The 272,440-nt window shown below is 38.9% G+C and overlaps 3 protein-coding genes and 1 pseudogene across 9 annotated transcripts; 2 read left to right on the forward strand and 2 right to left on the reverse strand.

Annotated features, from left to right (window-relative positions):
• Positions 1 to 15,185: 15,185 nt before the first annotated feature.
• On the reverse strand, positions 15,186 to 30,239 carry PROKR1 (prokineticin receptor 1). Its single transcript, XM_055242650.2, has 3 exons — positions 29,436 to 30,239; positions 26,982 to 27,626; positions 15,186 to 18,528 (listed from the first exon to the last, which is right to left on the reverse strand). The coding sequence occupies exons 2-3, from the start codon at positions 27,464 to 27,466 to the stop codon at positions 17,832 to 17,834; spliced, it is 1,182 nt and encodes a 393-aa protein (XP_055098625.1). The 5' UTR covers positions 27,467 to 27,626; positions 29,436 to 30,239; the 3' UTR covers positions 15,186 to 17,831.
• A 74,198-nt stretch (positions 30,240 to 104,437) lies between these two features.
• On the reverse strand, positions 104,438 to 212,824 carry APLF (aprataxin and PNKP like factor). 6 transcript variants are annotated; one of them, XM_063616836.1, is made up of 11 exons: positions 212,546 to 212,807; positions 187,210 to 187,281; positions 174,582 to 174,754; positions 164,472 to 164,619; positions 164,019 to 164,151; positions 153,682 to 153,863; positions 146,104 to 146,459; positions 137,468 to 137,593; positions 117,392 to 117,438; positions 106,578 to 106,761; positions 104,438 to 106,449 (listed from the first exon to the last, which is right to left on the reverse strand). In XM_063616836.1, the coding sequence occupies exons 1-11, from the start codon at positions 212,639 to 212,641 to the stop codon at positions 106,446 to 106,448; spliced, it is 1,521 nt and encodes a 506-aa protein (XP_063472906.1). In that variant the 5' UTR covers positions 212,642 to 212,807; the 3' UTR covers positions 104,438 to 106,445. The 6 variants fall into 6 exon arrangements, with proteins under 6 accessions (XP_063472906.1, XP_055097817.1, XP_055097818.1 ...); XM_055241842.2 differs by having other exon boundaries at positions 104,438 to 106,761; positions 212,546 to 212,824; XM_055241843.2 differs by lacking the exon at positions 117,392 to 117,438 and having other exon boundaries at positions 104,438 to 106,761.
• Positions 212,825 to 213,052: 228 nt separating this feature from the next.
• On the forward strand, positions 213,053 to 220,558 carry FBXO48 (F-box protein 48). 2 transcript variants are annotated; one of them, XM_055242637.2, is made up of 3 exons: positions 213,053 to 213,163; positions 215,210 to 215,551; positions 216,025 to 220,558. In XM_055242637.2, the coding sequence occupies exons 2-3, from the start codon at positions 215,246 to 215,248 to the stop codon at positions 216,184 to 216,186; spliced, it is 468 nt and encodes a 155-aa protein (XP_055098612.1). In that variant the 5' UTR covers positions 213,053 to 213,163; positions 215,210 to 215,245; the 3' UTR covers positions 216,187 to 220,558. The 2 variants fall into 2 exon arrangements, with proteins under 2 accessions (XP_055098612.1, XP_055098611.1); XM_055242636.2 differs by having other exon boundaries at positions 213,078 to 214,243.
• Positions 220,559 to 228,345: 7,787 nt separating this feature from the next.
• LOC129462807 (tRNA (guanine-N(7)-)-methyltransferase non-catalytic subunit WDR4-like) lies at positions 228,346 to 229,591 on the forward strand (annotated as a pseudogene).
• The last annotated feature ends 42,849 nt before the right edge of the window (positions 229,592 to 272,440 follow it).

A 272,440-nucleotide genomic window follows, 5' to 3' on the forward strand; every position in this document is an offset into this window, starting at 1 on the left:
TCTAACTTAACACTTAAACTCACTCTTTTTAAATATCTTACTACTCTCCCAAAGCCTGGTTATCCCCAGCACTCCCAATACATGAAATGTTATCACTCTTTGCCCCGTTTTTCAGGAAAAACCTTGGAAGCACCCCAACTCTTCTGTCTTCCTATATTTAATACTGGTAAAGTCCTATTAGTTTCAAATTCAAAATATAGCCTGGATCCATCCACTTTTCCCATTGAAATAGTCCTCCCAAATAGATCCAATGTCCCATTTGGGCTGTCAAACACGTATGGGCACATACCTGTGCATGTGTGTTCTGCCCCTGGCCCACCACCACACATGCAGGAAAGAACATCTTAATGACTGTGGATTTGCTAGAAAAATGTGAACTTTCCATTAAAACCTAACTACATTTACGGCATCAATTTTTAAGTGAAGCTGAATATGACTACCTTACTGATATGGTTTGGCTGTGTCCCTATCCAAATCTCATCTTGAATTGTAGTTCCTATAATTCCCACATGTCATGGGAGGGACCCAGTGGGAGGTAATTGAATCATGGGGGTGGGGCGGGTCTTTCCAGTGCTGTTCTTATGAATAGTGAATAAGTCTCAGGAGATCTGATGGTTTCATAAAGAGGAGTCCCCCTGTACATGCTCTCCTTGCCTGCTGCCATGTAAGACATTCCTTTGCTCTTCCTTCAACTTCTGCCATGATTGTAAGGCCTCCCCAACCATGTGGGACTATGAGTCCGGTAAACCTCTTTCCTTTATAAATTACCCAGTCTTTATTAGCAGTGTGAGAACAGACTAATACACTTGCCTAGGACACATTTATATCTCACCTGGACTAGCACTTCCTAACTGGCCTCCTTGTCCCACCCCCGCAACCAGAGTCTATTCTATACATGATAGGGGGAATGCACATGTTAAGGGCACTTCGTATTGATTACTCCTCCACTCAAAATTCCCCTATGTCTTCTCAAACACTTAGAATAAAATACAAAGTCCTTCCATGGACTACATGGTCCTGTGTAATTTGGCTTCTGGCTCCCCAGTTTCCATCACTAATTTTCCTCCATTCTATTCACTCTGCACCACCTACCCCGGCCTTCTCACTATTCCTTAAACACTCCGGTCTCTTTCCCATTTCAGGGCATTTGCACTTTTTCTTCAACCTGGAATTTTCTGCCCGGATATGCCAACAGCATTTTGCTTTACCTTATTGAGCTGTCTGCTCACATGCCACCTCTTTCAAGAAAACTAAATCTAAAACAGCCATCAATTTGGCTGCATGCCCAGGACATTAGGCATTCCTAGTCACAAGATGAAATAGGAGGTCAACCAAAGATACAGGTCACAAAGACTCTGCTGGTAAAACAGGATGCAGTAAAGAAACCAGCCAAAACCCACCAAAACCAAGATGGTGATGAAAGTGACCTCTGGTCATCCTCACTGCTCAGTTCATTATACACTAATTATAATATATTAGCATGCTAAAAGACATCCCACCAGCACCATGACCGTTTACAAATGCCATGGCAATGTCTGGAAGTTCCCCTTTATGGTCTAAAAAGGAGAAGAATTCTCAGTTCCAGGAAATACCCCCCTTTTCCTGGAAACCTCATGAATAACCCACCCCTCATTTAGCATATAATCAAGAAATAACTATAAGTATACTCGGTCGAGAAGCCCATGCCACTTCTCTGCCTATGGAGTAGCCATTCCTTATTCCTTTACTTTCTTAATAAACTTGCTTTCACTTTACTGTAGGGACTCACCCTGAATTCTTTCTTGTGTGAAGTTCAAGAATCCTCTCTTGGGGTCTGGATCGGGACCCCTTTCTGGTAACAGTCTCAGTGTTCAAGAAGCCAAGCTATTCCTGACCTCTCAATCTAAACTACCTCCAATTCCTTTCTGCCTCATTCCTTCAATTGTCACCTCCTGGCCCTTTACCCTGCTCTTCTTTTTTTCACAATACTTATCACTATCAGAAATTATGTTTACGAAATACTCTCTTTTGGTTTTTTGTTTGTTTGATTGATTGATCTAGACTGTAAGTTCCATGAGGGCTGAAACTTTTGTCTTGTTCTTTGCTGAATTCCCAACACCTACATGGTACTGGTACGTAGTAGCGTGAATAATTTTGGGTGAAAACAATGATACCAACTTCACTGGCTGTTTTAAAAAAATTCCTGAATTTTCAATCTGAAAAATAATAAAGGTTGTATAAACTAAAGAAACTGGTTTCATTTTTGTTCCACCCATGAGCCCTGGAGGGGGTAACTGCAAGCATAGTATCTGGGCTAAGCAGTACGCTCTGACATTTCTTCTCTTAGTCCCAGAGATGACTCCTTTCTGGCCAAGCCTTAAGCACAGATGGGGAGGAAAACAGCATTTCTATTAAGTATGTAAACAAGCCAGCAGGATGCCTAGGCTTGTTATCTGCATGAATAAAATGCTTCCACTGGGGCACTGCAACGGGAAAAGAATTCTCAGTCCCCAAAGAGCTGAATTCTCCAAGAAAGTGATTCTCGGCTGATGGTTTAGAGAGAATTATTTGGAGGAAACTCAGCAATGCTGATCTACCTTTCACAGCTGTGCAGGTTTCTCTCAGCTCCATGCCAGAATGTGAGGTAGGATAGGTTTTCTTTAAACCACAGGGAGGGTTTTCTGAGAAGACCATTTACACTGTCAGCTCCTATGGAATTCCCCACTTGTAAGAGGGATGTAGAGAAACAAATGAGGAGAAATCCAGTGGTAATACAAGAAGTTCATCTTACCCTGAACAATAACCTCACTTCCCAAAAATGCCTTGTTTCCCAGGGAAGGACTTGGCAGGTCTCTTCAGCATAACAGTGTAGGGTTGGAAACTGGAGCCTCTGTGTGTGTGTGTGCGTGTGTGCATGCCCGTGTGTGTGTGTGTGTGTATGTGTGTGTATTTATATGTATATGTAATACTCACTCATTGTTCATTACCTGACTGCTGATTCTTCAGACCAAGACTAATGTGGTTTTCATAATGTAATTAGCTATATCTTTAGTGAGACTGTGTCCCTGCAATGAGAAAAGACTCCCCTCTCCGGCCACAGGCACACCCCAAATGTGGATTGTGAACAATCCTTGAAAAGAAGTGTTTATTTTTAGTAGATGTGTGTGTATATTTCTGCCCAAGTCTTTACTCAGTGAAGATCACATTATCGAGACCATGAATTAGGGCCAACTACTCCTCACCTCACACTGGATGAAAGAAGGAATTAGGCTTCATGGGCACAAGAGATGGACTACTGGTGTGCCACCCATTAAATACTGAACATATTCAGATTTTGAGAATAGTAAACTGCTATGAGTGAATAAGAGATTCACTCGTAGTAAACCATTATGAGTGAATAAAAGATGGAGAAATCTGATCAAAGGAAATGCACGCAGCCTGGTCCTTGACTGAAGATGGGAGGGTTTTCCCCTCTCTCCTATGTTGGGGAATTTTGGAAGAGGTAGACAAGCTCCTACACCATGCAGGTGGTGGGAGCCCCCTCATGGAGGGGCACAGCCCACAGACTTCAGCAACAGCTGGAGTGAGCTGACTGGCTGAACTGATGGGCAAAGATCAAAAAGGAATGTGTGAAACCTAGACCTTCAGGAGCCTCAGTAATAGTTGGAAAGAGGATCATGCCAGAACTTCCTGCTGTATGATAGACAGGTAGGACTTAAGCAATGCAATATCACTGTACACCACCCTACCGGATAAGGCTGAGGTGAGTGGTGTACTTACTTGGTTTGATGATATGTCTCCATGGATATGCTGATTGACTCCTGAGAACATTTCATCTGAAGACCCAACCTCTTCCTAGCAGTCAAAAAGTTTGTTTAGACCGGGTGTGGTGGCTCACGCCTGTAATCCCAGCACTTTGGGAAGCCGAGGCAGGTGGATCACCTGAGGTCAGGAGTTCAAGAGCAGCCTGGCCAACATGGTGAAACCCCGTCTCTACTAAAAGTACAAAAATTAGCTGGGCATGGTGGCAGGCACTTGTAATCTCAGCAACTTAGGAGGCTGAGGCAGGAGAATTGCTTGAACCTGGGAGGTAGAGGTTGCAGCGAGCCAAGATCGTGCCACTGCACTCCAGCCTGGGTGACAAGAGCAAGACTCCATCTAAAAAAAAAAAAAAAGTTATTTTAAATGTCTGAACGTACATCTAGAATGAGGTATGCTTTCCTTTGCAAACTGCCATTTTGAGACTCTAGATATTTTTTCTTTGTAGGTTCCAACAATAACGACACCAATGCCTGTGCTAATTCAAGGATTCTATATGTTTCTGTGTATGTCCAGATGAAGATGACCTTCTTTGTCCCATATTTTTACAATGCTGTTAAAAAGCAAAATGTGCTCATTAGTGTGTTTACTGTTTATTGATGTTCAAACTGTTCTTCCTTGAAATTCATGGAAGACTTTGGTTGGCCCACTTCTTAAATAAAAAGGTCAGAGAGCTATAGGACTACATTTTAATGCCTCATGAGAACTGTTTTAACCCCAAGTTTCTCCAAGCCTACTCCTAATCATCTATTCATTTTAGCTTTCTGGTATTGACATTTCAGAGAGCTCAGTTTTGAAACAGCATCATAGGTACCTGCTTCTCTACTACCCATAGCCTCAGAACTCCCATCTTGGTGGCCAGTTTGGGGGTCTTTTTTAATTATCAGTGCATGGAAGCTAATAACTCCATTGGATCTATCTGTCCCACCTGTTGCCTTTTTGCTTTAGGGTGAAGGGCAAAACCTCAGAAACATTGTGCACTTAGAGTTAATTCTCATTACAATGAGCCTTTGTCCTCAAACACTCCTCTGTACATTAGTAGACATAGAGGGGTCAAAGGAAAGACCATATAAGGTGTTCCATCTCAGTGTCATTTAGAGGTATTCTTTCCAATCCTTGGTTTCGTCTCTTTAAGTGCAAAAATAAAAGAGACCCTAGAAGCTAAAAAATAGTATAGCCTAGTGACCTCATGTTCTGAAACCAGAACAGTCTGCTTCTGAACTGTAGGCTAACCACTTACTGGACAAGTGACTCTCAGGAACACTAGTACCACCCAGTCACAAGGTTATAAAGATTAAATAAAATAAAGTACTTAATAGAGTGCACAGAGACACTGGATTAACTCGAATTAATAGTGTAATATATTGTTATATCCCATATCGCAATAGTCAAAATGAACATTTAGGTAGATCTTATCCTCAAAAAGAAAAACTTGCCTATGATAAAGAGAATGCACCTTAAGATCAGGTTAAAAAAAAAAAGTCCTCACAGGTGTGGTAAACTAAAAATGTTTAGATTCTATTTTTATTAAGGTCCTAATATGCTGGAGAATATTGATATCCCATCCATGTAGTTTGACAATGCAATCTTTGTTGAAAAGATGGTGATTATGTGGAAGACAAAACATAGTCAGAGCTAACTGATACTGAGTTATTCTGGGTGTCCAGTTAAGGGTACTTTTCCTAGGGTAGCAACTAGGAACAGAATTCCATAGACAGTGACTTAAACCAGATGGAAGCTTATTGGTATCTCAGTTAGGAGAAGGGGAGATAATCAGTTCAGTGTTGGCATGGACACCACAGGTTACCATGGGCCCATTATCTTTTCTGCTCTCTGGACCACCATGCCTACAATGCAAGACTGAGTTTTATTATCCAATATGGCTCCTGGAGCTTCAGCCATTACATCGCATTTTAAACAGCAGAATTTTGGAAGGGAAAGAGAAAGTACTTCTCATTTTAGAGAAGCAAGTTCCCTACTTTCTTAAGTTTCCTCTTAGGTTTTACTGATAGGCACTTAGTCACATGATCATTCTTAGCAGCAAGGGAGTCTGGGAAATACAATTTTATTCTGAAGTAAAATTTTGATTTCTTTTTTGGTATAAATTTAAGGGATACAAGTGCAGTTTTGCTACATGGATATATTGTGTAGTGGTGAAATCTGGCCTTTTGGTGTAACCATCACTCAAATAATGCACACGGGACCTATTAGGTCATTTATTATCCCTCATCTCCCTCCCAACCTCCCATCTTTCCAAGTCTCCAGTGTCTATTATTCCACACTGTATGTCCATGTGTACACATTATTTAGCTCCCACTTATAAGTAAGAACATGCAGTATTTGGCTTTCTGTTTCTGAATTATTTTACTTAAGTTAATGGCTCCCAGTTTCAACCATGTTGCTGCAAAAGACATGATTACATTCTTTTCTATGGCTGAACAATATTCTTGTGTGGTACATTCCTACGTACTACAAAGAAAATGTAGTTCTATGTACTACATTTTCTTTCTCCAACCATCTGTTGATGAATACTTAGGTTGATTCCATATCTTTACTATTGTGAATAGTGCTGTGAGAAACATGAGTGCAGGTATCTTTTTGATATAGTGATTTCTTTTCCTTTGGGTAGATACTCAGTAGTGGGATTGCTAGAGCAAATGATAGTTCTATTTGTAGTTCTTTGAGAAATCTCCATACTGTTTTCCATAGAGGTTGTACTAATTTACATTCCTAGTAACAGTATATAAGTGCTTCCTTTTCTCTGTATCCTCACCAATATCTGTTTTTTACATTTTAATAATAGCCATTCTGACTGGTATAAGATGATATCTCATTGTGGCTTTTATTTGCAATACTCCAATGATTAGAAATGTTGAGCATTTTTTTATATGCTTGTTGGCCATTTTTATGTCTTCTTTTGAAAAATATCTATCCGTATCTTTTGTCCACTTTTTAATAGGGTTATTTATTTTTTGTTGTTGTTGAGTTGTTTGAGTTCTTTGTAAATTCTGGATATTAGCCCTCTGTTGAATTTACAGTTTGCAAGTATTTTCTCTCATTCTGCAGGTTGTCTGTTCACTCTGCTGATTATTTCTTTGGCTGTGCAGAAGGCATTTAGTTTAATTAAGTCCCATTTGTCTATTTTTAGTTTTGTGGTCTGTGCTTTTGAGGTCTTAGCCATGATTTTTTTGCCTAGACCAATGTCCAGAAGAGTTTTCTCTAGATTTTCTTCTAGAATTTTTCTAGTATCAGATCTTACATTTAAGTCTTTAACCCATCTTGGGTTGATTTTTGTATATGGTGAGAGATAAGGGTCCAATTTCATTCTTCTGCATATCACAATCCAATTTTGCCAGTACCCTTTGTTGAAAAGGGTGTTATTTCCCCAGTGTATGTCTTTGTTGACTTTGTCAAAGATCAGTTGGCTGTAGATATGTGGGTTCTCTGGGTTTATTTCTGGATTCTGGATTCTGTTCCATTGATCTATGTGTCTTTTTTTATACCAGTATCATGCTTTTGGGGTTACGATAGTGTTACAGTATAATTTGAGGTTGGAGAATATGATGCCTTCAGCTTTGTTATTTTTGCTTAGGATTGCTTTGGCTATTTGGGCTCTTTTTTGGTTCCATGTAAACTTTAGGATTGTATTTTCTAATTTTTTGAAAAGTAACATGGGTATTTTGACATCTTGATTCTTTTACGAAGTAAAAAGAGAATACTGGAAAGTAAACTAAAGCTAAACTTCCCAGTCACACTAAATTCACTTTCTTAATTGGAATAATCTGAATTTTCTCTTTCCCTTCCCATTCCTGGTTCCTATTTCTCCTTTTATTTGTAAAATGGCTATTTTAATTTTCTCTATAGATTCTGTCCTTTCAGTTTCTTATCCATTCCAAATATTTCAATTACTGAGTTTATGCAAGGGAAGGATTATGTTAAGGCAGCTAGTCTGTGGTCAGTTTTTATTCATTACCAGAGGAATTATCTTAAGGTAAGAAGGTAGGTAGCCCAGCCAAATCTCCTTGGAAACCTGCAGGTCACTCCATCTCCTGAAATAGATTAATGGTTTGATATGACAAGAGTCTTTATACAGATAATCCACTTAGCCAAATATCCCTATTCAGGATTACTTATGCAAAAAACAAAAACTAGAATCTATGGATTCATGACTCATGACTGCTTTTTAAAAAGTCACAAAATCCCTGTAATGATCTGTGTTTAAAGGGGAGAAAAGGAAATGTTTCGTAACCTAAATATTCCCCACCTAGTGAGGTGACTGAAAATTGCATTTAGAGACCTCATCATTTGTTTTGGGTCAAGGACCATGTCAAATGTGGGAAAGGAGGAGCTATGGGGACAATGAATTATCCCCAGACCATTCCTGCTTTACCAAACTTCTTAATTTCTTTAGACTCGACATTATTAGTGAAGTTTGATACTGAGTAAGAGCTCTAATTTGTGAGTCTAATTTGACTATCTGCTCTTTGTGATAGCTCAAAGTGAATGGTAGCAAAATCTCTCTAATTTCCAATTTTCTCCTAAACTTGTAATTGATATTTCTAACCACTTGCTGGATATACCTAAATATTTTATCAGTACCTTAAAATCAACATATATAATAATAAACATCTTATCTGCCCCCTAAGCCGGTCCCTGCTCCTGAATTGCCAGTCATCCAGCCTCCAAATATCACCATCATCCCCTCCTACTCGTCCTTCCTTATCTCCAGTAACACTTTAAGACCTTCACTCCACTCATGTCGTCCTTTGTGTTTTTACTACCTCCTAATTGGTCTCTCTGATCCCATTCTTTCTGGCCACTAATCCTTCCAACATATTAATCTTCCCATAGTTATCTTCTATACACACACACACACACACACACATACACACACAATGGTTTTCTAGGGAATATAGAGAAAGAGATATATCATTAAACCTTATGAAGTAAGCAACAATAAGTTATATAGGTAGACAGCTAGATGTGATAGATAAAATCCAAGGCTGTTTTCAAATTAAGGAAGGAGCACAAACTCATACACATATGATGGAAAATGGTTCCAACTCCACCCTTTAAAAGTGGTACCATGAGGAAAGGGAGTGGATAAAATTCTGAAAAAGAAGCATGCAAATACCCCTCACTATGATGGAGGCATACTGGTTGTGGGAGGTAGACATCTTAGAGGAACAAACTAAAGGTTCCCTTATGGATTAAAAGTTTCTTCCCACCACCATGGATAATGACATACCAGAAATGGGAGAAATTGCCAGAAATTGCCATTTGGTTTTTCACTGACTGGAAAGAAGACAAGAAAAGGTTAGAAAAAATAACCACCCAAAGCTAATATTTCTAAAAAGAAAAAAAGATTTTGAGACAGGAATAATACAGAGTGGTTGCAGGAGAACAGAAATTTCCAGGCAGCAGTTTCACGTGACTAGCAAAAGGAAACTGTTAAAATAGCCACAGAATCTAGGGGCTGATAAATCCCTGAAAAACAGGGTGTGAACCAAGCTGGCTAAGACTGACTGGACCCAACATGGTGCTGGATTTGACCTAAGTTTCACTTAGGACCTCGTTATATGCTCGTTAACATACTCAATCACACACTCAACAGCACCATGACAGTTCCAGGAACACCCATATTTGGTGTAAAAATGGGTGGCACCACAGTTCATAGAAATCTTCACTTTTTTCCAGGAGTTTCCATGAATATTCCACCCCTTGGTTAGAGAAACCCATAAATGTAGCAGCCTCAAATCCCTCATGCACAACTCTTGAGTATGCCTGCTCTCCCCTTTCTCAAGTGTGTATTTTTCACTTTGCAATAAATCTCCATACTTTCACTATTTTCTGACTCATCCTTGAATTCCTTCTGGTGATGGTATAAAGAGCCTGGACACTGGCTGGGACACTGTGTTCGGGAAACCCCCGCTGGTATTAATTTAGCAAAATTGAAAGAGAAAACTAAGACAGGAACTTGATTTTGGCTTTTCTGGGGCGAGTGACTCATAAGAGATATGCGTGGGGAGCTCCAGATCACCCTCTTCTACTGCAATGTATAGTGCTATGACCAGCACTACACCAGTCAGGGAACTATCAGGAAACAGAGGGGAAACTTTAATAAAAGACAGGCTTGCGATGGTATGGCCAGAGCTAAGATGAACCAACAAGAGACAGAGAGTGCCCTGAGGTCATTAAAAAGGGAGCCCACCAGCCCTAGGCCCAAGGGCAAAGGGGAGGAACAGCTACCAGGACCCAAAGAGACCAACAGCTATAGCCGTTAGCTGCCCAGTAGTGGTGAGGGGCTGCCAGCCCTCATGATCTGGAAAGTTAGGACTCAACTGAACAAATCCTCACCTCACTCTGCTTTATCTTCTAATGTCCCATTGGCGCCTGCCATTGACCTAATCCAGAAAGAAACTAGAGGGAAACGTTGCTCAATGGTATAGTCCAAAAGTCAGTCTCTAGGTGATACAGCAAGGTAGAGAGGGGATCTAAATGGGCAAGAGTAAAATACTCTACCCAGAAGCCTTCAAATTTTCTCACCAAACGAGTGGCAGAGTAGAAACAGAGGTAGACAGGGAAAAAAAGCAGATAAAACTAAGAATAACTCATCTAGAGCAGATTATCCCTGATGGAAGTGAAGGCTCAGTAGTTCTGAGTTGAAAAAATAATCCAAAACCCTAGGCATCAGCCCCAAGGATGGGGTATGCAGCGCCAGCAAAACTGAATTCCAGAATAGAACTTTTAAAAAAATAACACAACAATGACACAGCCCACCAATCATGGCTACAAAGAGTTCTCTCACCCCCATCCCCAGCAATATGAAATGTGAGCACCAACTCTCTAACTGAAGCTGTAAACAGGGGAAGCAACCAGATAAAGAGGAAGTAGAATAAGGGAAATTCAGTCACCCTGATTTGGTCAACACACTGGGGAATAGAGCTGGGTCTGTCCAAGATGAATAAAATAAAAATAATCACAACAGGAAAGCTATGCACAATTATGACAAACCAAAAGAAATCAAACTATGAGAGAGAGAGAGACACAAAGGAACAGAGAGAAAAATGAACAGTCTACCCTGGAAGAAAAAAAGTCATGGAAAACAAAAGGAAATAATAAACAAAATAAACAAATGAAAATGTTTCAACTCTTAAAGAGAATATGGAAAGTATGAACTAAGCAATACATATATCAAATATAATGGAATAAAAAGGGCTATGTCAGAGCTAAAGAGACTCTACATGTCCAACCAAAGGTAAAACTCTGCTCAAAGGAAAACTCACTCCCTTAATTGCTTAAGCTACAAGAAAAGATAAAAATAAAATAAGTCTATCACTCTACTCAAGAATATGTGAAAAGGCCAACAAAATCGAAATGAGGCCAGCAGAAGCAAAATACTTCATGTAAGAACAAAAAGCAGTAAGTAAGAGGGTAAAGCAATAGTCTTGGTAAGTAAATCTGCAATGCTGCTTTTACAGGACATTTCTTTGTGCTTCCCAGCAACCAAAATACCCTCTCTTCTTAAGAGCAATCATTCAGGGACATAAGCTGGAATAGTGTCATTCGCCTTTGTAACATCCGAGCCTAGGACAAGAAATGTCTGTTAAATAATTGTGTGAAAGAGTCCTGGAACTCCAGCTCATCAGGAGAAAACCTCCCTGGCTTCTTGGATGAATCTTTGTCATGCAGATCAGAACTGGGGCCATTGAGAAGGCAGAGAGATAGAAAGTCAGTGAACCACAATGCCCACTGAGGCATCTTTACAAGAAAAGTGTCCGGTAAAGATCCATTGATTTAATTCCATTTAAATTTGTGGGCCTCCTCTTTCCTGCCATCTCCATTTCTCCCAATGCTCACTCCAATGTTTTGGCCTCCCCCCGGGCAGGTGTTCAAAACCAGTTCAGGGGACTGTGAACTTGGATGGGGAAAAAAATGTATTGTTATTCTCACTAACCTGTAACTGAACTTTACATTTCCTGCCATTATGAAGCAGGCAACAAACCACACTGGTATTAGCAGTCCCTGAGACTGTCGTCAAGAAATATTTTACATCTCATTGGAGTTTGGAGAGAGGTCCCAAAATATCGTTTACATTCATTGCTACTTCAAAATCATGGTAGTTTTTAGCCCTGATGCTAAATCTTATTATGTAAGACATTAAAGATTTAATATAAAGAAATGACATATAAATATTTATATAATTGTACCACAAACTAATTTGAGAATTGCATTTGAATAGAATTGATTTATTCCGTATTCCTATGTATTTTATTGAATAAATTTGAAAGCATTGTTTTGCGAAGAAGCTATAAACTTCACTGGATGCCAGAAGCTCCCAAGACACTCAAAAGTTAAGGACTTTTGCATTAGGGTCAGTTGTTACAGGTAAATGAAACTACTCAGAGAAGGAAAAATAAAGATGGGAGTGGTGTTATTCTCAGTTTTTGAGAAAATCTGATTCATTTAGATGATGATTTATCACTTAATGATTGGAATTAAGGAGAGAGGTGTTTATTTGGTTTAGTAGAAAGCCTAAAGGAGGGCTAAAAACATCATATAAAGGCTGCAGCACAGAGTGATTAAAAGCCTGAGCTCTGGAGTTGAACTACCGGGCTTCAAATTTCAGCGCATCATTCACTGCTTATGTGACCTTGAGCAACTTCTGTGAGTTAAGGCTATTTCCTCACCTGTAGAGTGGGAGTGATACTTGCCCCTGACTCAGAGGATGGTACGAGGACTGACTGAGACAATTCCTGTAACATGCTCAGCTCAGCTTAATACATGGCAGATTCTCCTTGCTGTTAGTATTAAACTCAGCCAAATTTGTTTCCAATAAGCTTTCCCTTCATATTCTTTTTTTTTTCCTAATTATGAAATGCCTCCCTCACCCCATCACACAGACCTGTTTCATACAGCCAGTTTCTGTCTGTCCTTGCCCCCCCCGCCTCACTCCCATCAAAACCCATTCTCAGATAAGGCTCTGGTATTCCCTTCTTATGTCTCTGCGTGTTTTCCAGTTTCTGAGCTACCTCTCCCAGGGATGGCAAACCCATTCTCAGATAAGTCTCTGGTATTCCCTTCTTATGTCTCTGTGTGTTTTCCAGTTTCTGAGCTACCTCTCCCAGGGATGGCAATCCCATCATTGTGTGAGAAGTCCTCCCCTCCAGGGAAGAGCAATTTCAGCCTTCAAAGGCAGATAAAAGAAGTATTTCAGGCTGGGCGCAGCGGCTCATGCCTGTAATCCCAACACTTTGGGAGGCCAAGGCAGGTGGACCACTAGCGGTCAGGAGTTCAGGACAAGCCTGGCCAACATGGTGGAACCCCGTTTCTACTAAAAATACAAAAATTAGTTGGATGTGGTGGCGGGTACCTGTAATCTCAGCTACTCAGGAGGCTGAGGCAGGAGGATCACCTGAACCTGGCAGGTGGAGGTTGCAGTGAGCAGAGATCGCACCACTGCACTCCAGTCTGGGCAACAGAGTGAGACTTTGTCTCAAAAAAAAAAAAAAAAGAAAGAAAGAAAGAAATGTTTCTCTTGCCAAGTGGAATGCTCATCCTTTTGCTTCTCTGCACCTTTTGCTTCTGTCTAGCTCAAGTCTCACCTCCTCCCAAAAGCCTCCCGGCCTCTCTTGTCCTCAACAGCAGGGGCAGGAGGTGGCCCATTATGTGACTAAACTCTGAGCACACAGGGTCTGCCCACCCCTCTGGACGTTCAGCCAAGTATGGCTTCTTCTTTTTTTTTTTTTTTTTTTTTGAGATGGAGTCTCTCTCTGTCACCAGGCTGGAGTGCAGTGGTGCGATCTCGGCTCACTGCAACTTCTGCCTCCCAGGTTCAAGAGATTCTCCTGTCTCAGCCTCCTGAGTAGCTGGGATTACAGGTATGTGCCACCATGCCCATCTATTTTTGTATTTTTAGTAGAAATGGGGTTTCACCATCTTGGCCAGGATGCTCTCAATCCCTTGACCTCGTGATCCGCCCGCCTCGGCCTCCCAAAGTGCTGGGATTACAGGCATGAACCACCGCGCCTGGCCAAGTGTGGCTTCTTTATTTCTCTCCTCTGATTTCCTGGGGAGGGCAGCTCTTCTCATGAACAGGGGCCTAGTGTCATTCCTTTTAGATTCCTAGGAACACCCAACTAGGCAAGCTAAAGAAAGGGTATCTGTAAACATTTTTTAGCAGTTCTTCCTTAAAATCTCCTGGCCTCCATGCCTGTGCTGTGAGTTCCCAGGGGTAGAATGAGTTAAACTTGGCATGCAAAAGAACTAGGAATGTCTCTGCTAAACTTCTTAAGTAAGGGGTCTCCAGAGAAGGCCAGACAGGGGTTGAACAGTCACCTTAAGGATTCTTGAAAAGGATCCTGCCCTTTCTAAGACTCTGATGCTCCCTGCATCCAGGAACACTGTGGTAGAAGAGCCCTGGACTGAGCTTCAGGAGCCTTGGGGTCTAACCCTGGCTCTCATAGTGACCAGCTGTGTGACCATGAACAAATATCTTCCCCATTCTGGACTTCAGTTTCATCAGCTGTGAAATGAGTGGTTTGAATTTGATATTCTCACTTCGACTGTAGGAAAGAGAATTGGACTCATTGTTTGTGGATATATTCCAAAATATATCATATATTTTTCAAGAATAGGACTCATATTTATAATTTTCTGATCATCTTGCAAAATCTTTGGCATTCTTTTTCATAAGGAACCTGGAACTTGTTTCATGCTTCAGGGACTGCTGGAGTGATCACCACATTGCCTTGTTTAGTGTCATTCCAATTATTTTTTAAATTTTACTCAGTAGACAAAATCTCCAAAAGCTTTACTGTAAATCTGCCCTTATACTTTAGTTATGGAAACAGTTTGATTTTACAAAATCACATCTTTATCCTTTCATATAAGACAATGTACTTATCTGTTTGCATACTGAAAGTGTTTAGACAATAGAATAGATACACATAGCATAAGTGTCATTTTGTGGGGCTTACCACCAGTTTTTGGAGAAGCCATCAGCTGGGCAGCTAGTTAGATGAATCTGAACATGGCATGGTATATCATAGGTTTGTCTCTTGCTCACTTTGCATGTGTGGATATTAAGCCTGTTCAGGTTTAGCCTTGGCTTATGTAATAGACATAAACAGGTCCTCAGATTTCAAGTCTTGGCACTCAGATACTAAAAAGTATTAATGGCTTTACCAGAGCAGACTTCTAGGAAGCAGATCTATAAATCAGTTAAATCTCTTTAGGATGAAGAGGGGAAGTTTGTAGCAGGAGTTAGCACTGATCTCACAGATCATACGATCATGGAACTACTTAGTGTTCACTCAAAGAACCGTGTCACTACAACTAGGAAAAGGATAGGAAAGGAGGTGGAATTCACAGGACATGACGCTCCATGATTTTCTATATATCCAAGTATTTTCATTTCACTTGATAACAACACAACACTCTCATTCACTACAAAATTACAAGCAGACACTAATATCTGGAAGTATTACAGACAGCTGAGTGAAAAATTGATACGTTTTTAATACAATCAACTCTTGTTTAGCATTCTTAATGAAAGGGGTGAACATTATGACAATAAATTGTATCATTTTTAACTTTTTAATCTAAAAGCTTCCAGATTTTAGAATGCAATATACGATCTTATATAAAAAAATTAAAATGGCCTTCCAATGCATATTTGATTTAGGCTAATATTTTAATTAATTTTACTCTCCAAGAGCATTCTGATTAAATTGTAGGGTAAGTCTACTGGGTGATAAATGGGAAGAAATAAATAGGTTTTTGTAATGTATCTTTCAGGGAAATAAAGTAACTATACAAAATAAACTTTGCTGCCCAAAATAAGGAGTTGACTGTATTTGAAGGGGAACATGTCACACAGGGGCCACTTAAATAACCTTGTAAGTGTGCTGCTCTAGAGTTAAATAAGAAAAAGACAAGTCCACGCTGTAGCTCTACACACTTGTGAGAATAAAAACAGATTGAAAAACAACTATTCCATTGCCCAGATTCATGCTGGCTGGGAACAGGCATGGGAAAATGATCAGCACTTCCAGTATCACAAAGATACTCCGGTTCTGGAGTTTCCAAACCCCTAAACTCATCTTCTAACCAGAGACTCAGCCACCCTTTCCTTTATGCATCTACCGGCAAATCTCATGACCTTGTTTGCACAACCATGTTATTAGGTACATAATGCATACAGCACTGTTATGAAGCACAAAGGAATAATTTACACAAAGAAAAATAAAAGTGGAGACAGCCAGGTTTCTGGATACACAAGCCAAGGTGAGAGGTTTTTCTTGTCCAGGCCCACTACACACAGTTCCTAGTCCATCCTTTTGATAACTTGTGTGGTTGAAGGCATCTCTCACATATTGTCTCATTGGCTTCTCACAGCCACTCCATCAGAAGGTATCACAGGTGTTACCTTTGTCCCCTCGGAGATGCTTTGCCCAGGGCTACACAGTTGACAGGGTCAAGTCTGGCTCTCAGATCTGCCAACTCCAAAATACCAAACTCCAAAACTCAAAACATCAAACAAAGGAGGCAGGTTAGAAAGTGGGATGAGTCTTCAACAACCTATGGGGTCACTGAAGCTCATTGTTTAGTCTGACGCTACCCATCTGTATGTCCCCTTCTTTCCTGGGTGGCCAGGGCACCACAGATTTCTGGAAGATGCATCTGACCTGCATCCCCTGCCACTGGATCACATGACTTCATTCACACTGAGGACTAGAAATGTGTGGCTTATCCCTCATAAGAGGACCTCTATTTTAGAAGAAAAGCAAGTCTTAATCCAAAGGAATAAAGACTAGGATGGGATTCAGGCACCAGTAATAAGGATATCTTGCCCTCAAATCATATCGATGAGGATACCGTATCATGCTGTCTGGTTAGGAGGGAACTCTTCATTACTCACATTTGAGAGCTGGTGAAAACAGAAAAATGAATGAAGGCCACATCCAGGAGATATTGTGTCCACTTTCAAAGATTCTATGCTTCACAAGCGTGGAGGCATGAGAGGGAAGGGAAGGACTTAAGGGGAAACCTAATTGATCCAAATGAAATAACAGGTGGGAATAGTATGATCCGTATACCTGGAGAGCCTGAGCCCATGCCGCACCTGAGCTGCACTGAGCCCCGCATGCTTCCAGTTTTGCCTTCGTGTTTTGACTCTCCTCCACTTGCACCTCCCTCCTCACTGAAGGCAAAAAGTCCATGGAGCCAGGGGACATGCCTACTCTGAATCCAGGCTTCCCCCTCTAGACTTACTCCAGGTACCCAGAACCCCATAATTCTCTGTCCAAATGGCATCCGGGGTCTATGTGTCTTCTTCCCCAAGCCAGTCCTTCTGATGAAGAGCCTTACCACCTGTGTGCAGAGCCCTGGGCCTGAGGGTGGCCATAGAGCAATGTGGGAGGAAGAGTTTGCACAGAACTTGGCCATGAATACTGGGATGTCCATGCACATGCACGCAAAGCCCCTCGCCATGAGAGATGAGAGGAGAAGGGCTGCAGAATGAGCCTAGAGTCTCTTTTGCATTCTTGCTCCAGCCTTGCAAATGTTAGGCATGAACTCCAGCAGAAGAATATTCCCAGAGATGGGCTAGATCAGTGTCTGATGAGTAGGTGGATGGCCCAGAGATACTCTCACACTACGAACACAGGTACTGCAATCCTAGATACCTACTCCAGTTCTTTTGTGGAAACTCCCTTATTTCTATCTACACCACCACATTTTCCTTGGTTTAATTCCAATTTCATTTTGCCAACTAAATGTCATCAACATATATAGGTTTTGCAAGTACCTACTGGTGTGCAAATTAGACATTCAACAAATGCCACTGTTGATAGTGTCTGGTCACATGCATTTTAGAAACTCTGAGCTCCTTGAAAACATTGTTCACAGAGTGGTCCATTTACTCTGCCCTCTGCGGCAAACAAAAAGTTCCAGGTTGACGTGCATCCAAGCACACTAGTCAGTGTCCGCAGGACCCTGCTTCGTGTTTAAACTTTGCAAAGTCCAGGGGGTTATTTTAGTCTGATGCAGTCCACCTCTTCCGTGGCAGGCATCCCGATTGTCTTGAGGTCCAGGTCTGCACTGGACTTACCGCCATTGTAAGAAGCCTTCCAGTGGAGCAACATGATCTTTTTGAAGTACTTGACGGTGTTGTTCTTGACGGTCACGAAGCACAGAGTGTTGATCATGCTGTTGCTCATGGCGATGCACTCGACGATGTAGAAGGCAGTGAGGTAGTGCTTCTCCTTCACGAACACGGTGGGGAAGAAGTCGCGCACGATGGTGAAGCCGTAGAAGGGCGCCCAGCACAGCACGTAGGCTGTGAGGATGCACATGAGCACCAGGACCGTCTTCCTGCGGCAGCGCAGCCTCTTGCGGATCTGCTCGGTCTGGAATCCAGGGACCGCCTTGAACCAGAGCTCCCGTGAGATCCTGGCATAGCACAGGGTCATGGTGACCACGGGGCCCACGAACTCAATGCCAAAGATAAAAAGGAAGTAGGACTTGTAGTAGAGCTGCTGGTCCACAGGCCAGATCTGGCCGCAGAAGATCTTTTCCTGGCTCTTGACAATGACGAGGACCGTCTCGGTGGTGAAGTAGGCGGAAGGGATGGCGATCAGGATGGACACCGTCCACACCAAGGCAATCAGGCCAGTGGCTGTTTGGCACTTCATCCGTGGTCTCAGCGGGTGGACAATAGCCAGATACCTAGGGCAAGAACACAAGTGGAGGCAGCCACTGTGAGAAAGAAGTGCTGGATAATTTTTTTTTTTTTTTTGAACAGGGTTTTGCTCTGTCACCCAGGCTGGAGTGCAGTGAGTGCAGTGGCATGATCATAGCTCACTGCAACCTCGAACTCCTAGGCCCAAGCAATCCTCCCACCTCAGCCTCCCAAGTAGCTGGGACCAGAGGTGCAATGCACCACACGTGCTAATTTTTTTTTTTTTTAATTTTTTGTAGAGGCAGAGTCTCCGTATGCTGCCCAGGCTAGTCTCAAACTCCTGGACTCAAGCAAACCTGCTATTTCATTTTGGAACATTCTAAGGAGCAACCAAATGCTGTGTGTGGAGGAAACTCCCAATGGTACGTGGGCTTCTGCAAAAGGCCAACTTGAAGCAAATCCCAGTGTCATCTCTAATTAGCTATGCAACCTCAGCCAAGTTTTGTTGATGGTCTCTGACCCTTAGTTTCCTTATCTGCACAAGTTTTGTTGGCTGTTAAATATTAAATGTGATGAAGTATGCACTATGCCTGGCACAGTTTTAAGCCTAATATGTACTCAAAATGATAACAATTAGTATTAAATATAATAATTCCTCCCATCGGTTTCTAGCCTGGCACTGTTCCCAGCTCCTTCCTGTTCTTGGGCTGTTCATTCTAATTACCTTTCAGTTTAAAGCTAAAAGGGCAAGATAATTCAAAGAGTTGGGAGAATCTGCCCTTTCCAATGGAAAGAGTGGGCAAAGGTTTTTCTTCATTCCACATTCTAAAAATTGTTGCTTTGCATGCAGAGGAGGAGGAAAAGCATGTGGCCATGTGTCTCATTTTCAGCTGGAAAAATGGAAGGCAGTGAGAGATGAGTGACTTTCTCAAGGTCACAGAACACAGGACCCTTCCTTGATAGAAAACATTTAACTCTACCTCACAGGGTTGATGTGAAAATCAATTGAGAATATACATGAATGTATTTTTTTTTCTAACCGCAAAGCACCAGACAGTAAAAAGATACCGCTTTTGTCCTTCCAAAAAAAAAAAAAAAAAACCCACATTGCTGTTACCACAGTGGTCCAGGAACACAAAGAGAGAGCACTTTCTAGGGGGGATGTGAGTCATTGTGCGGCATGAGAGCTGATAGCCTCTTTCCCAGAGAGAATGCACACAGCTTATGCAGAGAGCTCCGGTTTCCTGGAAGACATCCTGTGGCTGGCAGGGGGTGGAAGTTGGGGAAGGAGAGAGATGGGGAGTGAAGTGGGAGGGGATTGACCGGTCAACACTGGAAACAGACACAGTCTCACGTGTCCAGAGCTTATCCCAGGTAGAGCCCAGAGCAAATGTGAAGGGGGCCTGAAGGAAAGCCAAACCTGCTCTGTTTCCTTTGAAACCAATCCCTATGAAGTCACCTTCCTTGGAATTCTGACTTGAAGAAAGGTTCATTCTTACTTATTTTTTTTTTTCCTGACTGTATTTCTGCTCTTTCTGTCCCTCCCCCATAGCCTGGGCAGTCAAGCCTATTGAGCATCCTTTAGAGAGTTCACAGGAGTGCGCCTCCAGTTCTCTTCTAGCCCCTAGATGTTAAATGAAGTAGGATGGGTTGCACCCACTCTGGACGCCTGGCCGACTGCCATCCCTGGCACTCTAGCCAATATCCTGAGTGCCAGAGGGTAAAAAGGGAAATGTCTGCAGGGTGTTAGCAATGCCATTGTCAATGCACGAGTGTGGGCCCTTCAATAAGACCACGGTGCTCCTGATATAACCAGAGCCTCAAACTCACCCTGACTCACAAGAAAATGGAGAGTTTAGACCCTCTGCTCTCATTGGCTCCATTGCTGTCTGTCTACTCCACCACATCCTGCTGATTACTCTGAGAAAGAAATTTCCTATTTCATATTTATTCACTATAAGAATTTTCACCACATAATTCTATTCCTTTTCTGGATAGTAGCTACCTAAGCCTTTATGATACTTCAAACACAAAGTGTGTTTTCAATAAACACATGGGAAAGAACAATGACCTAAGACTCAGAAGACCACAAATCTAATCCCAGCTTTGCCAGAAAGTTGCTCTATGAATATGAGTCATTTTTCTTATCCCTGTAGGTTCACTTCCCTCATCTGTAAAATGGGAATATCACCTAGATGCTATGAGGCTCCAATGAGACACTGCACATAGCAACAGTAATCTATTAATATACAAGGAATTACTAGCATTTTAAAATGTATTTTTTCCCACAGCTATTCTGTATACACAGCAATTTTCCTTTACCTGTTATTGGAAAATACTCGATTTGTAAGTCCTCTCCTTCTTTCTATTTTATAGGATAAACTCTACACATCAAAACTAATCTTCAGGATAATCTGTGACTACCTATCAGACAGTTATTTCATTCTGGGTCTCTCTGACATCACCCCAATGCCATCGGCAGAATTAGTGCCATGAGCTGTGCAAGAGGCCTTCCTGACGTATTTACAAATAGGCAAATTGCAGAAAACTACTTCAAGAATTTCCATCAGCTTTGTCAATGCTAGGACCAGAACTCCAGAACTCTAGCATTAGTAATGCTATGTTTGCTTATGTTTGTAAAGAAGTTTACAATTTACAGGGCGTTTTCAAATGCACTTTTTCATTAGATAATTCCAACCCTATTAAATAGGTAAGACAGTGACAATGTCCACTCTATAGATGAGAAAACTGAGGCTTGGGGAAGTTAAATAACCTGCCAAAAAGCCACACAACTAGATATCAACAGAACAATGACTCGGACCCACATCTTGCTGCAAATCCAGTGGCTTCTCTGAATGCTATGTACCCCCTCTTTGTTCAGCCAAGAGCAAATGATGCCCCCTCCTCTTGCCTTCCTGGCATCCCAGCAGCCCTTCTCCTCTTTCCTCTCCATCACAGTTGGTTTCTCACTATTGGTGTTCTAAGAAGGGATCTGACATCTGGCGGCTGCTTTTCTCTGCTTATGTGTATGCCCTTGGCTTGCCCTGTGTGTCTGCCACTACAGTGGCTTAGGTCCAGATTCATGTAGAGCTAACAGTTCCCAGAGAACAAGGAATAAAGGCTGCTAGACAAAGAGATGGTCCAGGCAATAATTGTGATAATAATGGGCTGGAAAAGAAGTATTCAGGCTCTGTCTCCATTCCAGGACCAAGCCCCAGATCAAATCGTGGTGACGGTGGTCCCAGCAGCTACTAGGCTAGTCATGGGATAGGCAGAGATAACACAACCTGATCCTCAGGCCAGTGGCCCTGACTAATGAGCTCACCAGGAGGCTTCTGTGCTTCCTAAGGTTGGGCAAGATTACTCGGCCTTAACTTCATCAAGACAGAAGAAGAGAGCTTCTTCACAGGTACTTTTCTGGCCAGTTTCCTCAGGACTCTGGGTAAAAGAGAAGTTCTGTGGAGCCCCCACATGCTGTGGGATCTTAGTGTCTCCACATCAAAACGAAACCCAGAGCTGTAGCTGGGGCAGAGGTCTTTCATGATCCTTTTTTTTTTTTTCTTTTAAAGACAGGGTCTTGCTCTGTCACCCAGGCTGGCTAGAGTGCAGTGGCATAACAGCTCACTGCAGTTTCTATCTCCTGGGCCCAAGGGTTCCTCCCACCCAAGCCTCCTGAGTAGCTGGGACTACAGGCACATGCCACCATGCCTGGTAATTTTTTTTTTTTTTTTGTAGAGACAGGATCTACCTATGTTGCCCAGGCTGGTCCTGAACTCCTGAGCTCAAGGGATCTTCCCGCCTAGGGCTCCCAAAGTGCAAGGATTACAGGTGTGAGCCACCACACCTGGCCTCATGATCTTTTTTAGTTTCCTCCTGCCCTCAGGTCTGACTCCCTCTGCCTGGCTGTTGAGACCTTCTGGAATAGAGCCTATTCTTTCTGATCTCTACTGTCCTTGTGTTTCTTACCCATACTTGACATCCCTCTCTAAGGTACCTCAAATTCACCTCAGGCATTCCCACCTCTAGGCTTTTCCACACACTGTTCTACTCACTGTCTTGGGAAAACTTTCCTCTCCTTTGTTGGTCTTCATTTGTTGAAGGACAGTTAGAAATCCACCTCCTCCATGAAGCCTCCTCTGACTACTCTGGTACAAAATGATCTCACCCTTCTCTAAATTTTACTTAAAATTTATCCTTTACTTATTCTTTAACTGTTTTGTAAGTGTCAGTTCTCCCTGGTCCCACCCTACCCCCAACTCTAGAGGGTCAGCCCCCCAAGAGCTATGATTTTGTCTTACTTCTTTTATAACCTTTTACTGTCTGTGAATTCTGGGCACCTAACAGGATTTTGGTGCAACTTCACCCTCATCGAGTGCCTAGCACTGGGTGAATAGACATGTAAAACGCTGGCTGGACACAGTGGCTCACACCTGTAATCCCAACACTTTGGGAGGTCGGGGCACAAGAATTACTTGAGACTAGTGCAAGACTAGCCTGGGCAGCATAGCGAGATCCCATCTCTAAAAAAAAATTTTTTTTTTTTTTTTTTTTTTTTTTTTTTTTTTTTTTTTTTTTTTGAGACGGAGTCTTGCTCTATCACCCAGGCTGGAGTGCAGTGGCCCGATCTCGGCTCACTGCAAGCTCCGCCTCCCGGGTTCACGCCATTCTCCTGCCTCAGCCTCTCCGAGTAGCTGGGACTACAGGCACCCGCCACCACGCAAAAAAAATTTTTTTATATATATATAAAAAGCCATGGGGACAGTTCTCACAAAGATTGCAACGTTTTTTGGGAAAACAGGACATAAATGTGTTTAACCATGAGACCGGGAAGCAGTCTGGGGCTAGATAATAAGTTTGGAAAAACAGGTGAAAGGTTTTGAGCCATACTTTGTAGACAATGGAGTTATTAGAGGTCTTTTAAGCAAGAGAATGGAGACATATACAAGACAGAAGATTAATTTGGCTGCAGCCTTGCTTACTTCCCTCGAGCCACATGGAGCCTTCTCTCTATTCCTCTGTTTGTAGAACCCATCTGGTTTGTTCCTGCCTCTGGGCCTTTGCACTTACAATCCCCCTTGTCTGGGATGTTTGCTCCCTGTCTTCCCAAGGCAGGCTCTTCCCCCCTGTATCATTCAGAAGCCAGTTCAAAGGCCTCTCCTCCTCGGAGACCCTTCTCTTGACTACTCACCTAGAATAGGTCCCACCCTCAGTACCCTCAACATTTTACGTGTGTACTTGTTTTTTGTTCAGAGTATTTCTTGCTTCTGAAATTACCTTCCTTTTTTGTTTGCCTGACTGGATCTCTCTCCATCCTTTGGGTATAAGCTCCAGGAAAGCAAGGAGTTTTTTGTCTTATTCACTGTCGTATCTCCAGTGCTTGCAATAGCATCTGTCACATCACAGTTACTCTATAAAAATGCATCGTTTAAATGAATGAACAAGTGAAAGTTTAGGATGGATTGTCAGGGGAGTAGCGTTGACAGATGGGCAGATCCAAGAAACGCTGAAGGCAGGAAGACCAAGAGGAGACTGGGATACCAGCCCTGAATGAACAAATTGGTATTGCCAAGACCTGGAGTTTGAATGAATGCTGGTAAAGAAGGGAGAACAGCCGGGACAAAGGAGACTTTCTTCTAGGTTAGATGCCTGGGAGAATGATGGAACCAATAATATAGACAAATACAAGCAGGTAGATGATAAATAGTTCTGTTCTGGCATTTTGTAAAAATCTTGTATTTTTTTTAAATCACATTGTAAAAACAATAATTTCAATGAAAGCAAAAAGGTTGGTGTATCAGAAATGTTCATTAGTTTATCTGCTTTTTTGTTGTAGACATTCCTATAAGGGTTAATTTAAGAATTATCATATCCACCGTTTATTTATTGCCTACTGTTTTGAATATTGTTCTAAGAAATTAAATATATTATTTCATTCAATCCTCAAAGCAACCCAATACAATAGGCTTTCTTTTTACCCTCATTTTATAGGTGAGAAAACTGTGGCAGAGAGAGGTCAAATAACTAACATAAGACCCAACACACAATACAGCTGGAACTTAAACCTAGGCAGAATAATTGCCAACATGGCTACAGAAATTTCATTAAACAAAAATAAAGGCATTTTTACAAATAAGTAGATTTGTTATAAACCAAGACAAAAATTAGTTGCTCCCAACTGATCAAATCCTGAACAACACGTGAGACCAGAGAAAAATTGACGATTCCTAGACCACAATTAGATGGTAACAATACATACAAACAAAAATAATTGCAGCAAAGATCACAAACATCAATAAAATAATGGACACTGGAGCAGCCATTCATCCACCAAGACCATTGGGCAGCCCCGGGAAGGCACATGGTGCTTTCCTCGAGGTCTGGGTATAAGCTTCCAATCATAACCCCACTCAACAATAGCAGCTCTCATGGTGCAAAGCATTTTTTCTAATTCATCTTTCTTATTGTATCTGATTTCCTTTGTGTAAACTCACACTGCAAGAGAAATGCTTGCAGTATTTCAGACAAGCTCTGTTTGGTATGAAAGGAGGTTATGAGCTTGAAGAAGTTCAGTAGATGGAGACTGACTGATTGACATAGATATCACTCTTACAATGTTCCAAATAACCCAATGCCCCTTAGTATATCCTGGCTTTCTTTCCCCTTGAAGCTACTTCCTCCTACCATTGTTACTCCATTCAAGTGGTGAAATGGATCTCATCCGGGGAGTAGGGTCCCACTCCACAGGAGTCACCCTACCCCGCTTTTAGTAGCTGAGCGCACGTAGTTTCTTGCTAGTATGGAACTTCAGGAAATGACTCTGTATGCTTTGTCCTGTTCATGGGCTAAGAGAGAGAAGGTGGCAGCTTCTATTTTCAAAAAAGTTCAGAGACAAAGTCCCTGGAGCTCTTCCTTGGCAGCTCTGAAGGGAACCTATGAGGCAGATACTCTACCTGACTGCTTCCCTCCTGCTTCTTCTGTGGGTTCACCAGGGGTCCTTGTCCAGGTAAATGAAAAGCTGCAGGGCTCTGTGATTCAGTGGAGGGAATTTGGCCGAGGACAAGTAGCGCTCTGCCAGGATCTACAGGGACAGACCAAGGGCTATGCAGCTGCTAACTCCCTGATGTCCTTCCCTGTCCTTCAGCAGTTTTACAGACAGAGGCTCCTTGGTAACCCCCTTTTCTCAGGTTATCCTTTTTGGTCATCCCACCCCTGGTCGCCCTGCCTATGGTCTCAGAAAACAAGCTCTCTTAGCTGTGCTCCTCCCTAGAACACTGTCCTGACTGTGAGGGCCAGGTCAAACCCCTCAGATCCTTGAGGCCAGAGAACACGGAGAACATATATGCCTCAGGCTCTCTGGGTTAAAGGAGAGAGACAGGCTGTTCAGATCCAAGCACACAGAGGCCTGATTTGATCCTCAGGATAATTGTCTCTAGACTGTAACCAGGTGCTTTGTAATGACAGTCCAACTGTGGGCAGAGGAGCTAGCAAAGATTGTCCCCTGAGGAACAAAGACCAGCCTGGCCCATTAGCACAAGTTTATACTAAAGGAAGAGACTAAGTTGAAGAAAGACATGCAGAGGCTGCTCTTCCTGATTTTATTTGCAATCACCAGAAACAGGTCTTCTGCACTATCTGTGAAAATGGACTAAAAGGTGCAAAGTGATTAATGCAACAACAAAAGTACATAAACATATGTTCCCTTTTTTTTCAAAACAAATCCTTCAATCTTTTTATTTTTATTTTTATTTTTATTTTTTAGAGACAAGGTCTCCCTCTGTCACCCAGGCTGGAGTACAGTGGCATGAACATAGCTCACTGCAGCCTGGAATTCCTGGGCTCAAGTAATCCTCATGCCTCAGCCTCTCAACTAGCTAGGACTACAGGCACACACCACCACGCCCAGCTGATTTTTTAATTTTTTCAAAAGATGAGGTCTGGATATGTTGCCCATGTTGGTCTCGAACTCCTGGCCTCAAATGCTCCTCCTATCTCGGCCTCCCAAAGTGCTGGGATTATAGGCTTGAACTATTTACCACAGCCAACCATAAATCCTTGAATCTTATTGAAAAACAGATGATGCTAGAAGGTCATATTTTAGTAGAGGAAGTCTTGATGAGATAGAAACCTCTTTCAAGATTTCCAAGTTGACTCAAGAGGTAACTGCCTGGAGCTTAAAGTGTCCCTCAATATCTCCTCTTACCTGTCTACTGTAGACCTTGAAAGGTGTAACATCTAGGAAAACATCCATAGCAGGGGAGATCAAAAGCTTCCCATCACCCAACTCTAGGGGGCTCTGCTGTCTTCTGTCTCAACAACGCTGGAAAAGGAGAACTCTTCTCACTGTCAGTCAATGGGCAAGCTTTTGAGTCCCCCATGCATCCACATCTAGGGGGAATAGAGACACCTCTCATCAATCTACAACTGCAGTACAGGAGGGGGCAATTCCAATGCCCCTTCCTCCCTGAACCGCCTTTGTTGTCCCCACTGCTGCTGCACTCACCTGTCAACGGCGATGGCCAGCAGGGCATTGGTGGAGACATAGAGAGAGACAGTGCGCAGGTAGTTGACAGAGGTGCACAGGATGTGGCCGTGCTCCCAGGAGAGCTGGCGCACCACATAGTAGTCCATCTCAAAGGGGCAGCAGACAATGGCCACCAGGAAGTCAGAGATGGCCAGGTTGGCAATGAGCAGGTTGGTGAGGTTGCGCAGTTTCTTGTAGCGGACCAGGGCAGCGATAAAGATGAAGTTGCCAATGCCGCAGACAAGCATGATCCCCACCAGGGCCATCCCAATGACAATCTTGGCAGCAAAGAACGTCCGGGAATTGGTCACATCCTCATCTTCATCGAAAGGCATATCATAGTCGCCGTAGCTAAAGTTGAATGGGAAGGAAGCGGCATGGGCTCCATGAGGGTTGAGCGCAGAAAAGAAGCTGGTGGAGGTGTTGGTGGCATTGTCATCCATGAACCCCATGGTGGTCTCCATCTGGCCAGCTGGTGCTGTGAGCAACACTGCTCGGAATTCCCCTGGGCAATGTCTGCAAGGCTGATGTCACCCCTCTCTGCTATCAGCCAGCTCTCCCTTAATGAGTCAGGATGTCTCTGCCAGCATCTTTGGGGTATGGTATCTGAGCTCCATTCTAAACCTTTGAAAGACATACAAACAGTTGGCTACATGTTGCAGTAAAGCTGGCCAAATTTAAAACCACCCTGTAACCTAAGCAGACCTATTAGCTCCCTGCCCAGAGTGAACATAGTGTGATGGAGTGGAAATAAAGGAACCAATGACAGAAAATGAATGAAAACCACATACTCAATTAGGGAAGGGTGGATTGCTATAGAGACAATCAAGCACTGGCTCAGTTTATTTCTGTTCCACTGAAGACTCAGAAATGTTGCACCTTTTCTCAAGGATAAAAGTTGGGAGTGTGGGGAGGCTGAAGAGAAAGAAATTACTTTAAATGCTATTTAAGAGGGAGGGCTTTCAGACAAGCCTGTCTGCTCTCCTTGCTCTTCTGGCAAAACATGGCTCTAAAATCACAGAGCCATAGAGCAGCCACCTTCCTCACTATTTGCTGGACTTCCTGTTCCCACATTAGAACCTGCTGTGACCCTAGAAGCTGGGAACAGCATTTATGAAGGCCTGTCCCCAGACAGAGGCTGTAGGGTAAAGTCACAGCCTGTGACTAACCAAGTGATGAGAACGGGGACCCTAGAGCAAAATTTTTCCTTGGCTGGTTGAGTGTCCAGAGGTAAATAGCTTAAACACTCAGAGGTTCAACTTCTGCCAGGCAGGAGATCAATAATGTCTGCACAGCCTGGAGCTCCCTGGAGGAGAGTGTTACACCCTAGAACTGCAAGGAGTTACTACTGAGCTCTCAGGCCTCCTCTGTCAGCTGCAAGGAAGGGGAGTGAAATCCTGATACAGGGACTCCGCCACACCACATAATGGGGCTGGGGTGAGGGGTCTAGGGGGGTGTCAGCTGCCCTGGTGGGGACAGGCAGGCAGCCAGAGTCCCCCTGTCCCCTGCTGTCTCCCTGCAGTCCCTCCCAAACCCTGAAGACATCAGACCAGGGAGTGGGACATAGAAGGAGGGCTAAGGTCTGGAGAGCACCGTAAAACAAATGTCAGGAGAACAGAGGGAAGAATGCAAGCCTGTTTCCTGGGAAAAAAAGATGAGGAAGATGCCCAGGACCCCACCTCCCCACCCCCAGGAAAGCCTGCTCTCCATATTCCTCCAAGGCAAAACATCTGGAGCCTGTCTTCTTGGGGCCAGCGTTAAAGTCCCTCTGCGCCCCAGTGAGGCTCAGCCCCATTGCTGCCTCTCTTTCCTAACTCCTTATCCTGATTTTTTCCTTCCTCCGAGCTCTCAAGTCTGTCTGGCTCAGCCCTTGCCCTCTGCCCCTGTCAGGGAGGAGAACCAGAACTCAGCCGAAAAGAAGAAGGGGGGCAGGCTTGAAAACCAGACAGGACAGGCCCCACTCCTTGCAGGTCCCGTGGGTCGCAGAGGCATGCCACTCCTGGAGGGGTACCCCTACAAGCATGCTACCTGAAAGCTCAAAGTAGTGTTTAAAAGCAAAGAATATAGAAACTTCGGGGGTGGACAGGAGGGCGTCACGAGATTAAGGATGATTGCCCAGCGGTCTTTTCTCCTGTATTCTCACCGCTCAGAGGGGAACTCCAATCCTACCCCCACCTGGTGAGCTCTCGATCGCTAGGAGCCTCTCTCACAAACCCCTGCTAACAAGTCCCCCGCCTGCTCCCAACTTTCTCCCTGGAGCCTGGGCAGCTTCCCCTAAGGACAGAGGAGGGGAAGCCTGGGTCTCCTGAAGAAACGCACAGGAGTGAATCTGGCAAATTCTCCTCTTCACTCAGAAGCCCCCGCACCCCACGGCCGCAGCCAGTGCAGCGCGGGGTCTCTGGAGCATCCTCCCCGGGAGGGCGCGCTCTTTACCTGCGGCATCGCGGAGCCCGGCAGGCAAGGTCCGGGTTTCTTATTCCGGGGCCGGAACAGGAGAAGCTTCTTCCAGAAGCCGGCAGGCGAAGGGCAGGTCCCCGCTCCCTTCCTCCTTTGCTCGGGGCTCTTTCCCGGCTCTGGCCGGGGAGTTACCCTCGCGCCGCCGCTGCAGATCCTCCGGCCCGACCCGCCCCGGACTCCCTCTCCCCGCCTCTGGTGGCCGTGAGGCGCCGAGGTGCGGGCTGCTGGCGAGGCGTGTCGGGGGTCGCCCGGGCCAGCGGGGCTGCGGAGGCCGGGATCACCCTGGGCGGGAGCGTCCGGATCGCCCTGGGCGGGAGCGACTGGAGCTCCCAGGCGGCCGCTCGCGACGAGGACGCGCGGAAGGGAGCTGGGCCAGGCGGTCTGCGCGTTGCCCGGCTCAGGCTTCCGAACGGCCGCCTGGGGCAGGAACCGGGCGGCTGGGGCTCCGGGCAGGGCTCTGCGTCAACCCTGCGCCAGGGGCACCCATGCGGGGCAGCTGTGCCCGCCTCGGGGCACGGGGCTCCTCGGCGGCTCACCTTGGCAGCCCAGCGCCGTCGGAGTGGGCGGACACGGCCCCGCTCAGCTGCGAGCTTGCAAAGGACCGAGGAGCCTCCCCTGCTGCTCACACACCTCCTCAGGGGACACGCAGGGGCCGGCCCCAACCTGGTCCCCTGGGCCAGCCTGAACGGACACCAGGGCCATCTTCGTTGCCAGCTGCCCTACCTCTCCGTAAAAGAGGCTCAGAGAAGTGCTTTCTGGAGAGCCAACAAGGGGGCGGGGTAGCACACTGGAGAGAGGAAGGACCCCCGCCCAGGGATGTCTGCTTAGAAGGCTGGAACGGATAGCGCTGGCTTATAGAGCACAGTCTACCTTTACAAGCCCATACATTCCTCAAAAAATGAGGCATGTAGTCCTGCAATCCCACTCCAAGGTATGTAACACCCCAAACTATTGAAAGCAGGGACACACATACACTGATGTTCATGGCAGCACTATTCACAGTAGCCAAAAGACAGAAACAACCCAAATGTCCATCAGCTAAGTGGATTAACAAAATACATATAGTATATACATGCAATAGAATATTATTCAGCTATAAAAAGAAATGATAACAAGTGTTGGTGAGAATGTGGAGAAACTGGAACTCTGTGCACTGTTGGTAGGAAAGTAAAATGGTGAAGCCACTGTAGAAAACAGTATAGTGTTTCCTCAAAAAGTTAAAAAATACAATTACCATATGATCGAGTGTTTCCACTTCTGGGTGTCTAACCCAAAAAATTAAAAGCAGGGTGATACAGTTTGGCTGTGTCCCCACTCAAATCTCAACTCGAATTGTATCTCCCAGAATTCCCACTGTTGTGGAGGGACCCAGGGGAAGGTAATTGAATCATGGGAGCCTGTTTTTCCCATGCTATTCTCGTGATAGTGAATAAGTCTGACGAGATCCGATGGGTTTATCAGGGGTTTCTGCTTTTGCTTTTCCTCTTGATGCCACCAGGTAAGAAACGCCTTTCGCCTCCCGCCATGATTCTGAGGCCTCCCCAGCCATGTGGAACTGTAAGTCCAATTAAACCTCTTTTTGTTCCCAGTTTCCGGTATGTCTTTATCAGCAGTGTGAAAATGAACTAATAATACACAGGGTCTCAAAGGCATGTTTGTACATCCATATTCATAGCAGCACTATTCACAATAGTGAAAACATGGAAACAATCCAAATGTCCATCAATGATGAAGGGACAAACAAAATGCTCCACATACATACATACACTCACATGGGAACTTCCAAAAGTTTGTGGGAAAATGGAATTAAAAGATAAAAATAAAAATACATAAGCTTTAGCTCTCAGCATAAGCTCCATCACGTTCAAGATGCTTTTGTAATGATGCCAGCCATTTAGTCCATCTCTAAAGGACTGAGGATCCTGGGAATTTTTCTATTTTATTTATTTATTTTTAATTTTTTGTTGAAACAGGGTCTGGCCAGGTTGCCCAGGCTGGTCTCAAACTCATGGCCTCAAGCAATCCTCTCACCTCAACCTCCCAAAGTGCTGGGATTACAAGCATGAGCCACCAAGCCTGGCATGGGTCCTGGGAACTTAACCATGTCAATGAAGCCTTTTTTTTACATTATTAATGTAAGAAAAATGGCTGCTCCTTAAAGACTTTTTAAGATTAGGAAATGAAGTCAGAAAGAGCCAAATCAGGACTGTAAGAAGAATGGCTAATAATTGCCCTTGTTCGATTAGAGGAATGAGCAGGAGTATTGTCACGGTGGAGAAGGACTGTTTGGTGAAGATTTTTCAGGCATTTTTTTCTGCTAAAGCTTTGGCTAATTTCTCAAAATACCCTCATAATAAGCAGATATTTCATTCTTTGGCCCTCTACAGAAAATCACATGCAAAATACTGTGGGCATCCCCCAAAAACTATTGCTATGACCTTTGCTCTTGATTAGTTTGCTTTTGCTTTGTCTGGACCACTCCCACCTCTTGGTAGCCATTGCTTTCATTGTGCTTTGTCTTCTGGATCACACTTGGAAAGCCCTGTTTCTTCTGTTATTACAGTTCTTCAAAGAAATCTTTCATGATCTTGATCCCGCTTGTTTCGTATTTCCATTGAAAGCTCTATTCTTGTCTACAGCTGATCTGGTCACAACAATTTTGGCACCCATCAAGTGGAAAGTGTGCTCAACTTTAATTTGCCAGTCAGAAATGAGTAAGTTCAACCAATTGACATGTCTGTGGTGTTGGTTATTGTTTATGCTGCTAATCATCAGTCCTCTTCAATTAGGGCATGAATAAGATTAATTTTTTCTCACAAATTATGTGGATGGTCTGCTGCTGCAGACTTCATCTTCAACATCCTCTCGTCCCTTCCTGAAATGAGTATCCATTTGTAAACAGCTGATATCTTTGGGTCATTGCCCACAAAAAGCTTTTCATAAAGTATCAGTGATTTCACCATTCTTCCACCCAAGCTTCACCATAAATTTCATGTTTGCCCTTGCTTCAATTTTTCAGAATTCATGTTCCTCTGACAGGAGCTCTTTTCAAACTGCTATCTTATCCTTCTTAGTGACTCAAACTAGATCCTGTTCAGACATGTTGTAACCAATGAGTACGAGTTTATTTGGGTGCAAAAAAAAATTGAAATCCATGCTTACTTTTTTCATAATATGCATTTTCTACGAATTTTTGAAGCCCCTTCATGTGTATGTGTGTGTGTATATACACAAAATGGAATATTATTCAGCCTTCAAATGGAATGAAATTCTGACCCATGCTACAACATGGATATACCTTGAAGACATTGTGCTAAGTGAAATAAGCCAGTCACGAAAGACAAATACTGTATGATTCCACTTACATGAGGTAGCTAGAGTAGTCAAATTCATAGAGACAGAAAGTAAGATGATGGTTGCTTAGGTCTTGGGGAAGGAGGAATGGGGAGCTATTGTTTAATTGGTACAAAGTTTCAGTTTTGCAAAATGAAAATAATTATGAAGATGGAGAGTGGTAATGGTTGCACAACAATCTGAATGTACTTAATACCACTGAACTGTATATGTAAAAACCATTAAGATGGTAAATATTTTTTTTCACTTTACCACAATGAGAAAACAGGGAAAAAAAGAATGGTGTACTGACATATGCTACAACATGGGTGAATCTTGAAAACATGATGCTAAGTTAAATAAGCCTATCACAAAAAACAAATATTGAATGATTCCGGATATATAAGATACCTAAAATTGGCAAATTCATTAAGTCAGAAGGTAGAATGGTTGTTACCAGGGGATAAGGGGGAGGGGGAATAGGAGATTATTATCTAAGGGGTTCAGAGTTTCCATTTGGGATGATGAAAAAGTTCTGGCAATGGATAGTGGTGATGGTTACACAACACTGTCAATGCATTAATGTCACTGAATTGTAACTTAAACGGTTAACATGGTGAATTTTATGTTATGTGTATTTTACATATGCAGCCATGCATCATTTAACAATGAGGATACGTTCTGAGAAATGCATCATTAGAAAATTTCATTGTGTGACTATCATAGAGTGTACTTAACACAAACCTAGATGGTATAGCCTACTACATACCTAGTCTGTATGTTATAGCCTAGTGCTCCTAGGCTACAAATTGGAGCAGTATGCTACTATACTGAATACTGTAGCAATGGTAAACATACCTAAACATAGAAAAAGTACAGTAAAAATATGGTAGTATAATCTTATGGCACCACCATCATATATGTGGTTCATCTTTGATCAAAACATCATTATGCAGCCCATGACTGTATGTATCTCCTATAGTATAGCTCAGACCTCCTTAGCAAGGCATCCACAAAGGCCTATACGATGTTGGCCTCCAATTTTCTGTAGTGAAAAGAGAGTGCTGCCTGGGATCCGGATCTTTAGTACATTTTTCCACTATCAAAATATACTAAATGTACAAAGTGTATATGACTTTAGGCAAGTCATATACTTTCTCTGGGGTTCTCTTTCCTCATTTACAAAATGAATGAGTTGAGCTTGCACTAGGAAATCACTGCCAAGTTCCAGTACTTCATGCAGTATCTTCCCCTGGCCCATATACTTCCCTGGACACTTTCTCCTGTCATTTGCAAAAATATCACAGCTGTTTCACATCTCTGAAGCTCATGTCACCTGGAAGGTGGAAGAGGACAGTGGTAAAGAGCATAAGATAAGGAGTCCACCGTCCCTTTCTACCTAGCTCTGCACATGTGAACGGTGTCACCTTGGGCAGTGTGGTAACCAAAACCTAGCTTTCCTCTTTTGCAATTAGGAATGACAATAGCTTCTACTTCATAAGGTTGTGGTGAGGATTAAATAAAATAAGGTGGGTTAAATGCTTAGCACAATGCCTGGCACCTACAAGGCACCTGAGAAATGCCAGCTATTACTATTCTTGGTGATTCTTTCTATATCTGGCCTCGTATGGGGTCATAACTTGAGGCTTTGCTCAGGTGTCATTTCTTCCAGGAAGCACTCCTTAATTCCTCCAATGGTTTTCATGTCTTCCTTACGTCTTTTTGGTTCTCTTTAAATGCACTTTTGTGCACCAATTTGCTTTCCATCTTGCACTCTTTCTGAGAAGGAGCTATGTCTCGTTCACTTTTGCATCCTATTCTGCAATGTTTTTCAGACTTGCCTGATTATACGAATTATCTGGAGTGGTAGTTGAACCTACTGATTCTTAAGTCCCACTTCAAACCAAGGGAAGGGGCGTAGAAATCTAAATGTTTAATCCACACCCCAAGTGATTATTTTTTCTTTAGAGTCAGGGTCTCACTCTGTCACCCAGGTTGGAGTGCAGTGGCACAATCGTAGCTCACTGCAGCCTCAGCCTTTCAGGGTAGCTATGACTGCAGGTGTGTGCCATTATACCCAGCTAAGTTTTTCAGGTTTTTTTGTAGAGATGTGGCCTCATTATGTTGCTCAGGCTGGTCTCAAACTCCTGGTTTTAAGCGACCCTCCCACCTTGGCCTCCCAAAGTGCTGGGATTACAGACAGGAGCCACTGCATCCAGATCCAGGTGATTCTTATTATCAAGTGAGTTTGAGAATCTAAGAACTTACAACAGAGCTAGGCACAAGATACATAAATGTTCATTTGTCATTCCATGTAGCATATGTCTTCCTGAATGCATTTGTCTCTACTCAAAAATAAAAAACAATACTGGTTTGATATGAATTATTGTGATAAAATTGATAGCCTCTAGAATTGATGAGGCATCACAGAATGCATTCATTATCTAATACTGCATAACAGATCACCCCAAAACTTAGCAACTTAAAACAAATATATTATCTCATAGATCCTGAGGGTTAAGAATCTGGGAGTGGCTGAGTTGAGTGATCCCAGCCTCTAGGTCTGTCATGATATTGGAGTCAAGCTATCAGCCAGGGCTGCAGTCTCATCTGAGTGTTCAAGTGAGGGAGGATGCACCTCAAAGCTCACTTATGTGGTTGTTGTCAGGCCTCAGTGTTTTACTGGCTATTGCTGGAGACTTTGGTTCCTTACCATGTGGGCATAGCTCTAGGTTTCCTGCATGACTTCACAATGTGGGAGTGAAACTCTCCTACATGTGCTATATGCTGTTCATCACAAAACAAACCCTGGTACAGTGTGGAAAGGGAGCCATACAGCTGTGTGAATGCCAAGAGGTGGAACCACTGGAGGCTAACATGGAGGTCATCTTGGAGGCTGACTACCACACAGAACTTAGAATTTTCCTTTTCCACTTCAAATATCTGGCAGGGAATGGTAGTTTAGGCTAACAATGAATTTAGCCAGAATGAAGATACGTTTGACCTTCAGAGTTGGGAGGTGGTAGTTAACTTCTCAGGACAGAGTCAGGAGAGCATAACCGGGGTGATTTATTGGCCTAGCCCCTCCTTAGGGGAAGTAGAATAATGGAAGTAGATGCAGTCTGTCAGGCTCCCTGTACTGCAAGCCCTGTTGGGGACTCATTAGAAGAGTCTGGGTGACTGCATGTTATTTTCTGTCCCTCCCCACCTTCTCCTCTATCTGAGAAACGAGCATCTGTCTGAGGCCCTCTGAGGAGTTAATCCTATCAGAATTTTAATGATTTGTCTCAGTGACAGAGTTAAACCAGGGCTAACTTGGCCTAAAGCAAAATCTGAAACTCATTTTTTTTTTTTTTTTAAGAAAGGAAAACAAAATCTGATCCTGGCACATGCCTCTAATCCAACCTTTGGGGAGGCCAAAGCAGGAGAATCGCTTGAGCCCAGAAGTTTGAGACCAGCCTGGGCAACATAGTAGGATCTGTCTTTAAAAAAAATACAAAAATTAGTATGGCGTGGTGGTGCACGCCTTTAGTCCCAGCTACTCTGGGGTAAGAGAATCATTTGAGCTTGGGAGGTAGAGGCTGCAGTGAGCTGTGATGGCATCACTGCACTCCTGCCTGGTTGACAGAGCAAAACCGTCTTTCTCTCTCGCTCGCTCTCTCTCTCTCTCTCTCTCACACACACACACACACACACATACACACACACAATCTGGAACTCCATTGATAAAATTTTTGAACTTGTTGCCTTAAGGATGCCAAAAGCCTGGAAATTTTGTCTGTGATTAGATTCCGTGGGCACAAGAGTCAGAAGTGCCTTGCCTCATCTTGCCCACAGAGAGATCCATAATATCTGAGAGAATTTGCTATCCCAGGGAGTCTTGGCCACACATGATCAAAATAACTGGTTTGGGAAGTACTTCCTTTGCAGAGGTTCATCCACTCTAAATGATGTCCATGGGCTACTTTGGATTTTTTTCTTTCCTATTCCATTGGCAAGTATCATCCCAAAGGCCTTTTGAGTTCTCGCTTTTTCATCATTTTATTCTATAATTATGCCCCTTGGATTCAGATGTGGGCATTTTTAACATCTTAGGGCTTTTCTTCAGCCATGCAACTCCTGTTGCATGTGTCAACTCTAATACCTCAGAGAAACTCGATTCAAGGAGGACCTTGGAGGTCATTCGGTGAACATGCATGTTGAGAAAGGAGCAAACAGATTTTCAAACGGGAAAACTACTGGCCCAATGTACCAGCAGATTTCAGAGCTCGCATAAGAATCCAGCCCCTGCCCTGCACTCCTCTGGCCCACCACGCTCACAACGTATATCTACCTGTCCTCACTTTGCCCTCCTTTCCATGATCCTTGTCTCCGGAGTCCAGCCACAATTTCTCCTGTCTGACAGATTTACTAAATCAGCTAATTTTCTGCTTTCATCAGATTTCTTCTCCAGCATACACTCATCTAATGCTATGAAAGAAATAAAGGATTCCTGGAAGATGCCAGAGCTGGCTTAGAACTCATCCTGCTTCCTTTTCCAATTACCTCTGCAGCGTGCGAGCCAGTAAGCTTGACTGGTCTCCCAAAGCCCACTCAGCTGATCAGGTGAGCTGCTGTCCGCTGGTCCTCTCCACCTCTCCACACCCCCAGGAGGACGTATGAAGGAAAACTCAGATAGGTACAGACACACGCCCCTCCTTCCTGATGGGGACCCAAACACCTAAACAATGTTAACTTTTTCATTAGTTTCACTTGCCTAATTCTGCCCTGAACACATTTTCCATGGGATTATTTTGGAAGTTGGCAAACTATTCATGTGTTTATCAACAAGAATAAACAAGTAATAGCTTACAAGAAAGTTTTGTAAAAGAAGAGCAGTAGGAGGAAATTTTCCCTATTAATATCAAAATATAAGAAATAATGAGTATAAATATAAGATGTATCTGCTGTCAAGATCTGGTTATGCCTGGGCATGAAGTCTGATAGCTCAGTGGAATCGCCATTCTGGAGTATTTTACATGGAGACAGTTGAGGAGACAGGTGAAGATCAGAGACAGAACCCACACATGGTGTCTGCCTCAGATTCTGGTCTTCCTAAGTCCCATGGTGGCAGGGCCATGGACAGTGGGACTCTGGGAGACAGGAGAACACAGGTAGTACTGCTTGAGGCTTCTGGTGCAGAGGGGGAAGGAAAGGCCTCTCCTTGAGAAATATGGCCTGATTTTAATGCAGTGAGGGCCACGTGAAATGCCACAGTGCGCTGGCACCTTGAGGTCACAGCTTCTGAAGGCATGAGATGGGTCTTTGCTACTGACTTGGTGCAATCTTAGGGAAAGTAGTACAAGCAGGCCCCCAAAAGTCTTTATAGGAGGATGCGTTGAGGGGTTGGGCAGGAGGGAAAGAATGTAACAGAATTATTTAAAAACATGAATATAAACTCCCCAGAGACTCCAAGTGATAAGGGGTTGGGATTTTCTGCATTATGTAGATGGAAGCAGGAGCCAGTTGTCTCTGTGTGTAGGCCCATGGTACCCTCAGTGCAGAGAATCCTGGTGAAACTGGAGTTGGAGGAGAATGCATTAGAGAAGAAGCAGCCTATACTACCTGTATCACAGAGTACAACACTTAAAGGTAGCAATTTGGTTATTCATATCCATTGTCTTATGAGTAATATTTCCTACTATCATTCTTTGATACAGATAGTCCATGCTTACAGTTTCTTCTAAGTAAAAAAAAAATTAAAGAGGTATTCATATATAAGACTGTAAATGTTAGAAAAACCCCAAATCATTCAGAATTGGGTTAAATAGTGTATGAGTTTCCCAGAGCTGCCATAACAATGGAGTGACTTAAAACAACAGAAATGTATTCTCGCATATTTGTGGAGGCTGAAGTTCAAAATCAAGGTATCAACAAAGGCATGCTTCCTCTGAGCTCTGGATAGAACCCTTCTTTGTCTCTTCCTAGCTGCTGGGGATGCCATCGACCTGTGGCCTTCCTCCGCGTACAGCTGCATCCCCCTAGTCCCTGCCTCTGCCATCGTGTGGTGTTCTCCCTGTGTCTCTGTCTTCAGATGGCCTCTTTCTCTTACAAGGACACAGGTCAGCCAGACACAGTGGCTCATGCCTGTAATCCCAGCACTTTGGGAGGCCGAGGCGGGTGGATCACGAGGTCAGGAGATCGAGACCACCCTGGCTAACACAGCGAAATCCTGTCTCTACTAAAAATACAAAAAATTAGCCGGGTGTGGTGGTGGGCACCTGTAGTCCCAGCTACTAGGGAGGCTGAGGCAGGAAAATGGCATGAACCCGGGAGGCGGAGCTTGCAGTGAGCCGAGATCAGCGCCACTGCACTCCAGCCTGGGTGACAGAGCGACACTCCATCTCAAAAAAAAGAAAACAAAAGAAAACAAAAACAAAACAAAACAACAACAACAAAACAAAACAAAAAAAACAAACAAGGACACGAGTTGTATTGAATTACGACCCACTCTAATGACCTCAACTTAACCCAATTACATCTGCAAATACCCTATTTCTAAATAAGGTTACATTCACAGGTACCAGGGGTTAGGATTTCAACATACTTTTTTGGGGAACACAATTTAACTTACACCAAGTGTGTTATGATACATGTATGTATGATGGAACACCACATAGCTATCAAAAATGGGGCTGTGAGGCTGGGCAGGTGATTCACGCCTGTAATCCCAGAACCTTGGGAGGCCAACATGGGAGGATCACTTAAGCAGGAGTTCAAGACCAGCCTGGGCAACAGAGTGAGAGCCCATCTCTACAAAATTGTTTTTAAAAGAATGGGATCTATGCTATTAAATGTCAGTATAGGAAGACAGTGGCTACCCTTGGGAGAGAAAGGTGACTAGAAGGAGCCATTCAGGGGGCTTTTTGGGTACCAAAAATATTCTGTTTTTTGATCTGGTAGCTCATGACAAGGATGTGTTCAGCTGGTAAAAATTCATCCTGCTGTACACTTATGAAATATGTACTTTTCTGAATGTACAGTAGATCTCAAGGAAACGTTCATTAGGACGTGGTGCTGCAAAAGTATATTGATTGGCATGGAAAGATAGTCATGATATATTACGGGATGGAAAAACATCGGGTTGCAAAACCATATTGCAATATGATTCCATTTGGAGGGGAAATGTATTCATAGAAGAAAACATCTAGAGGGACAAAGCAAACTACTAACATTCAACTCAGAGTGGAAAGAAAATGCAAGTGTTTTTCTCTTCCTTTCAACTATCTGCATTTTCTGATTTTTAAAATGAACTTATATTATTTGTGTAATGCTTTAACTCTCATAAATGAAAAAAGGATGAAGTAACTAATAACAATAAATATAGGACTCAACTCTTAGGGAAAATTATTTATTTAGATTTTCTCTTATCCTATAGTCCAAAATGCAATATGCAAAGATTAAAGGGTTAAATTCCAAAAGTCAAAAACTGGGGAGCTAAACATTGGGTACTGATGGCTATAAAGATGGCAACAATAGACACTGGGGACTACTCGGGGGAAGGGAGAGAGGGGGACAAGGATTGAAAAACTAACTGTTGGATACTATGCTCAGTACCTGGGTGATGAGATCATTCATACTCCAAACCTCAGCATCACACGAAATACCTAGGTAACAAACCTGCCCATGTACCCCCTGAATCTAAAATAAAAATTGAAAAAGAGAGAGAGAGAAAGTAGAGTATGTAACAGCTTTCCGCTATGTCAATATAGATAATAACTATTTAAAAACTGAGAGATAATGAAGAGGGCATATTCAAAATTATTTCAGACTGTTTTCAATAATCATATGGGGATTGATAGTATTAATATTTGTATTTCAGGAGTATTGTATATGCATTTTTGAGTAAAGCAAATAAATAATTATGATACTTCTATTATTACCTATAGTTGGAATCCAAGGGTCTTACTGTGGAGGAAAGGAAATAAGCAATTGGGAAAAAAAGTCAAAAACTGAAAGAAAATATTGATAAACAATTTATCTCATTTCAGAGTGGTGAAGGCTTTACTATGCACAAAAAAAGCGATAGATTATATCCAAAAGGAGAAGATTGATAGATATTTCTGCATTAAAATGCAAACATTTGGAAGTCAGCAAAATCATAAACAAAACTAAAAGATAAATGTCAAACCAAAAAAAAAAATTATGATGGATATAGCAAACAAAAGGTCAACATCCTTAATATATGAAGTACTGTTACATTCTAATAAGGAAAACACTCATATCTCAAAAGACAATGGGCAAAATACACAAATAGGCAATTAACACAAGATAAATACAAATAACAATACAATGTATTTTAAAATGCTTATCTTTACCAGTAATCAAATAAATGCCACCTAAAACAATGAGATACCATTTTGTCTATCAAGTTAGCCAAGAACGTAAACTGTAAACATGGAAACTGGATTTGTGAATTGAATTAAGAATTCAAATAAACACTGTAATTTTGGAAGTATCTTGAGCTTTTTCAGATTCTTCAGCCTTTACTGCATTCTGCCCAGAGTTGCTTTGTAATAAATCTAGGTTGATGCAGTTGATTCCACACAACCATTTTCCCCTCTTCTGATTTTAGATCTGCCTGACATTTGTTTGAGCTGCCGCCAGGAAAACAGTCAGAGGCACCGGGCCAAGAAGGTGACATCATTTGAAGTCGAGTCAAGTGTCTGAGTTCTGTGCTGACCACCTGTACTTGAAAAGAAACATGCTCAGGAGAAGGATGAACTCAAATTACACCTAGGAGATTTTAGTTTAAAATATGTAATTAGTCTTTCATGTGGTGTATTGAATAAATTTCAAAACTTGTCTTACATTCAGATCATTTTCAAGTTGCATGCGCGTGTGTATGTGTTTGTGTGCATGCATGTGTATATTGGGAAGGAGTGAAATACATGCCAAAGCCCCTTTTATTACTGGCCAAAAGCCAGGCTGTAGCAATACAGTTGGCCTAATGAAACCACCTTCAATGTTTATTAACCAGTAATTACAGAGCACTGTGAAAATGAGAGGACTGGGAATATTGAGACAAAAAGGACTAAGACTTTCTATAAAGTATGTAAAGTAGAATGGAAGCCACCACTTAGTAAGAAGGGTATGAATAAAGAGTTGAAATTGCTAAGACAAAAACGCCACTTTGTATGGAAGCAACTTGCCCTCAACTCCTTGGCCTTTTCATCAGCTTTTTCCTTGTTAATGCTGTCATCTTATCCAAGCTCAGCTGTGTCCAGAGCTCCTGCTCACCTGTGCCTGCTTTCTCTCTTTCTCTTTCTCTTTGGCACTGCATCAAATACTATCTTCATGAACAAGGATGTGTGTGTGTGTGTGTGTGTGTGTGTGTAATGTTTAACTTGGCATAGTGCATGATGTATATATTTTCAATGTGATATAATTTGGATAGGTGTCCCCTCTAAATCTCATGTCAAATTGTAATCCCCCATGTTGGAAGTGGGGCCTAGTGGGAGGAAATTGAATCATAGGGCTGAATTTCTCACAAATGGTTTAGCACCATCCTCTTGGTGCTGTTCTTGCGAGATCTGGTGCTTTAAAGGTGTGTGGCATCTCCCTGCTCCCTCTTACTCCTGCTTTTGCCATGTGATGTGCCGGAGTGCTCCCCCTTTGCCTTCTGCCATGATTGGAAGCTCCTGAGGCCCCCCTAGGAGCACATGCTGCTCTGTTCCCTATAGAGCCTGCAGAACTGTGAGCCAATTTAACATCTTTTCTTATTACCCAGTCTCAGGTATTTATTTAGAGTAATGCTAGAATGGCTTCATACACACACACACACACACACACACACACACACACACACACATAATGTCTTCAAGTTTTGTCTGTAGTCACAAAAGTCATATGTATTGTAAAAGCAATTTCAAACCATACGAAGCATAAAAAACAAAAATTCTCACACTTACCTTTATTCCTAATTCCACTATTAGCAGTTTTGGTATAGGTATTTTTCTAAATACAGAGTGTCTTAAAATAACCTTTTACAGAATTCATTAAGGTGATATTAGCATATGTTCATATATATTTTAACCAATACAGATAATAGACTGTAAATTCACAAATGCTCAAAATACCCACCTCAGTGCCAGAGCATTAGTTTAACATTCTAGTGGCTTACATGGTTAGCTAGAATACTCTCTATGGGCCAGACATGATTCTTTGTGACATCAGGTTAGAGAAGTCTTCTGTACTGCCAAATTTGCTAATTTACTACACAAGAACAAACAGAACAGGGCTTAGGATACAAAAGTGTCTTGGAGAATCTTGGCGTTTTCCTGGGAGGATACTGTAAAAACAAGAAGGCGGTTCTTATAATGGGTTGACTTACAGGCTCAGTGGCATTGACACCAAACAGTAAAACGAATGTGATCTCATTTTGTACATCAGTGAAATGAACAAATCGGGGGATTTCGTGTGTGTGTATGTGTGTGTGTGTGTATATATATATATATTACATATATATATTATATATATATTACATATATATTATATATATTATATATATTACATATATATTATATATATTATATATATTACATATATATTATATATATTACATATATATTATATATATTACATATATTACATATATATTATATATATTACATATATTACATATATATTATATATATTACATATATATTATATATATATTACATATATATTATATATATATTACATATATATTATATATATATTATATATATATATCAGGGAGATTGTATATACATATGTTATATACTTTTATTAAACAAAAAAGTAGGTTGGGCACAGTGGCTCACACCTGCAATACCAGCACTTTGGGCAGCCAAGGCTGGATGGTTGTTTGAGCCCAGGAGTTTGAGACCAGCCTGGGCAACATAGCAAGACCTTGTCTCTACTGAAAATAAAAACTAGCTACTTGGGAGGCTAAGGTGGGAGGATTGCTTGAGCCTGGGAAGTTGGGGCTGCAGTGAGCCTTGATCACGCCACTGCACTCCAGCCCGGGTGACAGAGCAAGACCATGTCTTAAATAAATATATATGTTATATTATTTTCTGAAGTTTGCTTTATTTACTTATCAATGTGTATCCTTTCTATACCATTGCATATATACTGGATTTACTTCTTTCTTTTTAGTTGCTCAATTTAGTGTTCCATTGTATGTATATACCTCAATTTCTTACCTACTGTTAAATATTGATTTGCTGCCAGTTTTTAAAGATTATCAACTGTGACTCCACATCTCGTCTTCTCTAATACTTGTTATTACCAGTTGCTTTACTGTTGTGGGAAGATAGGGACCCTGAATGGAGGGACTGGCTGGAGCCATGGCAGAGGAACATAAATTGTGAAGATTTCATTTTAATATGGACTTTTATCAGTTCCCAGAATTAATACTTTTATAATTTCTTATGCCTGTTTTTACTTTAATCTCTTAATCCTGTTATCTTCATAAGCTGAGGATGTACCTCACCTCAGGACCACTATTGTGTTAACTGTAGAAACTGATTGTAAAACATGTGTGTTTGGACAATATGAAATCAGTGCATCTTGAAAAAAAAGCAGAATAACAGCAATTTTCAGGGAATGAGGAAAGACAACCATAAAGTCTGACTGGGTGCGGGGTCAGGCAGAATAGAGCCATAGTTTTCTTCTTGCAGAGAGCCTATAAATGGATGTGCAAGTAGGGAAGATATCACTAAATTCTTTTCCTAGCAAGGAATATTAATAATTAAGACCCTGGGAAAGGAATGCATTCCTGGGGGGAGGTCTATAAACGGCCGCTCTGGGAGTGTCTGTCTTATGTGTTTGAGATAAGGACTGAAATATGCCCTGGTCTCCTGCAGTACCCTCAGGCTTATTAGGGTGGGGAAAAAACCCCACCCTAGTAAATTTGAGGTCAGACCAATTCTCTGCTCTCAAACCCTGTTTTCTGTTGTTTAAGATGTTTATCAAGACAATATGTGCACAGCTGAACATAGACCCTTATCAGTAGTTCTGAATTTGCCCTTGTCCTGTTTCCTCAGAAGCATGTGATCTTTGTTCTCCTTTTTGCCCTTTGAAGCATGGGATCTTGTGACCTACCCCCTGTTTTTGCACCCTCTCCTCTTTTGAGATCCTTAATAAAACTCGCTGGCTTTAAGGCTCAGGTGGGCGTCATGGTCCTACCAATATGTGATGTCACCCCTGGAGGCCCAGCTGTAAAATTCCTCTCTTTGTACTCTTTCTCTTTATTTCTCAGCCAGCCAACACTTATGGAAAATAGAAAGAACCTACGTTGAAATATTGGGGGCAGGTTCCCCAATATTTTACAAAAGATGTTTTTAATTTATTATGGTGATCAAGCTATAAACCTTAGGATTGACCTTCTATAGTAGAATTGTAGTAGCCTGATGGTGAGTGGGAGAGATATTTGGGGAACAGATGGATCTTTCCTGGAGCCACAGAAATTGGAAAATTAGTTAACTCCTTGCTAATGAACCACTCTGCACTCTCCTCCAGTCTGCTAAGGCTTCCCTGAAACTGCTCCCCATTCTGCCAGTCTGCTGGGTGAGGCAGTGCAGAGTGCTGCCCATACAAAATGCAGACAGGAAGATGAATGGGGACAGAAGCTCAGCCCATGTGCCTCATGCCATGCTGTTAGATAGCCTTTCTGTGGCCCGAGTTCATCTAGTAGAAGGGGCATCCTTTTCAAATTTGCACAGAGGCATATTAAGCACTAGCAGTGGCCCAGATTTTGTCCATTGGATAAATCCTTGGTCTTATTTTAAAGCCTGTGCTTTATCAATTCAGCTTGCCAGTTGATGATCATTTACATCTCATTTTACATTCCACCATTCTATATTCACTTAAATGAAGAGGACCCAGCATGGAAGGCTAGAGTACACAGTTCACATTTCTACTTTGTTGTTATCTGTATGATGGTGTGAAACTTGCTCACCTTCTCTCAGATTCAGCTTTGGCATAATCTCTAAGGTCCCTTCTAGCTCTAAAGCTGCATGATTCTTTGTGACATCAGGTTAGAGATGTCTTCTGCACTGCTAAATTTGTTCCAAATCAATGAAGTGAGTTCCCCGGGCTTTGAGACACAGCCCCTATCACTGAATGAGTGGCCTAGGAGAAGCCAGAAAGCCTACTTTGACACCATTAACCACACTCTCACTGAAGCTGATCAGCTTTGCTCCCATATGCTTTAGACCCTGGTGCATATTCCTGAAGATGTCCTTTGGTTGCCACAGAACCCATTCTGCTTCACCTTCTGAAACTTCCAATGGTAGTCCTCAAGCTTGTTTTTGTAGATGAAAGATGGTTTGGGAAGATTTCAGGTTCTTCTCAGAGACCTGTTTGATGTGGACCACCTGTTGCTTGCTTGCACTATTGGCAAGCTTTAGGTACTTGTCAATGTCATCCTTTGGGCTGTTGGTACAATGCCAGTCTATTCTGTCAGCTTCAGGATCTCCTCTTGCAGGGCAGCAATAGCAGCTTTTGTGCACTGAGCACCTAGTGTTCCATCGATGAGGCCTGTGTGGATGTTGCCATCAGTGTTGGTGGACACTGCACTAGAGATCTGAGCAAGAGTGCATACTTCCAAATGCTCCATCTATTCTGCAGTTGCCTCCTCTCCTGATTGACATGTATCAGCAGCACAAGCTATTTCCACCACAGCTGAGCTGGTAGGAGCATTAGTCACAGATGAAGAAAACCTAGGTTGGCTTGACTGCTTGATAGCTGCCATATCCTGGCCGTATAGCCTACTGATTTTGAGACTTTCCTTTGAGGCCTCTGGCTTGCCCTGCCTGCCATAAAAATTTGTCTTGTCTTCATCTTGAGTGGTACTGGGATTTGTTGCAGGAACTGATTCAGAGCTGTGGGGTGGGAGGTGGGGCTACTCTCAATCTCAGCACATGTGTTCTGGCTTTCCAGATCTATTTCAGGTTCTGGATCTGCCTGAATTTTCTGCACATCACATGGAGACATGGATGACTTCTTGAGCTGCTGCCAGAAGAGATGCTTCAAGCCTTGGCCAATCACATTAAAGTACTCCAGAGCACTGTGGGTCATTCTAGACAATTTGTTTTCTGACTCTGTCTGCTTCCTGGCCTTTGCATCTGCAAAGTAGAAAATGTGGCATTTTCTACTTTGAAAACTTATTGTTTTCTTGATGATATTTTCCCCTTATCTTTCCTCCTCTAATTAAGGAAGGATTGCAACCAAACTATCCCTCCCTGATACAGGACACTGTACCAATAGAGCAGTCCCTCCTCGATCCTACCTCAATCACACCCTGTGGTTCTTTACAACACAGTATATCTTTGATGCTGTCACCAGGAAACCTTTCTCCTTAACCCAATGAAACAATAATTGTCTTTCACTAATGTCTTGTGTGATTGTGTGAATAGATTATACTTGGAGTCAGTAACAGAAAACAAACCACATACACTAATTATAAAATTCTTTGGATCTGTTTTTAATTCCATGCAACTGATGTGGTAAAGTGACAGAAGATGAGCTAAACATAAATCTGGATTTCGTTCTGTCACTATCTGGGTGGCTTTAAAAATGATACTTGGCCTTTCTGGGTCTCAATTTTCTCACTCATTCAGAAAAATATCATTTGATTACCCTCTATGTGCCAGGTCCTGTGTTAATCACAGGTAAAGAAGACCTGATCTAGACTCTGTTGGTAAGGAAGATAAACAAAAAGAAAGAAAAGAACAGAAGGGAGGGAGGGAAGGAAGGAAGGAAGGAAGGAAGGAAGGAAGGAAGGAAGGAAAGGTGAGAGGGAGGGAGACAAGGAGAAAGGGAAGGAAGGAGCAAGTAAATATATAATAAATTTTAACATAAAATTTGTGTTTTTCAAACTTTTACTTTAGCCAAAATACTATTTGCTCAAGACAAATCTAACATAGCAGCACTGACCTGCAAAATACAGCATGGCCCCACCCTGTTGATCTCTACCACTCTCTCCTTTGGCACTCTGCCCTTGTTCATCCCACCTCTGCCACTGTGGTCTTGTCATTCCTGAATCATGCTAACCTCACTCCCAACTCAGAGTCTTGCCACCTGCTGCTCCCTCTGCTTGGAACATTTCCCCCATATCTTCAGATGACCTGACCTTCATTTCATTCATATCTTTGCTTAAATATCACCTCAGAGAGGACATCCCTGATAACCCTATCTAAAATCATTTTGTGTTCCCCAGTGCCTTCCTACCTTGTTCTGCTTTATTTTTTTTTTAGCATTTATTTCCACTTGAAATTATATGTTTTTTCATTTTTATTTTCTGTCTCATCAACGTAAATTCAATGACAAGGTCTCTGCTTTCCTAATTTCTCTTTGTAACTCCTTTTGTCAGGCCAGACTCATAGTAGGAGCTCCATTAATATTTGTTAAATGAACATTAGGAGAGAGATGACTAAAGGGGGAATGGTTCTGTTGAAACATTGAGATAGGAAGCTAAGTCCTGTGCAATCTATTTCCTCCCCATGTAGCCCCTGAGGACACTTCCAGGTCTAACACTGCAGGACACAAATTATTTCATCAGGAAAGAGGTCTTAAACATTAAACTTTATTTTTTATTCATTTTAAAATTCCAAAACATGTACTCTGTTCTAGAATAAAAGCTATGCTATGTGCTTGTATTCAAGGAGACAATAACATTATCTATTCTGTCTTGGAGTTTATTGTCTAGCTATAAAAATTAATCTAAATTAATGGGATGATATGATAGAGAAGCTGGGGCACAAAGAAGACAGAGTAACTGCCAGCAGGACACCTTACATTTCTCCTCCATAAAAGGGATGCTTACTTCTTAGCTACAAAGTTTATTGTAAGAATAAAATGAGAAGATGGATATGAGAGTGTTTGAAATACTGCAGAACATCCTCGAAAATCCAATGTGAGTATGATTATTCAAGATTAAATAGAACATCAGGAAAAATGGCAGAGTAAGAAACTCAGGAGTTTTGCCCCCTATGAAAGCAACAAAAAATAAACTCAAAATCTTTCAAAATTAACCTTTTTGGAACTCTGGAAATTAACCAGAGATTGAGTAATATAAGAACTTATTCAAAAAAACTATGTAAAGGCCAGGCACGGTGGCTCACGCCTGTAATCCCAGCACTTTGGGAGGCCAAGGCAGGTGGATCATGAGGTCAAGAGATCGAGACCATCCTGGCTAACACGGTGAAACCCTGTCTTTACTAAAAATACAAAAATTAGCCAGGCATGGTGGCATGTGGCTGTAGTCTCAGCTACTCAGAAGGCTGAGGCAGGAGAATCACTTGAACCCAGGAGGAGATTGCAGTGAGCCGAGATGGCGCCACTGCGCTCCAGCCTGGCGACAGAGTGAGACTCCGTCTCGGAAAAAAAAAAAAACAACTTTGTAAGAACAACAAGCATTGTGAGGTTTCAATTTACCCTAGTGCAAGCCCTTCTCCCAGGCTCAGCAGTAGTCTTGGAAATAATAGACTATATTCCCAGCACCATTGGAAGTGGATTAACTTCATTCACAAAAAAATTTGTCATTATGTAACCTATCTGGTGACTTTCTGGAAGACTGCTTGAAAGCCTTATCTTTGTCTTACTTGACTCACTACTTACCCACTGCTAAAGCTAAAGCTGCTAACCAGGGGAGCATTTGTCAAAAACCATTATAGGCAAAATTTTAATCACTATTGCCAAAGGCAATGAATAATAGTTGGGCAAACAATAGACTGACCTCAAAACTTGAAAAGAAAGAATGGGGTATGAAAAGCTTTAAAAAGCTTCCACATATTTCTGGGAATCTAGAAAGCCACATGCTTGCCCAGAGCTGTGCACATGCTCAAGAAAGATGTAAAAAGACTCTTACTTTTGGCTGACCCTGAGACTCTGTACAAAAAGAAAGTGAAGCCCAAGGCAAAGTTGTAAACTGTGCTAGGCTGAGTTTTGAAGGCATGCCTCAACACACACAGAGCCCTTAGAAAAAAATGGAAGAATTTTTAGTTCCAGGTGTCTAAGAAAATCTCTGTCCAATCATTAGGTGACCATTAAGCTCATAGAACAGAAACTTCAGTTACCACACATGACAAAGAATACAGACATTACAGAATTCGTTCAGAAAAGTCACTTAAAAAGGAAACGCCCAAAGTAGAACAAGCAGCAAAAGTGAGTTATCTAAGCAACCAAAGGAAAAATACACATAGGTTGGACTTTATCAAATTAAAAGCTTTTGGCACCAAAAGACACTATCTCAAGAAAGTGAAAAGACAACCCACAGAATGAGAACAAACATTTGCAAATCATATACCTAATAGGGGTCTAGTATCCAAAATATGTAGAACCAGGCACAGTGGCTCACACCTGTAATCCCAGCATTTTGGGAGACCAGGTCAGAAGGACCACTTTAGGCCAGGAGTTTCAGACTAGCCTGGACAACATAGCAAGGCCCTATGTCTACAAAAAAATTAAAAATTAGTTGGGTATGTGGTGGCATGTGCCTGTACTCCTGGCTACTCAGGAAGCTGAGGTGGGACAATCCTGAGTTCAGGATTTTGAGGCTGCAGGGAACTATGATCATGCCACTGTACTTGAGCCTTGGTGATAGAGTGAGGCCCTGTCTCAAAAAAAATTTTTTTAAGTGAAAGTAAAATAAAATATAGAGAGAATTCTTCAACAACAAGATGACAAATAACCCTATTTTTCAATGCACAAGTGATTGGAATAGACATTTCTCCAGAGGAGATATACAAATGGCCAGTAATCACATACAAACATACTTAACACCATTAGCCAACGGGAAATGCAGAATGGGCACAATGCCTCATGCCTGTAATCCCAGCACTTTGGGAGGCCATGGCAGGATGATTGCTTGAGGCTCGTAGTTCAAGACCAGCCTGGGCAACAGAGCAAGACCCTACTCAAAAAAAAAAAAGCAGGGGAAATGCAAATCAAAACCTCAATGAGATACCACTGTATATGCACTAGAATAGCTATATTTTTTTTTAAAAAAGGAGACTAACAACCATTGATGAGGATGTAGAGAAACTAGAATCTTCATAATACAGTGATGGCAAGAATGTAAAATGGTGCAGCCATTTTGGCATTGAGGAAAAAAAAATTGGCATTTCCTTGACTAGTTAAATATAGAATTATATGATCCAGAAATTTCATTTTTACATATATATCCAAGAGAATTAAAAATACATGTACACTTATTAATTTGTACATGAATATTCATAACTGCATAGTTTTCCAGTCCTGTGTTACTTCACTTAGAATAATAGTCTCCAATCTCATCCAGATTGCTGCAAATGCCATTAATTCATTCCTTTTTATGGCTGAGTAGTAGTACTCCATCATAAAAATCATTGGGTTGCTGGATCAAATGGTAATTCTACTTTTAAATTCTTTAAGGAATGTCCACACTGTTTTCCATAGTGGTTGTGCTAGTTTACATTCCCACCAGCAGTGTAGAAGTGTTCCCTGATCACTACATCCACACCAACATCTGTTTTTTGATTTTTTTGATTATGGCCATTCTTGCAGGAGTAAGGAGGTATCACCTTGTGGTTTCAATTAGCATTTCCCTGATCATTAGTGATGTTGAGCATTTTTCCATATATCTGTTGGCCATTTGTATATCTTCTTTAAAGAATTTATACATCAATTTTTAAATTGCAAAATACAAGATTAAATAGAAGCCTCCACATAATTTGAAAAATTGGATTGCTTAAAATTAAAACTGAGCTTACACATGAGGAAATAAAAGTCTAGGGATACATCTTACTAAACACTTCTGGTCTAGACTATTGATTATGTTGCTGCTGTTTTTAGAAACAAATTATTCCCTAATACTATATTCCCCATCTTCATAGATCTTTAGAGTCCTGCTTCTCCTGTGAGAAAGAAGGGTTTATATCTTGAGTTACACAGTTGTACCTCGGTATCCATAGAGGATTGGTTCCAGGATCCTCACAGGCACCAAAATTTATAGATGCTCAGGTCTCCAATATAAAATAGTATAGTATTTGCATATAACTTATACACATCCTCCCATATACTTTAAATCTCTAGATTGCTTATAATACCTAATACAAAGTAAATGCTATGTAAATAGCTGCTATATTGTATTATTTAGGGAATAATGACAACAAAAAGTTTGTACATTTTCAGGACAGATAAAATAATCCTTTTTTTTTTCCTCAGCTATTTTCAATCAAAAGTCGGTTGAATCCCTGGATGTAGATGTGGATGCAGAGCCCACAACTGTGGAGGCCCAATTGTATTTGAATTCTGATTGCCTCAAAAAAGATGGGAATAGCTATGCTAGGGCCCTTTGGCTACGGGCCAAATTCCATTCAATTCAGTTCAAGTGTTTTTAAATACTTCTTTTCCCCAGCTAAAGAAGAAATTAGGCCAGTTGAGGTGGTTCACACCCGTAATCCCAGCACTTCAGGAGGCAGAGGTGGGTGGATCACGAGGTCAGGAGTTCAAGACCAGTCTGACCAATATGGTGAAACCCCATCTCTACTAAAAATACAAAAAAAAAATTGCCAAGTATGGTGGCATGCACCTGTAATTCCAGCTACTCAGGGGGCTGAGGCAGGAGAATCACTTGAACCCAAGAGGCAGGGGTTGCAGTGAGCAGAGATCGGGCCACTGCACTTCACCCTGGGCGACAGAGCAAGACTCTGTCTCAAAAAAAAAAAAAAAAACAAAATTAGTATGTTGAAACATTTGTTATTTCCTTTCCTGTGGTCTTCTCTGAAAATGAACATTTAGGTTCTATCACACATGCCAAATCCTGTCCAGAGCCTGGGGTAGGGGTTTTGGTTACACAGCATGGCCAGGCTGCCTAATATCTTTATGGGACACAAAGGCCTGCCCTGTGGAACCTTTAAGGAAAGGAGTGAGATCCAGCTCAAAGGTCAGCAATTTGAGTAATTAGCAGAAAAAGCTCCAGCAAGAGTAGCTAGTGGATTAAAAACACAACTCTATGTAATTGTCAGAGGCATTTAAACCAGAGTGACTCCATCTTGTATAGAGGCTGGGTAAAAGAAAGCTGAGACCTACTGGGCTGCATTTCCAGGAGGTTAGACATTCTAAGTCACAGGATAAAATAGGAGGTCAGCACAAGATACAGATCATAAAGACCTCCCGATAAAACAGGTTGTAGTAAAGAAGCCAACAAAAACCCACTAGAACTAAGGTGACGATGAGAGTGACCTCTGGTCATCCTCATGGCTTATTATACACTAATTATAATGCATTAGCATGCTAAAAGACACTTCTACCAGCACAATCACAGTTTACAAACGCCATGGCAATATCAGCAAGTTGCCCTATATGGTCTAAAAAAGGGAGGAACCCTCAGTTCTGGAAATTTCCCACCCCTTTCCCGGAAAACTCATGAATCCACTGTTTTTTAGCATATAATGAAGAAGTATCTGCCTTCACTTAGAAGCCCTGGTAATGCCACTTAGATGACTGCATCTTAGACAGTCTAGCTCAAGCTCTCTCTCTCTTTGTTTTTGATGGGGGGGAGGGGAAATGAAGTCTCATTCTGTTGCCCAGCCTGGAGTGCAGTGGCACGATCTCAGCTCACTGCAGCCTCCACCTCCCGGGTTCAAGAGATTCTTGTGCCTCAGCCTCCCAAGTAGAGAGGATTACAGGCACCCACCAAAATGCCTGGCTAATTTTTTGTATTTTTACTGGAGACAGAGTTTCACCATGTTGGCCAGGCTGGTCTTGAACTCCTGGCCTCAGGAGATCTGCCCACCTTGGTCTCCCAAAGCCCTGGGATTTCAGGCATGAGCCACTGCGCCCAGCCGCCATTCTTTTATTCTTCTACCTTCTTAATAAACTTGCTTTCACTTTACTGTATGGGTTCCCCTCAAATTCTTTCTTGTGTGAGATCCAAGAACCCTCTCCTGGGGACTTCATCGGGATCTGTTTCTAGTAACATAATCTTAATCAGTCAATGTTACACCCTCTGCCCCATAGGCTTTTCAGATTTTAAAAACAGTTAACATTACATGTTTTTCACTGAGCCAGAGAATAGATAGTCAAAATTTACCTATGCACAGTGGCCCTGTCTAACGTGTTCAAGTTATTTCGAGATATGGAAGAGACAACTAACTACTAGTGGGGAGAATCCATGTTCTTCTAAAGATTTCTCTTCCTTCCTTGAAGATCAGTTATTCTCTGGGTCCAGACACCATTCCCCACCAAGGAAGGGAGCAAATGTTACTGAGCACCAGCCATGTGCTGGCACTGTATGTACCTCATTCATTTCATACTCACCACAACTTTAAGAGGTAGATCCTTGATACAGTTTGGATGCTTATCCCTTCCAAATCTCATGTTGAAATGTGATCCCCAATATTGGAGGGGGGGGCCTAGTGGGAGGTGTTTGGGTCATGAGGGCAGATCCCTCATGAATGGCTTGGCTCCCTCCCTGCACTAACGGTGAGTCCTCATTCTATTAGTTCAAGCAGGAATGGTATTTTAAGGGAGGCTGGCATTTCCCGCCCCCCTCTCTCTCACCATGTGACACCTTTGCTCCCCCTCCACCCTCTGCAATGAGTGAAAGCTTCCTGAGGCCTCACCAGAAGCTGAGCAAATGCTGGTGCCATGCTTGTACAGCCCACAGAACCATGAGCCAAATAAACTTTTCTTTATTAATTACCCAGCCTCAGGCATTCCTTTATAGCAATGCAAAATGGATTAACACAATTCTCTCATTAGCTCCAGTTTATACTAAAGAGAAAGAGTAATGTCCCATAGTCACAAAGGTAGTGAACAGCAGAGCCAGAATCTGAACTCATGGTTCTAGAATTTGAAACTTATACCCTTTCCATTTTGGTGAGGTAAATGAAGCAGGAATGTGAAGAACAGGATTAAAAACAGGACTGAATGTGGCATCCCAATTCTCAGCTTTGTTATGGGGAACTGCTGGGACTTAAGACACACCATCCCAAAATATGACTATAGGAGACCAGAATATGCCACCTGAAAATATACTTCTTTGACATATTTCAAACTGGTTATTCTGAGAAACTGCAGTCACAGGAGTCCTTGAAAAGCTGTTCCATTGCAAAATAAATTTACATCTATAAAGTAAATCTACATTAATAAAGTACCTGTGTCAGGAAGAGGGATGCTCAAAAACAACTTTTATTACCTGAGAGCAGGAAATGCCATCTCAAAATATGCCACTTTCATATGCTGATTACTTCAAACTGAGGGTACTTGGAGAAGAGCAAATGCAGGGAGGGGCTGTCTCTAAGCTCCTTCTATCTGCTTTCCTTATCGGTCTACAGACAGATCCTCCAGAAGGAACTCAGTTGTCACCAACCAGGGAAGACTGGCTCATATCACAGCAGAGGAGACTGGGGTTGGCAAACCATGCGTAGACAAACTTGGTCACAGACTGCAACTATGCTTCTGATGGCCCATTCACCTTCCTCAAAACTCATTTACTCCAGTCTGAATTGCCTACAGCCCCTCACCCCTCTGAAGAGGGTATATAAGCTTCCAGATCCCACTGAGTTTTGGGTATTCTTTTTTCTTTCATGTGATGCCTCCGCCCCACTGTGCCCTGCCTCTGTACACAGTGAATTTGTATACCTTTTCTCCTGTGAATCTGTGTTATATCGATTTAATTCACAGCTCAGCCAAAGAACCAAGAAGGGTGGATGGAAGCCATCTTTGACTTCCCTACAGGACCAAGAGTGTTCCTGAGGGTTTATTTTGTTACCTCTAGAAATGTGATTTTTAATGAGTTTTGCATTAGAATCACCTGAGGAATGTTTTCATTATACATATGCCTGGGATTCACCACCTGGAAGTTCTGGTTAGTGAGAAAATAAAATATGCTAAGCTTTTTATAATTCCTAGAAAAGATAACAAATAAAAACAGTGAGAGGATTAATTAAGCTCAAAAGAAATACATTGAATAAAAAAAGATAGATTTTAATTAATTTAGGACCAAGTTATTGGATCTTGAAGATGTTAGAACATCTGAATAGGATGGCATTTTGTTATCTTGTTCATAATTTCTTGAATCAGGAATGATTGTCTAGGTGTCCATCAACAGTTATATTTAAAGAGCTGTTTTTTTTCTCCCCGTCGTCAATTCAATTCAGTCATTCTTTTGAATGCCTGCCATTTGAAAAGCTGCGGTTTTTAAATGCCACATCAAGGAGAAAAGGTTAAATTCAACAAAAAATTTAACAAACAATTTATTGACTACTTGACATATGCAAAGCCCCATGCTAGGCAGTACAAGTCTTGAAGGAAGGAAAAGGGAGACAGAGGCAGGGAGGGCATTTCAGGAAAAAGGGATAGCTTATCTGACACTACAGAAAAACAAAGTGATTGTTCAAAAAGGATCTGCTAGATTTTTTTTTGAAGTTAGGTCATTTATTTATTCCAAATATAGTTATTGAGTACATTTTTTTTCTGTTCCCCCAGGATTTGTGAGATTTTGGTGCACCCATCACCTGAGCAGTATACACTGCACCATATTTGTAGTCTTCTATCCCTCACCCCGCTCCCACTCTTCCCCTCAGTTCCCCAAGGTCCATTGCATCATTCTTATGCTTTTGCATCCTCATAGCTTAGCTCCCATATATCAGTGAGAACATATGATGTTTGGCTTTCCATTCCTGAGTTACTGCACTTAAAATAATAGTCTCCAGTCTCACCCAGGTAACTACAAATGCCGTTAATTCATTCCTTTTCATGGCTACCTAGTATTCAATCTTATATATATACACCACAGTTTCTTTATCTACTTTTTGATGGGCATTTGGGTTGGTTCCACGTTTTTGCAATTGTGAATTGTCCTACTATAAACATATGTGTGCAAGTATCTTTTTCAAATAATGACTTCATTTTCTTTGAGTAGATATCCAGTAGTGGGATTACTGGATCAAATTGTAGTTTCAGTTTTAGTTCTTTAAGGAATTTCCACACTGTTTTCCATAACAGCTGTACTAGTTTACATTCCCACCAGCAGTGTAGAAGTGTTCCCTGTTCAGTACATCCACGCCAGCATCTACTGTTTTTGACTTTTTGAATATGGCCATTCTTGCAGGACTGAGGTGGTATCATATTGTGGTTTTGATTTGCATTTCCCTGATCATTAGTGATGCTGAGCATTTTTTCATGTTTGTTGGCCATTCGTATAACCTCTTTTGAGAATTGTCTATTCATGTCCCTAGCCCACTTTTTGATGGGATTGTTTGGTTTTTTCTTACTGATTTGTTTAACTTTGTTGTAGATCCTGGACATTAGTCTTTTGTCAGATGTATAGATTGTGAACGCTTTCTCTCATGCTGTGGGTTGTCTGTTTATTCTGCTGACTGTTTTTTTTGCCATGCAAAAACTCTTTAGTTTAATTAGGTCCCAGCTATTTATCTTTGTTTTTATTGCATTTGCTTTTGGGTTCTTGGTCATGAAATCCTTGCCTAAGCCAATGTCTAGAAGGGTTTTTTAACGTTATCTTCTAAAATTTTTATAGTTTCAGCTCTTAGTTTTAAGTCTTTAATCCATCTTGAGTTGATTTTTGTATAAGGCGAGAGATGAGGATCCAGTTTCATTCTCCTACATGTGACTAGCCAATTATCCCAGCACCATTTGTTGAAAAGGGTGTCCTTTCCCCACTTTATGTTTTCATTTGCTTTATTGAGGACCAGATGGCTGTAAGTATTTGGGTTTATTTCTGGGTTCTCTATTCTGTTCCATTGTGCCTATTTTTATACCAGTACCATGCTGTTTTGGTGACTATGATCTTATAGTATAGTTTGAAATCAGGTAGAGTGATGCCTCCAGATTTGTTCTTTTTGCTTAGTCTTGCTTTGGCTCTGCGGGCTCTTTTTTGGTTCGATATGAATTTTAGAATTATTTTTTCTAATTCTGTGAAAAATGATGGTAGTATTTTGATGGAGATTGCATTGAATTTGTAGATTGATTTTGGCAGTATGGTCATTTTCACAATATTGATTCTACCCATCCCACATGAGCATGGGATGTGTTTCCATTGATTCATGTCACCTATGATTTCTTTCAGCAGTGTTTTGTATTTTTCCTTGTAGAGGTCTTTCAACTCCTTGGTTAGATATATTCCTAAGTTTTTTTTTTTTTTTTTTTTTTTTTTTTTTTGCAGCTATTGTGAAAGGGGTTGAGTTCTCAATTTGATTCTCTACTTGGTCACTGTTGGTGTATAGAAGAGCTACTGATTTGTGTACATTAATCTTGTATCCAGAAACTTTGCTGAATTCTTTTAACAGTTTTAGAAGCTTTCTGGAGAACTCCTTAGGGTTTTCAAGGTAAACAATCATATCAACAGGAAACAGTGACAGTCTGACTTCCTCTTTACCACTTTGGAAGCCCTTGATTTCTTTCTTTTGTCTGACTGCTCTGGCTAGGACTTCCAGTACCAGGTTGAAGAGGAGTGGTAAGAGTGGGCATCCTGTCTTGTTCCAGTTCTCAGAGGGAATGCTTTCACCTTCTCACCATTCAGTATTATGTTGGCTGTGGGTTTGTCACAGATGGCTTTTATTACATTAACGCATGTCCCTTGTATGCCAATTTTGCTGAGAGTTTTAATCATAAAGGGATACTGGATTTTGTCTAATGCTTTTTCTGCATCTATTGAAATGATCATGTGATTTTTGTTTTTAATTCTGTTTATGTGGTGTATCACACTTATTGACTTGCATATATTAAACCATCCCTGCATCCCTAGTATGAAACCCACTTGATCATGGTGGATTACCTTTTCGTTATGTTGTTGGGTTCAGTTAGCAAATACTTTGTTAAGGATCTTAGCATCTATGTTCAGCAAGGATATCAGTTTGTAGTTTTCTTTTTTGGTTATGTCCTTTCCTGGTTTTGGTATTAGGGTGATGCTGGCTTCATAGAATGAATTAGGGAGGGTTTCTTCTTTCTCTATCTTGTGGAATAGTGTCAAAAGGATTGGTGGCAATTCTTTGAATGCCTGGTAGAATTCTGCTGTGAATCTGTCTGGTCCTGGCCTTTTTTTGTTGGTAATTTTAAAATTACCATTTCAATCTCACTGCTTGTCATTAGTCTGTTCACAGTATCTAATTCTTCCTGATTTAAGCTAAGAGGGTTGTATTTTTGCAGGAATGTATCCATCTCTTCTAGATTTTCTAGTTTCTGTGTGTAAAGGTGTTCACAGTAGCCTTGAGTGATCTTTTGTATTTCAGTGGTGTCATTTGTAATATCTTCCGTTTCTGTTTCATTTCTTAGTGACATTATTTGGATTTTCTCTCTTCTTTTCTTGGTTAATCTTGCCAATGGTCTATCACTTTTATGTATCTTTTCAGAGAACCAGCTTTTTGTTTCATTTATCTTTTGTATTTTTTGTTTCATATTCATTTAGTTCTGCACCAATCTTGGTTATTTCCTTTCTTCTGCTGGGTTTGGGTTTGGTTTGTTGTTGTTTCTCTAGTTCCTTGAGTTGTGACCTTAGAATGGCAGTTTGTGCTCTTTCAGTCTCCCTTCACTTCTTTTATCATTTTGATATAGGTGTTTAGGGCTGTGAACTTTCCTTTTAGCACCACCTTTGCTGTATCACAGAAATTTTGATAGATTGTGTCATTATTGTCATTCAGCTCGAAGAATTTTTAAATTTCCATCTTGATTTTGTTTTTGACCCAATGCTTATTCAGGAGCAGGTTATTTAATTTCCATGTATTTGCATAGTTTTGAACGGCCCTTTTGGAATTGATTTCCAGTTTTATTCCACTGTGGTCTGACAGAGTGCTTGATATAATTTCAATTTTCTTAAACGTACTGAGGCTCATTTTATGGCCTATCATATGGTCTGTCTTGGAGAAAGTTCCATGCACTGTTGAATAGAATGTGTATTCTGCAGTTGCTGGATGAAAGGTTCTGTATATATCTGTTAAGTTCATTTGTTCCAAGGTATAGTTTAAATCCATTGTTTCTTTGTTGACTTTCTGTCTTGATGACCTATCTAGTGCTGTCAGTGGAGTATTGAAGTCCCCCACTGTTATTGTGTTGCTGTCTATCTTATTTCTCTGTCTATTAGTAATCATTTTATAAACTTGGGAGCCCCAGTGTTAGGAGCATATATGTTTAGAATTGTGATATTTTCCCATTGGACAAGGCCTTTTACCATTATATAATGTCCCTCTTTGTCTCTTTTAACTGCTGTTGCTTTAAAGTTTGTTTCGTCTAAGAATAGCTACCCCTGCTCACTTTTGGTGTCCATTTGCATGAAATGCCTTTTTTTTTTCCCACCCCTTTACTTTAAGTTTATGTGAATCCTTATGTGGAAGGTGAGTCTCCTGAAGGCAGCAGATAGTTGGTTGGTGAGTTCTTATCCATTCTGCAGTTCTGTATCTTTTAAGTGGAGCATTTAGGCCATTTATATTCAATGTTAGTATTGAAATGTGAGTTACCATTCCATTCATCATGCTCTTTGTTGCCTGTATATTTCTGCTTTTTGTTTTTGCTTTTTAACTTGTATTTTTGTTTTACAGGTCCTGTGTGATTTATGCTTTAAAGAGGATCTGTTTTGATGTGTTTCCAGGATTTGTTTCAAGATTTAGAGCTCCTTTTAGCAGTTCTTATAGTGGTGGATTGGTAATGGCGAATTCTCTCAGCATTTGTTTGTCTGAAAAAGACTGTATCTTTCCTTCATATATGATGCTTAGTTTCACTGAATACAAAATTCTTGGCTGATAATTGTTTTGTTTGAGGAGGCTGAAGATAGGGCCCCAATCTCTTCTAGCTTGTAGGGCTTCTGCTAAGAAATCTGCTGTTAATCTGATAGGTTTTCCCTTATTGGTTACCTGGTACTTTTGTCTCACAGCTCTTAAGATTCTTTCCTTCATCTTAACTTTGGATAACCTGATGACAATGTGCCTAGGCAAAGATCTTTTTGTGATGAATTTCCCGGGTGTTCTTTGTGCATCTTGTATTTGGATGTCTAGGACTCTAGCAAAGCCAGGAAAGTTTTCCTGAATTATTCCCCCAAATATGTTTTCCAAGCTTTTAGAATTCTCTTCTTCCTCAGGAACACCAATTATTCTTAGGTTTGGCCATTTAATAAAATCTCAGACTTCTTGGAGGCTTTGTTCATATTTTCTTATTCCTTTTTCTTTGTCTTTGTTGGATTTGGTTAATTCAAGAATCTTGTCTTTGAGCTCTGAATTTCTTTCTTCTACTTGTTCAATTCTATTGCTGAGACTTTCCAGAGCATTTTGCATTGCTAAAAGTGTGTGCAAAGTTTCCTGAACTTTTTATTGTTTTTTCTTTAAGCTGTCTATTTTCTTGAATATTTCTCGCTTCACTTCTTTTATCATTGCACCCTCCCCTGCGTTCTGCCCAGGAGGCTTCTCACCCTGTTCAAATTGTTACAAAGGTCAGCTATAGATTCGCTTCTCCCTGTGTAGTTTTACCCACTGCTCCTCTCCCATTGGATCCCTGTGGTGTCAGGCAGGAGTGGCCTGCCAGGGGACCCAGCGAGCTCCCAGGGCCTTTCTGCTGCTTCCTCTACCCTTGTTTTCAACTTGGCTCTCCAAAATTGACTCAGCTCCAGGTAAAGTCAGAAATTTCTCCCGCAAACAGACCTTCGGCTTCTCCAGTGGGGGTGTATGTTAGGGAGAGAAGGGTCTCCCTTTCCCACTTCCACAGTTGGGGCACTCACAGTTTTTTGGTGGGGGGTCTCCTGGATCTTGCAAGAGCAGTCCATTTCCTTCAGAGGGTTTGTGGGTCCTCTCAAGATTGCTGGTTTGTTCTTGCAGTTGATCTGGAGCTAAAATTTACAATGTAAATCGCTGCCTGCTGCTCTTCCCCAGGGCTGCAATCTAGTCCTGCCTCCCATCTACCCTGATCTCCCTGGATTTTGATTTTAAAATATATGATCAATTATATATATGTGTCATTAAAAAAACCCACAATGCTTCTTTCAAGCATGGGGCTCTGAGTAGATTGTATTACTTGTTAATAATTCTTTGTTCATACTTGTCTATAGGTAGAGTATACTTTCCTAACCCCTCTAGCCTCACTCCTCAGCCAACTTTGGGATTAATTATATGATTCACTTTGGCCAGGCGAAGGAGTGAACATCCTCTACGTGACCACTTGCATGGCTTGGCTCGACCATCTGAACTCCTTCCTTCCACTTGAGAACAACATGTCTCAGAATGGCTCCTTCTTCACTCTTGGTCCATTCAACACTGTCCTGGGACTTCTGGACAATGTAATGCTACAAGAAAAGGAAATTAAGTTCAAGTATTGAAAAGGAATAAACAAAACTGGCATTGTTTGCAGATAATATTATTATCTAACTAGAAAGCATCTCAAAGGCAGAAAATGAATTTAAAAATCTAGATTTAAATTCAACACTTGACAAATTGGACTTAACGTACATCTACAGAATACTCCCCCCATCAACCACAGAATATGCATTCTTCTCATCAGCACACAGGACATAGTCTAAGATCAACCACATGCTCAGCCATATAGTAAGTCTCAATAAATTCAAAAAAATTGGAATCATACCAACCATATTCTCAGACTACCTTGAAATAAATATAGAAATCAATGATAAGATCTCTCAAAACCACACAAATACATGGAAATTAAACAACTTGCTCCTACATGACTTTTGGATAAACAATGAAATTAAAGAAAATGTCAACAAATTCTTGGAAATGAATGAAAATAGAAATATAAGATACCAAAATATCTAGAATGCAGCAACAACACTGTTAAGAGGAAATTTTACAGAGCTAAATGCTTACATCGAGAAGTTAGAAAGATCTCAAGTTAATGATTTAACATCACATCCAGAGGAACTAGAAAAATAAGAACAGACTAAAGTTAGCAGGAGAAAAGAAATAATAAAATTAAACCAGAACTGAATGAAATTGAGACCTAAAAATCCACACAAAGGATCAATGGAACCGAAAGTTGATTCTTTCAAAGGATAAACAAAATCAACGGCTAGCTAGATTTAAAAAGGAAAAAAGAGAGAAGATGCAAATAAGCACAATCGGAAATAAGGGTGGCATTGCAGCCAATCCCACAGAAATACAAAAGAGCTTTGGAATCTATTATGAGCACTTCTACACACATAAACTAGAAAATCTAGAGGGAATGGAAAAATTCTCCCAACCTCCCAAGATTGAATCAGGAAGAAATTGAAACCCTGAATAGACCAAAGTTGAGTACTGTGCTTGAGTAAATTTTTAAAAAGTACTAACCAAGGAAAGCCCTGGACCAGATAGATTCACAGCTGAATTCTACCAGAAATACAAAGAAGAGCTGGTACCACTTCTACTGAAACTATTCCAAAAAATTGAGTTGAAGTGATGCCTCCCTAGCTTATTTTATAAAGCCACTGTCACTCTGAAACCAAAATCTGAAAAAAAACACAATGAAAAAAGAAAACTACAGGCTAATAGCCCTGATGAACATAGATGCAAAAATCTTCAACAAAATACTAGCATATTGAATCCAGCAGCACATCAAAATCAAGCACATATGATCAAGCAGGCTTTACTCCTGGGATGCAAGTTTTAATATACGATAATTAATAAATGTGATTCACCACATAAAGAAAATTAAAAACTGACCACACCCAGTGGCTCATGCCTGTAATCCCAGCACTTTGGGAAGCCGAGGCGGGTGGATCACGAGGTCAGGAGATCGAGACCATCCTGGCTAACACGGTGAAACCCTGTCTCTACTAAAAATACAAAAACATTAGCTGGGCATGGTGGCGGGTGCCTGTAGTCCCAGCTACTCGGGAGGCTGAGGCAGGAGAATGGTGTGAACCCAGGAGGCGGAGCTTGCAGTGAGCTGAGATCGCGCCACTGCACTCCAGTCTGGGTAACAGAGCGAGACTCCGTCTCAAAAAAAAAAAAGAAAGAAAATTAAAAACAAAAACCATATGATTATCTCAATAGATGCAGGAAAATTTTTTGATAAAAACTAACATCCCTTCATAATAAGAATGCTCAACAGACTAGGCATCAAAGGAACTTATCTCAAAATAATTAGAGCCATCTGTGATAAACCCACTGCCAACCTCATACTGGATGGGCAAAAGCTGAATGTATTCCCCTTAAGAACAAGAAGAAGACAAGGATCATCTCTCTCACCACTCCTATTCAACAGTAATAGAAGTCCTAGCCAGAGCAATAAGACAAGAGAAGGAAATAAAAAGCATCCAAATAGAAAAAGAAGTCAAAGTGTCTCTTTGCTGATGATATGATTCTATACCTAGAAAACTCTGAAGATTCCACCAAAAGGCTCCTAGAACTGATAAATGACCTCAGTAAAGTTTCAGGCTACAAAATCAATTTCAACAATCATTAGCATTTCTAGACACCAATAATGTTCAAGCTGAGAGCCAAATAAAGGATACAATCTCATTTACAATAGCCACCAAAAAATAAAATACTTAGAAATGCATCTAACCAAGGAGATAAAATATATCTACAAGGAGAAATCCAAAACAGTGCTGAAAGAAATCACAGATGACAGTATCAAATGGAAAGACATTCCATGCTCATGGATTGAAAGAATATCATTAAAATGGTCCAACCACACAAAGCAATCTACAGAGTCAATGCTATTCCTATCAAACTGCCAACGTTATTTTTCACAGAATTAGAAAAAAACTATCTAAAATTCATATGGAACCAAAAAAGATCCTCAATAGCCAAGATAATCCTAAGCAAAAAGAACAAAGCTGAAAGCATCACATTACCCAACTTCAAAGTATATAAGGCTATAGAAACCAAAACAGCATGGTGCTGGTAAAAAACAGCCACATAAACTACCAAAATATCTGGAATGCAACGAAAACAAAAACAGTGTTAAGAGAGAAGTTTATAGTGCTAAATGCTTACATCAAGAAGTTAGAAATCTCAAATTTGGAATAGAGAACCCAGTCATATAGCTATATACCTACAGCCATCTAATCTTTGACAAAGCTGACAAAAATAAACAATAGGAAAATGACTTCCCATTCAACAAATAGTGCTGGGATACCTAGCTAACCATATGCAGAAGAATGAAACTGGGCACTTACCTTTCACCATATACAAAAATAAACTGAAGATGGATTAATGATTTAAGCGTAAGACCTCAAACTATAAAAATTCTAGAAGAAAACCTATGAAATACCATTCTGAACATGGGCCTTGGAAAGGAATTTATGACTAAGTCCTCAAAAGCAGTTGCAACAAAACCAAAAATTGACAGTTAAACTAAAGAGTTTCTGTAAAGCAAAAGAAACTATCAACAGAGCAAATAGATAACCTACATAATGGGAGAAAATATTTGCAAACTATCATCTGACAAAGGTGGAATATCCAGAATCTATAAGGAAATTTAACAATTCAACAAGCAAAAAGCAAATAAAACAACCCCATTTAAAAATGTGCAAAAGACATAAATAATTACTTCTCAATACAAGTGGCCAATAAATATATTTTTAAATGCTCATCATTACTAATCATCTGACAAATGCAAATTGAAACAACAAAAAGATACCATCTCACACCAGTCAGAAGGCCTATTATTAAAAAGTCAAAAAACAACAGATGCTGGTGAGGCTCTGGAGAAAAGGGAACATTTATATGCTGTTGGTGGGAATGTAAATTAGTTCAGTAGCTGTGGAAAGCGGTTTGAAGATTTCTTGAAGAACTTAAAACAGAACTACCATTCAACCCAGCAGTCCCATTACTGGGTATATACCCAAAGGAAAATAAATCATTATACCAAAAATACACATACAGCTTGTGTGTTCATTGCAGCACTATTCACAATAGCAAAGACATGGAATCAGCTTTGTTGCCCATAAACAGTGGATTTGGTAAAGAAAATGTGGCACATATTTATTTCTATACACCATGAAATATACACAGCAATAAAAAAGAATGACATAATGTCTTTTACAGGAACATGGATATAGCTGGAGGCCATATCCTAAGTGAATTAACACAGAAACAAAAAAACAAATACCACATGTTCTCATTTATAAGTGGGACCTAAACACTGGATCCACATGGACAAAACAACAGACACTGAGGACTACTAGTAGAGGGAGAGAGGGAAGGGAGCAAAGGTTGAAAAACTACATATTATACCCAGCTCACTACATGAGTGACAGGATCATTCACACCCCAGACCTCAGCATCACACAACATACCAATTGACAAATCCAACCACATACCCCCGAATCTAAAATAAAAGCTGAAATTATAAAAAAAGTCTCTAAGAATATATTGCAATGCATATTAAAACTATTAAGGCAGCTATTTAATGGCCCAATAAAAGATCAGCATAGGAAAATTAAGTTGTTTTCTTATTCATAGCAATAGCAATAACTAATCAGAAAATGTTTCATTCACAAAGGTAAAAATAATTATAAAGTACTTAAAAATAAGAGTAAAAAGAAATGTGCAAGACAAGAACACTATAATGAAAATGGACATGAAAAAAGAACTGAATAGATGGAAAGGCTCAGGACACCTGGTTGAGCTTAAATTTTGTAAATATATTAGCACTTCCCACATTAAATTGTACATTTAACTCATTCCCATTAAAAATTCGAATAGAATTCCTTGTTAAATTTGACAAATGTATTCTTAAGTTAATCTCTCAGAATAACCATGACAATTTTGAAAAAGATCAAGAAGGGTTAGAATAGCTAGCTTTAAAGTGGGTCTCCAATCATCTCTGCCTCTTACTAGTCATACCCTTGTGTAATCCCCTCCCTCTGAGATGGTTTGGCCCTACCACCTCACTTCTGATTAATACATATGACAAAAATGATGTTACTTCTGAGATTAGGTTACTAAAAGACTATAGCACCCAAAAATTTGGGCACCCTCTCTCACTTGATTTAGAGTCAGCAAGCTGTCCTGTTGTGAGCTGCCCCATGGAAAGGCATGCATGGCAAGGACTTGAGGCCTACCACCAGCCACATGAGTAAGCCTCACCCACTTGAGCCTTAGATGACCTCAAGATTGATTTCAATCTTGTGAGAGATCCAAAGCCAGAGTCCCTCTGCTAAACTGTGCTCAGATTCCTGACCCATAGGATAATAAATGTTTGTTGTTTTAAGCTGTTAAGTTTGGGTAATTTTTATGCAGCAATCAATAACTCACACCACCATAAGGATTCAGTTCCTTTAACAAACTATCCCTTCAACCTCATTCAGCTTCCATTGCAGCCCAATAAATTTGAACAGAGAGAATAAATGAGTCATGGGGCTCTGCATATTTAAGATTTCATGAGGGCTTCTACTGTTACTCCCAAATAGCCTTGTGAGTTTTGTGTGGAAAAATAGGTGAATTCACTAAAGGAGTCTCCAGAAGCTTGTCTTACTCTCATGGGCAATCATTAACTTCCTGTGCTCTACAACTTCTTGGCCTTCAGCCTTGCAGGCTCAGCAATGCGATTTTGTTGCCAAACAAGTACTGATCCATCGCTTAGAGTTGGACTCATATCAGTCAAGCACAAGACTTGGAAAATAAAACCAACACTTACATTTACAAATTTAAAGTAGAGCTAGAGAGAATTCTAATTCTCATGGGATCTTGAATACACAGATGACCATGAATCATCTGTTCTCCCTGTGTGAGTTACTTGGGCAGCAATGGAAGCTGAATAAGGTTAGTGGGTTGGTGGAAGGAATGACTGTTTATAATTACATATTAATTATTAATTACTGCAGAAAAATTATCCAAACTTAGTATCTTAAAACAACTTTCAAACTTTGAAGCACTTCAGAACCTAAAATGCTTGCTAGAGGACCTAGCAGCTCTCAATAAATAGCAACTCTTATTATTATCCATCATTTGTGTTCTCACCAGTGCTTAGGCATAAAAGGAAGATGTCTGGGGCCTTGAACAGGACATGAGCATTGTGTTGGGAGAAAAGCTGAGTGCTGGGAGAGAAGCTGAGGCAGGGCTTGCATGTCTGCTAGACTTGCTGGCTCCTTGCTTCTAGCACACCCATTATCTCAAGCAGCCATATGTTTCTCATTCACTTGATACACCCTTTCTTTCCAACCCCCATATCCTCACCACCTGTTCCTTTGAGCACCAATAAATAGTGTGGGCTCCCAGAGCTTGGGGCCTTCAGAGCCTCAACACTCGCAATGGCCTCCTTGTCCCACTTTCTCTCTCAAACTGTCTTTTTCTCATTCCTTTGATTCCACCGGACTTTGTCACACCAAAGACCCGGTGTTGGGTCTGATCACCCCAACATTCCTGGCTGTCCCACGTGAGGCAACAAAGACCCCAGGGAGGGAATGCTAGAGTGTGTGAAAGCAGAGGCTGCATCATCAAAGGACACCTGAGGAAGTCTAAAAGAAGCTCAGTGGGAAAGCTGAGCGCTCGGAAGAACCAGGGTAACAATGGGACAAAGTGAAAGCAGACATTCTGCTTATTTAAATTTCTTAAGGCATTTATTACAAAGAGGGGGAGTGAAGGTTAGTACTCAGAATTTGTTATCACTCTTTAGTACAGTAAAACAGTTTTGCCCATGGTTTCTGGAACAAGGGACTATGGAGTAGGATGAATGGGAGAGAATTGGAAGAGATTTTAAGAAGGCATATAAAGATGGAGCAGAAATTCCAGTTTCTGTTTGGTCAATGTGGGCACTAATAAAGGCAGCTCTTGAGCCATTTCAAATAGATGATGAGGCAGATTCAGATGAGGAAGAGGAGGACGAGTGTAAAAACTAACTTCAGATTCTCAGTGTGAGGAACAGATACCAGAGGAGATTAAAGAAAAGAAAGGAAAACTAAAAAAATGTATGTTTTGCTAGCCTATCGGCTCCACCTGCTGAATTAAGTGAATGGCCACCTCCTTTCTCTCCCCTTAATGGGTGAGAAAATAAATTAGCTGAAAAATTTACTGCTCCTGTGGTTGCAACATTAAAACCTGGAGCAGTTGGTGGTGCTATAAAAAATTCTATTCATAAAAGCTAAAGCTGAGGGAGACCTTGAAGCATGGCAATTTCCCATTACTATAATCCAGCAGGGAGGACAGAATATAACCACTTTTCCTTTGAAGTTACTGAAGGAATTTAAGTGAGCCATTAGTCAATATGGACCGAACTCTCCTTTTATGCAAACTTTATTTAAAAATATGGTTCTTGATAATACCACATGATTGGGATACATTGACAAAATCTGTTCTCACTCCATCTCAGTACTTGCAGTTTAAAACCTGGTGGGCTGATGAAGGGCAAACTCAGGCAAGGGAAAACACACAAGCGCAGCCACCTATGCCTGTTTCCTTTGAACAGTTAATGGGAGTTGGCCCTAACTGGGGTCGATTAGAGAATCAAGCAGTAATGGAGGATGTTGCCATTGTTCAGCTGTACTTTGTGCATTTACAGGCATGGGAAAGGATAAATGTTACAGGGGAAAAATACCCTTCTTTCAGTTCTGACCGACAAGGACCTAAAGAACCATATATTGATTTTATTGCTCAGTTCCAAGAGGCTGTGCGTAAAGCCATAACTGATAAAACAGCTCAGGATGTTGTAATACAGCTTCTTGCATATGATAATGCTAATGCAGAGTGTCAAACTGCTATTAGACCCCTGAGAGGGAAGTCTCATTTAGCTGAATATATTAAGGCTTGTGATGGCATTGGAGGTAACTTACATAAGGCTACTCTTTTAGCTCAGGCTATGGCTGGATTAAGAGTAGGAAAGAATATGCCCTGTTTTTCAGGTTTTTGCTTTGGTTGTGGGCAATTTGGACACACAAGAAAGGAATGTAGAAAAGGAAATCAAAAGACAAAAACTACTACCGTCAATCAACAGAAAAGTCCCGGTGTACGTCCCTGGTTTAAGAAAGGCAATCACTGGGCAAATCAGTGTCATTCTAAATTTAGCAAAGATGGACAACCTCTTCAGGAAATGGGAAGAGGGGCCCACCTAGAGCCCCTCAACAAACCGAGGCGTACCTGGCACAGCCAGTGCCCTTACAAATGTACAACAATTGTCCCCCACCTCAGCAGGCAGTGTTGCTGTAGACCTCTACAGCACAATTCCTGTCTCCTTACTTCCTGAGGAGCCACCAAAGAAGGTCCCCACAGGAGTTAGGGGACTGTTACCCTCAGGAACAGTCAGTCTATTACTCGGAAGGTCTAGTCTAAATTTAAAAAGTGTTACTGTACATACCGGAATAATTGACTCTGATTATACCAGAGAAATTCAATTAGTTATTGGTTCTTCAACTCCGTGGTCTGCCTCCCCAGGAGAAAGAATTGCTCAGTTGTTGCTGTTACCTTACATAAAACTAGCAAGCAGCACAGTGAAAAGAACAGGAGGCTTTGGTAGTACTAATCCAGCAGGGAAGGCTGTGTATTGGGTTAATCAAGTGTCTGACAAAAGACCTATTTCCACAGTAACTATTCAGGGAAAAGATTTTGAAGGACTAGTAGATACTGGAGCTGATGTCTCTATTATTGCTATAAATCAATGGCCCTGGCACTGGCCTAAGCAAAAGGCATCCATTGGTATTGTTGGAGTAGGAGCTACCTTGGAAGTTTTTCAAAGTTCCTTGATTTTACCACGTCAAGGGCCAGATGGTCAGGAAGGGACAATTCGGCCTATCGTTACACCTATTCCTGTCAATTTATGGGGTAGAGACTTATTGCAACAATGGGATGCTGAAATATCTATTCCTATGGATCAATACAGTAATAATAGTAGAAAAATGAAGAAAAATACGGGATATCGCCCAGGGAGAGAACTAGAAAAAGATTTAAATGGCCAATCAGAACCTTTAGAATTAAAAGGGCAAACAGATTGGACCGGATTGGGGTGTCATTTTTAGGAGTGGCCATTGTTGAGCCTCCGGCTCCCATTCCTCTTGTTTGGCTAACTGCCAAACTGATTTGGATGGAGCAATGGCTGCTGAAACAGGAAAAACTGGAGGCTTTAAAAGAACTGTTGCAGGAACAATTGCAAAAGGGACATGTAGAGCCTACTTTCTCCCCTTGGAATTCTCCTGTGTTTGTCATTAAGAAAAAATCAGGGAAATGGAGAATGTTAACAGATTTAAGGGCTGTTGATGCTGTGATTCAACCCATAGGCATGCTACAACCAGGGCTGCCCTCTCCAACAATGATCCCAAAATACTGGCCTCTCGTAGTGATAGATCTAAAAGATCGCTTTTATACCATTCCTTTAGCTGCCCAAGATTACGAAAAATTTGCTTTTACTGTTCCCGCCACAAATAAACCTTAAATGATTTCTGAAAATTATTAGGAGACATTAATTGGATTTGTCCAACTTTAGGCATTCCTACCTATGCTATGTCTCACCTCTTTTAATGGAAAAGCCTCATTTGCAGGACCTCGACAGCAAGTTTTTCAAGCTGACTTTGCTTCTGCTCAAAGGGCTGAACTTATGGCTATGATAATAGTGCTAAAAACTTTTAAACAGTCATTAAATATTGTTTCTGATTCAGCCTATGTAGTGCAAGCCACGCAAAATATTGACTGTGCTTTAATTCAAAATGTGACTGATGAACAACTTAACCTTTTATTTCATTCTTTACAGCAAGCAGTACAACAAAGGCATTCACCTTTCTATATCACTCATGTGAGAGCACATGCTAACCTCCCTCGCCTTTTAACTAAACTTAACCAAAGGGCGGATACATTGGTGTCTGTGGTGTTTGCTGATGCACAAACATTTCATTCTTTAACCCATCTTAATACCGCAGGCCTTAGAAAAATATATGGACTATCATGGAAACAAGCTAAAGAAAGTGTGCAACACTGTTCTGCCTGCCAAGTCGTGCATCTGCCACATCAAGGAACAGGATTCAACCCTAGAGGCTTATCTCCAAATTCCATCTGGAGGATGGATGTAACACACATTCCTGCTTTTGGAAAATTGTCCTTTGTTCATGTTTCAGTAGATACCTATTCACATTTTATCTGGGCCACATGTCGAACAGGTGAAGCTACAGCTCATGTTAAAAGACATCTTTTATTTGCTTTTCAGTTATGGGAATCCCAGAAAAAATCAAAACTGATAATAGCGCAGGATACTGTAGTAAAGCCATGGCAACATTTTTTCAACAGTGGAATATTACCCATACTATGGGTATTCCATATAACTCAAAAGGACAGACAGTAGTGGAAAAAGCTAATCATACTTTAAAAACTCAAATACAAAAGCAAAAGGGAGGGGACTAGTAATATAAGATACTGCATATGCAATTGCATTTAGCTTTATTAACATTAAATTTTTGAAATTTATAAAAAGATCACCCCATGACTGCAGCTGAACAACATCTGACAGGACAAAAGGAAAATAAAAAGGCTGGACCAAAATATATGGTGAGGGATGCACATACAAAGACCTGGGAAAAAGGAAAGATAATTTTATGGGGAAGAGGATTTGCTTATGTCTCTCTAGGTGACAATCAGGTGCCTGTGTAGGTGCCCACCAAATATTTGAAGATCTATCATAAACCACAGCATCTAGTGGACACATTTGTACAGTGTAAACTGAAGGTTTAAGGATTGCTTTTAAGCTTCAGTTTGCTTTCTCTGTGCCTTCTGTTAGAAGGGGCCTGCTTCTCATTATCAACGGTAAGTTTTACCCTGTGGTAGTTAACCAAAGAGGTAGAAGCTGAGTTACAAATGCTTCAGCAATGGCATGCCTCCCAACTACAGCCACAAAAGATTTTGCTTCTGTTTCAGTAGATTTACTAACATGGGAATGAGGGTATGCTTGTGTTTTTGCAAGAGATGAGCAAACCGTGTAGGTACCCTCAAGATGTGTACGACCATGGAACAGGAGACTGGAAGGACCCATGGATCCCAACCGTGGACCAAGTTCCCCCAGTAAGAGCCATGCTGAGAAACTGCTGGAGCACCAGGGTTTTACCTGTAGATACTTAATAGACCAATGCTTTCTGACTGAACTCCTCTCTACCCTGAATACAACAGACCCTAATAGGTAGGCAGGAGTATCATCGCCCCTATTCAGCATGAAGAAGTTACAGAAGACAGACCTTCATCTTTCTGCAACCCCTAGGATTAAGGGTCCTTTTGTAAAAGGGAAAGGGGAGATACGTGGGAAGCATTCAAACCAGAGTGACTCCATTTTGAATAAGGGCTAAGAAAAATGAAGCTGGATCACCAACCAGCAATTAAGGGCTACACAGCCTGCAGTTGCCTTGCTCAATTAATTAAAAAAAAAAAAATAGGCCACCTTATGCTAGTAATAATGATAGCTGCGGTGATTTTATAAAAAAGAGAAGGGGGCACGTTGGGAGAAAAGAGTGCTGGGAGAGAAGCTGAGGCAGGGCTTGCATGTCTGCTAGACTTGTTGGCTCCTTGCTTCTAGTACTCCCATCATCTCAAGCAGCCATATGTTTCTCATTCACTTGATACACCATTTCCTTTCAACCCCCACATCCTCACCACCTGTTTCTTTGTTTGAGCACCAATAAATAGCGTGAGGTCCCAGAGCTCAGGGCCTTCGCAGCCTCCACACTCGTGATGGCTCTCTGTTTCCCACTTTCTCTCTCAAGCTGTCTTTTTCTTCGCCCCCAGGACCTGGTGTTGGGTCTTATCACCCCTACCCAAAGGTAGGTCCAAATTCTATGCTGTCATTTAGTACTTTTAACTTCCACAGCAGGAAGGGGAGCATCACTTTGCTTTCATTTCAGGTACTTGAGAAAGTAAGTGGGTGCATATTAGAGGTATTTGAAATCACCTAGAGAAACCCAAAAGACTAGAAACAAATATTCACCTTAATAAGTCTGGATGCCATGAAACATTTTATAACCAGGAGTTTCAAACATACATGTCTGCCTAGAAGGCAATGTAAATAGGTTAAGCTGTAAGAGATAACTAGACTTGAGATTTATCAAATGCCTCAGGTCTTCCAGTGAGGGTTGAAGTATTGAGTGTTAGTGTTTATGGTGACTACTTAATAAACCAGCCAGTTGTGACATGGCCCATGCTGTGGCCTGCAAAATGTTCCAAGTAAGTTAGGGAAGTTGATGATAATTGATATGGGGGCCACACTGACATCACTGACCACATGAAAACAAGAAGATACAAATCTGCTGGAGAAGCATCAGAATTGACTGCAGGAGAGAGAAGTTATTTTAAGAAGACTGTGTCCAATTTGCCACTTCCAATGGTAGAAGATGCACTTATTTATTACTCCATGATGTATGACTTTTCATTTAGATCAAATAACCATTCTTTTAAGTTAATTAAACTCTGTTTTAATTGAAAGTTTTTTGGTGTGTGCAAAAAATAAAGCAGTAGCTATTAATGTATTGGCTCCATTTATAAAAGAAAAATTCTATATAAACATTTTATATTGGTGTCCTCAAATAAGTCCAAATGAAATTCAGTTGAGCTGATTCCAACAAAGGTTTAATCTTTTCTTTTTCAACATTCAGAATTATAGTAAAGTTTTTGGAATTTTATTCTAGCAAAGAAAAACATTTGAAATTATTGTAAATGCTATTATAAATCCAAGTAATAAGTTCAACACTGAAAATAGAAGTACTTATTGTGTGTGTCCATCTAAATTTTAACGAAGCATAGTATTACGGTAAAAGCAATGTTCTTATTAAGTTAAGAAACTTATGGGGCAGAAACATACAAAATTAGGTTTCTGCACACAAATTCATAAGTATAATCAAATTTGCAATATTCTAAAAAAACAAATAGAAGCCACAGTTGGCACCATTTATAAATATTATGTATATACACAGAATAACATAAATACATCTTTACACTGATAATATCATTCAGTTAAAAAAAAAAACTCTTTAGATTGGCATCAGGCATCAGTTAAAAAGAAACTCTTTAGGTTGGCATCCAGTACTTTTTCTCTTTGCTTTCTGTTATTAATCAGATTCTAGAAATGTTTGTGCCTTTGAAAAACTACTTCATAAATCAACTTGTCTCAGAAATGTATTAGAATTTTTAATACTTCCTCTAAATTTTGATTTCATTTTGAGCATAAACAATTTAAAGTCTAATTATTCAATGACTATAACACCAAAACAATGTAAATTTTGAAACTTTTTGCAACATGGTACAAGTCCCAAGGAGGGGAATTTGGCAATATATAATGAAATTGTATTTTCCCCTTGACCTAGCAATCTCACATCTAGAAATTTACCCTGAAGGTATGCTTCCATAATTATGAAATAATACATGTATGACGTTACATTTGTGGAATTATTTTTAATAAAGACTAGAAGCATCTGACATATCCACCAATAAAGGACTTATTGAATAAATTAAGTTATCATCAAAAAAATTTTTTGAAATGTTTAGAAAATTACAATTATTGAAAACAAAGCTCCTAAACAGAAATGTTGACATTTGTTTCTTTCAAATATGGAGAAATGGAAAAATTAAATGAGAGCTTTAACTCTGATAATGCCTTGGAATATCTCTACCTGTGAGAAGAATCTTTTTATTTTTTTAACTGTGGAAAAAAACACGTAAAATAACATTTACCATCTTAATAATGTTTAAGTGTACAGCCTCAGTAATGTTAAATATTTTCAAATTGTTTTGAATCTAATCTCCAGATTTTTCATCTTGCAAAATTGAAATTCCATACTCATTAAACAACTCCCCATTTTCCCACTAGCCTCAGCCTCTGAAACCACTATTCTTTTTTAATTTGACTACCCAAGCTACCTCATATAAGTAGAATCATGCAATCGTTTTGTGACTGGCTTATTTTACATAGCATGATGTCTTCAAGGGTCATTTATGCTGCAGCATGTGTCCGAATTCCTTTTGTTTTGAGGCTGAATAATATTCCATCAAATGTATATGACACGTTGTTTATCCAATCATCTGTCAATGAACATGAGTTGCTTCCACTTCTTGACTACAGTGAATAGTGACACTATAAACATGAGTTACAAATAGCTCTTTGAGATCCTGCTTTCAACACTTTTGGAAATATGCCCAGAAGTGGTATTGTTGAATCGTACAATAATTCCATTTTTAATTTTTTGAGAAAGTTTTTTTATAACATAGTGTTTTCCACAGCAGCTGCACCATTTTACTTTCCTATCAACAGTGCACAGGGGTTCCAATTTTTCCACATCCTCATCAATGCTTATTATTTTCTGTTTTATTTGGTTTTGATAGTAGCCATCCTAATAGATATGAGGTTTTGATTTGCATTTACCTAATGAGTAGTGATTCTGAGCATCTTTTCATATGCTTGTTGATCATTTGTATATCTTCTTTAGTAAAATGTTTATTCAAGTCGGTTGCCCACTTTTGAATGTTTATTTGTATTTTTGTTGTTGAGTTGTAGGCATTCTTTATATATTCTCAATATTAAACCCTTATCAGATATAATATTTGCAAATATTTTCTACCGTTCTATAGGTTGCTTTTGTGTTCTGTTGATTACATTGTTTCATGTACAGAAGATTTTTTTATTTTGATGCAGTCCAATTTGTCTATTTTCACTTGTGTGGCTTGTGCTTTAGTGTCATATTCAAGAAATTATTCCCAAATCTAATGGCATGAAGTTTTGTCAGTATGTTTTCTCCTAAGAGTTTTATAGTTGTAGGTTTTGTGTTTAGGTTCTTTAAATCATTTTAAGTGAACTTTTGAATATGGTATGAAGTAGGCATCCAATTTCATTATTTTGCATTTTTCCAGCACTATTTTTTGAAAAAACTATTCTTTCCCCATTGAACTGTCTTGACACTGTTGTTGAAAAATATATGACCATATATATGATAATTTATTTCTGAGCTCTCTAGTCAATTACATTGGTCTGTATGTCTGTGTTATGCCAGTACCACACTATTTGGATTACTGTAGCTTTGTAATAGGTTTGAAATCAGAAAGTGTGAAACCTTCAGCCTTGATCTTTTTTTTTTTTTTTTTTTTTTTTTTTTTTGGCTATCTGAGATGCTTTGAGAATTGAAATATATGACTTTTGGGATGGATTTTTCTATTTCTGCAAAAAATATCATTGATATTTTGACAAGGATTGCATTAAATTTGCAGATGCCTTTGGAAGTGTTGGCATCTTGGTGATATTAAGTCTTCTAATCTATGAACACAGAGTATCTTCCCATTTATTTTTGCCCTCTTTAATTTTTCTCAGCAATGTTTATAGTTTTCAGTGTGTAAGTCTTTTACTTCTTTAACTTTATTCTTAAATATTTTATTCTTTTTGATGCTATTGTAAATGGAATTGTTTTCTTAATTTTGTTTTCAGATTGTGTATTGTTAATGTATAGAAATACAACTGATTTTTGTATGTTGATTTTATATCCCACAGCTTGAACTTACTTATTAGTTCTAATAGTTTTTGTGGCATCTTTAGCATTTTCTACATGTAAGATCATGTTGACAGTAAACAGATATAATTTTACTTCTTCTTCCTTTCCAATTTTGATGCTTTTTAAAAAACTTGCCTGATTACTCCAGCTAGGGCTTCCAGTACTATGTTACAGAAGTACTAAAAACAAGTATTTTTATTTTGTTCCTGTTCTTAGAGGAAAAGCTTTTGGTCTTTCACCACTGAGTATGTTAGCTGTGTGGTTTTCATTTATGACCTTTATAGGTTGAGGTAGTTTTCTTCTGTTCCTGTTTTGTTGAGTGTTTTGTTCATTAAAGGGTGTTGAATTTTGTCAAATGCTTTTTCTGCATCAGTCTTCATCAGGGATCTTAGGCTGTAATTTTCTTTTCTTGTAGTGTCTTTGTCTGGCTTTGGTATCAAAATGAGTTTGGAAGTGGCCCCTCCTCTTCTACGTATTGGAAGAGATTGAGGAGGATTGGTGTCAATTCTTCTTTAAATGTTTGGTGGAATTCACCAGTAAAGCCATCTGGTCCTAGGATTTTCTTCGTTGGCAGGTTTTTTATTACTGACTCAATCTCCTTTACTAGTTATGAATCGGTTAACAATTTCTGTTTCTTCATGATTCAGTCTTTGTAGGCTGTGTGCTTCTAGGAAATTATTCATTTTTTCTAGGTTACCAAATTTGTTAATGTATAAGTGTTTATAGTGTTATCTTATAATCCTTATTGTTGTAAAATTGGCTGTAATGGCCCCTGTTTTATTTTTTATTTTAGTTGGGTCTTCTCTCGTTTTTTCTTAGTTAAGCTGAAGTTTTGTCCTTCACTATTAATTTCTAATTTTGTTCCATTGTAATTGGAAAAGATACTTTGTATGATTTAAATTTTCTTAAATTTGTTAAGACTGATTTTGTGGACTAACATGGTCTGTGGTGGAGAATGCGCACCTGAGAAAAATGTGTATCTTATTCTTGTGGGTTGATGGTCTGTATATGTCTGTCAGTACCAATAGGTCTATAGTGTTGTTCATGTCCTTTAGTTTGCTTATTGATCTTTTATAAGCTGTTCTCTCCATTACTGAAATTGAGGTATTGAAATTTCCTACTATTATTGTAGATCTGGCTATTTCTCCTTTCAATTCTTTCAGTGTTTATTTTATATATTTAGGAGCTCTGATGTTGGTGCATATATATTTATAATTGTTATATCCTCTTGATAAATTAATAATCATTAACAATGTTCTTTTTCTCTCTTGTAACAGTCTTTGACTTAAAGTCTATTCTGTGTGATATTAGTAGTATGCTATTCCATCACTCTTGGTTACAATTTTTTCCGTGTGTTTAATTTCAACCTATGCATGTCCTTAAATCTAAAGTGAGTCCTTTTTGTCTCTAAAGTGAGACAGCATATAGTAGAATCATGGTTTGTTATTCATTCAGCCAATGTATGTATTTTGGTTGGCCAGTTTAACCACTTACATTTAATATAATTATGGATAGGGAAGAATTTACTACTGCTATTTTGTTAATTGTTTTCTCTATGTCTTATAGCTTTTTGGTTCCTGAGAAAAGAATTTTCTGATGGAGCCCCTACTTATAATTAGATAATTGTATATCTGGTGCTGGAATGAAATGAAATTGAATGGGCCTATGATTTATATATATATATATATATATATATATATTTTTAATTATACTTTAAGTTCTAGGGTACATGTGCACAACATGCAAGTTTGTTACATATGTATACATGTGCCAAGTTGGTGTGCTGCACCCATTAACTTGTCATTTACATTAGGTATATCTCCTAATGCTATCATTCCCCGCTCCCCCCACCTCACAACAGGCCTCGTTGTGTGATGTTCCCCTTCCTGTGTCCATGTGTTCTCATTGTTCAATTCCCACCTATGAGTGAGAACATGTGGTGTTTGGTTTTTTGTCCTTGCGATAGTTTGCTGAGAATGATGGTTTCCAACTTCATCCATGTCCCTACAAAGGACATGAACTCATCATTTTTTATGGCTGCATAGTATTCCATGGTGTATATGTGCCACATTTTCTTAATCCAGTCTATCATTGTTGGACATTTGGGTTAGTTCCAAGTCTTTGCTATTGTGAGTAGTGCTTCAATAAAAATACATGTACATGTGTGTTTATAGCAGCATGAGTTATATTCCTTTGGGTATATACCCAATAATGGGATGGCTGGGTCAAATGGTATTTCTAGTTCCAGATCCCTGAGGAATCACCACACTGTCTTCCACAATGGTTGAACTAGTTTACAGTCCCACCAACTGTGTAAAAGTGTTCCTGTTTCTCCACATCCTCTCCAGCACCTGTTGTTTCCTGACTTTTTAATGATCGCCATTCTAACTGGTGTGAGATGATATCTCATTGTGGTTTTGATTTGCATTTCTCTGATGGCCGGAGATGATGAGCAATTTTTCATGTGTCTGTTGGCTGCATAAATGTCTTCTTTTGAGAAGTGTCTGTTCATATCCTTTGCCCACTTTTTGATGGGGTTGTTTTTTCTTGTAAATTTGTTTGAGTTCTTTGTAGATTCTGGATATTAGCCCTTTGTCAGATGAGTAGATTGCAAAAATTTTCTCCCATTCTGTAGGTTGCCTGTTCACTCTGATGGTTGTTTCTTTTGCTGTGCAGAAGCTCTTTAGTTTAATTAGATACTATTTGTCAATTTTGGCTTTTGTTGCCATTGTTTTTCGTGTTTTAGTCATGAAGTTCTTGCCCATGCCTATGTCCTGAATGGTATTGCCTAGGTTTTCTTCTAGGGTTTTTATGGTTCTAGGTCTAACATTTAAGTCTTTAATCTATCTTGAATTTATTTTTGTATAAGGTGTAAGGAAGGGATCCAGTTTCAGCTTTCTACATATGGCAAACCAGTTTTCCCAGCACCATTTGTTAAACAGGGAATCCTTTCCCCATTTCTTGTTTTTGTCAGGTTTGTCAAAGATCAGATAGTTGTAGATGTGTGGTGTTATTTCTGAGGGCTCTGTTCTGTTCCATTGGTCTACATCTCTGTTTTGGTACCAGTACCATGCTGTTTTGGTTACTGTAGCCTTGTAGTATAGTTTGAAGTCAGGTAGTGTGATGCCTCCAGCTTTGTTCTTTTGGCTTAGGATTGACTTGGCAATGCAGGCTCTTTTTTGGTTCCATGTGAACTTTAAAGTTATTTTTTCCAATTCTGTGAAGAAAATCATTGGTAGCTTGATGGGGATGGCATTGAAGCTATAAATTACCTTGGGCAGTATGGCCATTTTCACAATATTGATTCTTCCTATCCATGAGCATGGAATGTTCTTCCATTTGTTTGTGTCCTCTTTTATTTTGTTGTGCAGTGGTTTGTAGTTCTCCTTGAAGAGGTCCTTCACATCCCTTGTAAGTTGGATTCCTAGATATTTTATACTCTTTGAAGCAATTGTGAATGGGAGTTCACTCATGATTTGACTCTCTGTTTGTCTGTTATTGGTGTATAAAAATGCTTGTGATTTTTGCACATTGATTTTGTATCCTGAGACTTCGCTGAAGTTGCTTATCAACTTAAGGAGATTTTGGGTTGAGACAATGGGGTTTTCTAGATGTAGAATCATGTCTTCTGCAAACAGGGAAAATTTGACTTCCTCTTTTCCTAATTGAATACCCTTTATTTCTTTCTCCTGCCTGATTGTCCTGGCCAGAACTTCTAACACTAAGTTGAATAGGAGTGGTGAGAGAGGGCATCCCTGTCTTGTGCCAGTTTTCAGAGGGAATGCTTCCAGTTTTTGCCCATTCAGGATGATATTGGCTGTGGGTTTGTCATAAATAGCTCTTATTATTTTTAGATACATCCCATCAATACCTAATTTATTGAGAGTTTTTAGCATGAAGGGCTGTTGAATTTTGTCAAAATTCAACATCTTTTCTGCATCTATTGAGATAATCATGTGGTTTTTGTCTTTGGTTCTGTTTATATGCTGGATTACATTTATTGATTTGTGTGTGTTGAACCAGCCTTGCATCCCAGGGATGAAGCCCACTTGATCATGGTGGATAAGCTTTTTGTTGTGCTGCTGGATTCGGTTTGCCAGTATTTAATTGAGAATTTTTGCATCAATGTTCATCAAGGATATTGGTCTAAAATTCTCTTTTTTTGTTGAGTCTCTGACAGGCTTTGGTATCAGGATGATGCTGGCCTCATAAAATGAGTTAGGGAGGATTCTCTCTTTTTCTATTGATTGGAATAGTTTCAGAAGGAATGGTACCAGCTCCACCTTGTACCTCTGGTAGAATTTGGCTGTGAATCCATCTGGTCCTGGGCTTTTTTTGGTTGGTAAGCTATTAATTACTGCCTCAATTTCAGAGCCTGTTATTGGTCTATTCAGGATTCAACTTCTTCCTGGTTTAGTCTTGGGAGGGTGTATGTGTCGAGGAACGTATCAATTTCTTCTAGATTTTCTAGTTTATTTGTGTAGAGGTGTTTATAGTATTCTCTGATGGTAGTTTGTATTTCTGTGGGATCGGCAGTGATATCCCCTTTATCATTTTTTATTGCGTCTATTTGATTCTTCTCTCTTTTCTTCTTTATTAGTCTTGCTAGCAGTCTATCAATTTTGTTGATCTTTTCAAAAAACAAGCTCCTGGATTCAGTGATTTTTTGAAGGGTTTTTTGTGTCTCTATCTCCTTCAGTTCTTCTCTGATCTTAGTTATTTCTTGCCTTCTGCTAGCTTTTGAATGTGTTTGCTCTTGCTTCTCTAGTTCTTTTAATTGTGATGTTAGGGTGTCAATTTTAGATCTTTCCTGATTTCTCTTGTGGGCATTTAGTGCTATAAATTTCCCTCTACACCCTGCTTTAAATGTGTCCCAGAGATTCTGGCATGTTGTGTCTTTGTTCTCGTTGGTTTCAAAGAACATCTTTATTTCCGCCTTCATTTCATTATGTACCCAGTAGTCAGTCATTCAGGAGCAGGCTGTTCAGTTTCCATGTAGTTGAGCGGTTTTGAGTGAGTTTTTTAATCCTGAGTTCTAGTTTGATTGCACTGTGGTCAGAGAGACAGTTTGTTATAATTTCTGTTCTTTTACATTTGCTGAGGAGAGCTTTACTTCCAACTACGTGGTCAATTTTGGAATAAGTGCGGTGTGGTGCTGAGAAGAATGTATGTTCTGTTGATTTGGGGTGGAGAGCTCTGTAGATGTCCATTATGTCCACTTGGTGCAGAGCTCAGTTTAATTCCTGGATATCCTTGTTAACTTTCTGTCTCGTTGATCTGTCTAATGTTGACAGTGGGGTGTTAAAGTCTCCCATTATTATTGTGTGGGAGTCTAAGTCTCTTTATAGGTCTCTAAGGACTTGCTTTATGAATCTGAGTGCTCTTGTATTGGGTGCATATATATTTAGGATAGTTAGCTCTTCTTGTTGAATTGATCCCTTTACCATTATGTAATGGCCTTCTTTGTCTCTTTTGATCTTTGTTGGTCTGTTTTATTAGAGACTAGGATTGCAACCCCTGCCTTTTTTTGTTTTCCATTTGCTTGGTAGATCTTCCTCCATCCTTTTATTTTGAGCCTAATAGGCCTATGATTTTTATAACATCTGAAACTCTGCTAAAAGACTCCAAAAGCTTATACAGACAACTTATATTTGATGTGTCTGTTATGTAAAAACATTTCTTAAGAAAAGATATTCTGAATACGGGTAAAAGACAGTACCTCTGAAAATGTTGGGGTTGACATATTGTTTGATTTCAATATAAAACCAAATAGATTTGGGAATAGCCTCCATTTAGAAGAATTTTCTTTAAGTTTACTGGGTACTTCAATATCTATACTGAGAGTATTTTCTCCATTAATGATATTATGTTCTGCAGAGAAGAAACAAATGAAGACATAAATAATTTCAAGTTGATTAACCATAAATGACAACTGTGAACAAGACTTCAGATAATTTTATGAAAAAATTAAAAATTAGATCATATTTTTAAAAATACATTCTTTAGTAAAATACTACTGTCACAGAATTAGAGACAAATATGGTTAAGAAACTGATCCAAGTACAAGAATATGTATGAAGAATAAATATTCTGCTTACATTATTTTTTAAAATTTAAAAACATAATGAAATTTTAAATTTGGGCTAATTATAGACACAGATGTATTTATATTTTTAAAAGGATTTCATTTTTGAAAAATGATTTGAATAAAACTATTTTGCAGGTCTGCTAATACAACAAAAACAATTTGTTGTTTAATAAATAAATATTTTAAAAGCATTTTAAAAGATTTTAGTGTTCTCTTTCATTTTCAGAAGTGTTCCAATGTGGTGTTGAATTATACGGTCACCCTCACTATACATAACATATCTGGACATCCCTAAACATAGGCTCGTCCTTACTTGTCCTTTGACTCAGAAATTTCATTTAAAGATGAGGCTGCCTCCTATAGGCAGCTGTATTCTTGAAGGCTACACCCTCCACTAACATGGGAGGATTGGAGAACATCCGAGTTAGGTACCAACCAGACAAAGAAAGAACCCCAGCACGTTCTGCAATAGCCAAACTGATCCTGATAAGGAAGGGAAATTTTCTCCGAAGAAATTGGTTCTCTTTGAAAGATCTGAGAAAAGGATGCTGGGATTTCAAAGAAGAGGGCAACCTGCAGAGCCCATAAAGTAGGGGAAAGAAAGGTCACAAAGAAGACTTTGGATACACAACAAAACAACAGCTGCATTATTCACAATAGCAAAGACATGGAATCAACCCAAATGCCCATCAATGATAGACTGGATAAAGAAAATGTGGTATATATACACCACAGAATACTATGCAGCCATAAAAAAGAATGAGATCATGTCCTTTGCAGGGACATGGATGGAGCTGGAAGCTGTCATCCTCAGTAAACTAATGCAGGAACAGAAAACCAAACACCACATGTTCTCACTTATAAGTAGGAGCTGAATGATGAGAACACATGGACACATGGGGTGGGTGGGGAATGACATACGCTGAGGCCTGTCGAGAGGGAGAGCATCAGGAAGAATAGCTAATGGGTGCTGGGCTTAATACCTAGGTGATGGGTTGATCTGCGCAGCAAACCACCATGGCACACGTTTACCTATGTAACAAACCTGCACATCCTGCACACGTACCCTGGAACTGAAAATAAAAGTTGATAAATAAAAATAAATAAATGCTGATAACTTGGAGAAAAAGAAAATAACAGCTGCAGTTACATGTATCTAGTGCCACGACACCATGTGCTAAGCACTTGATGGACACATTACATACATCTTTTCTCCTCATCCTTTCAACACTTCTGCAAGATGGGTGTGTTATCCCCATTTTCCAGATAAAAATCTGAAGCTCACCCGGGTCTGGGAGCTCTTTGCTGCTACACCACCCTGTCTGCCCCGATAGAGGGCGATGGAGAGCATATAAGAAAACAAAAAGAAAACAAAACAAAGAGACGTAAGTAAAGAAAGGCAAGTAAATCGAGGTTAGAACTGGAGAAAATGATTTGCTCTTATAAGCAAGAATGACTAAAGACCTTAACAGACTGTGAAAAACCTAGATGTTCAAAATAAATTGGCTTTGGATACACTTGAGAACAGTGGGCTGCTAGAGCCCTTAGTAAGTCTACCAGAAACAAATATGCCCTCTTTTGGGTGAAACATGTGCAGGGAGCCAAAGCTGGGTATTAATTACCGAGTGACTTCAACTACCAGCCATCCTCTAGAAGTACGCTGTGAAGTGGAATGTGAAATAACACAGGTAATCACAGACAGAGGTTGCTGGAAATGATGCAAACACATTATTCTCCCCAAATTAAAACACTCTACTCATGTCCAGAGCTCGAAAATTTGTTTCTCAGTAAAGGTCAAGAAAAGCAAACACTGCTTGAATTTAATTATTAAGCCAGCTGTCAGTCACTGGCAGTGACACAAGCAGGAAGACATTTCAAGGCAGGAAATCAGCTGCAGTTAGCATGACAGGGTCCTTGCATCTTTAATCAGGAACTCCTCTGTCAGAATATTTCATTTATCACTGAAAGAATAATGCCAAGTTGGCATCTATTTTATTCCCTTACTGTATCTTGGTTTTTTTTGTTTTGTTTTTTGTTTTTAAATAGCAAATCTAGCAAACAAGACCTTAGCTTACTAAGATTTGATGGATTTCAGTAGGGCTGATAATTGTATTAATTTGTCATTAACTGTCCACATTCTAAAGTAGTGCCCTGAAGCAAGATCAAAACATGAGACACCAATGGCAATTTGTTTTGCTTACAAGTTTAGGCATGAGAGTGACTGGTCCAGACAGAACTGGTTCTATCCCCTGAATCCACCACTACCACCCAACAGTGGCTTCAAAAATTAAAGGGGTGTGTGGGGAGAAAACAAGATTGGTAGATGGGAAGGAGTATTTGGATTGATAGAGTGAATGAGGAAGATGCCTCAAACACCTGCCATTGCCTCTAGAACAACCACTGAAACTAATTTTTCCTCTGTAACTTTGGTGAATTCACATAAACTCTTGAATCTTTAATTTACCAGTTGCAAAACAGGAATAGGATACTCAAAAAGGAAGTTACTAGTAATGGTCTGAAAGTGGTGGTGGCTATGAGTGATTATGAGTGATTTTTATATTGTTCTTTCTGCTTGTTTGTTTTTTCTGGTTTTTCCAAAATAGAATTTAAAGCATGTTATAAAATTTAAATATTCTTTGACTTTTATACATCAAAGTTTCCTTAAGATTGAGTTATGGACTAGCTACTGATGAATTTTTTGATGAAAAATCCATGTTTACACATGGGTTTATAATAGAGGAAGGAATTCATCATTGACTCAAATTATAGTCAACATTCGTCTACGGTCTACATTGCTTCTCAATGAATTCTAAAGCTTCTTCCAGCAGAAAAATTAAATGATTATGATACCTTTACTACTTTCTTCCAATACATATTTTCCAGTGACCATGATAGTACAGAAATACCATCAGTGCTTAATGTCTGACACGGGGTTAATGAGCAATATAGAAAAGTTCATCAATTCAGGAGACTAACTAAAGGTCATGATTAATTACATTTTCAATAGCCTTTAATTTTTTTCAGGATAATGATGGTCATAAAGAAAAAATGATTTTTAAATTATATTGAATTAAATTAAAATGATGTAACTAAAAACGGAAAACAAAGATACAAATGTATACTTAATACCAAAGAAAGTCTTATTTTTAAGTTTCTCTCCTTTAGACACATATCAGCATATGTAATGACACACTTTATGAACATGCACGTACAATCTTCATCATTTCCACTTGGAGTTCTTTTTAAGCTTTTTAATAATTTGAGTGCTATTAATGGTTATGATAGAAATGTTTATGCTTCCCATGTATGGATTTATTACTCAGCTGACATGGGCTTGGATTTTGTTGGCTATAGTGTAACTCGCTTTCTCTTCTAGAATATTCATTTTCTCAAAGTCACAAGATATACGTTTAGTTTAGTAGAACAAATATTTACAGATAATCAGACATGTATATAGCACTGGGCTAGGTATTATGTGAGAAAAAGAGAACACAGCCCATTCCCTCAAGAAAAGTAGACCATCAGCGACACTTCTAACATGACCACTTCTTCCCTATTGAGACAGGGCTGTCAGCTAGAAGTTAGGGAGCCCTGAAGATCTCTAGGTGTCCTTGGTAATACTTCCTCTTCCCTGCCTTCAGGATGCCACAAGCCTTGGCTGCCCACGGACAAATCCAGGTTGGAAGCTGCAATGAGAGCTCAGTACCTTGTATCACAACTTATCCCAACATGCTGTCACCCCTGTTTGCTTCAGTCACCACCAGAATCCAAGATGCCAGTTCACTTATTCCTCATCTATTATCTTATACCTGTGTGTTCAACAGGTATACAAATATGACTCAGTTTCTCACTCCTTCACAACCCTAAACTCTTGCCCTTTGTAACACACAGCCTGTCATTTGCAAAATCCCCTAAATGCTCACCTCTTCTCTGAACATTCCCATGATCTGGCCCTACACAATCTGGCTCCTGCCTACTTCTACCAGAGGGAGCCCTCTCCCACCCCTCCTCTCCACCTTGATCCTTCTACCATAAGCACTCTAGTTTTCCTGCTGTTTCTGCAACTCCCCAAGCTCCTTCCTGCCCATGGCCTTTGTACTTGTCAGCTCCGTTTGGTATACTCTCTTCCTACACCTTCTCCTGGCCACTGCCTTGTTCAATCGGGTCTGTATTCACATATCACTCCTCAGCGAGGCCTTTCCTGACCACGGATCTAAAACAGCCACCACCCCTCACACCTATCACAAGCTCCCACCCCACCATTCTCTATGCTTTTCCCCTGCTTCATTTCTATAGCACTTATTACACCTATCGTAGTCTCTATTTTGTTGGTGTATTTCCTGTTATGCCGTTATACTATAAACTCCATTTGGGAAAGAACGTTGTCTCATTCATCTCTGCATCTTCTATGCCAAGAACAGTGTCTGTCACAGTTCCAGCTACTCAACAAGTATGCGTTGAATGAATGAGTGAATGAATATTTCAGAATTTTCAGAATGCCCCAGAAAAAAATTCATGGTTATGTAAGTTTTAGAAACAGTAGATATATAAACCCAGTTTTAAAGACTCACAGGACAAATTTGCTTATGCAAGGCTATGTCAAGTCTCAAAGCAAAAAAACCATTTAATTCCGCATTTCAAAATTCATTTCATCATGGTACCCTTTTTGAGCCTCACCTATAAATATCTATAGACTCAGAATTCCATTTGGGAAAGATTGCTGTTGGCAACTGAAATCTGTTGAGGATACTTTAGAGGAGAATGACATCTCTTGACCTCTGGACAATCCCCTACTTCCTTCCCTTTCTTCCATCTCCAATTTCCTAATTTCTTTTATAGGCCAGAACAGAACCCACTCTCAGGAGTCTGGGCACTGGGAATCTGGGGCTCACTTAAGAGAAAGTCTGTCTGTTGGTGGACACTCAAGAGACTCAGTTACCCAAAGAGCTACACTGAGGTGAGCAATGTGTCACCCAAGCTTATTTCACATGGGTGATGGGAACCTCCAGTACAGCAGTATCCAGCCTCGCCCCAGTTCCAGCCTCCTCCAACGTAAAACTCCCTTCGTCATGGTAAGATATGAGGGTTGGAGGCCATCGTTAGGAGAGTGAGGGTAAATCCCCTTGCCTCTTCAACTTGCTGCTTTTTACCATTTTTACTTGTATCCTGGGAGTTAGGTTTAAAGGCTTAATTAGATTCAGGTTAACATTTTTGGCAAGGGTGGAGTCAGCTTCTCCTTTGGGTGAACTCTGATGGAAGTTATCTGTGATCTGCCCCTCACTGGGACCTGGCTGCATTCTCTTTTCCACGTCACCTGCATTGAGTCTCAGGTCTGACTTGGGCTCAGAAGCTGATTCTGGTGGCCTCATGTATTCACTGCCTGTTACGTGTAAACTGAAGTTCACAGCATTCTCTATCTCCTTGGTATGCTGTAGGCATGGGCTACAGTTCATTTTATTTTCTCTTTACCAATGAAAACGATGCTTTCCCCAAATAAAGCATATTGTTATTTTAAAACTTATGGACCCTGTAAATTTTACAACTGACTTTCCCCCTTGTTTGGGAAGACTGAGAGCTGGATTTGCTCCTCTATAAACCAGTATATGAGCTATCCTTTTCTGTACATTCTTGTGAATTAACTTCATCCCTGGCTTAAGCTTTCTATTCTGCTTTTGTGTTCCATTCTCCATCTATTTCTTTTTCATCTTGTGTATTTCTGTAAGCTGCCTTGGTTCCTTAATGGAATGAGGCAGGAATGTAAATCCACAGAGCCGCAAAGTGTAGGCATAGGAAGATGCCGGCATGTGTTGACATACTTATTTGCCTATCTTGCAAAGTTTAATCATCAGAACTGAAGGTCATGAAGCACTGCACCATACTGGGTAATGACATGACATTTCCATTGGCATTTAACGGTAAATTGCATTGCCTTTCACAGTACTAAAAGTGTTCTTGTAGAAGAAATAAAGACTTTGGATTTTGGAAATTAAAGCAAATGGGAGAAATAATGTAAACGACCTTATCTATTGGAGGCCAAAGTTTCGAGCTTGTATTCTGGCTGGAACTTTCAGCATTAGCCTAGTGCTACCCAAACCCATCTGACCTCCAGTCCTCAATTTGCTGTTCCTGAGAGGGAAGGTGGAATTCTATAAGAATTGTGATCTTTCCCTGAACGTGTTTTAAAATTGAGGACGAGGGAAAAGAAAAAATAAAATGAATATCAGACACTTTGCAATTAGCTATTTAAGAGAAATACATCTTAAGGAGGAGCTAACAGAGTCTTTTGTAGCCTGCATAGCTCTGAGCTGACTCCCAAGTTCAGCTCCAGGTATTATCAGGCTGTTGACAGGCCAAGAAAGAAGACATGAGAAGAGCTGGCCCCTGGGTACAGAGAACACTAGCCTTGTCTTCCATGCTCATTTGTCTCATCTGCTTGAGAACTTCATTTCTGCCTGTCTTTGGGCTGTTTAACCCGCAAAAGCCCAACTTTGCTATTCTGAGTCTTGGATCCTTGCCCAAGAGATTAGCTAATGCATTTGTGTACATAGCAGGGTTGAAAAACAAAAGTTGCCAGGGAGCAGAAAGAGGACCAACCATCCTCCCACAAACGTGACTTTAGATCTTGGTTTGAACAAATCAAGTAGTGCGATGTCGTGGAACAAATTCATACACTAGAAGGAAGTTCCTGGACGGCCTGGATTTCTGTCACCCCAGTGCCTAGAGCAGAGCTTGGCACTAAGTGGGAGCTCAATAAGTATTTATTTGTTGAACAAATGAGTGGATGCTAGGAGTTACATAGGCCAGTACAACTTCGTAGCATTGGTGTTTAATGGTCACAGATCACAAAGGCACAGATCATGTCCTGTGCTGAAAATGAGTGAAAAAATTCAAACAGGCTGGAGCTGAGCTGTCCCCTATTGCCCAGAGCTCCCAAATACCAATTGTTTGCTTTCCTTCCTCTGCAGCATTGGGAGCCATTCAGTGACTTAGAAGACGATGTTAGAGTGTGAGAGGTCGCACAAAGATATGAGGCTCCTGAGTGTTCAGCTGACACCCCCACCCCACTGACCAGGACAAAGTTTGCCCCTCTCTGCTTCTACTGCCTGTTCTTTTTTTTTGAATCGGGGTCTTGCTCTGTTGCTCAAGATGGAGTGAAGTGGCACAATCTTCTCTGCTCACGGCAACTTCCATCTTTTGGGTTTAAGCGATCCTCCTGTCTCAGCTTCGCAAATAGCTGGGATTAAAGCGGGCACCACCCCACCTGGCTAACTTCTGTATTTTTAGTAGAGACGGGATTTCGCCATGTTGGTGAACAGGCTGGTCTTCAACTCCTGACCTCAAGTGATCCACCCGCCTCAGCCTCCCAAAATGCTGGAATTACAGGTGTAAGCCGCTGTACCCAGACTGCTTCTACCCCATGTTCTGAGAGTTCTGCTTGTGGCTTCTCCTCTGCAAAGTTACCTCCAACCTTGTCTTCAGCCCTGTTTCTCCTGATGGAGCCAGTGTGGGAAGTGGTGGGCAGGCAGCGCGTCCTGCCTCCAGTCCCTAGGAAGGTCCAGGCTGCTCTGCCTCATCTGTCCCTCTCATGCTGTAGGAGCTGCCAAGACCAACCTTGAGGAAAGGCAAAGGCGCTCCTCAGCCTGCCAGGCGGTGTGACCTGTGTGGCCCTTGCTCTGCTTCCCAGCTTTGGTGGTGTTATTTCTTTACCTATAATGTGTGACTCCATTTCCAGCTGCTGCAGTTTAAAGCTATACTTCACTCTCTAATAATAAGCTAATAAATGTTGGTGCAACACTTTGCACTCTGTGGTCCGAAGATCTGAAGAACATTTTTTTAATTCCCCCTGAAAATCTGAAGAATTTTTTTTTAGTCAGGAAGCATTTACATAGCACCTGTGTAACAAAATAAGACTCATTACTTGACAAAATGCCAGAATTTCATGTTACAGCATTGTCAAACTTTTAAAAGACAAACATTAACTCTGCAACATTTCTATGTCAGCCTGACTCCTTAATTACTAACTTTGGGAGAAAGAACAGGAAAAGAAAGATCATAACAAGCAATGACCAAAATTTGCTTAATTAAGTGACAACCACTATGGTTCAGTACATAGCTTAATCTTAATTTAAACTCTAGTGCAATAACTAAAAGTTGGTTTGTTTCTCCTTACGCTGTTATGTAACAGACAGGACTGACTAGCTTAGGGAAAATATGAAAAGCTGCTGGGGTCGTTTGATGAAAGGAAGAGTTGACCAGCCAGAGAACGAGACAGCTCCGAGGCCTCAACAATGGAGGCTTGGGGACCTGCTCTCCGGAGTGCTGTGGTAGAGAGCACCTCCGAGACGACTCCTTGTCCCTGTCCTTATCTACTAAAAAAAAAAAAAAACCCTAGAAAAAGCACCCAACTGGCCCTGCTAGTGTAAGGGGTCACCCCAAACCAGCTGCTGAGGTCAGAGGGGTAAGGTCGTGTGCCTAGGCCGTGGCCCCTGGAGGCCCTCTTCTGTGCACCGGCACGGCACTGTCCCCAGAGAATGAATCAGCCAGTGAGGCAGCTCCCCAGAGTCTCCGCCAAGGGAAGCGCAAATGTTATTCTCTAAAATGAACCAAGTAGATGGGGTGCGATGGCTCACGCCTGTAATTCCAGTACTTTGGGAGGCCAAGGGGGCAGGATCCTTTGAGCCCAGGAGTTTGAGATCAGCCTAGGCAACACAGGGAAACCCCATGTCTACAAAAAAAAAAAAAAAAAAAAAATTTTTTTTTAACTACCTGGGCATGGTGGTGCTTGCCTGTTGTCCCAGCTGCTTGGGAAGCTGAGGCAGGAGGATTGCTTGAGCCCAGGAATTTGAGACTTCAGTCAATGGTGATTGTACCACTGCACTCTGGCCTAGGTGACAGAGCCAGACCCTGTCTTAAAAAAAAAAAAATTAAATTAAAAAGAATAAAATGAACCAATGGTGGCTCCTGTTGGTGTAATGTCGTGTTGAGAGATGCAGGGAATGTCATTAACTCGACACCGTCACTCCAACAGGCTTGATCTCAATATTTTGTTAACGCTTCTAAGGTGAAGTGCTAATGACTTTTATTGGTTTAGGAGGACAATAGTCAGTGTGCTAGTTTGAAAAAAAAGTTTGGGGAAAACAAACATGTATCCTTCCTTAGGGAATATCTACATAAACATCCAGACTCCTAATTCCAGACAGCTGTTTATTTCACAGGCCAGTAAGCCTGCTAAGTCAAAAAACAGACATCTCCTTAGCAGGAGGCATGTGTTAATATTTAGGTATGGATGACTAATGCCATTTTGAGATGTCAACCATTAATTAAAAATAACAAGTGCTATATCTAAGAATAAAATAACAGGCAGATTGATCTGTGCCTATTAATTAGACCTACCAAGCAACATGATTTTATCATGTTAGCTCTTAGTAATCAACATTGTCAAAGGAAAGTGACTTTTATCAGCATGGAATTAAGGGTGCTGGGCACACAGTTTGCTTAATCTCAGTTTTAGAACAACAAATTTCTCTTTCAAAATAAAAGAGATGAATTCCAATGATATACTTTCCTTAAGCTAGCACTAACACAATTAGGAAGATTCTGGACCTCCCACTTAAGTACTGAGGCGACGGGGGCAGAGGTTGTTTGGAGTCCTAATTAGCTCAAGTTCTTCAACCCACATTTCTTATCCAGTGATGAGAACCATGAGGAGAAAGCCTCCTGGCTTCTTAACCTTTCGGTGCTCTAGTAACAGAAAAGAAACAATCCTGAGTGTTCATCTGCGGACCTAATGATGCCAATACAGGGAAGAGTCCAAGAACTAAGGTATCAAGGAGAACTGGATCATGCAATGTTTATGGTGAATGCCAAATATCACAGAATGTCAGCAGTTGTCCAGAAGAGGGTGAGAAGATGAAGAGTGAAGATGCCGCACCGAGCTGGTTCATCCTATTTTACCTTATTATCATCCTCCACCTGCATCATCCATAAACTCCCCACCCCACATTGCCTTACAGGGTTAGGTCGCTAAATGCCTGGAATTTGGAGGATACTGGGAAAGTTCAACCATCAGATTTGGACTCGGGCATTCATTTCTTAACACCCATGGCATGGGATATGCCTCAAATCCATAAAATCTAAGATTCTACCAGTTAAATGGTTTTAGTTTTAATTTATGTTTTGGAAAAACGTCACGGGACATGGCCTTAGCTAAGAGGATTAGTGCTGGTCACCAAAATAGTTTTCATTGACAGAAATGTTACTAATAGTATCAGAAATAACACGCGGATTATCTACCAGGTCTCTGCGAGATTCATCTTGAGACTACATCCGGTCTCTTTCACTGCGAGCCTCGATTGTATCTCTAGCAATGTTTGCCTTGACACAGGTGCTACTTGAACACATTCTTCTTATAAGATTCAGGCCATACATTACAGTGTAGATTGAATATGACAGTCTACCCTTCCTCCCCTTTCCTTCCTCACATTTATTGCCACTCTCACATGTAAGTTCTACAAGTTACCTCTGTACCCTCCCAGTGATTTTTCTATTCACAGGTAAATAAATTACACATTGATACTTCTTTTTTTGTGTAAACAGAATTATACTAAGATCATTATTCAGTGGTTTCCTTTTTTAAAAAATGTGTTTCTTGCCAATCTTTTCACATCAGCATATAAGTCAACCTCATTTTTCTTCAGGATGGCATAATATTCCACAGTATGGATGCAACCTACTTAACTACCTCCCCATGACGGAAATCTGGGTTATTTTGTTTTTTTATTTTTTTAAAAAATTTTTCTTTCTCTTCTTATTGCAGATAGAGCTGGACTTCCCAGTATATTCATCTTTACACTGATTCACAAATATTTCTATAGGGCAGTTTCCTAAAATAGAAACAACCAGGTCAAAGGGCATGCACCTTAAATATTGAGAGCTATGTCTCAGTTACCTTCCAGAAAGGTTTGACCAATGAACACTTCTTTGTTATCACTGAAAATTATGAATATTTTAGATTTCTAAACTTGATGGTCAAGAAATATTCCTTCATTTTAATTTGTACCTATGGTTACAAGAGGGGCTGAACATGGTTTTATATATACATTGGCAAACTGTTTATCTTCTATGAATTGTTCTATGAAAAGAGAAAAATTACCTCTCATCCATTTTTCTTTTACATTTTTAGGAGCTTTTTATATGTATATATTATACGTGCTGCAAATATTCTCTCTCAGTCTGTTGCTTTATTAAAACAAAAGTTTCTTAATTTTTATGAATGAAATATGACAATTTTTTTCTTCTTCTTCTTGTTTTTTGAGACAGGGTCTCGCTCTGTCACCCAGGCTGGAGTGCAGTGGCACAGTAATGATTCACTGCAGCCTCATCTTCCCAGGCTTAAGCGATCCTCCAGCCTCAGCTACCCAAGTAGTTGAAACTACAGGTGTGCACCACCATGCCTGGATAATGTTTTTTCTTTTAATTTTTCTTCTATAGAGATGAGGTCTCACTATGTTGCCCAGGCTGGTCTCGAACTCCTGGGCTCAAGAGATCCACCGCCCTGGGCCTCCCAAAGTGCTGGGATTACAGGTGTGAGTCACCACCCCTGGCCAATTTTTTTTCTTTATAGATTTTGAGGTGTAGACTTTACTTAAAAGCACTTTCCTCAACATTAGGTTAGGGAGCACTTCACATTTACTTCCCATATTTTAATTTTTCCCTATGTTTGCTTTTTAATTCACCTAAATTTTATTTTTCAGAATATGAGGCAAGAGTATAATTTCATTATTTTTTTGAATTGTCCCAATTGGTTTAAAATTGCATTTTTATCCTATATAGACCTGGATCTGTTTCTGGAGTCTCTCTTCTGTTTTATTTATTTGTCTTTTTCTGCACCAATATCCCTTTTTTTTTTTTTTTTTTTGAGACGGAGTCTCGCTCTGTCGCCCAGGCTGGAGTGCAGTGGTGCAATCTCGGCTCACTGCAAGCTCCGCCTCCCGGGTTCACGCCATTCTCCTGCCTCAGCCTCTCCGAGTAGCTGGGACTACAGGCGCCCGCCACCACACCCGGCTAATTGTTTTGTATTTTTAGTAGAGATGGGGTTTCACCGTGGTCTCAGTCTCCTGACCTCGTGATCCGCCCACCTCGGCCTCCCAAAGTGCTGGGATTACAGGCATGAGCCACTGCGCCCAGCCCCCTTTTTTAAAAAAAAGTCATATAGTTCTATTGTTTTGATATAGACTTTAACAAGGTAGGCAAGTCTCCCCAATGTTCTTGTTAAAAAATTTTTGATTTGTCTAGTGCATTTTTCTTTAAAATGAATTTTAGAATTAGATTGTAAAACTTTATATATAAATAACCCATTTGGAATTTTGAATGACACTGCACAAAATTTATAATTTGGGAAGAATTTGTATCTTTCAACATTGCATTTTTCTGTCTAGAAATATGGTGTGTGCATCTCCATTTGTATCAGGCCCCCATGTCCCTTAAAGTTTTAATGTTTTAATTGTGTAGGTCTTGTACAATTGAGGCAGGAGAATAGGGTCTGGAGGCAGGGAACCTAAGGCCAATTCACACTGACTTCCTAGAACTAAATCAAAAGGAAAACCTCAACTTTCCATGCCAAAGTAACAAAAGGACCAGAGAGGCTACTCCCTTTGCAAACCCCCACCTTTTCTGGCGGCAGATGGAAAATTGAAAATATCTCTGATTGGTTGCAGAAAGTATATCTGATTGGTTTGCATAGGAGTGTAACTTGGTAACTTCAGCTTCTGATTGATGCCTGCTGTTCACAACCAATCAGACTGATTGCTGGCCAAGTCTTTGTTTGCATAGACGTGCAACTTTTTAACTTCACTTTAGCCTCTGATTGGTTGCAGGAAGCAACCAGTGTTTGCATAGGAGTTCACATAGGAGTGTGACCTTTGTAACTTTACTTCAGCCTCTGATTGGTTGCTTTTCACAACCAATCAGACTGATTGCAGGCCACCATTTCATTTACATGAGGTGAACACCAAGTGACCAATGAGAAACCTCTGTGGGGTATTTGGATGGGAGTAGATTCTGTATCTGGGGCCCTTGAGCCTGCTGCTCAGCCAGCTCCCGCACTGTGGAGTGTACTTTCGTTTTCAACTAACCTCTGCTTTTGTTGCTTCATTCTTTCCTTGCTTTGTGCGTTTTGTCCAGTTATTTGTTCAAAATGCCAAGAACCTGGACACCCTCCAACAGTAACACAATTATGTTAGGTTTATTACTAGGCATTTTGGGTTGTGGATCGTCTATATAAGATCTTTATTCTTTATTTTTCTGACTGTTTATTGCTGATATATAGGGAAGCTTAATTTGGGGTGACCATGTATTTAGCCAATTTTTTAAAAAAACTTGTTAGTTTTAATAATTTTTCAGTTGATATTCTTGTGTTTCTTAAATAGTTAAACATGTTATGCACAGTACCAGGTTCTTTTTTTTTTCCTATTCAATACATAATTTCTTAAGAGAGGATTTCAGAAGAACACAAAAGAGTAGAGGTGATAGTGGATATCTTTATCTGGTGTCAGACTTCACTGGAAACACTTCTAATCTTTCCTTGTGAGCTTAGAAGCTTACTGTGGATTTCTGAAAGGTACTCATCAAGTCAGAACAGTTTCACTCTACTCCTATCTTACTACGAGTTTTCTTTTTGTTAGTTTGTGTTTTGAAGGGGAACAATGCAGAATTATCTGTACCTTTTTTTGGCCTTTCATGAGATCGTAAGTCATTCCTTTAATTTGCTGATGTGATGAATTGCAGTAATAGATTTATTGACACTGAACTACCCTTACACTCTCAGCAGAAACCCTTCTAGGTCAGGATATCTTAATGCATTGTTAAATTCAATTGAGTAGTTATTTAGGATTTTAATATCCATGTTTATATTGAGGTTACTTTGTAAGTTTTCTTTGGCTAATTTAAAGAACTGGAAAGTTTCCATGTTTTTCCATATTCTATAGTAATTCTTATAACAGGGAAATTATTTGCTGAAAAAACATTTGATATAATTCATTTGTAATTCCCAATGTTTGGTACTATCCTAGGAGTAGAAATGTTAATACTTTCCATTTCATCTGTGGCTATTAATCTGCTCACCCTTTTCAATGTCTTATAAAGTACACTTTGGAAAGTTATTTTTTTTAGAAAGTCATACATTCATCTACATTTACAAATTGACATGAAGTTGTACATACTCTCTTACAAAATTTTAAAACATCCATATTTGTAGTTCTAACCCTTTTTAATGTTTGTCTTTTTTTTTGCTAAGAGTTGTCTCTATTTTTTGTCTTATTGATCAAGTCTGTTGGGTTTTCTTTTTTTAGTCTTTTATCTAAAGATTTTACTAATTCTATCCTATCCTTGGCTAATTCGGATGCTCTGCTTTTGTCTAGCTCTAAAATACTTAGTTGATTTATTATTAATCTTTTTTCTAATATATACATGTAAGACAATATTATTTTTCTTCAAATATATTACTTGATACATAATAGTAACATAATACTCTAATTGTTGCTTAGTTTTAAACGGCTTACAAGTTCAAGCTGATGCCTTTTTTTCCAGAGATATGATTTTAATCTATTCAGAAGGATGGATTAAAATATCACATCCATTAGATTTATTTTTCCTGTCCTTTGGTTGTTCGTTTCTAATTTCATTACACCATAGGAGGTTTCCACTGTGGGCTCCACAGGCAAAATGGCGCCCATGGCACATACAAGGAAGTTTCCTGACAGCGTAGTTAGCACCAGTGTGAGCCGCTAAACTCACAGCTAATGAAGGTTAAAATCTCAAGAATAATGTGTGTTACTGATGGAATTACTGTGAGTATACTTTTATGGTTTCAAAGAATATTGGCTACTTCTATTCTTGACTTTCCATCTTTTATGCTTTATGAAAAATGAAAGTCGCACAGATTAATCCCAAACTTCAGAATGATTAATTTTCTTTTGAGGTGTCACAAACTCTGCTTGCTTTTCATTGTTGGGCCTGGACTGAACTGCTCATTAGAGATACATAGAAGTGGGCTTATACTGCCTGCTTTCCAAAGCTGTCCTTCAACAGCATCTTATCCATGAACCAGAAAGTAGTGTGTGTGTGTGTGTGTGTGTGTATTTTAATACTAATACTAGTGCCCCATCTGAGAGATTCTGACCCAGTAGGTCTCTCATGGAACCTAGCACCTATTGTTTTTTAAAGAAATTCACAGGGGATTCTGATGCACAGCTAGGTTAAGGATCACTGTATTAATAAATTTAACTAATACAAAAAATGCTAACAGAAGTACAAGTACCCATTCCTTAACTTTCACAACATTGTAATCTCTCTCTCTGCAGATTCCTTCTGCCTATAAAACATGCTCTGTGTTCCCACCGTAAAAACAATGCCACGCAAAACAAACCTCTACTGATTTTATCATCTCTACACTTCCCTAGCGTGATTGCAATCAATATATTTATTTCCTCTCCACCATTTCTTCCTGAATACCTTGACATCTTGCTTCTCCCACGCTACTCTTTTGGTCATCATCACTCATGTCCAAACAGTCATTTATCCATTCAGCAAGTATGTATTGAGCGCCAGTTACGTTCTAGGCACTGTTCTTAACACTGGAAATTTGGCACTGAAAACAATGGACAAATACCCTTGTCTTGATGAAGTTTACATTCTAGCAAAGTGAGAAAGAAAAACGAACAGAGATAAATTACACAGTATTTTTTGAAACACATATTATGAAAAAAATAGAGCTAGGTATAGGAGATCAGAAGTGTATATGTGGGGATGGAGTGGAGGAAGCAGAAATGTCAAATAGGGTGACCAAGTAAGGCCTTAGACATTTCCCTCAAGGGGAACAACTCTTGAAGGAGATGATGGTCTGATCCATGTGATTATCTTGGGAAAGAGCATTCGAGGCAGAATGAACAGCCAGGCCGTAGACCTGAAGTCAGGAACATATGTGAGAAAAAATAAGGAGGCTAATCCAGCTGGATCAGAGAAAGTGAAAAATTGTAGTAGGTGAAAAAGTGTAGTAGGTGAGGTTGGGGAGATAATAAAGGACATAATAAAGACTCTGGACTCTGGCTTTGGTCTGAGTGGGACTGGAGACCACTGGAGGGTTTGGGACGAGGGCGTAATATGATTTGACTTAAGCTGTAATAGGATTACTCTGACTGCTGTGCTCTGAATAAACTTATAGGAGACCAAAGGTTGGAGCAGGGAGCCCAAGTTGATAGCAGTTGAAGTGCAGAAATATAGTCAGATTCTGGATATATTTTGAAAGTAGAATCAACAAGACTTTGCTGATTGTAGAAGGAAGTGGGACTGAAGAATAAATATTCTTAAGGTTTTGTGGCCTGAGCAAGGGCAAAGAAGTTTCAGAAGGACAATTAGAATTCAGTATTAAACATGTGAAGTTTGAGGTGTTTATCCTACACTCAAGTGGAAATGTTGGGTAGGCAGTTGGATATATAAAGGCCTGGAGCTTAGGGAAGAGGTCTGTGCTTGAGATACAAATTTAGGAGTTTTCAGCATATGGGAAAGAGCCAGAAGATTGCATAAAATCACCAAGGAAATGAATGTAGAGGAAAAGGAACCTAGGACCAAGGACTCTGCCCTGGAACACTCTAAGTGTTCGTGGAAAAAAGAAATACCAAGCAAAGAACACTGGGAGTAAGGTGGGTAGAAAACTCAAGATATTCGGCCGGGTGCGGTGGCTCACGCTTGTAATCCCAGCACTTTGGAAGGCCGAGGCGGGCGGATCACGAGCTCAGGAGATCGAGACCACGGTGAAACCCCATCTCTACTAAAAAATACAAAAAATTAGCCGGGCGTGGTGGCGGGCGCCTGTAGCCCCAGCTACTTGGAGAGGCTGAGGCAGGAGAATGGCGTGAACCCGGGAGGCGGAGCTTGCAGTGAGCCGAGATTGCGCCACTGCACTCCAGCCTGGGCGACAGAGCGAGACTCCGTCTCAAAAAAAAAAAAAAAACTCAATATATTCTAATTTCCTGGAAGTCAAGCAAAGGAAATGTTTCAAGGAGGTGGAAGTGACCTTTTGTTTCAAATATTGAGGAAAGGTTGAGAAGGATGAGGTCTGAGAAATGATCATAGGATTCAGGAGAGTGGAAATCACTGATGCACCTGACAAAAGCAGTTTCAATGGAAAAGGTGGTGGGAAAGACTTGATTTTGTAACCAAGTTCAGACTCATCCTGCTCATTGCACAACAGCCAATAGCAGGGAGACAAGGAGTTGGAGCAAGGAAGGCAACTTAATTTTGGAAAGCCAGTAAACCAAGAAGATGGCCAACTAACATCCTAAAGAACCATCTTAAATCAGAACAAATTTCAGGCTGCTTTTATGTTAAGGGCAAAAGGAAGAGGAGGGGGTTGGGACCAAGAAGTGACCAATGAGTACAAATATCTGGGCACCAGTAAGGGTCCAAGGGGGTTGGGAACTTCTTTGTGCTTGGTCAGGTCACAATGCACCTATAAATCTTTAATAAAACATAGTTGTTTACATACTTCCTCAATAATCACAGAATTAGTTTAAAAAACTACATGATTCCTGTTTTTACATTTAATCTCAGTGCTCTGAAATTATCCTAGCCCATGTGTAGCAATGGGTAAAGGTCCCTTAAACGAAAATGGAATTAGTTATGTTAGTTCTTTTGATGTTTTTGTTACAATTTGAAGGACTTAAAGGATAGGCACTGGTGACAGCAAGTATAGACAACACTTTTGACGAATTTTCCTGTTAAGGGGAGAAGATAAATAGGGTAGTAAAGCTGTTGGGGGGAGTGAATTAAGAAAAGTTTTTTTGTTTCTCTTTAAGATGGAAGAAATATTATTAAGTTTACATGGTGATGGGAATGACTCAGTACATAGGAAAAAACTGATGAAATGGGAGAGGGGGAGGAATTTCCAGTGTAATGTCCTTAAGCACGTAAGAGATGCCTGGATCTAGAGAAGTGGTTTTAAATAAAATAAGAAACAATTTGTCTATAATACTGGGGGAGAAGATAAAGAATTTGAGAATAGCTGGTAGGTGGGTAGATGCAGGTGAGAGTTTGTAGAAGTTCTCATTGAATAGCTTCAATTATCTCAGTGAAGTAGGAAGCTAAATCTAATCTCAGTTCTTAGGCGTGTAACCATTCTACAGCAACTGACAATATTGACTACTTCTTCCTTCTTAATATTCTTTCTACTTTCAGCTCCCGTGACACAGAAAGTTCCTAACATTCCTCTTCTTCTAATTCCTCTGAAGAATCTTTTTATTTATCTTCCTATCCCTTAAATTATGACACTAAAGATCTTGTCCTCAACTCTCTTTTACCACTTACTCCTTTGGCGACTGTGGTAGACATTACTAGTGTTCACTCTGTTTCTCATCTTTTCTGGACACTCATAAGACTGTACTTCCCAAGCCCCTTCTAGTGGATAAAGCCATGTAATTACTTCTGGCCAATGAGCTGCAAACAGGAGTGATGTCACTTCAGCCTGAAGCCTTTAATTACACTATAACCCTCTACTTTCTGTATTCCCTTGCAGTCATGATTAAGAAGGTCTCATGAGGCCGGGCGCGGTGGCTCACGCTTGTAATCCCAGCACTTTGGGAGGCCGAGGCGGGTGGATCATGAGGTCAGGAGATCGAGACCATGGTGAAACCCCGTCTCTACTAAAAATACAAAAAATTAGCCGGGCGTGGTGGCGGGCGCCTGTAGTCCCAGCTACTCGGAGAGGCTGAGGCAGGAGAATGGCGTGAACCCGGGAGGCAGAGCTTGCAGTGAGCCGAGATCGCGCCACTGCACTCCAGCCTGGGCGACAGAGCGAGACTCTGTCTCAAAAAAAAAAGAAGGTCTCATGATCCAGATGATACAACTACAAGAAGGCAGAGACTCTAAAATGCTGGAATGCTGAGTTGCTACATGGAAGACAGTGCCCTAGAGGGTCACCCAACACAGAAAATCTTGGCATAAGAAAATGTTCCTTGTGTTAAGGCACTGAGATTTTGGGGTTATCCTAGCATAACTAGTCTAACTGAATGGCACAGTGACCTACTGGAGTGGTTCTCAAAATTTTCAGCCTCAGGAGTCTTTTCACTCTTAAAAATTACTGAGAAACCCAAAAAGCTTTTGTTTATGAGGGTCGTATTGGTAGACAGTTACCATACTGGAGATTATAATTGAGAAATTTTTAAAATATTTGGTAATTCACTTAAAAAGAAGAGTAAACCCATTACACACTGACATATGTATTTTATAAAAAATAATTATATATTTTAAAGAATTTAGTCAGATGAATTGCATTGTTTCACATTTTTGCAAATCTCTTTAATGTCTGTCTTCTCTAGAAGATAGGTAGATTCCTGTATCTGCTCTCATATGTTGTTTTGCTTGAAGTACATGGAGAAAACCAGGCCTTACACAGATACGTAGTTGAAAAGGAAGGAGTATTTTAATAGGCTTTTCAGATAATGGTGGATATTCTTCTTGATGTCACAAAAATAGACAAATGGCAGTTTCTGGAAGATTAGTTGAAATATGGAATCTGAAACCATATTAATGAACTTAACAGATTCTGTTACATTAAGTCCACTGCTTCATCTTACACTTTGACTGGATCTCTTACCCATGCCTGGTTTTATAACATCATACACTGGTTAAGTGGAAAATGTTGGCTCACTAAGTTTTGCAGATCTTCCAAATGTTGATACATTTTATTATATCGTATCACCTACAATATCATCAGAATAGTTTTTAGAGTTTTGAAAAGCTATCAAGCTAATGGTGGTAAATCCAAGTTTTTCCAAAATTCTGATTTTTGCTTAAAAGCTCAAATTTCAGCATTACAACAAATACTGTTGGCTGTTTTCCTTGAAAAAAGGGCTCATTTAGTTCATGTTTGATAAAAAATCTGCCAAATACTTAAGTTTGAATAATCATAATATGTCTGCCAGTCATTCTTTCAAGTAAAAATTTTGTTCCATAAAAAAATCTGTTAGCTGATTCTGCAACTCAATCACACCAAGATTTTCTCACGACTGAGACTGTATGTACTTCAGTATACAGCCAGAGGGGTATTTGAGTTACACTCTAGTTTCTCCTTCTCTGACTGGTCCCATTCTATCCACTATGTTATTTGAATGCTTGCCTCATTGCCTTTGTAAAATCTTTTACTGTAGATACCATTTCTTTTTCTTCTTTGTATCTTTCATGGTATTTAATAGTCATCGTCACTGAATGAATAAATATCCTATTGTCCAGAATAGATAGTAACCACCTTGAAAATAGGGACTCTGTGTTATTCTTTGAGTTGCTGACACCTAAGACAGTATCTTGGGCACAACAGAGTATAACTGTGGCTGTTTATGATGATAAAGTTTATTATGTATATTATATTAGGGTGGCCAATAATCTCAATCATAATTATTCTTTATCACTTTACTTTCAGTACATATTGTAGAGGTGCAGCTTTGTAGGCTAGGTTTATAGATTGGCAGGCAAAGATCCCCCTCCCCAACATGCACACACCATTATGGACTCCTAGCCAACAAAGAGACTGAATGGGAATGAGGTGGCCTCACAGAGCAGGGCTGGATGCAGCGTGCTGGTGGACAGCTTCCCCCTCAGTGAGGTGTGCTGGTGACACTGAACGATTAGTTGTAAGAAACTATCCATTTACTCTCAGCTTTACATCAACATTCTGGAATAATTATGCTCACAATCTAACTGCTTTCATTACAATGAATGTTTAGGATCCTCTAGTTCTAGAAACTCAGTATCAACAGGGCCATCCTCAACCAGGGGAAAACACCAAAGTCAGTGTTCAAGTGTCCCCCAAAACTCTTCAGGTCTCCAGTTTCCCAGGGTCCTAGAAAACCCATCCCCCCTCAAAAGTTTCGCCAAAAAATATTTGCTTTTAAAATTAGGCACATAGGTGAGAAATGTATATATGATAATTTTTACCACGGCAAAGGAGGCTGGGATATAGTTTAAGTTCCATGAACACCATGACAGGGAGAATTGGCTCTTATCCACTGTATAGAACAGCAATTAATTTAAAAAATCAAGCTTTGTTAATGGTGCTCTTGAGACCTCTGACAGCCTAATGTTACCGGTTTTCCCTCTGTTTTGGAAAACACAGATCTAAACACAGTCCAATTACACTTCAGTCAATTAAGCTATACGTTTATTTATACAATAGGTATAATCAAAAGTGTCTTCAGGATGATTATGAAAGTTGCATTAAAACTGTATCCTAAAAAGCAGTTACCGTGAACTAAGAATATCCTTTGATAGTAAATATTTTTTTCCTTCTAAAAGACGGGTATTACTCTTTGCATTCCTTTTTTGTGACAGATTTATTGAAATACATAGTTCACATGCAATGAAATCTACCCTTTGAATGTGTACGATGCATTGTTTGTTATGTATTTACAGAGTTGTGCAACCATCACTGCCATCTAATCTTAGAACATTTTTATCACTCAAAAGGAAATCCTATACTCATTAGCAGTCACTCCCCATTCTTCCTCCCCAAGTCCCTGGCAACCACAAATTTGCTTTCTGTCTTTATGGATTTGCCTGTTTTGGAAATTTCATATAAATGAGTTCATACAGTATGTGGCCTTTTGTGTCTGGCTTCTTTACTTGCCTTCGAGGTTCATCTATGTTGTAGCATGGATCAGTACTTTATTCCTTTTTATGACCAAATAATATTCCATTGCACAGATATACCACGTTTTGCTTATCCATTCATCAGTTGATAGACATTTGGGTGTTTACACTTTCTGGCTGTTAACAATAATGCTTCTATTGACATTGTGTACAGTTTTTCTGTGGAAATGTTTTCAATTCCTTTCGGTATATACCTAGGAGTAGATTAAGTAACACTTCAAGGATTAAGTTAGTGACAGGGATGAGAATAAGTTAAATATTACATTCGTAGATTTGTTATACTACCAAGGCCAAAGGGGCATTATAAGGGGAAAAATAGTTCCCAAATAATAGTAAGACATAAAAATCAGAATAATAGGTAATAGTCTAGAGAAATGTTTATCTTATTCTTGTTCCAGTTTAAGTAAATATTAAATATTGTACAATTACTGGGAGATATATTTTAAAGCAATAAGAAAATAATATTATAAATATGTTTGATCTTTTAAGATATAAATTTTTAGGTTCCTTTAAAGTAGAAAATAATAGCATTTAACAAAGATTCTTTTGGCTTAGTGATTTATGATTTCAGTAAATATCTCCTGCTCTGTGTACACAACCCAACTGTTATTAAAGATTCTAAACTACATTTTAACAATTCAAAGTCACTTAATATGAAGAGCATTATAGGGCTTAAAGTAGTTTCAGAACAGAAATACAGAAAGATACTTCATAAAACTGGAGAATAAGTAGTTTCTTCTTGATATGGGAGGCCAGAATCTTGAACTTTCAACTGGCAAACAACTTGCTACTTTCATCTGAGGTCAAAAAAACTAAGGCAAAACTAATGCCATTTGAGAAAGTTATGTCATTTCTCTATTCTTAATATAAAGACAGCACATTGAGAGTTAAAATAATCAGCTAGGACTTTAGTTTGAAAAAAAAGTCAAGTTTTTTTATTTTTTTTACTTTTAAATTCAAACATACAGTAAATTGCAGATGTGGAACACAAAATAACATTCCCTGCATGGTGAACATTTCTCTTCTACAGCCTAGTTGAATCTATTTTCAGTACCCATTTGGAACCAATCTTCCCAAGTTTTGAAGGATAAAAGTAGTAAGTGAAATTGCAAAGCTCACATCTAAGGTACTAGAAAAAAACCACCATTATGTAATGGCAGCATTTTTTAAAGCCTGGTTCTGCTTACAGAATTACTTCAGTAACAATGAAAAGAGGCATGTTTTCATGTAATTTGCCTGGTTATACTTGCAGAGTACTCCATAATCTTTGGAAAAAAATTTAAAAAGACCAAAGTTTTGTGCAACCTATGGCTTTTACTTTTTATTACCAATATACAAAGTACATAAAAAATATCCATTTTTACTCTACCTTCTCTGTCTTCCTATTTCCAGATGCTTTAAGTAGGAAAGAAAAGGCAAGGCAACAAAAAATTCCATCTATTATACTGAAGGCTGACGTTTCAATGTCTCATTTGTAAACAGTCAGTAGTAAAAGTCATTAACTATCAAAAGAAGGAAAATAACTGTCACTTAAGTACCTCCTTAGTTCATAAATGTTTTCCCACAAAGAAAAAGTAAATGTAAGGCATATACGACTACAGAAGTTAGTTACTATTTTCTTTTCATAAACCTTTTTGCTTCTTTCAAAAGCTCTTCCACATCTTCCTTCTCTTCATCTTCCTTTCCTGGTTCCCAGTCAGAATCTTCATCTGTTGGCTCATAGTCTTCCTCCTCATCATCTAGAAAGCTGTCGTTCAGGTCATACTCATTGGGTTGCCCAATATTATCATTATCTTCATCTAAAACATTTCTCACTGCAAAACCAAAGATTGGTACACAACACATCAATCGCCACTCAACCTGGGATGACAGACATCTACCTATAAAATGTCTTTCTGCATCCAGAGAATTAATTTTATTAATGCACAGCTTACCACTACAAATTTCTGGAAAGGGCACTAAAATGATGTTTTGTTATTTATCATTCTAACTTTTCCTACCATGAGGCTCCTGAAACTAAAATGACCCCTGAGATTAATAATAATGGTTCCTTAATCTCATAATCATATTCACAACATCCCATCTTCCCATGTGGTAGAATGTATTTTTGTCCCAATTATTCACTGCCCCTTCCTGTGATATGATTATACTTCCTCACTTCTCAGTGATTGCCCAAAGAAATGTGAGTGGAAATAGTGTGTGTCACTTCCAAAATGATGCTTTAAGACTCTTTCTCTGGTTCTGCTATTGCCATTTCCCCTCTGCCACAAGAATAGCATGTCCCAGATAGAGGCTGATCCCTCAGTCTGGATTCCAGGAGGAGAATACACATGGCACAGGGCCACAGCCAATTCACAGCTGCAATAAGGAGAAATACACTTAAATAAGTGTATTTATTGTTATAAAGCACTGAAATTTAGAAATGTTTGTTATCACAGCAAACCTAGCAAAAGCTTACTGACGCATCAGGGCGTGAGCTTAGATACTTTGGAAAGTTTAGTTTTATAGGTCTAAGATATTCTTACAGTTCACGTTTCAATAAGATTAGGATTGCCATAATAATAGACATTAGAATTTACAGATTTCTAAGTAATATTATAATACTAGAATTCTTCTGTCTCCAAATTCATTTCTTCCCCGATCCTACTCCTTCCACAGTGAGCTACAGAGTTGCTTTAAAATAAAGCAGTGAAAGACTCTAGGACAGTGTGGAACATTTAAGAAACAATTAGGAAGATTTTATCTAGAAATCTGAATGGCAGAGGACAGTCCCTAATGAACAGCAAATGTATAGGTTAAAAACATTAATGTCTGTACTTTAGTATATACTTTGGTTAACATCTTTCTAAAATGTTCACATACAACATATAGTTATAATTTTAAAAATAAAGTCAATGAATTGGGAAAAATGAGAAAAATGACAAAGGAAGTAATATATCTGTCCTTTTAACTCTTATAGCCCAATACATTTATATTTTTCTTAATATCAGTACTCATTCCAGAAGGGATTTGAGACAGCTTATAATAATAAAATGCTAATAAACGTAGAAACCAAAAACATAAAAAGCAGAATATACATATGATAACCTCAATTTTTAACACAATTATTAAAAATAGAGCATCGAATTTATCCCCAAGATTCTTGGTAGCCAAGGCTAAAAAGGCAATATAATAACTTGCCCAATTCTCATTATAGTAGGAAGCTTACCAGTTCCTTAAGGAAAATCTTGCATTACATATATCTGTATATACAGCTTCTGTAAACATCTTCAGGGCATGTTTTATGTCTAATCTCAGTTACCCATATTTTTAAAATAATAAAATGCATTTTTAAAAAATTGGAAGGCAGTTTGCAGTCGGGAAAGGGAGTGAGAAGGAAAGAACATCAATATCTCTGTTTTTGTCTATTTTCCTCTTGGAAGTACCTTATACACATAACTTTTTTTTCTAAGATGTGAATGCACATGATCATATAACATGTCCTAATGATATCTCAATAAACAGTTTCCTTTCAGATTCAGAAATCACTTACCAGCTTTACAAGAAAAACAGATATAAAGGTGAAACAACTCCAGGTTCTCTGCTCACTTCATTGGCTGCTCCTTCTCAATTTTCTTTGCTGGATTTTCCTCATCATCCTAATCTCTAAATTTTAGAGCTGGAACCTCTTCTCTAACTCACTCCTTAGATGATTCCATCCAGTCTTATGTCCTAAATTCCCAAATTCACATCTTAAGCCCTGACCTACTGCCTTGAATTCCAGACTCATTTATCTGGATACTTAAGCATTATCTGTACTTGGCACCAGGAATATAACATTTCCAGTACATAACTCTTTAGTTGCTTCACCCAGATCTGGTCATTCTATTTATCAGTTTTGAATATATCACTTCTCTAATCATCCAACCATCTAGTTGTTTTAGCAAGAAATCTTGTAGTCATCCTTTAATATCCCTTACCGAGAACCCAACATCTAATACCTCAAAAGATCTTGTTAGCTTTACCTGCAAAGTAAATCCACCACTTCTCATCACATCCACTCTAATGCCCTGGCCCCAATACTATCATTTTCTTCCTGGATCCAATATCCTCCTAACTGGCTCTCTTGCTTCCATTCTAGTCTATTCTTCACACAAAAAAGTCAGAAAACCTTCTAATGGCTTTCTGTCTCACTCTAAATAAAATCTAAAGTCTTTATTTACAGGTCTCAGCTTTGAAGACTCTACTCAACTAGCCCACTAGTAGTTTTCTGATCTCATCCTATGCCATTCTGTTTACTCACACTGTTCCAATTCTATTTGCTCTTTGCTATTCCTAGAACAGTCCAAGCATGGTCTTCACCAGGGATTTTAAATTCTTGATTCCCAATGCCTGACATATTCTTCCTTAGATAATCACCTGGCTTGCTCCCTCCTCCAAGCTTTGGCTCCAATGTCAAATTATCGGAGTGCTTCTTTTACCATCCTATCTGACATGGAATTCCCCATACCATGTACACACCCTTGCTATTCTGTCCTCCTACACAGCCTATTTTTCTTCTAATTATCAACACATGACATCAAATAATTGCTTATGTGTGCACTGCCCATCTGTGTACAATTCTGCAAGAGCAGGGCTTTGTTTCTACTGTGTCCTGGGAGCACTTAATAAATATATTTTTTGAATATATCAATGAATGAATAAATGAACAATTTGCAAATCAACTACTGAACATCTTTAGTTTTACAGAAACCCTTCTTATTTTAGCCTACACTTTTGATCACTAGCCTGCCAGTCAATATAATGAATTACATAAAAGACTTTAATTCTGCTAAATGAAGCCTCAGTGAACCCTGGAAATATTTAGCAACTTATTAAGAAGCCTCGTTTGTTGAGGCAGTAAGACCACATTAATCAGAAGAATTTTGTTTGTTTACTCAGAAAAAAGTTTATATCTATCATCACTTACATTTTATGTTTACCTTTACACATTCATTTTCTTCTAACAGGAAGTCCAGAATCTAACAAAACCATCTGTAACAGAATTCAACGTGGCTAGTAGCCAAATTTAATCCACCTTAACTCACATGGAACAGGTACTTTATACTTTAAGTGAAAACACTTGAAGAGCCAAGTCATGACATGAGCACAAAGTCAGCTCTAGAATTCAGCTCTGTGTCCTTTGTTAGTGGTGTCACACAGATCCTTCATAACAGGGTTGTAAATGCTGACATGTGATTATCTTTGTGGGACCAATTATTTAATAGATTATACAGTGGAAAATTCAATTAATAACTTTAAATATTATATAAAACAAATGCTACCTAGATGACTTCCCTTTTTAAAAAATTGCTGGTAGAGTCTGAAGGTATTTTTAGAGAAATATCCAATTCTGCCTTTCAGTGTAACTGGGCCAAAAAAAAAATTAAATTTTACTTACCTGGAAAATACTCTGAATACTGATTTTTACAATGACACACGTATTCTCATTACAATATTCCCAAGTAAATTTATCTTAGAAAGCTTTTTTTTTTTTTTTTTTTTAATTTGGGTTAACACTTCTAAGTCCAGGTAAACTTGAAAGAAATAAGTCTTTTCTCTATTTTTGCCTAGAATGCTTATAAATTTCTTCCTGTTAGTTACTGCTGCTCTCATTTGATTGTCTATGAGAACCTGAAGTTGTTCTGGCTTTTTATCTGTTTTTATTGTAAAGCTGTTAAGTGATTTCTGAATCTGAAAGGAAACAGTCTATTGAAATATCATTAGGACATGTTATGTGATAATGTGCATTCACATCTTACCCAACAAAAAGTCTCTTTAAAATAGCACAATTTAAGAGAAAGAGGACTAGACCAGGGGTTAGAAGTCTAACTATCTGTGTTATAAATGAGCTCATGACAACGAACAAGTCACTTAACCTAATGGAAATTACTTTTTTTTTTTTTTTTGAGACAAGGTCTCGCTTTGTTGCCCAGGCTGGAGTGCAATGGCACAATCTCGGCTCACTGCAACCTCTGTCTCCCGGGTTCAAATGATTCTCCTGCCTCAGCCTCCTGAGCAGCTGGGATTACAGGCCCCCACCACCATGCTCAGCTAATTTTTATATTTTTAGTAGAGACGGGGTTTCATCATTTTGGTCAGGCTGGTCTTGAACTCCTGACTTCAGGTGATCCACCCGCCTTGGCCCCCCAAAGTGCTAGGATTACAACTAACTCCAGAGTTCTAATTTTAAGGCCACAACAGGAACCTTCATTTTCTCTACAAATCAGTGAAGTAAAATGAAATGTAGACAGGGATTGTCAGCTTGACTAGAAGCCAGCACTGGAGAAATAAGCTGTCACTGATTTGTAAACACTGATGGGTAATGCTGAACTACCATGGTGATGAAAAATAACTTTTAGAAAAAATAATAAACTCTTTAACATGTTTAAAACAACATATTATTTATGGGATTAGAATGTGGTAATTTCTGATTTTTTATATACGCAGAGGAATTTATAATATGAGAATGACAATTCTAAATGTTCTTCTGATATTTCTTTTACAATTTAAAATTTCACCATTAGTTCTTATCCCAAGAACTAAGTCTTCAAACTACTGTAGAGTATACTGTGTGACATACATGCCAGAAGAAATGTTGATTTTGCCTGGAGAAAAATCTTTACAAATTGCAGTGTTTTGTTCTGTTTTGTTGAGACAGGGTGTTGCTCTGTTGCCCAGGGTAGAGTGCAGTGACACAATCATGGCTCACTACATTTTTGACAATCTGGGCTCAAGTGATACTCCCACCTCAGTCTCCCAAGTAGCTGGGGACACAGGTGTGCCCATCACAACTGGTTAATTTTTTTAATTTTTTGTAGAGACGTGGTCTCTCACTCTGTTGCCCAGGCTGGTCATGAACCCCTGGGCTCAAGCGATCCTCCTGCCTTGGCCTCCCAGAGTGCTGGGATTACAGGCATGAGCCACCACACCCAGCCAAACTGCAGACTTTTACCAATAGTTTTTTGGTGTTAGATCTAAGATGACAGGTGCTTCACAGCAGATTAATAGCTTAACATTGGCCGGGCGCGGTGGCTCACGCCTGTAATCCCAGCACTTTGGGAGGCCGAGGCGGGCGGATCACGAGGTCAGGAGATCGAGACCACCGCGAAACCCCGTCTCTACTAAAAATACAAAAAATTAGCCGGGTGTGGTGGCGGGCACCTGTAGTCCCAGCTACTCGGAGAGGCTGAGGCAGGAGAATGGCGTGAATCCGGGAGGCGGAGCTTGCAGTGAGCCGAGATAGCGCCACTGCACTCCAGCCTGGGCGACAGAGCGAGACTCCGTCTCAAAAAAAAAAAAAAAAAATAGCTTAACATTGATAATTCTTCATGTTTTATTTTCTTTTACTTTCTATTAAATCTTAGGACTAATTAGGATGTTAATTTTTATTAAGTAAATAAATATTTTGCCTCAGTATTCCTAAAGATGAAAATTTACTATATCTACAAGAACAAACATTTTTAGTAATGCTTCATTTTACTATTAAAGACTAATTTTTTAAAATGTACTAAGCAATTAGTTGGAATTCATATTTTAGCTTTTGTATATTTCTGATCTACTTTATTATATATAAAGTTCATTTCTTTTTATAATTCCATTGCATCAGGCTTTCTCATATTCCATATTCTCTTAGCTTTCCACACATTAAGCAGTAATTTATAGAATTTCATGTAAATCCCACTAAGCCTCCTTAACAGTTTTCTTTCTAGATCTTTTAGTTTCAACTTCTGAATAAAAAAGTATATATAAGCACATACATGTATACAATTGTAGAAATAGAGAAATGTTAAAGTAGCCATCAGTGGAACATTCTAAATTTTCACAAATGGTATCAATGACCTAGAATAATACATATCGCATAATAATAGAGGCCAGAAAGGAGGACCCCAATAATTAGATAAAATATTGATGATAATTTCCTTTAAATGTTGTCAACAGGTGAGGCAGCTAAAAAAGAATAAAATTCTTCACAGAATTGGAAAAAACTACTTTAAAGTTCATATGGAACAAAAAAGAGCCCGCATTGCCAAGTCAATCCTAAGCCAAAAGAACAAAGCTGGAGGCATCATGCTACCTGACTTCAAACTATACTACAAGGCTACAGTAACAAAAACAGCATGGTACTGGTACCAAAACAGAGATATAGACCAATGGAACAGAAGAGCCCTCAGAAATAATACCACACATCTACAACTATCTGATCTTTGACAAATCTGAAAAAAACAAGAAATGGGGAAAGGATTCCCTATTTAATAGGTGGTGCTGGGAAAACTGGCTAGCCATATGTAGAAAGCTGAAACTGGATCCCTTCTTTACACCTTATACAAAAATTAATTCAAGATGGATTAAAGACTTAAATGTTAGACCTAAAACCATAAAAACCCTAGAAGAAAACCTAGGCAATACCATTCAGGACATAGGCATAAGCAAGGACTTCATGTCTAAAACATCAAAAGCAATGGCAACAAAAGCCTAAATTGACAAATGGGATCTAATTAAACTAAAGAGGTTCTGCACAGCAAAAGAAACTGCTATCAGAGTGAACAGGCAACCTACAGAATGGGAGAAAATTTTTGCAATCTACTCATCTAACAAAGGACTAATATCCAGAATCTGCAAAGAACTCAAACAAATTTACAAGAAAAAAAACAAACAACCCCATCAAAAAGTGGGCAAAGGATATGAACAGACACTTCTCAAAAGAAGAGATTTATGCAGCCAACAGACACATGAAAAAATGCTCATCATCATTGGCCATCAGAGAAATGCAAATCAAAACCACAGTGAGATACTATCTCACACCAGTTAGAATGGCGATCATTAAAAAGTCAGGAAACAACAGGTGCTGGAGAGGATATGGAGAAACAGGAACACTTTTACACTGTTGGTGGGACTGTAAACTAGATCAACCATTGTGGAAGACAGTGTGGCGATTCCTCAGGGATCTAGAACTAGAAATACCATTTGACCCAGCCATCCCATTACTGGGTATATACCCAAAGGAATATAAATCATGCTGCTATAAAGACACATGCACACATATGTTTACTGCAGCACTACTCACAATAGCAAAGACTTGGAACCAACCCAAATGTCCAACAATGATAGACTGGAGTAAGAAAATGTGGCACATATACACCATGGAATACTATGCAGCCATAAAAAAGTATGAGTTCATGTCCTATGCAGGGACATGGATGAAGCTGGAAACCGTCATTCTCAGCAAACTATCGCAAGGACAAAAAAACAGACACCACATGTTCTCACTCATAGGCAGGAACTGAACAATGAGAACACTTGGACACAGGAAGGACACAGGCCCACACCAGGGCCTGCTGTGGGGTAGGCGGAGGGGGGAGGGATAGCATTAGGAGATATACCTAATGTAAATGATGAGTTAATGGGTGCAGCACACCAACATGGCCCATGTATACATATGTGACAAACCTGCACGCTGTGCACATGTACCCTAGAACTTAAAGTATAATAAAAATATATATATATTAAAAAATAAATAAAAAATAAAAAAAAGAATAAAACAAAATCTTCCTGGTACTGGTTACTTTTGCATTCAATAACTTGTACAAAAATTGTAGCACTCTGAAAAAGTGTGGAGAGTTAAATAAAATTTTAAACCAATTATATATACAAGAAACGTAACAAATGACAGGAGTCAAACCTACAAGAAACAGAATGCACTATATAAACTGTTACATGTATAGAAGAACCCTATAGATGAAAGTGTTTTAGGGGTATTACAAATCAGAAATTAAAGAGTAAGAGTTTAATGTAGTTATTTTAATGTTGGCACTATATTAATAATTGTATTATCTTGTTATATATGTTCTTATGATACCCCCACTTCAAATTCAACATGTTTAAATGAAAGCAAAAACAACAAAGCTCCCCAGTTCACCCTATTCTCTATCATGTGTCTTCTCCAGTCTCCTGATAATGTGTACTATAAACCTGAGTCATCCTGACTTCATTTACCTCATCCCCATATCACAGCCAACTGATTAGTTGGTAAATCCTCTTGATTCATCCTACAAAAATCCCTCTTGTATCCAATCCAACCTCTTCATGTTCATGAAGGCCGCCCTAGTTCTAGCCCTTCATTCTACCTAACTAATCTCCAAGCTTCTCCTTCTCTAATTCAAACTGTTTATCACCAGCTTGATTTTGGTAAAATATTGGCTCATCATTATTTGCCAAAGTGCCCATGTCTTTGGTCTGGCTGTTGAGAGCTTCCATAATCTAGCTTCAGTACACCCTTTTAGCATCATCCACAGTAGCTATAGAGACTTTCCACATCAATTAAAACGATCCACTTGCTAACTCCAACTACAACACTTCTACCTTGATGTCTTTGATTGATCTATTACTCACTTTGCCTGTGATGTCCTATACCAACCTCCCACACAGCAAAGAAACAAAGGTGATTGAAATCCTACCATCTTAAAGGCCAACTTTTACTTAAAATTCTCATATCAAGTCTACCTGATAATCCCCAGCAGAAAGTACTCCCTCCCTTTCCCTGGAGATTTCAGAGCATCTCACGGCAGAGGGGAGACCCAGAGCTGGTTCCCATAACCACAATTATGAGCCGGCTCTCATCTCTCTGTAGCTTTGCTCACATGGAAGACATTAAACAAAGGAATATGTGAATGTGTGAGTAAATGAATCAATACATAGCTGAGATCAAGATTTGGGGGTACTGTTAAATTTTAATGATTTGGGATACAAGAAAAACAAGTATGTTAGAATTCTGTATTAGGTATCTCTGAATCAGAAAAATACAATGATACCTCAACATTTAATATCTGAAATACTCAAAATCCCCAATTTTTAGATTTTGTAGGGTAAGAGATGTTCTGACTATATTGCCACATAGCAACTTCTGAAAGTACATTAAAAATATAAGACTAAACCTATAGCCTTAAACTTATTCCTTTAAAATATCTGTACTTCTATTAAAAATGATCTTTTCAATAAAGTTTTCCTTTAAAAAGTTAATTGTCCTAAAATATGTTCTTCATTCAAAAAATACTTCAATAATTTCAAGAAATTTTTCAACAAAAATTCAGATATTTTTAACTATGCTATATGATGTGTAGTCATAGTTTTTAGATAAATATTTCCTATTTCTATAAAGTTATATAAATGTGTCAAATGCTCTTGCATGGGACAATGCTACAATTTGTCAACAATATATACTTTGAATCAAATACAATTACATTATTGCTAGAAAGGAAGACTTTATTAAACTACCATAACTGCCACACCATGAGATATGACCACAGTAAAGAAAGTATAACATATAACATGTAACCTCCATACTATGTTAGCTCAGATAAAGGGAATATTTTTATGTCTGGAGTACTAAAGCACTAAAGTGTGTTTCAATAAGAAATGTCAAATGGAATTCCCTTATAGTGAAATCATTTACTTTCATCACTTACTTGATTACAAGTCAGCTGTTTGTATGCACATATAAATGCAAGTGAGCACAGCCTTGATAGTATGCATTTTATTTTCTCACTCTGTGAGCAGAAATATTATGTGCTGATTCAGCCTCTGTTTTATATGAATGATATGAAAAAGCCAGATTTTATTAAAGAATAAAAATACAGTTTAGAAGCATAACAAACAGAAGGTAAAACAGATTGAGGTAAGTAGGACAGAAGGACATTTGATGGTTGCTTCTCTGGTGTCTCTCCCCCCTCCTACCTTCCTCAAAGCTCTAGCTTTTATTGGAGACGGCTGTGGTTCTGACGAAGGTGACTCCATTCTGGTTTCAGGAGTGGTACAAACTAATCAGTGGCCACGGTGATTGGATCAAGGTTAAGACTGTGATCTAATCCAGCAATGAAAAGTGAATTTTCTGATTTTTCCTAGGAATCATGAGGGTCAAAGTGTTTATGCTCTTTATGGGTGATTATCGTCCCAGCTGAATAAGGACACATAAAGTCCCTCATCGGAAGAGGAGCCAGCCTTAGGATGATAATGACCCCTCTAAAGACAGAATGAAGGAAAAAATTGGGTCTTTGGGGACACTATTGACATTATTAATGAGCCAAAGCAATATAGCTTATCTAAATCCAGCCCTAGCTCTGGACGTTTTAGTTATAGAAGTCAATTATCATTTAGGCCAGTTTGAGATTTTATTTTCAGGTACTGGTAAACAAAAGAATCCTAAGAGATACAAGGCAAATATATATTGTGGACAATGGGGAAAGCATTTGCTATATAAAGGGGTCACAGTTGTTTTTTTTTAATATACAAAAAATCATTAAAATCAGTAATTCAACAAATTCACAGAAGCAGAGATTTTAAAATATTTTCATAATAACTGGAAACTAGGTTTAACAGGAGAATCATTTAAAGGTTTCATTTTGAATTTTCTGAAGTAAAATTACTTACCTGGAAGTGTACTATGTCTATATTCTATCTTGTGCTGGGGATTCTTCCTGAAAGAAGAATGCAAAAATAAAAGAGCTAGTCTTCCAATTACTAAAAGTTGATGACTATTTACACTAAACTAGAACACTGACTAACTTACAAATAATCTTAGGACCCAACAGGCCTCTTATGAAAAAGCATTTGTTGTTTAATTACAATATTTCCTGTGTGCCTACTCCATGCCAGGCACATTTCTAGATGCAAAGATAGAGTGATGAAGAAGACAAAGTTCTTACCTTGAGAACTTATACTCTAGAAAGATGGAAAAGACAAAATATATATTTCCAAAATATATCATATTTTTAAACTGTCATGTATCACATATATACAAATATAAAATAGAATCCAAAACTCATGACACAAGCATCAAATATGTATTAAGTATGTATGTGCATACAGTATTAAAAAATTCTAAGGCTCTTCTTGAATCTAAAGAAAACAGTATTCTTTCAAAAGAACACCGATAACTTGTTATGAAAAAACACAAAAGTTAATTTTGTTGATAAATTCAGATAACATATTCTGAAGTCAAACAAAAAAAAACATTCTGGAATCAAACAAAAAGTGTTTGAAGATCTATTTTTGATTATACATACTTACGATCCCTTCTATTATTCTGTTAGTTAAACAAATGTTTGGGTACCCTATATGTACAAGACATTCTCCAAATGTCCCAGTAGTAAAATCCAAGGCAACAACAGATTCATCATGACCAAGCTGACTGGTACCCCTTTCTTATAAGTACCGCACGCTAACTGATTGTGCCACTGGAGCCACTAGTACCCCTTTCTTAGGGAACTGACAAAGCACAGCTGGGGTACACTAACAACAGATATGTGCTAAGGTGACAACTTTTGAATATACCTGTATCAGGAGTGATTATTTTTACATGACAAATGTTCATTTGTTCATTCAGCAAGTGAATGTTTCACTATATTCCGGCTCTAAGCAGGCACTGAGGATAAAATATTTAACCAGATACACATACATTCTTGCCCCTAAGGAGACAGAGTCTGGGGGCAGAAGCAAGGTAGACATTAAAGAATCATTTACTTCACTGAAAAATAAGAACATCTTCTGTGAAGATAGGAAATACTCCTTATAATATATCTTCTAGGGCACAGGAACTAAGTCAAACCTTAAATCTTCTCTTTCTCAGGCTAAATAACTTGTTCTTCATTTTTTTTTCTTTTCAATAGGGCAAGTAAGACAATTAAAAAAATTATATAACAGGTAAAATATGACTTTAAATTTTTCTATAAATCCTCCCATTCAACTTTATAATTCCACATCTACTGCAATGGACAAAAATGGCCAGTCTCAGGACGTGGATCTCTAGCCCCGAACCTAGTCTATGAGTCATAGGATGTAAATATGTACTAGGAATTATCTCAGAGCAGATACTTGCCTCCTCCAGGTGACAGATGAGCAATGTGAGCCTAAGGAGATGGAGTTCACGCCCAGGGTTTGTGCTTTCCAACTTGGGTAACGACCATATTAAGACAGACGTCCAGGCAAAATTATGGACTACATTCTTAAAATATCTCTGAAATAATCAGGTGATTAAATGTTCCACTTATAAATTCCTTTATGAGTCTATTGTAAAAAAATATACCCAACTGCTTTTTCACCATTTAAAAAAGTACAGTGTGTTTAAAATATTTCATAAAAATTATACTTTAAAAATATATTTTTTCCTGTGCCTTCGATACTATTGTGATATTAGTAAACAAAGTAAAATAAATAATTTCTAACAACATAGAACCATCTGCTTGAAAAATATTTGTCTTCTTGTTTCCAGCATTGCCTACTATATTTGCTCCAAATATTAACTTCCTTTATCTATCTATCTATCTATCTATCTATCTATCTATCTATCTATCTATCTATCTATCTATCTCACTTTCCATCCATCAATCCATCTATCTTAGAGACAGGTCTCACTCTGTTACCCAGGCTAGAGTGCAGGGCACAATCATAGCTCACTGCAGCCTCAAATTCCTGAGCTCAGGTGATCCTCCCACCTCAGGCTCTTGAGTACAGCTAGGACTGCAGGTATGGGGTCATTGAGCCCATCCTAATTTCCTGTCCCTCCATCGTAATTTGTTGGGCAATAGGGAAGTAATTATAAATACATAAATTTAAATTACTTGACAAAACCAAGAAAAATAGACTGTTATTGCTTTTGAGAGCTGTGACAATCATGAAATCTATTTTCCGAGATAGGTTTTAACTAGCGTTACTTTCAAGAGTTTCAACTGATAACCCTGGAGTCTTTGTAGCTATCCAACAGAACTTTTTGTGATGAGGGAAATTTGCTCTGTGTTGTCCAATAAAGCCACTAACTGTATGTGACTGTTGAGCACTTGAAATATGGGTAATAAAGCTGAGAAAATGAATTTTAAATTGTATTTAGTTAATTCACATTTAAATGTAAACAGCCACATGTGGCTAGTGGCTATCATATTGGACAACAGTTTTAATTCAAAAACCAAGAAAAGAGTGATCCTCTCTCCTCAGCCAAGATTAATTACAATTAATCCTCCTTAAACAAACAACCAAACACCCTCTTTCTTATGAAGTGATTCTCAAAAGAGGTAAACATTCTATAGGTAGAAATGCTATGATTCAAAGTATGAGGTTAGTGACTATAGTCAGAAAGACCCCATTAGAATCCTAACTCAGCCACCTCCCTGCAAGCTGTCTGAGCTTCAGTTTTCCCATGTGTAAAAGGGGGATAACAACAGAACCCATACTCACAAGAAACTGTTGTAAGGACTCATAAGATAATGCACAATAAGTCTTTAATCTAAGGGCTTGGTAGGTGGTAAATAAATAATGTTAGCCTTTGATCACTTCATTATTAGTTCAAGAAACAGTCACAGAATACTTATTACATGCCAGGCCTTATGTCAGTGTAACACTCATCCCTAATCTCTCTTCTTTCTGGTAACTTTTCCTACAATGCGAGCATTAAACACAGTGCAAAAGTGTAACTCCACAGTTAATTAAGGTCCTAATTCAACAGCTTTGAAAAGTGGAAAAAAGATTCTATACAAGATTGTGTGTTTAGCATAATTAACCCAAATTTGACCTTTTGATGAAAAAGAAATTTAAACTTGAAAAACAAATAAGCTGGACAACTTAGCTGTGATGAAGACAGCTGCAAATGAACAAAGCTATGGTGATGATTTGTGGGACGATCTTTCCTACTGACCATGCTGGTGCAGGTCACTGACTTAATTAAATTCAGTCTTTATTAAAGTATAATTAATGCTGGGCATCAGGAACGGAGAAAGATAAAAATGGGGAACATTAATACCAAAGATATTTTTCATCTTTACTTTAGAAAAAATGGTTACTAGTCATTTGAGATTATTTTCAGTAACATTTTATTTTGAAAAAATTTCATACCTACTCTAAAAAGCAGGCAAGACTAGTACACTGAAATTCCATATAGCTTCATCAAGATTTTTCAAGTGTTAACATTCTATATGGGTGTCTTACTGTTATCATCTATCTATAATCATTTGAGATTAAGGCTTTTCCTCCTTCTTTTAATGTATGTTTCCTTCAGCCAAGCAGTTCTCTTTTCCTGCTATGCCCTTAACAGTTAAGTAGGATCATTGAAAAGTTAAATACGGTCTTAATTGTTTGCTACTTCAAAAGCTGCTTTAGAAATGCTCAAGTAACTAAATGTCAGGCTTTTTAAATAAAGTACAGTAATGAAACCTAAGGAGTTAGAGACTCAAGTATGGTTTAAGCACCAAATACCGATTAAACAACTGCTGACATCAGTTGTCAGGCTAGAAAGATTAAAAAGGAGAGTAACTTTTTAAAAAGAGAAGGTGAAAACAGAGTATCACAAAGTAGGGGAGTGGGGTTCAACTTAAAGTTTCAGAAGGTAGCTCCTCATTCTCTATTATCCTGGAAAACATTCCCAGTTGCACTCGCGTGCACCATCTACATCCGCCAACCTCACATCTTACTTAGGAAAAGGCAAGTCATTTCAGAATAAATGAACAAATAACTATGAAACAAGTGTTACATTTAATTATTCCAAAAAGGAAGAGCAGAAAATGTAATGTGAAATGTTATATTTTAAAAATGGGAAAAAATGTTCAGGTAAATGTACAGGTTTTCACCTGCATTAGAAGGGGAAAGTTGTTTGAGAATCTTCCATCCTTTCCTAGAACTTGCTCTTTACATAAAAAGACAGGTAAAATACTGTAATGTAGACCACAAGAAACTAGTTGAGTTGGTGTTTTTCAACCGGACACTGAACTTCCAACCTAAAGCAAAAGAAATAGTATCAATAAAACTTTGCCAGCTATTTCACTGAAAATGAAGGAAAAGAATATCTATGACAGGCTCAAAAATTTGCTATTGGGGTATTTATTCTCTTTGATGATAAACAGAACTCACAGAATAGATGGACATTAATAAGAAAATGAGCCCAAACAGAAGAGATAGTTTATCACACACAAAATCACACACTCAAAAACAAATTTTAGATATGTTTGGCTTACATAAAAATTTAAATGCTAAATTCAGTCTTCTGAAAGCTAAGTTCTTAAATTATCTTTTCCTTCAAGGTCCTTCATAATCTCAGTGCCAACCTTTATTAGCAGCTCAATCTTTTGCTTCTACTCTAGGGGAGTACTTTGTGATTCTTCCCCATTTTTAGGAACCTGTTCACAGCTTTTTTGCCAAGTATATTCTTCTAACTCTATACTACTACCTAAGTTCAAATCATATCTCTTTCATGAAAGTAACTTTGATAATCACTGGGAAATAGCTCCAGAATATATTGTCTATATTTACCACTTGGTACCTACCATGTCATTTCTTGTCCTGTCATCTAAATTTTCAGCACACACACAAACACACACTTGCACATATATGCATTATCTCTATCATCTGTCAAATGAGTGGCTGGAGGGCATGAGATTTTTCTTAAACTTTTTAATATCTTTCATAGCACCTACAAAAGTATCTCTCTCCAGCTGGTTTTCAATTACATTTTTCATAGATCAATCCATCTTCTAGAATATAATCAACTTTTTTCCTTCAAAACATGTTTTAAATTAAGCTTACACATGAGTTTTCAAAATGAGTTTTGTATCCTTTGACCAATACCTCTCCAACCCACCCCTCCTTCCAGCCTCTAGTAACCACCATTCTGCTTCTATGAGTGGGAAGTTCTTAGATTCCACATATAAGTGATACCATGTGGTATTTGCCTTTCTGTGCCTGGCATATTTCACTTAACATAATGTTCTCTAGGTTCATCTACCTTATCACAAACGATATCATGTCCATCTTTTTTAAGGCTGAATTGTATTCCACTGTGTATATATACCACATTTTCTTTACCCCTTCACCCACTGATGGACACTTACATGGATTCCATCATTTGCAACACAAACCAGAAGTTTAAAATTCTCATTGGTTGGAGTACAAAAAACAGTTTCTAATAATTTCTGGACTAAAACTTCCTCGAGTTTATGCTAATATTTATAATTTTTTATTTTTAGTAAACCCTAATCTATAGATTCCAATGATTTTCAGAAATCTACCCTTTGAAGAACAGTTTTTCTGTGGGATATATTCCAGAGAATGGCTATTCCCATCAGGTTAAAGATACTGTCAATGTGCTGAAATTGCTCTGCACTCACACCTATAAAGTTAACAATCAAAGTACTCATTAAATCTTACACAAACCCACGACTAAAATATGTCAGAATTTCCTGCCATTAACAATGCATATTACTTCCTCAGGAAACAATGAAAATATGACACTCATATTAATCAGACTCTATTGCAATCAGAGTCCTGAGATACAGACTGCTCTGCATTGTAAGACACTTAGCTCTAGTCAATCAATCACTCAGGTCAACCAGAAACACTAAGAGTCCTTCATAAACGCTGAAGATGTAGATGCCACAGTGTCTTGGGCCTGTTCTCATCTGGCAATTTAAACTTTGGGTCACCAGCATTATGTTGTGGAAGGGGCTCAGATTTCAGGAGCAGAAAAGCTGAGCCTAATTCAAACTCCACTGTTTATTGGTTGTACAAGTTAGGGCAACTCCTTTGAACCAACACTCTTTCCTCATCTGAAAAGGAGGGATAACACCGTCTAACCTCATATAAGATTGTTCTAAGGGTTAAAGTAGTGTGTATAAAAATCTGTATGCTATTAAGCATTTTAGAGATATCAGTTACTCAGATAGACATAAAAATCAATTTTACTTTAAGATATCCAACAATGGCTAGAAATCCTATGTGCTGGTAAAAGTCACTGTCAATTAATATTAAATAGCTGAATTTTTCCTTCAATAATATATAAAATTCCTGCTGAATATTTTCCCTGTCATATCTCACACATTTATATAATATTTTCTAACATCTGTCTATGCACATTCCATTTTCAAAAGTCAGCTATTTCATAACAAGGCAAAATACCTTTTGCATGTAACCCTAAGTCAAAGCTACATGGCAACTCCGTACAACTCTTCGGGGGAATATGAGCATTTGAAATAACTTTCAAAGGCAATGCCAAATTCCACCAGATCTTTTTCCTAACAATGAAGAGGATTACTTAATCAGAGCTCATTCATAAAAGATTTACATCAACGTTTTTCTCAAATGGCATTTTCTGTAACTCAGCCGGTCTCAAAGTCCTTTTTATTTTTTTCATTGTTAATTATTAACAGTTTGAGATCTAAACATAAAGCTATACAACCATAACCGCATCAGATTTTTGTGAGCTGTTATATTTTAAAATATGTACTTTCAAAAACATTATTCTGATTTTAATGATGTAGGTGTATAAGTAACAAAAAGTTTAGGTAATAGCATATTTAAATACTGTAAGGAACATGGTAGTTTATAAATTTTTCCATTATGACAAAGTTATAAATCTTGTAATTATAATAAACCAATGGAAAATTTGACCCTTTCTAATATTTCCTGATGATGCTCCTACAAACAATGTTTAAACAGAAATAAATAAAACAGTCCTATTGCCATCCATTTCACTCAAACTGTCTATCAATAAAAATTCACTGAATATCTACTATATGCCAAGAACTGCTCTAGTTTCCAGAGACTCAGTCAGTAGTAAACAAGCAGAGTCTCTGCTTTCATGGGGTTTATATGCTGGTGGATAAGACAGGAAACAAATATACATATATTTATAATTTCAGGAAGTGATTGCTATGAAGAAAAATAAACAGGGATATAGAGAGTGACTGAACATATAGGTAGAGAGGTCAGAGATGGCATTTCTGAGGAGGTATATCACATACATATCTGAAGGAAGAACACTTCAGGAAGAGGAAATAGCAAATGTCTACATTTGCTAAGGCCCTGATGTGAAAACAAGCTAGGATGTTGGGTAAAACACAAAAACATAATGAAGATTGATACACTTCAAGGGGTATGAGTAAAAACGAAAATAGTAGGAAATGAAGTCAGAGAACTTGTAAGTCATGATAAAGTTTGTTATAGGAAGCCACTGGAAAGTTATGAGTAAGAAGATAACATGAAACGACTTATCTTTAAAGAACTGCTCCGGTTGCTATGAGGAGAATGAACTACATGAGGACAAAAGAGAAAACAGGGATACTGGGAAACTACTGCAGTATTCCAGGCAAGAGAGGATGGTGGTTATGACTGGGGTGGTAGAGGGCAAAGGTAGAGGACCTATGAAATGAGCAGGTTCCTAATATATTTTAAAGGTTGAAATGGCAAGGACTGCTGATAGACTGAATGAGTGATGTGAAGGAGAGAGAAGAGTCAAAGGTGCTTCTTGGTGAAGCACCTGAATGCTATGTGAATGGTGGAGTCATTTACAGAGGTAAAGAACACTTGGGAAAGAGTTGTTTTCATGATAAAAATCAAGAGTTCTGACTTAGAGGTGGTAAGTTTGATCTACCTATTATACAAAGTGGAGGCACTTAAACATATGAATCTGAACCATTAAATTGAATTAGCTCACCTAAGAAATAAGAACAGAAAGGAAGAGATCTGAGAACTAAGCCCTGTGGCTCTGTAATATTTACAAGTAGGGAAGAAAAAGAGGAGACAGAAAAGAAGGCTAAGGAAGGGTAGCCAGGCACATAACTGAGCTGACTTTATGAATATGAAGACACTGCTCTCTGCTCTAGACCTCTCCATAGTGAATCGAGATCCCCCAGAGCACAAGCAATCCACCTCTGTAATTTTCATGCTTTCATAAGAAACTGAAACCCAGGAAAATCAACTAGCTGATGCAAAGTCATGCTACAGAATTAGCATAACCATAACTAGAACCTAAGTCTGCTAATTTAAAAACACTTTATCACTGTTATAAAGAAGTACCTAAAGATTAACTAGACAGTGGTAGCAACAACAGAATAAGTTTTCAGTTTTATTTACTTCCAAAGATTTGCTAACTTAACACCATGATTGTAAATGAACCTAAAGAACTGTTTGAAAACCAAACACCATATGTTCTCACTCACAAGTGGGAGCTGAACAATGAGAACACATGGACACACTGGGGGGAACAACACACACTGGGTCCTGTCGGTGGCAGGTGGTGGGGGCGTAGGCGGAGGGAGAGCATCAGGAAGAATAGCTAATGGATGCTGGGCTTAATACCTAGGTGATGGGTTGATCTGTGCAGCAAACCATCATGGCAAATGTTTACCTATGTAACAAACCTGCGCATCCTGCACATGTACTCCAGAACTCAAAATAAAAGCTGAAGAGAAAAAAAAACAGAACTGTTTTACATAAGCTCCTAGGTCAGTGACTAGAACATTTTAGATGCTCAATATTTACCCAGTGAAGAAATGAACATACTATATTTTTGTCCTATCAAAACAGTTTATCTTGCATTTTTGAAATTCAATATGTATTTTAAAACTTGAAGCAAAACCATAAATCCCATATTATCAAATATCTAGGTCTCAAAATCTAGAAGAAAAAGGAAAATGCTTAAATCTGGTCTTTATTAAATAAAAAACAAGTAAACCAGCATAAAATAGTAAAAAGTACTCACTTTGTTACCTGATAATCACTACAATTTACTATGTATGCCAAAATAACTGAAAATTTTTATGTATGTGTAATTAACAGTAAATATAACAAAGAACAAATTTATTATTATGAAAATGAATGCACATTAAATGAAAAAGAAAAACAAAACCACAGAAGACATTCCAGTAAATTTTGTCAAGCCTACATGAATATAATTGATGTTGTTACTGTAATTTCTAAATGAAGTTTAAAAAAATTATAGCAAAGTCTTATATAAAACTGTGTAGCAAGTGATTAATATTTAAGATACTTTTTTTTTCCAAGATCATATTCTTATGTACAATTAAAGCATGGAAATGATGTAAGCATGGAAAATGATGATAAGTTACTTTCTATATATGCAGAACCTATAAAAATGGATTAAGGTGCTATCAACTTTGACTATTTTTTTTTTTCAGACGGAATCTCATTCTGTCACCCAGGCTGGAGTGCAGTGGTGTGATCTCAGCTCCCTATAACCTCTGCCTCCCGGGTTCAAGTGATTCTCCTGCCTCAGCCTCCCTAGTAGCTGGGACTACAGGTGTGCATCACCACACCAACTAATTTTTGTGTTTTTAGTAGAGACGGGGTTTCACCATGTTGGACAGGTTGGTCTTGAACTCCTGACCTCAGGTGATCCGCCCACCTCGGCCACCACAGTGCTGGGATTACAGGTGTGAGCCACCACGTCCAGCCAACTTTGAGTATTCTTAACTACAAATAGATTGATAGCATCACATGACTGATTCTGAAAATCTTAACTACCTGATAACTAGAGGTCTCCTTATGAAGATCCATTTTTGCTTCACGAAATATATTCTGGATTTATACTAAACAACACACATTCTTATTTTTTGTTAAGTGGTTTCTAAAAATCATTATCTTGCAGCTTGAAGTGTACATCTGCAGATATAGTCAGCCCTCATAGCTGGATTCAGCATCTGCAGATTCAACCAACTGCAGATTGAAAATGTAGTTAGGCCTACAATGATTGCATCCTTACTGAACATGTATAGACTTTTGTTTCTTGTCATAGTTCCCTAAACAGTACAGTACAATAACGATTTACATAGTATTTACATTTTATTAGGTATTTTAAGGAATCTAGAGATGATTTAAAGTGCATGGAAGGATGTGTGTAGGATATATGCAAATACTATACTATTGTACATAAGGGACTTGAGCATCCCCAGATTTTGGTATGCCCTGGGGTCCTGGAACCAATCCCCCACAGATACCAAAGACAGATTGTACTTTCTGTCAATTAAGGTAACATTACAACAACATGGAACACTTTTCAAAACTAAAAGAGGAACTAGCAAAAAATTTTAGATCATATCAGGATCAGCAAATAAAAAATTATTGATTTATTCAACATCACATATATGTCTTGAGAAAATGGAATTGTGCTTGTGGTAAAACATTGTGTTGTTTCACACCACACGGGCCATGTTGCAGATTCAATATTACACTGAGAGCACTTATAGTTGATAACTGACACACCTCTTAAGGCATTCCCTCTCAGAAGACATTATAATTTAAAAAAATAGGACACTAGCTTCTGAAAGACATCAAGACACCAACATTTTCATCTGCATGACACATGGCAGCCTAAGGTTTTGTAATCCAAGGCAAGGTACATGAGTGTGACTTTACATTCTTACACCAAGTTGGTTGAAAATAGACTCCATTCCTATCAGTGTGTTTATATTCTCAGATAAGTGCTTACTTCAACAAGTAAGAACAGGAATACACACTGCATTAAATCCTATTATTCATCAGAGGAACTGAATGAGTCAGAGGTAGGAACAGCAATCACTGGACATTAAGTATCCAATGTTCTAATTCAGACAAGTGCCTTAAACTAATGAAATCCATTAAACTGAGTGAGTCTTATGATAAACAGCAGTGGACAGCACAAAAAGAATAAATTCGTTGACAGGCAAGATACTTCTTTTTTATTAATTTTTTTTATTTCCATAACTTACTGGGGAACAGGTGGTATTTGGTTACATGAGTAGGTTCTTTAGTGGTGATTTGTGAGATTTTGGTGCACCCATCACCCAAGCAGTATACACTGCACCTAATTTGTGGTCTTTTATCCCTCACACCCTTCCCACTTTCTCCTCGAGTTCCCAAAGCCCATTGTGTCTTTCTTTCTTATGCCTTTGCATCCTCATAGCTTAGCTCCCACATATGAGTGAGAACATAATATGTTTGCTTTTCCATTCCTGAGATACTTCACTTAGAATAATAGTTTCCAATCTCATCCAGGTCACTGTGAGTGCTGTTAATTCATTCCTTCTTATGGTTGAGTAATAGTCCATCATACTTTCTTTACATTCTTCATCCATTCGTTTATTGATGCGAATTTGGGTTGGTTTTCCACGTTTTTGCCATTGCAAATTGTGCTGCTATAAACATGTGTGTGCAAGTATCTTTTTCATATGATGACTTCATTTCCTCTGGGTAGATACCCAGTAGTGGGATTGCTGGATCAAATGACAGTTCTACTTTTAGTTCTTTAAGGAATCTCCACACTGTTTTCCATAGTGGTTGTACTAGTTTACACCACCAGCAGTGTAGAAGTGTTCCCTGTTCACCACATCCACACCAACATCTATTATTTTTTCATTTTTTGATTATGGCCATTCTTGCAGGCATAAGGTGGTACTGCATTGTGGTTTTGATTAGGATTTTGATTAGCATTTCTCTGATCATTAGCATTTTGATTAGCATTTCCCTGATCATTAGTGATATTGCACATTTTTTCATGTTTGTTGGCCATTTATATATCCTATTTTGATAATTGTCTATTCATGTCCTTAGCCTACTTTTTGATGGGATTGTTTTTTCTTGCTAATTTGTTTGAATTCGTTGTAGATTCTGGATATTAGTCCTTGTCAGATGTACAAATTGTGAAGATTTTCACGCACTCTGTGGGTTGTCTGTTCACTCTGCTGACTGTTGCTTTTGCTGTGTAAAAGCTCTTTAGTTTAATTAAGTCCCAGCTATTTATCTTTGTTTTTATTGCACTTGCTTTTAGGTTCTTGGTTATGAAATCTCTGCCTAAGCCAATGTCTAGAAGGGTTTTTCCAGTGTTGTCTTCTATAATTTTCATAGTTTCTGGTCTTAGATTTAAGTCCTTGATCCATCTTGAGTTGACTTTTGTACAAGGTGAGAGATGAGGGTCCAGTTTAATTTTCCTACATGTGGCTTGCCAATTATTCATGCACCATTTGTTGAATAGGGTATCCTTTCCCTACTTTATGTTTTTGTTTGCTTTGTTGAAGATCAGTTGGCTGTAAGTATTAGGGGTTTTTTTCTGGGTTCTCTATTCTATTCCATTGGTGTATGTGCCTATCTTTATGCCAGTACCATGCTGTTTTGGTGACTATGGCCTTATTGTATAGTCTGAAATCAGGTAATGTGATGCCTCCAGATTTGCTCTTTTTGCTTAGTCTTGTTTTGGTTCCATATGAATTTTAGGATTTTCTTTTTTCTAAAACCCTAAAGATTCCTCCAGAAAGCTCCTAGAACTGATAAAAGAATTCACCAAAGTTTCCAGATACAAAATCAATGTACACAAATCAGTAGCTCTTCTATACACCAACAGCAACCACGCTGAGAATCAAATCAAGAACTCAACCCTATTACAATGGCTGCAAAAAAAAAAAAAAACCTTAGGAATATACCTAACCAAGGAGGTGAAAGACCTCTACAAGGAAAACTACAAAACACTGCTGAAAGAAATCATAGATGACACAAACAAATGGAAACACATCCCATGTTCATGGATAGGTAGAATCAATATTGTAAAAATGATCACACTGTCAAAGTAATCCACAAATTCAACTCAATTCCCATCAGGCAAGATACTTCAAATGACAACACCAATTAGTTCTTTCAAATTACTATTTTTTCATGTTGAATTTAATTTTGTTAGATTTAAAAAGTATAACAAGTCATAGAAAATGTTAACAATGCCTGCTGTATAAGTAGTACAAGTAAAATTTAATAATTACAGATCCTTTTCTAAAGACCAACCTGCTATATTAGCAGGGCTGTGGAAATCTTTGTTTTTACTATGGTATACATTTACATATATGATCCATATCTTATTTTTTCTCATTTTACTTATGGGATGGAATGGCTACAAATGAAATATATACCCATATACATATGGTTTTTATGTTTACATACTTGCTCTACAGTGATAAAACTTTGACCCTATAAGACAACACTTCGAAATACAATATACTACCATATAAATGTAGGCATTGACATGTAGTATAACAGTAAGATTATCTAACATGGCATACAACATCTGAGATCACCTAGGTATATGAAAAAGAGAAACTGACTTGCATACATTCCAGTGATTAAAAGGTAGGACTGGGAATCAAAATAATAATAACAAAATAAGAAATCAACCTAGCATTACACTTAAGAGAATAATTGTTTTTACTTCAGAATAATTCTTACACTGTTTTGTAAAGGCAAATTTTTAAAGATAAAAAAGCAAGTAAACATGTTGTAGCTCACGAATTTCATCTCTCTTCCAAATATGTCATCTGACATGGAAAACAGGCTTATCAAAATTCTACTTTGGGAATACATATCTTTCCATTTTTCTAAATATAATAATTTATTGCTGATTTTGATGGTTTATTTTATGATCTGTGGAACTTCAATGTTTTTTCTGTGGTTCCAGGAAAAATCTAGCATGAATATGCATGAAAACTCAACTTTAAAGCAAACTAAACTAGTACATTTTATAATTCTGATACACTAGGCATATTCTCTAGCACTAAACAGTATATAGCTAATAAAAATAATATACCTCACAAATATACTCTCAAAAATAATACACTCTCACAAATCAAGATTTTTTAAAGAGTAAACTGATTATAATATAACTAAACTAAACACTGGTTTAGTTTCAGGAATGAAACAAAATAAATCTATTAGGTATGTTTTTTGCTCAATAATGATCATGTGACAACAGTTTGTAAGGATTTCTATTATTTTGCTGACCTGGAAAATTTATGATTTCTTCAAAGTACCTATCTAGAGAGTTTTTTAAAACTCCAAAATACTACTTTGACATTTGGCTGAAAAGACAACCCCTCAGTGATACTTTGGAAAGCCATGACTACCAGTCGTGGAGTCAGGCAATGCCATGGAGAAATTCTGGTCTCGAGGAGGGAAGAGATTTGGTTTTATCTCACTAGCTTTGGGGTCTTACACAACTCATTTAATCTTTCTTAGTTTACATCCCTTACTTCTAAAACAGTAGGCAGAGTAATCAATCATATCTAACATTCCCTAAAAGTCTCTCTGAACTGTAATTAAAATTAACAAGAGAAAAAAATATAAGTTTTTATCTGCAGCCAGAATCAGGACACAAAGCAGTTCAATAGATGAAGAAAGTACCATATCTATATGTAAACATCTACACATATCTACAGACATGAAAGTTTTTATTAGTACATGTAAGCTAATTGGTTTTGGAGTTGTTTCTCTTGACTAGCCCATTCTCTGACCTATTTTAAAAAGACTGATGACAAGAAGACAGCAATTTTTGACATTAATATCCTAAGCAAGGCTTTGTATTTTGTTTTTATTCTTCTGAAGAATAGGCATTATTTTTATTTTACTTCTGAAAAGAATGTAGGACCTCATGGTAGGAGAATACTCTTTTTAACAATTAGGAAAAAAAGCCTGATAGGCTGTAAAAATCACTTTTACGACAGAATTGTGAGAGCAATGAAAATTTTAGATTATCTAAAATTCCAGAGATTTAATAATGACAGTCCTTCCTTTGTAAGCTGACAATCACAGGCTGCTTTCTTCCCTGAAGACATTTGTCAATTCTTGGTATTGGTTAAGGATAAGATTTAAACCAAGTGGAGAAACTATTCAAAGAAACAGCTCTCATAGAGTTGTCATGACCATCTGGAAAGAAATGGAGCCCCAAACACAAAGCTGATTTTTCCCAAGAAATATTTGTTGAGTTCCCTGAGAGGTGTGAGAGGCTGAGGGTCTGGGTCTAAAATTTCAAAAACGCAACATGAAATATCCAGCTCAAGTTATGTTTCAGAGAGACAAAGTCCCACTGGAGGGAAGGTATCTACAACAAACATAACTAGCCTCCCCTCAAGAAATGAACCAAAATTTAAGATGCTGAGGTGGGCAGATCACTTGAGATCAGAAGTTCGAGACCAGCCTGGCCAACACGGTGAAACCCCGTCTCTACTAAAAATACAAAAATTAGCCGGGCATGGTGGTCGTTGCCTATAATCCCAGCTACTCAGGAGGCTGAGGCAGAAGAATTGCCTGAACCTGGGAGGCGGAGATTGCAGAGAGCCAAGATTGCTCCACTGCACTCCAGCCTAGACAAGAGAGTAAAACTCCATCTCAAAAAAAATGTAAATGGACTAAGTACTCCACCTAAAAAGCAGAGACTATCAGACTAGATTAAAAATAAAAACCAATGAAGCAACTATATGCTCTCTATAAAAGACATGTTTTAAATATAAGAACACAAGTTGAAACTAAAAGGATTAAAAAAAGATATTACAGAAACACTAACCACATAACCTTGGGTAGTTATATTATATTAGACAAAACAAGGATTCCACTTTCAATAATGACAGAGTAGATTATATCAGACCAACACTCCGACAGGTAATAATTACACTCTGGAAAAAATATTAAAAACAATAATCGGAAGGCAGTGGATAGCTACCAAAAGCAAGCAGAAACTGGAGTGTCAACATGTGGAAGAAAGATACAGCTCTGAGTAAATTTCCCACTTTTATGGCTTTTTCACTGAGGACAAATTTACAGCTGGAGTACTAAGAAAAACTGACAGAATTAAGTGGAGAAATAGACAAACCTACAATCATAGTGAAGGTTTTAATATTCCTCTCTCAGTAACTAGTAGAACAACCACAGGAAAAAAAACCAACTAGCAAATATATAAAAAAATCTGAACAACACTATAACCATTTGACCAAATCGACATTTATAAAACTTTACTTCCAGCAACTAGAGAATACACATGTAAGTGCACACCATATGTTCAATAAAAGTCACCCATATGCTGGGCCAAAACAAATCTCAATAAATTCCCAAAGATTTAATTTCCAAAGTGTGTGCTGTATAACCACATGGAATTAAATTATAAATCAATAATGACAATTATAATAGATACTAGAGCAATTCTCAAACATCTGTAAATATCAAAGTAGACTTCAGGTAAAAACATTTTAGAGACTAAGAGGGAAATAATATTCAAAGGACCAGGCAACTTTCACAATTTTTAGAACTGATATCTGATCAATCCTCTAGTTCAAACTATAAATTATTAGGAAATACAGGAGAATGTGATTAATGACATCCTGAAAATACAATCAACACAATGCAAATGATGGAATCCTCTTTAGAGCAAATGATTAGCTTTCTTCAACAAATATATAGCAAGGAAAAAATGAAGAGAAATCTATTGATTAAATAAAGAGACATGGCCGTCTTTTGCCATATAGAACTTAAGCAGATCCTGATTCAGATAAACTGTTAAAAAAAAATGACACTATAGGGAAACGTAGCTACTTGACAGGATACTGAATAATATTAAAGATTTATTTAATGACAGTGTTGTGGTAGGTTTTTAGAGCATATTTTTAGAGATACACCCTAAGATACTCATAGATAAAATGGGATGAAAAGATACGGGGTTAGGTATTTGCTTCAAAATAATACAGGGATGGGGTAGCAAGTGGTTTGGGGGTAGATGAAACAATATTGGTTATGAGTCGATAACTGCACAAACTAGGTGGTGGATTTCACTAAAACTTATCCTACATTCTCTCCACTTGTGTTTATGGATAAAATTCTCCATTACAAAAGTTTTTTTTTTTTTTTTTTTAACAAATGAAAAGGCATATCACCACAGTGCCATGAGTTATATATGACATGAGCTATGAAACGTGGCTTTGTTCTAAAAATATTAATAAATATATACAAGTATGTTTGTTCTACAAGTACATCTCAACACTGTTTCATCAACACTTGGCATTTGATGATTCTTTGGAAAAGAATTTGTTGAATGAATAAATAGGAGAAAACAGTTACTTCAAGGTTATATGTTTATACGTGTGTGTAATGTCCCTGATTACTAATGACACTGAGTACTTTTTCATATGTGTTTAATATTTGGATTTCCTTTTGGGCAAAAAGGCTATGTATGTTACTAAGCAAAAAGCAATAGCAATTTAAAATATGTTTTCATGTGTTCTAGATATATGTTACTCTCAATTATGTGGGTTGCAAATATATTTTTTCTTACTCTGTGCTTTGTTTTTATTCTCTTAATGTTGTGTACTGATGGATTAAAAACACCTTACTTTTAATGTAGTCAAATAATTAAATGTTTTCCATTTTAATTATTTTTTGTTTCTTGTTTTAGAAAATAATCCCTGCTCTGAGATCATGAAACAATTCCCTCATATTTATTTTTAAAGCTATATTATTTTGTTTTTTACATTTAGTCTTGTGAGTCATCTGAAATTCAGTTTTTGACTATGGTGTGATATAAGGGTCAAATTTTATTTTTTCTTCAGCTGAATATCTACTTATTCCCTTATAATTAATTAGAAAAAATTCATTTTTCTCAATACCTGCAATGTCTCTTTTCATAAATATGTCACCTTACATGTATAAGTCTATTTGGAAGTACCATTCTGTTCTGGTCATTACTTTATCTTTGTGCCCACACCACACTGCTTTAGTAAGTATAAAGTATAACAAATCCTGCCACCTATTCTTCATTATGTATGACTGTCATGGCTATTTTTATCCTCTGTAATCCATATACATTTTAGAATCACATTATAAATTTCTTTATAAAAGCTAATATGATTTTGAATCAGTTTGTATACAAATCCATTTGAGGAAAACTGGTATTTTGACACTATTGAATAATTCAATCATGAGCATTCTGATCTTCATAATTATTTAGGTCTTTCTGAAAAACATTTTCTCATTTTACATTTAAAGTTTTATAGTTTTCTTCATAGAGGTTTCTACACTTTTTAGATTTATTCCTAAGGACTCTTTACTTTTTGATATTATAATCTTGAAAAAATTTTATTTTCTTACTGGTTAATGTCGGAATATAGAAATACAATTGGTTTTGTATACTGATTTTTGTATCCAATAAACATCGTAAGCACTAACTAAATTTATAACTCATCAGTAGGTCGCTTTGTATTTACTGCATATACAATAATACCATCTGTTAACACAAAGTTTTATTTCTTCCTTTGCAATCCTTATCCATTTTCCTTTTCTTGTCTTAGTATACTGTCTTGCATCTCCACATAATGATGAACTGAAGTGGTAATAACAGCCATTCTTGTCTCATTTCTGATTTCAGAAAGGAAATTTTTAATATTTTACTTTAAGTATAATATTTGCTATAAATTTTTTGTAGATATTCTTTTTGATATTAAAGAAGTTCCCTTCTATTCTTACTTTATAACAAGTTTTTTTTCATAAATGAATGCTGATTTTGGTTTGTCAGGTTTTTTCTTTCCAATCATCTATGGAGATGGCATTTCTACTTATTCTGATGACATGGTAAATGAATTTATTTTTTAATATTAAAACATGCATTCCTTAGATAGACCCCATTTGGTCATATTATATTCTCCTTTTTATTTATCACTTGATTCTCATAACTTTTCTCCCCTCAGGATATTTACAGCTATGTTCAAAAGTAAGCTTATACTGTAATTTTTCATTCTTGTATTATTCTTGCTGGGTTTTGGTATCAAGCTTGTGCTGGTCTCACACCATGAATTGGGAAATACACCCTCTTTTACTTTCTTTGGAGTAGTTAGTGTAAAAATGAAGTGTTTCTTCTTCAAATATTTGTTAGAACCTGCCATTAAAACCAAACAGATCTATCATTTCTTTGGTGGAAAGCTTTAAATTATGTATTCAATTTCTCTTATATTAACTCAATTTTTGATTTTTTTCTTGTATCTGTTTCTTAAAGTTGTATTTTTCTAGGAATTTGTTAATTTCTCCAAAAATTTTCAAGTTTATTGGTAAAGTTGATTATAATGAACACTTACCTTTCAAAAAAAGTGTAAGTCATTTTCCTTTCTGGTCCCAGAAACTTACTTTGCCTTCTCATTTAAAACCACAATCATAGAAATAGAAACAACTTCAAATAGCCCAGTAGATTCAGCAATCTGTATTTAAAATTATCTAAGAAAGATGGCTGTCTGGAATTGAAGCTCTCTAAAGCTGAAATCACTAATTCTTTCTTTGGTAGTTTTTTCCATTTCAAGTTCACTCATTTATTAAGCAAGGTTGCAAGATACAAAGATGAGAGTCCTTGCTGTCAAGATATTTGCTGCCTGTAGGAAGAGATGTTCTGATAAAGAAACAAACATAATCTCATGCGATAAATCCTACTCTGTGCATGATACAGACAAGGACAAGATGCCATGAAAACTGAGAGGAGAAGTATTCTTACTCTTCTTTTAGGATTGGACTTTCTGTGTTGGCAAGAATAGTGGAGTAGTAAAAGTTGAGGAAGCAGAGGGATGCAGAGATAACGTCCCAAATGGATTTATATGTCACACCTAGGACATATAGAGTGAATTAAGTGTATGTTGGGGTAGAATCAATAGCTTTTAAGTGATCTAATTTGCATTATAGAAAGTTGGAAATAAGCAAAAATTTCAGGCACTCGTAGATTTGTAACTTCAGTAATTTAGAATTGGCTAAAAGAAATACAATCCTACCTATTACCAATATAAAAACCTGTAATGTACAGAAGTTTAAAAATGAAAATTAAAAGGCTTGAGATAACAAGCTGCTGTCAGTTTCTCCTAGATAAGTAACAGAGATAAGAAAGAAAAGGAGTACAGCCAAACATTTCAGTTTCTATACCTATAACAGGATGGTCCATAGGGACATTCAGGCTGTTCATCAGTCTCATCTTGGTCCACGATTTGTACACCTCCATAATCACTATCACCAGGGTGGCTAAAATGTTGAAAATGAACAGGATTCTTCCTAAGAGGGCGACAAATATACTGTCAGAAAAAATATATAGGATATTCTAGATTTTCAGTGGATATAGCAGGAAACCAGGCAATCCACATCTGACTATCCCTGAACATAAACCAACATGCTACATTGATGACATAAGCACAGATTACATCAACGTGCTAAATTGATGACATAAAGTTGATGACATCAACTCAGTACAGGACTCTCACAGTAACATAATATATTTCTGGTGTCATGTGATAAGCCATGAATATCAATAGACAACTTGCAAACATTACTATATATATGACACATATGTATGTAAGCATATAACATAAATATAAACATATATGGCTTTTCAAAACTTTTAATAAAATGAACACATATATTGTCCCCTCTGCTAAGATAAAAAACAGAACATTTCCAACATCCTAGAACAGTCCCATGTGCCCTCTTCCAATCACTAAATCCATTTAGTACCCAAAGGTAACTATCCTAACTTCTAAAAGTGTTTTTCAAACTTTTCGGTCTCAACACTCTTTTACACTAAAAAAAAGATGAAAACCCCAGAGAGCTTTTGTTTATATAGGATATTTACCCTATTAGAAATTATAAATGAGAAATTGAAAAAGTGTGTTTATTGACTTAAATAGAACAGTAATAAACCCTTTACATACTATCATAATAACTTGTCTTAACATAAATAATTATTAACTTCCAAGAAAAAATTATTGTTCAATACTATGGAAATTTCTTTAATCTCTACTTTAGAGGAGGCATTTGGCTTCTCATGCCTGCTTCTGCATTCAATCATTAACAACAACACATAACTTGTGGCCTCTGGGAAACTCCACTGTACACTTGTGAGAGAGTGAATGACAGTAAAAAAAAGGCATTCACAAAAAGTCACAATATTATTATGAAAATACTTTTGGGTCGGGTGTGGTGGCTCACACCTGTAATCCTAGCACTTTGGGAGGCCGAGGCGGGCAGATCACTTGAAGTCAGGAGTTCAAGACCAGCCTGGCCAACATGGTGAAACCCCATCTCTACTAAAAATACAACTAGCCCGGCTTGGTGGCGCATGTCTGTAATCCCAGCTACTCAGGAGGCTGAGGCAGGAGAACTGCTTGAACCCAGGAGGTAGAGGTTGCAGTGAGCCAAGATTGTACCACTGCACTCCATCCTAGGTGACAGAGCAAGACTCTATCTCAAAAAAAAAAAAAAAAGAAAATACAATTGACTTAACAGATTTCTTAAAAGTGTTATGGGGACATCCAGGGATCTCTGGATCATACTTTAAGAAGTGATATTATAAAACAACAGACCAGTATTGTCTGCCTTTGAACTTAAATGAAAATATATACTAGTATGTACTTCTTCGAACCAGCCCTTTTATGTTTATATGATTAATTCATGTTGTTACATGTAGCAGTAAGTACATTTTCAATACCATGTAGTAATAGCATCATCCATTTGATGATGGTATTATAATTTATCCATTTTACTACTGATAAATTTTTGGGTTCATTTCAGGTATTGACTTCTATAAGTAATACTGCAATGAGCATTCTAGTATAAGCCTTTTGATGTACATCTATATGCATTTTCCTGGGGATATAGTTAAGAATGGTCACAGGGTATGTATATGCTCAGGTTTGATAAATATTGCCAAATTTCCAAAATGACTGTATTAATGTTCACTCCCAGTAGAAGGTTATTAGAGTTCCAGTTTTTCAACAACCTCACCAACATTTAGCACTGTTAGGTGTTTTTGTTTTGTTTTTTTTCATGTGGCAGTATTTATAGCAGAGATTGGCAAACTATGAACAGCAGGCCAAATCTGGCCCACTGCTTTTTTTAAACTGTGCTAAGAATATATATGTAACATAAAATTAACCATCTTAACAATTTCTACATGCACAGTTCAGTAATGTTAAGTATATTCACATTATTGTGCAACTAATCCCTAGAATTTTTTCATCTTGCAAAACTGAAAACTCTATACCCATTAAACAACAACTTCCCAGCTCCTCCTCTCCTCCCCTGGAATCCACCATTCTGATTTCTGTTTCTCCCCACAGCCACTGGTAACTGCCATTCTAATTTCTGTTTTTATGAATCTAACTACTCTAGATACCTCCTACAAGTAGAATTATGAAGTATTTATCTTTTTGTGACTGGTTTATTTCACTTAGCATAATGTCCTCAAGGTTCATACACATAGGAGCATGTGTCAGAATTTCCCTTCCTTTTAAGGCTGAATAATATTCCATTGTATGTATATACCAAATTTTCTTTATTCCTTCAATAATTGATGGACATGTGGGTTCCTTCTACCTCCTGGGTATTGTGAATATAGTGCTGCTATGAACTCTTGGAGATTCTGCTTTCAATGTTTATGGATATGTACCCAAAAGTGGAATTGCTATATCATATGGTAATTCTATTTTTAATTTTTTGAGGAACTACCATACTGTTTCCCACAGTGGCTACACCAATTTACATTCCCACCAACAATGCACAGATGTTCCAGTTTTTCCACATCCCCATCAACAATTGTTACTTGTGTTTCATTTTGCTTTTGAAAGTAGCCACCCTAATAGGTGTGAGGTGATATCTCAATGTGGTTATGGTCTGCATTTCCCTAATGTTTAGTGATGCTGAGCATCTTTTAATATGCTTGTTGGTCATTTGTATATTATCTTTAGAGAAATATCTATTTAAGTTCTTTCCCCAATTTCAAATTGGGTAGTTTGTTTTTTGGTTGTTTAGTTATAGTTCTTTATGTATTCTAGACATTAATCCTTATCAGACATATAATTTGCAAATATTTTATCCCATTCCATAGGTTGTCATTTCACTCTGTGTTGATTTTGTCCTTTCATGTACAGAAGTTTTTAACTTTAAAAAGTCCAATTTTTCCATTTTTGCTTTTGTTTTCTGTGCTTTGGTGTCATAGCCAAGAAATCTTTGTCAAATCCAATGTCATGAAGCTTCTCCCCCATTTTCTTCTAAGAGTCTTATAGTTTTAGATGTTTATAGTTTCATATGTTTAGACTATTTGATCCATTTTAAGTTACATTTTGAAAACAGGTGTAAGGCAAGCATCCAACTTCATTCTTTTGCATGTGAATATGCAGTTTTCTGAGCACTCTTTGTTGAAAAAAAATCTGTCTTTTCCTCTTTGATTTGTCTTGAGACCATTGTTGAAAATTATTTAACCATATATATGAGGATTTATTTACAGGCTCTCTAGTCTATTCCATTTGTCTATATGTCTATCTTATGCCAGTACCACACTGTTTGGATTACTGTGGCTTTGTAATACATTTTAAAATCAGGAAGTGTGAGACCTCCAACTTTGATCATCTTTAAGACTGTTTTGGCTACTTGAGATCCCTTGAGATTCTACACGATTTTAGAATAATTTTTTCTATTTCTGCAAAAAAAAAAAAATAGGATTTTGATAGAGATTGCATTAAATCTGTAGATCACCTTGAATAGTATTAACATCTTCACTGTCTGTGCTGTCTGTGGCTGCTTGCAAACTATGACAGCATAATTAAGCAGTGGCAACAAAGACTGTCTGGCCCAAGAAGCCAAAAATATTTACTGTCTGGCACTTTTAAAAGTTTGACAACCACTGGGCCGGGCGCGGTGGCTCACGCTTGTAATCCCAGCACTTTGGGAGGCCGAGGCGGGCGGATCACAAGGTCAGGAGATCGAGACCACGGTGAAACCCCGTCTCTACTAAAAAAAATACAAAAAAATTAGCCGGGCGTGGTGGCGGGCGCCTGTAGTCCCAGCTACTCGGAGAGGCTGAGACAGGAGAATGGCGTGAACCCGGGAGGCGGAGCTTGCAGTGAGCCGAGACTGCGCCACTGCACTCCAGCCTGGGTGACAGAGCGAGACTCCGTCTCCAAAAAAAAAAAAAAAAAAAAAAGTTTGACAACCACTGATCTGTAGTATTATCTTTTAAAATGTGTTTCCCTAAATGACTAACAAGCATTAAACCTTTCTTGTGTGCTTATTGGCCATTTCACTATTCTCTTGTCTGCAGTGCCTTTTGCTCATTTTTTTTTCTTAACTGAGTTGTCATTTTCTTATTGGTTGCTAGTTATTTATTTTTGATACAGTTCTTTGACATATGTATAACAAATATCCTCATCTACTTTGTGCCTTACCTTGTCACCCTTCTAATATTATATTTAAATATAACATAAAGGGTAATTTTAATTTTAATTTTGTCCAACTGATCAACTGGATAACATGATTATGATTCATTTTATAACATGCTTAAGAAATCTTTGCGCAATGTCATGAATATATTCCATGTTATCCTCTGTTTACTTTATATGTTTTACAAAAATCTATCTGAGATTTATTTTGTGATAGGTATAAGGCATGAGTTAAGATTCATTATCTTTTCATATGAATATCCAATTACCAAACACCACTCATTGAAAGTTAATGCTTAACCCACAGATCGTCAGTGGTACCTTTGTCATAAATACAGACATATAGGTTTGGTTTTGAACTCTTTAATCTTTTGCACTGATTTATCTATCCTTGCACCAATATTAAACTGCATTATATATGGTAGCTTTATGATAAGGCTTTCTATCTGGTCGTGTAAGTCTTTCAGGTTTGCCCTTGAAGATTGTATTCAGAGTTCTAGGTCCTTTGCTATTCCTCTATAAAGTCAGCTTGTCAACTTATACACATAGACACACACACACACACACACACACACGCATGCACATACACGCACCCTACTGGGATTTTGATAGAGATTGCTTTAAACTTATAGAGCGATTTTGAGGAAACGTATATCTTTACAATATTGATTCTTGCAATTCATATACCCTTCCTCCCCATTAATTAAAGTCTCATTTAATTTTACCATAATGTTACCAAATATGTCTTTCAGATCTTTTGTTAGATTTAGTCCTAGGTGTTTAAGGTTTTGGTACTATTGTAAATGTTCCCATTTTAATTTTTCTAATATTTATTATTAGGATATAGAAATATGTTTTTTAATGTTCATTTTGAATTGAATGACTATGCTAACTTCATTTATTAATTGAGATTATCTTAAGATTATTCTGAATTTTCTCTTATTCCATGCTCATGGATAGGAGGAATCCATATCATGAAAATGGCCATACTGCCCAAAGTAATTTATAGATTCAATTACTCCCATCAAGCTACCATTGACTTTCTTCACAGAATTAGAAAAAACTACTTTAAATTTCATATGGAACCAAAAAACAGCCTGCATAGCCAAGAATCTAAGCAAAGGAACGACACTGGAGGCATCATGCTACCTGACTTCAAACTATACTACAAGGCTACAGTAACCAAAACAGCATGGTACTGGTACCAAAACAGATACACAGACCAATGAAACAGAACAGAGACCTCAGAAATAACGCCACACATCTACAACCATCTGATCTCTGACAAACCTGACAAAAACAAGCAATGGGGAAAGGATTCCCTATTTAATAAATGGTGTTGGGAAAACTGGCTAGCCATATGCAGAAAACTGAAACTGGACCCCTTCCTTATACCGTATAGAAAAATTAACCCAAGATGGATTAAAGACTTAAAACCATAAAAACCCTAGATGAAAATCTAGGCGATACCATTCAAGACATAGGCATGGGCAAAGACTTCGTGACTAAAATACCAAAAGCAATGGCAACAAAAGCCAAAATTGACAAATGGGATCTAAATAAACTAAAGAGCTTCTGCATGCAAAAGAAACTATCATCAGAGTGAACAGGCAACCTACAGAATGGGAGAAAATTTTTGCAATCTTTGGATCTGACAAAGGGCTAATATCCAGAATCCACAAGGAACTTAAACAAATTTACAAGAAAAAAAGAAAAAAAACACAACCCCATCAAAAGGATGTGAATAGATACTTCTCAAAAGAAGACATTTATGTGGCCAAGAAACTTGAAAAAAAAGTTCATCATCACTGGTCATTAGAGAAATGCAAATCAAAACCACAATGAGATACCATCTCATGCCAGTTAGAATGGCAATCATTAAAAAGTCAGGAAACAGCAGATGCTGGAGAAGATGTGGAGAAATAGGAATGCCTTCACATTGTTGGTGGGAATGTAAATTAGTTCAACCATTGTGGAAGATAGTGTGGCAATTCCACAAGGATCTAGAACCAGAAATATCACTTGACCCAGCAATCCCATTACTGGGTATATACCTAAAGGATTATAAATCATTCTACTATAAAGACACGTGCTAATGTATGTTTATGGCAGCACTATTCACAATAGCAAAGACTTGGAACCAACCCAAATGCCCATCAATGATATACTGGATAAAGAAAATGTGGCACATATATACCATGGAATACTATGCAGCCATAAAAAACAAGTTCATGTCCTTTGCAGGGACATGGATGAAGCTGGAAACCATCATTCTCAGCCAACTAACACAGGAACAGGAAACCAAACACTGCATGTTCTCACTCAGAAGTGGGAGTTGAACAATGAGAACACATGGACACAGGGAGGGGAACATCACATACTGGTGCCTGTCGGGGGGTGGGGGCAAGGGGAGGGATAGCATTAGCAGAAATACCTAATGCATGTGGGGCTTAAAACCTAGATGATGGGTTGATGGGTGCAGAAAACCATGGCACATGTATACCTATATAACAAACCTGCACGTTCTGCACATGTTTCCCAGAACTCAGAGTATAATAAGAAAAAGATTCTGAATTTTCAAAATTATACAATCATGTCACCTGTAAATAATTACAGTTTCATTTTTTCCTTTCTACTCTACATTAGTTATTTCTTTTTCTTGCCTTAGTGTACTGGCTATGATCTCTACTGCAATGCTGAATAGGAGTGGTGATAGCAGACATAACTGGTTAGTTCCCAACATCATGGGAGAAACTCTAATATTTCACCATTAAGTATGAAATTACTGTTGGCTTCTGTAGATATTCTTGAACTGAAGAAGTCTTTTCTAGTCTTATATAATTAAGAATTTTTTTCATAAATGGGATGATGAATTTTATCAAATGACTTTTCTCTATTGAAATGACCATTATGAATTTTCTCTTTTAAATTGTGTTATGAACTGAATTGTTCCCCACCTCCCAAAATTCATATGTTGAAGCCCTAATTTCCAGTGTGACTAATTTGGAGATAGGGCCTTTAAAAAGATGATTAATGTTAAATGAGGTCATAAGGGTGGGGCCCTAACATAACATAACTGGTGTCCTTACAAGATGTGGAAAAGAGACCAGGAAGGTACATGTACAGAGAACAGGCTATGTGAGGACACAGTGAGAAAGTGGCAGTCTGCAAGCCAAGAAAAGAGGTCTCAGGAGAAAACAAACTTGCTGACACCATGATCTAGGACTTCCAGCCTCCAGAACTGTGGGAAAATACATTTCTGTTGTTTAAGCACCCAATCTGGTATTTTGTTATGGCAGCCCTGGCAAGCTAATACAATCTAAGGTAACAGAATGTATATATACTTCTATTCTGCAAGTTTTTACATTATGGCCCAGATGTGGAACTAAAGCCATCACATATATACAAAAATGTTTCAAAAAGCATAAATCAGAACTATTCAAATTTAAAAATATGAGTTATTCAAGTGCTAAAATGGCAATACATTTTAAAGGGAATATGAATGTGAAATTAACAGAATATGTTAAAATATACTATTGCAACAAGGATATCTATCTTCTAGAAAATCCTGCTATAGGCTTTTAAGATACAGTGGGGGGAACTGAATGTTTTATATGTATACATGCTGACTAGTGTCTTATTGACACAGAAGACAAACTACTGGAAAGGATTGCTAGGATATTTGGTTTGGCAAGTTGGAATGGCAAGAAATCTTTCTGAAATAGGGTTATGTAATTATAAACTTGTTACTATAAACACTATGGATGAAAGTATAGCCTAAAACTAAGAGATTATAATTTGAATTCTCAAAATAAGAAATTACAGCACATAGGGCAGTGTAAATAAATGAAGCAAGTACAGGAGCAACCCATCAATCCAGGATTATTATATTCAGTTGTTTTACAGGGTACCATGATGATTCAAAGCACCATTAGAAAAATACAAAGAAAAATGCACAAGTATAAATAAGACACCTAAATACGACCTAATTATAGTTATACATACACAACAACTATTTAGGAAGCCATCTCTCTAATAGTTAAGAAAAGACTAAATAACAGGTATTTAGATCTGGGGGATTCAGTTTTCATGTCTGGATTCCCCAGTATTCAGATCCTCACATTAGTCAGCATGTCTATATATAAAACATTTAATTCTCCCACTGCATCTTAAAAGCCTTAAAAGGATTTTCTAGAAAATATATTGAGGAAGTACAAACAGTGGAAACACGATAAAGCCCCTAACCTTTAGGCCAGTGGGTTTTATTAGGTTTTTAATATACTGTAGCATGTATCCACATAGCTACACGCTATCAAAATAACGGAATTAAATGCTACTGTAATTTCATTTTACCTATAGCAGTTTGCCCCATACATGCAGGATGTCCTCTTGACCCTGTTTCCTTCAGAACCTTGTAGAACTGAATCAGTCACCTTTGCATGCAAAGTTTCAGGACTGGAGGGATTAGAGCTGGACTCAGAATGAGACCCTTGAGACTCATCCTGAAATGACTCGCCCTGGGCACTTGAACAATTTTCAGAACAGCTCATTGCCTTATCTTCTTTATGTGGTGTTCTTTTAGTGGCAATTTTATGCTTAGAAACTTTACCAAGTTCCTCTATTGGAAGTCTGTTTCTCTGTGCATTAGTCTTAATATTATTCATCTCTGTGTTACTTAATATGATTGCAGAAAATGATTGTGGCATTTCCTGTAAAGCAAATATGAAAAACATCAGAAATAAATGAAACATTTTTTAAAAGATATGAGCATAACAGCACAAAACTACAAGATTCATGAAAATGTAAACTTAAAACTTCAAGATTCACATTTTAAAGTTATTAAATGCCACTATTTTCTATGTGCTTAGTTTAATAACTTAAAACTTTTTTAGTCATTAGAAAATAAATTTGGCCAGGCACGGTGGCTCATGCCTGTAATCCCAATACTTTGGGAGGCTGAGGCGGGTGGATCACCTGAGGTCAGGAATTTGAGACCAGCCTGGCCAACATGGTGAAACCCTGTCTTTACTAAAAAATACAAAAAATGAGTTGAGTGTGGTGGTGGGTGCCTGTAATTCCAGCTATTTGGGAGGCTGAGGCAGGAGAATCGCTTGAACCTCAGAGGCAGAGGTTGCAGTGAGCTGAGATTGCACCATTGCACTCCAGCCTGGGCAACAAGAACAAGACTCCATCTCAAAAAAAAAAAAAAAAAAAAAAAAAAGTTGTATCAAACCTTTACAATCATGTCAAACATTCAGTGAAAACTAACCAGAAAATACAAATACAATATAAGAGAAGACATTTGCTTTCATTTGAATCTTTAACATCTCTTAAATGTCACTGTTCAACAATGTGTCATGTTCTTAACATGCACAGTCCTTATAATTTCTTTCTTTCTTTCTTTCTTTTTTTTTTTTTTTTTGAGATGGAGTCTTGCTCTTTCCCCCAGCCTGGAGGGCGGTGGCACAATCTCTGCTCACTGCAACCCCCGCCTCCCAGGTTCAAGTGATTCTCCCACCTCAGCCTCCCGAGTAGCTGGGATTACAGGTGCACACTACCATGCCCAGCTAATTTTTGTATTTTTAGTAGAGACGGAGTTTCACTATGTTGGCCAAGCTGGTCTCGAACTCCTGACCTCAGGTGATCTGCCTGCCCTGGCTTCTCAAAGTGTTGGGATTACAGGAGTGAGCCACCATGCCTAGACCCTTATAATTTCTTATTAGCCACTGCAATACTTTATTTCTGCCCTCTAAATGTAATCATGATTTTACCATAGCTGAATGACAAAACTGTTTTGCCCCCACAGAAAATTTTGCATAAAGCTATGTTCTGACCAACTTGGAAAAAGATAGGATTCCTTTAAATTTGTCTTAATAAAGTTTTGAGTTTAACCAAACTGAAGGTGCTCTGAACCAAATAAATACTCTCATTAGCACTGCAGAAACTTTATAATTTGTACTTACCACCAGCACAAACAATAAGCCTGGTCTTATTCTGTTAAAAATGACCTCTTAATTACTTATACTTCCTGTGGAGTAGAAACAATGCTCAGATACTCCCCAGTTCTCCTGGTAACCATTTCTAGGATGTGATAACAACATACCAGATACACATCAATGCTTGCTTCCACTTATAACTAAAGACTCGTGGATGCCGCATGCCATCTGAAAAAAAGCTGGTTTTACATGACCTAATATTCAATAACTTAAATTTATTAAGAAGATATTTCATTTTTTAAGAAACAGTACATTAAAATGCTACCCAAACTGACTAAATGCCTTGAAAAAAGGAACCTAGATCTTATCATGGTTCTTGTATAGTAACAGATAACCTATGGGGAAAGCAATCCTTTGGCTATCTCTTGGAGCTGACCCTCACTGACAACATTCATGTCATGACTCTCTAAAACATATGCACTTTGCTCCCAGGCTGCACAAGTACACCCCAATCTCAAACCCCCAACTCCAGTACTGGCCTGTACCAGCAACTGGAACTCTCGAGTGAGAATTGGGCAATCGTAACCCACCTCCCTGGTTGGCAGTCCCCCCTGGGTCAGTTCTCCCCAGTTTTCTTTTTCCTTGTTCAGGTAGCAGTGCAGTAGATCAGCAAATCCACTGGCTAACAGATGTTCAATAAAATGTATCTCTTGTTCCTGCTGGCATTTCCAAGCTCCACAAGTAATTATCTTAGAATGCCCCTCTTCTCTTGATTTTAGAAAAGGAAGAAATAATTTCCCCCATAAACACTGCACTTCCCTTAACCTTAAAACCTTTTGGCCTCTCAATTCCCTTTCTATCAAGCCTAGGGGGTTGGGATGGCAATCGCTTTTCATACCTTTCATAAAGGGAAAGGGCTGGTTCTTACTGCTGAGGGCCCCTTAACATGGGATACTTTATTAGTACTTCTATTCCCAGCTTTGAGCCTTAGCAGCAGTTCTGGGACAAGGAAACAATCCCACTCAATATCTTATCACATTAAAAAAAAAAGAGCACAGCTAGGGAAGTGGTTAAATAAATTAATTATATTCTTACTATGAAACACTATGCAGACATTAAAATAATAATGACACATCTAAAGATGTTTTTTAACTAAACAAGAACAATATCCATACTGTGGTGCCATTTAGCTTTTTAAAAATTCCTTATATACCTCTGTGTGCATTCACTTGTGTAAATCCAAATGAAAAGAGTTAGAAGGATACAAACCCAAAAATTAGTAAGGCAATGAGATCGAAGGATGAGGCAAATGGAGGTTTTCATTATTTACTTCAAATGATTCTGATACTTCCATTTTTGACAATAAGCATCTATTATGTTGTCATTTAAAAATAAATAAACCAATGAAAATGAAATATAAGAAATAAAATCCATAGTATCATATTTCAACTCCATCTACTTCCATGAATTAGAGAAGAGTTTGTTTTATTTTTAAATTCTCATAAGGAGTAGGTTTAACATGTTAATTTATTCTAAAAGAGAAAGAAACGTTAAAGTCCCAAATATCAATACTATGGACCAGGGGTTCTCAAATATATTTTAAGAGGCACAAAAGCTGGAAATCATAATGCTCTTTATGGAACTCCATGAAATATTGATTTATACTACACCCTTGGCATTCAAGAATTTAACATTCATGGTTTAAATTATTTATAAATGACCCCAAAATCCATTACATGCAGTAATTTGTAAGTTTGCTGAGGCACAAATTTGCACTGTGCCAATTACAAAGCTCAGGAGCTACAGTAAGTCACTGAACTGACGAGTGAGGGAACAGGAAAGATGGAAGGTGCTCTGTACTTGGAAGAAGCAGGAGAAAGGCAGAGAGCTCTATATTTCCTAAGCATCCCACATTGCTTATTTCTTACATTAGATGAAAATGGGCAGGATTAAATGTGGAAGGCTGGCGACTCATGATAGAGTGACCAAATCCCCTACAATGTAAATATACATGTTAGAGACCTGAGGGACAGAAAAGCATGGAGCTGGTAGAGGGTGACCTGGGTGTTTGGAGGTGGTGGGAATGTATTATTCAGGCTATTAAAATAGCTGGTTAACTTCTCAAACAAGCCCTTCCCCTGCCTCTCAACCATCTGAGTGTTAATGTACTAGAAGGGACAAGATAAAGAACTTCCACCTAGAACAATTTCAATCAAGTAATTTATTGCTGTTTCCAAACTGCTCCTGGCAAGAATGTCTGTGGTGAAAAATTACCTTAGAAGTCCTGCCTCAATCCCATTAACACTGACTAATGCTAAAGACTAAAAACTCCTAACCTCTAGCCCCAACTTCACTCCTGAGCTTCAAACTCATATAGCTAGACATTTCTTTCTCAATGTTCTATGCTCCTCAAACTCTAAATGTCAAAACTGACATTCTGCCTCTGTGTTCTCTGCCATGGTTTCTGCCAACATATTTCATCTATTCATGCTAGCCAGAAATTTAGAAGCCTTTTACTCCTTCTTGCCCTCTCTCCCCAGATCCAAGCAAGAAGTCCTACAATTTTATTCCTGAATACTTTTATAATCCAATACTTCTTACCATCCGTAAAGTCACTGCCCCAGTTTAGATTCTCTATTTCTTTACTGTGTTAATGCCACAATCTCTTCCCTTACCTCCAAGTCTTTTATCTTGTTCTTTTCCAATCTCTCCTCTGGTGAGCTGCCAGGATTACCTCTGTGACTGAAAACATTTCAAGGGCCCCTCTCTGTGAACTGGTCACACTGCTGTCTTCACCCTTATCTCACACTGCCATCTCTCTAAGACCTGGTAACTTGCTCTGACCAAAAGAATTCAGCAAAAATTACAATTCCAGTTCTAGGCCTTAAAAGATCTAACAGCTTTGACATCACTCTCTTGGGGCCCAGCTGTCAGGTGAAGATGCTCAGTCTAGGCTACTTCATGGTAGGGAGAGGGAGGTGGGCCCAGCCAGCCCCCAGCCATTCTGTCAACCTTTGCTGAGGCACCATTCACATGACTAAAGCTATCACAGATGCTTCATCTTCAGCTGAGTTCTCAGCTGAATGAAGCCCAGCTGACACCAGTCATATGACACATGTCATAAAAGAATTGCCCAGCTGACCCCAGCCAACCCACACAATTATAAGACAGAATATAATCATAATCACTGACATAATCATGTTGTGTTAAGCCACTAAGAGTTGGGGTAGCTTGTTTCACAGCAATAGACAGCTAAAACACTTTACCATACTATTTTCGCTTACGTTGTTTCAGTTAGGCTTCCTTCTGTCATTTACGAGAGTTCTCATTAGATTATAATATAATATAGATTATAAAGGAAATACATTGTCTTAATCTGTTTTGTAGCTGCGATAACAGAATATCACAAACTGGGAAATTTATAAAGAACAGAAATTTATTATCTCACAGTTTTGGGGTCTGGGAAGTCCAAGATCAAGGCACCAGCATCTGGTGTGAGGCTCCTTACTGCATTCTTACATGAGGGAAAGTGGAAGGGCATGAGAGGATGAATGCTGTGCCCTTACATGGCAGAAGAGTGAAAGAGTGTAAACTCACTTCTACAAGCCAAGCCCCCGAACTTTTTTTTAGAGATGAGGTCTCCTTATGTCACCCAGGCTGGCCTTAAACTCCTGGGCTTAAGCAATCCCCCTGCTTCAGCCTCCCAAGTAGCTGGGACTACAGGTACATGTCACCGCATCCAGCTTCACAAGCCCTTTTTATAGCAGCATTATCCATTCATGAGCACGGAGCCCTCATAACCTAAACAGCCTCCCATTAGGCCCACCTCCCAATACTGTTGCTCTGAGGATTAAGTTTCAACATAAATCTTTAGAAGAGATAAAAACACTCAAACCATGGCAACCATCCTTTTCACTAAAGTTAATCAATTCAAGTACCCTCATTTTCACATCTAAATTAGAAAGTCACATAACTGGGAAGGAGTTGTAGAAAGACATACAAGAACTGGTGAAAAATATAGACTATTTCTGACAACTGTCTTATGAAGAGAAGTTACTAGAGTCACAAAACTCTTTACATAGTCTAATACATATGTTAGAAAATTTCATCATACCTAAAATGAAAATACCTACATTTGAAGCCAAGGTTTCTAACAATGTGACCTTGGGCCTTAGTTTCCTCTGAGGTGTTCAATGATGATACAACGGTAGGTCTCAATTTTGAAGGGACACTAAAATTGGGAAAGTTTAAGATATGACTGATGCACAGGCTCCAAACACCAAATGAATCAGAATCTCAGAAACAAGGTCTAGTTTGGCAAAAGTGATTTTTGTCCCTTCTCTCCACTGCTTCTCTCACTTTTCCCAAAGAGAATGTAATTCTTTCCAAGTACATTGATCCAAATGTAGGCCTGGCCAAACTGTTGTTAGTTTTATATAGCTGGCAACCTCCTGCCATTAGACTAGATAGGTGAGCCCAGCCTCTTGTTTTCTCTCTCACCTGCTCTGCACTATAGCTATCCCTTTAGGACTAGCTGTTCTAAAGGTTCAGTGTTCAGACTCAAACTGGGCAGGGATGGAGGGTGGGGTTTGGAAAGTCTCTGCTGGGATTTTCAGTCTAAGTCATATTCTCTGGCTCAGCTTTATCAGAGATCCCTGCATAAAGGATCATGAAAATTGAAGCCTTATTTTTCCTGTGCTAGAAGAAGTAAATCTTCCTTACAAAGAAGGGAAGGAAAAGCAACTGGCCAAATAGAACTTGTGCATTCCTCGGACCTGGTTGTAATACTCCCTTGATGTTATCAAAACCTCACAAATAGCTTGAATATCTTGGATCTGCTCCTCTCTATAATTTATCAATTAAGATGTTTCTCAAAGATTTTCTTGTGATTATCAAACCTTATGGGTTGGGATAAACAGAGGAAAACATGTATACTACAGATTTTCTTCTGAACACAATAATTTCTCTTGAAAAAAGGCAACGTCAATTGATATGTTCGGAGTTCAGAGAATAGAGTATATGAGGGCTCAAAGTTTATACAAAACAAATTTTGTTTTAATAAGTTTTATGGAAAATATATGTGAGCCAGAAAACATTTTGTTTTCATTTATTAAGCTTGCCTCCATAAGTAAAGCAAAGGAATTGAGTGTATAGTGACCAGGCCCCACTTCTCTAGCTGGAAGACAGGCTCCAGTGAGAAGCTGGTTCCTCTCTCTGGGAGAGAGGGTAGGAGTGAGGAGAATATATTCGAAGACTAATCTCCAAGGTAGATGTTGGCATTTCAATCATTTCGGTGCACAGTCTTCCATGACCAATCCTCTTCCTTTGGTTTTCCCTGAGACTAAGACAGGGATCCACAGAGCTCAGCCATGGGACTACCAGGATCATGAAAACTGTCATCATAAGCTACCTCTCGCTAGAGAGGAAGCATGCCTGAACTTTCTGTCCCGGAGCCATCTCTATCTTTCTCTCTCTTTTTAAGTACTTCCAATAAATAGCCCTCATTTTCTTTAAGTACCCAGTGTTACAGAATGCGTATTTCAGCCAAACCATTCTAGTGAGTTAGCAAAAATTGAAAGAGGAAAGAAGGGCTAGAAGTACTGCCAGTTAGCCCAGAAGTGATCCCGCAACAGGCTCTTAAGAACTATCCCATCAATTTGTTTTTCTCATCACACTTAGCAAGAAAATGGTGGTTAAATGCAATCTGAGAACAACCAATGGAATAAGAGAAGCCAGGTTTTCAGAACGGAGGTGCCAAATTATGACCAGAGTCAAGTGGTCTCCCCTTTTTTTTCCAGTCTGAAAATTTCTAAGTTTTCAACAAATACTATATTAAAGATTAGTTTCAGTAAGTCTGAAAAAATTGGGCTAGTTTTTGTCTTCATAAACTCAACAATAAAAGGCAGTTTTGATTTCTCCTTATATAGCATATGATTAATTTCTATCTAAAACACCTAACAAAAAAACAATCAAATAACGTATTTTTAAAAATCACCTTGGATGAAATGGTAGACTCTTCCTGATCAGTATTTTTGCACTTTTCTCCTGTGTCTTGTTCTGCTGATGTATTTTCTGAACTTCCTGATGAAATTAATTGCCTTCTTCCTTGCTGGGTTGTGTTTTGCTGGGTTTTATCTTTGCAGATTTCTTCTTTTCCACTTCCCTGGATTACATTACCTTAAACACATAAAGAAAAAGAAGAAAATTATCTTCTGTATCTTCAAATGTCAATAATCCATACCAAAAAAAGAAAAAAGTAAAAGGATTCGAGACCAGCCTGGCCAACATGGTGAAACCCGGTCTCTACTGAAAATACAAAAGATAGGCAGGTGTGGTGGTGTGCACCTGTAGACCCAGCTACTTAGGAAGCAGAGGCATGAGAATCACTTGAACCCAGGAGGTGGAGGTTGCAGTGAGCCGAGATACACCACTGCACTCCAGCCTGGGTGACAGAGCGAGCCTCTGTCTTAGAAAAACAAAAAAGAAAGAAAAGAGAAAGGATAAAAGGGAAAGTAAGATTAAAGGTCCATTCATAGTAATGCTAACTTGGAAATACTTACGTGCAAATCTCAGAAAGTATTAAGCAGCAAAATGGCCAAGAGCTCCAGCCCTGCATTCTACCAGGCTGAGATGCCAATGGAGGCTCCATCCCTTAACTGTTTCATCTCACCTTTCTGAACTTTGGTTTCATCATCTGGATAATGGGAATTATAATTCATGGAATTATTAGGAGAAGTAAATGAAGAAAGATATGTAAACTATCTAGCAGAGTACCTGACACGTTATTTTTTTAATTGTAGAATTGAATTTCTCTAACAGAAAATCTGACTTATAGCTATCCAATGATCTTTACATATACTACTTATTAAACCCTAACATCCACAGTGACGAATTAAACTTAAGCTATTTTTCTTTTTTTAAACGAGACAGAGTCTTGCTCTGTCACCCAGGCTGGAGTGCAGTGGCACGATCTCGGCTCACTGCAACCTTCGCCTCCCCGGTTCAAGCAGTTCTCCTGCCTCAGCCTCCCAAGTAGCTGGGATTACAGGTGTGCACTGTCCCATGCCTGGCTAAATTTTGTATTTTTAGTAGAGACGGGGTTTCACCATGTTGGCAAGGCTGGTCTCGAACTCCTCACCTCAGGTGATCCGCCTGTCTCAGCCTCCCAAAGTGCTGGGATTACAGACAAACCCAAAATAACCCAAACAGGGGAGTGACTTCTACAGACTTTGCTGATGAAGTAAATAAATCTCAATAACAATGGACATTGTATCCCATAAAATACCCAAAGTTTAATGCCGTTGGCAAACCTAAGACACTATCATATTTTGTTAACAAATTCATAATTGTCCATGGCAAATTGTCCTTCTCCTCTACTTGAGAGTGATGTCTTCATGAAGGCAGAAACTTTACATGCCTTGTTCACTGTTCCTCCCTTGTCTCCAGTACCTTCAACTCTGCCTAGCACAAAACTGATGCTCAATAAATATTTCTGACTAAATGAATTTTGAACATAAACAATTTGTCCAAAGATTCCCTTAACAGCCAGGATACAGGTATATAAAGCAATCTGTAGTCATTATTCCATGTTCTAAAGCAGGGATTAGTAAACTTTTTCTGTAAAAAGCCAGAGAGTAAACAGATTAAACTCTGTGGGCCATACAATGTCTGTCACTACTACCCAACTCTGCCTTTGTAACATGAAAGCAGTCACAGACAATGCATATATGGCTGACCATGGCCATGTTCCAATAAAACTTTATTTACAAAAACAGGCAATGGGCCAAATTTGGCCCATGGGCTGTAGTTTGCTTAGTCCAGTTCTAAAGCACATTCAAGTAGCCTGAAATAACATTCCCTCATTAAGTTCAGGAAAGAAATGCCAATGGAATACTGTCCATATTATCAAACAGGAATATCAATTGAACCAATATAAAAAATAATATATTTATCAAATGTAACTTAGGCATAAACTATTCTAATAACTAAATTTTAACTAAATTATTTAAATATTCATCATGAATCTAAATTAGAAAATAGTTCATATCATTTTTGGAAACTGTCATAAACAGGACTTAATAGGACTGAGTAGCTTGGTACAACAAATGACCAAATGCTGTAACAGTTATGAATTAAACCAAGTGACATACTGAACTAGTTGTATTGCTGATTATGCTAAGAACTATAGTAAATTAAACAAGACACAGCTTCTACACAAATGGTAGTTTATATATTCCAAGTGTCACACATGTACCCAAAATTCTAAAATTAAAAAATACATATATTTAAAACACTCAGTTCTTCAAAACTCCAAATTCTTTACTATAAACCACCTCTAGGGACTAGAGCTAATTTTTTTTTCAGCATGAGAAGCCATTTTGATATTATTAAAATGCTCTTCACAAAGAGTATATAAAAAATGAATAGCTTAAAATGGCTGACAACAGTCTTTATATCTGGTATGGCAAATATTCTTCTGAAATCCAAAATAGGTACAGTTAAATGATAGAAATATAAAAGAAATTAACTATTAATACAAAATAGCTTGATTTTAACTATTACCAATGGCACTTATATGAGCTGTTATACTAATACTACACGAATGATAGCTCAATTATATATATATATATATGTATCATTAAAAATACATCCATCCAATCTTACCTTCTAGAGGAACTACTCCCAAACAGCTATATTAACTATTGCATGAGTATATTTCTCAATTTTTTCCTGTGTTTAAGCAAATATATCTACAAATACATATGCATAAACATATACAGGACTAAAAGTACAAATATTATTTCTGTGGTTTAAATACCTAGGATTGCAATTTCTGGATCAAAGTGTATTGTATATTTAAAAATTTAAGAGACACTACAAGTGACTTTGAAAGGCTATACTAGTTTATACCTCCACAAGTAATGTTCGATAATACTCCTTTCTGCCAACAGTGGATATTATCAATTGCTTAAATGTTGATAAGTTAATGAACAAAAAATGGTAACTAGTTGTTTTCAATTTACATTTTCCTACCTGATAGTAAAGTCGTAATATTTACTATGTGTATTTATTATTCTGTAGTATGTCACACATAATGCTCAAAATTTCTACTGAGTTTTATCTTTTTTGTTACTAAGTAGACAATTTTTTAAAAATTGTCTTTTATAAGTGTGGTAGATAATATATCTCATTATATTGTTTGGCAGGCTATTATTTGCCTCTGACTTTATTTATAGTGTCTTTTGCATAGAAGTATTTTTCCTTTCTATTTAGGTAAATCTATCAGTTTTTCCCTTAGGATTCCATGTTCCCTATCATCTTAAGAAAGTGTACAGGCATAATCAAAATATTTTTCCCATACTTTCTTCAAATGCCTTGTTTTAATTTTTATATTGACGATTAATTCAATAGAAATTTGTTTCTGAATATAGCATAAAGTAGTACTTTAACATTATTTTCTTCAAAATGGAGAGCCAATTTTCTCAACATCATTTATTAAGAAATATATCCTTTCTCCATCAGCTTGAATTGATATGTGTTTATAAATTAAATGTATTTTTTTTATCTGTTTCTGGGTGTTTCATTCTCCTTTTTTTTCCTGGTCTAACTTACCTATTCCTCTGCCAGAATTATCAACTACTAAAAGCAGGCATCAGGCCCAGATCAGGAGAGTTCCATGAAGAAACATAATTTTTCAATTATTCAAATTGTCCCTGACCATATATGGAAATAATTCAGTGCTCTAACATTAAAGTCTCACATAGAAGGCATACATAAAGAAAAATATGGACTAACCATAATATACATAGGAGATGTCCTAAACCAAATATTAGCAAATTTAATCTAATAGAGTATAAAAATAAAACGGTATCGTAAGATTGAACTTATTCCAGGAACACAAGCATAGTATATTAAATTAGGATATCTACCAATATCATTACTTACATTAACACATGAAAATGCAGAACTATTTCTATACCAAAACGTTTTTAAATAATTCAAGTTATTCCTGAAAACATAGTAAAAATAAAATGAACCATACTAAACATGATATAACTATTTATCAGAATCTAATACCAACCTTAAAATGCTAAAATATTAAGAGAATTTCTATTAAAATCAGGAACAAGAACAGACCAATTTTAACCATTTTTATTTAAAGTTTATAGGGTTCAGCTAATAAGACAAGAAAAGAAAGCAGTAGATAGATCAGAAGAGCCAAAATTATCCTAATTCTATAGATAATATGATTCTACAGCTAGAAAATATAAGGTTCAAAAACTACTAAAATTAAATAACTTGGCAAAGTGGCTGGAAACAAAGTAAACAGAATAACGAGCAATTTACAAAAATGTAAGTACATTTTGAACTGTAGTCCAATTAAAATAATGTATAAATGCTCAATATTTATAATCTGCATCAAATTGCCATGGTGAAAATATTCACAGTACAAAATTAAATGCAAATCAAACAGTGTGGGGACGAGTTCAATCTTCATCAGCATGTGCCACTTTTTACAACTTCATGTTGGTAGCTTAGAAGATGCAGGAAGAAGAGCTCTATAGAATAACATGATACCAGTGAAAATATAAATGCTCCTTTTTCAATCTACCAGGAGTATCCCAAACTAAGAGTTATGATTAGTCTTGTGGCCTAGAAGGCTGAAGGAATAGAGATAACTGGAAATCAAGAAAGAGGAGACTCTGAAAGCCTTTGCCTAAATATATTTACTTCTCCATCACTAATGGACATTTAAAAAAATTTAGCCCAGGCCTAAGAAACTCATGACAACATCCAAGAGCTAGTACCTGAGACATACAAAATAAATTAGAACTATATTGGCTGTCCACTTTCAACACTTCTATTCATCATAGCACTGGAAGTCCTAGCCAGAGCAATCAGACGAGAGAAAAAATAAAGGGCATCCAAATCAGTAAAGAGTCAATGAGTCAAACTGTCACTGAGTCAAACTGTCACTGTTTGCCAACAATATAATCATATACCTAGAAAACCCAAGAGATGCATCCAAACAACTCTTAGAACTGATAAATGAATTCAGCAAAGTTTCAGGATACAAAACCAGTGTACACAAATCTGTAGTACTGCTATACACCAACAGTTACCAAGCTGAGAATCAAATCGAGAACTCAACCCCTTTATAATAGCTGCAAAAAAACACACAAACAAAACAAAAACAATAAAGAAAACAGGAATATACCTAACCAAGGAGGTAAAAGACCTCTACAAGGAAAACTACAAAACACTGCTGAAAGAAATCACAGATGACACAAACAAATGGAAACATATCACATGCTTATGGATCGGTAGAATCAATATTGTGAAAATGACCATACTGCCAAAAGTAATCTACAAATTCAATGAAATTCTCATCAAAATACCACCAACATTCTTCACAGGACTAGAAAAAACAATCCCAAAATTCATAGGAAACCAAAAGACAGCCCAAAACAAGTCTAGCCAAAGCAATACTAAGCAAAAGGAACAAATCCGGAGGCATCACATTACCCGACTTCAAACTGTACTACAAGGCTACAGCCAGCAAAATAGCATGGTACTGGTATAAAAACAGGCACATAGACCAATGGAACAGAATAGAGAACCCAGAAATAAAGTCAAATAATTACAGCCAACTGATCTTTGACACAGCAAACAGAAATATAAAGTAGAGGAAGGACACCCTATTCAACAAATGGTGCTGGGATAATTTGCAAGCCACATGTAAAAGAATGAAACTGGATCCTCATCTCTCACCTTATACAAAAATCAACTCAATATGTATTAAAGACTGAAATCTAAGACCTGAAGCCATAAAAATTCTAGAAGATAACATCAGAAAAACCCTTCTAGACATTGGCTTAGGAAAAGACTTCATGACCAAGAACCCAAAAGCAAATGCAATAAAAACAAAGATAAATAGATGGGACTTAATTAAACTAAAAAGCTTCTGCACGCAAAAGAAATAATCAGCAAACAGACAACTCACAGAGTGAGAAAAAATCTTCGCAAACTATGCATCTGACAAAGGACTAATATCTGGAATCTACAAGAAAAAACAGATCAGCAAGAAAAAAACAAATAATCCCATCAAAAAGTGGGCTAAGAACATGAATAAACAATTCTCACCAGAAGATATACAAATGGACAACAAACATATGAAAAAATGATCAACATCACTAATTACTAGGGAAATGTAAATCAAAACCACAGTGCATTATCACCTTACTCCTGCAAGAATGGCCATAATTTAAAAATCAAAAACATAATAGATGTTGGTGTGGATGTGGTGAAAAGGGAACACTTTTACACTGCTGGTGGGAATGTAAAATAGAACAACCACTATGGAAAACAGTGTGGAGATTCCTTAAACAACTAAAAGCAGATCTACCATTTGATCTAGCAACCCACTACCGGGTATCTACCCAGAAGAAAAGAAGTCATTATATGAAAAAGACACCTACACATACATGTTTATAGCAGCACAATTCGCAATTGCAAAAACATGGAACCAGCCCAAATGCTCATCAATCAATGAGTGGATAAAGAAACTGATATATATATATATATTACTTCATGTGTAATTTTTTTTTGTCAATAACATCTGTATGTGTTGATCCTCAATTTATAGTAGGAAATGGGGAATCATAGTGGGGAGGGGCAGACACTTTCCCTCAGTAGAATAATTTCTCTGATAAAAGAAAGACTTAACTTGACCAAAAATTGGACCAATGTGAACTTGTCCCTGCAAACAACTCCTTTTCTTTCAGAACTGTTTTGTACTGCAACTGCTTCTGTGCTACTGCTTGTAATAGTTCAACATGTATTTCATTTCAAATACATTTTCTTTCACTTGGTAGATGTCCCACATAAATATGAAGCATGTTTTTGGGCACTTCACTTTGAAAATACAAATGAAAGTAATTTGACATTATATATATATATATATAATGTCAAATTATATATATTATTTTTATATATTATATATGACATAATTATATTTTATATAATATATAAAACATAATATATAATATATAATTATTATATTTTATATTATATATAATTATATAATATATAATAATTATATATTATATAATTATTATATAATATATAATTATATATTATATATAAATTATATATAATATAAAATATGATGCCTCCAGATTTGTTCTCTCTATATATATACATACACCATGAAATACTACTCAGCCATAAAAAGGAATGAAATAATGGCACTTGCAGCAACCTGGATGGAATTGGAGACCATTATTCTAAGTAAAATAATTCAGGAATGAAAAACCAAACGTTGTATGTTCTCATTTACAAGTGGGGGCTAAGCTATAAGGATGCAAAGGCATGAGAATGATGCCACAGACTTTGAGGGCTTGGGAGGAAGGGTCGGGGAATGAGGGATAAAAGATTACACACTGGGTACAGTGTACACTGCTCAGGTAATGGGTGCACCAAAATCTCAGAAATCATCACTAAAGAACTCATCCATGTAACCAAACACAACCTGTTTCACAAAAACCTGTTGAAATAAAAAAAATATATAATAATGATGATGATAATAATAAAAAACTGTATTGGTTGAAAAATGAAAAAGCCTGACAACAGCAGAAATTCCCCTACATATAAAGGATTAAACAAAGAGTTAAACTGAGAGATGATCCAGGAGAGACTGCAAGGGCAGATCAAGAAAAGCAAACAGAAACCAAACATATGAAGAGTAAATTTAGGCGGCTGTACAGTGATATGCTTTAAAGTACATGGGCTTTAAAGTTAGTCAGAGCTAGGTCTCAGTTACAGCTCTGGTATTTATTTTATGATCTTGGATAAGTCAAATAACATGAATTAATGTTATTTGTCCTGTTCCTAATGATTCCAAAGGTTCCGAAATATCAAGTTAGTTTCAGATAATCTACATAAAGACCAATAACCACAGTTATGGTCCTCAAGCTGCAAAAGACATATGAAAGTTACCCATATCTGAATAAACCAAAATGTATCCTGCGAATTAATTTTTAAAAATCTCACATATTGGCCTATTGATCCCCATCATTTATTACTTAAACAAACAAAACAATTTTTAAAAAAATAACAGCACCACAGAATAAGTCTAATTGTTTTAACTTTTAATTGGCAGGATTCAGGTACTAAACTGTTTTAAAGTACTAAACTGTCTTTAAAGGAATTAAGTAACCTAATCTTGCTCTTATAAAGTACTTTTCCCACAGCCTTAGTTTATAAAAAGATTACCCGAATCCAAAGACTTTTCTATCTTATTTTGAAGCTTTAGCATTTTAAGTACATTGTACACATGCGATATTCCAGACCAATGTCAAATTACTCTCATTTGTATTTTCAAAGTGAAGTGCCCAAAAACGTGCTTCATATTTTATGTGGGACATCTACCAAGTGAAAGAAAACATATTTGAAATGAAATACATGTTGAACTATTATTATAAGTAGTAGCACAGAAGCAGTTGCAGTACAAAACAATTCTGAAAGAAAATGAGTTGTTTGCAGGGACAAGTTCAGATTGGTCCAATTTTTGGTCAAGTTAAGTCTTTCTTTTATCAGAGGAATTAGTCTACTGAGGGAAAGTGTCTGCCCCTCCCCACTACGATTCCCCATTTCCTTCCTACAAATTGAGGATCAACACATACAGAGATGTTATTGACAAAAAAAAAATATTACACATGAAGTAATTGTGGGGGTGGGAAGAACTGAAAACAACTGTACTAGAATGACTTACTGCAAAATTCTTAGGCTTAGATTGGAAAATTCTCCAGATTAAACCACATGCCCCTTAACACATAATGTATAGTGCACTTTTCCCATGAGAACACTTTGATCCTAGTATAATCCAAACTAGCATTAAATAAGATATATTCTGTACATAATATATTTGATCCAAAACTTTAGAAGACTTCTATGACCACTGTGCAGAATACACAAAGCACTAAGAGTAGTAATTTTCCAACTAAAATGTGTATTCATTTGTGCTGTTAATTTTTTTAAAAACAATGTTCAAGGTAAAATGGCAGAATAGCATAACTAAACTAATAACTGCCAATAAAATCATTGTAAATTCAGGAAAAAATATTTTTTAAACTATCTGTAGGCACTGGAGATTGACCAAAGAGGCAGAGTTGGAGAAGTGTCAAGGTTGAAAATGAACTATAACCTATAAAGTTTGTGAACTTGTGACTTTTTTCCTGAGGGCCTTCTCCAAGTCACACGTGGCAGAAAGCTGCAACCTTACTGGTTTAAATGGTCAGAGCAGAGAGTTTGAGGCTAGGAGAACAGGCAGAGGTGAGTGATAAAATCCTGGAAGGAAGGAAGCCACAGAAGGGGCAAGAGCAAAAACCTACGTAAAAACTTGACCCCAATTCTTGGCTGACTGCTAAACTACATTTGCATGGGGCCAACCCCAAGGACCCAGAGAAAAACACAGCAGCTGGAAAGTGAAAGAACTACCTAGAGCCTGCAGCTGCCATACATAACAGGGGAAACAGGGTAGACTCTGAATCCAGCCAAATTAATTGCTATCAGAACAAAAATACTTCTTCAGAGGAACATAACAAAATCAAGAGCCTCTACAATGTATCATCCATAATATCCAATATCAATAGAAAATCACTAGGCACAGAATACACAGGAAAATGTGACCCCATAAAAGAAAACAAGCAGTCAATAAAAACTAAGTCTGAAATGGCAAAGTTGTATGTAGATGCAGACTTTATTGCAGCTATTATAAATATGATCAAAGACTTATAGAAAAATACACAAAATGATTGAATAAACGGGGAATCTCATCAGAGAAACATAAACTATACAAAAAAGAACCAAAGAGGAATTCCAGAACTGAAAAGTACAATAACTAAAATGAATAATTCACTAGATGGACTTAACAGCAAATTAGAGATGGCAGAAAAAAGAATCAGTAAACTCGAAAGTATATCAATTCATCTGGCATTTTTAAAAATCAAATTAAATACTCTTATTGTGCTAGCCTTTTATCCTAGACATAGCACCAAGAAGTCTGTTTGAAAGTCTTTATTAATATAATGCTAGCACATAATAGCACTTGTTAAATGAAAAAAATTAGGGTGGTATTTGATAAATGGCATAAAGTAATAGCCTATGTTTTAAATTAGACTTCATGTTCACAACTAAAAAAAACTAGGTTAAGCTATACACTTACACAACCTCTATCTCTATAGAACTAGTTTATAGTTTTTCTTCAGAAAAACTTTCAAATTCTGTTTAATGTTTTCTTGAAAGTCAGCATTAGTAGAAACAAAAGCCTACCTCCACTGATTGCTGGTACTGAAAGGTTTTGATCACTTAAATGTTCTGCTAACATCCAAGCTGGAAGGATTCTTTTCCTCTCGGCAAGGATTGGCTGCTGCTTACTGCAGTCTCTATTTTCACCTAGGAAAGACTAAAAAGACACCTATAAATTACTAAAAATAATCACACATCTTTAATGAATTTGCAAAATATTTGCTTTGCAGAACACTACCATTAAAATACCCATATGCAACTGTAGACTGAGTTCATAAAATTTCTTGAACAAAGAAATTATTTCTATTAGTTTAACTGTTGGATTACTGCCATATTCTCTAGAGCTTAACTTAAAATCAGCAAAAGTAGATAAATGCTGGCAATATTGTCATAATAGGCCTAATTTCAGTTGTCTTTTCTGCCTTCATAATAATTTGAAGAACATGTTATAAATGGATGAGATATCAAATTTCTCACCACACTATTTGTGGGAGTCATCTGGGTCTTGGCTATTTCTGTGCTTCCTTCCAGTTGTGAGGCACCGGTAGTCTCATGAGGTAAATTAATCACGGGGGATTTTGGTGTTTCATTCAATATATTATCTTCATCAAGCATTTGACTGTTTCTATAAGATAAAATAGAAACTTGTCTTTAATTTTAAATTTAACACACTTCTGCTGCCTCAGAACTACATCTAAGTTATGTCCCTTTTCTCAGACTTAGCAAAAACAAAAAAAGCAGATTATAGTATATTAGAATAAAATATATAGACTAGAATATGTTCTTTATTTCCTACCTGCTGTATTGCCATAAAATACATCAATCTTTCCAAATCATGGGCCTAGAAACCACAATTATTTTTGAGATGTGTGGCAGCCATCTCTCTCAGGGCTTAAGAGCTCTTTATTTAATATTTGTCCAGATGGTCCCCAAAAATTAAGATCACCACCCAGCCTCTAGAGAGATAATGTAAACTGCAAGGGCATCACCTAAGCTAGTTAGACGTTTGAAGAAAAAATAAATAAAATCCTGAGTTTAAGTTGACACATAACTGCTACTGAAGTTCAGGGAAGTATTAAAGAGCTACTTATGAAATATCCCCAAACTTGTAGTACAGCTGCAAGCTAAATGTTCTGGAACAGGAACATGTGGGACATGCCAGCAGAACCAATTACCTCATACTCCTGCAATATGCAGTAAGGTCATCCAAAGTTGTTGGGTTATTAATACTTATGTATGCATAGACATGATCCAACAAATTTGTCTTTTTGAAAATTTGAAACTATAGATGAAATACTACTCAGAAATAACAAGGAATGAACTACTGATGTGTGCAAGAATATAGATGAATCCCAAAGGCATTTTGCTAAGTGAAAGAAGCCAGACACAAAAGGCATATTGTATTACTCCATTTATATGACATCCTGAAAGGTAAAGCTACAGGGACAGAAATAATATTAATGGTTGCCAGGGATTGGGGGTGAAGTGAAGGGACAGACTACAAAGAGCCAGGAGAGAACATTTGGGGAAATGGAAATGTTCTATATCTCACTCTAGTAGTATTTTAAATGACTATATTATCATTTTTAGTGCATTGAATTGCACATTTAAAAGGGATGAATTCTACTGTGTGTAAATTGTCCTCATTAAATGTGAATTTTTAAAAACTAAAGATATAAGATTTTAGAAGTATGTCTAGCTGAGAAAAGTCTAATTAACCGCTTGTTTTATTTGTTTGTTTTAGTATTTCTTATACAGGGAATAATCTACTTCAAAGGCAGCCTTCAATGTCAGTGGCAAGAATCAGCCAAAAGAGAAAATTTACTTAGAGTAAATTACTATGCAGCATCACATTTTTTGTTCATTCAATCAATATTTTTAAAACTTCTACTGTGTGTCAGACACTGTGCCAGGTGCTGGAGACATATCTTGGAAATGTCTGATTGTCCTAGCTATGAAAGGTCACTCCACTACAATACCCAGACCCATTTTACTCATAGGTTACAGGTGTACTTCCAAATTATAATTTTTTTCAAGTTTTCTTAATATTTAACATGAAAAATATTAAGAAACATTCAAGAGTAGTGTGATTATTTTTCACAATTTATAGTATTAGGAATTAAGTAACATCATCAATTCCATTTCTAGTTTATTTTCTATTGTGGCATAAGTCTGAGATGAATTCATATACACTCTATAGTCTATATGTAATTTTTATTAATAGTTACCCACAATAAATGTAATAACAAAGAAAAATCTCAGAACAAAATTCTATTTAACATTTCATTCAAAAAAGTACAAGTACAAATTATTCTATTACACATTTATTTAAATATCAGTCACTGTGACATATATTTTTATTTTATCTTCAAATACGTCTGTGAGTAATCAACTATCACAGGATTTATAAAGCATCATTACAGAATATTTTAAATAAAAAATTAAAACTTGGAAAGTTAAATGTAGCCTAGTAAAGGTAATTGAGATATCCTTTTTTATAATCACTTTATTGAAAAATAATCCACATAGCCATAAGATTCATCCTGTTAAAGTGTACTATCCAGTGGTTATTAGTATGTTAACAGAGTTGTGCAACTATCACCAATATCTAATTTTAGAACATATTCAACACCTCAAAAAGAAATACCACATGCATTAGCAGTCTCTTCCTATTGCCTCTTCCTCCTGCTCCTGGCAACCATTAATCTACCTTCTGTCTCCATAGATCACATTTTCTACATATTTCATATAAATGAAATATAGTATGTGGTCTTTCATGTCAAGCTTTTTCACTTAGCATAATGTTTCAAGATTCATCTGTGTTGTAGCATATGTAAATATTTCATTCCTCTTTACGGCCAAATAATATTCTACTGTATGACTATACAATACTTGTTTATCTATTCAAAAGTTGCTGGACAGGTGAGTTATTTCCACTTTTTGGCTATTATGAATTAATGCTGCTGTGAACATCTATGTACAAGTTTTCATGTGGACATAGGTTTTCAATTCTTTTGGGTATATACATAGGAGTCGAAATGCTGAGCCACATAGTAATTCCATGTTTAAACTTTTGAGGAACTGCCAGAGTATGTTCCAAAGAGGCTATAGCATTTTATAATCCCACCACAATGTATAATAGTTCACTTTCTTCACAACCTCACCAACACTTGTTGTTACATTTTTGATTATAGCTTTCCTAGTAGATGTAAAGTAGTATCTCATTATGGTTTTAATTTGCATTTCCCTGTGACTAGTGATGTTGAACATTTTTTCATGTTCTACTGACCACCTGTATACCTTCTTTGGAAAAATGTCTATTCAAATCAGTTATGCATTTTAAAATTGGGTTGTTTGCCTTCGCATTGCTGAGAATTCTTTAGATATTCTGAATGTAAGTCTGTTACATGTGATTTACAAATATTTTCTCATTCTGTGGTTGTCTTTTCACTTTCTTTTTTTTGTATTTTATTTTATTTTATTATACTTTAAGTTCTAGGGTACATATGCACAACATGCAGGTTTGTTACATATGTATACATGTGCCATGTTGGTGTGCTGCACCCATTAACTCGTCATTTACATTAGGTGTATCTCCTAATGCTATCCCTCCCCCTCCCCCCTCCCCCCACCCCACAACAGGCCCCGGTGTGTGATGTTCCCCTTCCTGTGTCCAAGTGTTCTCATTGTTCAATTCCCACCTGTGAGTGAGAACATGCAGTGTTTGGTTTTTTGTCCTTGTGATAGTTTGCTGAGAATGATGCTTTCCAGCTTCATCCATGTCCCTACAAACGACATGAACTCATCCTTTTTAATGACTGCATAGTATTCCATGGTGTATATGTGCCACATTTTCTTAATCCAGTCTATCATTGTTGGACATTTGGGTTGGTTCCAAGTCTTTGCTATTGTGAATAGTGCTGCAATAAACATACATGTGCATGTGTGTTTATAGCAGCATGAGTTATATTCCTTTGGGTATATACCCAGTAATGGGATGGCTGGGTCAAATGGTATTTCTAGTTCTAGACCCTTGAGGAATTGCCACACTGTCTTCCACAATGGTTGAACTAGTTTACAGTCCCACCAACTGTGTAAAAGTGTTCCTATTTCTCCACATCCTCTCTAGCACCTGTTGTTTCCTGACTTTTTAATGATTGCCATTCTAACTGGTGTGAGATGGTATCTATTGTGGTTTTGATTTGCATTTCTCTGATGGCCAGTGATGATGAGCATTTTTTCATGTGTCTGTTGGCTACATAAATGTCTTCTTTTGAGAAGTGTCTGTTCATATCCTTTGCCCACTTTTTGATGGGGTTCTTTTTTTCTTATAAATTTGATTGAGTTCTTTGTAGATTCTGGATATTAGCCCTATGTCAGATGAGCAGATTGCAAAAATTTTCTCCCATTCTATAGGTTGCCTGTTCACTCTGATGGTAGTTTCTTTTGCTGTGCAGAAGCTCTTTAGTTTAATGAGATCCCATTTGTCAATTCTGGCTTTTGTTACCATTGCTTTTGGTGTTTTAGACATGAAGTCCTTGCCTATGCCTATGTCCTGAATGGTATTGCCTAGGTTTTCTTCTAGGGTTTTTATGGTTTTAGGTCTAACATTTAAGTCTTTAATCCATCTTGAATTAATTTTTGTATACGGCGTAAGGAAGGGATCCAGTTTCAGCTTTCTACACATGGCTAGCCAGTTTTCCCAGCACCATTTATTAAATAGGGAATCCTTTCCCCATTTCTTGTTTTTGTCAGGTTTGTCAAAGATCAGATGGTTGTAGATGTCTGGTGTTATTTCTGAGGGCTCTGTTCTGTTCCATTGGTCTATATCTCTGTTTTGGTACCAGTACCATGCTGTTTTGGTTACTGTCGCCTTGTAGTATACTTTGAAGTCAGGTAGCGTGATGCCTCCAGCTTTGTTCTTTTGGCTTAGGATTGTCTTGGCAATGAGGGCTCTTTTTTGGTTCCATATGAACTTTAAAGTAGTTTTTTCCAATTCTGTGAAGAAAGTCATTGGTAGCTTGATGGGGTTGGCACTGAATCTTTTCACTTTCTTAACTGTGTCCTTAGAAGCACAGAACTTTTAAGTGTAATGAAGTCCAATTTATCTACTTTTTCTTTGTTTGCTTGTGTTTCTGGTGTTATAACCATTGCCTAATGCAAGGTCACAAAGATTTACACCTGTTTTTTCTAAGAGTTTTATAGTTTTAGTGCTTATATTTAGACCTCTGATCCATTTTAAGTTAATTTTTATATGGTGTGCAGCAGGAGACTAACTTCATTCTTTTGCATGTGGATATTCAATTGTCCCAGCATCATTTGTTGAAAAGAACTATTCATTCTCCATTTAATTGTCTTGACACCTTTGTCAAAAACCAACTGACCCTAAATGTAGGGGTTTACTTCTGGACCCTCAATTCTATTTCCTTGATCTATATGTCTTTCTTTACACCAGGACTGTCCTGATTACTGTAGCTTCATAGTAGGTTTTGAAATCAAGAAGTGTGAACCCTCCAACTCTTTTCTTCTTTTCTAAGATTGTTATGGCAATTAAGTTATTCTTAAGTCTTTCAAATATATTCCAAATTTTGTTCAAATATGTTATGTATTTTCATATCTTTAATATAAAATATGCTACTATCATGAATGAGCTGGATCTAAAAATACATTTTAAATAATTATAAATGAATTTGAAACTTGCATATTGTCATACTATCATGACATTTTCATCACCATTTTATTGTTTCTTCAATATCAGTGATTAAAATTAGTAGTTATTTATATGGAATCTATGTACTTAGATTTTCAACAATTTGAAAAAAAAGTAATTCAGTATAACAAAGGATTTACTTCACTTTCCTCATAAGTGTCTTAAAATAATCTCCCTAGAGTGAAAATGTCATACTTCCTCATCAGCAATAAAATTCAGCTATGAAAACAAAATGTTATACTTATCATATTATCACTCAATTTAATATCCTCAGATATTTCATTAATGCATTCAAAAAACCAACACTTACTAAGCACCCACTATTGGGGAGGAAGAATTAATATTAGTGCTTCTAAGTGAAATGTGCTATAATTTAATTTACTAAAATATAAAACTAAGTATTCTTTTTCTTATTTGGTTTTCTCTTTGACTTCTCAAAAAAGCATGAGTTTTGGTACTCCTGGCAGAATGATTTCATAGACACATATGTAGAGAAAAGAGTGAAAAATGAACAAACTAGAACTGACATGTATAGACTTAAATGTTCCTTCAAAGTAGGTAATGAGTAGGAATAATTATACAGAATCTAAATACTATATAAAAAACATTTTAATGTGAGTAAAAGGAAAACCTAAAGAAATGACAAGCTTTTCTATGGTTGGTTTGTGGTTCAGATCCCTTTCTTAAATTCACACTGGTTGGAAGAAAAGAATTATGGCAAAGGAGTCCTAACAACTTCTACAAAGCATATAAGCTTTTTTCTATTCTTTTTTAATGTCTTAAATATTTCAACATGCAAAAATATATAGAGAACATATGTAGTCTATCTGCATATCTATGAATATAAATACTTGTGTATCTACCACCCTGATAGAAACATTTTCTCATATTTGCTCCAGATTAATTACAAATACAATTCAAGCCCTCTCCATACCCAGCCTCAATCTTGCTCCTTTCCCTCCCATTCCTTCTCCAAAAGTAAACATTAGCCTGAATTTGATGTTTATTATTCCCATGCATGTCTTTATACTTTCATTATTTGTGTGTATGCATCCTTTATAGAAATTATGTATGTTTTATATGTTTATAACCTTTTTGGGTTTTTTCCCTCAACATTACAGTGGGGAGATTTATCCATGTTTTAACCTGAGCTCTCTCTTAGTTCATTCTCTTTCATATAATTACAGGACTATACCAAATTTATTTAGCCTTTCTGCAGGTGTTTTCACAATTCAAATGAGTGCTATAGTAAACATTCTCATACAGCAGGGGGTAGTTAGTAAGAGCATCAACTCTGGAAACAGCTGGCTTGAGTTTGGATCCCACCTCTGCCATGTATTAAGCTGTGACCTTGGGCAAGTCTTAAACCTTCTGTGTCCCAATTTCTTCATCTGTCATATAGGGATATTAGCAATACCTAGTCCTCATAGAGATTATTATGGAGAATAAAAAGTTCATACATGTAAAGCTTGTACAACAGTAAGCAGTGTTTTTATGTGGTTGACCCTGCAAAACAGAGCTAGTTCAAAAACAGGAAAACCCCAACAATATCAAGAAACGTCTAGAAGTGTATTTCAATGCTTCCTATCTAATACATAGTCCACTTCCCCTTGCTAGCAGACAGTGGACTCTCCCTCTCTGGAAATCAGGCAGCTGCCTCCCCTGGGTAGACATCTCTCATGATGATACTCAAATTCAAGATCTGCCCCCACCTCCCCTCATGGCTTCTAGTCTAATAACCAGGGTTAATTCATCATTACCTGACTACAGAAGTACTGTCCTTGCTTCAATAGGAAACTAAATATTCACTAAGAAGCTACAGGACCTAGCTAATGGCAGAAACCACAAGAATTTGCCTGTGATGGTGTGATATCGTAAGAAACACATATTTTGGTCTTCACTTCTGGTTCCTGGCTAGAGCTCCAATGATTTACTCAATCATGCCTTTGTAATGAAGCCTCCATAAAAACCCAAAAAGACAAAGTTCAGAGGACTTCCAGGTTGGTGAACAAGAACGTGTCCATGTGCTGGGAGAGTGGTGTACCCCAACACTCCACTGGAACAGAAGCTCCTGTGCTGGGGACCCTTCCAGACCTCACCCTATGTATCTCCTCATCTGGCTGTTAATTTGTATCCTGTAATATAGCACTTGTAATAAATCCGTAATCTCGTAAGTAAACTGTTCCTGAGTTCTGTGAGCCCTTCTAGCAAATGACAGAACCCAAGGTTTAAATAGCCTGAGAAAAGTACAGTGCTGTCAAAGTGGGTTTATTTTCAGTTTCATCAATACGAAAAAATTCAAAATTCACTAATCCCATAAACTGATATATTTAAAGTGTGACACTGGCCTTAAAGACACTGGTCTTTCACACTAAGGAAATAAGCTAATTTGAATCAATATAAATGAAATTTAAATAGACATATAATAGTTTAAATAAGTTATCAGGCAATGACCATATCGTGTTTCATAAGGATGCACATTTTCCTAATTTTTGAAAAAAGTAGGTAATTCTATTATGAAAGTTTATTGTAACAAAAAAATCAGTTCTTTACATGTCTCATTTCAACAGCTAGTTTAAATAGCATGCTTCATACATGTATGATAAGAGAAAAAGACATGTACTTTAAAGTTGTAAGCAATGGTTAATGAACTTCATTTAACTAAAAAGCAACTTCCTGACATTTTTTCCACTTACGTTTAAGCATTTTTAGATATAATTTATATATGAAATGCACATATCAGAAGTGTGAAATTTGATTAGTTTTGACAAATGCGTACACCCACATAATCTGCACCCTTAACAAGACATAGAATATGTCCATATTTGTTTAAAAGCTGAAACAAAGCCAAACAAAAAGCTCCTTTGTAGCTTCTTACTAGTCAATCCCCTTGGAAACAATGATTGATTATACTTCTATTTAACAGATTAGTTTACTTATTACAGAATTTAATATAAATGTAATCATATAATAGACACTGTTTTGTGACTTGCTTTTCTTTTTGGTAGATTCCTCAGGATTTTCTAAATACAAATCACGTCGTCTGCAAACAAACACAGTTTTACTTCTTCTTTTCAAATCTGATATATTTTATCTTTGTCATATTCCCAATCTTAGGGGAAGAACTTTCAACATTTCACTAATAGGTTTTTTGTAGGAAAAAAATTTCCTTCTTTTCCTTGTTTTCTCAAAAATTTAAAAAATCATGAAGAGGTGTTGAGTTTTGTCAAAATTATTTTTGAGCATCTATTAAAATGATAGTTCTTTAGTCTGTTATGGTGAATTGCTTTGATTTTTATACGATAAACTAACCTTGTATCCCTTGGACAAGCCCCACTTGGTAATAGAGTATTATCCTTTTTACATATTGCTGGATTTGATTCGTAAATACTTTATTATGAGGAATATTGGTCTGTAGTTTTGAGGGATTTTTGTAAAATCTTGTCTGATTTTAGTTTCTAAATTATAGAAGCTTCATAAAATGAGTTGGGAAGTATATCCTCTTCTATTTTTTGAGAAAAAAGAATAATATTGGCATTATTTCTTCCTTGTAAGTTTAATAGAATTCATTAGTGAAGATCCTTACGGGAAATACTTAAATTATGAATTCAATTTTTAAAATGAACATAGAATTCATCAGATTCCTATTTTTCCTGCATCAGTTTTGTTTTTTAAGAAATGTACCCATTCGTTTCAATTGCCAAATTTATTGGCATGAAGTTTTACATAATATTTCCTCATTATTCTTCTAAGATCTGTAGTATCAGTAATGATATCCCCTCTTCTACTGTTGATATTGATAATTTGTGTTTTCTCACTTTTTTCTTAGTAAGCCTTACTACAGTTTCACCAATTTTATTAATCTTTTCACCAAACCAACCCATAGCTTTACTGATTTTATTTTGGCCATTTTCTATTTCACTGACTTCTAGTTCTTACTTTCTTTTTTCTAGTTTCTTTGGGATTAATTTGTTTTTTGTCTATCCTCCTAAAGTAGAAGCACAGATCACTGGTTTTATAGATTTCTTCTCTTCTAATACAGGCATTCGACTATAAACTTCCCACTAAGGGCTAATTTAGCTGCATCTCACAAATTTTTATGCTGTTTTCAATATCACTCTGTTCAAAATGTTTTCCAATTTCCCTATGACTTCTCTTTGACCCAAGGGTAATTTAGAAATGTGTTATTTAATTTCAAAATATTTGCATATTTGCGTAGTTATTTTATTGTTAATGATTTCTGACTTAATACCATTGCTATCAGAGAACATACTCCGCATAATTCTGTCCATCTACTTCTATAAGTCTAGTTTATCCATTCTATAATTTAAAAGCTGAAAAGAAGCCAAATAATCTTCTGACTAAAAAAACTAGTGTATGAATTTTAACTGTAAGCCAGACATCAGTATATTTATTCTAATACCTCATTTCCTCAGTTTCTCTGTTCTATATTTTCTGCTATTTTTATAAGAAAGAGGAGTTAGACAAGTGTAAGTCAGAAGTTAATACCTTAATAAAATTCAAAAAGCTAAAAAAATGAGGAAAAGGTAGTCAATTTCGAATTAACTACATCGAATACTGTTAGATGGAAAATACATTCTGAATACAATGGTAAAAGACACCACCTATGGGAGCAACTGCTATCAATGCATAGTAAGTTTGCAAAGTCAAATGTTTTCTAGAAACAGATACACATGTGCATGTGCACAAAACACACACCACATGCAAAGGCATGCACACACACAGTGTACACACACGTTGCACACCTACTCTATCTCCAGTTTAATACTTTCTACTGGTTCCTACCGAAGGATTTGTGATGGCTGAAGAATTAGATTAAAAATAACATTCTTACTCTCATTTCATCAAGCACTTACCTTAAAGTACATTCCATTTCCACTTCAGAGGGTATAGAGAGAACGCGGAAAATGTATTTGTCAACTAACAAAGAAAAACTATCTCCAGGATTCAAATAGCACCACAGATTTGTCTTCAATGGTAAGAGCTGACTCTTCTCTGAAGACTGATAAAAACACGGATTTGTGTGTATCTAACAAATTAGAGAAGAATATAATTAAATTTAAAAAAGAATACAATACAATAATGTTGCAACTCAAAATTACAACAAAAATACAATTAAATATGAATTCACAATTTTGGTATCAAAACAATTTAAGCATAAACTTGGACTTAAAAGTTTGATAAATCTAACTCTTATAAGTACCATAATTATTATCTATATATAAAAGAGAAAAGAAGCTATGGTATACCTCCCATTTCTCCAGGACTCAAAGGAAAAAAGCAAAGTTATCAACTAACTGGTTAAAAGAGTCTTCTATTTTGCTTAATAGAGACAACTGGACATCACAAGAAGAAATATGAAAAATAATTCTTAGTATGGAAAAACTGAGTCCCCCAACTTCCACATCCAAAATGCACTAATTTCCTGAGAATGGCTAGTTTCTTTACCATTTATTTTCTCCTACTAATTTCTTATTACAATTAAAAAATAAGAAACTACAATGCTATGGTTTGAATGTGTCCCCCAAAGTCCATGTGTTGGAAACTCCAACCCTAAGGCAACAGTGTTGACAAGTAGGACCTTTAACATGTAGGTCATAAAGGAAATGTCCTCATGAATGGATTAATGACATTATCACAAGAGTGGATTCATTATCTGGGGAGCAACTTTGCTATCTCGAGAGTGGGTCTATCATAAATGCAAGTTTGGCCCTCTCTTGCTCACTCTCTCATGCATGCTTTCTCTCCACGTAATGCCTTCCACCACGTTATGATGCAGCAAAAAGGCTCTCACCATATGCGGCCCTGGCATTTTAGACTCCCCAGCTTCCAGAACAGTGAGCCAAATAAATGTCTGTTCATTATAAATTACCCAGCCTCGGGTATTCTGTTATTGCAGCACAAAATGAACTAAGACATATAGGAAGGAAGAGTCTAATCAAATCTGTCAAGCAAACAACACAGCTTTCTTTCTACCTTCTGAAAGAGGAATCGTCTTATTTGTTTAAATGAAACTCCCACTATGAAGATCATCCACATTCAAATCAAAGTAGTAAATAAATCTCAAAGTTAGAACTATTACAATATACACTATTTTAAATTATGTTTGCCACTACTTCCATGTTAGCAAAGATAACAAGAGTTGCTTCAAAAAACAAAAAGGACCTATTATGAGGTACCTTAAAAATTCTAACTAGACTCAAGCTCAAATTGGCCATTTCCATAAGTCAAATAGCCTTTTTGTCATCATATCACTGGGTTTTTAAAATAAATAAGCTTTAGGATATGACAAAGCAATCTACATAATGCAGATCTTTGGTTTTTTGTTTTTTTTTTAAGTACAATCTTATAGAGAGCACCTATCTCTATTACCCTTCCTTCTATCTATTTCATCCATTTAAATAAGAGTTTTTCTGGAGACATCACAGCAAAGTAATTACCACCCTGGGAATGGACATAGGCTGAGCAACAACAACAACAAAAATGACACATCTTTGAAGCTAGAATGAATATAATCCACCTAGTTCTGACCATTCAATTTCATAAGAATCTGGCCATACATCATATTTCTATCCTTTAAATCTGTGTTACAAGAAAGCAGCAAAATAAAACTTGGAGATAAAGAGCAGAGGTAGAAATTTAAAACAGAGATGACACAAATTTGGTCGGCCATTATTTTATCGGTCAAACTCTATACAAGATTGCATAAGAATGGAGATGCAGTGTGATTTATGCAATATTGTATTCCTAAAAAGAGTAGTGAATGTTTGATTTTTAAATTCAAGTTACAATTTAAACAATGTTTAGAAATCTTTCACCATGCTGACAGCCACTCCTAATTTCTCTCTCTCAAAGCTGTCCTCTGGCTCTTGGCAGGTTGAGCTTTTGAGTGCAACAAGCACATGACAAATTGACAGGTTGTGAGCTTGTGTCCACTGCTGAACTTGGGAATCATGCCCTGTATTCCTCATCCTTTTGGGCGAAGGCTCCCTTTCCTTGAGTATGTCATGGTCATCAGAGTCAGGAATGTTGAACCAACATGAGAAGCAAGAGTCAGGAATCCACATAGCTTTGGTCTGAACTCTGAATATTCTTTAAGTGAGGCTTGCTTCTGATTATAGGCTAAGACCATGTTCTTATTCATGAGCATTTTAAAACTTCAGATGAGTCTCTAAACAACTTTAAATACTGACATAGTCCCAAACTTACAAAGGCTAGGATGTTAAATACAAAGGCATAACGTTGTAAGAGTGGAAAAGGTAAAATACTTAAGGAAACTACATTTCTTTACAAAAGCATCACAAACCCAAAGATAATGCAATATTCTGTTTGAGTATGTTTTCCTCAGCAGAAAGCACTTAATATTTAAATTATAGTTGGTTAAATATTGGCAGTCAGCAAATCCAGCCACAAAGAAAGTGAGTCCATGAGTATGGTCCATGATCATCTTTTCTTTTTCCTAAAACTGTTCATACAGGAGATTCCAAAATGAAGAGTAAAAATGACACTAAAGTCTAATGTTTGATCCTCTGACGTAAACCTAAATTCATATTACTCACTGAATAAGTTAAAAAATGAATGTCAAACTACATATACTCCAACTAAAATGCTACACGTACATGAAGTCCAAAAAGTAGTTTTTAAAAAGTTACAAAGTATATAAAAACCTAACAATATTAATAAACAAAAAGGAAGATTACACACCAAAAAATTAGGAATGAAAACAATGGCATAATTACATAAAAAATAAAAGTTTTGAAAAATAACAGAATACTGTAAATACTTTATAGCAATACATTTGTAAATATGGCCAAAAGAGACAATTATCTAATAACACCAAATAGATTTTTTTAAAGTATGTTTACGTGTATGTATGTGCAGCCTGTTTGAAAGTATTTAATTTTTTTTCTTTTTTTGAGACAGAGTCTTGCTCTGTTACCCAGGCTGGAGTACAGTGGCATGATCTCTACTCATTGCAACCTCTGCCTCCAGGTTCAAGCAATTCTCGTGCCACAGCCCCCTGAGTAGCTGGGACTACAGGCGCCCGCCACCACAACTGACTAATTTTTGTATTTTTAGTAGAGATGGGGTTTCACCAGATTGGCCAGGCTGGTCTCAAACTCCTGGCCTCAAGTAATCCACCTGCCTTGGCCTCCCAAAGTGCTGGGATTACAAGGGTGAGCCACTGCACCTGGCTTGAGAGTATTTAATTATTAGAGAAAGGAGATTGAATTGGACCCATAACATTTCAAAAGTACAGTCAATAATTAAAAATCTTTTCAATCCCTCCCAAAACCAGACCCCAGTGGATTTAAAGATTTTTCTGAATATTCAAACTTTTCTTGATATCACAAAAGGGGTAAGGATCCCTAACTGCTTCAAATGAGACAAGTTTAACTTTGATTCTAAAAGCAAACAAGGGCAGACAAAATATTGGTAAGCCCAACCTCACCGTGATTAAAAGATATAACTACCTACATAAGAGACATTGTTGGTATGTGCCTTTTAACAAATTCATGAGATTATAAATTCAAACTTCAATAGATAATGCTATAACTTTAGAACTGGTGCAAAGGATGCATTATCCCTGCAAAAAAATGGAACTAAAATACAAATCAATTTCCTAGAGCTTTCTCTTAGAGTTATCATTAAATATTAAAGAATGATAGATGTATACCCCCAAAAAGCACCTTATTTTCAGTGTTTGTTTGTTTGTTTAATATGGAAAGCTTTTTTTTTTAACAAAATAAGTTGAGGAAAGGCTATTATTATAGGATTTTCCAGATATCTCACAAGTACAATTTTAATTTCATGAGAAGAAAAACAATTGCAATTCAGGAACTTTGTGCAATAAAAAAAACACAACCACCCAAAGACGTATATTTTGAGGGTCAATAATAAAAGGTAAAAAAGAAAAACTGCAACTTATAGAGCTACTGCCTCAATCATCCAAGGCCCCAAGTGAGTAAGATTTTACTAAAATGAAATAAAAGCACTGACAGCTATGAATTCACCCTAAGGGCATAACCAATCACTGGTGATATAGTTATTTACAAAGAACATCATCATCAGTTTGCCTTTGTAATGTCTTTTCTCCCAGCTGATACTAGGCTGTAGATTAAATTTAAATGAAATATAAAAAAGCTAACATCATCTCCTCATGAGCTAGCATCATCTCCTCATGCACTATTTCCTAGAACTGCTGGAGAGCTACAACATTTTTTTGTAGGAGAAATATTAGAGAGAAAAAAGGCAGAAAGTCATCCAATTTAAAAGTACAAATTAGTAATTGCCCTAATTGCATTCAATTCTCCTTGTCAAAGCTATTTTTTTATTTGGTGGTAAGTTTGGATTTCCAAGTTAAAGAAAAGCAGAAAAACATTTAATCACTTAAATATAATTTGGGGTATGCAGTATACAGAAGGGATCATCATAACAAAACATTTGCTATATTCATTTATGTAATTTTACAAAGATTTTTAACTAAAATTTCCCTCTTGACATTTTATTACACTTGTATAGATAACTTGCTTTAATAGATCAAAGAATTTGTGACTGATTAGGGAACAGAGAATAAGTGATATTTAACAAACATTAAGATAAAATCAATGAACTAGAAGTCACTTGTCCATCACATTCTGATTTTCAAGATCTTTAAATTTCCATTAACAATTAAAATCAGTGTTAGAAATTCTCTAAATGTCTTTAAATTGCACCTTGTAGACAGTGCAGCTACAATAAGCTGCTGAATAAATATATCAATCTATTTCAAGATAATGGGCATTTTACTGAAACTATATTAATATAAACATGGTTATTAGCTAGTCAGGTTTCTAACGTGCAACTCAAGTTTTCAGTCCATTTTTCTACTGGATTTTTTATTTTTTTCTCATTGATTTAAGGCATCTGTCATATGTTTTGGATAGCACTCCTGATATAGCTTGGATATTTGTCACTGCCCAAATCTCATGGTGAACTGCAATCCACAATGCTGGAAGTGGGGCCTGGCAGGAGGTGCTTGGATTATATATAGGTGCCTCAAGCCAGATGCCTCATGGCTTGGTGCTGTCTTAAAGATAATGAGTTCTCATGAGATCTGGTCATTTAACTAATACAGAGTGGGCACCTCCCACACTATATTAGTCTGTTTTCACCTAAGACTGGGTAATTTATTAAAAAAAGAAAAAAAGGTTTAATTGACCCACAGTTCTGTAGCCTGTACAGACAGCATGGCTGGGGAGGCCTCAGGAAACTTTCAATCATGGTGGAAGGCAAAGGGGAAGCAGGCAAATCCTATATTGCTGGAGCAGGAGAAACAGAGAGAAGGGGGAGGCGCTACAAACTTTTAAACAACCAGATGTCGTGAGAACTCACTATCATGAGAACAGCAAGGGGGAAATCCAATACCACCATGATCCAATCACCTCCCACTAGGCCACTCCTCCAACACTGGAGATTACAATTTGACACGACATTTGGGCAGGGACACAAATCCAAACCATATGACCCTCCCACTCTCTCTCGCTTGCTCCTGCTTCCAACATGTGATGTGCTGGTTTCCCTTTTGCCTTCTTCCATGATTGTAAGCTTCCTGAGGCCTCCCCAGAAACCAAGCAGGTGTGGGCACCATGCTTCATGTAAAGCCTGCAAAACTGTGAGCCAATTAAACCTCTTTTTATAAATTACCCAGTCTCAGGTATTTCTTTATAGCAACACAAGAATGGCCTAATACAGAAAATTGGTACTGGAATTGGGGCATTGCTATGAAGATATCTAAAAGTGTGGAAGTGACTTCAGAACTGCCTAACAGGCAGCAGTTAGAAAAGTTTGGAAGGCTGAGAAGAAGACAGGAAGATGAGAGAAAGTTTGGAATTTCTTAGAGATTGGTTAAATGACCAAATGATCAGCAAATTTGTGACCAAAATGCTGATAGTGTTATGGACAATGAAGTCCAGGCTAAGGAGGTCTCAGATGGAAATGAGGAACTTATTGGGAACTAGAGCAAAGGTCAAGTATGTTATGCCTTAGCAGAGAGCTTGGCTGCATTTGGTTCACATCCTAGGGATCTATGGAAGTCTGACCTAAAGAATGATGATTTAGGGAATCTGGTAGAGGAAACCTCTAAGCACCAAAGTGTTCAAGAAGTGGCCTGGCTGCTTCTAACAACCTGCACTCAAATGCATAAGCGAAGAAATGACTTAAAGTTGCAACACATATTTAAATAGGAAGCAGAGTGCAAAAGCTTGATAAATTTGTAGCCTAGCCATGTGGCAGAGAAATAAAAAGCTTTTTCAAGAGAAGGATTCAAGCAGGCTGTGAAGCAACCACTTGCTAGAGAGAGATGTGCACAACTGAAAAAAAAAGTCAGGCTGGGCACAGTGGCTCATGCCTGTAATCCCAGTACTTAGAGAGGCTGAGGCGGGTGGATCACCTGAGGTCAGGAGCTTGAGACCAGGCTGGCTAACATGGCAAAACCCCATCTCCACTAAAAATACAAAAAAAAATTAGCTGGGTGTGGTGGCATGCGCCTGTAATCCCAGCTACTTGGGAGGCTGAGGCAGGAGAACTGCTTGAACCCAGGAGGTGGAGGTTGCAGTGAGCTGAAATCACACCACTACACTCCAGCTTGGGTGACAGAGGAAGACTCCATCTCAAAAAACAAACAAACAAACAAAACAAGTTCTAATATCCAAGACAATGGAGAAAAGGCCTCAAATGCATTTCAGAGACCTTCATGGCAGCCCCTCTTATCACAGGCCCAGAGGCCTAAGAGAGAAGAATGATCTCGTGGGATATTCCCAGGGCCCTGCTGCCCTGCATGGCCTTGGGACAGTGCTATCCACATTCCCACTGCTCTGGCTCCATCCATGGCTCAAAGGACCCCACATACAGCTTGAGCTGCCGCTTTGGAGGATGCAAGCCATAAGCCTTGACAGCTCTCACATGGTGTTAAGCCTGCGGGTGCACAGAGTGCAAGAGTGGTGGATTCTTGGCAGCCTCCATCTAGATTTCAGAGGATGTATGGAAAAGCCTGGGTATCCAGGCAGAAGCCTGCTGCAGTGGCAAATCTCTTACAAGAGAACTTCTACTAGGGCAGTGCAGAGAATAAATGTGAGGTGGGAGGTCCCACACAGAGTCCCCACTTGGGACACTGCCTAGTAGAGCTGTGAGAAGAGGGCCACCGTCCTCCAGACCCAAACATAGTAGATCTACCAACTCCAGCCTGTGAGAGCAGCCTCAGAGGATGTACCCTCCAAAGCCAGAGGGGTGGAGCTGCCAAAGGTCTTGGGAGCCCACCCTTTGCATCAGTGTGCCCAGGATATGGACACAGAGTCAAAGATTACTTTGGAGCTTTGAGACTTACTGACTGCCCTGATGGGTTTTGAACTTGTGTTGGGCCTACAGACCCTTTGTTTTGAAACAGGGATGTTTACCCAATGCCTATACCCCCATTGTTTCTTAGAAGTAAATAACTTTTGATTTTACAGGCTCATAAATAGAAGAGACTTGCCTTGTCTCAGGTGAGACTTTGGACTTCTCAGATAATGCTGGAATGAGTTAAGACTTTGGAGAATTATTGGGAAGGCATGATTGTATCTTGCAATGTGAAAAGGACATGAGATTTGGGAGAGGTCAGGGGAAGAATGATATAGTTTGGGTATTTGTCCCCACCTGAAACTCATGTTGAATTGTAATCCACAAATGCTGGAGGTGGAGCCTGGTGGGAAGTATTTTAATCATGGGGGTGGGGATACCTCATGGCTTGGTGCTATCTTCCAAATAGTGCATGAGTTCTCGTGAGACTTAGTAATTTAAAAGTGTGTGGCTTAGCAAAGACATGGAGTCAACCTAAATGCCCATCAATGATAGACTGGAAAAAGAAAATGTGGTATATATATACCATGGAATACTCTGCAGCCATGAAAAAGAACAAGATCATGTCCTTTGAAGGGATATGGATGGAGTTGGAAGCCATTATCCTCAGCAAACTAATGCAGGAACAGAAAACCAAACACTGCATGTTCTCACTTATAAGTGGGAGGTGAATGATGAGAACACATGGACACAGGGTGGGAAACAACACACAATGGGGCCTTCTAAAGAGCGGAGGGTGGGAGAAGAGAGAACATCAGCATAGCTAATGGATGCTGGGCTTAATAGGTGGATAATGGAATGATCTGTGCAGTAAACCACCATGGCACACATTTACCTAGGTAATAAACCTGTACACCCTGTACATGTATCCCTGAACTTAAAAGTCGAAGAAAAAAAAAAGTGCGTGGCACTTTCCCCACTCCCTCTCCCTTGCTCCTGCTTTCGACATGTGACGTGCCTATTTCCACTGTGCCTTCTGCCATGATTGAAAGTTACCTAAGGCTTCACCAAAAACCTAGCAGATGATGGCACCATGCTTCCTGTAAAGCCTGCCCATGAGCCAGTTAAATCTTTTTTCTTTTCTTTTTTTTTTTTTTTTGAGACGGGGTCTCACTCTGTCTCCTAGGCTGGAGTACAGTGGTGCGATCTCAGCTCACTGCTATCTCTGTCCCCCTGGGGTTCAAGCAATTCTCCTGCCTCGGCCTCCTGAGATTACAGGCACCCACCACCATGCCTGGCTACTTTTTTTTTTCTTTTTTGGGACGGAGTCTCGCTCTGTCACCCAGGCTAGAGTGCAGTGGCGTGGTCTCGGCTCACTGCAAGTTCTGCCTCCCGGGTTCACGCCATTCTCCTGTCTCAGCCTCCTGAGTAGCTGGGACTACAGGCACCCGCCACCACGCCCGGCTAATTTTTTGTATTTTTAGTAGAGATGGGGTTTCACCATGTTAGCCAGGATGGTCTCCATCTCCTGACCTCGTGATCCACCCGCCTCAGCCTCCCAAAGTGCTGGGATTGCAGGCGTGAGCCACTGCGCCTGGCCATGCCTGGCTAATTTTTGTATTTTAAGTAGAGACAGGGTTTCACCATGTTGGCCAGGCTGGTCTTGAACTTCTGACCTTAAGTGATCTGCCTGCCTTCGCCTCCCAAATTGTTGGGATTACAGGTGTGAGCCACTGCACACAGCCTAAATCTCTTTTCTTTATAAATTACCCAGTCTCAGGTATTTCTTTATGTCAATGCATGAATGGCCTAATTACATGTACCAATTACATGTGTTTTAAATATCTTCTCCCTGTTGTAGTTATCATTTTCATTATAGTGTCTTTTGATAAACGAAGTTTCTTATTTTAATTTCATTGGCTTTTCCCAACTGTTTTTATGGTTCATGCTTTTTATATCTTGTTTAAAAACTCTTCCCTACTCTAAAGTCATAAAGGTTTTTCCCTGTATTATATTCTAAGTTTTATAGTTTGACTCTCACATTTAATCTACCTGGAGTAGATTTTTGGGTCTGCAGTAGGGATCTAATTTTTTTTTCCAAACAGATAACTGTCCCTGTACCATTTACTGATAAAAACTCCTCTTCCCCACTGATACGCAATGCTAGCCCTGGCCCAGTCAAATTTCCACATACGTAAGTCCAAATCTAAAGTTGCTTTCAGTCCTAAATTTTATTCAACTGAAGGCACTAAAACTTCTTGTTAAGATAGATCATCAATTAGTTGTAACTTGAAGAAATTTTTTTAAAGAAAAGACACCCAATGCCAAGAGAATCCTGACTTCAGAAACATAACAACAACAACAAAATACTACAGAGTTCCAAGAACCTGGGCTCTTATTCCCATTCTAGAATTTGCTGAGTATTTAAGATCAGACGTTCTCCAGAAGGCCGTGACATTCTAAGTTATCAAAAAAAGGTACTCAAAAAAGCATAAAAAACATCTACCTTTCTCCCATGTCTAAACATCACATTTATGGGAAAGTTTACAAAATTACACTAAATAATATTTAAAAGATCATAAACAGAGGTATAACTTAAATCATTCCAAATTTTAGTTTTATATCTAGTGGTCATGAGGAATTTTTGCTCGAGCTTCTAGTATTATTTCTACTACAGTTTTGTGCTCAAAAGACACCTGTTAATGTCATACATAGTGGTTTTATGATCTGCGTACCATCTAATTAAAGACCCAGTAAAAGTGAAGAGTATTTTAAAAAGGAGCCTTTTTATAACTGAACACTGCTAAAATCCCACATAGAAATTTGGCTCACTACATACTGGATAAAATTTAACTCAAGGTAAGATTTTCAACTAATAAAATCACCTTTAATTTGAGCATATTTATTTTACATTATTAGTACTCTTTTTTTTTTTTTTTTTTTTTTGAGGCAGAGTCTCTTTCTGTCGCCCAGGCTGGAGTGCAGTGGCGCGACCTCGGCTCACTGCAAGCTCCACCTCCTGGGTTCACGCCATTCTCCTGCCTCAGCCTCCCGAGTAGCTGGGACTACAGGTGCCCACCACCGTGCCCGGCTAATTTTTTGTATTTTTAGTGGAGACAGGGTTTCACCGTGTTAGCCAGGATGGTCTCAATGTCCTGACCTCGTGATCCACCCGCACCGGCCTCCCAAAGTGCTGGGATTACAGGCGTGAGCCACCGCGCCCGGCCTTATTAGTACTCTTTTGAATAGCCACAAAAGTACAAAATATATCTGAAAAATTTTCAGCCAAGTATAGACACAACTCCAACTAAGCACCTTTATTAAAGCCAATTTGTAAAACATTTTAAAATATAAATGTCCTTGATTAACACTGAGAAAAAATGTAAATGTTTAAAATATTCATGCATTAGTAAATATGACAGTTTTCTAACGACCTATTTTTGATATAAAAAAATTTAATGCCATGTCAATTTTGTTATAAGAAGGGTTTCTTCTTATCATTGAGTAAATAAAGAGTGTAAAGAGAAAACCTGGTATCTATTGAGTTGCCCACAATTCCACTGGTTAATTTGCTCACAAAATAAATGTGCTGACATGGACACAGTGGCATAACAGACACTGGAGACTCAAAAGGTTGGTAGTTTGACAGGTGGGACAGGGTTGAGAAATTACCTAATGGGTACAAGGTACACTATTCGGGTGATGGTTACACTAAAAGCCCAGACTTCACCATTTCACAATATAACCATGTAACAAAACTGCACTGTACTCCCTAAATCTATATAAATAAAAAATAATCATTTCTATATTTCAAGATCCCTCTATTCTTTCCTTTAATGTGCTTTAGTAACAAAAAAAAAAACTTATTTTAGGCCATGGTAGTTCATTGGCAGGGTGTTAGAAATTGGGCACCAGAGAATAACATACTTCTGTGAAAATCTATCATGTTCCCACTCCTATATATGCCATAGATAGTTCTCACCACAGCATTTACTCATGCATTCAACAAATATTAATTAAATACCTACTATGTCTTAGGCACTATGCTAAACACTAGGGATACAAAGATTAGTCAGAGTTCCTATACTCAAGGACCTTATGATCCAGGATGTCATCTCAGAAGAATAAGATAGCTAGACAGGATACAGAGATGAATATCTAATGGTAAATAAAGTGGCTCCTAAAGGAGTGTTGACTCCAGATATTAACACTTTTTCAAGACACTAAGATAATGCAGAATGAAGATGAGACATAAACTCTTTTAAAGATTATTTATTCAAGGTTGAGATAAGGTGAATACATTGAAAAATTTTTTATTCAAAAAATTTCCAAGTACTAAAATTAAAAAGGTGCTTTCCAAATTTTGAAACAGTTAAACATAGGATAATAAAAGCAAGTACTATCTGTGTAAAAAAAAGAACTAATGATGTAACAGGCAGTTGTATATAAAATATGAAAATATAAATTGGTTTAAAAAGTTATAAATTAATGAATTCCATGAAATTTTACCACCATATGATCTAGTCTAAAATAAATGGACCCTCATGTACATATTTCATTCTCTTACACAATAGACTCTGCAAATGAAAAGGAATAATCACATTGTATATTCTGAGAAACTGGCTGTCCCTGAATATCATCAGTGATTTCGCAGCAGTAAACTATAAAGCAAGCAATTAAAATTAGAGCCCTCAACAAAAACTTTCAAATTAAAATCATTTTTCAAACCTCAAAGTTGAACAAAGTCTAAGTTTTAGAAATATTCTACTCTACACAGAGTGATACAGAAGGTGTTAAAATATAACCCTATAACATTTAAGTTACTTTGGTCACTACCCCAGCTCAGAAAACCAACTATTAATAGTTATGGGCTTTCTTATTGGATATTATTTGGAGTATTCAATTTTAAACCAAATCATAATATATACATGAACTGGCAGTAATCTTTCATTGAAATTCTAATTATGTAAATGTGGCATTGTCCTATGAGAAAATACGTAGTTTTCCTCGTAGTTTATATCTTTATCTCCTAATTATTTTCTGGCAATGAGAAGGATATATTCTGACATTAATTCCCTATTCCCATAACCTTAGAAAATAGGCACCTCTGCTTGGGAACTGAAAGGGTAAGAGACAAAAGTTAAAATGAATCATTAATAACATATTTACCGGTTTGATTCGCAGCTGACCACCCGCCACCTCAAGAATGGCATGTCTTCTGGATACTCTCTTGTCTGTTATCTATACAGTAAAAAAATTAAAAGATTAGGAATAGCCAACTCCTTAAAAAGCAACAAAACAAAAAGGCAAACAAAACCCTTGGCGATGTTTCTGAAATCAGTAGACTAGATATGAAATATATCATTCATTCGACAACTGTATATTGAAATGATTGTCCTCATTTAACAAATAATGAAACTCAGAGATTAAAAATTCTGCCCAAAGTCATGTAAGAGTCAACAACAGAGCCTCAAGCCTAGAATCTAACGGATCCCAAAACCTTGCATGAGTTTCCATTCATGACAGACATCTGCTGGGGATTCTTACCAAGAAAATTCAGAAAATAGGAGAAGTCTCTATATAATATGTACTTACCAGAAAACATTTCAAATACAAGCAACATATAGTATATCATGATGACAAAGGTTTTAAAAGGAAGAGATCCCATGCTCAAGGATCTGGTAAGTGTAAAAGGGTCTGACTCTAGGCTTTGGGGTCAAAGAGACCCAGATCAGGCAGAACTGCATGCAAACTCTGGGGCCATCAGCAGCAGTTAAGAGTTCAGGAAGGCAAGAAGGGGAATAGTGAAAACCAAACATTTTCAGTAAGAAAGAAATTAGCATTTTTTAAAAATATCTATTTGCTTCCTGTTTTGAGCCAACAGTGTTCTACTTATGCTCACAATCATTTCCACATACCAAAGTTCAAAAGTTGTTTGCATTTTAAATGCTGACAGTGCCAATCAAAGCTTTCTCTTTTCACTGTAAACACGATAGTTAAGACTGCCTTTTTTATTTGTGGTTGATTGATAGATAATGAAAACATGTTAAGCACCAACTTCACTAACACCGTAACAACCTGACCCATCTCTTGGTAACCTTGGTATTTAGCACTTGAATGTTGGCATTATCCGCATAAGGACCAAAATTATCAGTAAAAAATAGGCCATACCAACACATAAACTCAATTAAACCTATTAGTTCCACAAAAAATGTGAAACTGCCAGGAGTCAGTACTCATTTTTCTAACCAGAGAGCTGTTCCACACTTAAGGCTGTGACATATAGACAGTAATATCAAGCATCAGAATGAGTATCACATGAATGAATTTTTCACAATCTATTGTTAGCCACAATGGCCATCCAAGAAGTAAGTACAAACTAATAATCTTTTGTTTCAGAAAAAAAGAGGCTAAAAATTTAAAGATTCCTTTCTTTTTCCCAGAATGTACCTTAGTAGGCTAAAAACAACAGCAGTTATCTGATGACTCATTGCATCATCTGCACAGAACTTTCGCTTAAATGTTGTGATTCAACATAACATTGCCATAGCTATTATTAACACTTTACATAAAAATTGAAAGTCCAGAGAATTTAGGTAGCTTGGGTAGGTCACTCTCCAAATAGGCAGTACTCCAAATCCACACTCTTTTTAACAAAAATAGGTAATAGGCAGGGTGCGATGGCTTCAATCCCAGCACTTTGGGAGGCTGAAGTGGGAAGACTGCTTGAGCCCAGGAATTCAAGACTAGCCTGGGCAACACAGTGAGACCCCCAACTCTACATAAAGTAAAAACTTAGCTGGACAGGGTGGCATGTGCCTATAGTCCCAAATATTAATACTTGGGAGGCTGAGGTAGGAAGACTGCTTGAACCCAGGAGGTCAAGGTTGCAGTGAGCCATGATCGTGCCACTGCACACCAGCCTGGGGGGCAGGGTGAGACCCTGTCTCAAAAAAAAAAAAAAAGATAATAAATGTGAGAACACATTTATACATGACTATACCTACATGTAATCATTCAAAAGTAATTTCAAAAAATGTACATTATTCTGTGGCTGAGAGTAAGCAGTTCCTATTTCTGACTTGGGTACCAAAATCTCATTGTTACTTCCGTACTACAAACCAATTTTCTAACCAATAGAGTAATAAGCTATCAAATATAAAACTATGGCATATAAAGATGGTTCCTTTAACAGTCCACCTTAAATTTCTTTCTTTCCTTTTTTAAACTGTATTTTTTCAGGAAGCAATAAATGAACTTTTCCTATCTCTGTCTTTCTTTGAAGTAGGCTTCACTGACACTACAAAGATAAAAGACATTTTAAGTAACATAAAAGTATAATGTGACCTCTAGTGGACACATAACTCCACAACAGTGTAATTTCATTATAAGCTATGTGTCTTTATAGAATACAAAAAGAATGCTATAAACAGTCTTTGAAATTAACATCACTCAGACATTTATAGTGTTCCTTTTAAAGTAAACCCCTAAATAGTGAATACACGATAAAATAACCATTTGCACTTTCTCAATGGGAAGTGTAAAGGTTTAACAAATTATCATTAAAACATTTTAATTTCAGGATTGATATACGGAGAGGGGTGGGGAGCAAGTGACAAACAGATTATCCTAAAGATCTGATGATCTGCTTTATTTAACAGCCTATCACTGCTCCTTATACAGAGTGAATATCCAACACATTTTTATTATTTATTAATATATCAACTGTAATAACAATCAATTATCAACACCAAAGCACCATTCTAGACTTGTCATGTATCATCTTTTTCAGTCTTCACAAAATCTGTGAAGAAGATATTATTATTATACTTCACTTCATAGGTGAGAAAACAGAAGTACAGAGAGTTTAAGCAACTACTCAGTTACACAACCAATTAAGTAGTAGGGCCAGGATCTGAACCTAAGGAATCAGATTCCAGAACCATTCATGCTCTTAACGTTGTATCACATCCCTCAATATCATTACATGAAACCTAAAGCAAAACCTCAGTTTTTAAGATGATTTACCCAGTTTAACTGTCAAACTAGAACATAGTAAAGAACTGGAAATAAGGCAGAAATGGCTATTTAATAACCAAATAGACATTCAGAGGAGATTCAGATCCTAAATAAAGCTCTAAGAGGCCCTCCGGCTTTCATTTGGTCCTGCTTATCTAATGGCATACCTAAGTCTAACAAGGTATGTCATCCAAATTCTTAATTCTCTATTCGTAAAGTGGATAGGATTTAGTAGACAGCACACTGACAATAGGAGAAAATGACTGATGTTGGTCTGCAGGTGGAAAGAGAAAGGCTACTAAAAAGCAAAGAAACCCAAGGACTCAAAAAGAATACATTGGTTAGAGGCCATTTAGGGTAGGACAAATGGCATAAATTACTTCAAAATATACTGAAGGCTTGCCCAAGTTTACTTACTGATTACCAAGAATCACCAAGTTTAAATTAAAACTTCAACTGAAATCAGATATTTTACATCTTAGAAAGCCATAAAAATAGTTAAATTGAAGAATTCCAATTTTTACAGAATAATTATACTCACCTAAATTCTAATCACAACACACATTCTTCAAAGAAATCAACAAATAGAGCAAATAAAACTACCCATATCCCATCCCATATCTAATGCAAAACTAGGAGATGGAGATTACCAAAAACTTTAACTTACATGTAAGAGAGATGAGAAATGTCAATTTCAGAAGATCAAGCCCCAGAACCTATGCTGGAGCAGAGAAAATCAGGTGGCAAATGACAGAAAAAGAGGAAAGAGGGAGTGGGAATCTAGTGGCGCTGAAGCATAGGTATCACTCCCAGAAAAATTAAGTCACACTTTTAGTGAGAAATACTAAAAACACATTTCAGATCCAACATTGCAGAGGCCAAGCTAATAGAGAATCCAAAACAGAGGCATAAAAATATGTGGAACCAGGTATAGCAAGCTCAGAAAAGGCACCACTTCTCAGGCAGAAGGAGGACACTTGGAAGAAAAAAATAAATCCAATAGTATAGATTTTGGCTTCAAAATACCATTCCCCACTAAAAGAAACTAGAGCTCTTTTGAGAAATGTCATATTCCAGGTCTGAAGCACAAAAAGTATAATGTGGACCTAGGATATCTTCTTGCGCCAGAAGACAAAGAAATGCTCAAAAATTGATGGGTGCATGTCAGAAGGACAGAGAAACCAGTGCAAAAAAACTCTAACTGACCAAATTTAGAACAATTCGAGCATCAAAATAGTGATAATACTGGAATACAGCAAATTGAATCCCAAAATAATCCATGATTCCGTACAAATCTACATAAAGTAAAAAATTAGTTGGACAGGGTGGCATGTGCCTATAGTCCTCAATATTAATACTTGGGAGGCTGAGGTAGGAAGATTGCTTGAGCCCAGGAGGTCAAGGTTGCAGTGAGCCATGATCGCACCACTGCACTCCAGCCTGGGCAACAGGGTGAGACCCTGCCTCAAAAAAAAAAAAAAAAAAAAAAAGAGATAATAAAAAAGATTCCATATGAATCATGGATTATTTTGTGATTCAATGTGCTGTATTCCAGTAATATCAGAGGGTAAGGCTGGGAGAGATGCATTTCTTTATAAAAGAATGCCAGCTAAAGTAGAAAAAATGGTAGAATGAGAAAAATCACTATTTTCTAACTGTCAATGTAAAAATTAAGTTAGGAAGGGATAAAAGGATGTTTATTTCCCAACAAGAAAAAGGTTTGTTGGGAATAAATACTCATGAAGTCTCAGTATCACTCCACAGATTACTGACAAAGGAAATGGTAGATTAACTGTGAAATCTGGCAGATACCACCTTACCAAGGTGATTACACTTACCACATCACCACAGCAGGACAAACTGATAGATGTGCTTCCTAATGTGGTACTCTGAATAAACATCACCTACTTAATATTTTCATCAAAAATGTTTAATATGAATCAAATTATGTGCAAACAATCAGACAAACAAAAATTGTGGGACACTCTAGGAATAACTGGCCTGGACCCACAGAAGCACTGATGTCATTAAAGACAAAAGGCAAGAAAACCATTCTAGATTAAGTAAAAAAAAATTTAACTGGATCCTGATTTTTTTTAAAAAATGCAAAAAGTACATTATTGAAAACGATGTACAGAACTGAGTATGGGATATTAAAATTTATGGCACAGTTACACATTTCTAGAATATAATAACAGAATATAGCTATATAGAAATGTCCTTGTTCTTAGGTGACACATGTTGACATATTTAGTGATGAACTGCCATAATGCATGTATGTACTTTCAACTGTGTTCAGGAGAAAGAAAAAAATGTGCGTGCACACACACACACACACACACACATAGGCATATTACAGAAGAAAAATCAATGCCTTATTTGATTAAATTGCTGTTTGTCAAATTTCTGTTACTTGTAGTCAAAAGCAACTGTGATTAATACACATTCCTCTAACAATTGTTATATTTATTTTTTTTTAGAGGTAGGATTTTGCCATTTTGGCCAGGCTGGTCTCAAACTCCTGGCTCCAAGTGATCTGCCCACCTGGGCCTCCCAAGGTGCTGGAATTACAGGCATGAGTCACTGCGCCTGGCCTTAAACTGCCTTTTTTTTTTTTTTTCAGACTAAGCTTCGCTCTGTTGCCCAGGCTGCAGTGCAATGGCACAATCTAGGCTCACTGTAAACTCCGCCTCCCAGGTTCAAGCTATTCTCCTGCCTCAGCCTCCCAAGTAGCTGGGATTACAGGCATGTGCCACCATGCCCGGCTAATTTCTTTTTTTTACATTTAGTAGAGATAGGGTTTCAACATGTTGGTCAGGCTGGTCTCAAATTCCTGACCTTGAATGATCCACCCACCTTGGCCTCCCAAAGTGCTGGGCTTACAGGTGTGAGCCACCGTGCCCAGCCCTAAACTGAATTCTTAATATTGTTTCTTGAATGTGAACAGGTCTCTCTATTCTTATACCACTTTTGTAGTGATACCATGTGGATCCCTTATATTTGACTTTCTGGTTTTAAATATTAATAGAATAAGTCATCTACTATAATATACATACAGGTCCCTTCTCTAGTTTTAAGATACAAAGATTATACCAGAAAAAAAGATAAACACATGAAAACATAAAAGAACTGTTTATGATCTGTTTGTTACCAAATACTTATTTTCGGTATTTATTGAACTCAAACAAAATGGAGATTTTCTTATGTGACGAGCAGAAATACTTAGATATTTTGTATCAAAGTCTGTGATCTGTTTGTTTGACTGCAATTCTCAAAATTCTAAAAACGAAAGAAACAACCCTAAATAAAGTAAAAGCAGAAAAGCTACTGGATCTTGAAATAGAATAGGGTGGTACCTTTCATTTCATTTTTTTTCTATATATAATATAGACAACACAAGTTAGTTTTTTGTAAAATCCTTTTCTAGAGAAGTTTCTGAACATCATAGACAGGTATAATATATCGCATTAATTCAATTTTCTCATGTAACTTGGTTCCTGTACATATAAGAACAGAAAAGAGTTCGTTTTTCAGTATAAACTATATTATAAATTGTTTTTTAGTATAAACTCTATTACACAGGATATTATTATAGTACAAATATAGTACACAGGATGTATATTATAGTACAAATTGTTTTTCAGTATAAACTATATTACACAGGAAAGGTTAAGATAATTATATAATATTTTATACTTTAATTTTATAAAAATTATCTTGTACGAATAAAATCAGAAAGATGGCTGACTAGAGGTGCCCAATGCGTGCCCTTGCCCCCTAAAAAGGGACCCAAACACAGAATCAACAACTACAATTCAACTGGATTGTCTGAGGGAGAGCACTGAAGTGCAGCAAGGGAGTGGCAAGATCCCTGTGGAGCACAAAAGCAGGATGAAAAGAGGTGCAAGGCACCCTGCCTCTGCTGTCCCATCTCCCCAGTGAGACTGGCTGGGAGCCAGGAGGGACTTCTTATAGGGTAATGGTAAGCACAGGGCCCCAACCACAGAAACTTGCAGTCCTTACTACAGGAGAATCCCACAGTCCTTACAAGCCTTGAGCTGTTTGGAGAGCTACCTGGAATTTACAAAGCTACATTACTCCACAGTAGGAGCTCGTGTTATGCACTCCCCACCTTTGCATGACCTAAGCTGCTACAGCATAGCACCTTCTTGAAACCAGAGCCACTGCTGGAGGGTGTCCTGCTCTGGGGGCCAGTAGCCACTGTGTCTCTCTAGCTTTGAGTCTCTACCATCATTCCATAAAGACCACATGAAGGACTGTAATGCAATGACTCCAGTTACTCAGAGCCTGGGCCCAGGGACAGTCATGACTCTGGTACTGCATAATGGGGAAGTCAACCCCAGGCTGGCCAAACCACCACATGTCTGCGCCCCCAGCTGCAGAAACAGCATAGCAGCCCACCCCTGGTATGCACTTCCCCAAGCTAGCCAAACCGTTGTGAGCTCACACCCCAGCCAGAGAAACAGCAGACCACCCCCAGCGGGCATGCCACCAAACTGGCCTAATCATTGTGTGTCCATACCCCCAACTGAGGAAACAGTCTGGTGGAACCACCCTAGGCGGACATACTCCACAAGCCAGCCAAACCGTCCCACACCTGCACTCCTAGCTGGATAAACAGCCTGGTGGCTCTTTCCTCAGTAAGCCAGACCGTGAGCAGCCAAACCACAACATGTCTGCACCCTAAGTCTGATAAACAGCCCAGAGAGCCAGTCCCTGAGCTCTCTGCACACCAGCACCCTCAGCCTGAGAAGTAGCCTAGCAGCCCTGCCTTCAGTGACCCAATCTCCAAGCCAGCTGACTCGCTATGTGTACATGCATACCCCTGGCCCAACAACCAGCCTAGCGAGCCCATCTCTGGCAAAGTCATACCACTACCACCACCACACACTTCCACAGCTTAGGCCACTGAGGCACTTGCAAACATCACTAATATGGGTTACAGCTGAGGAAACTGCACAGAGACCATACCACTGTGCTCACTCAGAACCTAAGCCAGTGTACTGTACCCATCAGACACCATAAGACTCATCTAAAGGAATAGGTCTTTCCCTGTGAAAGCTACTCCACAAAATTAGAAGAGGCAACTATTCCACCAGATGAGCAGATATCAATATAGGGACACAAGAAACATGAAAAAAACATAACATCCCCAAAGGAACACATTAATTCTCCAATAGCAGACTCCACAAAAAAAAGAAATTTATAAAATGCCAGAAAAAGAATTCAAAATAACTTTAAGAAATTCAACAAGATAGAAGAGAATGCAGATAACCCAATTTACCACAATCAGAAAAATAATTCATTATCTAAATGAGAAATTCAACAGAGAGAAACATCATAAAAAATAACCACACAGAAATCTTACAGCCAAGGAATTCAGAGAATAAAATAAAAAATAAAATCAAGCCTTCACCAGACTATATCAAGCAGAAGAATTTCCGAACTTAAAGACAAGTCTTCTGAAATAACCCAAAGAAAAGAAAAAAGTATTTAAAAGAATGAAGAAAACCGATTGAATTTATGGGACAACATTAAGCGAATAAATATTCACATTATGAGAATTCCAGGAAAAGAAAATATGGAAAAGGCATAGAAAACCTATTTAATGAAATAATAGCTGAAAACCTCCCAAGTCTTGAGAGACAGAAGGATATCCAGATGCAGGAAGTGCAAAAGTTCTCAAATAAATTCAGCCCAAAAAGTTCCTCTCCAAGGCACTTATAGTCAAATTTTCAAAAGTCAAAGACAATGGGAAAATTCTACAAACAACAAGAAAAAATCATCAAGTCACATAAAAGGGAATGCCCACTAGACTAACAGCAGATTTCTCAGCAGAAACCTTACAGGCTGAGAAAATGGCATGATATATTTAGTGCTGAAAGGAAAAAAAAAAAAAAAAAAAAAAAAAAACTGCCAGCCTGGATATAGGATACCCAGTAAAGCTATCCTTTAGAAATGAAGTTTTCCCAAACAAGCAAAAACTAAGGGAATTCCATCACCACTCAACAAGCCCTACAAGAAATACTTAAAGGAATTACTACAAGGCTTCACTGCTGAATTCTACCAAACTTTTAAAAAAGACTAATACCAATTCTTCTCAACCTATTCCAAAAAATTAAAGGGAAAGGAACTATTACAAGTTCATTACATGAAGCCAGTATGACCTTGAAACCAAAACTAGACAAGGACACACAAACAAAAAGAAAATTACAAGTCAACATCCCTGATGAACATATAGATTCAAAAATCCTCAAAAAAAATACTAGCAAACTGAATCCAAGAACACATTAAAAAGATTATACACCATGATCAAGTGAAATTTATCCCAGCGATGCAATGATGGTTCAAACATACAGAAATCAATAAATGTGATATATCACATCAACAGAATTAAGGACAAAACCATATGATCTCAAGAGTTTCAGAAAAAATATTTGATATAATTCAACATCCCTACATGATAAACACTCAACAAATCAGGTATAGAAGAAACATACCTCAACACAATAAAGGGCATATATGACAAACCCACAGCTAACATCATACGGAAAGGGGAAAAGACGAAACCTTTTCTTCTAAGAACTGGAACAAGCTAAGGATGCCCCACTATTACCACTCTTATTAAATATAGTACTGTTAGTCCTAGCCACAGCAATTAGGTAAGAAAAAAAAATCAGCCGGGCATGGTAGCTCACACCTGTAATCCCAGCACTTTGGGAGGCCGAGGCGGGTAGATCACAAGGTCAAGAGTTCAAGACCAGCCTGGCCAAGATGGTGAAACCTCACCTCCACGAAAAATACAAAAATTAGCTGGGCATGGTGGTGGATGCCTGTAATCCCAGCTACTCGGGAGGCTAAGCCAGAGAATTGCTTGAACCCAGGACAGAAGTTGCAGTGAGCTGAGATCGTGCCACCGCACTCCAGCCTGGGTGGCAGAGTGAAACTCTGTCTCAAAAAAAAAAAAAGGAAAAAAAAAGAAAGGGCATCTAAATGGAAAGGAGGAAGTTGAATCATCCCTGCTTGTAGATAACGTGATCTTACATCTAGAAAAACCTAAAGACTCCACCAAAAGAACACTTAAAACTGATAAACAAATTCAATAAACTTACAGGACACTTTAACTTAAAACAATATGGGGGTTAGGGGAACCAACTTGACTCCCCCAAAACTTAACTACCAATAGCCTACTGTTGACTGGAAGCCTTAATCAATTATGAATAATTGATTAACACATATTTTGCATGTTATATGTATTGTACAGCATATTCTTAAAATAAGCTAGAGAAAAGAGAATATTAAGAAAATCATAAGGAAGAGAAAATATATGTACTATTCATTAAGTGGAAGTGGATCATCATATAGGTCTTCATCTTCATTGTCTTCACCTTGAGTAGGCTGAGGAGGAGGAGGAGGAGGAATAGGAGGAGCTGCTCATGCTCAGTGTGGCAAAGGTGTAAAAAGTAAAGGAGGTAGAAGGGAAGGCAAGAAAGGCAGACATACTTGGTGTAACTTTATGAAAATACATGATAACTTGCCTAACTTTTTTGCTTTCCATTTCTTTAAAAAAAAGTTTTTATACAGTTCCAATCCTATTCTACCATTTGTTTAGTTTCAGGGTCTGTATCATAGAAAGGTCCATGTTGTAAAAGAAAAGCAGTCTTGAATAAACGTAACCCTTCTGCCAGAGTGTTTAGTGTCGGTTTGGTAACTGGCACTGCTGCTTCTATATGTCTTCCTCATTGCTGGCACTGGTTCAGAAGCATTCATCTCCATCAAGTTGTCTTGTGTTAATTAGTGTTTATTAGCTCTTGAATTTCTCCAATATCTATACCTTGAAATCCTTCACCCCTGACTTCTTGGCCATATCCACAATCTCTTTCATAATTTATTTGATTGGCTTTGACGTAAACCCTGTGAAGTCATGCACATCATCTGGACAGTTTTCTTCATCAGGAATTTACTGCTTCAGGCTTGATGGCTTTCATGACTTTTTCTGTAACAACAATAGTGTCTTCAATGGTGTAATCCTTCAGGACTCGTGATGTTCTCTCTAGGGAGGTTCTCTTCCATAACACTGACAACCTTTTCCATAGAGTACTGTGTATAATGAGCCTTAAAAGTCCTTATGATTCCCTCATCTAGTGGCTGAATTAGAGATGCTGTGTTTGGGGGAAAGTAGACCACTTCAGCACCTTCGTTACTGAACTCATGGGGCTCTGGGTGGCCAGAGGCATTGTTCAAAAGAATTCTAAAAGACAGTCTCTTACTGGCAAGGTACTTCTGACTTCAGGGACAAAGCATTGATAGAACCAATTCAGAAAAAGGATTTTCATGTCTAGACCTTCTCTTTGTACAACCAAAAGAATGGCAGCTGGTGGTTATCTTTTCCCTCCAAGGCTCAGGGGTTAGCACCTTTGTAGATAAGCGCGGTACTAATCATAAACCCAACTGCATTTGCACAAAACAGTAGAACTTCCTATCCTTTCCTGCCTTAAATCCCAGTGCTCACTTCTCTTCCTTATTAATAACTGTCCTTTGTGGCATTTTTTTTTTCCAGAGTAGGGCACTTTGATCTACATTAAAAAACCTGTTCAGACAGACATCCTTTCTCCTCAATGATTATCTTAATGACATCTGGGAATTCATCTGCTGCTGCTTGGGCAGCAGAAACTGCATTTTCTGTTACCTTGACATTTTAAAAGCCAAACATCTTTTTAAAATTATTAAACCATTCTTTGTTGGTATTAAATTCTCCAGCTTTAGATCTTTTACCCTCCTTTTGCTTTAAGTTGTCACATAATGGCTTTACTTTTTCTTGAATCATATTAGAGTCTATAGGTATGTTTTTCTTATAGCAATCCTGTGTCCACATAAAAATTGCATTTTCAACACAAGATAAAAAGGTGTTTTACAAAAAGCACAAGGTTTTCCCACCTGCTGGCATAGCTGCAGTGAAAGCTTCATGAATTTCCTTTTCTTTTATTTTACGATTGTCCATATGCTGTATTCATTTATTTTGAAATGGCAGGCAATACAGCTGCAGACCTTAATCTACTGTATATATCAAGGAATTCAACTTTTTCTTGTAATTTTTCTCTTCTTTTTTTTTTTCTGTCATTATTTTTCTCTGCTTTTTGGGAGAACTTCCAGCATCACTAGTGGTATTTCACATAGATCCCATGGTCCCATGGTGTGTTAATCAAGGTTTACGGTATTGCACTAAACACAATAAAAAAATACAAGACTCATGAGAGATCACCTTTTTTTTTTTAGAGTGATATAGTATAGTTTGGCTGTGTCCCCATCCAAATCTCACCTTGTATCGTAACAATCCCACATGTCAAGGGTGGGACCAGGTGGAGATAACTGAATCATGGGGTGGCTTCTCCCATACTGTTCTCAGGGTAGTAAATAAGTCTCACGAGATCTGATGGTTTTATAAGTGGGAGTTCCCCTGTGCAAGCTCTCTTGCCTGATGCCACGTTAAGACGTTTGACTTTGCTCCTCATTTGCCTTCCACCATGATTATGAGGCCTCCCCAGCCATGTGGAACTGTGAGTCAATTAAGCTTCTTTCCTTCATAAATTACCCAGTTTTGGTTATGTCTTTATTAGCAGTGTGAGAACAGACTAATACAGACAGGGTCTCACTCTGTCACTCAGGCTGGAGTATAATGGTGCAGTCATGGCTCACTGCTGCCTCAATCTCCCAGGCTCAAGTGAGGTTCCCACCTCAGCCTCCGAGTAGCTGGGATTACAAGCATGCACCACCATGCCTAGCTAATTTTTTTTTTAATTTACTTTTTGTAGAGATGGAGTCCCATTATGTTGTCCAGGCTGATCTTGAACTCCAGGCTCAAGCAGTCCTCCCACCTCAGCCTCCCAAAGTGCTAGGATTACAGGCGTGAGCCACCACACCCAGCTGAGACCTGTTTTTATTATGATACACAATTTACTGGAGAGTTGAACTGCTCTTGCTGAGATGATTCACATCACATGTTGTCGTAAGCAGATACCTGCAACAGTAAAGCTCACCAAAACAGCAACAAGAAGTGGCTAGAAATTATTACAGAAGTACAGTATGTATTACAGTGAATTTTATGCTTTACATTTGTCTACATATCTCTCAACTGCAAATGGCACTATGTACACTCTGTGTTTGTGTGTGTATGTTTTGATAAATTTTACCTTTTTATAATAGATTTGAGTGTATTTTATGGTAGTAAATGATAAAATAGACTACTACCTACATATATTTCATTTATTCATGACACATCTTTTTAATTTTTCAATGTTTTTTAAATACAGAGTTTGTGAGTTTTTTCAAATTACCACAAATCTCCCCAAAATTTTCCAATATACTTGTTGAATCTGCATAGAAGTGGACCTATGCAGTTCAAAACCAATGTTGTTCAGGGTTAACTGTATTCACAAAATTGTGCAACCATCACTTCTATTTCCAGTATTATTCATCACTCCAAAAGGAAACCTCATATCCATTAGGACTTTGGGTTTTAAGTGTGACAGTAAGCCACTGGAAGGTTGCACTGAAAATACTATTTAGAATATTAATAAGAAAATTTATATTATAATATTAATTAAAAATCAGTGGTAACTATTGCACAATACATACACTGAATAAAATATATATACCTATGTACACAGATTAAATACATGAAAGAACTATACTGAATGTTTACAGTGCTTATCTCTTGGTAATTGACTTCGAAGTGCTTATTTTGTCTTCCTGCTTACTTGATTTTGGTGAAATTCCTACTTTTTTTTTTTTTTTTTTTTTTGAGTCTCACTCTGTTGCCCAGGCTGGAGTGCAATGGCACAATCTCAGCTCACTGCAATCTCTGCCTCCCAGGTTCGAACGATTTTCCTGCCTCCGCCTCCCAAGTAGCTGGGATTACAGGCGTGCACCACCACACCTGGCTAATTTTTGTATTTTTGGTAGAGACAGGGTTTCACCATGTTGGTCAGGCTGGTCTTGAACTCCTGACCTCAGGTGATCTGCCCACCTTGGCCTCCCAAAGTGCTGGGATTACAGGTGAAAGTCCTACATTTTCTACATTGAGTATATAATCTTGCAAAATTGGGAAAGAGCATAATACATATAAAAAACATTACTTTACACAATACTTCACAATTTACAGTGCTTTCCCGAAAGATTATCTAGTTTGCTGTATCAACAACAGACAAAAATAGACAAATTCAAATTTTCATGGTAGGGAATAACAGAAAGTCATCTAGTATAGGATTTGAGCCAGTATTATGGTGAAATGCATAAACCTAAAAAAAAAAAAAGCTTGGGATCTATTTTAGACACAATTTCATTAGATTATTTCCTTCTACTTTTGTGAAGCAGAGGGTAAGTAAAATATATATATACACATACACACACACACACACACACATATATGTATAAAAGACTCAAACTGAATCCAGACTGGTTACTATAAAGAAGTCTACAAATCATAAAATTTTCTTATCTAGAGATCTTCCCAGTGCCAAGTCCAGCATGCATTCCAGAGCTCAGTCATCTATGCTGAGACTCTGCCATAATATTTGATGAGAGGTCGGTCTTATTCCTCAACAGAGCAAAAGTAGTTGATATAAGATGTTTAACGTTATCGTATTTGGAATGTACAAAGTCTAACTTCTGATGTTAAGAAGGGGCAATTATGAAGAAATAGACTTGATTTTGCCCAGAGACTCTCCATAAACACTTCAATTCAAAAATCGAGTTCTCTTTAAAAGGTTAATATATTTGATGTAAAATGTTCTTTGGAACTTGTGAATATGCTTTCCCATAAGAATAAGGGTGTAAATGGTAGGTTATCAGGCAACCTCACAAACACCTAATTCACAATACTGATTAATATGCATCATTTTAGATTTTAAAAAGCAAATCCAATGCTTTTTGAGCTCTAATTCAAGGCTGGTGAATTGTTAGCCAATATGATGAAATTGTGCTGACTATCATGATGTCACTGAAATTTCAACTCATCCAACCTGTTTGGCTTGCAATGCTGCTTACATAGTGAATGCTGCACAAGTGTGAGAACATCGTCCTCATCATTAATACATGATGACAGAGGCAACATAGTAAGTAAAGACATAAGGAGAGCTTAAGAAGACGAAAGTGGGTTTAAAGCACCACTTGGGACTTTGGAAAATTAATGTGTCTAAGTAGTTATTTTGCTTATTCAGTTCGGTTCAGCAGACATTTCTTAAAGACCTATTCTGTGCCAAGTACTCTATTTAGTGTGTCTAGAAGTAGTTTTTTTTTTTTCATGGCTAAACTCTGATAGATTTTATTTATTTTTTTATTATTATACTTTAGGTTTTAGGGTACATGTGCACAATGTGCAGGTTTGTTACATATGTATCCATGTGCCATGTTGTTTTGCTGCACCCATTAACTCATCATTTAGCATTAGGTATATCTCCTAATGCTGTCCCTCCCCCCACTCCTCACCCCACAACAGTCCCCGGAGTGTAATGTTCCCCTTCCTATGTCCATGAGTTCTCATTGTTCAATTCCCACCTATGAGTGAGAACACGCAGTGTTTGGTTTTTTGTCCTTGCAATAGTTTACTGAGAATGATGTTTTCCAGTTTCATCCATGTCCCTACAAAGGACATGAACTCATCATTTTTTATGGCTGCATAGTATTCCATGGTGTATATGTGCCACATTTTCTTATTCCAGTCTATCATTGTTGGACATTTGGGTTGGGTCCAACTCTTTGCTATTGTGAATAGTGCCGCAATAAACATACGTGTGTGTGTGTCTTTATGGCAGCATGATTTATAGTCCTTTGGGTATATACCCAGTAATGGGATGGCTGGGTCAAATGGTATTTCTAGTTCGAGATCCCTGAGGAATCGCCACACTGACTTCCACAATGGTTGAACTAGTTTCCAGTCCCACCAACAGTGTAAAAGCGTACCTATTTCTCCACATCCTCTCCAGCACCTGTTGTTTCCTGATTTTTTAATGATGGCCATTCTAACTGGTGTGAGATGGTATCTCATCGTGGTTTTGATTTGCATTTCTCTGATGGCCAGTGATGATGAGCATTTTTTCATGTGTTTTTTGGCTGCATAAATGTCTTCTTTTGAGAAGTGTCTGTTCATGTCCTTTGCCCACTTTTTGATGGGGTTTTTTTTTCTTGTAAATTTGTTTGAGTTCATTGTAGATTCTGGATATTAGCCCTTTGTCAGATGAGTAGGTTGCAAAAATTTTCTCCCATTCTGTAGGTTGCCTGTTCACTCTGATGGTAGTTTCTTTTGCTGTGCAGAAGCTCTTTAGTTTAATTCAATCCCATTTGTCAATTTTGGCTTTTGTTGCCATTTCTTTTGGTGTTTTAGACATGAAGTCCTTGCCCACGCCTATGTCCTGAATGGTATTGCCTAGGTTTTCTTGTAGGGTTTTAATGGTTTTAGGTCTAACATTTAAGTCTTTAATCCATCTTGAATTAATTTTTGTATAAAGTGTAAGGAAGGGATCCAGTTTCAGCTTTCTACATATGGCTAGCCAGTTTTCCCAGCACCATTTATTAAATAGGGAATCCTTTCCCCATTTCTTGTTTTTGTCAGGTTTGTCAAAGATCAGACAGTTGTAGATATGCGGCATTATTTCTGAGGGCTCTGTTCTGTTCCATTGATCTATGTCTCTGTCGTGGTACCAGTACCATGCTGTTTTGGTTACTGTAGCCTTGTAGTATAGTTTGAAGTCAGGTAGCGTGATGCCTCCAGCTTTGTTCTTTTGGCTTAGGATTGACTTGGCGATGCAGGCTCTTTTTTCCAGGAGCTGGTTTTTTGAAAAGATCAACAAAATTGATAGACCGCTAGCAAGACTAATAAAGAAGAAAAGAGAGAAGAATCAAATAGATGCAATAAAAAATGAAAAAGGGGATATCACCACCGATCCCACAGAAATACAATCTGCCATCAGAGAATACTACAAACACCTCCATGCAAATAAACTAGAAAATCTAGAAGAAATGGATAAATTCCTCGACAAATACACCCTCCCAAGACTAAACTAGGAAGAAGTTGAATCTCTGAATAGACCAATAACAGGCTCTGAAATTGTGGCAATAATCAATAGCCTACCAACCAAAAAGAGTCCAGGACCTGATGGATTCACAGCCAAATTCTACCAGAGGTACAAGGAGGAACTGGTACCATTCCTTCTGAAACTATTCCAATCGATAGAAAAAGAGGGAATCCTCCCTAACACATTTTATGAGGCTAGCATCATCCTGATACCAAAGCCTGGCAGAGACACAACCAAAAAAGAGAATTTCAGACCAATATCTTTGATGAACATTGATGCAAAAATCCTCAATAAAATACTGGCAAACCGAATCCAGCAGCACATCAAAAAGCTTATACACCATGATCAAGTGGGCTTCATCCCTGGGATGCAAGGCTGGTTCAACATATGCAAATCAATACATGTAATCCAGCATATAAACAGAACCAAAGACAAAAACCACATGATTATCTCAATAGATGCAGAAAAGGCCTTTGACAAAATTCAACAACCCTTCATGCTAAAAACTCTCAATAAATTAGGTATTGATGGGACGTATCTCAAAATAATAAGAGCTATCTATGACAAACCCACAGCCAATATCATACTGAATGGGCAAAAACTGGAAGCATTCCCTTTGAAAACTGGCACAAGACAGGGATGCCCTCTCTCACCACTCCTATTCAACACGGTGCTGGAAGTTCTGGCCAGGGCAATCAGGCAGGAGAAGGAAATAAAGGGTATTCAATTAGGAAAAGAGGAAGTCAAATTGTCCCTGTTTGCAGATAACATGATTGTATATCTAGAAAACCCCATCGTCTCAGCCCAAAATCTCCTTAAGCTGATTAGCAACTTCAGCAAAGTCTCAGGATACAAAATCAATGGGCAAAAATCACAAGCATTCTTGTACACCAATCACAGACAAACAGAGAGCCAAATCATGAGTGAACTCCCATTCACAATTGCTTCAAAGAGAATAAAATACCTATGAATCCAACTTACAAGGGATGTGAAGGACCTCTTCAAGGAGAACTACAAACCACTGCTCAATGAAATAAAAGAGGATACGAACAAATGGAAGAACATTCCATGCTCATGGGTTGAAAGAATCAATATCGTGAAAATGGCCATACTGCCCAAGGTAATTTATAGATTCAATGCCATCCCCATCAAGCTACCAATGACTTTCTTCACAGAATTGGAAAAAACGACTTTAAAGTTCATATAGAAGTAGTTTTTAACTCTGGCTTTGCAATAGAATCATCTTCAGAGCTTTTAAAAATACAGATACCACCCAGGTGCAAAGGCTCAGCCTGTAATCTCAACACTTTGGGAGGCTGAGGCAGGCAGATCACCTAAGGTCAGGAGTTCGAGACCAGCCTGATCAACATAGAGAAACCCTGTCTCTATTAAAAATACAAAATTAGCCGGTTGTGGTGGCACATGCCTATAATCCCAGCTACTCAGGAGGCCAAGGCAGGAGAATCTCTTGAACCCAGAAGGCGGGGGCTGTGGTGAGCCAAGATCGCACCATTGAACTCCAGCCTGCGCAACAGGAACAAAACTCCATCTCAAAAAAATACAGATACCCAGACACTACCTACAGAATCAAATTACCAAAGAAAGGAACTCATATAAAAGTATGTAAGACATGTGAGAAGATAGCATATTCATGATAAGTAGTAAATGGGGGATGAAAATTTGAAGGCATTAATTCAGAGGAAGATATATATAATTGTAAAATATACTCTGTCCCTGTTGCCTGGCATGACCACTAAAATCCTCAGAATCTCCCAAGTGATGTCTTTTTGTATGCTAATGAGTTAAGTGACATCTAGCAGCCCCTAGATAGCTTCAGGGTGGGAGCTAGTCACTGGAAAGACCAAGGTATAATTAGAGAATTGGGACTTTCAGCCCCAAGCCCAGCCTCCTCTAGGGAAAGGAGAGGGGCTAAAGGTTAGCTGATCACTAATGGCCAGTGGTTTAATCAATCATGACTAAATAACGATGACTCCATAAAAACCCAAATGGGACAGGGTTAGGAAAGCTTCCAAACAGGTGAACATGTAGAGGTTTCTGGAGGGTGGCACACTTGGTGAGAGCATGGAAGCTCGGTATCCCTTCCCATAGCTTACCCTATGCATCTCCTCATCTGTATCCTTTGTCATATCCCTTATAACAAACCAGTTCTAAGAGCTGCTCTAGCAAATTAATAGAGCCCAAGGAAAGGGCCATGGGATCCCCATTTACAGCCAGTGGTTCAGAAGCACAGGTAAAACAACTTGGGGCTTGCAATTGCCATCAGAAGTGGGGGGAAATCTTGAGAATTGAGCTCTCAACCTGTGGGAGCTGATGCTATCTCCAGATAGATGGTGTCAGAATTAAATTGAATTAGAGGACATCCAGTTGATGTCTGCTGCAAAAGTGACCGCTTGCTTGTTGGTGGGGAAAAATAACCACATATTCAATCACAGGAGTCTTCTGTGTTGACTGTTATATTTTTGTCCATTCAAAATATACATAGGAAAAGTGATTTGCCTCACATCTACTAGAATGATCAAAATTTAAAACACTGATAACACCAAATGTTGATAAGGATGTCCAGTGACAAGAACTGTCATTCATTGCTGGTGGGAATGCAAATAGTACAGCCACTCTGGAAGACAGTTTGGCGGTTTCTTACAACACTAAACATACTATTACTATACAACTTTACTATCCAATCCAGCAACTGTGCTCCTTAGTATCTACCTAAATGAGTTGAAGATCTATGTTCACACAAAAATCTGCACCCAAATGTTTTGTTGTATTATCCACAATCACTAAAACAAAAGCAATCAAGATGACCTTTAGTAGGTGAATGGATAAACCAACAATGGAATATTATTCATCACTAAAAAGAAATGTGCTATCAAGCCATGAAAAGACTTGGAGGAACCTTAAATACATATTACTAAATGAAACCTGAAAAGGTTATGTACTGTATGACTCCAACTCTATGACATTCTGAAAAAGGCAAAACTATGGAGAAAGTAAAAGAGTCCAGTAGTTGCCAGGGGTCCCAGGGAGCCTCTGGGGGATGAATAGGCAGAGCACAGAAAATTTTAGGGCAGTGGAACAATTCTGTGTTATATTGCAATGGTAGATACATGTCATTATACATTTGTCAAAACTCATAGGATGTACAATACCAAGAGTTAACCCCAGTGTAAACTATGAAATTTGAGTGATAATGACATGTCAATGTGGATTCATCAATTGCAACAAACATACCATACTGTGTAGAATGTTGATAGTCAGGGAAGCTGTACATGTAAGAGGGCAGAGAGTATATGGGAACTCTGTACTTCCCACTCAGTTTTGCTGTGAACCTAAAACTCCCCCATAAAATAAAGTCTACTTTAAAAACTAATATATTAAAAAACAATGTTTGTAAAAGTTAAACGGGATCATTGATGTAATGTGATCATCCCACAAGCCTGGTCAACACTTACCCAATTATCCAACACACCATATCTTAGAGCCTTAAACCACATAAGCCCTTCCTTACACCACCCACTCTTCATCTACCAAAATTCTAACTGTCTCAACACACCACAGTCAAACTCAACATGCTACCAAGTTCATGAAGCTTTCTTTCCCTGATCCCACCTCTTAACTTCAGGTTCCTTCTTATACCTCTCTGTACCCTGTGACATCATTCTGTCTAGCTTGAGGACTAAGCTCTGATTATTTTTTTTTTATCTTGCCCAAATTCCTTTCTAAGGGGTCTGGGGAGTCATGCCCTACAAATCATAAATTCTCATCAGATGAGTTTTATTTAACCCTGTATAACGTGACTTACTTTCCAGTCTGACTCAGGCATAACAAGGAAGAAAATCACAATGTTTTACCCTAAAATATATTTCTTTGCCATACCTTGGAACTGTCCTGCAAAGTCTCTTGTGGGAAAAACCCACATTCTATAGAGAATCCCCTTTCCCCTTTGTTTTCCTTCCTTCCTTTCCAGATCCAGGAGATAATCAATTAAGAGCCAGGCACCCTTTCAGGTCTGATAAGAAACATTTTACAATCTGCTATCTCTGAAGTCTATCTGAGAGCTCTGCAAAATAAAACTTGGTCTCCACAATCCTTTATCTTAACCCAAACATTTCCTTTGATCTCAGGTCTTGAGATAAACTCAACCAATTGTCAACCAGAAAATGTTTAAATTTACCTATAGCCTGGAAGCCCCTGCTTTGGGTTGTCCTGCCTTTCTGAACCAAACCAATGTATTTCTTAAATGTTTTGATTGATGTCTCATGCCTCCCTAAAATATATAAAAACCAAGCTGTACCCTGACCACCTTGGGAACATGTTCTCGGGACCTCCTGAGGGCTGTGTCATGGGCCATGGTCACTCATATTTGGCTCAGAATAAATCTCTTGAAATATTTTATAGAATTTAACTCTTCATCAACAGACTCATGGTATTTAACCAAAACTTTTAATAAAATGTGACCTTTTAAAAATCAGGGATTATATCTAAAAATTCAAATTTCTTACTATTCTTAGAAAAACAATATGATACTGTTACCAAGTAGGAATAGGGGAAAGGAGCAGGGATTGCATAGAGACCCTCTCCTTGTGGCCTTCCCAACACTGAGGCAGAAGTGTTGTCATTTATCACTGTCCCTGTGTTGTTTTTCTTCTTCCCTCTCACTTCGCTCACTCCAAGTGTCAGCCTGGCTCCAGTCCCCATGTGAGGTTGTAGCCTTGTTTAGTTATTAATACTTGTTTATTTGTCTCTCAAACCTACAAAACTGTAAGTTTCTTGAGAGCAAAGGCTTGTTTCTTATTCATCTTTATTTCTCCTATACTCCCTCCCATCCAACCATAGTATATGTTTATCAACTATTTCCTGAATTCAGCAAATTATCAATCAACAAAACAGGAAAAATGTTAAAACTTAATTCATTATGAATGCTACTACTCAAGATTTAGCAGTTGGTAGGACTGCATCTTTACTATATTTAAATTCACTTCAAAACTCAATGATAACCCTTTTTCATATCTAAGTCACAATTAGGCTCTTTTTGAGGGTAGAGTGAATGAGAAGCTGAGATGCAGAAATGGAAGGAAGAAATCATGTGTTGAAGGCCTACTATGTGCTAGGCACTGGTTGTAGGCTAAATAATAAAATGAGGGAAGGGCAAATCTAGAAATAAAAGAAATGTAAGGGAAGAAACCTATGTTGGAGCAGGTAGGAACAGCATTCCAGGACAGCCAGGAGGATTCTGCAATAAGCAGTTAAAGTATAGAGCTGCCAGGTCAGGGGATGGTTACTTTGTGTAAACTATGTAGAACATTTACAACATTCTTAGAAGTGGTGAACTGATGCCACCTGAAGAGTCTATACTGAAGCCTATGACCTTCCCTGTCCCCCCAACTCTTCTCCTTTTAATCAAAGCAGTCAATTTAATTACATCTACATTGAGAAAGTATCACTAGATATCTTTTGCTATCTTGTTTCCTAGGAGGAAAATAGATCATAAAGAAATATGTTATATAATCCCTGCTGTCAAAATGAAATAAGAAAAATCTGAAATCAGAAATAGTAGATTTCATTTAAGAGTGTAACAGCTTTAATTAAAAACCATAAAGCAAATACTGTGGTCTAACAGTGCTTGACATGTCGTACTGTAAAACCCTTTTAAATTAAGTTTCTTAAGATAATGGTAGATTCACATGCAGTTGAAAGATATAATATAGAAATACCTCTTGTACCATTTATCCAGTTTCCCCCAATGGTAACATCTTACAAAACTATAGTACAATATATCAACCTAAGATATTGATACTGACACAGTTCAGACAAAGCACATTTCTATCACCACAAATATCCCTCATGTTGCTATTTTATAGCCATATCCATTCCCTTCTGCCCTCCTGCCTAATATTTTAACCTTTGGCAACCACTAATCTGTTCTCCATTTTTGAAATTTTGCAATTTCGCAATTTCGCAATTTCAATGATGTTATATAAATGGAATCATACAATATGTAATCTTTTGGATTGGCTGTTTTAACTCAAGTTCTCTGAAGATTAATCCTGCTGTAAAACCTTCTAACTGATGCCAATCATGGAGCAGAATCAAAATCTAGTAAACAAAGACCTGGGGTTCTCTGATGACTCACATGAAAGCAAAGGGAACCAGAAAGATTAAATTTCATTGTCCTTTGTTCTCCGTGACAGGTTTCTCTGTTGTGTTTTCCTACCACCATAAAAATATAAAAACATTCTCATTGTCAAACTGTTTTACTACCAAGACTATTTTACACAGTGAGATTATAAACTTTTATGTTTGTGTGGCCATCAAGGTTTATGAAGCTTGTCTCAGAAAAACATGCCCAATTAAGAAAGTTCAAAATCATCCTTATTTATATTAATCGTTTCTGATACCAATTTACAATGAACTTACTGAGTTTTCCACTTAGAACTCAGTCTTCACTCTCTCACAATACAAAAACAAATCTCACTGGAATTGCTGTTGTTGGAAACAGGAGCCCTTATGTTGTGTTTTAACCACTGCAGAGAAGAATTGAGTGCATCTGTCAGCAACAAAATCGAAAAAAACTACAAGGCGATTTGTTTGTTCTCCAAATGTTTCCTTTAACACACTTACGATGTCATTCATAACCACTTCCGATACATGCCAACCTTGGCAAGAGAATCTCATCCCTGAATGTTATTTCAAAAGGAAAAGCAAAATCTTGACCAGGTAACTGCCCAGCTTTCACTCCTTACCATTTTTAAAAACAGATACCAAATAGGCTCATCTCACATTAGCAAGTTGACCACACAAAGAACAAGCTACAAATAATGAAAGGGTCTGCAATCTGTTGCCATGTTTCTAAACCACGGCCCTAAAATTCATCCATCTTTTAACTAGACCCACAGTACTCTACTGGTGACAATATCTTAAGCAAGTCAAAACTCGTTGGTCAGCAGACATATGATTACTAGATTAAGCACATACTCTTAAGTTTCTAACCTACGAATTTAAAAGAAAAATAAAGCCTCCAGACAGTTCCTTCCAGTGTTTGTATAGGCCAATAAACGATGAAAAAAATAGAAATGATGTTAAACATGTACATAATCACTTGTCCAGTAAAAAAATGAACAGCAATTGAATATCTACTGCCTCAATAACCTTACCACATGCACATGTGCATGTACACAACACACAACACAGAACACACACACACCCCTTTAGGACCAGCTTCCATAATACAATCTTAAACTACCACTCCTTTCCCTGCTCCCAGAAGGCACCTAAGGCAAGTACCAATGGTTCCATTTAGACTCTGGAAGTTAACCAGGATAACAGTACACGCTCCTTACTCCTTGGTGGTTAGCTCACTGACACAGGTGTCTCCCCAGTCCCAAGAGAAAACTCCTAGAGGGTAGGGACCCATGTTCCATTCATCTTTGTATGCCCCACAGTGCTAGAATCTGCAAAATGTTCTACACAGTGAGCACCAAACAAGAAATGTTGAATGTTAAAGAAAAAAATAAAAAACTAGATGTACTTAAGAGATCTATAGAATTACAGAATGCAATATGCAAATGTTTTCACTCCTAAACCTCCCAAAGAAGGTAGAGAATATTTAGCTTTGTGGCATTATGTGTCCAAAAGCTTATGTATGGACTTTAAATATTGTATGTACGGCTCAATTTTCTCATCTGAACAATGAGGATAATAAAAATACCTAACTGATAAGGTCTTGAGGCAGTTAAAGATGTTGGTATAGGTAATGTCTCCTTAGACCAATGACACGAACGCTATACACATTACTTATGAAGGGTTCGCTACTCATTTTACTGGAAATAATAAATAATATAAATAAATAAATAAATAAGGTCCACACAGCTCTGCAAAGGAGACCCAAGCTTAAAAGAAATTAGCCTAGAAGACGTAATATCACAGTTTGGCAAACTTTTCTGTAAAGGACCAGACACTACTGTAAATATTTTAGGCTTTACAAGACAAGCCGCAATACCCTCAACCCTTGGAGCAACTATTCCCCCTGAAAAATTAGTAGGTTTTTTGTTTACATTTTACATTTTAGAATTTAAGAATCATTCTTAGTTCATGGGGCCATACAAACATAGGCTTGATTTGGCCTCCAGACTCTAGTTTGCCAATCCCTGGATAAGATAATAATGGTAATACAGTCAGCGTTTTAAAAGCAACCTAAGGAAATGTTTGTGAATTGCTTAAAGGTAACTGAAAAACGTGCGGCCCCAAACTTCTAAAATCCGGACCGGCGGACCAGCGCGGTGGGGAAACCGGCCAGGACTAGGGCCGGTCTTCGGGAGCCGGCGCGGACCTCCACGGCTCTCGGGGTCCGCTGAGCCCCCGCCCACACTTACTCCCAGCAGCGGCCCGCGGCCGATCACCGTCTCCCCGGGCGCCAGGGCCACCCGGGGACCGCCGTCCCGCGGCTGCAGCTCGAAGCCCCCGGACATGGCGGGGAAGGATTAGGCCCCTTCGCCAGGAGACTGGCCCCTCCACTGTTTCCGCCCTCCACAGACACGCGCGGGGCAAGCCCAGGCCTTGGGAAAAAACACCGGGTGAGAGCCGCTTAGGTTCCCCGCGGCTGCGCCGGTCCTCAGAGCCTGGCCCCAGCGCAGCTTCCCGAGTCCCGCCCCTCCACGCCTACTAATGACGCAAGCGGGGATTCCCCAGTCACACCGCCTCAAAACTATTGTTTAAAAACCCCGGCTTATTCCCCACCACCCTTTTCACCTCCCTCCCATCTTGGAGGGCTCCGGGCCTTGTAGTCCTGGTGCCTTTCTTCACTCCTTTCCCGAGCTGAGACGCCCTGGAAAAAACTACCAATCCCGAAAGGCACTGCGCGCCCCTCTCGGCGCCTGCGCGAGTTCCGAGTCAGAAGGGCGGGACTCAGGTGGGCGGGATGGGAAGAGCTATGGGGAAGGATTCGAATTCCGGAGGATTTAAATCGCGGGAGAAGAAGCCACCGCGGCCTAGTAGGTAGAAGGGTCTTCCGTTCCCGTTGGCTTAGGTGTCTACGCTCCCGGGGACGCGGCCCGGTCGCAAGCTCAGCCTTCCCTCCGCGGCCTGGAGCCGCAGTGACAGTCAGCGCTGACGGTTGTTGTTGTCACTTGTCAGTGTCCCGTGTTCTTGGGTTCCAGCAGCTGCAACCCGCGCGGGACACAAGGAGGGTGGCTCAGACGGGACGTGGGGTGATTAGCCCTGACCCGCGGGATCTGGCTGGAGTGGGGCTCCCCGCCCCTCCGACTGCGCTGCCGCCGATCTATCCCTCCGAGTGATAGTTGAAAGGAGGACGAGCTTTTACTTCACTTGAGAATTCAGGAAAGCTCGGTTCATAAAGGAGAAAGGGCAGAAGAGGGGTCGTTTCCAGGCATCCAGACGAACCTGGACGTAGAAGAAAGATTCCTAGTGGGATTTTAGAACCTCGCCAAGGCATCCCCTGCTGTGAAATTCAAAAGCCTTCATTCCTGTTACAGGAATTCCACAAGGGGAGGCATTTTATTCTTCCAGTAAGATCCTGGGAGAAGTGGATAAACACACTGTAACGTTTAAATACACTGTAACGTTTTCCTAATGTGAGATTCTTTTCAAGAACGTTGTGGTTTGGCTTTGGTTGGTATTGGTATTGGTGGTGGGAGGGGCCAAGGTGCATGGCAAAAACTTTCTCTTGACTCGCCCGTTTTTACCAGTTTGCTTTCTTACTTCCCCAAACCCTCAAGAAGAAGACCTCTGTTGAACACAGACTGTAGTTCCAGCCACCACAGCTAATCTGGATCATGAATGGGAGCCACCGTGGTCTTGGCAAGTCCAGAAATATAGCTGAGTAGCTCATCTAGAAAAGAGATTTGTGTTGAGCTGAGTTAAAAGAAGTATTTAGCTGTATCTCAAACCTCTCCTCTTGCACAACCAACCCCCATTATAAAAGGAAGTGCAAAATGGAATAAACTGATTTTAAGTGAATACAAGCTGTCTTTATATACAAAAGTAACTCAAGGGTGGTGATGTACCCAGTCATGCTTTCAACTGATTTGGGAAGCCTACACCACTCACCTTAGGTAAATTAGCTGAAACTGAGCTTTAAATCTGGGCTTCAAATAGTCATATACTGTACCTAGCTGAGTTCTAAACATTGTTTACAGTTGTCACTCACTGTTGCTTGATGTCTTCAGTGACTATTATCCTTAGCTCATAATTATGCGTGTAGGGTAGCTTCAAGGGGCCATTTCTAAAACACTACTCTTATGACTGAGTTGAGTATTTGAGACTTTGTTTCATAATCCAGATCTCATCTTCTTGTCCATTTCAGATAGCAGTTGTGTCAAATGTAAGCACCTACCTACCTATTAGATACAAGTAGATGAAATTCTTATATAAACAACTAGAAATCCAGCAAGTTTATGATTAAGTCGCAAATTGCAAATTAATGATGAGGCATCAGTTCCCATATACAACAAGTATTCAGGAGTTTAATAGGATTGACTCATACACATTTTCAAAGGTACAAAAGTACCGGGTGTGGTGGCTCATACCTGTCATCCCAGCACTCTGGAAGGCTGAGGCAGAAGGATTGCTTGAGGACAAGAGTTCAAGACCAGCCTGGACAACACAGCAAGAACCGTTTCTCCATAAAACAGTTTTTGGTTTTCTGTTTGGTTTTTTTTTTTTTTGTCTTTTTTTTTTTTTTAAAAAAGGGGGATGGGGTACGCTGAATCAAGAGAATCGCTTGAGGCTGGAGTTTGAGGCTGCAGTGAGCTATGATTACACAGCTGCACTCCAGCCTGGGTGAGAGTGAAACTAACATGTTGGGTGCCTCCCACGTGCAATTCAGATGTAGCAAGACTAGATGTTTTACACACTATCACTGTTAATCCTTGCAAGAACTTTCAGGAGAGGGGCAACATTGTCCCATTTTACAGATTGAGAAGCTAAAGTCAAGAGAGTTCTTAAATTATACCCAAAAAGCATCTGACTCAAAGTCGGATTTATTTGGAGACTGAGCGTGTTTAAATTTTGCCTTTTAGGTTACATATGAGGATAACTTACTAAAACATTAAGCTATGGATAAAAACTCCAAGAGAAACAATAATTCAAGAGTTTCTCACACAGAAGCGAATTCTGTGGATGCTGAGAAGGAAAAAAATGAGAGTCAAAACAACTTTGTTGAACTGCTGCCTGCAGAAGTCACTTTTAAAATTTTCAGTCAGCTGGACATTCGGAGTCTGTGCAGGGCTTCACTGACATGCAGGAGCTGGAATGACACAATAAGAGACAGTGACTCTTTATGGAAACCTCACTGCATGACTGTAAGAGCTGTGTGCCGAAGAGAAATAGATGACGATCTAGAAAGTGGTTATTCCTGGAGGGTAAGTTTAATCTTTGCGATCTGCAGTATTGTTGACAGCGTTATGATAGCAGGTTTGCGCCAATTCTAACTTCTGCTTGGAGGAGACAGAATTACATATGCAGAATAACACAGACAGTGTGTTGACTTTTGGAAATGAGTTAAAGTTATTAGTCTTTTCCTGCTAACCATACTGTTTCCACACTATCTTTCATTTATCCTTTTGCATTTTTTAAATTCTAAATTCGGGAATTTTCCTATGTTAACCAGAAGGGAATTAGCTCCTTCTTTTCACTTCACCTTATCCCACTCCGTATAAATACACATATACATACACACACGTACACAGACACATAAATTTATTAATATATGTATATATCAATGTAAATACTTACTCTTTTTTTCAGCCCTGTCAATCTACTTCTCTAGCTTTAAACACATTAACTAGCCAGCCACCTACTACAGTCTTTTTTAACGGTGATTTACCTCTTTCAGGTAATACTGCTGAGGAATTACCAGAAGAGTAAAGTGAAACACGAATGGCTAAGTGGCAGATACAGCAACATTTGTTCTCCCATTAGCCTACCAGAAAAAATCATGTACCCAATGGATGCAGATACATGGGGGGAAATTCTAGAAGCAGAACTGGAAAGATAAGGGGAAAAAAAAAATCACAAACAAATCTCAGGTCTTTGAAAGTTTAAAACTTAAATGACTCTTAGGTTGCAAAAGCGATATCTTCATTCGTTCATTTTGTTGTTCATCTTTTTAAAAGAAAGTGAAATGGAAATATTGTAAAAGTAAAGCTTTATTTTTGTTTTGCACTTTAGTAAAATTTTTCTGGTTTTATTGTAATGTGGAAAAATCATGAAATGTTATTTTTATAAGAAATAATATACTGATAGAGTGATTCCAAATACAATGTTTCATGTATTTGTGTTAATATATTCGCAATACTAAATGAAAGAGTGATTTGTATGTTCAGCTTAATGATAATTCAAAATTTCAGGAAGCCACTTTAAACTGACTTAAAGATTCATTAAGTGGTGGTTATAACTAGGCTCATGGGAAGACTAGCTAAGTGAAATTAATAGCAATACATTTAAATTAATACATTGACATTTTAATGACTTTAACATTTCTATTTCAGTGGAATCAGATTGAAATGTCAAATAGTGAAACTATTTTTAATGTGTTAAGCCTGTGGTTTAGTTTTAAGTTAATGTCATCTCAGGGCTAAAGCTTGTCCAATTGAGATTCCCGTTATTTTATATAAACCTGGAACGGCTCTCAGGAGCTGAAAGTAAGTGGAAAGTTTCCAGAACACTTTACCATCAGAATGCCACGCTAGCCTGGTAAAACTCTCTTTCTGACAGCCTTATAGCACCATCTAGTGTGCTATTCTTAGATACCAAGACAAAGGACTTTCAGATCCTTTTTGTTTTCTCCATATTAAAAAGAAAACTATTATTCTAAAGAATCCTTAACACTTGTCTTTTGTTAAAGTTTATAACTTTTTAGGAGCCTTTATTTTAACTTTTAAAAACTTTTGTTTCTCTTTTTTCATAAAAACAGATGATATACTACTCACTATAACAAATTGTTTATTCTGAATCTGTGGTTACCACCATAGTACAAAAAAGTGTCTACAAACTGCTTTAGTTAGTGTGGGGTTTTCTTCTTAAAAACTGTTCTCTATAGCATTAAATATAAGAATCCAGGAAACCAGTATTTAACAAATAGGCAAATATTAGAAAGATGCCCCACTATATGCAAATTCCGTATGTTGAATCAAGCAGTAGATAATTAATTGTCTCCTACTATCTTCTTAGAGTTGGAAGAGTCCTTGAAAATCAGGCAGTCAAGTCTCCAGGACTATTCAGTAATTTTCTCAATAGGAACACTGTCAGTCAGCTAGCCCAAGCCCAAATCCTGTACTTCTACTAATAGCATCTCTGTTATGTCACAGAACAGTCCGGTTGTAGTCTAGGCTTGAACTGAAGACCACCTCTCTGTAACGTTTGCCTTCTAGCCCCACTTCCACCCTCTAGAACCAGGCTGATTCAGTCCTTCTTCTCTATGATTGCCAGATATTTGAAGACTGCTTGCCTGTCTCTTCCTGGGTCTTCTCTCCAATTCCACTGATGATCATAGAGTATAATTTCTAGACCCAACAACATTCTCTTCTGCCCATTTACTCTTAACAAAAGAAAGGGGCTGTGCGCCATGGCTCACGCCTGTAATCTCAGCACTTTGGGAGGCCAAGGTGGGTGGATCACCTCAGGTCAGGAGTTCAAGACCAGCCTGGTCAACATGGTGAAACCCTGTCTCTACTAAATATACAAAAATTAGCTGGGCGTGGTGGCGGGTGCCTGTAATCCCAGCTACTTTGGAGGCTGAGGCAGGAGAACTGCTTGAACCTGGGAGGCAGAGGTTGCAGTGAACTAATTTTATTTCATAAAAGATAAGAAAGCACTTGGAAATTTTCAAAATATGGGAAAAATTAAAGCTATAAGCATCTTGCTGAATAGCATCTGTGTACAATAGTATATGTACACATATATTTTCAGCTGTTTTTTTATAATGGATGTTGATTATTTTTGTCCTGCCCCCTTACAATCTATCATCATCATCTATTAATAGAAGTTATCCTAATTAGGGAGACTCACCCTTCTCACTTCCAACCACGTGTGTGGGTTTTTTTGGCCGGGGTGTGGGGGCGGCTTTTTGTTTTTGTTTTTGTTTTGTTTTTTTGAGATGAAGTCTTGCTCTGTCGCCCAGGCTGGAGTGTAGTGGCATGATCTTGGCCCACTGCAACCTCCACCTCCCAGGTTCAAGCAACTCTCTGTCTCAGCCTCCCGAGCAGCCGGGATTATAGGTGCCCGCCACCATGCCCAGCTAATTTTTGTATTTTTAGTAGAAATGGGGTTTCACCATCTTGGCCTCCTGACCTTGTGATCTACCCGCCTCAGCCTCCCAAAGTGCTGGGATTATAGGCATAAGCCACCGCACCCAGCTGGGTTTTTTTTTTTTTTTTTTTTTTTTACATTATCCTGTTTTTCCCAGCCTCCATGTTTAGTCCAAGGATGGAAACATGACCCAATCCCCCCTTTTCATAAGTTGGAAGAAAGAAGCCCTTTCCTCTTTGCTGATGAAACTGTTCCCTGCCACACAAAGAAAACGGATCTTAAGTAAGAGAATGTGGAGCCACCAGGGGAAAGAACAATTGCAGGGAAAGAGGCCTGATTATATTCCAGACCCTGGTCCCGGCCATTCCTTGTCTGCTTACCTAAATTAATTCAAATTGAGTTTCACCATCATACTGGGACCCCCACCTGATGTGGTTTCTTTGCCCATTTTTCAAATATGTATTATTTGTGGCTTACATTAACATCTTAGATTTCACTCTGACTTCCTCACCAGTCAGTCTTAATCTGCTATAATATGGCCATCACTCCATATGGTTGAAACTGTTGGTATCCAAATTACAGGTGACTTAATGTCTAAATCCACTGGATGCATTCTACTTGTTAATATATTTGACACACATAAACACACTGACACACGTAAGTACTTCTTAAAACTCTCTCCTCCATGGGTTGGAACTATAGTCTCTTGGACTTTTCTTTCCCCGCTCTAACCCGTCTTCTCAGTTTCCTTCAAAGACTCACTTTCCTTCATCTACTCATTACATGTTAGTGTTCCCCCAAGGTTCCACATGTTGTCATCTCGTCTGTATACTCTAACATCCTTGGTGATCCCATCTACGACTCCTGTGTCAGCTGCCATTGTTGGTGTTAATGCCATCCACGTCCGTGTCCCAACATCAGATCTCCGTGGGATGCTCCAGAAATACATATGCTATTATCTTTTGGATTTTTATCCAAAGATAGTATAAGTATATATATATATATATAATATTTGATATATCCAAAGATAGTTTATATATAAACACCTGAATCAAAACTTACTATCTCATAAAAGTAGTTCTTCGTCCAGTTCCTATCTCGGTGAATGGCATGTCCTGTTAGAAAATCACCATATTTTACTTTTCTCCATCATTCTCCAAGTCCAGTCGAGTCAATTCTTAGTTGATTTTATCATCCAAATGTCTAAGTAATTCACCTCTTCTCCATCTTTATCTCTGCCTCGTTACTTAATTCTTGTCCTTATTTGAAGTTGGGATTTCTAAAATAACCTCTTACTGGTGTTCCTGCCTCCAGTTCCTTCCTTTTACTGTTAGCAGTATAATCTTTGTTAAACCCCAAATTTAGCACATCACCCCTAACTTAAACTCCTGACTGTGTTCAGGTAGAAATCAAAATTCCCCACTAAAGCCCGTAGGGCCTTTAATGATGTGGTCTGGCCTACCTCTCCAGCCTCTTCTCTCACCACTGTCCCACCCTATATCTTTCTGTTCAGTCTTACAAAACTGTTTCATAAAAATTTTCTCACTTCTCTGCCTTTGCACAGGCTGTTTGATATACCCAGAGTAATCCCCACCATTGATTCTTTCCTTGGCAAAAATCTATTGTAAAACTTATCGTCTTGGCCTGGAAACAATCCATAACTACTGCTGTTCTGGATTAAGTGACTTTTTAAATGTTCTTGTAGTTCTTTGTATAGACCTCTCTCAAAGCTGTCATATGACATTAAATTGTCTATTTTATTTGTGTGTTTGCCCCTTTACACTGTGAACTTCTTAATGACAGGGACCATTTTTTATTTATTTTTGTGTCTTCAAACCTGGCACACACTAGGTGCTCTATAAAGATTTGTTAAATTATTTCTATAGTTATTTATTTTAATCCTACACAGAATGTATAAAAATAATTTACTATATTGTTAGTGAAAAAGATTGTATCAAAATGCAGTATACAATCCTTAAGGTATGTGGGATGCTTGATAGTAATACGAATATATGAATAATTGTTCCAGTCTTCTCCAAACCTGTAAGAGGGAAATAGGAAAATAAAAATGTTTTGTTTTATTTTTTGAACTCTTGAAAATAAACTTAACCTCAAGAATATCACTTATTATTTTGAATTATTGAGTCACTCCCATCAGTTTTAAGTATTAGCTTTGCAAATTATGTGAATGAACATTAACTTTGACTTTTTTAGTGCTATTGCACTAAAATAATTCTTTATTTAGCAAATTATGTGCTATGATCATGGTCTACACTGAAAGGAAATCTTTGGAACTTAGTGATAAATTTATGGTATGGGCTTAGAATGAACCATGCATTTATCAGGCCAAGACATTAGCATCTGAAAACATGAGTGGGTGGAGCAGCATGGAGGGAAGGAATGTTCTTACTCATAGATAAAATAACATGTTAAGTGTGCACCCTGTGTACAAGAAGCAAGATTCTTGGGGAAGAGTATTAAGGAATTTTGAGTGTTTTTAATCAGTTTAAGATCTAGTATTTAGAAAAATAAATTTAGAAACCTTTTTTTTTAGTTTCTTCTGGTTTATAATCCAATCTTAGTCCAGAACATAATCATCAATAAAATCTCTGTGAATATAAACTTTTGACCTGAGGATACTTGCATATGTACAAACCTAATTTTAAAACTATGGCTGGGTGTGATGGCTCACACCTGTAATCCTAACACTTTGGGAGGCTGAGGCAGACACATTGCTTTAGCTCAAGAGTTCGAGACCAGCCTGGGCAACATAGTGAGACCTTGTCTGTACTAAAAATTTTACAGCCAGGTGTGGTGGCCCATACCTGTAGTCCAAGCTACTCAGGAGGCTAAGGTATGAGAATTGCTTGAGCTTGGGAGACTGAGGCTGCAGTGAGTCGTGATCGCACCACTGCACTCCAGCCTGGGTGACAGAGTGAGGCCCTGTGTCAAAAGAAAAGAAAAATGTAACATACCCCTGACCACTTTAACTTCATCTTTGCTTTGACTTTATATCATGTCTTCTCTCCAAGACTTCAAATGCCCTGGTAATATTAATGAAAGTAAAATGAGTAGCAACTTAAGGAAATGGGTTGGGAAGAATACATAAGATGGAAGATCACACATTTTTATTTAGAGTTTAAGACCAAAAACATCAAATTGATGAAATCAGATCAACAATGGATGAAGCTGATTAATTACACCAGCCGACTTTAATTGAACGCCTTCTTGTACCAAGCATTGTGTTTACACAGTGTATGCTTACTCTATATCCATTTTATGGATGAGGAAACTGAAAAAGAATGATCTTTTCCATCTATTTCATCACCACTTCCCAGCACTTACAAGAATATGTCATACATAGTAGGTACTCAATAAATGTTTTCAAATGACTTCAGAAACTTAGAATGAATAACTTAGATGAAAGAGCCAAGAATGTCCCTCCAAGTTTTTCATTTGAAAAATTTCAGACCCACAGAAAAGTAAAAATATATCACAAATCACTATCTTGTACACCATCCACCTAGAAATACAAGTTGTTAACATGTTTCTATGTTTATTTATTCATCTTTGCTGAAACATTGAAAAGAAGTTGCAGACGTGATGATACTTTACCCCTAAATACTTCAGCATATATCTCCTAAGAATACACTCCTGCATGCAATATCATTATCACATCTAAAAATTCTTACATTAATTCAATAATATCATGTAATTTACAATCCATATTTAAATTCCCCAGTGGCCCCCAAAATATCTTTTATAGATTTTTTTCAATTTAGGCTGCAAGAAAATATTTATACATGCATCTGAGTTTTTTGTCTCTTTAATCTCTTTTAACCAGAAGTGTCCCCTGGCTTTGGTTTTATTTGTTAGGATATTGACTATTTTTTTTTTCTTTTGAGACAGAGTCTCATTCTGTCACCCAGGCTGGAGTGCAGTAGTGCAATCTCAGCTCACTGCAACCTCCACCTCCCAGGTTCAAGCAATTCTCCTGCCTTAGCCTTCCTAATAGCTGGTACTACAGGCACACACCACCACGCCTGACTAATTTTTGTATTTTTAGTAGAGACAGGGTTTCACCATGTTGGCCAGGCTGGTCTCAAACTCCTGACCTCACAATCTGCCCGCCTCGGCCTCCCAAAGTGCTGGGATTACAGGCTTGAGACTGGTTATCTTACAGAATATTCTGTAGTTGATTTATCTGATTCTCTCTTCATAATTTGATTCAGAGGGCAGGCGTGGTGACTCACACCTGTAATCCCAATACTTTGGGAGGCCGAGGTGGGAGGATCACTTGAGCCCAGGAGTTTAAGACCAGCCCAGGCAACATAGCAAGATGTCATTTCTACAAAAATTTTTAAAAATAAATTGACTGGGCATGGTGGTGGGCGCCTGTAGTACCAGCTACCTGGGAGGCTGAGGTGGGAGGATTGCTTGAGCCCAGGAGGCCAAGGCTGCAGTGAGCTGTGATTGCAACACTGCACTCTAGCCTGCAAGACAGAGTGAGACCCTGTCTCAAAAAAAAAAAAAAAAAAAAGATTCAGTAAAACATATTTGGCAATTATACTACATAGTAATTATACTGTAAGTGATGAAATATACTTCTCATTGTATCACATAAGAAGCACATAATGTCTGATTGTTCTACTATACAAGATGGTTAAGTCTGATCATTTGGTTGAGGTGTGGTAATCACCAAGTCTCTTCACCAAAAGACCCATTTTTCCATATAGCCAATGTTTCTTTTTTTCAACAACCCATTTCTAGAGTACTCCCCTATGGCCAACTCTATGCTAAGTGCTATATAGACATTATCTAACATATGGCTAGTTTTCTCCTCAAGACATTTACCAAATTCTGAAGCTCTGAGGAACTGTAAGCTAAGAAGCTAAGCAGAGAGCCTCTTAGAAGCAAAGGAGTTTTTGCCCAGTCTCACACTACTGAGGACACAATGATTACAGTTGAGGACCCAGTAGAGGGAAGGTAAACAATTCAGGTTCTCAGTTGAAATCTTTGGTGGGTTCTGTGCAATGGGCTGCAGGCCTCAATTCAGGTAAATCTCCTATTTGATTAAGGTGAGCAAACCCCACTGCCTAATGGAGGATAAGGTGAATTCACTCTAGAGGAAGATGACATCATCTGGAGCCTCTACAGTTTTTCATATACAATGTCTGCACTTACAACATTATCAAGCATCCTAAAAGACAGAACTAAATGATTGGAAGTCACGGGTTGGGTGGGGTGGAAGAACATAGAAGCAAAGTCACGGGGATTTAGTTACTGGAGTTTGCAGGCAAGAATTTTTAAATAGCTATGATTTTAAAATCCAGGCAGATGGATGAAAAGATGAAGAAAACAGATTAATATGAAGATGTTTACCAGAAAACTAGAGAACTAAATGGAAATTCTAGAATTGAAAAATACAACAACAGAAATTTATGCATAGGCTTAATAGCAGATTATAACACTGAAAAAGCATTTATGTACTGGAAAATAGAACAATAGAACAATGCCAACATTGAAGCACACGAAGAAAAAAAACAAAAAAGGATTTAGAGATTGAAACAGAATACAAAGGTTCAATATGTTCATGTTGGATGTCCAAAGGAGACGGAGAGAGAAAGGTAGCTCTTAAATTTCCCTCCGCTTAGTGGGACATGGGATATCTGAGTGAGTTGCCCCCACCCCATGAGATAGCTGTAGAAGTAGCTGAGAACACAGCAAAGGAGCTGCAAAGCAGAAGCCGTGGGATTGAGAGCCTAAACCAGGAGCCAAACAGTGGTTGCTGCAGTCTTCAGAGTAACAGTAGCCACGGTGCAAATTGAGGTGGGCCAGAGTCAGCTGAAGGAAGACTCCTGTACCCCAATCCCTGATTGTGCTAAGAAAACTGACTGCAAATTACAGTAACCAAGAGTGCAGTGAGAGGAGAGGATTAGTGGAAAGTGGAAGGTTGTTAGGAAGGGAAGGAAGCATGCAGGCCTGGGGCTTTGCCCCGATGCCTTGCTGTTACTTCAGCCACCTTTCTGCATGGATGTCAGGAAAAAGGAAGAAGGGAAAAAAGAGGGAGCAACTCCAAGTAGAGTTGCCAGATTTAGCAAATAAAATACATGAGTTTCAGATAAATAGCAAATTGTTTTTTGGTATATGTCCCCAATGTTTGCAAAGAACACACTTACACTAAAACAAATTCATTTCTATCTGAAATTTAAATTTAACTGAGCATCTTTTATTTTCTCTGGCAGCTCTAACCCTGAAAGACTGAGTAACATGCTGAGCCTGAGTTAACGTGGAAATAACTGGAGTATGGTTGCCCCTCTGAACCCATGTGTTCTGCATCCACAGGTGCAACCGCGGGTCAAAAATACTAGGAAAAATAAAAACAAATGGAAATACAACAATAAAAAAATATAAAAAGGAATACAGTATAATAACTACATAGCATTTACATTGCATTAGTATTATAAGTAGTTTAGAAATAATTTAAAGTATATGGAAAGATGTGCACAAGTTGTGTGCAAATATTGCACAATTTTATGCAAGGGACTTGAGCATCTGCAAATTTCGGCAGATACCAAGGGATGACTGTACTTTTAATGGGCAAGATTAAATTTTACAGGGGGTCTCATTCCCCTCCCAATTCCACACTGCTCACAGAACAGAGAATAGGAGTTGACCAAGTGGTGATATTGTAGGGTAACTCAATCTCCTCTCAGGCCCACTCTGCCTAAACACTCTACGGCACACCCCATTTCCACTCTACTGTGATTGGCACATACCTAAAACAAATAGCATGTCCTGTTTGTCCCACCGTTTCCAGGTGGAACGTACAGCAGGTCTGTTCTGTCATGAAATCATCAAACGTGTTTGTGGCTTTCAACACTGGAGGAAGGTGGAGATAGGACCTCTTGGAGATGCGTCATGTAACCCTCCTTTACCCTTCTTGGATTCTCTTCTTCACGCCAACTGGCAAACTTCTCAATCCCTTTTGGGGTGGGAATGCTGTACTGCACTTCATTCATATCCTATCTTTTTCTTCCTTCCTATATCTGGTAGTTCATTTAATAAACACTGTTCTAGATTCTCTAAAGGGAATAATTTGGAATTAAAAAGACCTTTTTCTTCCTCAAGTGCCTCTATCATTTTTTTGTGCCAACTGAAGAATCACAAGGTTCATGAATGTGGAAAGGAGAGCTTTATTTCTTATAAAGGGTTGCAGCCTGCAGGCTGGCCATCCCACAGCCTGGGAAGGATAGCTTCTGGCAGAAACCGGAAGCAGGTACTTCTAGGGAGGGAAGGGTAAGACAGGAATTTAGGCTGAAAGGGTCAGCTAAGTATATACATTTAACAGGCTATAGGAGGAGCTATGAATATTCACAAAAGGGGAGTGCACTCATGCATAGTAAGCTAACATATATGTTACCTACATCCTATGTTCACTTTAGGGTGGAAACTTAACATTTAAGTGTATTAAAATTAGGCTCTATACGTCACAAGGTGAAACAGAGGACACAGAAGCATCCTGTGTGCAGCCTCTGCAAACCGGCCAGTACCAGTCCATGGTTAGCAGCCTCTTATCAGGAAGGAATGATGGTCAGTTGTTGTGTCAAACTGCAAAAAGGAAGAGGAGTCCAACAAGTCTTCAGAAAGGGCCTGTTTCTGTTTAACATTTAGGAATGGAAGTTTAACGGCAAGTAGCAAGGGAGGGAGTATAACAGGGCATGTCTGACCTCCCAATCCATCATGGCTGGGAATTCAGTTTTTAAGATTTCTCTAGGGTCTCCTTAGCCAAGAGGGGAGTCCTTTTAGTCAGTTGCAGGGGGGACCTGTGGATTTTATTTTCATTTCTCAGTTGAAAGCCTAGCTGTTAAGACTTCTGAGTCTTCTATGCTTGAAAAAAGTCTTTTGAAATTCAAAGCTGAGCTCTGACTTCTTTATTCTCAGCTGTACCTACCAGACCCACGAAGCACTGGGTGCCTGTCTTTCCAGGTAGAGAGCTGCAGAGAAATAAGATTTACTGGGCATGGAAAATACAGTGGAAAGTATTACAAAAAAAAAATCAACCCATTCTAGTATTACTCTACACAATAAAATAATGCTGGAAAAGGAAGAAAAAGTAAAAACTATAAAGAACAGCTGAGACAGAAGAAGGTAATAAAACAAACAAGGCATGCGAGTTGGGTTTCTAATAAAAGCTTGACATCCTTATATTCAGTTCTACCACAAGTAAAACTGACTTTTTTTATGAACCCGTTTGCATTTTCCAATACCTCCATGTCAGGGCCGGATGGAAATAAAACAAGATAAAACTGCAGTTTTACAAACCACACCAATCGTACTGTATTATCATAAACATTAACTGGTCAAGAAAAAAAAATTTTTCTTAATTAATTAATTTAGTTATTTATTTTTAGAGAATGGGTCTCACTATGTTGCCCAGGCCGGCCTCAAACTCCTGAGCTCAAGCAATCCTCTCACCTCAACCTCCCAAAGTGCTGGGATTACAAGCATGAACCACTGTTCTGGCCCAAAAGAAATTTTTAATAATCATTTTCTGAGGCCTACTTTTCTACTATGGGTCTTCCGTGTCTTGTAGGGGAAAAAAACCCAGCTGCTGGTTTCCCAGTTTGCTCATTTTGATTTACTTTTAATATGACAAAATTATACAGTCCATTTGTCACACAATGAAAGCCTGATAGAAAATGCGTAAAACCATAAAAGAAGCTTTCTAAAAATCACACATGAAAATCTCCCCACTCATTGCTGTGGTTGTGTTTTTTGTTGCCTAACAAGTAGATTGAGCACAATTTTCTGTCTTTATTCTCACTGGTTAGTGAAGAAAATAAAAAGGACTGCTTTTACCATTGTTTTCCCCTGTGTGGCCTACTGTTTCATCAGTTCAACTTTTTTTTCTCTCTCAGACTTTTATTATATCTTTTTTAATATGCTTTCTCCCTAAATGTTTTATTTTGAAAGTTTTCACTCTTACAGAAAATTTCAAAGAATAGAATATGGCATCGTCACCTAGATTAACCAACTGTTAACTTTAACCACATTTGCTTTATCTCTGTCTATACCAGCTCCCTAAACCTTATCACTATTAACATTCTGGGCTAGATAATTCTTTGTATGGGAGAGAGCCAGGGGTGCTGTCCTATACATTGTAGAATGTTTAGCAGCATCCCTGGCCTCTATTCATTAGATGGCAGTAGCACCGCTTCCCAAGTGCTGACAACCAAAAATGTCTCCAGACATTGCCAAATGTCTCCTGGGGGAAAATCCCTTTTGTTAGGAACTATTGGTTTATACTACATTTAAAAAAAAACAACCTAAATGTCCATCAACCAAGAAGGAGTGGATAAAGAATATATATCTATAATATATATTTTTATACATATATATTATATATATATATAACTGGGGTATATATATTACATGGTATATATATATATAAAAGTATATATATATATATATATAGATATAGATATATCCACACCATGTAATACTACTCAGCCATACAAAGGAACAAAATAATGGCATTCAGAGCATCCTGGATCCTGGATAGAGTTGGAGACCATTATTCTAGGTGAAATAACTCAAGAATGGAAAACCAAACATTGTATGTTCTCACTTATGAGGGGGAGCTAAGCTATGAAGACACAAAGAATAATATAATGGACTTTGGGGACTCGAGGTATTGGAATAGGAAAGGGGGGGCAAGGGATAAAAGGCTACACATTGGGTTCACCGTACACTGCTCAGATGATTGGGTGCTCCAAAATCTCAGTAATTACCACTAAAGAACTTATCCATGTAACCAAAACCCACCTGTTCCCCCAAAACTATTGAAATAAATTAAAAATGGTTTGGGTGGGGAAATATGCATGGCGGCGAGGCAGGTAGGCACATGGCAGACTCTGCGGGGCTGGCGTTGTGCGGGCAGAAGCTGGTGGTGCAGGGCAGCAGCCGGTTCCAGACCACCTCCACTGCAAGCAGTGACGACAGCCTCTTCATCTATGACTGCAGTGCTTGAAGACAAGTCACAAGAAAATAAAGGGGAGGACGAGCCGCCCTTGGTCCGGGGGAGCGGTGCAATTCTCGGTCCACTTTCTCCAAGTCTGGCAGCTGTTTTGCTTTAACCGATGACAGTGTCTGATTCTTTTCTGTACAAAACCATGGCAATGTCTGAGTGTCAGGACCATGATAAGGAGGTGTGCGGACCTGACCTTCACAGCCTCCGAAGGTCTTGGTGGCTGACAAGTCTGAAGACGTCTCCTCGTCGGTGCTGGAGCCACATGGATGCGGCCAACTGGAGCTGCGGCACCTTTCTGTCCATGCTGTTAGACGTGGCTGTGCATCCTGATGACCACTTCGTCCTCACTGCGGACCGGGACGAGAAGATCCACTGCGGGCCGGGACGGGAAGCAGGGCCGCCACACCCCGCAGCATTGAGTCCTTCTGCCTCGGGCACACAGAGTTTGTGAACTACATCTCCATATTGCCCACTCAGCCTGAGCTGCTTCCATCCTCCTCCGGGGACTGCACCCTGAGGCTCTGGGATTACAGAAGCGGCCGCCAAGTGCACCGCTGTCACCTCCACAGTCTCCAAGAGCCCGCGGACCTCCAGGTCCCGCAGAGGTTTGCCGCGCCCAGGATTGCGTTCTGGTGCCAGGAGAACTGGGTGGTGCTTCTGAGCACCTGCATTGCTGTGGGCTACATCTTCCAGTTTCACGCCCTTAGACGGTAGTTGGTGTACAGGCAGCAGCTGTCATTCCAGCGTCGAGTGTGGGATATGGCTTTTGAGGAAACCCAGGGGCTATGAGTGTTCCAGGACTGCCTGGAAGCCCCCCTCCCCTGTTGCTCTGCAGGCCTGTGGGTCGCCAGTGGCAGTCTGCTCCTGAAAGTGCCATTTTAAAGAAAGTCTCCAGTGTTCTTTGTGGGAACTGGGCCATGCTGGAAGGCTCTGTCTGCGCGAACGTGAGCTTTAGCAGTCTCTACAAGGCCGCCTTTGACAATATAACCTTCTACCTGAAGAAGAAAGAGGAGAGACTGCAGCAGCAGCTAAAGAGGAAGCAGCGCAGTTGAGTCCCCCACCTGGGCCAGTGGGCAGGCCAAGGAAGGTAAGGCCGGGGGAGTCGGCCTGGGGTTGCTGATCTTGGCTGTCGGTGGTGCCCCACACCCTCGAAACAGGAAAAGTAGTTTTCATTTGTTCCCCCTGCATCCTGGCATCTCCCTTCAAAACGGAAAAGGTGGCGAGGCGTTTTGGCTCACGCCTGTAATCCCAACACTTTGGGAGGCGAGGCGGGCAGATCACGAGGTAAGGACATTGAGACCATCCTGGCTAACACGGTTAAACCCCATCTCTACTAAAAAAAAATACAAAAAATTAGCTGGGCATGATGGCGGGTGCCTGTAGTCCCAGCTACTCAGGAGGCTGAGGCAGGAGAATGGCGTGAACCTGGGAGGCGGAGCTTGCAGTGAGCCGAAATGGTGCCACTGCACTCCAGCCTGGGCTACAGAGCCAGACTCCGTCTCAAAAAAAAAAAAAAAAAAAGGAAAAGGTGACATCAGGTGCGATCAGCTCAGCTCAGAGAACGGGACTGTCTCCTGGGCTCTAGAACATTCTGTGTCGTTGGGCACAGGCTCTTGCCTGGTGCCTGTGCTCCTTTCTGGTTGAAGGGAAGGCAGATGGGTGGAGTGGAAGCGCTTGAAGCACTTTACCTTCACGTTGGAGGCAGCGGTGGCAGCTGTCGGCTTTCTGCTATTCTGGAGCTTGGCGCGCTTCCTCTAGGAGGATCTATCGCCGACGCTGTGGACGCTTTCCTGTTGTCACCGTCTCACCCTCCAGGTGATGCGCCGCCCCGCAGTAGCTGCGCGCCATACGAGGCTGTTGAAACTTAGAACGAACGCTTCAGCCTGCCCCAGCCCCAGCCCCAGCCCCGTACCTTGTGCTCAGGAGCTGCCCCTGGCTAGTGGCTCCCACGTGGGAAGTGCCCAAACGCGTTTCAGTGTCTCAGGGAGCTCTGTCAGGCGGCGCTGGAACTGTGAGCACATGGGTCCGGCTAGAAACCCGGTTTTACAGGAAGGTGATCGAAGACGTCGTGTGTATTTATTATTTTGATTTGACCTTCGCACACACTGCAGAGCAGCTGGGATGTCGCTGAATTTCAATCACCGATCCATGAGGATGAACTTTTGCAACTCCCTGGAAACGTTTAGCAGCAACATGTGAAACTAGTCTCAAAACATATCAAGCAAAACGTTTGGGTGCGTGCACTGTTTATGAGTGAGGTGCTCACTGCTTGATTTGGGAAGAGGCTTCTAGGTACATCGGGTAATTCGTTCAGGACGGCTTCTACCTGCTCTTCAGTGGTTAAGTCTCAGCAAGGGAACAGATGTGCATGCTGGTGATGATTTTGGTGTGGGTTTTCGCTGGGGAATTAGAATCCTTTTGTGTATCCAAAGCTGGAATGCTTCACATTTTTCATAAGTGCTTTGTTTTCCTTTTAACAGTGATCTGGAAACAGTGCTGACTGCAAAGCTGAGGCCCACTCCCCTATGCTGGGGACCAGAGGTTTCAGAACAGAGGGGCCGCGCCAGTCCATTGTCCTCCTGTACCAGCAGCCTCACCTCCTTCACAATTCTGGGGCATCTGGAGCGGGGCATGCTCTTGTTAATAGTCTGCTTTGAAAATCTTGGTTCTAGGAGAAGTTAAGTTTGGTCTTGTCAGTATCTTCACTTAAGATAGGGTTGGCAAACTGGCCTGTGGGCTGAATCCTGCCCACTGCCTGATATATGGCCTGTGAATGGTTTTTACATTTTAAAAATCGTTGAAAACAAATTAAAAATATATTTCATGACATGAAAATCATGAAATTCAAATTTCAATGTCTGTGAATAAACTTTTATTGACACAGTAAAAAAAATAAAAGAGATAAATAAAAAACCACACACACTTTTGTTGAGCTGGTGTATTTGAAAGTAGGTTTATGTACTTCATGACATTTTGCCCCAAAGTGTCATAGCATGTATTTCTTTTTTTTTTTCTTTGGTGATGGAGTCTCACTCTGTCACCAGGACGGAGTGCAGTGGCGCGATCCTCCAACTCCATGATTAAAGTGATTCTCCAGCCTCAGCCTCCCAAGTAGCTGGGATTAAGGCATACGCCACTACACCCAGCTAATTTTTGTATTTTTAGTAGAGACGGGGTTTCACCATATTGGCCAGGAAGGTCTCAATATCCTGACTTCGTGATCCGCCCACCTCAGCCTCCCAAAATGCTGTGATTACAGGTGTGAGCCACCGCACCCGGCCATAGCATGTATTTCTTAAGGAAATGCACACATACCTGCATAACTGTAATCACACCCAAGAAATTTAACTTTCATCCAATAATGATATCATCTAATACCCAGCTCAGATTGAAATTTCCCTCAGCTGATCACAGAAAAATGTGTTTTCAAGCTTCTGAATGTGTGCCAACCTGAAAATTAGAATTATATTAATTTTTTCTCAGTAATTTATTATGAGCTTTTCCAAACATACACTAAAGTTGAAAGAACTTCCTCATTGTAAATTTAATTCGAATTTCTCTGCCATAAACATGAGGTTTATATGTTTAAGGGCACTTGTGGGTTTTGGTGTGTATGAATCTTTGTGTTTCCCAATTTTTGAGTGTTTTGTAAATTGAGGAGTTTAGTTCTTTATCTATGACATGTGCTGCAATTATATTTCTCCCAGTTTGTCACTTGTCTTTCGACTTTGCTTGTGGTGCTTTTTTTTTTTTACAAAGATTCTTTACATTTTATTTTATTTATATTTTTAGAGTTGGGGTCTTGCTTGTTGCCCAGACTGAAGTGCAGTGGTACAATCATGGCTCCCTGCAGCTTTGACTTCCTAGGCTCAAGTGATCCTCCCACCTCAGCTTTCCAGGTCGCTGGGACTGTAGAGATGCACCACCATACCCAAATAATGTGTGTGTGTGTGTGTGTGTGTGTGTGTGTGTGTGTGTGTAGACAGCCTCCCCATGTTGCCCAGACTGGTCTCAAACTTCTGGGCTCAAGAGACCCTCCTGTCTCAGCCTCCGAACATACTGGAACCACGCCCGACCAGTCATTTTTATTGATGTCAAAATTATTGCTTTTTTCTGCTATTATATCTGGATGATGAACATGGTTTAAAATTTTTCCCACCACAAGATTATAAACAAATTCACTTATGTTTTCTTCAAGTACTTATATGGCTCGTTCTTTCTATATGAGTTTTTCCTGCAGTATAATGTATATTAAGGATCCAAAGCTATCGTTTTCAAATGACTGTTCAGTTGTCCTAGCACCATTTATCAATAAGTCTGTCTGGGCCAGGCGCGGTGGCTCAAGCCTGTAATCCCAGCACTTTGGGAGGCCGAGGCGGGCGGATCATGAGGTCAGGAGATCGCGACCTTCCTGGCTAACACGGTGAAACCACGTCTCTACTAAAAATACAAAAAATTAGCCGGGCATGGTGGCGGGCGCCTGTAGTCCCAGCTACTCAGGAGGCTGAGGCAGGAGAATGGCGTGAACCCCGGAAGTGGAGCTTGCAGTGAGCCGAGATCGCGCCACTGCACTGCAGCCTGGGCAACACAGTGAGACTCTGTTTCAAAAAAAAAAAAAAAAAGTCTGTCTGTGATTTGAGATTCCACCTTATTTATATGAAAATTTTCTTTTTAGTTGGTTCTATTTCTGAACTTTCCATTATGTTCCAGAACTGTCTATCCATTCATACCACACTGTTTTAATTATACGAAAGATTTATTGTGCATTGATATTTAACAGGGTTCTCTCTCTTCACTGATCTTTTTTACTGGTTTTCCTATTTATGCGTATATGTTTGCTTATCCACGTGAACTTTGGAATCAATTTCTGTAGTCCCAGGAAAACTACATATTGCAATTTTATTAGGGTGGTGTTAAATTAGGGATAATTTATATCATTATGATGTCAACTTATCTTATCCAAGACCAAGAAATATTTCCATTTGTCTTTTAGGAATGTTTTAAATTTTTCCTCATATGGATTTTACACATTACTTCTTAAGTTTATTTCCAAGTATTTTATATTTTTGTTGTTATTGCAAATTGAATTTTTTCTTCTTTTATCTTCTAACTAGTTATCATTTACATACACACACATTTACACTCACACACACGTGATTTTTGTACACTCATTTTGTAGCCTGCTAACTTACTGAGGTCTTTTGTTCATTTAGTGTCATCATTTATTCTATTGGGTTTTCTAGATATACTGTCATATCAACTGCAAATGGAGAGAGTTTTACTACTTTTCCAAGTCTTATGCCACAATTTTTTAATTAGTATACTGACTAATGTCTCCAATATGATGTTAAACAGTATTGGAGATGGCGGACATTTTTACCTTGCTTCTTACCTTAGTGGGAATGTTTCTACTATTCTAGTGTTACTCCATTATAATATTCTCTCCGTCTTTCTCTCTCCCTCCCCCTCTCCTGTCTCTCTGTCTCTCATACATATATAAAATCATGTTAAAGAAAAACCCATTAACGTCTATTTTATCTAATACTTCTACTGGAAATGTATATTAAATTTTATAAAGGGACTTTTTGGCATATGTGATTTGTTATACATTCCTCACCTGAAAATTTCTAAGAACTTTACTAATATTAGTACTCTACATTCTATAACAATAGTTTCTTAAGTTGATACAATGTATGTATGTTTTCTCAGCTCCAGAGAACCAATAACATTGAATATCATATTTTAGAACCATGAAAAAACTTGATAAACAGGCTGCTTTCTTTGCCAAAACTGTCTTATAATAGTATCTTTCAAAGATTAAGTACCTTTCACATGGCCATTTATGTACTCATCAAAGAGTCTTGAAAGGTAGTTTCTAACATTAATATTTTTAAGATACAAAAATGCAGACTTATAGAAGTAACATTACTCAAGCAAAGCAAAACGGCTTGCATATGGAGGAGAAAGACCTTGACTCCAGGACTGACTCTAAAATGCCTTCTGTCACATCGTCCTTGAGATCTGGTCAATGCTAATCCTCTGCCAGCAGAGGGCGCAATATTTCTACTAAAGCCCAGTCAAAGCGCTTGAGTGGGAGCAGCTGGTTCCCCATTGCAGCCGTTTGCTGACTGCAAAACCTCAAAAGTCAGAATTTGTCTGTACCCTTTTAGTTGCAAATGACAGAACTGAAACTAGTCCTGCCCAAACCAGGTGGAAGGGTTGGACTGAAAATGGAGTAGGGTGTTTCCCCAAAGAGAACATAGAGTATAGCCCCAAAATGACAAAAAGCCTCTTCTGCTAGAAATACAAGATATCGGGGAACATAACACTCCAATGAAGAGACTTCTCTTCCCACCCCACCCTTCAGACCTGGCCTGGCCAACAGGCCACCCCCTAGGTTTCTATCTTAACCTCCAAAGACCCAATTAAGAACACTTAAATTCAGCTTTTGCATATTTTATCCACAAAGGCCCAAGTCATTATTCTGTGTCGATGTTTTGCCACAGGGATACTATTTCTTATGGATTTGTTCTTCAAAGCTTCAGCCTGGCATTTCCACTGACTCTGTGGCTCTGTGAAGCCAAGCCGCAGTCGTGAGTATATTCTGTTGACATAGCAGATATGAGCTCTGAGGTTGGGTTAGGTGTAAAGAAATTTCTCACGCTTTCACTAACATCGTGAATAAATTCTAGTCTCTTGTGTGAAAAGACTATAAAAGGAGTTCACCTGGAGATGAGAACATTTCTAAGATTATGTTTTTATTTTTTCCCTCTGAAAACTCACATAGACAGACAGAATGAGCCAGAGGCCTTGGAGAGTTGAGCAAAGTAACCAAAATTCACATCCAAAATTCCATTTCATTTAAAAATAAACCTATCACATGGAAATTTTGAAATTCATCTCCTGGATTATGTGCTTTAGTACATACACACACACACACACACACACACACACAGTATCCACACCTCAAAATGGAAAGTAAAATGTGCCCAAGTATGGTGTATAATTTTATCTCAGTATGACTTACTTTTGGATTCTACTTTCCTGACCCTGCCCAAAGTACAATGTATTTTTGATTCAAAAGTCAACACTTAACATTAATGTCCATAGATAACAATAACAGTTGAGCGCTTACTATACAGAAGCTATCCTGCCAACAACCTTTGGAGGAATTCCCTTCCTTGGAATTGCTGTTGACACAGCAGACATGAGCTCTGCTTGCTGTTGACCAGCAGGCTTGCTGTTGGCATTAAAGGGATACTTGAGAGGTCACGTGCTGATCTGATTTGGCTCTGTATCCCCACCCAAATCTCATCTTATAGCTCCCATAATTCCCACATGTTGTCGGAGGGACCCAGTGACAGATGATTGAATTATGGGGGCAGGTCCTTCCCATGCTGTTCTCATGATAGTGAATGGGTCTTACGAGACCTGATAGTTTTAAAAATGGGAGTTGCCCTGCCCAAGCTCTCTTTTTACCTGCCACCATCCACATAAGATGTGACTTGCTCCTCCTTGCCTTCCGCCAGGTTTGTAAGCCCTCCCCAACCCTGTGGAACTATAAGTCCATTACATGCATTTTCCTGTATAAATTACCCAGTCTCAGGTATGTCTTTATCAGCAGCATGAGAACAGACTAATACACATACCCTGGCAATTCAGGCCCCCCTGCACGGCCTTCAAGAAACCCGACTGGAGCCCCCAACCCATGAGGGTTGCAGAGGCTCAGAGGCTGCTCTTATAAGTCATGTGGCTTGTCAGCTTTGTTTTTTCTTAAGTAATGGGAGCTTATTTTTCCAGACATTTATTCCATAAATGCTTGGGGATTTAGAGTGAAATTTTAGCAAGTTTTAACATTTTGATTGTTTGCAATTCCTCCTGTAGTCTGTTGTCACCTCTCTATTTTTGTTCTCTCTGTTTATCCTTCAGCTTATTTTAGCTTTGTCGTGATTTTACCTTTCCAAATCTTATGGGTCTGGCATTTTTACTTTTCATGCAGTCTATTCTTGACTTTACAATGTATATTTTATCCTTTTAATCTTTTTTAAAATTTTACCGCAATTTTCTACCTTCTTCTGTTACTTTAACTTTTTAGCTATAGCTCTTTTGATTTTTTTATTTTTAACCAAATCTATTACTTTAATTTCTGAATAATTCTTGCCTCAATCCTTTTACTTATAGTTCCTTTTTTATTCTTTTAACTTAAATTTTTGTTCACGTTTTTCTTTTTAAATGTATTCTCTTTTGCCCAGAGTACTTTTAAAAATATTTTATTCTTTTTTTTTAACTCTCAAGCTGTAGTGCTGGGCAGAGTTTATGATCTAGAAGTAACACAGCTGTGGTGAATGTACACACATGGAACATTGGATACTTTTTTCCTTCTAGCCATCTCTGCATTTATCTTTCTGACTGCTTAGCAAATCATTCATCATATTCAGTGTTTTTCTCCAAAAATAAGTAACTAGGCTATGTCAGAGACTGAGGAATGACAACCCCTTCCCAGGGCCCGAAGCTTCCTACTTATGCAGGCAGCAATTTGAAATACTAGAATGAATGTCTCTTTGTGAAGAATTACATCTTCTAAAAACCTGTGGTCTCTGATGTATAACTCACCTATAGAAGGGGTGGAGATTGGGCAGAAATTACCTCTTCTTCCTCCAATTGTCTCCAGTGCTTTAAACCATGAATTCCACTGCTTGAACCAGAAACCCATGAGACATCCAGGCAAGTTCTGTGCATTCTACCTCATCAATTTCACTTCTCACTTGGGCTACTACCATATCATCCCAACATTGCTTCTAATCTTGATTCCTTCTATCTATTCTCCAAATAGCATCCAATGTGATCATGTCACTCCCTACATGAAACCTGTCAATGGTTTCTCAATGCACCGCAAATAAAACCAGAGTATTTACTGGAGCCTCCACCATGTGGCATGGTCCCCACCTGTCTCTTCCACCTCAGCATGTTCCTTTAGCCTCCTCCCTTACACCAAACCTTTGGTTCCTTGGCCATGCCAAGCTGTCTCTCAGCCCTAAACCTTCATACATATGAGTCCCTCTTTCTGGGGTACTTGCTCCCCTACTCTGTGCAATGTTGGTTCTTTCTCATCTTTCAAGTAGGGTGACCAACCATCCTGGTTTGCCTGGGACTAAAGGGACTCCAGGGATGCAGGACTTTTCGTTTTAAAACCAAGAAAGTCCTGATCAAACTGGGACAAGTTGATCACCTACGTTCAAGTCTCAGCTCTTGTATCAGTTCCTCAGCAAGACTTTCCCTGCCTGCTATATCCAAAGCAGACTCCTCTCCTGACCGCCCTCCCAAGCTCCCGTTATGTCTCATTTCAACATCCTGTTTCCCTTGTAGGGAGGACTTAGTGCACTTTGAAATTATTTTACTTTATGTATGTCTTTACTGGCTTTTCTCTCTTTCTCCTTCCCTAGTGACTAAATACCATGAGGTGCCATCACACCTGTCTCATTCGTTGCGAGATCCCAGGGTCTAGCACTGAACCCGGCACACATTTATCGAAGGAAGCAAGGATGGAAAATAAGAGAAAGGAAAGATAAAGAAGCCCCCCTAATGTAGCTCAGGCTTACTTTTATGAGGAACTATATGGTGTTTTTCTGTCCTACAAACTGCCACAGAATGTGGCAGACCCATTCTTTACAAGCCTACTCCTATGCATTTTTTTTTTTACAGGATTCATGTCCATTTTCTTTGAAATTACTAACAAATCATTTTGTTGCGTGAGTTTTGTGTGTGAATTTTCTTTGCTCTCCTCCCTTCTTATTCCCTTCACAGTGTCAAGGAGTTCCTGACGAGGTATTTGGTATTTGATTTCTTTAAATGCAGAAACGCATAAACCCCAAATGCCTCCAGAGGCCAAGGCAGTGACATACAGGAATAAAACAGGCTCGATGAAAGAAAAATCACCTGACGAATGGCATAACCAGACTTGCCTTATTTTTATGGAACTATGGCACAAGCACATAATCTCATACACATTTATATAACATTGAAAATTTTATTTTGCCAATGAAATGGAACACAGATTGAAAAATTAAATATTTGGTTATCCTGAATGCTGCGAGAGGTTGTGGTTTTTTGTTTTGATTGTTTGTTTGTTTTGACGTAGTTTTGTTCTTGTTGCCCAGGCTGGAGTGCAATGGCGTGATCTCGGCTCACTGCAACCTCCACCTCCTGCGTTCAAGCAATTCTCCTGCCACAATCTCCCAAGTAGCTGGGATTACAGTCATGCACCACCATGCCCTGCTAATTTTTTTTTTTTTAGTAGAGACAGGATTTCACCATGTTGGTCAGGCTGGTCTCGAACTTCTGACCTCAGGTGATCTGCCCACCTCGGCCTCCCAAAGTGCTGGGATTACAGGTGTGAGCTACCACACCCAGCCAAGAGATTATTTTTTTACACAACCTATATACATACAGAAAAGTGTTGTTGCTTTTTACAACTGATATAAGAGAGCAGGTATTCCCCCCAAGACCCCAACCTTTGGGTTTCAGCAGGGGAAAAATATTTAATATTCAATCCATGTCAAACCTTAGGCCAATCCAATAACAATGATTAAATATCAGATTTTTGAAGAAAATGCTCATGTGATTTTGTGCCAGGAGAAGTCAAGTAACATCTATTCTTCCATCATTGCTATCCCAAGCAGCACAGTATCTGGTGTACGTCTGCTGGAGTATAACTGGCTGATGGTGTCCCTGGGCTTTCTGCTGGCATTTATTCCTGCCTTACAGGTGATGCACTCATGGCCTCTTCTCTACAAAACGATAAGTGTAGGGGGAGGGGGACAGGGCGTGGGAGGGACTGGCATCTCATGCTAATCAGGCCTACCCTTAGCTATTGCCTGGCTATTGACCCAAATCTCTTCCAAGTCCATGTAGTCCCACAGAGCAAGTCAGTCTCCCTCCAATGTCTGCTGTGGGGCAACCTGCTCCTCCCAATAGCAGGGGCAATGACAAACCCTCTGCCTTTCAATCTGAAACAAAGAGGCTTGGAGTTTAAATCAGAGCTACCCTCTTCCTGGTCACATCCAGCAGCTGTCTTGGGTGGGCTGGTTCACCCTACATTGACATGGAGCCTCGTCTCCTCCAGAATCTCAAACTGTAAGCAGGGAAAGCCATTCTGTCTCCAAGTTATCTAGCCTCCCACTCTCCACATCGTGGCTTAGAGGCTTGAGCATGACACATTGTTATTGGATTGGCCTAAGGTTTTTTCTGTCCCTCCTGATTCTCTCTCCCTGATTTTCCCACAGCACCAGAACAAGGAGGGGCAGGTTTCCGTCACCACCACCCCCTTCTGGCCTCATCACCTGGCATCCCAGCTGGAGCATCTTCTTTACATGAGCTCCACCATCTGAATTTCCAGGTCTGAAAACAGGAAGCCCTTTCCCTCCCACCAGTGACTGGATTGTAAGCCTTGCTGTCAAGCTTAAAGAATGTCAGAGTCAGAATATTATCTTCCTCTCACTCTCGCGTGGCTTCTGTAACAGATCCGAATCTCTCCCAAGGCTAAGGGTGATTGTTGTGTACCTGGAAAGACACAGAAATGCTTCCCTGTTAAATGACATTGTCTTTTTAAAACTTGTTATTTCTTCTATTTGAAGCTAAAACCTCACACATTTTCTTCCTCACCAAGCTTTCACTGTCAGGTCTTGTGTTTCTTATTCAATTTACAACACAGAGTTTAGCCTTCAATCCTTTACGTAGGAGAGAGATTTATTTTTATACATAGTGAAAACAGCTGATAACAAGTATAGGTACTTCCAAATATGGGTACAATCTTTGCACAATGATTTTCACATCTAGGCTAACCACTCTTAAGATATTTATAAAATTCTGCTCTTCTAAAATAACTTTGTTTCTTTTTTATGATCTCCTTTAACAACTCTTTAGTAACTCCTACTTGTGGCAATTTTTCCACACTCTCAATATTAAGTTAGATGGTAAAAGGAATAGTCAACTCATTTTCATAAAGTTTGAAATCAGACAATTTTTTGAAATTTAGTCCTCAGCCTCACAAATGTACGTCATACCATGATTTCTATTTTTGGAAACGGACTTCAGTGTAGTAAAATGGGTCAAATTATTTGCCAGTTGATTTCCCTCAAGAAACAATTTCACTAGGAATGAGTGGATTACACAATGTGTTTATATAACCACTTATGAATACCCATGAAAGGGTATTGTCAAAATGTGATGAGTTACAATGTCAATCAAAAAACCAAGTCTTTGATCCAGTCTTCCTGGTTGTCCAAGGGAGGTTAAAAAAAAATCGGATTTTTTAAAAATTGACATTTCAAAAAATCTCTTCAACATTTGGCAGAACTAAGTCAACTGCTGCTATGACTTGTTTAGCCAATTGATTAAGGAGTGCATAGAACTGTGTAGGGATTAAGCAATGGGGCCATATTTTGTTTATAGTGATACATTCATAGTGTTCTTCATGTTTTATTTTAAGGAGAGATCATTCCTGGTAACTGTAACACTCAGATGCATTATATTCTTACAAAATATTTTGGTTTTGAATTTAAATTTTATAAAATGTCCAGCAATAACACCAATCATTGCAGGAGCATCATCATTTTCATTGGTTTATATTAAAAAGTTTGAGACTTCTTGAAACACAAGATTAAGTAGATAAAAAGAGGTCCAAGGACTGAGCCCTGAGTCACTCTATCTCCAGAGATGAAGCCAGCAAAGGAACTGACAAGTGAGACAGAGGGAAACTAGGAAGTAAAGTGAAATGCTGCAAGGAGGAAGGGAGGGACTAATGACGTCAAGTGCTGCTCATAGGTCAAAGGATGGAACCATTAGGCCAATTGGGAGAACTTGTGGCACTTTTCCTTGGGCCTGCCAATGGCTGCCCATGGACCAATCAGCACACACCTCCTCCTCTCTGAGACCTATAAAAACACCAGACTCAGCCAGAGTCAGAGAGATGATGGGGAGAAGACAGAGAGATGAAGGGATGACCTGCCTGCAGAGAGGATCCACCTACTCCAGGGCCTCATCTCTGCTGAGAGCTGCAGAGATGACAGGACAACCTGCCTGCAGAGAGACACTACCTCTGTGCTGAGAGCTGAAGAGATGACAAGATGACCTGCCTGAAGAGAGGATTCACCCACTCCAGGGCCTCCTCTCTGCTGAGAGCTGCAGAGACAACAGGATGACCTGCCTGCGGAGAAGTGCTACCTCTGTGCCGAGAACTGAAGAGGTGACAGGATGACCTGCCTGCAGAGAGGTGCTACCTCTGTGCTGAGAACTGAAGAGGTGACAGGATGACCTGCCTGCGGAGAGGACCTACCCTTTCTGCTGAGAGCTGAACACTCCTCGGATTTACCTGCCTGCAGAGGGGAGCTATCCTCTCTGTGAGAGCTGAACACTCACTGTGACACCCTGGCTACAGAGAGGAGCTACCCACTGTGGGTCTCCTCTGAGCTGGTCTATCGCTTACTAAAACTCCTCTTCATCTCGCTCACCCTCCACTTGCCTGCATACCTCATTCTTCCTGGACATAGGACAAGAACTCAGGACCCACTGAATGGCAGGGCTAAAAGAGCTGAAACACAAGCGGGGCTGAAACATGCCCCTGCTCACCACATTGCAGGCAAAAAGAGGGAGAGAAGAACTGCAGCCCTTTGGGGAGCCGAGACCTGGGTGTTCCCTGAGCCAGGGCTGTGATTCCCTCTTTGGAGCCCTGCAGCTTCTGGAGTCTCCAAGTTTCCAGGCCCCAGAGCATTTGCCAGTGCCAGCTACGGAAGCTGCTTGTGGTGCACCTACTCCAGATGCAGCCTGGCAGGGAGCTAGCGCCCACACCAGCACCTGGAGTTGCTCGCCCCACAGCAGCAGCTGGCATGCCCGGCTATGTACAGTGGCTAGACCCCACGCTCACTCATACACCCTTCATTACTCCACGCCTGGCTTGCCCTTGGAAGGCATGGGATCCAGGCCAGTAGCATGAGCTGAGTTCAGCCTGCTGGGCCAATTGAGTGGAACAAGCCCAGCAGGCCAGAGCAAAACTTGGGCAAAGGCACCACTGGCCACCGAGGTTTCTGGCTGGCGAAGCGACACCCCGAGGATCCCATAACACAATGAGCATTTGTAGCCATCATCCCAGTGTGTGGATTGAGTAGAAAAGAGAAATAGCATGCCCTCACTAGTGCTTCCATACGCAGAGAGACCACAGACTTTGGAACAGCATCCCTGGCATCTTTGTTTTGGAATGACATTGAAACACTGAACCAAGTCAAATAAGGGGACATTTGCAACTTCGCTAACTCATTTGTCAAGAATAAGAAAATACACAGGCAAATTTGAATGAAGGCCAGGCACAGCGGCTCACACCTATAATCTCAACACTTTGGGAGGATGAAATAGGAGAATCACTTGAGCCCAGGAGTTCAAGACCAGGCTGGACAATATATCGAGAGGCCTGTAATTCCAGATATTTGGGAGGCTGAGGTGAGAGAATTGCTTGAACCCAGGAGGTTGAGGCTGCAGTGAGACTTGATCACACCACTGAATTCCAGACTGGGTAACGTTGTAAGACCCTGTCTCAAAAAATACATTAAAAAAGCAAATGGAGAGAATGTGAGGAGAATCATCTGTGAAGGAAACTGGAAGGTCTTTTCCAATTTCTAACAATACAGTGGGCCCTGAGAAAACACTTTTATAGAGAGAGAATGATTAGAACATTCTCTCTAATAATAATGATAGTCACATCAATGTGTATATATGTATAGGCAACAAGATAGTATCAATAAGTTGAATATGCCTTTAACAAGCTGAATGTACCTTATTCTTTAGCCTTCTTGAAAATAAAAGCCTAACCTAGTCATCTACCTGCATGGGGAGAATAGGGTGGAATTAGAAGTGCAGATAGGTTGTAATTAGAGGCTTTTAGTGGCTGACAATCACTAAGCATCTGTTGAAAGATAAGTGAATAGCAAAATTAGAAAATTACAGCCTCCATCAAGGAATGCAGCCCTCCCAACATCTCGAGACCCATTTCACACTTATAACCTCCAGAGCTGTGAGATAATAAATTTGTGTTGTTTTAAGCTTCTAAATTTGTGGTTACTTGTTACAGCAATAGGAAACTCATACAATACTTTTTATAGAAAGAATATACAATTAAATGCAAAAATACACTCATCTTAAGTGTACAGCTTGAAGAGTTGTCTTCCACATATTAATTGAGTGTAGCTAACTTGTAGATCAAGTCATAGCACATCCCAGCAGCAGCCTATGACTCCCTCCTGCAACTGCCCAGTTTGTACACTGCACCCCTAAAAGGAAAGAAAAATTCATACATTCAAAATACTTCTCACACCAAATGTGTGGAGTTTACCTCACATTAAGCAATTCTCCAACTCTCCAGATACCAAGTGGGTGTCCTACAATTCACTCATGACACTAACTACCCAGAGTTAGTGCAGACCCCATAGGTTGAGGGCTCAGCCTCGCAAGGCTGAAACCAAATTTAGACACCAGTCAGTAGTCCCAAATTGTGACCTGGCCATCTGGCTAGCTAGCTATCCATTGGGGGTTGCCATGACCTTCTCTTTAGATTTGATAATTTGCTAGAATGGCTCACAGGACTCAAGAAAGTGCTTTACTTACAATTAGCAGTTTATTTTAAAGGATACCACTTAAGACCAGCCAGATGAAGAGATACACAGGACAAAGTATGAGGGTGGAGCTGAGAGGTTCCATCCTGCTCCACGTGCTCCACCCTCCCAGCACCTCCATGTTTCCACCAACCCTGAAGTCCCCCAAGTCCTGTCAGTTAGGGGTTTTATGGAGTTTCTATTAGGTAGGCATGATTGACTAATTAGTGGTCCCCAACCTTTTTGACACCGGGAACCAGTTTCATGGAAGACAATTTTTCCACAGATGCGGAGTGTGGTTTCAGGATGATTCAAGCGCATTACATTTATCATTCAACTATCATAAGGACGACACAACCTAGATCCCTTGCATACTCTGTTCACAATAGGATTCACACTCCTACGAGAATCTAATGCTGCTGCTGATCTGACAGGAGGCGGAGCTCAGGCAGGAATCCTTGCTCACCCACTGCTCACCTCCTGCTTTGCAGTCCCGTTCCTAACAGGCCATAGACTGGTACTGGTCAACAGCCCGGGAGTTGGAGAACCTGGACTAAATCATGGGCCACTGGTGACTGAGCTCAATCTCCAGCCCTTCTCCCCTCTCCAGAGGTTGGGGGAGGGAGGGAGTGCTGAAAGTTCCAACCCTGTAATCAACCATGTGATTCCTCTGGTAACCACCAGCCTCCGAGAGTCACCTCATGAAAACAAACTCAGATATGATGAAATAATATACAATAATTAATATAAATAACAAAAGACATTCCTCTTGCCTTTATCATCCAGGATTTTACAAGTGTTTAGGAGCTATGTGCCAGGAACTGGGGATGAAGACCTAATACATGTTTCTTATATTCTTAATGTGTCACAATATCACAGCCTCCGAAAGTAACCTCTATTCTGACTTTTATAAAGGTTGATTAATTTTGCCTGAATTTAAACTTCATATAACTAAAATCATATGATTAATTCCTGCAAGATAGTAATTTAAAATAAGTCAGAAGTACTTTTTATTCCTGGCAATCTTTCTTACTCCCTTAGCCCCTTCAGAGAAGAGTGAAGAACTCAGCTGCAAAAAAATTGATGTCAACTTTAGAGATAATAGTTATGAAAGCCAATGTTTTTCTTATCAAGTATCAGGTTTTATTGCGAGAAAAAAGGAATTTTGAGTTTAGTTGAGCCAAAGCTTAAAGTATACCAAGCTCGTCCAACCCACAGCCTCTGGGCTTTATATGGCCCAGGATTGCTTTGAATGCGACCCAACACAAATTCATAAACTTTCTTAGAACGTTGAGAGTTTTTTTGTGATTTTTTTTTTTAGCTCATCAGCTATTGTTAGTTTTCTTGTATTTTATGTGTGGTCCAAACAATTCTTGGTCTTCCATTATGGCCCAGGGAAGCCAAAGATTGGATATCCGTGGAATTTAGCATAGAGTTCATTTTAAAAGTTAACTAGACTTCCTGTCTCTGAACTTACAGTCTTTTCCTTACAGGCCCCTGAACAACTGCACAGGCCATTCATCACTGTGTATGAGTCCATACACATATTATCACCAGGTGTCCCACTCAAACTCTGTCTGTAGAAAAGACTGCCCTTTGCTTTCAAGGCCAACCCTGGTGTCAGATTTGCATTGCTGTCCGAAGGATTTTTCCTTCCCAAATTTCGCTTCCTTCCTTTTTTATCTCTCGTGGGATTACTCCTTCCCCTTCTCATCAAACCTCCTCCACTTACTTCTGTCTCAGCTGCTTTCCAGAGAAACCAGCTGACCACTTCATACCTTTGGAGGAGTGATGTTTAGAAGAGTGGAAGAAGAGCTATGTGCATGTGCAGGGTGAGGCTGTATGCAGAGAATTACAGTAACTGCTTTATGTCATGGGGTAGCTGATGAGAACTAATACAAGAGGAAGAATTTAGAATGAGTACAGATAAAAGAATATAAGTCCTCTCCTCTACTCTCGAGAATTTGGGGGAAAATTGGTCAGGTCATCAGCTTTCCCACAGAAAGTTGTACAAGACTGGAGTTACTTTATTTGGATGCCAAAGCAAAGAGCAACCCAGACGGCTGGAGAATTCCTGGTACCTTGCATGCTAAATGCAGCAATAGGTTAGAATGATATTCCTGGGAAGAGTATGAGTAGGAAGGAGAGAAAACAGCACTGATTAAAAGTGCAGACTCTGGGTTTGAATCCCATCTCTGCTATCCTACCTAGTTGTATCACCCTGGCCAATTTACTTCACCTTTTTAAGCCTCACTGTCATCATCTGTAAAACGGTGATAACAAAAGGAACTATCTCAAAGGAATAGGGTGAGGGTGAAATAAAACAATTCTTGAAGAGTACTTAACCAAGTTCCTGACCTAGACTACATGTTTTGTAAATGGTTGTTATCTTATTAAATTCTAGGAAACATCTGCCAGGGAAGGCAGATGATATTAAAGAAACAAGGCCAGACCAGGGAATGTTATTATTCTCTCACACATAGATATAGTATTGCTATAGTTCAAGCAGAGCCTGCAGTTACGAGAACTTTCAAAACGGACTTAGTTACTAAATGCATTAGAAATAATGTACAATTTCTACCCTACAGGTGCCACGTGACATATTAAACATTTCATATAACCTTACTCATGGTTATGCTAAACTCTTAACATAGTGTTTCATCAATGTTTATTTAAACTTGCAGATATGCTACAACCAGAAATGGGGATTTCCAAATTGCTTAACCCCTATTCAAGGACAGTTGGGGGAAGCTCAGATGTTTTTTCTGGGTTTTTATGGTTTTTATTTGCAGCTGTGTTATTGCAACAGCAATCATATGGGTGCTGTGAACTTATGTAACAAAGAGAAAAGGTATAACACCAAGTAAAATGTATGAGAGGCCCCTCCGAGAACCCTGCATTCCATTCCAGTACCCCTGCTTTTACTCTGTTGCTTCTTATCTCAAATCACAGTCTCCACATCTTCTCCCCCTTTGCCTAGGCCTCAGCTTCCTTTCCCTGATGAGCAACTTCAGATGAGGGGTGCATCTTGTTTCCTCAGTCCTCCAGGTTCTCCTCCCGAACCGTCATGAATGGTGAGCACCTTGAAGACAATAGTCTATAACTGAAGTGGCCCAAAGACCTCCAAGCAGGAGCAATCCTTACACTGGGTTAAAAGTTTGCTTAACGTAGTGATTTCTCACCCTGGTACAGTCCTAATATGCAATTTTAACATTTTTTGAGCTTTCATTATGAACCAGGAACTGCCCTAAGGTATTTACATAATTGAACTATGTAAATTTTCACATAGGATTTTGAATATGTAAATTTTCATAAGGCTTGAATGTAATGTAATCCTTATATTAACCCTATGTACTATTATTCACATGCCCATTTTACTGATTAAAAAATGGAGGCTGTGTTAAGTAACTGGCTGAAGGTCACCTAACCAGAAGGAGCTGCTCTGCTGCTAAGTTGCCTCTCAGTGACAACTCCCTGAAAGAGATGAAACGTTTAGGAAACACCCACAACCGTTATTCTGCTCCTTCTAGTATCATAACAGATCCTAAGAATGTGACTGGATGTTAGTCTCTTTTTTATACATGTCCTTAGTTTCTACTTCTAAAACAAGTGTACAATGTTTTTTAAAATCAGAAAAAAATAGATATATTAAAGAGTAAAATATATCAAATTAATCTACAAGAAAGATCTTCTGGTCAGTTTTTTACTTCAAAAAGCATTTAAGGTTGGGTGCAGTGGCTCATGCCTATAATCCCAGCACTTTAGGAGGCTGAGGCAGGAGGATAGCTTGAACTCAGGAGTTTGAGACCAGCCTGGCCAACATGGAAAAATCCCTGTCTCTGCAAAAATCACAAAAATTAGCTGGGCATGATGGCGTGCACTTGTAGTCCCAGCTACTCAGGAAGCTGAGGTGGGAGGATTGGTTGAGCCTGGGACATGGAGGCTGCAGTGAGCCAAGATCACACCACTGCACTCCAGCCTGGGTGACAAAGTGAGACACTGCCTCAAAACAGATAAAATAAAAAGCATTTAACCATTTAAAGCCTCATTACTTAGAGCAGCATATCCTAAACTATATGCATATGACATTATCCAGGAATCTGGCTAAAATGCCCTCTTTGTTTCAGCTCCTGCATTACTAATAGACTCCCAGGGGATCTGTGGGTGACGCTTTTAGCAGCGTTTTCACACCCCTATGTTACAGCAAAGATACCCAGCATTTTGCCTATGCCAGAAGTCCAACCCCTCAACCCCACTCAGTATGCTAAAGCCCCCTGGCTCCTCCAGCCTCTAGAGGGTATCCCACACTCCCTGGAGGGTATCCCACACATACCCTTAACCTAATCTACTGACACACCCTTAACCTGCTGCCAGAGACTCCACACTGGCCCCTGGCACCGAGGCCATTCCCACTGACTTCCTCGTTCTTGTCTTCAGATCACTAAGGACTTCTGAAGGTCAAGGGCTTTTCTACCTCTGCACTGCATAGAGATAAATGCTCTCAATTCTCAGCTGAGGGGCCCCACATGTCTGTTCTAAATCTCCTCTCTTCTCAAGCTCCCAACAATTCTTCTCACCCAAATCTCCCTCAACAGATGACCTCATTTTTTATTTTAATTTAGAGCCATGCCAGGGGCCATTTGACACAAGCTGTGTCCTCTTTCTTCCTCTCAACCTCTATGGAACTCTATTTCTACATCCATCTCTACTTCCTTGTTCACATCAGTGTGTCCTCCCTGTTTTCCATAGTCAATCCACTGTCTGGGCCATTGGCTCAATCCTTCTTCACCTCTTCCACCTCCTCTACCTCCTTCCAAATGCTCCTTCCTCATTTTCCCCTCCTCTTCCCATCTCTATCATGTTCCTGTCTTCTATCTGCAACCTACAAATGTTCAGTTCTCCACTAAGAGAAACGCCTTTTACCTGGCTCTTACCACGTCTCTGAGCCCCACCACTACTTAGATGGCTCAGGCACATCATATACAAGCAAAATGAAGCCCCTGATTCTTCTCACCCTGCCACGCCACACCCCTGCATCTCCCCCCGTCTTCCCAACTCAGGAAATGGTCCTAGCTTTCACTCAGACCAAAAACCTAGGAGTCATCCTTCGTTTGGCTTTCTTCTTAGACCCTCCCCCTTCAATATCATTTTGCACATCCTGTTGATGTTTCTACCACCATAATATAGTCCAAAGCTGACCCCTTGTCGCTATTTGCGGTGTACCAACTGGATCTAAACCACATTTATTCCTTGAATGAATTATTCAGCATCTTCCCATCATATTTCCAACTTCAACTCTTGCCTTATACAGTCCATTCTTCACAGAGCAGCCTAAGAGGGTTTAGAAGTTGTAAATCTAATCATGTTACTTCTCTGTTTAAAATCTACTGATAGCATCCCCTTGCACTTAGAGTAAAACACAAACTCCTGCTCTGCCTCTCTGATGTCTTCTACCACTTTCCCCATAGTTTATCAAGCACCAGACATACTGTGCTCAATCTATGCACTTTCTCTTTGTATAGACTGGAATGTGCTTATTGTGTGCCATGTTTCATTTTCATCATAGCACTTTTAATATCTGCAATTGTCTTCATCATTTGCAGACTATCTCTCGCACACTAGAATGCAAACTCCGTAATAGTGGCGATCTTGCCTGCTTTACTCACCTAGCAGTGAAGAAGCACCTAGTGGGATCTAATAAATACAGGCCTCTTGAACAAGTAAATGAATGAGTTAACCTATTACTCCTGGAAGCTACAAGCCAGTTCTCTACTGTGTAATTCACTGTAACAAACTTCTGAAATGAATAATCTATGACCATTGCTTTCCTTTTTTCACCATTGTTCCCCATTTTCTCTGTAGTGTAACTTCTCCCTTCACCATTCTTTTGAAACTTCTGCCCTGAAGGTCACCATGGTGCCTTAATAACCAAACCAAACTGTCTTTTTTAAGATCTTGGCCATGTTAACCTTTGTGCATTTGACATTGTTGACCACTTCCCTTTTCTTGAAGAATCTCTCCTCTCCCTAGGCTTCTGAGTCACTTCTTCTGCAGACCAAATCTTTACCAATCCTTTTGCTGGCTCATCTTTCTACTCCTGATCTCCACTCATGAGTCTTCTCAGGTGTCCTATATCAATTTCTCAATTCTACATATTCATTTTTGGTGAACACATCTCCTAGGACTTCAGCTGTTACTTCTTTGCTCATGAGTCTAAGTCAATCTCTGCATCCTCACTCTTGCCCCTTACCTTCAAACTCATGTTCCAAACCCATCCTCATGCTATGACTTTCCTTTTTCTGTTAAGGAACTGCTCTTCCCAAAGAATGGGAAACACCTCTTAACTCTCACCATCTTACTCATTGCAGTCTGTAGATTCTTCCTTCGAAATGGTTCTGTTCATTGTTGTTTCCACTACCAACACTCTTCTCACCTCCATAGAGATTACTACAGTAGTCCACTCATTAATTTCCCCATCTCTTGAGTCACCTTCTGATATGGTTTGGCTGGGTCCCCACCCAAATCTCATCTTGAATTGTAGTTCCCATAATCCTCATGTGTCATAGGAGGGACCTGGTGAGAGGTAATTGAATCATGGGGGCAGTTTCCCCCATGCTACTCTCATGATAGTAAGTTCTCATGAGAGCTAATGGTTTTATAAAGGGCTTCTCCCTTTGCTTGGCTCTCACTCTTCTCCTTCCTGCTACCAGGTGAAGAAGGACGTGTTTACCACCCCCTGCCCCACCCCCGCTACTGCCATGATTGTAAGTTTCCTGAGGCCTATCTAGCCCTGCAGAACTTTTAAACCTCTTTTCTTTATAAATTACCCAGTCTTGGGAAGTTCTTTATAGCAGCATGAGAACGAACTAATACACCTTCCTCCAAGCTAGCTACATCCAGGCCCCCTTTAATAAATGGCTCCCCATTGCCTACAAGGAAAAAAGGCAAAGCTCAGGTTCTTTAGTTATTCATTCAACACAAATAGTACCTAAAGCCAGTTTTCTGGACTTTCCTCAACATTTCCACTTTCTTACTTTTTAGGGTATTTTCTAGAAGTGAAGGTATAATTCCATCACAGTGATTATCTATGTGGTTCAGTGGCATTAATCTTTCTTAACAAATGCTAAGCCCCAGAGGGCAGGATTGGGTCTTCACTTTTCTGCACCTGTGTAACACATCCAGCTCAGGAGATATTCAATTAATATTTGTTCTATCAATTTATTTTGACACATAAATCTTCTAAATCCATTTGCAGAGAAGAAGAATCAGATAATAGATAGAAGTGAACAATTACATTAATAAATATGATGGGCCGGGCACAGTGGCTCATGCCTGTAATCCCAGTACTTTGGGAGGCCAAGGCGGGCAGATCATGTGGTCAAGAGATCAAGACCATCCTGGCCAACATGGTGAAACCCTGTCTCTCTAAAAATAGAAAAATTAGCTGGGCATGGTGGCAGGTGCCTCTAGTCCCAGCTGCTCAGGAGGCTGAAGCAGGAGAATTACTTGAACCTGGGAGCCGAGATCATGCCACTGCACTCCAGCCTGGCGACAAAGCAAGACTCTGTCTTAAAAAATAAATATATAAATAAACAAATATGATGAAATCACTGCAAATTTTAACAATATTAACAGTTATGTGTATGATCAACTGAAAATGTTTAAGTTATTTTTTCTCTCATTGACAGAAAATTTTTTTTCAAGTGTAGATTAAAAATTCAACTTAATTTTCAACTCCAGAATGTTTCTTACTTTTTAGGGTATTTTCTAGAAGTGAAGGTATAATTCCATCACAGTGATCATGTATGCGGTTCTCCCTTGGTTTCCTTTTCCACCTAATTATCACTTTATTTGATTCTTTCCCTGCACATTCAGGTTTCTTGAAAGAAGAGTCTACACTCCTGCTTGTCTTTAAGGAATGCACTCTACCAGGTTCCTCTCACATTTCTTCAATCACCACGCAGTGGACTCTCAATATATACCGAACCCATGAGAGAATGAATGCATGGGCTCTTGTTCTCCCTGGGCATTTTCACCCATTCTTACCACTTCATACCCACAGAAATGACTCCTTAGTGTAAAACTCCACTGTGACCTTTCTCCTTTGCTCCAGTCCTGTAGATCTCTAACTCCTACTGGGCATTCACTTCTGGATTCCTAACTGGAACTTTCAATTCCGTATTTCCCTCTCTAAATGCATCATTCTTTCCCCTAACAAAGTTGTTCATTTTGTATTTTCTATACTCATCAATGAAATGACCATCATCCAGGTCACTAAGTCCTAAACTGGCAATCATCTTAGAATCTTTCCTGTCTTGCTGGTTCTTCCTCTTAGGTGGCTTTCAAATCTCTTACCTTTTTCATCCTATTCATCCTTTAAAGCTATGCTCTGTTACCATCATTTCTAGGAACCCCTCTCTGAACAGTCCATTTGTCCTCACTTATCTGCCCATCATAGCCCTTAGCAGCCAGGGGATGCTGAAATTATTAACTTAGGAGCTCTTCTCTCTCCAAGAAGGAGGGGTTCTTGAGGACAAGAGAGTAAGGCTCGGTTACCTCCCATCTTAGCACAGTTCCGACATAGGGTGGAACCTCTAAATATTTGCGGAGCTGTCAATCAAACTTAACTCCCACCTGCCTTACCTTCCCTGCTGTGATTCAAACCTAGTCTCCTGTCACCTGGATTATGATAACAGGTGTGACTGCCATTATTCTCCCAGTGATGCCTAGCTCCAAACAGCCTCCACAATGTGGTCAGAATGAGCTTAGAAAACTCTAATGTGAATATGCCATGGAGAGGCCCAAAGGGCAAGAAACTTGCCCAAGAGCACACAACTGGTTAATAACAGTAGGAAACTCTACTGATTGCCAATCACCAAGTCTTAAATGCAACGAAGGACTCCAATCCAGCCAATTCTATCCATAACCATCCACCGAAGACTTTTCAGAGTCAGAAGATTGCAAAACTGTTTATGCTAAATTCCTTAAGCAGCAAGATGAAGGTTAGATGCTGCCATCCCTAGTATCTTCAAATGTGCATTGTTCCCCTATTGAAACACCGTTTGCTTAAGAATCAAAGGAAAACTCCTTATGAATGTTGTCAAGAAAATATGAACAAGTTCAAATCTCAAATGAAGTTACATCTGCTGTGGCAATCCCAGCACCTTACAACTTTGCAGGAAATGGGAAAGGAGGCACAACAGAAACAGTGTGCTCTTTATCCAACTGCATCACTCACTGTAACAGGAAACACATGGCCAAACTAAGGCAGTGAGTCTTCTGGCCTTACAGTGGCCTCATTGGTACCCAAAAACAAGACAAGCAGAAAGTTATCTCCCTTGTGTGTCCAGACATTGATGATAAAGGAAAACCCACACGGTGATATTAGATTTGCCATTCTCCTGAATTACTACTCAGCCAGAGTCCAATACAGAGGATGAGGAAAATTCTAAAAAGATTCTGACATTTCCAGTTGTTGGGCATGGAGATGAGGGGTCTAAAGAAGAAAAGTAGACATTTGTGGAGATTTCAGAGGATAGGATGGTGAGTGAGTTCACTTCTGCTGCCTTTCTCCTCCCTGCTAAATCAACTGAGTTGTTGACAAAATAGCATCTTGTCAACAAGTTATAAAATACAAAAATTATTGATGAGATATTTTACATGCATTTTTTTGTACTAAGTCTTCGAAATCTGGTATGTCCTTTTCACTTACAGCACATCTCAATTTGGACTAGCCACTTTCAAGTGCTCAGTGGCTACATGTGGCTACACAGTGGCTGTAGGGTGGGTCTGTACATCGACAGAGAAAATAGAGCTCCAGAGGATCTTACACCACTATGAAATGCTCAGCAATGAACTGACTGTACTTCCCAAACACAGGGGCTGGGAAGTACAGCCCTACCATGTCCCTGGAAGACAGAGAGCTGGGATTATGCAGTGAGCAAAACTTCAAGACTGCCACGTTTGTCTCTGTGAATAATATCTCCCTATAACAATAACTACTATAACAATTATGTTGAATAAGCCAGGCTCCTAGGAGGCCATCAGAATAAGCCTTTAATTTTTTTCCTTCCATAACCCATTCAAATCAGTTCCTTCCCCACTCCGGCATGGACTCTCAGGCAAGTTCTATCATATTCCCCATCTCTCTTAGAGAATAAAAAGACTTCCAGCCACTTTGAGTCACAAAACCATCTCGACTCAGTAATTAAAATATAACATTCCATCCAATACTCTGAATCTCATTTAGGGTTGAGGAGTCTGCCTTTTTCAAGTCGGGACTGTGAGGCTGGAGAAGCCTGTAGTGGGCAGGGTGGCTAATGTGGCGAGGTCCTCTTTATTTCCCTGTCCTGTGCCTGTCCCTTCTTCCTTCAGCTCTTCCAGAAATAAGGTAGGGTGGGGGCAAATGGGAGCCAGGAGCAGGAAAGGTCATCCTTTCTTGGTGCCAATCTAACCTAGTATTTGTCTCCTGTCAGCTTGTAGATGTTCAGACCTGCCTTTTGGAGGAGGGCTTAGAAACATTGCTTCTACCCCTCACCCCCACCCTCACCCCAGCAGCATTCAGATGCACTTCCCACGAGGCAGGCCACCTGTGTTCCTGTAGCTGGCTGCCTACATTTTCTCTCTCAGCCTCTGAGAATCAGGTGGTCATCCCCTTTGTTGAGATCATACCCCTGCTGTTCCAGCAGTCCTCTTTGGCAGGATTTTCACCAGCCCCACAGGGCCTTATCCTGCTTGTCTGCAATGGGAAGCCCTCACTCAGGCATCCTTTACCCTGGCAATACAGGAGCACAGGCTGATTCCAGTGCAGCCATTTCCTCTGCCACCAGGGCAACAGTCAGCCACAGCCTCTGGCCTTTAGGCTGTTTCCAGGCATGATCTGCCACCAGCCTCTGGGCTACGCAGATTCCAACGGACACAGGTCAAGTTCAGAGCCTTCTTGAAGCAACTCACAGTCTGCTTGGGGTAAAGGGAAGCACCCTCCCACCACCCCCATGGAGGGGAAAGAAAAATTCTATTGCACTGCAACTGTTTTCCCCAAAGGAACTATTTCTCTAATTTCCAACTAGCCTCTCGAGGTTCTTCAGCTTTTTTAGATCTTCCAGATGGGAGAAGAGCTAAGAGTTGCAGAATTGGCTTTTGGCCATCCCTTTGCAAGTCCCACATTGCTTTGATGTGGGAGTACTTGCCACCTACTATTTGGTTCTGGTTCTTTTGAGAGCTTCAGCTGAATAGAGACAAAAAGAATCTCATTTTAACATCTTGTTAAACTATCATATATTGAACATCTACATTAGTGTCATTTTATTTACATTATTTAATCCTCACATCAACAGTGCAAGCTAAGTATCAATATCCTCATATCACAGATGCATATACAAGGCTCAGAGAGTTTAGTTAGGAACTGATGAAGCAGGTCTGGTATTTAACCTGTCTACAGATTATGAGATATTAAACCCTTCTGTAGAAGTGGTAGAAAAATTCAGAATCATTTAAAATTATTCAACTCCAGCAGATGATCCTCTGTTAGTGTCTTCTACAGGCTCCCTGTTTGAACACAAAGTAAACAGTGCCTCTGTCTCGGTGTGAGCGCTCCGCTTCTGGGCTCACCACCTCTGTGTCATTCTGGCCTTGTTTGGGAAGCTGCTTGGCTTTATGGGTTTGCACACTTCAGCAACTCTATTTCCTCTGAGCTGTCATTCAGAGGGAACTTCTCCAATTACAAGAAACTTTTAACCAAGCAAAAACCCACTGATCAGAACTCCAAAATAACAGGAATTTTCATCTACATTTCATTTTTAAAAGAAAAGAGGCAAGTTACAACAAAGCAGGTCAATGTGAGAGATTTGGGGTTGGGGGTGTTTAGGAAAACAACTTCCTGGTGATGTCTTGACTCTGCTCAGACGCAACTCACTCCCTTCCACATTCCCCCATTTCCTCTTCCTTCCCTGCACAAGTGAAATTTGGATACACCACAATGCTTTGGGGATGCGAAGTTCAGGCTAACTGAGAGTTCTCACTCTTTGAGTATTAATCAGGCACCCTCCTAATATTAAATCTTTAGCTTGACAACCTTTCTAAAGCTGTAAGGCCAGCCTCCTGCCATCATAAGAACTGGAGTGAAGCTGCCTGAGATTCCCTCTGCTGACAAAGGATCTTGCTGCCCTCAGATGCTGCTCCCCTCACCAGAAATGAGGGATGGTGCTTTAAATCCTGTTGACTTCTCCTGGGCCAGCCCCTGAAGAGTGCTGAGAGCAGGGGAACTCAGCAAAGAAAGTCCTGGGCAACTTTTCACACTACAGGGTGCTGTGTCTGCCAGACTCTGGATTCACAGCCTTCTATATGCAAAGCATGGCCTTATTGGGATATAACTGACATACAGTAAACTACATATATTTAAAGTATACAATTTGGCAAGTTTTGATATATGTATCTACCTGTAAAAACCATTACCGCAATCAAGATACATGGACAAATCCATTCCTCTCAAAAATTTTATTTTCTCTTTGTAATTCCTTCCACCAATTATTCCTCTCTGCCCTCCCCTTATCCTCATGATAGCAATAGGAGACAGACAAATTCCTAGGCAAACAGGGACAGGTCCCCAGTGAAACCCAACCATCAAGCCAAAGACGGCCTAAAGTCTGAAAAACCAAGCTGCCTGTTCCAGATACAGTCCATGACCAGAGTGAGGAGTGAGACCTCCTATCCCCATCTTACCCTTTCTCTCTTGATTGGTTCTTTCTGGATGATGCTTTTTAACCAATCAAATGGTGCTTTTTCCAAAGACCACCCATGGACCAATCAGCATGCATTCTCCCATTCTAAGGCCATAAAAACCCCAGACTCAGCCACACAGACAGCTACCCACTCAGGATCCCCTCACAACTGAGAGCTTTCCTTCTGTCACTCAATAAAATTATTCTCCGCCTTATTCACTCTCCAGTGTCCATGTACCTCATTCCTCTTGGTTGTGCAATAAGAACCCAGAACCTGCTGAATGGCAGGAGTGAAAAAAAGCTGCTGGTGCTGCACCCTCCCATTTATCAAGCTGCAGGTAGTAGGAACAAATGGGCTCTAACTGTCCTGTTCACCTAGCTGCAGGTGACAGGAATGAATGAGCTGTAACCCGCCCTTCTGCCCACTGAGCTGCAGGCAGTGGGAATAAAAGGGTTTGTAACACACACACCTGCTGGCCAGACTATAGGAGAAAGAGAGCTGTGACATGCTCCCACTTGCCAAGCTAGGAGAGTGAAGAGCTGCAACATCTCTTAGGGGCTCAGATCTCGGGACTCCCCGAGCAAGAGCTGTAACACTCTTTGGGGCTCCGCAATTGCTGCCATCTCCAAGTTTTCGGGCACCACCACATTCCCCTTGTCTAGATTCTGGTGTCCAAGGTGGAAGCCGCTTGTGGCACACCCTATTCAGCCACGGGCTGAGCACAGAGCCACAGTGGGTGCAGGATCCCAGCCAGGACATGAGCTCAGCCCAGCCTGCCAGGCTAAGCAGGCAGAGCGAGCCCAGCGGGCCCCAAGCAAGGCCTGGGCAGAGGCAAAAGCAGCCACAGAGATTTCTGGCTGGCAAAGCAGCACCAAAGGAATCCTGTAACACCCAGGCAACCACTGATCTGTTTTCTGTTATTATAGACTCTTTGCATTTTCTAGAAACTTTTATCAAAGATACACAGAATGTACTCATTTTTATCTGGCCTTTTTCAATTAGCATATTTATTCTGAGATTCATCCACGTTGCACATAGCAATAGTTCATTTATTTTTATTGCTGAGAAGTATACCACTGTATGAATATACATAATTTGTTTCTCTGTTAACCTTTTGTTTGACATTTAGGTTGTTTCCTGTTTTGACAATTACAAAGAAAGCTGAAATGAACATTAATATACAAGTTTTGTATGGACATAGACATTGGTTTCTCTTGGATATGTATCTAGGAGTGGAGTAAATGCTGTGTGTTTAGCTTTTTAAGAAACTGTCAAGCTGTTCTCCAAAGTGGTTGTATCATTTTACTTTTCCACTAGCAGTGTATGAGAGTTTCAATTCCTCCACACTCTTGTCAACACTTGGAGTTGTCTGTCAGTCCTTATAATTTTGGACATTCTAATAAATATGCAGTATTATTTCATTATAGGTTTAATCTGCATTTCCTAAAGACTAATGACAACAAGCATCTTTTCATGTATTTATTTGCCATTCATATATATTTGGTAAAGCACCCCTCTTTTTTATTATGTTCTTTGTTTTCACATTATTGTCAAAACATGGCTTTTGATCACACAGCAGTTTTTTCTCTTGGTTGTATATCTATGAGTGGAGTGAATGGTGTGTGTTTAGCTTTTCGAGAAACTATCAAGCTGTTCTTCAAAGGGCATAAGCCCAGTGCTTATCATCAGTAGACTTAGGCTTAAAAAGTTTTAAGTACATTCACACATGCACAAGTATGTATATATAAATACACACATGCATGCTATCAGGAAAATGTTTTGTGACATGATGTTAGAGAATAAAATCCCCAGAAGCCTCAAAACCAGTATCAGCAGGGCAGAGCTACTTGCATAGCTGTATCTAACCATAGAGGTTTTCCTTTAAACAAAGAAAAGCCTAGAACACAATGTCATGGCTGGCTGTGGCCTAAGGGGAAATGTTGCTGCAGCTGATAGGACATGAGTGGTGGGCACAATAAGCCAGCGGTTCCCATGGCAACCAGATAGCTAGCCAAAAGGTTGTAGGAAGTAAATAGACCCACGACACAGCCAAGTGCTGAAGTGCATGGATTCAGAAGCCAGGTGGATCTGGATTTGAATCTCTTTCCACTACTGGCCTAGGGCTTTTGAGCAAGCTGATGAACCTCATTTTCTTCATGTGTAAAATGGGAATGAAGCTGCCTCACGTGATTGTTGTGCAAATTAAGTGAGAAATTTCTATGCCATATAGCAAAGACCCTGGCACTCACAGCGAGCACTAACTAAACTCTAGCTGATATAATGAAGGGGAATTTTAAAATGAGAATTAAAAGCGTGAACTCTGGGATCAGCCAGAATGGGCTAGAACACTGACTCTGTCAATTCCTAGCTGTGTGACCTTGGACAAGTCACTTCGCCTCTCTGCACCACAATATCCTCATCTGTAAAATGGGAATCATATGGTAAAACCTGAGGTTGTTATGAAAGTTAAGTGAGTTAACATAAAGTATGTAGGCTGGCGGTAGCAGACAGGACAGATTTGCTATAACAGCTGCAGTGATCTTCCTAAGCGCACATCAATACACAGGATACCTTGGAGATATCACAGATTCAGTTCCAACCACTGAAATATCACAATAAAGGGAGTCACACAATTTTTTTTGGTTTCCCAGTGCATATAAAAGTTATGTTTACACTACACTGTAGTCTATGAACTATGCAACAGCATTATGTCTAGGAAAACAATGTACAAACCTTCATTTAAAAGTGCTTTATTGCTAAAAAATACTAACAGTCATCTGAGCCTTCAGGGAGTCATAATCTTTTTGCTGGTGGAGAGACTTGCCCCGATGTTGAGGGCCTTGCTCTGGATTAGGCTTTAGCTTAAGGGAATATCGTGACTGGTTTGATTTTCTTTTTTGAGACAGGGTCTCCCTCTCTCACCCAGGCTGGAGTGCAGTGGCACAATCTTGGCTCACTGCAGCTTCGACCTCCCAGGCTGAAGAGATCCTCCCACCTCAGCCTTCCAAGCAGCTAGGACCACAGGCTCATGCCATCACGCCGGCTAATTTTTTGTATTTTTTTGTATTTGGGTTTCACCATGTTGCCCAGACTGGTCTCAAACTCCTGAGCTCAGGAGATCTGCCCACCTTGGCCTCCCAAAATGTTGGGATTACAGGTGTGAGCCACCGTGCCCGGCCTGATTTTCTATCCAGGCCACTAAAACTTTCTCCATAGCAGCAATAAGGCTGCTTCACTTTCTTATCATTAATGTGTTCACTAAAGTTACGCTTTTAATTTCCTCCAGAAACTTCTCCTCTGAATTCACAACTTGGCTAACTGTCTGGCACACAAGTCCTAGCTTTCAGCCTGTCTCAGCTGTCAGCACGCCTTCCTCACTAAGAGTAATCATCTCTAGCTTTTGACTTTAAGTGACAGATGTGCGACTCTTCCTTTCACTTGAGCACTTAGAGGCCATTGTAGAGTTATTAATTGGCCTAACTTCAATATTGTTGTGTTTCAGAGAATAGTGAGGCCTGAGGTAAGGGAGAGAGATGGGGAAACAGCCAGTCAGTGGAACAGTCAACAGATATTTACTAAGTTTGCGGACTTAGATGGGCATGGTTTGTAGTGTCCCAAAACAATAACAATAGTAACCTCAAAGATCACTGATCACAGATCACCTATAACAGATATAATAAGATGAAAAAGTTTGAAATATTGCAGGAATTACCAAAATGTGCCACAGAGACACAAGGTGAGTGCATGCTGTTGGAAAAATGGTGCCAATAGACTTACTCCATGCAGGGTTGCCAGAAACCTATAATTTGTAAAATAAATAAATAAATACATAAACAAATAAAATAAATAAAAAATAAAAAAAGCAGTATCTGAGGAGCACAATAAAGCAACATGCAGTAAAACAAGGTATTCCTGTATAAGGAGCCTCCTCATGATGACAGTAATTACTTCATTCCAACAGCTATTGATAATGTACCCACTATGCACAAGCACCATGTCAAGCATTAGAAAGGATTGAAAAAATTGTGAAGCACGAATACTTTTCTGACCCCAAAAAACATGAACCCTAAAACATCCAACATGGTATGTGACTATTTGTAAATGCCTGGTGCAAATAGATAGTAGAGAAATTCTGTGGCAGAGGGTCTACCACGGAAGTGGGGAAAAGTACAATGAATAACAGGGAAGGCTAAGCCTTCAAGAAAAAAGAAGAATAAGAGAAACAGAGAGCTGGAGCAGAGAGTGTTCTAGGCCATGGGGTTGTATAGGCAAGACAAGGTTGCAAAAGCTGACAATCCTGCAAGGACCAACAAGAGGCCAGTATGTCTGGCGTGAAAGGACGGCAGAGGAGAAATCCTCCTGGAAAGGGAAGTCAGGGCCAGCATCTGAAGACCCTTAAATGCTAGGCTATTGCATCAGTGTCTGAACCGTAAGCAGTGGAGAGTCGAGCAATTTATTGGTAGTTTTTAACTTTAATTTTGGTAGAAATTATCGATCATTTTTTTAAAAAGCAGCAGTGCAAGTATATAGACCCTACCGCATGCTTAGGAAATCAGAATTCCAAAAGTTAGGCCTCAGGCATAAGTTCCATGAAAAAATTCCACAGGCAATTCTGACATAGAACAAAAGTTGAAAGCCACTACTACAGAGTGTAGATTGCCACGAGTACCTTCTACAGCAGAGGGGTCAGAGGAAAGGAAACTAGAACTTGTGGAGTGCCCACCCATTTCAGGTGACTTACAGGTATTATTTCATTTAATCCTAACAACAAGCCTATGTGAAGAATTCTATTTTCATTTTAGAGACAAAGAAACTGATACTCAAGAGATGTCACAAATGCAGTAAAACCAGGAATTCAAACTGAGGCTCCAGGCTCCAAGAAGACTGCCTTTCCCACTCTATCACTTGACCCCCTATTAACAGCCCTGTGCATTTTCCCCTTGAAACTTACTGCAGCTCAAATTAAACAGCAAATGTGGTGTTAGAAAAACTCTCCTCCCATCCTCTTTTTTCTCCTTCAGTGACAGCCAAATTTTACCTTCCCTTTACCCTGAAACTGAGCCAAAACCACTGAGGGCTATAACTTCACACTAAGTTTATTTTTTTTAAAGAAGCTAAATTAACTTCCTCATAATTTTCTTTCTCTTTCTTCCACCCTTTCCTTTATGACATCTCCCAATACACCTTGCAGTTCTGAAATTCCTTATTTAAAGCAGAACACACAATGGAATCCAAAATATTAAGTAATTACTTTAGTGATTTTCTTTTTACCCTAAGGCTGATGAGGACTGTCTATATCAGGCTTCACACAACATCCAAAAGAAATGATGATGATACTCTGTTTAGCTTGCTACAAACAAACACGAAGAGACTGGGGTTTTGTTTGTCTGTTTGTTTTTTAGAGATGGGGTCTCACTATGTTCCACAGGCTGGAGTGCACTAACTATTCATAGGCATGATGATTGCATACTATAGTCTTGAACTTCTGGTCTCAAGGGATCCTCCTATGTCAGTCTCTCAAGTAGCTGACAAGCATATACCACCTCGCCTGGCTCACTGTTGCTATTTTAACCCAAGGAAGTTCCTCATTCTGCTTTTGGAAACCGTTCTCTACCCGTAGAATTTTAGCCACTGTATGTGTGTATATTTCTGTGTGTATCTACAAGAGAAGCTTAATATCTCTCCTTAAATCAGTAATGTATTTTCTTTTTTTTATTATTATACTTTAAGTTCTGGGATACATGTGCAGAACGTGCAGGTTTGTTACATAGGTATACAAGTGATACAAGTGCCACGGTGGTTTGCTGCACCCATCAGCCCCTCAACTACGTTAGGTATTTCTCCTAATGCTGTCCCTCCCCTAGCCCCCAAACCCCCTCCCCTAGCCCCCAAACCCCGGACAGGCTCTGGTGTGTGATGTTCCCCTCCCTGTGTCCATGTGTGCTCATTGTTCCACTCCCACTTATGAGTGAGAACATGTGGTGTTTGGTTTTCTCTTCCTGTGTTTGCTGAGAATGATGGTTTCCAGCTTCATCCACGTCCCTGCAAAGGACATGAACTCATCCTTTTTTAAAGGTTGCATAGTATTCCATGATGCATATGTGCCACATTTTCTTTCGCCAGTCTATCATTGATGGGGATTTGGGTTGGTTCCAAGTCTTTGCTATTGTGAAGAGTGCTGCAATAAACATACATTAGCATGTGTCTTTATAGTAGAATTATTTATAATCCTTTGAGTATATACACAGTAATAAGATTGCTGGGTCAAATGGTATTTCTAGCTCTAGATCCTTGAGGAATTGCCACACTGTCTTCCACAATGGTTGAACTAATTTACACTCCTGCCAACAGTGTAAAAGCATTCCTATTTCTCCACATCCTCTCCAGCATCTGTTGTTTCCTGACTTTTTAATGATCACCATTCTAACTGGTGTGAGATGGTATCTCATTGTGGTTTTGATCTGCATTTCTCTAATGACCAGTGATGATGAGCTTTTTTTTCATATGTTTGTTGGCCACATAAATGTCTTCTTTTGAGAAGTGTCTTTTCATATCTTTCACCCACTTTTGATAAAGTTGTTGGGTTTTTTCTTCCAAGTTTGTTTAAGTGCTTTGTAGATTCTGGGTATTAGCCCTTTGTCAGATTGATAGATTGCAAAAATTTTCTCCCATTCTGTAGGTTTCCTGTTCACTCTGTTGATAGTTTCTTTTGCCATGTAGAAGTTCTTTAGTTTAACTAGATCCCATTTGACTATTTTGGCTTTTGTTACCATTGCTTTTGGTGTTTTAGTCATGAAGTCTTTGCCCATGCCTATGTCCTGAATGATATTGCCTAGGCTTTCTTCTAGGGTTTTTATGGTTTTATGTCTTACGTTTAAGTCTTTAATCCATCTTGAGTTAATTTTTGTATAAGGTGTAAGGAAGGGATCCAGTTTCAGCTTTCTGCATATGGCTAGTCAGTTTTCCCAACACCATTTATTAAATAGGGAATCCTTTCCCAATTGCTTGTTTTAACCAGGTTTGTCAAAGATCAGATGGCTGTAGATGTGTGGTGTTATTTCTGAGGCTTCTGTTCTGTTGCACTGGTCTATATATCTGTTTAGTACCAGTACCATGCTGTTTTGGTTACTGTAGCCTTGTAGTATAGTTTGAAGTCAGGTAGCATGATGCCTCCAGCTTTGTTCTTTTTGCTTAGGATTATCTTGGCTATACAGGCTCTTTTTTGGTTCCATATGAAATTTAAAGTAGGTTTTTCTAATTCTGTGAAGAAAGTCAATGTTAGCTTGATGGGCATAGCATTGAATCTATAAATTACTTTGGGCAGTATGGTCATTTTTCACGATATTGATTCTTCCTATCCATGAGCATGGAATGTTCTTCCATTTGTTTGTGTCCTCTGTTATTTTCTTGAGCAGTGGTTTGTAGTTCTCTTTGAAGAGGTCCTTCCCATCCCTTGTAAGTTGTATTCCTAGGTATTTTATTCTCTTTGTAGACATTATGAATGGGAGTTCACTCATGATTTGACTCTCTGTCTATTATTGGTATATAGGAATGCTTGTGATTTTCGCACATTGATTTTGTATCCTGAGACTTTGCTGAAGTCGCTTATCAGCTTAAGGGGATTTTGGGCTGAGACTATGGGGTTTTCTAAGTATACAATCATGTCATCTGCTAACAGAGACAATTTGACGTCCTCTCTTCCTATTTGAATACCCTTTATTTCTTTCTCTTGCCTGATTTCCCTGGCCAGATATTCCAATACTATGTTGAATCAGAGTGGTGAGAGAGGGCATCCTTGTCTTGTGCTGGTTTTCAAAGGCAATGCTTCCATCTTTTGCTCATTTAGTATGATATGAGCTGTGGGTTTGTCATAAATGGCTCTTATTATTTTGAGATACATTCCTTCAATACCTAGTTTATTGAGAGTTTTTAGCATGAAGAGTTGTTGAATTTTATCAAAGGCCTTTTCTGCATCTATTGAGATAATTATGTGGTTTTTGTCATTGGTTCTGTTTATGTGATGGATTATGTTTATTGATTTGCATATGTTGAACCAGCCTTGCATCCCAGGGATAAAGGCCACCTCATCATGGTGGATAAGATTTTTGATGTGCTGCTGGATTCAGTTTGCCAGTATTTTTTTTTTTTTTTTTTTTGAGGATTTTCGAATTGATGTTCATCAGGGATATTGGCCTAAATTTTTCGTTTTTTGTTGTGTCTCTGCCAGGTTTTGGTATCAGGAGGATGCTGGCCTCATGAAATGAGTTAGGGAGGATTCCCTCTTCTTCTATTGATTGGAATAGTTTCAGAAGGAATGGTACCAGCTCCTCTTTGCACCTCTGGTAGAATTCAGCTGTGAATCCATCTGTTCCTAGACTTTTTTTGGTTGGTAGGCTATTAATTATTGCCTCAATTACAGAACCTGTTATTGGTCTATTCAGAGATTTGACTTCTTCCTGGTTTAGTCTTGGGAGGGTGTATTTGTCCAGGAATTTATCCATTTCTTCTAGATTTTCTAGTTTATTTGCATAGAGGTGTGTATAGTATTCTCTGATTGTAGTTTGTATTTCTGTGGGATCAGTGGTGATATCCCCTTTATCATTTTTTATTGTGTCTCTTTGATTCTTCTCTCTTTTCTTCTTTATTAGTCTGGCTAGTGGTCTATTTTGTTGATCTTTTAAAAAAATCAGGTCCTGGATTCGCTGATTTTTTGAAGGGTTCTTTGTGTCTCTATCTCCTTCAGTTCTGCTCTGATCTTAGTTATTTCTTGCCTTCTGATAGCTTTTAAATTTGTTTGCTGTTGCTTCTCTAGTTCTTTTAACTGTGATGTTAGGGTGTTGATTTTAGATCTTTCCTGATTTCTCTTGTGAGCATTTAGTGCTATCAACTTTCCTCTAAACACTGCTTAAGCTGTGTCCCAGAGATGTTGATATGTTGTGTCTTTGTTCTCATTGGTTTCAAATAACTTATTTATTTCTGACTTCATTTTGTTATTTACCCAGTAGTCATTCAGGAGGAGATTGCTCAGTTTCCATGTAGTTGTGCAGTTCTGAGTGAGTTTCTTAATCCTGAGTTCTAATTTGATTGCACCGTGGTCTGAGCAACTGTTTGTTATCATTTCCATTCTTTTGCATTTGCTGAGGAGTGTTTTACTTCCAATTATGTGGTCAATTTTAGAATAAGTGTGATGTAGTGCTGACAAGAATGTATATTCTGCTAATTTGGGGTGGAGAATTCTGTAGATGTCTATTAGGTCCACTTGGTCCAAAGCTGAGTTCAAGTCCTGGATATCCTTGGTAATTTTCTGTCTCATTATTCTGTCTAATATTGACAGTGGGGTGTTAAAGTCTCCCACTATTATTGTGTGGGAGTCTAAGTCTCTTTGTAGGTCTCTAAGAACTTGCTTTATGAGTCTGGGTGCTCCTATATTGGGTGCATATATATTTAGGATAGTTAGCTCTTCTTGTTGCATTGATCCCTTTACCATTATATAATGCTCTTCTTTGTCTCTTTTGACCTTTGTTGGTTTAAAGTCTGTTTTATCAGAGACTAGGATTGCAACCTCTGCTTTTTTTTTTTTTTTTTTTTTTTTTGCTTTCTATTTGCTTGGTAAATAATCCCCCATCCCTTTCTTTTGAGCCCATGTGTGTCTTTGCGGGTGAGATGGGTCTCCTGAATACAGCACATTGATGGGTCTTGACTCTTTATCCAATTTGCCAGTCCGTGTCTTTTAATCGGGGCATTTAGCCCATTTACATTTAAGGTTAATATTGTTATGTGTGAATTTGATCCTGTCATTATGATGCTAGCTGATTATTTTGCCCATTAATTATTCAGTTTCTTCATAGCATTGATGGCCTTTACAATTTGGCATGTTTTTGCAGTGGCTGGTACCAGTTGTTCCTTTCCATGTTTACATAGTGCTTCCTTCAGGAGCTCTTGTAAGGCAGGCCTGGTGGTGACAAAATCTCTCAGCATTTGCTTGTCTGTAAAGGATTTTATTTCTTCTCCTCTTATGAAACTTAGTTTGGCTGGATATGAAATTCTGGGTTGAAAATTCTTTTCTTTCAAAATGTCAAATATTGGCCCCCACTCTCTTCTGGCTTTCAGGGTTTCTGCAGAGAGATCAGCTGTTAGTCTGACGGGCTTCCCTTTGTGGGTAACCTGACCTTTCTCTCTGGGTGCCCTTAACATTTTTTCCTTCATTTCAACCTTGGTCAATCTGATGATTATACGTCTTGGGGTTGGTCTTCTCAAGGAGTATCTTTGTGGTCTCTGTATTTCCTGAATTTGAATGTTGGCCTGTCTTGCTGGGTTGGGGAAGTTCTCCTGGATAATATCCTGAAGAGTGTTTTCCAATCTGGTTCCATTCTCCCTGTCATTTCCAGGTACACCAATCAAACATAGGTTTGGTCTTTTCACATAGTCCCATATTTCTTGGAGGATTTGTTCATTCCTTTTCATTCTTTTCTCCCTAATCTTGTCTTCACACTTTATTTCATTAATTTTATCTTCAATCTCTGCTATCCTTTCTTCTGCTTGATCAATTTGGCTATTGATACTTGTGTATGCTTCACAAAGTTCTCTTGCTGCGTTTTTCAGCTCCATCAGGTCATTTATGTTCTTCTCTAAACTGGTTATTCTAGCTAGCAATTCATCTAACCTTTTTTCAAGGTTCTCAACTTCCTTGCATTGGGTTAGAACATGCTCCTTTAGCTTGGATGAGTTTGTTATTACCCACCTTCTGAAGCTTGCCTCTGTCAATTCATCAAACTCATTCTCCATCCTGTTTTTTTCCCTTGCTGGTGAGGATTTGTGATCCTTTGGAGGAGAATAGGCATTCTGGTTTTTGGAATTTTCAGACTTTGGTGCTGGGTTTTCCTCATCTTCATGGATTTATCTATCTTTGGCCTTTGATGCTGGTGGCCTTCGGATGGGGTTTCTGTGTGGACGTCCTTTTTGTTGATGTTGATGCTATTCCTTTCTGTTTGTTAGTTTTCCTTCTAACAGTCAGGCCCCTCTGCTGCAGGTCTGCTGGAATTTGCTGGAGGTCCACTCCAGACCCTGTTTGCCTGGGTATCACCAGCAGAGGCTGCAGAACAAGAAAGATTGCTGCCTGTTTCTTCCTCTGGAAACATTGTCCTAGAGGGGCACCTGCCAGAAGCCAGCTGGAGCTGTCCCGTATGAAGTCTGTCAACCCCTGCTGGGAGGTGTCTCCCAGTCAGGAGGCACAGGGGGGTAGGGACCCACTTGAGGAGGCAGTCTGTCCCTTAGCAGAGCTTGAGCACTGTGCTGGGAGATCTGCTGCTCTCTTCAGCGCTTGCAGGCAGGAACGTTTCAGTCTGCTGAAACTGTGCCCACAGCCACCCCTTTCCCCTGGTGCTCTTTCCCACGGAGATGGGAGTTTTATCTATAAGCCCCTGACTGGGGCTGCTGCCTTTCTTTCAGAGGTGCCCTGCCCAGAGCAGAGGAATCTTGAGAGGGAGTCTGGCTACAGTGGCTTTGCACAGCTGCAGAGGATTCTGCCCAGTCTGAACTTCCCAGAGGCTTTGTTTACACTGTGAGGGGAAAACTGCCTACTCAAGCCTTTGTACTGGCAGATGCCCCTTTCCCCACCAAGCTTGAGCATCCCATGTCAACTTCAGACTGCTGTGCTGGCAGTGAGAATTTCAAGCCAGTACATCTTAGCTTGCGGGGCTCTGTGGAGGTGGGATCAGCTGAGCTAGATCACTTGGCTCCCTGGCTTCAGCCCCCCTTCCAGGGGAGTGAACGGTTCTCACTGACATTCCAGGTGCCACTGGTGTATGAGAAAAAACTCCTGCAGCTAGCTCGGTGTCTGCCCAAATGGCTGCCCAGTTTTGTGCTTGAAACCCACAGACCTGGTGGCATAGGCACTCGAGGGAATCTCCTGGTCTGTGGGTTGCAAAGACTGTCGGAAAAGCATAGTATCTGGCAGGAGTGCACCGTCCCTCACGGCACAGTCTCTCACGGCTTCCCTTGGTTAGGGGAGGGAGTTCCCCAACCCCTTGCGCTTCCCAGGTGAGGCGACACCCCACCCTGCTTCAGCTTGCCTTCTGTGGGCTGCACCCACTGTCTAACCAGTCCCAGTGAGATGAGCAGAATACCTCAGTGGAAATGCAGAAATCACCTGCCTTCTGCATTGATCTCTCTTTGAGCTGCAGACAGAAGCTGTTCCTATTCGGCCATCTTGCCAGTCACTTCCAGTACTATATTTTCAGCCATCTGTAAGATTCTCACCTTACACTCCTACTTCTATTTTTCCCAAAGGATGTTAAATTTTTCAGATTGAAGTCTTTATTTTTCTGACTTATTATCAGTCACATGATGCAAAAGACATTTTCCTCATTTACATAAACTTTCTTAATTCCTCCACAATTGATTATTTTATAATTTGTTTTTCCCCCACTTTGAACTGGAATCCTGAGTAAATGCTAACCACCCTTTCTTTTCAGCTTTAAGTCTTCTTCTAATGCATTTGACAGTTTGTATACTCCTTCCTTCACATCACTGGGGATAAAGTCTGTCACTCTGGGGTTCCATGTGGATTATCCTAGTACTATGTCTGGGAGGGCCTAAGCTTGATTTCTCAGCCAAAGAGGTTCAGACATAAATATCTATACCTATCCTTTAAATATCCACTTTGACAAGTGACACTTTCATTCTTTTTTTTTTTAGTACTACTTTTTTTTTTATTTTTTATTTATTTTTTATTATTATACTTTAGGTTTTAGGGTACATGTGCACAATGTGCAGGTTTGTTACCTATGTATCCATGTGCCATGTTGTTTTGCTGCACCCATTAACTCGTCATTTAGCATTAGGTATATCTCCTAATGCTGTCCCTCCCCCCTCCCCCAACCCCACAACAGTCCCCTGAGTGTGATGTTCCCCTTCCTGTGTCCATGAATTCTCATTGTTCAATTCGCATGTTCTCACTCATGGGTGGGAATTGAACAATGACACTTTCATTCTACCAGAAAGAATCAATTGCCCATGTTAGGAAGCCTTAATGATTCTTTGATTACTCATCAGGCTACTGTGTACAGATATGCAAATTGTGTAATGCAAGCCCCAAGGGACAAGTTACCTAGGTTACAATGTGAATAGTGCCCTCTGGACTTACACGGTGGTGTACATTCTGCTCAACCATACATGGCAGCCCTTCAGTAGGAAACTTCTTTTCCCCTAACGTAAGTAGTTTTTATATCTTTATTGGATTTTTTTTTTTTTGCCTAACCATTGTAATCAAGATCTTGTAAATTAAAAATCAGTGATACAAACTGTCCATAAATCTTCCTATTTCTTAAGCCTACTTTCTTAAGAAAGTAAAGATATGCTTTTCCCATATTTTTATTATCACTTAGAATAGATTTTGTTTTTAAAAGGGGGGATTTCTGGCAAGATGGATGAATAGGAACAGCTCTGGTCTGCAGCTCCCAGCGAGATCGACACAGAAGATTAGTGATTCCTGCATTTCCAATTGAGGTAACTTGTTCATCTCATTGGGACTGGTTGGACAGTGAGTGCAGCCCATGGAGGGTGAGCCAAAGCTGGGTGGAGCATCGCCTCACCCAGGGAGTGCAAGGAGTTGGGAGATTTCCCTTTCCTAGCCAAGGGAAGCCATGAGAGATTGTACGGGGAGGAATGGTACACTCCTGCCCAGATATTGCGCTTTTCTCATGGTGTTCGCAACTGAAGATTGAACAGGAGATTCCCTCCAGTGCCTGGCTCAGTGGGTCCCATGCCCATGGAGCCCAGCAAGCTAAGATCCATTGGCTTGAAATTCTTGCTGCTAGTGCAGCAGTCTGAGACCAACCTACGAAGCTGGAGCTTGGCGGGGAGAGGGGTGTCTGCCACTGCTGAGGCTTGAGTAGGCGGTTTTATGCTCACAGTATAAACAAAGCCACTGGGAAGCTTGAACTGGGTGGAGTTCACCACAGCTCAGCAAGGCTGACTGCCTCTCTAGGTTCCACTTCTGTGGGCAGCACAGCTCTGAGCAAAAGCCAGAAGCCCCAGTGACAGACTTAGAGATAAAACCCCCATATCCCTGGGACAGAGCAGCTGAGGGAAGGGGCAGCTGTGTGCACAGCTTCAGCAGACCTAAAAGTCCCTGCCTGACAGCTCTGAAGAGAGCAGTGGTTCTCCCAGCACAGCATTTGAGCTCTGATAACAGGCAGACTGCCTCCTCAAGTGGATCCCTGATGCTCATGTAGCCTGACTGGGAGACACGTTCCAGCAGGGGCCAACAGACACCTCATACAGGAGAGCTCTGGCTGGCATCTGGCGGGTGACCCTCTGGGACAAAGCTTCCAGAGGAAGGATCAGACAGCAATATTTACAGTTCTGCAGCCTCCGCTGGTGGTACTCAGGCAAAAAAAGGTCAGGAGTGGACCTCCAGCAAACTCCAACAGACCTGCAGCTGAGAGGCCTGACTGTTAGAAGGAAAACTAACAAACAGAAAGGAATAGCATCAACATCAACAAAAAGGACATCCACACAATCTGTAGGTCACCATCAAATACCAAAGGTAGATAAAACCACAAAGATAGGGAGAAACAAGCACAGAAAGATGAAAATTCCAAAAACCAGAATGTCTCTTCTCCTCCAAAGGATCACAAATCCTCACCAGCAAGGGAAAAAAATTGGATGGAGAATGAGTTTCACGAATTGACAGAAGTAGGCTTCACAAGATGGATAATAACAAACTCATCTGAGCTAAAGGAGCATGTTCTAACCCAATGCAAGGAAGCTAAGAACCTTGAAAAAATGTTAGACAAATTGCTAACTAGAATAACCAGTTTAGAGAAGAACATAAATGAACTGATAAGGCTGAAAAACACAGCACAAGAACTTTGTGAAGCATACACAAATATCAATAGCTGAATCGATCAAGAGGAAGAAAGGATATCAGTGATTGACAATCAACTTAATGAAATAAACTGAGAGACAAAATTAGAGAAAAAAGAGTGAAAAAGAATGAACAAAACCTCCAAGAAATATGGGACTATGTGAAAAGACCAAATCAACGTTTGATTGGTGTACCTGACACTGATGGGGAGAATGGAACCAAGTTGGAAAAACACTCTTCAGGATATTATTCAGGAGAACTTCCCCAACCTAGCAAGGCAGGCCAACATTCAAATTCAGGAAATACAGAGAACACCACAAAGATATTCCTTGAGAAGAGCAACCCCAAGAAACGTAATCGTCAGATTCACCAAGTTTGAAATGAAGGGAAAAATGTTAAGGGCAGCCGGAGAGAAAGGTCGGGTTACCCACAAGGGGAGGCCCATCAGACTAACAGCTGATCTCTCTGCAGAAACCCTACAAGCCAGAAAACAGTGGGGGCCAACATTCAACATTCTTAAAGAAAAGAATTTTCAACCCAGAATTTCATATCCAGCCAAACTAAGCTTCATAAGTGAAGGAGAAATAAAACCCTTTACAGACAAGCAAATGCTGAGACATTTTGTCACCACCAGGTTTGCCTTACAAGAGCTCCTGAAGGAAGCACTCAACATGGAAAGGAACAACTGGTACCAGCCACTGCAAAAACATGCCAAATTGTAAAGGCCATTAATGCTACGAAG

Source organism: Symphalangus syndactylus, chromosome 14, assembly GCF_028878055.3.
Source record: "Symphalangus syndactylus isolate Jambi chromosome 14, NHGRI_mSymSyn1-v2.1_pri, whole genome shotgun sequence".
Lineage (NCBI taxonomy): Eukaryota > Metazoa > Chordata > Mammalia > Primates > Hylobatidae > Symphalangus > Symphalangus syndactylus.

Excerpts from the sequence above, each read along its gene's own strand:
- FBXO48 (XM_055242637.2), top strand. The coding sequence starts at position 215,246 with ATGGATAAAAACTCCAAGAGAAACAATAATTCAAGAGTTTCTCACACA. Across the intron at positions 215,552-216,024 it reads AAAGTGGTTATTCCTGGAGG|GTAATACTGCTGAGGAATTA; the intron begins GTAAGTTTAATC and ends TACCTCTTTCAG.
- PROKR1 (XM_055242650.2), bottom strand. The coding sequence starts at position 27,466 with ATGGAGACCACCATGGGGTTCATGGATGACAATGCCACCAACACCTCC. Across the intron at positions 18,529-26,981 it reads CTGGCCATCGCCGTTGACAG|GTATCTGGCTATTGTCCACC; the intron begins GTGAGTGCAGCA and ends TTCTTGCCCTAG.
- APLF (XM_055241842.2), bottom strand. The coding sequence starts at position 212,641 with ATGTCCGGGGGCTTCGAGCTGCAGCCGCGGGACGGCGGTCCCCGGGTG. Across the intron at positions 146,460-153,681 it reads AGTCTACCATTTCATCCAAG|GAAATGCCACAATCATTTTC; the intron begins GTGATTTTTAAA and ends TTTGCTTTACAG. Across the intron at positions 117,439-137,467 it reads TATGGACCATCCTGTTATAG|GAAGAATCCCCAGCACAAGA; the intron begins GTATAGAAACTG and ends TTCTTCTTTCAG.